Source organism: Pinus tabuliformis, chromosome 9, assembly GCF_031772625.1.
Source record: "Pinus tabuliformis cultivar Carrire ecotype Pingquan chromosome 9, CPIR1, whole genome shotgun sequence".
Lineage (NCBI taxonomy): Eukaryota > Viridiplantae > Streptophyta > Pinopsida > Pinales > Pinaceae > Pinus > Pinus tabuliformis.
This window is the reverse complement of record NC_142307.1, coordinates 1,022,925,222-1,023,213,579: the sequence shown is the minus strand read 5'-3', so window position 1 is coordinate 1,023,213,579 and position 288,358 is coordinate 1,022,925,222. Positions and strand designations below refer to the sequence as shown.

Sequence of the window (288,358 nt, the reverse complement as noted above, 5' to 3'; positions counted from 1 at the left end):
TGAGATCTTCGCTCCATAAGTTATCATTCTCCTATTTTAAGATTCAACCTTGTAAGCATCAGAAAAACACTAGGAAACAAAATCAAACCTTCATAATAACCTTGAGCTCTGATACCAAAAATGATCTATAATGCACACTTGAAGGTGATGAACAAATTGCAAGTGAAATTTTATGTATTTGGAGTAATGGATGAAGTTACAAAACACATAAAATAATGGTTTTTAAACTTATTTATCAGTAAAAATAGAGGCATACTACCATATCATAAATAGATATTAGCAAAAATGATAAAGGAGTTCACCCCTTTCCTGGGTTACATCTCCTGGTCCAGCTTCTTGGATCAGCTTCCAATGGTGGACCTCTTTCATTAAGTGCTCAAATTTGTGATTACATGGATTTAAAATGCTCAGAATGTAAATATTATGTCTTCAATGGCTTGAGAACATTCAAAAACCCCCAGTTGGGCTCTTCTTGCACCTCATTTGCCCAAAAATTGAGAAAATTATGCTTCTCCCAAGTTTTTCCAATTTTACACAGCTAACCATTCTATAATTCACCCCAAACCTGGCTTAAGCGCCCCAAACCTGGAAATGGTGCACAAATTCAGCCTACAATCACGCCCGACGGTGCAAATTCTTGGACGCGTTAAATAACCAATAACCCCCATTTTTTTAAAATTAGGGTCATATGGGGGCATGTGCATATGGGTTGGGGCTAACCGTGCACCCATGTTGGCCAGCCCTCAACATAACTGGAATCTAGGCGCATTTATTCCCATAAAACTAGGACTAGGGCCAAAAACCACGCGTTGAACCCAGATTCTGCGCTAAGTGCTTGCGGTGGTGGCGTGAGGTTCTATGGCGCCATGCGACTGAGACTGGTCCCCAAACTCCGCGCCCGTTGCAACAACCCTCCAAAGACTATGCCTATGGTCACACTGGGTATTAAAACCATGGGCTAGGATCTTACCTTAGCACCCTTAGCCCAAGCACCTTTCTCTGCTCTGCCATGGGATACATGTTGTGGACAAGACCCTAAGCTAGGCCCTTATAACTCCGCCCTTCTCCACATGTTAGCATCGGGGTTTGATGTGCGGTCTTGTGGCATATTGTTGTGGGAGATGAGCATGGCTTGGGGTTGGGGCTAATCTCCGAGACCTTGGTTCCCTCAGCCATGGTTCTATGGTGTGTAGTGTGGTCAAGGGCTAGGGCTTAGCCCTGGCCCCTTTCCCCATATGTGCGCAACATCAAACTTATGTATGGTTTTTGAACCATTGTTATCAAGGAACAATGTGCGTTCTAGTGGTAAGGCTCCTTGCTTCTTAGCGGGAAGTCTCATGTTCAACTCCCCCATAGGCTTGTTGTTGGAGAGGTAAATCCCCTCGACGGATAGAGGTGATCCCTACTAGCCCAGCAAGGGTCTAGCAACAATCAAACAATGTTGCTATGCATGTTCCTAATTACAATTAAACAAGAGGTAAAGAGCACCTACTTGGATTCCAGCGATGTCGTTTGATGAAGAGATGTTGCCTTCGCTCCTTCGCTTTGGCTAGTCACAATCCTCCGCGATCTCCGCGAATAGATACCTGCACACACGAAGAGGAAACAAACACAAGCGTGAAATCTAGTAAAAGCAACCATACATCAGTCAGAAAATATGTAATTCACATTTAACCATTGCATAGACAAATGAGAATGGAACAATAATAGCAGTCATCTATTATTAATCAAGACAGAGAAGAGTACAACCAAATGTTCTGACGTCGGTATCCTTCTCAGGAGGGGCCAGTCAGCAAGCGTCTCAAGCATTCACCTTTGGAAATGATTCTCCCAAGACAAGAAACTCTCTCTCACACAAGCAACACAAAACAACCTTCCCTAAGCTATCAATCACTTCCACACTTAGCACACCAAATACCTATATTAGCAGCAATCTGAGCACTATAAGCTCTACACAATCCAAGCTATTCCAAACTAGCTGCTCATGGTAATGGTGGAAGTTTATATAGGAGAGGGAGCCTCCTAAAAGGGTGGAAGGATGAGCTTATCCTTGAGGGAAATGGTTACAAAGGGTCGAACAGACATGCCATAGAAGGGAGTCGATACTCACAAAGCCAACAACCAAACCTGGAGTTATCTGGAAGGCTGGCTGTTGGAACAAATTCGCCCAAACAGGATCAGCGCGGATTATCAGGTAACTGACGCGCTGACGCCGCGCCTCAATAACTGGGAAAGTCGTGTCAACGCGACCCGATACAAAGGAGAGGCGCGCTGGCTCATAAAATGCGACCAGCGTGGAAAAATGATGCGCTTCCGCGCTGGCAGCGCACTGAATACACTACGAGCCGCCAGTCAGCGCGGATATTTTAGAAACAGACGCGCTGATGAGGAAAACTTTGGAAAAGTGGGTTTTGGGCCAGTTCAGAAGGCATGAACTTGATTATTGTGAATTCTTGACACAGTAAGGTGACTGACAGGGAGACAGTGACAAATTACTGTGTAACAGATGCCCCCTAAAGCATGAAGACCGAGAGAGTGGGAGGGGTGAAATGCTTTACAACACTTTGCCGAACTGGAACACCACCAGGAAGGACCGAATATCTCTGATAATCAAGTACATGTAGTCTAGGCATGGACGCAGCCACCCAAAAGATATGCGAAAAGGTCTGTGGAATGGACGCAGCCACCCAGCTAAAGAGACCAGAATAATGATAAGGTATGGTCGCAGCCATCCATGAAGACTCAGGTATGGGCGCAGCCATCCATCAATGAGTCATGTAATGATCATCCACAAAATCGCAACCTGGACCATAACAGACAGGGACCCAGGGTCTTGCGCTCCATCCCGACCCGAAAAAAGTACAAGTTCAAGCATGTGAATACATGAGTTGAAGTCGAACATGCATGAACATCGTCTGATTACCAGTCAATGATGAAAATTGTTAACAGACGCGAGAGGTACCACCAATAATGACAATGGCCCTCAAGGTACTATAGGTACAATCCGCGGCATGTGAATCAATGAGCTGGTGTCGAACACCCACGGAATCATTCGATCGGAGGCCAACGATGTAAACCTCGCGTCGAACACGAAGAACCTGCCATTAGGGCATGCAAGCTCTAAGGCACCTGAAGGGAGTCTCTAAGTCACCTTCCCGGATAATGAGCTGAAGTTGACAAGAAGTGACCTTGATCGAAGGTGGGCCATAATGATTCCCACATCATCGACACGAGACAGAGGTCAAAATGATTTGTGTGAGATAGCAGAGGAGGTTGTATTATTGCAGAGGTCAACTTCTCTTGAACATATCGGCGGCACTATGGCGGATTTGGCAGTATTTGACATCGAATGAGCAAAGGGTATGGTGATAATGAGCAGATGAGAAGCCAAATAGGATAACCCAAACCCACGGAAGCCAGTGAAAAAACAAGATGAGATGGGTCCACCCAGACATGAAGCATAGGAGTGCCATGTTCAAGAGCGACATACTGCCGACACGACTTATGATTACAGTCCCATTTTCCCCACCATTTCTGGCGGGTACCCCGGTTATTTTTGGATGACAAGCTTGACGGGGATAGCATATGCTTGAAGAGTGTCATTTTGACAATGCCCGATGTCATCGAGTGTTTAACGAGCCTGACAAAGGAAAAACTCGGCGTCTTTTCTTGTTTAGAGAGTCTGAAAAGACAGCGGAAAAGGAGACTCCAGGGGGGTCCTTTTTCGTACAGTTGTGTCTCCCGAGCCCGAAAAAGTATAAAACAATGCTTGGAAGAACCACCCGACCATTACGATCGAGGAGTACTTTTCATAAATAGTGCTTTCGACCTGAAAAAGTAAAAAAGCGGTCGGAAACACGTCGTTTTAGAGCCAATAACGAGTGCGAAACGACAAACACCCGACAATCTTTTTAAGTTACACGGTCAAAAAAAGAGCTTAAAATGACCGCCTCTCATTCCTTTTAACGAGCTGAAAGGAGGCTCGGCCATCTTTTCTTGTTTTGTGTCGGAAAAGAGCTCAAAGACGACATTGTTTGGGACCAAGTGATTTTAGGATCATTATGATTTTCACCGTTTCTGAGGACCTGCACAATAAAAATACCCGCATAAATCCGTTCGAAAAATATATTGAAACATGTATAAGACATTGACAGAAGTGCTAAATCCGTGGTAAAAGCATGACCAAAAACCCATATTCGTAAAACTTATAGTCAATTAAGCCATTTTTACTATAAATAGAAAGGTAAATAGTCATTTTCACCATTGTTACCAAATTGAGCCTTTGAGAACGTTGTGAAGCTGTGAAGTTGACGGAGCCAATTCTTCCTCGTGCGGACACCATTCGGCGAACGGCTTGCTCCAGGTAGGTTCCTCTTGCCATGCGCCATTTTTTGAGTCCTTTTGTAAGCATTTTGGCGGTGGGATTGGCCCAATTGGGCAATTTTTTGAGCCATCGGTGCGCTCTCGGTCAGCGCGGGTTTCCCGCTCGGGACCGCGTTGACAGATGAAAATTACACGTACCAGGTTTCGGGTCAGTGCAGAAAACCCGTGTTCTTCCGCGCTGACCTGGAGAAAATACAAAGGGACCGCCATTGTCAGCGCGGCTGTTTTAAAAACAGCCGCGCTGGCGCAGTCAAATTTTATTTTTTATATTTTGAACGTGAAATTCTCATTAGCCAGCATTCTAATTGCTTTTAATGCTCATGCAGGACGCAATGGCCTTCCAGTGGCAAGAGAGAGCCCACGATGTTGAGGACATAGCCGCTTTTGCAAGAGCGGATTGCCGAGATGCCATGCGGGCGTGCGGTTTCCTAAAATTCTTCCTGACTCCACGCTTGAGAGCTCATCATGACTTACTTGAGTTCCTGATCCGGTCATGGAACCCAATAGACGGCAAATTTTCCATCCGCGGTAAAGACATTGAGTTCGACCACATGGACATATATTTCTTGACTGGATTGTCGCGCCGGGGTGCGAGGCCCATTCTGGAGGGGCAGCGGCCCAGCGGTAAGACTCTCGACCAACTCATGGCTCGAGTATGTCCAGGGGCGGAGAAATCGCGGAGTGGGAAGGTGTCAATTCCCACGGTGAGAGATATAGTCCTTCGCACCATCCTTTTTATGCTGACCCGGGCAGCGGGATGTTTGGCCAACCACGAGGCCTCGAAGACCCACCTGCTACTAGCTCTTGATTGTCTACAGCCTACAGTGTTTGATTGGGCCACTGTGGTGACCAACAGCATGAAGAGGCAACTCAAAAACTGTCGACGTGGAGAGTTGAAACAGTTTGGCTATGGGTCGCTCTTACTCCCACTCATTCTGGAGCGGGTGCAAGTCATGCGGCTGCAGACTATGGCCGTGGATCCTCCTAGAGGTCCCCGGGAGACGAGGGCCACTCGGTGGGCTCACATTATGCCACGCGGAGGTGGTGGCCGGCCAGCTACTTGGGGAGTAATCTTTCGAGAGTGGTTGAAGCAGCAGATCGTTTTCGTCGAGGACTGGCCGTACGCAGGTATGGATTTCCACAACGATCCTGACATGCCACTGCCCGCGGGAGATCACTGGGATGATGGAGGTATGACACTTGATTTTTTCTAAAAAATTTTAATATTTTTTTATTTTAATGCATATGTCTTGATAAATGTCGATGTGTGCAGATGTGGGACCTGTTAGACCCATCGGCTTAGCCCCAGAGGCATGGAGAGAGGGGCAAGGAGCCGATGTCCTTGCCTTGGTCCCTCCAGGAGTTGATACTTCAGAGACCATAGCTCGCAACCTTGAGGGGTTGCTGGAGGGCGTGCCAGACTATCAGGGAGTCGAGGAGGTTCCCATAGAGCACCAGATCCATACAGTGGGGGTGGCACCCTGGGTGGACCGCTTGTTGCGGCGGGTGGCACGAGCGGCTGTGTGCTACAGAGAGCACAACCCAGCACAGTAGTCGCCTAGGTTTCTTCTTGATGTTTTGAGAGACATATGTCTCCAATGTATGGAGAACAGTGACTCTTTATTTTTGACACATACACTTATTTTTGAGCGCCTCAGTGCGCCACACGATATATATATGTATACATACCGATTTTTGGATGGATCTCGCTACATATGATGATGTTTTTGCTTATGTTATGCAAATGTTCAGTACAAATGTGATCTTATGTATGAATTGCACAACACATGACCCATGTATTTTAATGTTTTTAATGCAAGCTTAAAAGCACACACAGCACGCATGCAAACTATGCTTGAGAAAATATTTACATATGCTTTACTCTATTATGCTTTCTATGTCTTCTTGTACGATGTTATCTATTTCGCAAATGTCTGTCTAACACATGATTTTCCAATGCATCAGTCAACGTGTTCAATCGTCTCGGAATATGTTGATATGTGATATAGTCAAAATTCCTTTCTAACAATCTGACACGTAGATACAACCTTAGGATACGTTGGTCTCTGACGGAATATCGCCCGTTAAGTTGATGAACGACCAGTTGGGAGTCCAGGTTTACCATCATTGCTCGAATGCCGAGATCAACTGCTTCGGCTAGTAGCTCAATTACGGCACTGTATTCAGCAACATTATTAGTGGTACTACTACGGCAGGCGCCATCAGCGAAACCAACATAAGGTGCACTAGACATCTGCACGAGAAGAAGAAAACACAATAAGAGGCAAACACGCTTTCACACCAAAGTAGAACATGCAATCATGCACACAAAACACACTAAACACGCGTATGTACAAACTGAGTGCACGAAGTCATGCATAATATTTCTTCAGATACAGCCCGTTGCGGGGCTTGTCGAGAGGATTTCCTTCGTAATCAATCAACTCATATGCGCCCTTTTGTAAAACTCTTTTCACGATATAGGGACCTAGACACATGGACTCGAGTTTTCCTGCCCCCAGCTTATCTTTAGCTTGATCGTAGAGCAGTACTAGATCTCCCTCAACGAAGGAACGAGGATGAATGTTCTGGTCAAAGTGAGCTTTGACTCTCTTCTTTTGCGCTTCGATAGCCAGAGAGGCTAAACGACGAGTCTCGTCTAACCGTTCTAGGTACAGAAGCCGTTCCTCCACCGGAGTGGTGTTGGGAAGCAACTCGGCAGCTAATTTCAACGAAGGAATCTCGCATTCGACAGGAAGGGTAGCCTCCAGTCCATAAACCAATTGAAATGGGGTGAAGCCGATGGCATCCTTCACGGAAGTCCGGTAGGCCCACAAGGCTGGGAACAGCATCAGATGCCAATTAGACTTGTGCGTATTGACGGTGCGTTGAAGCATAGTGATCAACACTTTGTTCACGACCTCGACTTGACCATTAGATTGTGGATAGTACGGTGTCGAACTATCCTGACGCAAGCCTAGTTGGGTCGTTAGTTCCGTCATCATGTGATTACGGAAATGCTTTCCGTGATCTGTGACAATAGCCTGAGGGACTCCGAAACGAGTAATGACATGATTGAATAAAAACAACGCCGCTGTGTAACCGTATTCGTTCAATGTAGGCATCGCTTCGGCCCACTTGGTGAAATAATCCACGGCAACGATGATGTACCCATGCCCCCCGGCCGAACGAGGGTTACAGGACGTATAATCGATGCCCCATTTGGCAAATGGACCTACGGTGACAACAGGGTGCAGTGGTGCAACAGGTGCACGCATCTTCCGGTGGTAAACCTGGCATTCGTGACATGCACGTACAGCAAGGGTGCAGTCCTTGAAGATGGAAGGCCAGAAATAACTAGCACGGAGGATCTTCTGGGCGGTAGCATATCCGGACATATGTCCGTCGCAAGCGCCGGAGTGGCAGTCATTCAAAACCCGTTCAGCCTCCTCGAGAGTCAAGCAACGGCGGAGAACAGAATCAACGCCGAGGCGGTACAGGGTATCGCCCAAAATGCGATAGGGTTGAGCTTGGTGACGAATTCGCCGTCGAGCATCTTTCGATACATTCGGACGGAAGGAAGACGTCTGTAAATATATGATAATGTCCCCGTACCACGGGTCGAGGGTGCTGATGAGAAACAACGTTTCATCCGGGATATGCTCCTCCGAACGAGATGGTGCAGAGTGAGATGGTAAGGAACAGAGCAGTTCAGCAAAGACCAGAGATTTCTTAGACTTGGCTGCAGTGAATTCCAAGTCAAACTCTTGGAGGATTACAATCCACTTCGAGTATTTTCCCCCCAGCAGCTGACGTGACAAAATGTAGGTCATGGGGTTGCAATCAGAGATCACGGTCGTTGTGCGCAACAGGATATAATGACGGAATCGTTGGACGGCGCAGACAGCCGCCAATGCCAACTTCTCGACATATGCGTAGCGAGTTTCCATATCCAGAAGGTTGCGGCTAAGGTAATAGATAACGTGCTCGGTGCCGGCGTCATCATCTTGCACTAGAACCATGCCGATGGTGGTGTCAGCGGCAGCTAGATAGAGAGTGTAGTCACGGTGGTAATTCGGAGGTCTTAAGAGCGGAGCGAAGACAAGAAGGTCTTTAAGGCGCTCGAAAGATTCCTGGGCGATAGCATCCCAACGGAAGGGTGTGTCTCGCTTTAACAACCATGTGAAACCTTTAGCCACCTCGGCATAATTCGGGATGAATCGTCTGAGAAAATTAGCTTTTCCCTGTAAGCTCTGCAATTGCTGCAAAGAGGCAGGGGGAGGAAGATTCAAAATGGCCTCGACTTTGAGGGGATCCAGACGGATGCCTTCCCGGGAGACGATGAACCCGAGCAGTCGGCCAGATTCTACGCAGAAGACACACTTATGCGGATTGAGTCGAATACGGTAGTGTCGACAGCGGAGAAAGATTTCGCGTAAATGAGATGGATGGTCTTGACGTTTAGCTGAATGAGCTGGAAGGTCATCCAAGTAAGGCTGTACGATGTGTCGGATATCATGAAAAGCATACGACATCGCACGCTGGAAAGTGGCACCGGCATTTTTAAGACCGAAAGGTAGCTTCTTATAAGCGAAGGTGCCCCAAGGACAAACGAAAGTTGTCTTATGCTGGTTTGCGGGGGCTATGTTGATCTGGTTGTAACCAGAGAAGCCGTCCATAAACGAATAAATCTCGCTTCCTGCGCAGTCATCAATAAGCTGATCAATAAAAGGCGTAGGAAAGTTATCTTTTGGACAGGCGCGATTAATATCGCGGTAGTCAACACAGACCCGGATAGTGCCCTGCTTTTTATTCACAGGGACTATATTGGATACCCATTCCGTGAGAGGAATGACATAGATAAAACCAGCTCGAAGAAGCTTTTCAACCTCGGCCTTGATGGCTGCAGCCTTTCGAGGGTGCACTGGACGTAAGCGTTGACGAACAGGCTTAGCGTCTGGATAAGTAGGTATTTCGTGCACCACAATACTAGGGTCGATGCCGGGCATTTCCTCGTAAGACCATGCGAAGACATCACGGAATTCACGAAATAAGGCGGTATAAAGTTGAACTTCCTCAGGAGTGCATGTGACTCCAATGAAAATGTTCTCGACAATCCCTGATTTGACAGAGATGTCGATGGCCTGGGTCTGCATGATGTTACCCATATTGCCTTCCGAAGACACTTGATATAGCTGAACAGGCGTTTGGAGAGGCGGAGATGGGACACATGAAGCAAACCGCTCGAGACATGCGACCATTTCCGAATGTGGAGGGAGAAACGAAGAGCGATGGTGGTGATCTGACCAAGGGAGCTCCTCGAGAGACATAGTCTCAATGATAGCCTCATCGGAGGGGAATGATTCCTTCAGGGGATCCGAAGTGGCCTCCTCTCCCAACCAAGGGAAGTGATCATATGAATCGGGAACGCTGCTTGGAAAAGCAGGTTCAGGAGGGGGAGCCGATGCAGCGACAATCTCGATGTAGTTGAGCTCGGCAGGACTCAACGGCATCATATCACCCCAAGAGTCTTCCTGATTCAAGGGAGGAAGAACCCATGGATCAGAGCGCACTGAAATCATGTTGACAGGGGCGAGATTTGGAGGTGGGAGGGGAAAGACTCCCATCAAGGAGGGATCTTTGAATAATCCAGCACCCACACTCACTAACGACTTGGAGGTATGCTCCACGAATGGCACATTCCCTTCAGAAGAGGAAGCAAAAAAGGACAGCTGGTCCACCGTGACGATTCTTCATTGATGGGGGAAGCGAACGACACGGAACAAGGAGGAAGCCACGGCTTGCATGGTGTATGTCCAGCTTCGTCCAAGGAGGAGGTTGTAAGTGAGATTAGCGTCAACAACTTCAACCTCTACTTCTACGGTTTTCCCTTCTAAAGAGATAGGCAATCGCGGGAGGATACCATACGGACGAGATTCTCTTCCATCGAAAGCCTCCAGGGTCGTAGGAGACTGGCTCAGAGCAGGAGAACCAATAGCCTTCCAGCAAGCAACTGACATGATGCAGGTTGAGGCACCTTCATCAATGACTGTACGATGGATCGTTTTGCCGTTGATGAGAACATGTATAAGGAAAGCCACATGATGAGGCAGTCTCTGTGTGAAACCCTCGAGATCAAAAGAAATTAAATCCGAATCTGCCGGGTCTATGCCACCAATCGCTGATAGCAGGGACTTCCTCTGGGAGGGGCAGCTCTGGAGGACTTCTAATGCGGACATAGCAGACGGAGCCTGAGCTAAGTCCTCGACAATGCTATAGTGTTGGGCAGCACGAGCATTGGGGTTATAAGATGACTTCCTGAGTACACCTTTGGGAGGGGGTCGGGGGATCGTCTCAGTGTTGGGCCGTTCGATGTGAAGGGGACCAGAACTGGACGGAGGAGCGCTGGAGGTAACCTCCGGCTCTTTCCCGGCTGGAGATGGATAATCTTTCGCTCGAGTTGAAACATGGATGGGGATCGTTCCAGCCATGAGAACCGAACGAGGAAGAGGATTGAGAGGGATCTGCCACCTGATGCGTCTGCTGGGAAGGGAAAGGCTCTTTTAGCACAGCAGGAGGCCCCGGAGCACCTTTCAAAAGTCGACTAACCTCGGACCGCCTAGGGCAATCCTTGGTGTAGTGATCCTCCTCACAGATGAGACAAGGATACTTAGGCTTCCGTTTAGCTCCTTCCTCGGAGGGAGGTTTAGGAGGGTTCTGCTTGGGCTGTCCAGATTTAGCTTTAGCCTTCCCTTTCTTTTTGCCTTTCGAGGATTTATCCGTCGCGGTGGACTGGACGGCGTTTACCTCGGAGGTAGTCCCAGAAATTGATTGGCCCTGAGGAGCATTTTCGTTAGGGGCGTTCTGTTTCTGCTTCCCAGGGTTCGCGGCCGATTTCTTAGATGGCGAATTTACAGAACCAATGACTCCATCAACAGAAGGCTTTGGTGGAGCTTTGGGCTGTCCATGCCTCGGGGCGTCTGGCAAATACTCATACAAAGTACCCGACTGAGAATACACTAAGTCAAGGTACTGAGCTCGCGCGATCGCTTGCTCTTCAGTTACACACGCTCCCATTGCGATGTCTTTTGCAATCTTAGGGACAAAGGAAGTCGTGAACCAGTCGGTCAGGAGTTGATCAGGAATCTAGAATTTAATCAGGCGACGACGCCTTCTCCATTCATGTATATGATCAGAGATGTGCGTTGTCGTATCCTGTTTGAGAGACGTGAGAAGATGTGTCCCAGTCTCGTACCGAATGGGTAGTTGAAAGTGAGCCAAGAAGGCCATAGCCAACGAGTTGAAATCTTGAAACATGTAGCGATTGAGTTCGATGTACCACTTAGCAGCTGAACCAGTGAGAGTTCTCTGAAAGAGGCGAAGTCAGATAGAATCATCAAGCCATGAGTTTGATGAACACCAAAGGTGATAAGTCATTACATGGGCCTGAGGGTCTTCACCGGCTTTGCCATCAAACTTTGGACAGTCACCTGGTATTTTGGTTGGAACCGGTGGCCAATATGGATTATGCAAAATAGGATCATTTGTTAACTTGGACACATCAGGTAGTTCCAACGTTGCTAAGAATGGTAGCTGCGGGTTAAAGGACATTTGTGGCTGCGGATTCGAGGCGACATTAGGGTTCCACCCAGATGGTGGTTGCCCCCACGAACTTTGTCCGGACGGACCTGGCCCAAAAGGGCCTGGCGCGTAAGAACTTTGTCCCGATGGACCTGGCCCAAAAGGGCCTGGCGCATAGGGAGTTTGTCCATAGGGGTTCTGTCCGTACGGATTCTGGCCATATGCGGACGGCTGTCCCTGTGTCTGCCCCCCAGCTCCCCATGTATTAGCAGCTTGCCCCGCAGGTGCACCATATTGATAATTTTGGTAAGGAGTGACCTGTGGTTGCTGATAATTTTGATAAGGAGCAAACTGATTTTGCCCCTGGGGTTGCTGGTAGCCATATGGTTGTTGGGCCCCATACGGAGCCTGATAGGCAGGCTGCGTTTGGTAAGAAGGTTGATAACCCGTTTGAGTTTGAGGCCCAGGGTAATGTCCTTGAACCGGCTGGGGTTGAACCATCTGTCCCGAAGGTTGACTTGGTTGGATTTGAGATGGACCTGGTTGGCCAGCAGGGTAGACTTTCTGGGCACCAGGTTGTCCATGTGCCACCAAGGGTTGTCCTTGCGGAGCGGATGACTGAGCCGGCTGGATAGCTGGTTGACGCTGAGGTTGGCCAGCTTGTCCAGATGGGCAATTAGGGCGGACAGCGGGTCGACCTTGCTGCAAAGAAGGTTGGCCTGTTTGCCCCCCAGCGTGAACAGACTGAGCAGAGGGCTGGGCTTGCTGTATAGCGGGCTGCCCTCCTTGGTGCATAGGCTGAGCAGAGGGTTGGCCTTGCTGTATAGCAGGTTGCCCCCCTTGCCCAGAAGGATTCATGGATTGAGCAGTGGGTTGACCCTGCTGAACATAGGGCTGCCCACCCTGCCCAGAAAGATGACCGGACTGGGCAGTAGGTTGGCCCTGCTGTAAGTAGGGTTTCCCACCCTGCACAAGAGGATATCCCTGCTGGACTGCTGGTTGATTTTGAGGATTATAAACTGACCCAGTTTGTCCAGATGGGTACCCTTGCTGGAAACCGGGTTGGCCTTGCTGAACGTAAGGCTGCCCTGGTTGTCCAGTTGGGTAACCTTGCTGAGTACCAGGTTGCCCTGGATATCCAGTAGGTTGACCTTGATATGAATATGACGGACCTCCAACGGCCGAGGGTTGTCCCTGGTAGGGTTGTCCCTGTGGGCCCCCAGATTGTCCTGGGTAAGGCGGGCCATAAAGTGGTTGCCCTTGAGGGGTTTGCACATAAGGCGGCTGGCCTTGATTGGGTGGTCCTTGGGGCTGTCCGGGAGGATCCCGGCTCCCATGGAAAACATGAGTAATGGGATCATATGTAACGTTCAACGGTTCCTGGTTCTCTTCGAAAGGACGATGAGGAAGGACCGAAATGCTCTCGAGGTACTCGTCGTTCGCATCATAATAAAAGAGTGGACCATCGTAATCTGGGTCCACAATAGGCTGCCCGTGGGCATCGTACGACCCTGCTCCTGGAATGCCACCAGGAAAGGGCCCAGCTTCAGGGTTAACAGATGAGGATGCTGGTACAGCACTGATGACCGGAGTCGAGCGTCCTACACAAACGGTTGGATTGGTGGGAACTGAGGTAACGGGCGTGTCAAGCCCGGAAGTAAGAGGTGTACTAAGAGGTCGCAAAACAAAGGACCCGGTGGTGGCAATAAGACTAGGATCCCATATAGTCGTAGAAGTAGTTCTAGCGGCTATCCTATCCCTCATCGACTGATATCGTGGAGGGAGTGGGGAGGAAGTCGGGATCGGAGTCTCAATGTCTGTCACCACGGGTGTCTCACCTGTGCTGGAAGCTGTCTCATCCATGGGGGAAGTAGACATTGGAGACGACATACCGAGAGGAGTACGAGGGGTACGAGGGGTATAATCAGGCTCCCAGATAGGATTCCAATCTTCTATGTAATCTTCATCGCCCGGGGCACGTACGTTGATGGGCTGGATACTCGGAACAATGGGAAGAGTACCGCTTACAACTGGTACCTCTGGAGCAACAGAAGATGGAGACCCTTGATCACTTGGACCGGGAGTTGATGGGTCAGCCAGGATGACCAGACCCCTTAGAAAACCTAAAGCAAACTAACGATCAAGACCCTACTCAAAACTAACGCACACAAGATCTAATCAGGTGATGTTATCGTGGCCGAATTAATTTTTAGACACAAGAACCAAACTTGACCTTTTCATGTTTCAGGAGTCGAGAAAAGGACGAAAAGATGACTCCAGTCTCCTTCGAATGTTTAATGAGCACGAAGTGACAAGACGCTCACAGGCACCTTTTCATTTAGGGAGTCCGAAAAGGATCAAAAGTGACTGCTCTGGAGACTCTAGGTATAAGGTTTACCAAGCAACCCGTAAAACTGCTTATACACCTCATCAATCGTATGAGAGCCAAGGACTTTCCGTACTGCAGTCAATCTTCCCGAATACTGTGTTCGGTGCGTTACGGTTCACAAGGCAGCCGACTCGGCTTCCTATGGATAAAGGATAAAAGCCTAGTGGGGTCTCCCTATATACGCGACGGTACGTGGGAGCGCAGTCCGTGTTAGACCACTATCGAGTCACAGAAGGAGGAATCACCCAACCTAATGTGAAACAACAGTGACTATGTTTAAAGACGTCGGAACACGTCTCTAACCTAGACCTCTAGATGTTTGTGTTTAGTTCCAATGCGTTTTTAGATTCATTTGGTTCATTTTATAGTTGATCTTGAAATTAAGTTTCGATTTCAGGTCCTATCGTATGTTCTCTCACAATTACCTAGATGCAAACTACATGCCAAAGAATTTCATTTTGTTCGATGAATTCTAGCTATGAGAAGGTAAAGAATTTTTGATCAAACAAAACGAATACAAGCAAACCAACAACCTAATGCAGCTAAAAGCAAGGAAAGGAAACTTTTTCTTTTGAAAATGCAAATCAATGAAATGTTCTTTTCCTTTTCAATTCTCAAAAGCAAAGCTACTAGTTTGATTTTCTTTCAATGGCACAAAGCATCTAAATGAATTTGGAGGAACCGGAACACCAAGCAAATCACTTAATGAAAGCACACAAAGTTCCCAAAACATCCAACAAAGGCTCCCAAATCAAAAGGAAAACTAAGTTCCGCACGAGCTATGTGATCTAAGCTCGGCAAGACAAGCAAGGATTGCAAGCAAGGAGGAAGCGAAAACCACTCGGAAACACAACCAAAAACACTTCAACAATCACTGAACAAGCGTATAAACAAATCTGAAGTTGGCTGGTCGAACAAGAAAACAAAATCCCTACGGAAGGCTTGACACACACACACGGCCACTAGATGCCCTAGGGCTAGAGTGCGAAATCAATGGAGAAAAGCAAACACCCGGAGGATAAGAGTCCCAACCAGTCAAATAGAGATTCAACACAATCCAGCAGCTGTAAAAGTGATGGTGGAAATACAAACCAAGCAGCGAAAGCAAAGAGGAAGGTATTTTCAAAAATCGAAAAATGAGCAAAACGAAACCCCATGGAACAAGACTTCACAAGCAAGCAGCTCAGAGTTCAGATAATGAAAAACAAGTCACAAACCAAGTGGAGAGAAGAGGGGAAAGCTAGAGCAACAAGTTCAGGAGGCTAATCTGGACAAAATCGAACTTTACAGGATCAGCGCGGGTGGCCTTCAGCAACTCGGCGCTGATAGGAGGGGTCCCGTAGCAACTTTGCGACGTCAACGCGGAAGCACACGAGAAAAGCGCGCTGGCTCAAAAACGAGGTCAGCGCGGGTATTAGGTGTACAGGCGCGATGACAGGGAAAACAAAGAAGAAAGGGCGCGACGTCAGCGCGTCTGTTTTGAATTAAAGCGCGCTGAGGGTAAAAAGCAAGTAAAGCCAAAGCAAAAACTTCCCAAACCAAAGGTAAGAACCTTCTAACAATTAAGACACTTCCCAAATGCACCCAGAAAGTTTATAAGCAGAGAAACAATCCCAGAATCTCGAAAAGAGAGAGCAATCAAATTCAAACACAAAAGTGGACTCAAGAGACAAAAAGGCTGATCCCTAGCGGAGTCGCCAAATTGTTGGTGAGGTAAATCCCCTCTACGGATAGAGGCGATCCCTACTAGCCCAGCAAGGGTCTAGCAACAATCAAACAATGATGCTATGCATGTTCCTAATTACAATTAAACAAGAGGTAAAGAGCACCTACTTGGATTCCAGCGCTGTCATTTGATGAAGAGATGTTGCCTTCGCTCCTTCGCTTTGGCTGGTCACAATCCTCCGCGATCTCCACGAATAGATACCTACACACACGAAGAGGAAACAAACACAAGCGTGAAATCTAGTAAAAGCAACCATACATCAGTCAGAAAAGATGTAATTCACATTTAACCATTGCATAGACAAATGAGAATGGAACAATAATAGCAGTCATCTATTATTAATCAAGACAGAGAAGAGTACAACCAAATGTTCTGACGTCGGTATCCTTCTCAGGAGGGGCCAGTCAGCAAGCGTCTCAAGCATTCACCTTTGGAAATGATTCTCCCATGACAAGAAACTCTCTCTCACACAAGCAACACAAAACAACCTTCCCTAAGCTATCAATCACTTCCACACTTAGCACACCAAATACCTATATTAGCAGCAATCTGAGCACTATAACCTCTACACAATCCAAGCTATTCCAAACTAGCTGCTCATGGTAATGGTGGAAGTTTATATAGGAGAGGGAGCCTCCTAAAAGGGTGGAAGGATGAGCTTATCCTTGAGGGAAATGGTTACAAAGGGTCGAACAGACATGCCATAGAAGGGAGTCGATACTCACAAAGCCAACAACCAAACCTGGAGTTATCTGGAAGGCTGGCTGTTGGAACAAATTCGCCCAAACAGGATCAGCGCGGATTATGAGGTAACTGACGCGCTGACGTCGCGCCTCAATAACTGGGAAAGTCGTGTCAGCGCGACCGGATACAAAGGAGAGGCGCGCTGGCTCATAAAATGCGACCAGCGCGGAAAAGTGATGCGCTTCCGCGCTGGCAGCGCACTGAATACACTACAAGCCACCAGTCAGCGCGGATATTTTATAAACAGACGCGCTGATGAGGAAAACATTGGAAAAGTGGGTTTTGGGCCAGTTCAGAAGGCATGAACTTGATTATTGTGAATTCTTGACACAGTAAGGTGACTGACAGGGAGACAGTGACAAATTACTGTGTAACACTTGTTTTCCCATAAACAAATTTTAAAATGCCACCAGGAGGCCATGTGGCAGCCATTCATTGGCCCACGTGGCTTCCAACCATTGGAGCCCAAAAATCACAGTCATTCATATAAAAATAATAAAATAATTCGAACCAATAAGATTCAAATGTTTTTTTTTACCAATTTAGAGTGGCCAAGTGGCAGCCTACCATTGGCCTAGAAATGTACATTGAGACTCTCACCTGTAATTTTTTTACCTTTTTGGGAATTCGATCAAAATGCGATATCAGGAGCATACGATATCGGTTTACAATTCAAGTTTCCTTGGATTCAGTTCGCCGAGATCTATGCTCTAGTATAGGTTTTGAGCTCGGTCACACACTTTTAATTTTGAGCACTAATTGATCCCTTGGATCAATATCTTTGTATTCTGAATACTATTAATTAATTATTAAAAGTTGTGCGGAGTGCAGAGAGAACTTCATACAACGAAAGCTCTCCACACAATGAAATCGCTCTGTATATAACTCTATGTACAATGAATTGTCCAACATTAGATGAAATTTGTTAATAACAAATACAAAGGTACAACGCTTTTTCACACTTCTGCATGGATTCTTTGACCGCACAATTCCTCCACATTGTTTTGTACTTATGCATGCATTCTCCCTCCGCACAATTTTCCCGCACAATTTCCATACTAGTTTTTAAACAATTATAAGGCTCTTGACATTATGAAATGCATTAAATACAATGTGTTATTAAGTCTATGTCTTTTTATTAATCAAAGAATTAGTGTGGAAGCAAGGATTACCAGTAAACATTAGTGTTTATACATATTGTATTACATAATCATTCTAATCATAAAAAGTAACGTACAAATTGTTGAAAGCATTTAATATTAGAGCATGTGAGAAAGGGAAAGTGTGTAGCGCAACCATATATGCAAAGTCTGTGTCAAGATAGAAACGTTTGCAAAGATGCGAAAACTTGTAGTGACGAATATTGATTGCAATGTAGGTGAATTCACACTTGGCATTGAAGAATTAATGCTTAGTAGTGCTATAAATAGTCGTAGTGTGACGAAACCACAAACTTGCCCATAAAACTATTGAAATTCTGATAGGATTTTGAGAAAATCTGGCAGAATTTTATGGAAATTTGGGTTACAATTGTCAAACTTTAGGATTTTGGGTGCCCTAGGGGTTCTTGATGGTGCTGAATCCAATTCCACCATCATGAAAACAATTAACGCACTTAAAGAATGCACTAGAAGGATTGGATTTCAGCAAAATTTTCACTGTTTGGGCGAAATTGATTCGGATAGTCAAGGGAATGAGGCCAAAAAAATGACAAAATAATAAGAACTAAAAATTTCCTAATAGGTCATCCATCACAATACTATTCTAACCTAAGCACGCTTAACTGTAGAATTCTCATGAGCCCTAATGCATTAATGTTGATGCAATCCAAGTTGTTTAAGAAATGAAAATTAATAGGTGAAAAATGAATATCACAATGTAAAAATAGCTAAGAATATGACATATTGCATAAGAGAAATATTTCAGAAGAAAACAACATAAAAATAATGAAACTATTTTTATTGAATGTGAAATATAGCATAAGATTACATTAGGACAAGGGGCTTCCTTTACTCCATGGTGAAGTCCCGTATTTATACTTTTTACATGGATATTTCTTTGAGAGCCATGCCTCTCATTACATTTCAAATACCATGGGTAAATGCTATGGTTTACAAAATCCATGGGTAAATACTATGTGTGAGTATCATGATTATGATGGTAAAATTGAAATCATCATGCGATTAGATTCTCACTTTAATATTATGATTTATTTTTATTTATTATCATGCATCATCCATGGTTTTAACAAACATTGATATAAAAATAATTATTAACTACGGTAATTATTATTCACCTAGATCAATTATCCCCTCTTAGGAAACAATGGTCCCTATTGCATAAAGTTCCCTTGACAGATGAGGAAATTTTTGTTGAACTTGGTTCTTGGTGAACCACTTGCCTTGGAGAATAAGTTGGCCCACTTTAACCACTCGATAGAGTTGCAGGTTCTGCTGGTGAGTACCCTTCATCTTGGTGTCCATAATCCCATCATTTGTACCCTAAAACTCACATAAAACCTGATGTTGGTCATGTCATTGTTTGTACTTGGAATTGGTTATTGGTAGGGCACCATGGACCTATGGTTGGAAGTGTCGAAATCGTTCAACAAATTTGGTTGCTTGAGGGGAGGACTTTGTTTGCGAAGATGTAGTATGAAAAGTGACATCCATGGGGATTGATTACTGGAACCCTAAACAAGTTTGAAAGGACTTAATGGATTTGTAAAGAGCTCTATTGTAAGTACACTAAACATATGGAAGGTTATCATCTAGTGTAAGTGGATGTAGGTGCGCCTTTGTAGGTGAGGTGAATATATCTCTGGACCCTTATACAAGCTAATGTTTGTGTTCTATATAGAGAGCGTGTACTGATGTTGTGGTGGTTGTAAACATTGATTAGCAGATCCAAAAATATAAAGAGAAAAATAAACCTCATAGTGTAGATTTCATATTTTTAAGCATAGTTTTATCATATTTGTTGTGACGAACTGTCTAGTGGAATATCCACGAAAGTTTATGAATCAAATATCTTGACAGTGAATGAAACCAATAAATATTTTGTTTTTTGGTTCACTATATTCCTATTAAGTTGTGAAATCAAATAGTATTTTGCAAGAGGATGTATGGAACACCTTATTTTGCTATGACCAATTACTTCTTGGTATGGAACCAATTCCTTGTTGCTACACATGCTTACTGACAGTTTTTCGATGCAGCAAAATCACTTGAATGACCTTATTGTTGTGCAAGCATAATACCTCCTTTTGCCTAAAACATTCAATGAATCCTACACATGTATGGTTATAGTGGACAATAATTAATAGGCCATAGTTTTCGATGATGAGGGTATGCCTTGAGATTTCGATAGTCCAAGGATGAGGGAGTGTTGTCAACCTCTCTACACTAATCTATGATACATCTGCATGAAGGGTAACTTCTTATGGAATATCGCTAATAATAATTGGAATGAGGTTGCCTTGGTTATTAAAATCAGTCCATTATCCTCTTCAATGGTGATGTTGACCTCGTGTGTTGTTGTAACTACTTGGATAACTTTTGCTCCTTAGATAATTTGATATTAAAATTTAATGAAGGTTTCTTGTAAAAATTTACAAGCTAGTTTATGTCTTGTGGACAATGGATCGAAATTGCAAAAGCAAATAAACTTAGTAAACTTAGTTGAGTTTTGCAGATTTTAACAGTAAAAAACAAACAACATGTAGCATCATAAAACAACAATTTGATGATGGAATTCACCCCTCTTGGGCTACATCTCCAAGTCCAGCTTGCAATGTTGGCCCTTTAAATTATATGCTCAAATGTAAAATTACATCAACATATAATGCTCAAATCACAAAAGTAACACTACCATCATGTCCAGAACACCCAAAAACCCTTTTATAGGCTCTTCTTGGGCTCAAAAAGGCTGAAAAATGGGCAATTTAAGCCTCCTTCATTTCCCTACTAATTGTCCTGCAAAATTGACCCTGTCAAAACTGGCAACGAATTCTGCCTTTGGTAGATCTGTAAAGTGACAAAATTCATGCAGGTTCGGTGACATTTTCATCGATTTTGATGTAAATTGTCGAATCATTAAATTGACTCTTGCGCCCTCAATCTACGCCTTTAGGTCAGTCACGTGGCACACAATACAACCAAACATGCGGGGTAGAGGCCATGTGCCCCATCGGCCCCAGCACCTGGTCATATTACAGTTGCAACATTGCGAGCAGGGTGTGACATGCCCACCCCTCCCGGGTTGTTTGTCGTCAGTTCCATTATATTTATTGGGACTGGGGTTGGGGGCTAACTCCCCACTCCTTCCGCACCTCCCCCCCGCCCCAAATAAAATAAAATATTATACAATAAATAAAAATGGCCCATATAGTTATAATCAATAACATGATGGTGTCACAGTAGAACAGATGGTTAGTTGGTCGAAGGTCACGGGGTTGAACCTTGCCGAGGTCGGTCGATCCATAATAAAAAATTTATCCCATAAAACAAAGCCACATGGCAGCTTCCCATAGGGCCATGTAGCAACCTTTCATTGGGCCACATGGTGGCATGTGGTTGGCCCAACCACAATCACCACAACCAATAAGAACTCACCAGTTGTCTAGTCCTGATTGGTCCTCTAATAGCCGTATTGCACAATCACCCTGTTTATGTCAATGCCACATCATCGTATGGCCTGCCCACTCAACCCTACAAGTTGACTTTTTAGTTGTTTGTCAAAAACTTCAGAACACGCGAACTTTCTCATATGGTGTCAGATTGAGGCGATTCAAGTGTCGTTGGAATCAAAATGACAATATCTATGATTTGCACTGGTTTCAGGAGAATTTGAGCACTCTTATTTTTTAGCATATTTTTGATGCCCTAGATCATTAGATTAGAGATGTTAGGAACTCTTCATCCTATTTATTCTTGACTCTCCAAACTCTCCTCTCATATTTGTGGTTTTTTAGGTGAATCTCTAGATGAAGCCACCAACACTTTTCTTCCCAATCTCCACTTAATTAGTAATGGTGGGAAAAATTCTTATTGCTACTACCTAGACTACTTGACATACTCCTCCTCTCAACGTGTCTCTATGTTTGTTGTTGGATTTGGGAAGTATTCTCGCCATTCTTCCTCTAAAAACATTTAGCCTCATGGCATGTGGCTTTCTTCTCACAACAATATACCTCATGATGATATTACTTCCCATGAAATGAGCATGCCTTTAAGTACCAATAGTTGACAATGTTATGCCAGTTCTTCCTACAAAATGACAAACAAAGGAAGCCTTACCCAACACATACCATGATTCTACTTCTTCAAATTGATCTCCTCATTTCTTATTTTGAGAGTAGATGTAGGAAAAGTCTTTGAACTCTTATCATCACCACTCATATGTAATCTACCCCAAAAAGACTAAGGTGGTAGTGGGTTGTCATCTTCATGTATTAATATTTCTTTTGATGAGCATGCTAACTCCTCCATGTATTTTTCCTTCACAAAAGTGATGTTGGATTTCATGGCTTCTTTTGTTTTTTCATTGAAACCTAGCCTTCATATTTAACCCTTTACTCAATTATAATGGGGATTAGGATGCCTTTCCATCTCTTTTCTAGCCTTTGCCTATCATATCCCATTGCATTAACAAATTTGGTCCAATTTCTATGGTATTATTTTCAACTTCACCAAGATGCTCTTCAAAAGTGCTTGTGGAATACGAACTTACTAGAATTATCTTGGTCATGGCATTGGCTTTGACAGTGGAAATGGAAGGTGGATTTTCGTCTCTACTTTCTTGGATAATTGCTTAGAGCTTTTCCAATTCCTCCTCCTTCCCTGCCAACTTTTTTTATAGGTAATCCATCATTTGAGTTACCATGTCCTCTCACCAATTGTTCAGTTAGATGACCTTATATCCTAAGTGTATAAGTTGAACCCTATTCTTGTCCCAATTTGTGATAACCATAGTGGGGAGTCTTAGACTTTAGTAATGGAAACATTTTTTGTTAAGCTCTCAAGGTTCTTCTCCATCACTACCATCCTATAGTTAAACCTTTGGACCTATTCCTTGAAGTGTGTATTCTCTTATTCAAATTGAGCATTGACAACTTGTAGGTCTTCTCACCTTTCTATGTTTTATTTACCCATGTTAGGTTTACAATGTTTTAGTTATTATACCACAATCAAGGAAATAATTGTTCTAATACCTTATGATTTGTAATCAAGGGACTTATAGCTCACTGGCTTCACCAATCCTTTATATAAATTAAAATTTGACCATTCTTCTCAGTGTTGTATAAAGATTTGTCTTCTCGGTGTAGCCTGCACACTATAACTAACTAACAATGTTAATAATAAATAGGACTTTAAGTTGGTTTCTTTTTTATCTATCTCTAGGAAGGTAGACATAAATTGGCTATGTTTCTCAAGTGAAATGCAACATGCTTATGAGTGGACACTTATGTCTATTTCCCAATGTAAGAATGACCCAAACTAATCAACACATCATCCAATCTGCTCTCTCAAATAGCATGCACATCCAAATTTTTATGAATTTGAGGTATATGGTTGAGCCCAAGAACTGTCAACTTTGTCTTTAATGGACTCTTTACTGAAAACAAGGTAGCAGAGATCTACGTGTGCAATTGCTTTAGAATTGAAGTGGCTAGATCACAACTACACGAGGATTTTTATATAGATCTTTTACTTCACAACACTCCAACAAGCAATAAATGTACACTCTGCTCCAATATGGCTCAAGGATAGTGCGCACACACACACACACCAAGAAAAGGAAAGAATGTTCCAACAACACCCAAGAGAAGGAATACTTGGCTCAATGAAAATGTTCCCGAGCAATGAGATATATATGTTTTAAGAAAAGGACCAACAATATAACTCTCATCACAAAAATAGTGAGAATTATGTCTAAATCTCAATTGAACAATATCCTTCACCACAAGCCTATTATTTTCTTTACCATCAAATAAACATGAGAACAAAAAGAATTACACACACATAAATTTATCCTGCTATTCGAGCATGCTTCAATCTTGATTCTCCAGTGGTTTAGTTACCAAATCCTTGGTCACTCCTTTCTTAGTTAATGCATTACCAAAATGCTACTTTAGGACCAAGAAAAACATTCCAACCACTAAAGAAATGCTTTTACTTATATTGTATACACCTTGATCACAATGGTGCATACCAAGGAGTGCAATACAAATTTCCAAAGGTGCTACTATAGATTATTTTCACTCCTAGGATTTGGCCAACTCAAGGTAAGTGCAACATTAAGATATAGGGCAAGAGATGGATGAAATTACAACACTCAATTCCTTAGTGGGGTGCATGCCTTTACATTGCTTTAAGAAATAAAAAGAAAATTTTGCCAACTCCACTTTAAATTGTTAATTGTACAGCTTAATTAAATATACAACTAACAAGAACTAAAGTTACATCCAACTCAAATCAATGTGTGACTTATCCAAGGATGCATATGTTCTACCCAAAGGCATTGATTGAATGGTAATTACATGTACTTGTAGGTTAAATTATTAACTTAGTTCCTAGTTAAAAACTCAAGTCAAAAACATCAACGACAAGTTCAAACAGTTTTGTAGCGTCGCTGCTACCTCTGCGAGCGCCCCCCTGTGAACCCTCCTCACAGCCATGGCTCCAGAGGGAGGCTCTGAGCCTCCTTCCTCCCTCCCCCTTGAGCTCATGGCCTTCAAGTAGCTGGTGGGCGAATGTAGCAAGCATCCAATTTTAGCCTCCCAGCAGAAGTTCGTCAAGAAGATGGAAGCGATCCCGACTGTCGCTCTTCCAGCAGAAGAACCCTGTCATGTTGCCCTGAATATCACAGAAAGAAGACTCATCGGCTAGTTCACTAGGTTATGTCCATCACCAAGAGCCATCAAATGGTGGGTGCAATGCAACTCGAGACCGCTGGTTTCCGAAGGAATAAAATGCCACTTCATCGGTAAGGGTTATTTCGTTTTCATTTTTGAATGCATCAAAGATAGGAACCTCATCTTTAGAAATGGGCCATACTTCATGGGTCCCCAGGGTCTGTACCTGAACAAATGGGCACCAGACTTTGATCCAGCCCAAGATGTGCCCTCAGTTTTCCCTGTCTGGGTGCACCTCCCACATTTACCCTTGCACTGTTGGAGTCTGAAGACTTTAGAAACCATCAGAAACACACTTGGAAAATACATTGACAGAGCAGACATGAAGGGACAATACTCTTGTGCCAGAATTTGTGTCGAGGTTGATCTGGAAGTTGGGCTTCCAGAAGCAATAAAACTAACAGTGGCAGAATGGTCTCACGTGCAAGAACTGGATTACAAGCAACTGCCTTTAAAGTGCAGGCATTGCCATGGATACATGAACTTTGCAAGAAACTGTAAAAAGAAAATCAAAGAAGAAGCAAAGAAAATGAAAGGAGACCAATGGATAGCAGTGCAGAAGACGGCCTCATCAAAGCAGCACAGCAAACCGAGAGGGAAAGGGGCTCAAGCGGGAACTATTTTTCCATCCACAAAGCTACAGCCAGAAGGGGTAGTACCCCCTAGAATAGACCTTCCCTCAAATTCCTTCGCAGCTCTTAGCACACAGGAAGAAACCTCTGTTATAGAAAGTGACGCAGAACAGCAAGCCAATCCTTCATTAACCAAGGAAGGAAAAGCAGGGGTTTCCCCTGCCCAAAACGACTCCCCAGAAAGAGTCCCTTCGCCATCCTCTTATGCAAACATGATAAGAAAAAAGCCCTCGGAATTGACAGGCTCATCAGAAGAGGAGACATTTGAGAGGCCCTCGAAGTGGGCAGGGAGGAAATCCCTCAAGGAAGCAAGAGAGGAAGAAGCAGAGAGGCAAAAAATGCAAGGAAGCCAGTCCACTCTAGAAATGTCCATAAGTCAAAATACCAAAGCACAGCCACCAAAGGGAGGCCTCTCCTCCACTACCCCAACTAAATAATGTGTATAGTCTCTTGGAACTGTAGAGGCTTGGGGAACCCCATGAAGGTTGCAACTGTTAAAGATCTCATGAAAATAGAAACCCCAAAGATCCTGATGCTCCAATAGACAAAAATTGAAGGGGAAGCCCTTCTTGAGTTAAGCAGAACGAACTGGAAGACCAAAGCTGGGACGGTCGTAAGTGTAAGGAGAACCTCAAGAGGACTTGCCATGGTCTAGATGGAGGAATTGTTCTAGCTAGAGAATTCCTTCGAGACTCAACATTGGATTTACACCGAGCTTCGACATAAAGCAAGTAAGCTCACTCTCGCCCTGTTTAATCTTTATGTTCCTATTCTTTACCTTGAGAAAAAAGAGTGTTGGCAAACACTTAGCGATTTTCTAGACAACTATTCTCCCATGAACATTGTAAAAGCAGGAGATCTAAACATCATTCTTGACCCAAAAGAAAAAAGAGGGGGTAACAATAGCAGAGATGCATTGCTACCCCTTGTGGAGGACATAATTCAACAGTGGGATCTTCTTGATCTTAAACCAAAGAAGGGGAGATACACTTGGACTAACAACAGAATAGGGGCAGCTCACATCTCAGCCAGGCTCGACAAATTCCTAGTGTAGAGCACTCTTCTGATGGATAAGAGAATAGTATCATCGAGAATCCTACCAAAGCTCACCTCGGACCATAAACCCAATCTCTTACAACTGGATGAGGAAGAAAACTTGGGGCCTATACCATTCAACTTCAGCCCTTTGTGGATAGAGCAGGAAGGGTTTATGAAGTCATTGCAAAGGCTTGGTCTATCATGGTCATCGGGTCACCCAGTTATGTATGGGAGCAAAAATTAAAAGCAACCAAAGCAACTCTGAAAGAGTGGGTCAAAACGCCTCCCAACACCTTCACCACATATAGAAAAGAAATTGTCCAACAGTTAGCAGATTTACAGTTGGAGATGGAGGGCAAAGACATAACCACGCATGAATTGGAGAAAGAACAAGTTTCCCAACTTGCTTCTTTCAGCTCTTTCAGAAAAGAAGAAGAATTTTGGTAGCCTAAGTCCCGAAGCCTATGGTTGAAAGCAGGTGACCAAAACACAACCTTCTTCCACAAGCAGTTCAGAGCTCGCCTCTCCCGGAATCACATCTCAGAAATCACCTCTTCAGATGGGATAGTCACCAAAGGTTTTTCTCAAGTTAAAGAAGTTGTTGAAACTCACTTTCAGCGGTTATACACATAGGATGGAACTGGTGACGAGGTGATCTCCAATGACTTCCTCTCCCAGATCCCTTCCTTGGTTAACTCAAATCTTATGAATCCCTTCACTGAAGAAGAAATTAGTAATGTAATTTGGGACATGGAGCCTGAAAAAGCCCCAGGCCCAAATGGTTTCTCAACACACTTCTACAGAGCTTGTTGGACAATCATCAAATCTGACCTACTAAGAATGGCAAAGGCTTTTCAGAGAAAGGCAAAAGTGGTAGGCAGCACCAAATCCACCTTTCTGGTCTTAATATCCAAAGAGGTGAATCTGGCTACCTTTGACAGATTTAGACCCATTTCGTTATGTAATGTCTCTTACAAAATTATTGCTAAATTGCTCGCAAACAAAATTAAACCTCTGCTAAGTAAGCTCATTTCTCCCAGTCAGGGAGGGTTCGTAGCATGAAGACATATTTTGGATAATGTGATACTTGTTTAGGAATCCATGCACTCTAGTCATCAGAGGAAGGAGCAAGGGATGTTGATCAAGTTGGATATGACCAACGCCTTTGATTGGGTAAAACTTTCATTTCTTTACAAAGTTCTACTCTCGTTTGGATTCAACCCAGCTTTTGTGAACCTACTCAAGGCCTGCACTGACAAACCTTGGATCGCCCCATTGGTAAATGGCCGACCTGCCTCTTATTTCCAAGCTTCAAGGGGGATAAGGAAAGGATGCCCACTTTGTCCCTTTCTGTACATAATAATGGTAGACACCTTGAGCAAGAAACTGATAGTGGAAAGAAATAAAGGTACTCTCACGGCCATCCGACCGACGACTAGATTAGAACCAATCAACCATGCCTTGTTCGCAGATGATTCTCTTCTATTCGGAGGAGCTTCCACACGAATAGAAAAGGAATTCAATGGGACCCTGCAAAGCTTCTGTATCATTTCAGGAGCGCTTATTAATAAAAGAAAAAGTGCAGTGTACAATTGGAATACAGAGGAGCAAACCATACTCCGAATTGCCAAAATCTTGGACTTTCCGAGCTATGCCTCCTGGGAAAAAAATCAATACCTGGGACTACCTTTAACTCTGGGGGCTAACCGAGCCTCACTCTGGACTGAAGCCATCAGCAAGATCAAAACCAAGATAGTTGCTTGGGGTGGGCAGTGGCTAAACTATGCTAGCAAGCTAATCCTCATAAAGTCTTTCCTTTCCTCTCTCCCTATCTATCAGGCCTCCTTCCTCCTGGCACCAAAGACAACCACGGATCAGATTTCACAGCTGCTCAGAAACTTCCTATGGTAGGGAGGCAAAGGAAATGAGAGGAAATTTCACTTAGTAAGTTGGGACACAGTGCAAAGGCCAAAGTTGGAAGGAAGTCTCCACATTAGAGACCCTGGCCTGGCCAACATTGCCTTAGGTGGCAAAATATTTTGGCAGCTCTACTCCAATAAACACCACCCATTCAACCAACTACTCTGAACTAAATACTTCAAAGGAGCCTCATTGAGAAACCTCCAAGCGGGCAGAGTTCCCAAAGGCATGTCGCTTTGGGACCTATGCAGAAAAGGGCTTGCCACCTTCCAAAACCATCTTTACAGGGTGCCTGGAAATGGAGCAAATATTATGATATGGCAAGATAAAATCGTGGGCAATTCCCCCCTTAAAACACATAGTGGAGTTAGCTGATCTCCGTGACTGGCTCTCCCAGCACGACTTGCACAGTCTCGCCAACATTTCTACTTGGGACAACCGAGGGAACTGGGAAGACTGGGTCTTCCCCAACCTGCCAACACACTTACTTCACCAAAAGCAACTCCTCTTGGCACCAGTTAACCTACATACATCGAATCTTTGGAGATGGGGGAAGACAGGGGTCTACACCCCTGCGCTTGGCTTTGCAACCTTGCAATCCACACAAAATCAAGTTCTCAACCCTTCCATCTGGCAGCGCACTTGGGATGCATACGGTATCCCCAAGGTGAATTTTTTCACTTGGTTACTTATTCACAGGAAAGTGTTGACAGGTGAAAATCTTGCCCACAGAGGAATTATAGGGCCACATTGGTGCATTTTGTGTAGATCAGCATCTGAAAACATGGACCACCTCTTTGTAAGCTGTGTCTTTACCCAATCAGTATGGGCTCTCGTCCTCCACCGTCTCGACACACCCGCCCCTCTCCAGTGTATAGTCGTGGAACTCTTCTCCACCTGGACTACAAGGTACCCTAGGATTCTCAGCGCATAATCTCTGTGGAATCAGATCTGGCACTCCATTCCCAAGTTCATTTGCTGAAAGCTCTGGCTCGCCCGAAGTAACTGGATATTCAACAATGCAATGTCCTCTCCCTTGTCAGTGGTAGCCAAAGCTAAGGTGTCCTTGATGGAAGCTCTAGGGAACTACTCCAGCAAGTTAGACGATACCCTCATAACTGAAGAACGAAGCTGGTTGGGAACCCTCCTCATTCTGGTCAGCAAGAAAGTACCTTCCCGCCCCACATTCAATCCTGCTTGGCGCATCAGAACATCGGATGCAGAGTTCCAAACCTGGTGGAGGAAGTAGGGAAAGGTAACTGTTTTCTTTGATGGCACCTCTAAAGGCAATCCAGGGATCTCTGGTGCAGGTGGAGTGGTCTACTCTCAGGACGGCTCCCGAATAGACAGCTACAGCTGGGGACTAGGATAGAGCACAAACAATCAGGCCGAAATTCTCAGGCTTCTTAAAGGTTTTCAGATCGCACAGGAGCATGGACACAAAGCTCTTCAGGTCTTCGAGGACTCAGAGCTCTTGATAAAGACATTAAACTCAGAAGAACGCTTTAGCAATTTGGCTCTCAACAATACTCTCCAGAGGTTGTAGGGCCTGCTAGTTTTTCTTACCTCTTCCTCCTTCTTTCAAATCCTCTGCAGCTCAAACAAGGAGTCAGGTATCAAAGCCAATGAGGTATGTTGTCTGACTTAAGGGTTTCTAAAAAAAAAACTCAGAAGAGCCCGTGTGGATCGCCATACCATAGCTCAACAACGTTGCGCCAAGTAAAATTTTCATTGAGCAACCATTGGATCTCAGTGATCAACGGTCCATATTCAACATCAGAGGAGCCTAATGGAACTATTGGAACCAACCAATGGAGCAAATCAAGGGTCATCGCTTGTGAAAGAGCACAAAAGTTAATGCAGCGAAAAGGCGGTTTATTAACCTCGAGTGGTATTTCGGGCGGCAATAGTAGTGGTAAGTGGTATCATGGGCTTGGCTTCGATTCCACTAATTGGAGGACACGTAGCAGCGGTGGAGTGTGGGGAAACCGCTTTATCAGGTGGTTAACCCCTGCGTTTGTTATCATCCCGAAATAAATGAGAACTGTCGGATCTAACAAGAGTAGATCAACGGCGGAGGTTCAATATGCAAGTTGGTCGATCGGGGTTTGGTAGTGTCATGCATTTTTGTGAAGGGCCGATGGGTGTGGACCCGATGTTGTTATGTGTGCAAGTTTATAAAGTTTGAAGTCCGACAGCTCAATCACATATCGGATGCGGAGGAGGAGTGTTGTAAAGTGAGCCGCGGAGGTGTCGATACCTGATTGCGACAAAGGTGGAATCTCGGAAAGCGTGTCAAGACCGTACTAAGGCGGAAAGGATTGTTTTGTGGATATTTCCTTTATAATGGTTTACAAGGAATTAGCGTCGTTGGAAGGTTGTATGTGTTATTTATATATAACCTTTGTTAAGAAAGGAAAGGTTAAATACTCGTGGCTAAGGGGTAAGGAAGTTTAATTAGAGGTTTTAAAAGTCCCGATAAGTATTTAGGGGCCTTAACCATTGGAGGTCGATCACGTTGCTAAAATAATTGGTCTTTGTTCCGACATCGCTGAAAGCTCTTCTCCAATGTGATTGTTCGGGGATCGCAAATTGCACCCTATTGTGTCTTAAGACCGCCACTTTGTAAACTTCAATAGCCGATGCGAAGTTCCTTCAAGTCTCAAAACTAAGAAGGAAAGATTGTTAGGAGTAGAAAGGATTAGTGAACTCAAGCCTCCATGTAATGTCGGTTGATTAGGCCACCGTTGATCTATAAATATATTAACCGTTTTAGTTATTAAAAAAAAAACTCAAGTCAACATTTAAGCATAAGTCAGTTGGTTCCTTGGCAGGGTGTGCACCTTTACAATACTTTAAGAAATAAAAAGAGAATTTTGCCAACTACACTTTAAATTGATTGGCTATATAATTTAATTGAATGCATCACCAAGAAAAAAAAAGAATTAAATTAGCTCAATGTAATGTATGACCTATCCAAGGATGCATATTGTTTACCCAAATGCTAAATGCCTTAATTAAATAGGGATTATAGCTACTTGCAGGTTAAATTTGTAGGTTTTAACTCTGTACAGAAATTACCTGCATACGAATTCTAAAAACATAAAATAAACAATGGCGAGAACATAAAACATAAAACATAATACACATATACACAAAGATTTTCCCCTAGATCCCAAAACCGGGACTACCAGATTGATTTTTCACTATGTTCCTTTCAATGTTACAATACATATATATACATGTCGAAGCATTCATAAACCCCAATCCATTAACCCTATATTAGAACATAATTGTATTTCCCTTTACCAGATCTAAAAAATACCATGGGCAGAAAACCATCATGCCCAAAACCATATGAAAAACCATAGGTAGGTCCACCCACCTAATATAGGGTCAAAAAAAAAATCTGGGGTATTGCCCCGAACCTCGTGCAGGGGGGCTACTACCCCCCTGGAACCACCCAACAGGACCCCCCTGCTACGCCTAGCATAATGAACAAAGGGGGTTATCACCCCCACTGTGACCCTCCACACGCGTGTGACTAGTCGTGGAAAGAATATAACACACACCCAACATTCTCCCACTTGTTGTTTTCTTTTCCACGCAGGGGGTCACATGAGAGCTTAGTCATTGGTCTAGTCGTGCAACCCATTGTTTCTCTACAGCCATAAAACTTCTCAATGCTCACAAACTTCGTCAATGCATCTGCAACTTTCTTTAAAGTGTCCACCTTTTCCAACAACACCTTTTTGTCCTCAACGATATCCCTCACAAAGTGATACTAAACATCAATGTGCTTTTTCTTTGAATGATAAGCAGGGTTCTTTCCCAAGAAAATTGCACTTTGGTTGTCACAGCCTAACCTTATATCTCGTTATACTAACCCCATACTTGAACACAATCTCTTCTACCAAACTGCTTCCTTGCTTGCATGAATGGTTGTCATGTATTCTGCCTTTGTAGTTGAAAGTGCCACTATAGACTGTCTCTTGCTCATCCAACTAACTGCTCCTCCAAATAGGTTAAACACATACCCACTTATAGATCTTCTCTGATCTAGATCTATATCCCTATCTGCATCAACAAAGCAACAGATGTCCAAAACTCTGTCCAATCTTGGTCTTCCTTGGTAGCACAGACCATAATCACTTGTGCCACGCAAATACCTGAAAACCTGCTTCACTGTTGTACAATGCTTCTCCCCTGGTTTTGACTTAAGCATGCTCAATACTCCCACCACATGTGCAATGTCTGGTCTAGTACAAATCATTTCATACATCAGGCTACCAACTGCACTTTCATATGGAACACAGGACATGTCCTCTTCCTCTTCTTGTGTCTTGGGACACTATTCAGCAGACAACTTTACATATACAGGAATAGGAACCTTCACCGGTTTACTATCCTTCATATTAAACCTCTGCAATATTGTCTCGACATAATTCCTTTAGTTTAACCATAACTTCCTATTTTCCTAATCTCGTTTAATTTCCATGCCTAAAATATAGTTTGCAACACCAAGATCCTTCATGTCGAATTTGGAGGATAATTGGGTCTTCAAATCCTGGATAATTTCTTTGTTATTTCGAATCAGCAACATATCATCCACATACAAGACCAAATAAATACCATAATCACCAATTAATTTAAAATACACATAGTGATTTGCTTTGCTTCTAGTGAAGCCAAGTCCCCATATATATGTATCAAATTTCTAATACTGCATCCTTGGTGACTGTTTTAACCCATAGAGGGACTTTTTTAACCTACATACCAGTTCTTTCTTACCCTTCGCCACAAAGCCTTCAAGTTGCTTCATGTAGAGATCTTCTTCCATATCCCCATGAATAAATGTTGTCTTCACATCCATCTATTCTACCTCAAAATCAAAAGCAACAACAACAAATAAAAGTAATCTAATAGAAGCTACCTTGGAAAAAGAAGAAAAAATATCACCAAAATCAATTCCCGATACCTGGGAATAAACTTTTGCTACCAATCAAGCTTTGTATTTCTCCACCTTGCCTTCTGCATTCATCTTTTTTCTTAAACACCCATTTGCTTCCAATGGGTTTCCTTCCAGCCGGCAACTCCACCAGATCCCAAGCCTCATTTTTTTCCAAAGATGCCATTTCATCAATCATGGCCTCTTTCCAAAGTTTTCTGTCATCTGAATCTACTACCTCCCTGACAGTCCTAGGATCATCATCAGTAATAGATAAATCAAAATTTGAATAGAAAGAAGATGGACTATACCTTTCTGACAACCTTCTTTCTCGAACTGATCTTCTCACAACTGGAGTTTGTGGCTCTTCATCTTTTGGTTCCTATTTCGTTATAGAGTCTGATTCTTCCTCCTTTAGCTCAAACTCTATCTTCTCATGTTCCTTTGGTAGGACTTCATGTTTAATAAAATCTTTCACCTATATAAATACCACATCTCTGTTGTACACAACCTTCCTTTTTTCTGGGTTCCAAAGCTTATAACTTTTTAAATCATCCTTATACCTAATAAAGATGCACCTTTCAGATTTACTATCCAACTTTGTTGTTTTCTCCTTTGGAACATGTACTTATGCATCACAGTCAAATACCCTTAAATGTGAAAGAGAGGGTTTCTTACCAGTCCATACCTCATGTGGAGTCGTATCCTCCAACGCTGATGAAGGTGATCTATTAAGCAGGTAACATGCAATCTTTACAGCCTCTACCCAGTTTCTTGTCCTAACCTGGCACCAATAATCATGCTTCTTGCCTTTTCCATCAACATCTTTTTCATTCTTTCTGCAATGCCATTTTGTTGAGGTGTGTATGGAGTAGTCTTCTGACATGCTATACCACACTTCTTACAAAACTCTTCAAATTCCTTCTTGCAAAATTCTATACCATTACTTGTCCTCAACACCTTTATCTTCTTCTCTATCTGGTTTTCCTCTAGAGCCTTAAATTCTTTAAACTTGTCAAAGACTTCACATTTCTTCCTGAAGAAATATATCCATGTATTCCTTGAGAAGTCATCTATAAATGATACATAGTACACGGACTTACCCATTGATGGAACCGACACAGGTCCAAACACATCATTGTGCACAAGCTCTAATATTCCTTTTGCCCTCTTAGCAGCAGAGGGGAAACTCACCCAATTTTGCTTCCCATATGCAGAATTTTAACAGAAATCGAAATCCAGAGAGAAATTAGACATACCTTCTACCATATGATTACCATGAAGTATTTGAAGGCCCTTCTCTCCAATATTTCCAAGCCTTTGATGCCATAACATGGTATTTTCTCCAAAGGCCACTAGATTTTCTGCTCCACTTTCAGTAAACACAGAACTGTTGCACCCATCAATAACAATGCTACCCAGAAGATTGTACAGAGTTCCAATCCGTACTCCCTGCATCAATACCAGTGCTCCCTAAACCATCTGGCAGGTATCTTTCTCGAACATTGTTTTCACACCTGCATCATCCACCTTGCTTACATAAATCAGGATTCTGGCCAATGCAAGTATATGCAAAACACCTGGAAGTGTTCTAATCCTTCCACCTTGCAAATTTAGCTTGAATTTTCCGCATCCGACGATCCTAGCCTTCCTGTCATCCCCTAAGAAGATATTACCACCATCATATTTCTCATACTCGCAGAACCATTCCTTATGGGGAGTGAAGTGAAAGGATGCACCTGAGTCAATCAACCATGCCTCATGATCTACATGTGTACTTGAAGAAGAAGTCAAGTACACATCCCCATCTTCATCTGAGGTAGTTTTAGCCTCTACAGGAGCATCATTACATCCCTTTCCTTTCACATGATCTTTAGATTTATTGTCCTTTTTGAAGTGCCCTTCCTTTCTACATTTCCAGCACACCTTTACAAGTTTCCCTGAAGATTTAGATCTCCCACTCAATGAATTCATTTTGTTGTTGTTCTAGGACCATCCTCGTACAGACAAGGAATCTCCACCCTCCGTATTTTTCCATCTCACCTCCTCCAACGACAACGATGATACTATTTCATCAAACTTCACGGTAGTTGTATTGCTACTTATTGCAACAACCAGACTATCCCATTAATCTGGTAGAGAACACAGTAAACTGATGCACTTATCTTCATATGAAAATTTAATATAATAGATAATTACTGGCTTATCACAGTATTAAAGGTGGTCAAATGCTTTGTCACCAAGTCTCCATCCTTCATCCTTGGGTTATACATATTTTCCCATCTGAACAATTTGGTCACCAGAGACTTAGAATGGTACAATGTCCCTAACTTGTCCCACAAAGCTTTTGTCGTAGCTTCCCTTAATACATTCAACAATACTGAATCTAAGATACACAACTGTGTTGTGCTCTTTGCTTTCCGATCCAACTTCGCCCAGTCTTCATGTTTGGTAATTTAATTGATGTTAAATTACTACATAAATTATCGATGAGGGCTAGCATACTGATGAGGTGTATGTGTACTATATGTACTAGAAGTCCTAATTATTCAAGCAATTCCTAAATTAAATTAAGATATCGAGATGCATATGTTTTCATTACTCTTACATGAAAGTAAATATGTCACTCTTTAACAAAAATGAAATCAAAATTATTACACTTGCTTAAATGAAATATCACACTTTACGTGAAAGAAAAATCACACTTGCTTGAGAGAAATATGAAACTAGGATTATCACACTTGCTTGGAAGGAAGATCACACTTTGCAAAAATAAATATCACATTTATTCAACTAAATAATGAAACTAAATCTAAATCACTCTAACATAAAAAAGAGAAATTAACACTAATTGGAAATTCAAATCCTCTTCACCAAACTCAAACTGTACTATAAATTGCAATTCAATCCACACTCGGTTATACTCCTTATCATGTGCACAAGAGATCTCGGCTTCACCCATTCATCCTATAACAAAATTACTAAACAAAATGTGCTCTATTATCAACTTTGTGATCACTATTAAAAATACTCATTAACAATCGAACTATCGGTGAAATAAATGAATTAAACACAATATAGAATGTGGAATTGAAATGTTAGTTTGAAAATAATAAAACCTTACAACTCCAGGGGGACCTCGAGTGAGATGTAGGCAACAACACGACTCATAAAATGGACTATATACTCATCAAGGCAATGCACGACACAGATATCAAATAAAACAAAGTTTTATAACTGAAAACAGAGTTTTTCAAACAATATGAAATATTGTGTTTGTCATGTCGAGAGGAAGATTTATAACCTCCATCAAATAATTGTTTAGATATTTATGAGCCTATCCTACTTAACAGAGACTAAAAATATCATAAGAAGATAATATCTTGTGATTTCCTCATGATTTTCTATCGGAGAAGCAAATCATGAGGCTAAATATCTACTTCAATTAATTTCCTCGCTCACCTGGTTCGCCTTCGACTCCTTCTTCGTTGGTTGACTTCCACATTGACTAGGCCTATGTGGTGTTCTCATCATCGATCCAGACCATGGAGATAGATAAATATCATTATGCCAGCTATTAGCCACCTGCCCATGTGTCTCATTCCTCAGCTAAATTTCCGGAACCTATCAAACCTTCGACTTTGCTACAGAATCAGTCATTAGCTACAGAATTGGTGCAATTCAGTAGCTCATGCAAATATTAAGTTAAATAATAAAGAACAATGAGACTTATGAAATAAAAGATGTTTAAGTACCTGTTATTACCATGAACTTTGTAGATTGAGGCTCAATTAGAGTTATTAGAGTCAAAAAGGAGGATGGAGTGTAGGAAGGTGGTAAAAAAGAGACAATTTTGGGTTTCAACACTTCATCTGACATTGCCCTTGGTTTAGTACCTGGATCTACTGCGGTCCACTGATCTTTATCCACTGGAAAATCCTCCACCTTGAGTTTCCACAACTCAAAACTCTGACCATTAAATTTCTCGATCTCTATCTTTCCACTACTCGCCATCTTCTTTCACTGCAAGAATCGATCCCACAGATCTCCCACTGAACAGGGTTTACCACATGCCCAAGAAAAACCCCTCAACAGCAAAGGCGTTCCCTTGAAGCCAAAACAACTCTGATACCAAATGTAGGTTTTAACCCTGTATAGAAATTACTTGCATACAAATTCTAAAAACAGAAAATAAAAAATGGTGAGAACATAAAACATAAAACAGATATACACATAGATTTTCCCTTGGATCCAAAAACCAGGACTACCAGATTGATTTTTCATTATGTTCCTTTCAATGTTACAATACATATATATACATGTTGAAGCATTCATAAACCCCAATCCATTAACCCTGGATTAGAACATAACCATATTTCGCTTGACCGGATCTGTAAAATACTGTGGGAATAAAACCATCATGCCCAAAACCATGTGTAAAACCCATGCACAAAACCATAGGTAGGTCCCCACCTAATATAAGGTCCAAAAAAAAAAAATATGGGGTGCTACCCCAGACCCCGTGCAGGGGAGCTACCGTACCCCTGAAAACCCCCACACGTTTGACTAGTTGTGGAAAGAATATAACACACACCCAACAAAATTATTAACTTAGTTCCTAGTCACATAACTCAATTCAACATTTAAGCATAAGACAACTAATTCCTTGGTGGGGTGCATGCATTTACATTGCTTTGAGAAATAAAAAGGAGAAATTATCCCACTACACTTTCAATTGATTAGCTATAGAATTTAATTGAATATACAACGAAGAAAAAAAAATAGTTACAACCAGCTTAAGGAAATGTACAACTTATCTAAGGATAGATATGGTCTACTCAAATACTTAATACCTTGACTAAATGGGGATTATAGCTACTTGTAGGTTAATTTATTAATTTAATACTTAGCTATTGAACTCAAATCAACATGTATCTTGGAAGAAGAAGGCATGGTTTGCCTTTTTTAATACCTAAGAACCTCAACAACTACATCTTGTTGGTCTCAAGGTGTTGATTTTCATAGGATCTTATAAACTGATAAACACTTCTTATGATTTCTTAATTTAATATTTTCTTTCATTCACGTTCATCATAAAGAAATTACACAAAATATCTCAACAATATAAACAAAATGCTAGCAGGATCTTAAAGAGATAGCCAAACAAGAGACACAAGAATTTACTCTGGGAAAACCCACTTGGGGGAAACCCAACAACCTTTTTGCTCAGAGAAATCATTCAATTCAACAAGAGATACATCCTTATCTTATCAGTAAAGACGTAGGTCAAACTAACCATGAACATACCTAGGTGAAACCTAGTCAGGCAAAATAATTAGCCTCATAAATGTGGTTTTTTGTGCCTCAACTATTAGGTCTTCTGCCCAACAAATGTCTCTAATCAGAATTCAACCTTCTGCTTGGTTCGAAAATTCAGTCTTCTTACATGCATTAATTCTATCCAGAAACTAGACTCGCTTCCTCACTTAAATCTGGCATTTCCTTCTTCCTTCACTTGATCAGACGTAATGTGAATTGTCTTGAACAGGAGACGATCTGAATTTACCTTTGAAGGAGGTCAAATGATATTTATAGATAAGTTAAATGAGCCTGAATAGACATGACTCTAAGGTTGGGTTGACTTGAAGTCGACCTTACTTTTGGAGGCAAAAATACATGATTTGAAAATGCATATTTCCCTCTTTTTGAAGCCGGCATGAAGAAATGTCTTGAAAATATTATTACATTTATTTGGAGGGCTAAAGTAACAATTATGAAGACCATTCATAGCTACAAAAATTCAACACAAGTGACATAATTAAAAAATCAGTAAGTAGTTGCAACATCAAACTCATAGCATCCACTGATCTCACTATTCAAGGAGAAATAGGTTTGGATTTATCAATTGTCGGGATTTATTATACTGGGGAAGTCTAATGAATTATGATTCTCCTAAATCAATATACAAAATCATTGTTTTTAAATGGTTAGGAACAAACTGAATCATAGAGACAATGAATTCATTTATACTATGCATTTTCTATCATATTTCACACTAAGGACAACAAATGGAGATTATGTCTGATTTATGCACTCATACAAATGAGGTCCACAATAATATACACAATGAACAATCATAATGAACATAATGATTTTACCCTAAAATCCAAACTAGGAAAACCGACTTTGAGTGGTTGCTTGGATTTCAATTTGACAGTCTTTGGTTATAGTGTAGTTCATGCCTTTATGTGTATCCTTCCCTCCTTAGCCAAAAGGCCCTTTGTGAGTGAAAATACAATAGTAAAAAGGGAGAGCTAGGGCAAGGGGAAGGCCAACATGCATGGGCCTTCATTTCACATTCCTTGGTCCTTTTCTCTCCTATTATTATTATTATTTATTCTGTCTTTCTTTCTTTTGTCTTGTTTAATTTTACATTTAACACTATCTTCGATAGTTTATCTAACCTTCATTAATCACCTGACTTCATTCTTAGATACTAAATCTTACAACCATTCTCTTGTTTATATACATTTTGGATAAATAATTGGGGCAATGCTAGAGAGTTTGTTAGGGATTTATTTCCACAGAAAACATATTTCCAAAGTCCTTAAAAAAGAAAAACATCATCACTACCTTCCAATCTTTAAACATAATTAAAGGGAGGATGAAATGTGTTAAGGACCCAATCAATCTACAACGTCATAAATGGGTTTGTGAAACTATCAAAAAAATGTATATTGGTAAATAATGATCAATATTTTCAACTAAGGATCAAGGAATATGGAGTCATTATACAACTTGATTGCTTATAAACCCTTGTTCTTGTTGAGTACTCTTATTACACTAAACACCAAATGTGTATTGAAAAATACTATAGTGCTTGCAAAAATTGATAACTATAACTATAAACACAAATTTAGAAAAGCCATTGGAATTATTAAACATCTGAATAATTTGAACATGAATGGTGAATAGGAGGCAAGTAACAACCATATCTCGTTGCTCCAAAAGAGAATAATTCAAAATAATATTATAATATAAAAATATGTATTGCTACATGAAATGCATTAATAGATCAAAATTTCTCTTAATCGAATTTTTATGTCTTCATAATAGATCAAAATTTCTTTTATCGACTTTGTATGTCTTCATAATGAACCGTGGCATAAGTTTGAAATGTTTGATCGAATTTTATTTTACATGGGTCTTCTTGAAAACTTATATATAAATTTGAAGACAACATAAGCCTCTTTCAATCTTTTTTTTTAATAATTTGAGAGAGGACTACAAAAGCTTACATGATTTCTTAAAGAGAGGTTTATATAGTTATTTTATTATATGCACGACTGTTGTAAAAGACATTAGCGTATGCTTAGTAAACTTGTAAAACAACTAATTCTTTATCTGTTAGACTTGAACCAAAATGTAAGAGATTTATCAAGAATTTGTTAAGCAGTAAACAGGTGCAGTAAGAAAAGAATAAAATATCACGCATAAGTAACACACATGAACACCAGGATTTAAGGTGGAAATGCAATGTGGGAGAAAACCATTGTTGTTGTCGTCTCAATCTTCAAAACTTATTAATATTAAAAACTTCTTACATTCTTGTACTAGTGCAGACTCATACCATTACGTAGGCACCCACCTGCTGAAGGCTACAACCTTCACTCGTACTCCAGCTCCTACTGGAAGCGAGCTCCAACCCCCTGATCTGATTACCAGCTACTACTGGCAGGAAGCTTCGACTTCCTCACTGAAGGCTCCAACCCTTAGAAATCCACAGACCACGTTTCATGAATTTTCACACTGGATCCAATATCAACACTTATGCTCAATCATCATTGTAATACAATCATCAATCTCTCAGACACAAAATCAATGAATCACTGAAACCCAATCAACTGACACTTAATCAAAACTCAACCAATCAACTGTAACAGTCAGATCATTGTATCCATAACACAAAATTGAACTCGGAATATTGCATCAACACATAGAATTAATTGCAAACATAGTTACTGATCAAACGGGAACTATTACCTCAAAATGGGTACTCGAGCCCAAAAATCCCAAAAAAAACATGAAAAAACAACCCAAAGATAAAAAGTCTTGATTCTGCATCATCATTTTTTTTAGAGTAAATTTTCAATATTTTTTAAAAATAACAATAAAAAACAATAAAAGTCATTTTGTTTGTTGCAAAAAACACCTTGAAATCGAAAAATGTTGATGCCAGAATAACATCTTTTTTCCAGTGTACATTTTCAACATTTTTTAATAATGACGTTAAAATTAAAATATCATGACTTTGAAAAAATTTAAATTTCCAACAATTTTCAAGCATAACATTAACGATAAAATATCACATCTTTGAAAAGCCTTAAAATTCCAACAATTTTTAAGCATAACATTAAATTTAAAATATCACTTCTTTGAAAAACCTTAAAATTCCAACAATTTTCAAGCATTGTGTTAAATATATATATATTTATATTGATATTGGTATTTATATTTATATTTATACTGTTTTCAACCATAACATTAAAGATAAAATATCACGACTTAGAAAAACATTAAAATTTTGATAATTTTTCAACCATGGAATTAAAACCAAAGATTATGACTACAAAACAATCTTAAGTTTTCAAAATATTTCAAGCATGACATTATGGAAGAAATTTATGACTAAAAAAACATTAAAAATGAAGACCTTAATGAAAAAGTTATTATACCAAGAGTAATTTATTTTAAATGCTAAATGTATAGCGATTTTAAAATCTTAGCCTAAGACAACTTAATACATTGCAAAAAAAAAATTAAAAATCAACTATCAAATTGACACGCAGTGTAGGTAGCTCAACCCATTGTAATGAAAACTTAAAGACCAACCATGAAATTAACACATTGTGAGGCAGACTTGATTCATTATAACAAAAACTTTAAAATCAACTAACAAATTGCACGTAATGGGATCAGGTTGCAAGACAAGCATCAACACGGACCCTATATATATATGAAAGATACATAAGAAAACAAAAATTCAAATATTGAAATATTGAAAAAAAAACAAAACAAAACAAACAAAAAAACCACAAAAATACAAAAGAAAACAAAAATATTGAAAAAAAATAATAATAACAAGTAATAAAACATGACAAAAAAGATTCTTCACTATAATATTTGATATTTATACGTGCGCTCTGCAGCCTTCGGCTCTGAACCCTGAGGCCCGCATCTTGCGCGATCTGCAAGCAGCGAGCACGCCCGCCCTCTGCCGGTCTGACCCCTGCGGACTTCTGCATGCTGCGGTTGGGCTGATTCATGGATCGATCTGTTGGATTTTGACAGTCCCGATCCTGGGGATTGAGACTATGGAGGGGTTGGGCACTCCCCAGGCGGCTCTCCCGCCTCCTCCGCCGATCTCGCCTTCTGAGGCCTTCAATCAGCTCTTGGCTGGTCTCCCAAAGAAGAAAAACGTTGAAGCTGCGAAGTTTGTAAAAAAACTGGACGATATTCCGGTGATCTCCCTTCCTCCAGAAACCCCGATCCAAGTTGCTCTGTCTTTAGCTGAACGGGCTCTCATCGGCCAGTTCACTGGGCTATGGCCGTCTCCAAAATCCACTGAGAGCTGGGTCATCAGAAACTGGGCGCCGCTAATCAAAGAAAGTGTCACCTCCTACTTTCTGGGGAGAGGATACTTCCTCTTCGAATTCACATCAAAGGACGACAAAGATCTGATCTTCCAAAACGGCCCCTACTTCATGGGCCCTCAGGGTTTGTATCTGAACAATTGGACCCCGGACTTCGATCCGACAGTAGATGTGCCCAAAGCAGTCCCGGTGTGGGTCAGACTTCCAAATCTTCCAGTACATTGTTGGAATTGGGACTCACTGAGACACATTGGAAATGCCCTGGGGAAATTTATAGACCGAGCAAATAATAAAGACCAATATGACTGTGCCAGGATCTGTGTAGAAGTAGATCTGGAGGTGGGACTACCAGAGGCCATCACAATAAAGGTCGGAAGTTGGACGCATTTACAGAAATTGGATTATGAGCAGCTGCCCTTCAAATGCCGGAAATGCCATGTTTATGGACACTTCGCCAGAGACTGCCCGACCAACAATGAGGCTGCGCAGGGGAAGGAGGACGGATGGAATCAAGTCAAGCGATCCAAACCGTATCTCAAGAATCAGAAACCGGGAGGCCCTAATGGCAAAGGGCCTCATCAGACCACTGCTCACCAGATCCCGTCCAAGCCTGCTCCAGAAAATAAGTTCGATCTTCTGAGCTCGCAAACAGAGGGCACCCAGGAGGTCGTGGTACAAAAGGAGACAGAAGTTACTCAGGAGACTGAGGTCCATAAAACAGCTCCTTCAGGCAAAGGTACTCCCTCAGCCTCCCCCAAAGGAGCCAATGTTGAAGACCCCAAAGGTAAGATTTTAGAAGAGGAGGAAGAAGAACAGGAATCGGAAGAATCAGAAGAGGAAGGGGAAATAGGAGAGTCCCAAACCTCGGTAAGAAGATCTACAAGAGGCCGGAAAACTGACAGGGAAAAAAGGGAGCAGGAGACTTACAAAGAAAAACTTCAGGGCAGCCAACCAACTTTGGAAAAACTGCTAGCTCCAAAGTCTAAGATGTCGAAAAATCAGCCCCAAGGCTCCAAGGGAGCCCACCAGAAACACAAATAATGAAGGTCATCTCCTGGAATTGTAGAGGTATGGGGAGTAAAGCTAAGGAAGAAGCCATCAGAAGCTTAATCAGAACAGAGACTCCAGACATACTTCTCGTCCAGGAGACAAAGTTGGAAGACATAGTCTTCCTTCAAGCAAGCAAGAAACTTTGGTTCAAAAGTGAAGCAAGAGCAATCTCTGCCCGGGGTGCCTCGGGAGGAATTGGCACTTTATGGAACACTAGCAAATTTGCAGTCCTATTTGAGGCTAGGAATACTCACTGGTTGCTGCTGAAAATGCAGAATCTAGACACCAAGGAAATTTTTTGTCTTTTTAATGTTTACTCTCCTGTCAATGTCGGGGAAAAAAGGACTGTTGGGATTCCATAAGGCAACAAGCAGACTTGACAAACCTGGAAAATATAATTATTGCTGGAGACCTCAATCTCACTCTCCATCCATCCGAAAAAAGGGGAGGCAGCGTAGTACGAGATCCGGCAAGGGAATGGGTGGAGGACATTATGCAGGACTGGGACTTGCTGGATATCAAACCCTCTTCCGGTAAGTACTCTTGGTCTAATAAAAGAATGGGCCCTGGACATATTGCTGCCAGGCTAGATAGATTTTTTATTCAAAGTTCCTATTTGCTGCTAGGCCTAGAACCCAGAATGCATATTCTTGCTAACAGCATCTCGGACCATAAGCCCATAAAACTAGAGCTCCTAGCTCATCTTGATCTGGGACCTATCCCCTTTAGATTTAGCCCTCTCTGGACAAAGGAGCCAGACTTCATGCAAATTGTCAAGGATTGTTGGAATCAGCCTGTCAAAGGTTCGCCTTTCTATATCTGGGAGGAAAAGCTTAGAAGGGTAAAAGGAGCTCTAAAAAGATGGGTTAAAACTTTGTCCAATCCGGCTACAGAAAGGAAATCCATTAAAGCCTCTCTTGCCTCCCATCAAAAGCGTATGGAGAATGATACAATCACAAAGGAGTTATTAGATCAGGAAGCTCATCTGCAACAGTGCTTCCACAAGGCTTGCTTAGCTGAAGAAGAATATTGGAGATTAAAATCCCGTAATCTCTGGCTCAAAGCAGGGGATAGGAACACTGCATTTTTCCACAAACAAGCCCAGGCAAGGAAATGCTTCAACACTATCTCTGAGATTAAAGAGGATAATGACACTCATAAGGATTTTGAGTACATAAAGAAAGCAGCCTTTTTGCACTTTCAAAACTTGTATAGTGAAGACAAGGATCCGAATCAATATTCAGATCTGCTAGACGTTATACCCTCTGTAATTTCTCAGCGTATAAATGAAACTCTTGAGGCCAAAGTCACTAAAGATGAAGTGAAAAAGGCCCTCTTTGATATGGATCCGGATAAGGCCCCTGGGCCGGATGGTTTCTCTGCCAGATTTCTCCAAGCTTGCTGGCCGATTATTGAAAAGGACCTGCTCAAAATGGTGCAAAAGTCTCAAAACATTCAGAAAATAGGAGGCAGCACAAATTCTGCTTTCTTAGCCCTCATACCCAAGGAAAAAGGCGCCAACAACTTCAGCAGATTCCGTCCGATTTCCCTATGTAACACTGGATACAAATTAATCACCAAAGTAATTGCAAACAGACTGAAGCTCATTCTACCCAAAATAATCCCTGAGAATCAAGGAGGCTTCATCCAAGGAAGGCAGATCGTGGACAACTTCATTCTCATACAAGAGGCAATTCATTCAAGTCTTCTCCGAAAAGAGCAAGGTATGGTAATTAAACTTGATTTAGCCAATGCTTTTGATCGAGTAAATCATAGCTTTCTTTTAAATGTTATGAGAAAATTTGGTTTTGGAGCAAATTTCATTAAATGGATCCGGGCATGCATCTCGGAGCCATGGATTGCTCCTCTAGTAAATGGAAGAGCCACTGATTTTTTCAAAGCTTCGAGAGGACTTAGACAGGGGTGTCCTCTATCCCCTCTGCTTTTTGTCATCCAAGCCTCTGTCCTCAGCTTCCTGTTAGACAAAAAGATGCAAGATCAAGATATCAATGGATTGTGTATTGCAAGAGGGGTCAAAAACATAAATCACGCCTTGTTTGCGGATGACACTTTGTTACTGGGATCTGCCACTCTCTCCTCTGCATCAAAATTTAAAGCGGTTTTGGATGAATTCAGTAAGGCCTCAGGCAGCGCTGTAAATAAGAGCAAATGCCACATCTACAGCTGGAATACTACGCCCAGATTGCTATCTGACATTTCTAGATGTTTGGGCTTTGCAGCCTCCTCCTCCTGGTCATCTTTCAAATACTTGGGTCTCCCTGTATATCATAAGAGACCTACAAGCAAAGACTGGCTCCCACAGCTGGAAAAATTTAAGTCAAAGATACAAGCCTGGGGCTACTCCTGGCTCAATACTGCTGGAAAATCAGTCTTAATTAAATCTGTGCTTACCAGCCTCCCTTTATTCCAATTTACTGGGCTTCTTGCTCCGGCAACCATCCTAAAAAAATGGAAGAATACATACGGAGGTTCTTTTGGAAGGGAGGAAAACAAAACGAAAACAAGATTCCTCTTATCAGTTGGGAAACCATCTCCAAGCCACTGTGGGAGGGTGGTTTAAATTTTAAAAATCTCTGTCAGCAGAATGTGGCAATGGCAGCAAAGATTATATGGAAAATCATTGCACCCAATCCTGGCTGGGCTCAAGTGGCTCTCTGGAAAAAGTATTTCAGAGGACCTCGCACCAGATGTTTAGAAAACGTTATTCAATGGCCTAACTCGGCATTCCTGAAACTGTACGCTAAAGCTGCCCCTCTAATTACTGCACACTCCTACTGGATCCCAGGTAATGGCAAAAAGGTCAGCATTTGGACTGACAAAATCATGAATAAAGATCCAATTGAAGACAGAGCCTCCATTAGAACGCTGCGTTGCTGGATGGACAGAGAGGGACTGCGAACGTTGTGGGATATTTCTCTATGGAACAACTCTATTTGGGCAGGATGGAAACGCATCGAGGTGCCGGATCAATTGACCAATGAATGGGCCACGTTGCTTGATTGCTTGCATGGATTGGCGCCCACGCACATGAGGAAAAGAGACCTGAAAGGTTGGGGGCCGAATGCCAGAGGTTACGCAGTCTCCTTGGGGTACGTCAAATTGAATGAGAGGCCATATGTCCCCCCTAACCCAGCTCCTTGGCGAGGTGTCTGGCGCACTCCTTCATGGCCCAAAATTGACTTCTTTGCCTGGCTTCTCTGCCATGGTAAAATCTTAACTTATGACATCTTGCAGAGGAAAGGATTCTACGGTCCCTCCATCTGCTCATTGTGCAGTGAAAATGCAGAGACAGCAGTTCATTTAATTCTAGAATGTAACTTCTCCAAGCAGATATGGTTTTCCTTTATACATAATTTGGATCCTAATTTCATGCTTCCTTGCACCACGGCGGATCTCTTTTCAAATTGGGCAACCAGATACCCTGGCCCAGCTCCTAAAAACCAGATCATTAAAACTGCGTGGGCAGTCCTTCCAAAGATTATTTGTTGGCAGATATGGCTAGAACGTAACAGAAGAATCTTCAGAAATACAAAGCAGAATCACAAGGCCTTAGAAATCAAGATCAAATGCCACATTAAGGAGTGCTTGACTGATATAAAAGACGATTCCAACCTCAGCCAACAGGACATCATTTGGGGATCGATTCTAGAACTTCAATTTCAACCAGCAGTCAGAAATGCCCCTATCATTAAAGACTGGCAAATAAGGAAGTCTGAAACTGACTTTCAAGACTGGATCAAAACGCAAGCAAGACACTCCCTCTTTTTTGACGGGGCAGCAAAGGGCAATCCGGGCAAAGCTGGTGCAGGAGGTGTTGTTGTAAATCCAATTGGGGAAAAAATCCATTCCTATGCTTGGGGACTTGGATATTCTTCCAGCATTCAAGCGGAGGCCTTAGCCCTCTTTCAAGGCCTCAAGATCCTCAAAGATTTAAACATAAAAGAAGCTAATGTTATAGGTGACTCCCAGATCATTATAAACGCAATGGCTTCCAAATCCCCAGCTCTGGATCTTAAACTAGCAAGGCTGATAACCAGAATCAAAGGCTTGGAAAGCAATTTTCAGAACTTGAATTACTATCATGTGCTGAGAACTCATAATAAAGAGGCGGACATTGAAGCCAACAAAGCTGCCCTCCTCTCTGCCGGAGTCAAGATGAAAGACGAAGAAGAATCATGGGAACCCATTCCATAATCTGATTGCTGCCATGTTCTACTGTTTGCTATTAAATAAATTTGTATGTATCTTCAAGTGGGGGAAAATCTCTGAAATTGATTCCATGGATTCCTTAGTAAGGAAGAAATCTCCAAGCTCCAGCTGCATCCTTAGTCACTGCAGTGAGAGGCAACAGGACAAAGAAATATCCAATGTAATCAGAATTTCGGCATTCAGGCCAAGATGAATACAAACCGTTTCTGTTAAAAAAAAAAAAAACATGACAAAAAAAATCAAATATAAAAAATATATAGAACTGCAAAAATTCAAAAAAAAAAAATTCAAATATTGAAAAAAAATAAAAATAACAAATAAGAAAACATGACAAAAATAATAAATATAAAAAATATAGGAATGACATTAAAAAAAATAAATAAAAATAAAAAATTAACCATAACATGTAAAAAAAAGAGTAAAATAAAATACAACATTAAAAATAAATAAAAACTTAAAACAAAAATATTCCCCAGCCACCCCAAGGCCCAACCTGCCAGGGATAGCAAGGGGACGATTCATGACAAAATATATATATATATATATATATATATATAAGAAAAAATTAATAAAAAATAAAAACATCATTTAAAAAAAAGTTAAATAATTACCAAAAATAATAATAATAATAATTTAAAAGAAACAAAAAATTAAAAATATTCAAATTAAAAATTAAAAAAGAAAGGGTTAAATAATTACCAAAAAAAAATTATATATATTTATATATATATAACCCATGCCACCTCGCCACACTACCTCCCTCTCCCTCCCCACTGCACCCTCTCCCTCTCCCCAACCCTCCCCTCTCCGCTCTCAGCCCCACCACCCTCTCCCTTCCCCACCCAGCCCTCCCCGCCCGCCCAAACCCCCAACTTGCGGCCTCTTGGCCGCTAGCTGCGGATCCGGGCGGGTGGGGAATGGGGCCGGGGGGGGGGTTGAGGGAGGCGGGTAGGGGGGCGAGTGTTGAGGGGGGGAGGGGGAGTGGAGAGTGGAGGAGGGGGCCTGTGGTGTGCAGGGGGAGGGGGAGCGAAGGGGTGGGGTAGGGCGAAGTGAGGGGGGAGGCAGGGTTAATATTTTTTTAATAATTTTTTTTAATTTTTTTTATATTTTTAATTTTTAATTTTTTAATTGTTTTTTCTAATATTTTATTTATGTTTTTTAAAAAAATATATATTTTTTTATTTTTTTTATTTTTTTTTTATATTTTTAAAAAATTTTAATTGTGTTTTTTTTAATATTTTTTTTTTTTATTTTTGTTTTAATTGTTTTTGTCTTAATTTTTAAATTTAAATACTTTCAATTTTGATTTTGATATTTTTTTAAATGTTTTAAATTTTTTTATTTTTTTATAGTTTAAATTTTTTTAATTGTTTTGAAAAAAAAAAAAAAAAAAAACAATTTTTATAATTTTTATAATTTAATTTTGTTTTGTTTTTTTTACATTTTTATAGGTTTTTTCTTTTTTTATATATATTTTTTTGTATTTGAATTTTTTGTCGTGTTTTTTTATTTTTATTTTTATGTTTTATTACTAACATAAAAATCAGCAACATTTAAAAAAATATATATATCCACACTTAATTCATTAGAAAATTTAAAGTGTAAAAACTAAGCTCTCTAAACAAAAAGGGTTGATGCTCATCAACACTTTTCAAAATCAAGATGAAAATCACTAACAAAAAAAAATTGTTCACGCTTGATACATAAAAAAAATTAAAGTGTCAAAAATAAGCCCTCTAAAAAAATGTGTTGATGTTGCATCAACACTTTTCGAAATCAGCATGAAAATCACTAACATTTACAGAAATTGTTCATACTTGATACATAAAAAAATTTAAAGTGACAAAAATATGCTAAAAATAAAAGAGGTGTATTCTCAATCACCATTTTTCAAAATCGAGTGATTTTTTGCTACCTCAAAAAAAGGGTACTAGGTCATTTTCTCGTTTGATTAGTAACTATGTTTGCAACCCTGATTATTCAAATTCCAAGATGTATACGCTACTTCGCTTAATGCAACCCACGTGTATACACGCTTTTCTGTAGAGAAACCCGCACACAAATTCTAATATAGTGAAAACTAAAAACTTGACTAGTGCAATTTTTATATACGTAACTTTGAAGAAGTGAACCCACATGTATACGCGCTTTTCCCAACACCAACCATCGTATAGATCTGTAAAATTTGACCTAAAATTGCGCAGCTCTTCAGAACTTCAGAAAGACCTGGATCATAATATTCAGAGATAAAAACATGCGTGAGTACTTAGATCTAGTCAATCCATGAGCAGATCATACAATGAAAAAGTCATTTCAGGTCTCATGGTCCTAATCCATCATTGTATTCATCAGTGCATAATTATTTCAGATCAATGTGACAATTATGGCCCTTGCAATGCAAATATACTTCAGATTGAAGTATTCATCAAAAACCCTTTCACTTGCACACATAACACTTTTATCTTCACCTCTTTATATAGTTTAGCCCTTATCTAATACCACGGGTCAAAACTACACTAATGTCGGTGGTAATATTTGACGGGATCAATATCTGTTGTCGCGCTCATTACTATGGGCCAATACCATGGTAAGGACCCCTAATATTTAGAATAGCATGGTGCAAAAACCATACGCTACTTTGCTTCACCAAACTTGTGTGTATACACGGCTTGGCTTTGATGAACCCGCATATAGATTTTCAAATATTCATCTGTATCAAACTTCTGATTCTGATCTGTAAACCTTTGACCCATCATTCTGGTATTATGTTCCATCATTCTGTCATCTCTGAACTAACCTGTGGATTAATCTAGTTACCATATACTTGTTCTGTTACAAGTGAGTTTCCATCAAGGACAACACATGCATCATAATGCCAACAATATCCCCCTTTGGACTTGATGGTAACCATGTTCGTGTTGATCACCTCAACCTGTAGAAACATGTTAGATCCATCAAATAATTGTTATTCAAACACCAATGATCACCTCAACCTGTAAAAACCTATTAGATACATCAAATAACCATTATTCAAACACCAAGATATTATCCCCCTTTGACATCAAGGGCAAAGGTGGACCAAAGCTCCCCCTTTGAATCTAATTTACATTATCCTGCCCATGCTCCCCCTGAGCACATGCTGAATCTTCAAAAAGGTTTTCAAGTGAAGAACATGACTCTATAACTCAATTGAGGATACATATTTGACTCAACCACCCAACCAAGTGGGATTACATTTTTGACACAGTCATCCAACCAAGTGGGATTACATATTTGACAATTATTACAATTATAGGTCTCCACATGACCTTTATATCAAATGACAGATATGGCATTAATATTAGATCTAAGACTTTTGTGATCCATAATGTAGATATAAGTCTTTCGGATTAATCGCATTGTTAGGATTTGGTCGACGTTTCGAACCAACTAATGTGGTTCATCCTCAGGACAAGGTGAGAAATCAATCAATCTAAAGGAATAAATAGCATGAATGCGTCATTGTCTAGGGTTTACTGGTGAGAACTAGCCGTTGGTGAATTAGTTAATAAGGAAAATAATATATTATTTAATAGTTAGTGGTACAGAGATATCTAATAAAATATTATATATTTAAATTAAAAATAGTTGTTATGGAAAATAAAATATATCATTTCAGTGTTATTGATTTATATAATATAATTATTTATCAATAATATTAATTTATATAATATTATTAGTTATGGGTTGATTTATTTTTTTGTTTTCAAAAGTAGTTGTTGGGAAAAATTCAATTCAAAATATTATATTTATTAAAATTACCAATAATTTGTTGTTATTATTTATTCAAAAGATAATTTATTAATATATTCAGCTTATATTTATATAATTATAATTTGTGAGAGGTTAGCCTATATCCTTTAAATAGAAATAAAGTAATGTTGGATTATATAAATCAGAGTTTTTAGGTTAATAATTAAAGAAGTTTACATCATGATATATTATTAGGGGTATACATATTTTAGTAGTATTAATAAACTCCATAATATAAAAATAAAAGGAAGAGGAGGATCCAAAATTTTATAGGAATTCAGAAAGATAAAAATAATCTAAATTCTAAAGGGTTCCAAAAAAGCGAGATTGCTAGGGAAGGGGAGGAAGGGATTTCTAAAGTAATAAGTATAATTTAAAAAGAGGAATTTAAAACTAATAATTACTATTATAAGCACATGAAATTGAAGAAAATTAATAAGGATAATAGGGGATAGATAATGAAGCGAGACGAAACTAGAAGCAGATTAGTAAGAATCAAGAAGAGAGAGACGAAATCCAGCTCTTACCCAATTCCAACCATCGTCCCTATTCAGATTTTTGGCATGCCCCTACCCTCGACAATAATGAATTCATGCTATTTATTCCTTTAGATTGATTGATTTCTCACCTTGTCCTGAGGATGAACCACATTAGTTGGTTCGAAACGTCGACCAAATCCTAACAATGACATTAATAACTGAGACCAAAATATCTTAAAAGTAGCATAATTCAGCAACCAGAATGCCAACAATGCATTATATTCTGCAAGGCTAATTCTCCCCCTAACCCTGTGCTACATGTTCATTTTCAATAAATCATTCATCAAAGCATCTTCATCAACCAGATAAATATCAATGAGAAAAATATAACTCAATACTATATTAGCAGACTGTACCCATCAACACCAGACCAAGAAAAATCAAATCATAGTTGTCAGAAGCATGTCAGAGGTTGATCTTGAGTCTGTCCCACTGTTTTTCTATTAGAGAAAAACATACGCAACTATTTGTAAAGAAACTCGTGTATATATGCGACTATACCTCATGAAACTCGCGTATAGCCAGCAATCTTCTGAATTTTCACCTGTAGACTGAGCAGACTGAATTAACAACAAAATGAGGCAAAGACAACTCCCAGTTTCTATCTAAGATATTCAAATGCTTCTCTAGGAAGGGGTTTAGTAAATATATCAACAACTTGTTCTTTGGAGGGAACCTACTCCAATTAAACCTTTTTCTCAAACACTTTTTCTCGTAGAAAGTGATACTTAATAGGAATATTCTTGGTCTTGGAGTGCATAACAGGATTTTTCGAAATACTAATAGCACTTGTATTATCACATAAGATGGAGATGGGTGGAGAACATTTGATTTGTATATCCTGTAATGTTTGCATCATCCAGAGAAGTTGTGTGCAACAAGATGCAGCAGCTACATATTCTACTTCTGTTGTAGATAAGGAAATGGAACTTTGTTTCTTGTTGAACCAAGATACCAATCGGGGCCCCATGTAAAATGCACCTCCACTGGTGTTTTTCTAGTCATCAACATTTCCAGCCCAATCCGCATCTGTGTATGCATGAAGGGTAAGATCTGCATCTTTAGGATATCATAGACCAAAGCCTTGGGTTCCTTGGAGATATTTGAATATTCTTTTTACTGCCTGAAGATGTGATTCCTTTGGATTGGCTTGGAAACGTCTAGCAATCCCAACTGCATTATGATATCTGGTCTGGTACCTGTTAGATAAAGCAGACTTCCAATCATAGACCTCTACTCTGGTTGGTTTACAACGGGAGAATCATCATTAGAACTAAGGCTACATCCTGTCATCATGGGAGTACATACAGGTTTGCAATCTTCCATCCCATTCTTCTTCAAAATCTGCTTGAGATATTTTGTTTTTGAGAGAAAGATTCCATCTTTTGCTTGTTGCACTTGTAGACCAAGAAAATAGGTTAGTTCCCCAAGTAAAGACATTTCAAATTCTTGCTGCATAACAGAAGCAAAGTTTTGACTCATAGATTCTTCATTACTGCCAAAGATGATATCATCAACATAAACAACAATAATTAGTAGTTTATCACCCTCAATTTGTGTGTACAAGTTGTTGTCTGCGGATCCTTTTGTGAAACCTTCTTGTTGAAGATATTTGTCAAGACGATAATACCATGCCCGCGGAGCTTGTTTTAGCCCATATAAAGCATTTTTGAGTTTGGATACAAGGTTTTCATCATTCCCCAAAATGAATCCTTCTCGTTATTCAATATATAGTTCTTCTTCTAGATCTCCATTAAGGAAAGTAGATTTTGCATCCATTTGATAAACTTTGAAATTTCGAAAACTTGAAAATGCAAGAAACATTCTTATGGCTTCAAGTCTAGCTATTGGTGCAAATGTTTCTTCAAATTCTATACCTTCTTGTTGAGCATAACCTTTACAAACAAGTCTAGCTTTGTTTCTAATGACCTCTCCATTTTCATTCAACTTATTTTTGAATATCCATTTTGTCCCAATAACACTTTTATCATGAGGCCTTGGAACCGATTCCTAAGTATCATTCTTTTCAATTTGATCAAGTTCTTCATTCATGGCCTTAACCCAACATTCATCTTTACTGGCTTGATTTATATTTTGTGGTTCAATGGTGGATAATAAAGCTAGATAATTAGAAGATCCTACAAGGGTTCTTCTTGTTTGTATCCCAGATTCCTTTTCTCCTAGAATTTGAGTTTTTGGATGATTATTTTGAACATACCTGGATGAAGGCTTTTCTTTGTTTGATGTATCTTCTTCTATTGCTTCATTAGTTTCTTCTCCTATATCATTGTGATTTTATGTGGGAAAGCATTCATCATCATCGTCCTCTTTTGTTGATGTTATCTTTTTGGGCCCTGTGCATGCTTCATCAATCACAATATCAATGCACTCAATAATTTTCCGAAGTCTCTTGTTGTAACATTTGTATCCTTTGCTTCCAGATGAGTAACCAAAAAGTATTCCTTCATCTGCTCTAGCTTCAAACTTACCAAGTTTTTCATCATTATTTTTTATGAAACATTTGCTTCCAAAAACCCTAAAATGCTTTACAGTGGGAGGATTACCATACCAAAGTTCATATGGACTTTTATCACTATTCATGTGAACATGAGCCTTGTTGAGAATATTTACTGCAGTATGTGCAGCTTCACCCCAGAAGGTGTCAGGAGTTCCAAAATCATCAAGCATGGCACGAGCCATTTGTTGAACAGTTCTATTCATTCTTTCTGCGATGCCATTTTGTTAAGGAGTTTTAGCTACAGAAAATTGTCTTTTTATGCCATGTTGTTCACAAAAATCAAATAATTTATCTTATATGTATTCTCCTCCTCGGTCATATCTGAGACATTTGATTTTTAGATCTAATTCATTTTCAACTAATGCCTTAAAGACTTTAAATTTATCAAATGCTTCATCTTTGTGTTTCAATAGACCGATTCAGCTCATTATAGAAAAGTCATCAATGAATAAGATATAGTATTGTTCTCCACGAGGTGACTTTTTCCTTACTGGTCCACACAAATAAGTATGTATAAGTTCAAGAGGCTTACTTGCTTATCCTTATTTGGCATTGAATTGAACTCTGATTTGCTTACTGAATTGACATGACTTATATATGGTACTTTCAGGTATGGTGATGTAGGGTAGAACACAAACAACTTTGAGCCTGCTTGATTTGATTATTTGAGAGAAGCTTAGATGTCCCAACCTTCTATGCCATAACCAATTTTCTTCTACCTTGCCTAGGTAACATTGTTCTTGGCCACCTTTCAATATATACAGATTGCTCGGGGTTCTTGTTCCTTTTATTATGGTCTTTCATGTGTCAAGTTCACAAACCATACATTCTTGTGATCGGAATACCACCTCATTCTCTTAATCACACATTTGGCTAACACTCAACAAGTTATGCTTTGATCCATCAACATACATAACATTACCAGCTATAACTTTTTCCTTTAGAAAAAAAGAACATTTACCCTTAATGACAGCAAGTGAGTCATTTCCAAAAGTGACATTCTTTTCTTTCTCTAAAGCATTTTATGGAATAAGTTTATCTTTATCACTTGACATGTGTTTTGAGCATCCACTACCAATGTACCATTGATTTTCTTGTCCTTCTGCAAAAAATTATATGGCACAGCTTTCAAACTGTAACTCCTTCCTTTTCCATACCTTATAATTTGTTGATATTTTCTCCTTTTGAGATGTTGACTGTAATTTGCTCCTGCATTCAAATTCTTCATGTCCAAAGTTATTGCAAAATTAGAATTCAATTTCATCTATAAGAGGTGAGAATATATTATAATAGTTCTTCTTGACTCTTGTCACATTCCTTTGTTTTCTTGCTTCTGTAGTCATGATAGTTTTGTATACAACACATTGAGTAGCCTTATGACCAAAATTTTGACATGAGAAACATTGTCCATTAAAGAATAAATTTCTGTGATCATAGAATCTTTTGGTGTTGTTTACCTTTTGACTGGTGCTTCTATTGTTGTTCATACTTGAATAGGAGTGAACATGATTTACCTGTGGAATGCCTTTATTCTTTTGTTGAGGACTGAAGTGTTGCTGACTGGTTTTTGTTGCATTACTAAAGCTTTGTTGATTGGTTTTTGCTGCATTTAGATAGCTTCCGGTGGTGGCTGAAGACTTTTTTGTTTTAGATGTTTCTCCAGTGTATCCAAGACCTGTCTTCATAAGAGGAGAGTGTTGTACATTGATAATTTTATCTAAGGTTTCAGATCCTTTAGCAAATCTAAGATTCAGAGTTTTTATTTTCTCAAGTTCCTTTCTTAGACTTACTACTTTACATTCTAACTTCCAGTTATGCTTTTCCTTTTCTATGAGTTGATGCTTCAAAGTATCTATGGCTACTTTGTTTTCTTCCAAGAAAACTTTGAGTTGAGTAATTTCTTCAAATAAATCTTTTTCCTCTAATGCATCCACAAATTTATCATTAGACTCATTAGTATTTTTCTCAAAATCCATGAGTAATTTAAGATCCTAATCAGGTTCACTTTCTTCACTAATTGACAAGCCATCACCATCTTCATGAGTATAATAACTTATTCTACTATCAAATTGTCTTCTATTACCTTTCGCAGTATCCTTCCCTTTCTCATGGTTGTCTTTATGAGGACATTTAGCAGCATAATGACCAACTCTACCACAAGAAAAACATTCGAAGGAAAGCTTACCTCTAAACCTTCCGGTGCCCAGTTCAATTTTCTTTAAAAAGTTCACCTTATCTTCTTCTGATATGTATCTTGATTCCTTTTGTTCTTCCTTTTCTTTTCCTTTTTTCAGATGCTTTAAATGCGGCTTCTTTGACTTCTGAGGGACCTTCTCTCCTCATTTCAAAAGTAGTCAGGATTCCATGAAGTTGAACAATAGTAAGAGTCTGCATATCCTGCCTCTCATCAATGACATACACTTTTGACTCGAATTTAGGAGTTAGAGATCTTAATATTTTCTCTACTAAAGTAGTGTCCTTTATTTCTTCACCCAGATTTTTCATGCGGTTTACAATCTCATCTATATGTAGAAAGAAGTTGGCAATACTTTCATCATTATGCATTTTGAGAGTTTCATATTGAATTCTAAGAGTTTGGAGTATAACACTTTTTACCTTGGTATCGCCTTCGTAGCTTTGAATGATTTTATCCCATATTTCTTTTGTTGTGCGTTAGCTGCATAACTTTGACAAATTATGGTTCTATCAGGCTTCCCAATAATGCATTGATAGCTTTGGCATTGGTTTCATACGTCTTCTTTTCTGCTGCATCTGTGGGAAATGTAGTTGGATATTGGTAACCTCCTTCCACAATTGCCCAAACATCTGCTCCAAGAGACTGAAGACAAGATCTGGTTCTTGTCTTCCAATATAAAAAATTATTTCCATTGAAGAGTGGTGGTCTAATAGATGTCGATTTGTCTTGAATGATCATCTTTGGAGATCTTCCTTCAAGCGATCAAGCTTCTTTTGAGGACCTGCTCCGATACCAATTGTTGGGAAAAATATTGAGAGGGTGCGGGGGGGGGGAGGTGAATCATTATTTTAAAAACTCACAATACTAATTTTCTTTTTTGAAATGTATACGTGACTTGACTAAACCCAACTAGCGTATATACACGACTGGTGTAAAAGAAACTAACATATGCTCAGTAAACTTGTAAAACACCTAATTGTTTATCTGTTAGACTTGAACCAGAATGTAAGAGATTTATCATGCATTTGTTAAGCAGTAAATAGGTACAGTAAGAACAAAACAAATTATCACACATAAGTAACACACATGAACACCAGGATTTAAGGTGGAAACCTAGTGTGGGAGAAAACCACCATTGTTGTCGTCCCAGTCTTCAAAACTTATTAATATCATAAACTTTTTACATTCTTGTATTGGTGCAGACTCATACCAATACGCAGGCACCCACATCTTAAAGGCTACAGCCTTCACTCGTTCTCCATCTCCTACTAGAAGGGAGCTCCAACCCCCTGATCTGATTACCAGCTACTACTGGTAGGAAGCTTCGACTTCCTCACTGAAGGCTCCAACCCACAAAAACATCCATGGACCACGTTTCATGGATTTTCACACTGGATCCAATATCAGCACTTATGCTCAATCATCATTGTAATACAATCATTAATCTCTGACACACATAATAAACTAATCATTGAAACCCAATCAACTAACACTTAATCAAAAATCAACCAATCAACTAACACTTAATCAAAAATCAACCAATCAATTGTAAGAGTCAGATCATTGTATCCAGAACACATAACTGAACTCATAATACTACATCAACACACAAAATCAACTGCAACCCTGATTATTCAAATTCCAAAATGTATACGCTACTTAGCTTAAGGAAACTCGTGTGTATACACGCTTTTCCGTAGAGAAAGTCGCATACAAATTTTAATACACTGAAAATTGAAAACTTGACCATTGCAATTTTTATATACGTGACTTTGAAGAAGCGAACCTACGTGTATACGCGCTTTTCCTGAGACCAACCAACGTATAGATCTGCAAATTTTGACCTAAAATTGTGCAGCTCTTCAGAACTTCAGAAAGACCCAGATCATAATATTCAGAGATAAAAACATGTGTTAGTACTTAGATCTAGTCAATCCATGAGCAGATCATATGATGAAAAAGTCATTTTAGGTCTCATGATCCTGATCCATCATAGTTATTTCAGATCAATGTGACAATAATGGCCCTTGCAATGCAAATATACTTCAAATTGAAGTATTCATAAAAAATCTTTTCACTTGCACACATAGCACTTCGATTGTTATGAAACCAGCTCAAGAAAAGATAGAAAAGATAGATCAACGCCTTAGAATTCAGCCTCTTCGAGGGGGCAACCTCCTTTACATTACATAAATGAACAATTCTTCGATGATTCAAATGACAAAACCTCCTTTCTATATATAGGAGTCTAAGGAGTCACAATATAATCCAGCCGACCTAACAATAATAATATAAAGCCACAAAAATAACAATAGAGGGATTTTATGGGCACATTAATAACAATATGGGGGCAATGGGGGCACAACAATATAAATAAGGGGTATAACTACAATAGTAATGGGGTAATCACTAGTATTATAGGGACCCAACATGCCCTTCGCCTTCAAAAAAGTGTTGTCCTCAACGCTTGAGTAGTTCTGGATACTTCTGCATAAAATTCTCATCCTCCCATGTGGAATCTTTAGCGGATAAGTTCTTCCACTTGATAAGGTAATCTGAAATTGATCGATTTCATAGCTGTCGAGTTCTTGTTTCTATAACTGCTTCCGGTTCTAATATAATTTTTCCTTCCTCGTCAAGTTCTGGAAATATTGTTTGAACTGGGAGCTTGTCGCCTATAACCTTCTTTAAGCATGAAACATGGAAAATTGGGTGCAATCGAGAAGCTGCAGGAAGCTCCAATTTGTATGCCATAGTACCAATCTTTTGCAACACCTTGTACGTACCATAATACTTTGGTGATAATTTATTATCCTTCTTAGCTTGCTTGAGGGACATTTGCTTATATGGTTGTAGCCGTAGGAATACCCAATCACCTACATCAAAACTTCTTTCACTACGATGTTGATCTGCCTGTTGTTTCATTCTATTCTGTGCCAACACGAGTTTATACTTTAAGAGTTGGATGACTTATTGTTGATGTTCGATGTGATGTTCCACTGCCTGAACCTTATAATTTTCTCTTAAATATGATGTGATGGATGGTGGTTGATACCCATAAAGTGCCATAAATGGCGTCATTTTTGTTGTTGTATGAAAGGAAGTGTTATACCACCATTCAGCTAGAGGCAACCATTTGACCCATTGTGTCTATTTATCAGATACAAAGCAACGAAGATATCCTTCCAAACATTTGTTTACTATCTCAGTTTGCCCATCAGATTGAGGATGATAAGATGAGCTATGATCTAACTAAGTACCAAGACAAGAAAATAATTTTGTCCAAAAATTTCCAGTGAAAATGGGATCTCTGTCACTTACAATAATCTTTCGGTTTCCATGTAGCTTTTGAATTGTTTCCATAAATGTAGTAGAAACTGTATTGGCTTTAAATGGATGTGATAATGCACAAAAGTGTGCATACTTGGTAAGTCTGTCAACTACCACCATGATGACACTCTTTCCCTCAGACTTGGTTAAACCTGTGATAAAATCCATTGATACCTCCTCCCAACGTTGGCTTGGAATGGATAAAGGTTGTAATAGACCCGGTGTCTTAATTGTTTCAACTTTATTTTGTTGGCAAACCAAACATTCTGCCACAAACTTTTGAATATCTGATTTAAGGCCATCCCAAAAAAATTCCTTCTTAACCCTGTGGTAAGTTTTTAAAAATCCTGAGTGCCCTCCTAAGGGAGAAGTGTGCAATTCCATAAGAATCTTTTGTTTTAGCTGGGAATTCTTACAGAGGTATAAGCGATCTTTGTACCATAACGAATCATTTTTCCAGCTAAATGTATCAGACGTACTGGAATCTTGTTGTAGCTTTCGAATAAGTGCCCACACTTCTTCTTCATTCTTCCATTCCTCCCTTGCTTCATTTATCCAATCTGGTTGGATGATAGAAATAGCGCACAACAATGCTTCCACATCCTCATCCTTTCTTGAGAGTGCATCTGCCACCACATTTTGCTTCCCTTTTTTGTAGATGATTTCAAAGTCATAACCCAACATCTTTGTGACCCACTTTTGTTGCTCTTTAGAGGATAATCTTTTTTCTAAAAAGTATTTAAGGCTATCATGATCCGTTTTTACCTTGAAGTGTCTTCCCATTAGGTAGGGTCGCCATTTCTTAAGTGCATGGAGTATTGCCAACATTTCCTTCTCATAAATAGCTTTGCTTAAAAACTTTCCCTTGATTGAACGACTTTCAAAAGCAATGGGTCTTTCATCTTGCATTAGAACAGCACCAATTCCATTTCCTAAAGCACCACATTCCACAATAAAGGATTTTGTGAAGTCCGGTGTAGCTAAGACCAGTGCTTGGCACATTGCCTCTTTAAGATGTTCAAAGGCCTTTGTTGCTTCCGGAGTCCATGAAAATGCATCTTTCTTCAATAATGTCATTAGAGGTGCTGCTATTCTCCCATAATTCTTAACAAACTTGCGATAATACCCTGTCAACCCAAGAAATCCGCGCAGATGCTTTATGGATGTGGGGATTTTCCATTCCTTAATGGCTTTAATTTTGCTAGGGTCTACCTTAACTCCTTCATGAGATACAATATGACCCAAATATTCCACCTCCTGGACTCCAAAGAAACATTTGGATCTTTTTGCATATAATTGTTTCTCCTCCAATAGTTGTAGCACCCTGTCAACATGTTCAACATGATCCTTCCAAGACTTGCTGTAGATAAGTATATCATCAAAAAATACTAACACAAATTTTCTAAGGAATGGTTTGAAAATTGAATTCATCAAACCTTGAAATGTTGAAGGTGCATTGGTAAGGCCAAAAGGCATGACCAAAAATTCATAATGACCCTCATGAGTTCTAAATGCCGTTTTCGGAATGTCTTCAATCTTCATTCTGATTTGATGATATCCTGAACGAAGATCCAACTTGGTGAAGTAAATTGATCCATGCAATTCATCCTGTAATTCATCAATGACAGGAATGGGGAACTTATCTTTAATAGTGAGCTTGTTGAGCTCCCTATAATCCGGACACATGCGCCATGATCCATCCTTCTTGTGCACCAATACTACTGGAGAAGAGAAAGAACTTTGACTCGGTTGAATTATACCAGCCTCTAGCATTTCTGCAACCATACGTTCAATTTCACTTTTTTGGACATAGGGATATCTGTATGGCCTGATGTTTGGAGGAACACTTCCTGGAATCAGATGAATAGAGTGATCATGATCACGCATAGGTGGGAGACCTTTGGGAGTCTCAAATACCTTGGAATGATTGTCTAGGACATTTTGGAGATCTGGAGAAATAGATGATTCTAATGTGGAAACATCTAGCGAACATAATTGTGCAATTACACCCCTTTGCTCCTTTTTAAGAAGCTTTGTCATACCATTAGAGTTGATTATCTTTCCTGGTTTCCCTGCAATACCCCATAATTCAACTTCCTTTCCTTCCGTAGAAAATTTGATGAAAATTTCTTGAAAATTAAAAGCTATTGTACCCAAGGATTGTAGCCATTGGACTCCTAGTACAACATCAGCACCTCCCATTGGAATGGAAAGCATTGGGATAGTCAATACATATTCTCCCATGGATAGCTTGATATTATGGCACTTTCCAGAGCAATTTATTGTTCCTCCATTTGCAATCATCACTTGACACTCTGGTGCTAGATATAGGAAGCAATTCAATTCTTTTGCTACCCTACAGTGAATAAAATTGTGGGTGCTTCCTGAATCAATCAACACTATTACCTTTTTCTTCTTGATTTGTCCTTCTATCTTGATGGTTTGAGGAGTGGTAATTCCCGCCAATGCATTACAAGATATGGTCGGATTTATTTGTTCTTCATCTAGGCTTTGTTCCTGGAGCATATCCTCTTCTTTTGACCTTTCTTGCTCCTTTTCTTCTTCCTCTTCACAATCTATGTAGAATAATTTCTTCTCAGCACACTTATGACCTTTAGTGTATTTGTTATCACAACTATAACAAAGCCCTTTTGCTCTTTTTTCTTCCAATTGTTTTGGTGTCAACCTTATAGGTTGTGGAAGACTAGGGGCAACTGCACTTCCGTCTTTATAGTTGTGAGTGGTATGCTTCCTGGTTGCCATAATTTTGCTTTCCATTTTTCTTGCTAACCTGAATGCCTTCTCTAATGAATCAGGTTCCCAAAGGTGAACATCATGTTGGATATTATCCTTTAAAGACCCTATGAACACATCAATCCTATGCTCCTCTGGAATATCTTTTACCCTTATGTTCAATTTTTGGAACTCCTCAATGTGCTCCATTATTGAACCCTTTTGTTTGAGACTTATCAATTGGCTAAAAAAAGTGTTGCTTTTTGTATCCTCATAATGTGCTATCAATTCTTCCGTAAAAATTGCCCAAGTGATAAATTGTTTACAAGAGCAAAGCCATTGATACCATACAAACTGATTTGGTTCCAAATATAAAGTTTCCATACGTACCTTTTGTGTGTTTTGCACATTATTGAGATCGAAGAACTGCTCCATCTGTAATATCCATGTGGCGGGATCCTTGCCATCAAACTTCCTCATATCGATTTTTGGAATATGGTGGGTCTTCGATCCAACATTAGAGTCTATGGAATCATGGTTAACATTTCTTTTGTTCACATCATGAGTTTCCTTTACAACCTTTTCACCATTAGTAAGTATTTCTTGTAGAAAATTTGTCAAATTTGTCTTCAAATCTGCCATGTCTGTCTTCAAATCTGTCCTCAAAACTGTCTTCAAATCATCCATCTTAGCTTGCATGCCCTTTATCTTAGATTCCACGCCATTTATCTTAGATTCCACGCCATTTATCTTAGCTTCTGTTAGCTTTTGGGAGCGTGACATTTGTTGCACTTGTTCTTGTAATGTTGTTATATCATGTAGCATTTCTTCCTCTTCTTCATGAGTCATGCTAGAGCTTTCAGGTTCCTTACTAGGTGTTTGAATTTTCTTTCCTCGGGGCATCAGTTACCGATAATAATGCTTTACTATGCCCTTTGAATTCCTTCAAACCAAGCTTATGCAAAAATTAAAAAAATTTAAAAAAAAAAAAAAAAAAAAAAAAAACAAAAACAAAAACAAAAACAAAAAACTACACACCTTTTTTCACTTTGTAGAAGCCTGATATTGAATCAGATGTATCTCTGTAATTTCAGATCATCCAGTTCTGAAATTTTGACCTGTAGTAGCCTTCTGAGTCCTCTTTCCAATGCCACAAGTCTGACCCAAATTGGTTTCTCCAAGGAAGAGTTATACGAAATCTCCCACAGTGACTTGCTTATAGACTAGTTCAGTAGAGCAAACTTGTACGACGTGCCACGAGTCATTGTTTCGACCTATGGATCTGAAAAATGCATACAAGAAACTACAGTCCGTCCTCCTTTTGTACCTTCTTACGAAATTTCAATCTGATCCTCAGAGAGAAAGTTATGACGATTTTCCCCAGGTCACCTGTTTTGAATGTAATTCAGGAGTCTGCAAAAAGACCAACTTCCTCAGATCATATCTCCGAAAATATCGCGCGAAAAGCTCTGAAATTCGGACCCAAGGTTCAACGCGATTTCTTCTCAAATGGGTTTTTTTTTGCGACTTCTGAAATGTCACAAAAAAAAAAAAAAAAAAAAAAAAAAAAAAAAAATTACAACGAAAATTCCACGATGACCTGTTTGGAGCAGCGAAACCCTAGAATCCAAAGCTCTGATACCAAATGTTATGAAACCAGCTCAAGAAAATATAGAAAAGATAGATCAACGCCTTATAATTCAGCCTCTTCGAGGGGGAAACCTCCTTTACATTACATAAATGAACAATTCTTCGATGATTCAAATGAAAAAACCTCCTTTCTATATATAGGAGTCTAAGGAGTCACAATATAATCCAGCCGACCTAACAATAATAATATAAAGCCACAAAAATAACAATAGAGGGATTCTATGGGCACATTAATAACAATATGGGGGCAATGGGGGCACAACAATATAAATAAGGGGTATAACTACAATAGTAATGGGGTAATCACTAGTATTATAGGGACCCAACATTGATCTTCACCTCTTTATATAGTTTAGCCCTTATTTAATACCACGGGTCAAAACTACACTAGTGTTGGTGGTAATCTTTGACGGGATCAATATCTGTTGTTGCGCTCATTACTATGGGCCAATACCATGGTAAGGACGCCTGGTATTTAGGATAGCATGGTGCAAAAACTATACGCTACTTTGCTTCACCAAACTTGTGTGTATACGCGACTTGCCCTTGACGTACCCACGTATAGATTTTCAAATATTCACCTGTATCAAAAATTTTATTCTGATATGTAAACCTTTGACCCATCATTATGGTATTTGTTCCATCATTCTCTCATCTTTGAACTAACCTGTGGATTCATCTAGTTACCATATACTTGTTCTTACAAGTGAGTTGCCATCAAAGACAACACATGCATCATAATTCCAATATATCTTAGGTGTTCTTCATAGCCATTAAAGCATACATGTTGTTCACTAACTTTTTTATTTGAAAATTTGTATTTATATTATATGAACTATATTGTTTACCAAAATGTAAATTTTGTATTTTATATAATAAAAAAGCTACAACCATTTCTGACAATGATATACATGCAACTACTCTACATAAAGAATTTTCTAAGGTTACAAAAATAAGCTTATACTATATAGTAAATGTTTCAAGTTAAACTATAAGTGGCTTGTTTCACAAAAACACTTAACAACCCAATAAATACAAAAAGCATAAATACTAATTATAAACATGAAGATTATTTTATTCTTCCTAACCATCATATCACTAGGGGGAGTCATGTTCTCGATTTCTATTAGATTCTTCAGTTAATGGATGGTTTCATCCTCTTTTACCCTAGCTTAAACTGAATTCTCTATAGCCCTGTTGTTTGAAGTAGTGGATAGAGTGTCCATGCAGAGGTTCGAAGGTAGATTGAAAAGCACATTGCATTTTATTTCAAGTATATTAATCATCTTCTTTTCTTGTACCAACAAGCAAGGTATTTAGTGATGTGTATTCTCATGGACTTTAGAAGTCATAGAGAATAAGAGCTTGTATTGGAATGAATAAAGTCCTCATGCCTTCTCAAAATTCTTTGGAATTCCAACATATCTCTATTTTCCATGCTTAGTAGTCCTACAAATTGAAGCTAGAAATGAAAATTTGAACCAACATGGGAAATCGTGTCCAAAGAAACAAATATGGTGTCACCAAACCCTCTAAAAATCCATAATGACCCAAAATATTTGCAGAGGTTTTCATCCATATTTTCCTCACTAGATGCCCCTCATAGGGTGGTCATAGTAACAAGCACACATAACATGACAAACAAGAAAATACAAGCGCAAAAACTAGAATTGAAATACACTTCGCCACGTAATGATAAATTCAAAGATTCAACCAAGATCCAACACCCGATCTTCACCACATTTAGATTAAATCATACAAAGATCAACAAGCCCCCTATAAACAAAAGAGATAATTACTAGATGACTAGGCATTCTAAAATCCAACTAAATTTATGCCCAAATTTGGACAATGACCTCACCATTACCCTAGAGATTTTATGTTTTTCACATTCATTACACTTAATAACCATGTGCAAAGTAGAGGTTTGCATGTGAAAGAGGATATGGCATGTCCTCAACTCTCCCATCTTGATGCCACTAAGATCATGTGTGAAGAGTTGAATCATGTGGTAATTAATATGATTGATGCACCTTGAGAACCATTCCTTAAGAGAATATATATATGTGTTAGGTTAAACTTAACTCAGTGAAAGAATCAAAGTTGTTAGGTTAATAATGGTGGTTTTAGGTGTATTGTATTAATGATTTGTGGTGTTGTGCTTGTGGATTACATGTATTGAAGCCATTAAAAGACCCGGGGATACTCCATTGTAATGTGCTTAGAGGTGAGCAATGAATACTCACTTGGATCGCTTAATCAAGATTAGTCCAGGGAATAATAGATCTATTGGCTAGTCTTTCCTAGTGTAGGTTTTCAAAGATAAATTGTGTGTGACTTATGCGTGCATGTTATTGTTAATACTTATTTTCTCTTGTATTCTTAATTCTTACATTTGGCATGGGGATAAGATTTTGGCTTCAGGGGATGCCTTTGTTGCTAAGGCTTTGGCTTGGTTTGGGCCTATGATAAACATGTTCAGTGGGAGCTCTGTAATGGTGATTCTTGTATTGAAAGAATGGTGAGTAGTTATAGAGTGGAGATCGAGAAGTTCAATGGACAAATGAGTTGTGGAAGCTCGGGAGGGACGATCTTCCAGTAGATAAGGAGCAATAGGTGACTATGGACTCGAGTATTAAACCTCTTGCTATGTCAAAAGAAGATGAGGTCAAAGTAATGGACATGGTGAGTGCACTCCCATGGAGTCTTGAAGGAAATGACAACATTAAAAAAAAAAAGTATTATAATCGAGTCAATTTTAAATGGGCATACAACTGTATCACGAGGTAAGGCATGTGTAACCCTGGTAAATAATTGATAAATTATAGAGATAGGCCTAAGTGATAAAGGGTGACATGTAAGATTCATGAATACTTTGGTTATAAACGTTAAAGAAGTTGGGGCTTGGGGGTCAACGGTGAAGGCTCACTTGGTTGGTTTGGCCAGATTTGGTCAAGGGAAACCCCAACTCAAGTTTGAAGGATGGAATGTTATGTTAAACTTAACTTGACAAAAAGGTCAAGGTTGTTAGGTTGATAGTGGTGGTTTTATGCACATGGTATTAGTGACTTGTGGTATTGAGCCCATTAATTACATGTAATGAAGCCTTTAAAAGGCTTGGGGAAACTATTGTAATGTGCTTATAAGTGAGTAATGGGTTTGGTAAAGGGAATAATAGATATATTGACTAGTTTTTCCAACTTTTGCGGATTTTTGTGATAAATCACATGTGATTTATGTGTGCATGTTACTATGTTATTAATAATAATTAATTTCTCATCATTCTTAATTATTACATTGTGTCAACCCCGAGGGTTAGCTCAATTAGTCAAGTTTCTGTCATTAAAGCACCCTTGTTATTGACATGTCATGGGTTCAATTCTCTCAACACTCTCAGGGTTATGCTTCATGGTTGAGCTGACATGAAGTGATCCCTTCAGGTGAATTTTCCTGGTACAAATATTTTGTGGATGTAATTATCATCGATCTTCTGTTGAAAAATGTGTAACTAGGTTCGGTTTTCATAAATATGAAATGTACTTTTGATTCTTGTATATTGTAAAATGAAAGAAAAACTATTATTATTATTCTTGGCGCATGGGTTTCATGCTCAAGGTATTTTATTTTAGAGGTCAAGCACCCATTGAGTGCTTCTAGGGTTTGTCCTAAGTCAAGAAGTCAAAAGAGTCATTGTCCTAAGTTGAAGACCCCATCAAGCACATTGTAACTTGTAAGGAATTTTTTTTTGTTATTAAAAGTTTCAAAATACCCTTCAAGACCAAGTTGGCCTAGCAGCTGGGAAGTCGGCCTAAATTAAGGAGCCACGTCCACCTTAAGAAGACTATATAAAGGATGGAAATCGACCTCCTTGGAAGACATTCATTCACTCACTCATCCAAGTGAAGAAGAAGAGCGAGAAATGAAATGAAGAAGGACGGGGATGAATAAATCTTGTCCTGGGTTATTTCTCTCTCACGCGTGCGAAGTAAGGCTAGGGTTTCTGTTGCTGAACTAGGGTTTTTTCTTCTGCAAGTTCAATGTTGAAGAAGGAAGAGAAAGAAGGTCAACAAAGGTCACATTGAGTCTTCCTCAAGCACTAGAATAAGGAGAAATCTAAGCGAAGGTTTGAGGAAGCCCTGGGAGGCAAGAACATGCTCACACATGTGGTAGTGACTATTGTTGTGGGGGTCAAAATTTCAGACCTGCAGTAGAGGCAAAAATTCTTAGGCTAGAGGTCCAAGTTGTGCTACTGGAAGAGATTTGACTAATTTTGACTTGATCTAAGGAAGAACATCATACGGAAGGGTTGGAATTGGTCTTGGAAGGTATTGATCTTCATCCAGAGGTCGTGGAATTCGTCAATTGAAGAATATATAAGAAGAGAAGAGATTTACGGGTTTTCCTCTCAAGTGGGGAGGTTTCAACCCTAGCTTGCATCCTACTTTATGTGTTCTTCTCATTTTGGTAGTTGTTTGATGATATACAAATAGAATAATAAGTGAAGAAGTTAATAAATAAGAAAAAAGTAAAAAGATATTGTAACACCCTCCTCCCACATCTATCCAAGCAATCGTCTGGTCAGGGTAAACACGCGACGAGAGGCTACTAAGATTGGATTCTACCTCCTATGTGACCTTAAGGAAGTGGAATCGATGGAAACATAACACACAAACATTCAACAATAGCTTCAAGACCCTCAGGAAACAATCCAACACTTTAGATAGCTTTCCCTTGGGTCCTACTGAACCAAATCTCTCTTGAACCATTCACCCCATGCCATATTCCAAGCATGAATGTGGGACTCAAACCAAAAGAACCAATCAGGGCATACCGATGCTAAACCAGCTCACCCTCATCAATAGAAACCAAGCTTTACTATAATCCATCTCGGATCACTAGGCCAACATAATGAACACATCATATCAGGCTTTACCGTGATCTCCACCCGATCACTAGGCCAGACAAGCATGGATGCCACCAAATTTCTTCACCTACACCGTGAGGACTTTTACTGTCTCCTAGTCTCTTAGGCTTTACTGCAATCCAAACCTGAATCACTAGGCCCTAAACCAAGACCCACTCTCCATGCTTTACCGCATATCCCAAACCCGAGATTACTAGGCCCAACAAAGAGCAAATCACCTCTTGGATTTACCGTACACCCGGCCATTCACTGGCAAGGATTCCTAGGCCCACTGAGGCAACACAATCTTGGCTTTACCGCAACCCACTGTTTGGCTTAGGGGTCACTAGGCCAATGGCTTTACTGTGATCCACATTCTGTTTCAGGGACCACTAGGCCATGTGCTCTATCATTCAAATATCCGCCCCACTCAACTTTTAATCCATCTGGCATTCCAATTCAACCAAAACATGATAATCCCATCACACCATGGCTATCTAGAAATGGAAAGGTTAGGTTGAAAACACTGTTACACCTGGAAAAACCCATGCCACAACAGCAAAAGAACCACATGCAATACCATGCATGCCAAATCTAGCAAGGAAAATACACATGCAAACTGATACATGTAATGAATCTTGTTGTAGCTGCTTGATCCTGCCTTTCCCTGGTTGCTCCTTCCCTATTCTTGCCTTCGTTGCTTTTCTTGATCCCATGCATAACCATAGCAAAAGATTAAGCCAAGAGCTTACATAGACCAAGAGCTTGCCAACTGATCCTCATAAGCCTTTTTATTAACGAGGCCTCTATTTTCTTCATTTTCCTCCTCACATGCAACCTGTGACCTTTCACCTTACTTTTCTACGAATTTCCTTTATTTTCATAAATAAATGTGCCAAAAATGTCAATTTGCCTTTCCAAAGCCTTAGCCATTTCCTTAGCCATAAACAACCAAATGAACACCCCCTAAGATGTCTTGCACAACACTCAACTTGGAATATGTGCCCCATCACCATGGCCATATATATATATATATATATATGTATATGTATATGTATATGTATATGTATATGTATATGTATATGTATATGTATATGTATATGTATGTATGTATGTATGTATGTATGTATGTACATGGAATTTTCACTAGGGTTGTTACAGAAACCCCCCCCCCAAGGGAACACCGTCCTCCGTGTTCAACAACACCTATAACTACAAGATTACTAAAAACAAAACATATTGCCCATGGAGCTTTATAACATAGCTCGTTGCAGTATTTATAAGGAATGACCTTCTCAAAAGAAAAACATCATGACAACATGACCAAATAACAACCATACCACATACTAGAGCTTTATAACACAACTTATTACAATATTTACAATAACCACATATGTACATTTTCTAAACCAGCAAATAAAGTATACGATGCATGTATCAATCAACAAGGGAATCCAGAGGCTCAAACCTCCACCCTCAAAGTAATACCAGGATTCACCTCTTTCCCAGGAAGTCCAAAATCCACTGCAAAATCAAATCTGCATCCAACGCCCCGCGCTACAATCCTAAGCCACTTGTCCCCTTAGCGAACAGTTATCGGCTCATTGTTCCAAGGCGCACTCTCAATGCGCATCTGATTCCATTTGGCAATGCTAATGAAAAAAACAAAAATATATGCAATCTTCCCTTCTCTGTTACACAATCCCTCAGGAAATTCGATGACCCCATCCGTGCAGTCACTCACCTCCCAAGTTTCGTTGGCACCCCCATTACGGTCAGTCCATCCCTTGGCAAGGATTCCTCGCATTGGAATATACAAATACCAAGGCATATCCCTACCTTAAAACCATCATACCGGTCATAACATGCTCATGGCAATCAATGGACACTATTGGGGACCAGTGTCCCACAATGGCCCTACTCCTGAAGTTCTTTACCAAAATACTGCTGCATTTTCCAATTCCTTTTGTTGATGCTGCTAATTATTGCAAGCGATTTCAACCACCCAACCGAGCATGTTCATGCATTCTTGTACCAAACACATAATTTCCATTAGATTCAAAATAAATTGAAATAACTTCAAATCTTACCTCACGTTGAGGGAAATCTAACTAGGCTCGGTCTTCATAAATGTACTTTTGATATTTATATTTATTCGAGAAAAGAAATATTATTTTTATAATATATGTCAATGAGCTTCTTGCTCATTGAAGTAGGTCTAGCACATGTCAAAGTGCCATAGGTGAGTCAAAGAGTCAAAAGAATTATGTTGAAGACCTTAAGGGTATGTTACATTATGTAGATTCATGTATAAAAATTAAAGAAGACACCCCCAAGCAAAGTCAAGTATCCTCCAAGCATAGACACCATCAAAAGAAGCAATGGCACTATTAAAAGCACCTATTGCAGCAAGAAAATCAAGTCGGACTAAAAGGAGGGACAAAACTCTATATATAGAGGTTGTCCACTACCTCAAAAAGAAAATGCATTCCTCTGAAATCTATGAATGTACAAGGAAAGAAAAAGGGCACCAAAAATACAAGAAGAAGGTCTCCAAGGCAGCGAAGAAAAGAAGGATAAAACCGAAGTGTTAAAAGGCTAGTTACAGCCACACGTGTGAGGAAAGGAGAAGCAATCCATGCGGTTATGGCAGCAGTAAATTACAGTTCACCATATCTCATTGTTTAGGGTGCAAACTAGGCCTACAAGGCCTCTCTCTCAAGTGTGGAAGAAGGGCATGCAAGCGAAGGGTGGAAGATAAGCCTAACATAGTTTTGTGAAGAGAATCCCCCACACATGCAAAGAATTAAGGATGCATCAATGTTTCCTGCAATAGTTGTCAAAAGAAAAGAAGGCTCGGTTGGGAGGCTATAAGGTCATCATCTTAAGTTAGAAAGACTCCATCTCAAGCAAAGGAAGAAAAGATCAAGGTTCATCCTATAGCGCACAATGTCAAGTCTCTACAGTTCTTGGAAGAAGTGCCGAAGAGAGGAAGACAAAGTGTTGGAAGGAAGAGAACGAAGTGTTAAAAGAGGAAGTGATCTTGAAAGGACTTGACTTGTTCTCGGAGGATCTTCTAATCAAGGGTCTAGGGTTTGGAATTGATCAATAGAAGCTTCAATAAGAGAAATTCACTAAAGGGTTTTCCTCTCAAGAGAAGAGAGATTTTGGCCCTGGCAGAGAGCCAACATCTTGTGTTCTTGTTCTTATGTTTTTGGTATCAGTTTAATGAAGTACACACATATGCACTAACAAGAAGAAGAAGAAGAATAAGCTAATAAGGAAAAATAAAAAATACTCCACAAATTATTATCAAATAACGAAGAATCACACTACACTACTTTTCCCTAAATTCTTCAACATGGTACGAGAGCTAAGGTGACACATCAAGGAAAGGGAATCTCAAGAACACTCATCAAGGAGAAGCATCTATAAGGTTCAAGCATCAAGCCTATAAGTCTCAATCACTTCAAGGATGAGAAGGTCTACAATCTATTATTCATAAAGGAGGTATACATAGCAAGAAGAAGAAACTTACATAAAGGCACCTACAAAGAAGAGAAGATTGAAGCAGGACCTACATCAAGCTACAAGTCATCAAACAAATCTCTTCATCAAGCAAGTCCACTTGGAAAAAAAAACTTTAAGAACATCAAGATCCAAGGAAGGCAAGCCATAAAGTCTTCAAGGAGGAAGAAAACCCATTACGTCTCAAAATCTATCAAGTAATTACATGCCCCCTTCTGAATATACATCAACATATTTTTGCAAGGAAAGCAACAAATTGGTAGGTACCTATAATTTTCTTACATGGAAGAAGAGGACTGATCTACTTCTCAAGGAGAATGAAATCCTAGAACATGTCAAATGGAATATCGCTATCCCTGCTAAGGAACAAACTCAAGCCTTAGCTAAGTACAATGAGGATGAGACAAGAGCTCAAAGGATTCTAACAGAATCCATCAAAGACTCTCTCATTCCTCATGTCTCCAAAATCGAGACATCAAAAGAAATTTATGATAAGAAAGTAGAGTTGTTCTCGGTATCCACAACTAGAGAAGTAATATCTTTGAGGAATCAATTATACAAGATGAAGATAACAAAGGAAGGAATAGCTCCCTAATTCAAGAAAATATTTGAAATGAGACATCAACTTCAAGAACTTGGGGAAGTCATGTCTGAGAGAGAGATGAAAACTGTAGTATTCAATGCTCTACATGAGGATTGGTGCAACTTCACATCAAACATATATTCCAAGAAGGAATAAACCACTCTTAGTGAAATGTGGTCTCTATGTAGGACAGAGGAAACTAGACTTATAGCAAAGGAAGATGTGGGATCAAAGGAGCAAGAATTTGCTACCATGGACAAGAGAAAGGGAAAATTTGGCAAATTTGGTCCACGAAGAACAAACAACAACGACATGTCCACAATAAAATGTTTTGGATGCCAAGAAAATGGACATTACTAAAGGAATTGTCCTAAGCTTAAGAAGGACAAAAACAACAAAAGAAAGAGGGAAGAAGCTCACATAAGTCAAGAGGTGGAAGAAGAAGGAAAGAAGCAAAATAAGGAATATCCTTCGGATCTCCACTATGACTAAGTCAAAACTATTTACTTCAAGTCTTATTTCAAAGCTTTGAGGAGGATAGGACCATGTAGGAATTGCATGGCTAGAAACCTATTCTAGAATCTAGAAGCATGGAGAACATAGAGTTCTAGATACTCATGTAGGAATAGCATTTATAAATGAAAACAAAATGCATGGTTAGAAATTTATTACAGAATATACTAGCATGGTAGATATGGCTCAAGATATTCATATAGAAGGAGCATACCTAGTATAGGATCTCATCCACGATGAAAGAAAAATTGATCGTGATTAAGAATCTTAAGAGACCACCATCATCAAAATAAAGAGAAACATTTGCTAGGAAAGGGTCTTCAAGATCCTATGATGGAATCTTCAAAAGAAGGTTCATAAACCAAAGCAGATGTCTCATTGGGAATCCCATTCATGGGATTCAAGAAAAGGATGATACGCAGGCAAGATAAGATGAAGCAATAAGGGCCTCACCAAGGACAACCAAATGAAGATAAGACGATCAAAGGGGAATCAAGATGAGGTATGTATGCATCAAAGTTTAGTCATGTTTTCATTGGTATATTATTGAGTCATGGGAATAGTTCTATAACATGATCAAGTATGAAAGAATCTCTTTCACCAAGAACATGCTCAAAGTCATGTACTATAATGCAATGAAGGTCAACAAAAGAATATTCTCACATAAGGAGCATAAGATTGCTAACTATGAAGCACGAAGAAATGCTAACGAGACTAGGAAGCCAGCAATGAATAAATGCTTTCACAAGAAGCATAAGATGGTTGACCTATCTATCTTAGAAGGAACAAATGAAGAAAGAGATCAAACACGTGAAGAACACCATGAACACCGAGAATCACTATCTAACAAGACACTTTGAAGGTATCTCCCAAAAGAAGGCACGACAACTCTGATAAAGGAAGGAAGGATCCTTAACACCTATGAAGGCCTTGGAGATATAAAAGATGCAGATAACTGATTCTACTCTACAAATATGTCGTGATGAAGAATCCATCCAGAAAAATAAAAAGCAATGTTGAAGCAATATCAAGATGAATTCATAATGGGCTACTAGGTCGAAGCATGTAAACAAGAAAGTACAACGAAGCATCCATGAGAAAAGTATTCCCAATAATCAACATATGACAAAGGAGTAGCCAGATGACGAGAAAACCTGATGCATGGCAAGTAAGACACTTTCCATGAAGGAAGAAATGACATGACAAACTAGGAAAGTGATCGATTGATGGTGTCCTACCTAGAAGAAGTTTGAACAAAGACTTCATGACATCAAAGAAAGGAAGGAGATCAAGTAGTTGAAGGAACCAGGAAGAAGAAGTTGTTGATAAATGAAAGAGTCCCTAGTTAAGGTGGAGATCTGATAATTCCTTGATCAAGAGGGAGTTTTGGATCACCCCTGATTACAAAGGAGTGACAATTGTGTTTTTCCATTTAAGGGGTCATGCACTAGACTAGGACTAATAGTCGTAAGTCTAGATGAAGGACATGAACGGAAATGTAGACACAAGATAGACACAAAGTTCTTGTCTTCACTTGGGAAGAAATAATGGGAGGATTAGGTAATCATCTGGAATCCAATACTCTTTGAGGATGTGTAGGGCATCCAAGATAAGAGTAGTCAAGAGGACCGATATTCTTTGAGAGCTGGGAACCCAAGATAAGAATAGTCCTAGAAGGTCATACTTAGTGAACACCTGGGTGGATATATACCTTGAGAGACAACGATAAAGGTGTCTATAAATCATTGGTCTCGCCAGCATTGTAGCTCATGATCTCATGAAGAGATGTAGTTGTTAGTCAAGGCCTTGCACTATGACAATGTTGATGGATATGATGCTATAACAGATGGATTGCTAATATGGGTTCTCTTATGTGAATTCTTCAAGATTGAAACAATAGCCAAACACCTTGTAATATTGTATGAATACCTCCCTAGGTAAGAGGGAGTGTTGAAGGAAATATAACTAGGTTCGGTCTTCATAAATGTACTTTTGGCATTTGTATTTATTCAATAAAAGAAGTATTGTTTATATAGTATATGTCAATGAGTTTCTTGCTCATTGAAGTAGGTCTAGCACATGTCAAATTGTTATAGGTGAGTCAAAGAGTCAAAAGAATTATGTTGAAGACCTTAAGGGTATGTAACATTATGTATATTCATGTATAAAAGTCAAAGAATTCACCTCCAATCAAAGTCAAGTATCCTCCAAGCATAGACACCATCAATAAAGTAAGGACATTATTAAAAGCACTTATTACAGCAAGAAAATCAAATTGGCCTCAAAGCTACAAGTTGGCCTAAAAGGAGGGACACGCCTCTATATATATATGTTGTCCACTCCTTAAAAAAGACAATGCATTCCTATGAAATATGGGAAGATACAAGGCAAGGAAAAGGGCACCAAAAAGACAAGAAGAAGGTCTGCAAGGCAGCGAAGAAAAGAAGGATAAAACCAAAGTGTTACAGGGCTAGTTACAGCCACACGTGCGAGGACAGGGGAAGCAATCTTTGTGGTTATGACACCATCATTGTTTAGGGTTAAAACTAGTTCTAGAAGGCCTCTCTCTCAAGCGTGGAAGAAGGACATGCAAGCGAAGGGTGGAAGATAAGCCTAACGTAGTTTTGTGAAGAGAATCCCCCACACGTGCGAAGAATTAGGGCTGCATTGTTGCTACACAAAGTCTACAATAGTTGTCAAAAGAAAAGAAGGTTTGGTTGGGAGGCTATAAGGTCATCATCTTAAGTTAGAAATGCTCCATCTCAAGCGCAAGAATAAAAGGTCAAGATTCATCCTAGAACACACAATCTAAGTTTTCTACAATTGTCGGAAGAAGTGCCAAAGGAAGGAAGACAAAGTGCTCGAAGGAAGAGGACGAAGTGTTGCAAGAGGAAGTGATCTTGAAATGACTTGACTTATGCTTGGAGGATCTTTTAGTCAAGGGTCTAGGGTTTGTAATTGATTAATAAAAGCTTCAATAAGAGAAATTCACTAAAGGGTTTTCCTCTCAAGAGAAGAGAGATTTTGGCCCTGGTAGAGAGCTAACATCTTGTGTTCTTTCTTATGTTTTTGGTAGAAATTTGATGAAGTACACACATATTTACTAATAATAAGAAGAAGAAGAATAACTTAATAAGGAAAAATAAAAATACTCCACAAATTATTATCAAGTAACGAAGAATCACACTACACTACTTTTCCCTAGATTCTTCAACATGGTATCATAGCTAAGGTGACACATCAAGGAAAGGGAAACTCAAGAACACTCATCAAGGAGAAGCATCTACAAGTTTGAAGCATCAAGCCTAGAAGTCTCAATCACTTCAAGTACGAGAAGGACTACAATCCATAATTCATATAGGAGGTATACATAGCAAGAAGATGAACCTTACATAAAGGCACCTAAAAAGAAGAGCAGATTGAAGCAGGACCTACATCAAGCTACATCAAGCAATTCCACTTGGAAAAGGCAACTTGAAGAACATCAAGATCCAAGGAAGGCAAGTCATCAAGTCTTCAAGGAGGAAGCAAATCCATTACATCTCAAAATCTATCAAGTAAGTACATGTCCCCTTATGAATATACATCAATGTCTTTTGCAAGGAAAGCAACAAATTGGTAGGTACCAATAACTTTCTTGCATGGAAGAAGAGGATTGATCTACTTCTCAAGGAGAATGAACTCCTAGACCATGTCAAAGGGAATATCACTATCCCTTATAAGGAACAAACTCTAGCCTTATCTAAGTACAATAAGGATGAGACAAGAGCTCAAAATATTCTAATAGAATCCATCAAAGACTCTCTCATTCCTTATGTCTCCAAATTTGAGACATAAAAATAAATTTATGATAAGCTAGTATAGTTGTTCTCAGTATCCACAATTGGACAAGTAATATCTTTGAGGAATGAATTATACAAGATGAAGATAACAAAGGAATGAATAACTCTCTACTTCGTGAAAATCTCTTAAATGAGAGATCAACTTCAAGAGCTTGGGGAAGTCATCTCTGACAGAGAGAGACAACTGTAGTACTCAATGTTCTACCTGAGGATTGGGGCAACTTCACATCAAACATATATTCCAAGAAGGAAGCAACCACTCTAAGTGAAATGTGGTCTCTATGTAGGACAGAGGAAACCAGACTTAAAGCAAAGGAAGATGTGGGATCAAAGGAGCAAGCATTTGATACCATGGCCAAGAGAAGGGGAAAATTTGGCAAATTTGGTCCACGAAAAACAAACAACAAAGACATGTCCAAAATATAATGTTTTGGATGCCAAGAATATGGACATTACAAAAGGAATTGTCCTAAGCTTAAGAAGGACAAAAACAACAAAAGAAAGAGGGAAGAAGCTCATATAACTCAAGAGGTGAAAGAAGAAGGAAAGAAGCAAAAGAAGGAAGATTCTTCGAATCTCTATTATGACTAAGTCAAAACTATTTACTTTAAGTATTCTTTCAAAGTTTTGAGTAGGATACAAGCATGTAGGAATTGCATGGCTAGAAACCTCTTCTAGAATCTAGAAGCATGGAGTACATAGAGTTCTAGATACTCATGTCAGAATAGCATCTATAAATGAAAATAAAATACATGGTTAGAAATATCTTCTAGAATATAGGAGCATGGTAGATATAACTCAAGATATTCATATAGAAGGAGCATACCTAGTATAAGATCTCATCTGCGATGAAAGAAAAATTGATCATGATTAAGAATTTTAGGAGACCTCCATCATCAAAAGAAACAAAAACATTTGCAAGGCAAGGGTCTTCAAGATCTTATGATGGAATCTTCAAAAGAAGGTTCATAAATCAAAGCAGATGTCTCATTCGGAATCCCATTAATGGGATTCAAGAAAACGATGATATGCAGGCAAGCTAAGATGAAGCAAGAAAGGCAAGGGCAATGAAATGAAGCTAAGATGATCAAAGGAGAATCAAGATGAGGCCTGTATGTGTCAAATTTTAGTCATGTTATCATTGGTATATTATTGAGTGATGGGAATAGTTCTATAAGATGATCAAGTATGAAAAAATCTCTTTCACCAAGAACATGCTCGAAGGCATGTACTACAATGCAATGAAGGTCAACAAAAGAATATGCTCACATAAGGAATATAAGATTGCTAACTACGAAGCAAGAAGAAATGCTTACTAGACCAGAAAGAAAGCAATGAAGAAATAAATGTTCTCACAAGAATCACAAGATGGTTGACCTATCTATCTAAGAAGGAACAAATTAAGAAAGAGATCAAGCATGTGAAGAACACCATGATCACAGAGAATCACTATCTGACAAGATACTTTGAAGATATCTCCCGAAAGAAGGTGGAACAACTCTGACAAAGGAAGGAAGGAACCTTGACATCTATGAAGACCTTGGAGATATAATAGATGTAGATAATTGATTCTACTCTACAAATATGTCATGATGAAGAAGCCATCCAACAAAATAAAAGGTATCCTTATTAGCTTGGAGCGTGACGACATTCTTGTTAGCTTTGACGTGGTATCCTTATTCACAAAGATTCCTCTTGAAGAAGCCATTCAGGTTATAAAAGGTGTTACTGATCCTGAGACTGCGAAGCTGGCTGAAATCTGCCTGAGGTCTACAGTGTTCACCTTCCAAGGAATATTTTATGAGCAGACATCAGGTGTGGCAATGGGATCACCCCTATCTCCGATCGTAGCCAACCTATACATGGAGCACTTTGAAAAGAAGGCCCTGGAATCTTATCCTTTAAAGCCGGCATGGTGGAAGCGGTTTGTCGATGACACCAACATAAAATGGACGCATGGTAGAGCTGAACTTGATAAGTTTTTCATTCACTTAAATTCCATCTCTCCAGAGATAAAATTTACGATGGAACTTGAAGAAAACAAGAGCATTCCATTTTTGGACGTTCTAATCATGAGAAAGGAAGATGGCTCTTTAGGCCACAAGGTTTTCAGAAAGTCAACACACACAGAAAGTTACCTCCATGCGGATTCCCACCATCACCCGGCCCAAAAGTTTGGTGTTCTAAATACCCTTGCCACCAGAGCCCTTCGAATTTCCGACTCAGAACACCTAAATGAAGAAAAGAATCATTTGGCTTCAGCTTTCAAGAGGATAGGCTACAAAGAGCATGAAATTAAAAAAGCCTTTGAGAGAGCTGAAAGAAAGTTGTCATCCCATGAGCATAAGACGCAAGACCAGCCTCAGGGTAAGATTTTTCTACCTTATATCCATGGTGTTACTGACAAAATCGCTAAAGTCCTAAGAAAGAAAAACATTATCACTCACTTCTCAGCCCCGGGTACCATCAGACATAGTTTGAAGTCCGTTAAAGATGATATTGACAACCTTCAACTGAAAGGAGTCTATAAAATAGACTGCTCTTGTGGAAAAAGCTACATAGGTGAAACTGGTCGGTCCCTCCAGACAAGGCTCAAAGAACATGGCGCTGATATCAGAAATGGAAGATCTCGTACCTCAGCATTGGCGGAACACTCCTTGAAGACTAATCACCATATTTGCCTAGAAAACGCATCCATTATCGCAAGAGAGGAGCATCATCAAAGACGAAAGATCAGAGAAGCTCTTGAGATTATTAAGCATCCTGAGAATCTGAACAGAGACAATGGTTTGGAAATTAGCAGAAGCTGGCTCCCCGTGATAAAAGAAATCAGAAGTCGCCAACCCATCCCCAGGTAATGCAGGTAATGCAGGTAATGCAGGTAATGCAGGTATGTTGTCCCCCTCCTTCTCCCATTCTAATTTCATCATTAAGTCTTCTTTAATAATTTAATGAATATATTTTATTATATTAATTAACCATAGATATTAACCATTTATAATTACTAATATTATTCAAATATATAAAATAAAATTAAAATTAAAATTAAAATTTAATTAATTTACTTAATAAATTTATAATTATTATATTATTTAACATATTTATTATTATACTAATTAATTAATTATTAAAATATTTATGTATTATCATTTATTCTAATTATTAATAAATTATTATTTAACATTTGATTAGTCTTATATTATTTTATTAGCTATTATATTAAATAATTTTTTGAATATTAGTTAGCCATAAATATTAATTATTAATTTGTATTAATTTATTAAGTAATTAATATGACTAAATATTATTTAGTTAATCATCATTATTTTTGTCATCTTTAGATTCTAATCTCCTATAATTTAATCTATTTAATAATTATAATTTTATTAATTCCTAATCAATATATTAATTAATCAATTAATAATTATTATTATATTTTAATCATCATTTTATGGGACAATTAATCAATAACAATTGGTCATTATTATGAATTATTATAACTATAAAATTAATTATTAATCATTAATAATAATTATTAATTTGTTTGTTATATTAATTAGTTAATATGACTTAAACATATTAATTAATTAATTATTATATTAGTCAACCCTAAGCCTAATCACCTAAAAAAATTTTCTAATATAAAATAAAAAAAAATTTTATAATAATTATATTAATATATTAATTAGTTTATTAATTAATTAATTAATTAATTATTATTATATTTAATTATTAATAATATTTAATAATAATTAATTATTTATTATACAATATTAATTAATTATTTATAATAATTGATTTCTATGAATGTAGTTTCATTCTAATTTAATTTGATTAATTAATATTTTAATTATTAATATCATCTTTGTTTAAGGAATTAGTAACTAATATGAATAACAGAAATTATGATTATGATCATTAGGTTTAATAATTAATTTATTGTAAACATATTAATTATTTATAATGATTTACATGTATAACAACAATATTATTAATATTAATTAAATATTTATTATAAAAAATAATTATTTATAATAATTAATAAGAATAAAATATAAATAAAATATATAAATATATAAATATATAAAATAAAATAAAAATATATAAAATAAAATTAAAAATTCCCAAGCCGACTCTATGTTCTCTATTATTATTCCTCCTCATTAGTATTTATTAAAAGTTTTCTGCTCTTCTTGTATCATCATTCTTCAACCCTGATGATGGATCCCACTTGGGATTTGAAACGTTGGTATAAAGATGTTGAAACTGTGGATTCTCCGATCAATAAAAATGACACAAGCCACAGATCTCTAAAATCCAAAATAAAAAGCAATGTTGAAGCAATATCAGGATGAATTCATAATGGGCTACTAGGATGAATCATGTAAACAAGCAAGTACAACAAAGCATCCATGAGCAAATTATTTCAAAGCATGGAAAAATGACAAAGGAGTAGCCAGATGACAAGAAAACATTATGCATGGCAAGTAAGACACTTTACACGAAGGGAGAATTGACATGACAAACCAGGAAAGTGATTGATGGATGGTGCCCTACCTAGAATAAGTTTGAACAAAGACTTCGTGACATCAAAGGAAGGAAGGATATCAAGTAGTTGATGGACCCATGAAGAAGAAGTTGATGGTGAATGAAAGAGTCCCTAGTTAAGAGGGAGCTCTGACAGGTCCCTGATCAAGAGGGAGTTTTTTATCACTCTTGATTACAAAGGAGTGACAATTGTGTTTTTCCATTTCATGGGTCATGCACTAGACCAGGACTAACAGTCGTAAGTCTAGATGAAGGCCATGAATGGAAATGTAGACACAAGATAGAAATAACATTCTTGTCTTCACATGGGAAGAAAGAATGGGGGGATTAGGTAATCATCTAGCATCTGATCCTCTTTGAAGATGTGTAGGACATCCAAGAAAATAGTAGGCAAGAGGACCGATATTCATTGAGGGCTGGGAACCCAAGATAAGAATAGTCCTAGAAGGTCATACTCAGTGAACACCCAAGTGGGTATATACCTTGAGAGACAATGATGAAGGTGTTTATATATCATTGGTCTTGCCAATATTGTAGCTCATTATCTCATGCAGAGATGGAGTTGTTAGTCAAGGCCTTACACTATGACAATGCTGATGGATATGATGCTATAATAGATGGATTGCTAATCCAATTTCTCTAATGTGAATTCTTCAAGATTGAAACAATAGCCAAACACCTTGTAATATTGTATGAATACCTCCCTAGTTAGGAGGGAGCGTTGAAGGAAATGTAACTAGGTTCGGTCTTCATAAATGTACTTTTGATATTTTTATTTATTCAAGAAAATAAATATTATTTTTATAATATATGTCAATGAGTTTCTTGCTCATTGAAGTAGGTCTAGCACATGTCAAAGTGCTATAGGTGAATCAAAGAGCCAAAATAATTATGTTGAATACCTTAAGGGTATTTTACATTATGTATATTCATGTATAAAAGTTAAAAAAGACCCCTCCAGCAAAGTCAAGTATCCTCCAAGCATAGACACCATCAAAAAAGCAATGGCACTATTAAAAGCACCTATTGCAACAAGAAAATCAAGTCAGCCTCAAAGCTACAAGTCGTCCTAAAAGGAGGGACAAACCTCTATATATAGAGGTTTTCCACTCCCTGAAAAAGACAAAGCATTCCTCTGAAATCTGCGAAGGTACAAGGCAAGGAAAAGGGCACAAAAAATATAAGAAGAAGTTCTCCAAGGCAATGAAGAAAAGAAGGATAAAACCGAAGTGTTAAAGGGCTAGCTACAACCACACGTGCGAGGAAAGGAGAAGCAATCCCTGCGGTTATGACAGTAGTAAATTACAGTTCACCATACCTCATTGTTTAGGGTGAAAACTAGCCTACAAGGCCTCTCTCTCAAGCGTGGAAGAAGGGCATGCAAGCGTTAGGTGGAAGATAAGCCTAACATAGTTTTTTGAAGATAATCCCCCACATGTGCGAAGAATTAGGGCTGCATTGTTGTTGACCTAAGTCTGAAATAGTTGTCCAATAAAAAAAATGCTAAGTTAGGAGGCTATAAGGTCATCATCTTAAGTTAGAAAGACTCCATCTCAAGCGAAGGAAGAAAAGGTCAAGGTTCATCCTAGAACACAAAATATAAGGTCTCTACAGTTGCCAGAAGAAGTGTCGAAGGGAGAAGACAAAGTGCTAGAAGGAAGAGGAAAAAGTGTTGCAAGAGCAAGTGATCTTGAAAGGACTTGACTTGTGCTTGGAAGATATTCTAGTCAAGGGTCTAGGGTTTGGCATTGATCAATAGAAGCTTCAATAAGGGAAATTCACTAAAGGGTTTTCCTCTCAAGAGAAGAGAGGTTTTGGCCCTGGCAGAGGTGCATCTACAAGGTTGAAATATCAAGCCTAGAAGTCTCAATCACTTCAAGGACGAGAAGGTTTACAATCCATCATTCATCAAGGAGGTCTAAATAGCAAGAAGAAGAAACTTACATAAAGGCACCTAAAAAGAAGAGCAGATTGAAGTGGAACCTACATCAAGCTACAAGTCATCAAGCAAGTCCACTTGGAAAAGGAAACTTGAAGTCTTCTTTCAAAGTTTTGAGTAGGACGGGAGCATGTAGGAATTGCATGGCTAGAAAACTCTTCTGGAATCTAGAAGCGTGGAGTACATAGAGTTCTAGATACTCATGTAGGAATAGAATTTATAAATGAAAACAAAATGCATGGTTAGAAATACATTCTAGAATATAGGAGGATGGTAGATATAGCTCAAGATATTCATATAGAAGGAGCATACCTAGTATAGGATCTCATCCACGATGAAAGAAAAATTGATAATGATTAAGAATCTTAGGAGACCTCCATCATCCAAAGAAAGAGAAACATTTGCAAGGCAAGGGTCTTCAAGATCATATGATGGAATCTTCAAAAGAAGTTTCATAAACCAAAGCAGATATCTCATTCGAAATCCCATTCATGGGATTCAAGAAAAGGATTATATGCAGGCAAACTAAGATGAAGCAAGAATTTCACGCCAAGGACAACCAAATGAAGCTAAGATGATCAAAGGAAAATCAAGATGAGGTATGTATGCATCAAAGTTTAGTCATGTTAGCATTGGTATATTATTGAGTCATGGGAATAGTTCTATAACATGATCAAGTATGAAAGAATCTCTTTCACCAAGAACATGCTCGAAGGCATGTACTACCATGCAATGAAGGTCAACAAAAGAATATGCTCAGGTAAGGAGTATAATATTGCTAACTATGAAGCAAGAAGAAATGTTGACTAGACAAAGAAGCAAGTACTGAAGAAATGCTCTCACAGGAAGCATAAGATGGTTGACCTGTCTATCTAAGAAGGAACAAATGAAGAAAGAGATCAAGCATGTGAAGAACACCATGATCACCAAGAATCACTATCTGACAAGATACTTTGAAGATATCTCCCGAAAGAGGGTAGGACAACTCTGAAAAAGGAAGGAAGGACCCTTGACACCTATGAAGGCCTTTGGAGATATAAAGGATGCAGATAATTGATTCTACTCTACAAAGATGTCGTGGTGAAGAAGCCATCCAATAAAACAAAAAGCAATGTTGAAGTAATATCAGGATGAAGTCATATTGGGTTGATGGGTCGAAGAATGTAAGCAAGCAAGTACAACTAAGCATCCATGAGAAAAGTATTCCAAATCATGGACATATGACAAAGGAGTAGCTAGATGACAAGAAAACCTAATGCATGGCAAGTAAGACACTTTCCACGAAGGAAGAAATGACATGACAAACCAGGAAAGTGATTGATGGATGGTGCCCTACCTAGAAGAAGTTCGAACAAAGAATTCATGACGTAAAAGAAAGGAAGGAGATCAAGCAGCATAAGTACCCACAAAGAAGAAGTTTTTGATGAATGAAAGAGTCCCTAGTTAAGAGGTAGCTCTGATAGGTCCCTGATCAAGAGGGAGTTTTGGATCACCCCTGATTACGACAATTATGTTTTTCCGTTTCATGGGTCATGCACTAGACCAGGACTAACAACCGTAAGTATAGATGAAAGCCATGAATGGAAATGTAGACACGAGATAGACACAACATTCTTGTCTTCACTTGGGAAGAAAGAATGGGAGGATTAGGTAATCATCTGGCATCCGATACTCTTTGAGGATGAGTAGGGCATCTAAGACAAGAGTAGGCAAGAGGACCGATATTCTTTGAGGGCTAGGAACCCAAGATAAGAATATTCCTAGAAGGTCATACTCAGTGAACACCCAGGTGGGTATATACCTTGAGAGACAATGATGAAGGTGTCTATAAATCATTGGTGTCACCAGCATTGTAGCTCATGATCTTATGAAGAGATGGAGATGTTAGTCAAGGCCTTGCACTATGACAATGTTGATGGATATGATGCTATAACAGATGGATTGTTAATCTGGTTTATCTTATGTGAATTCTTCAAGATTGAAACAATAGCCAAACACCTTGTAATATTGTATGAATACCTTCCTAGTTAAGAGGGAGTGTTGAAGGAAATGTAACTAGGTTCGATCTTCATAAATGTACTTTTGATATTTGTATTTATTCATGAAAATAAATATTATGTTTATAATATATGTCAATGAGTTTCTTGCTCATTGAAGTAGGTCTAGCACATGTCAAAGTGTTGTAGGTGAGTCAAAGAGTCAAAATAATTATGTTGAATACCTTAAGGGTATGTTACATTATGTATATTCATGTATAAAAGTCAAAAAAGGCACCTCCAAGCAAAGTCAAGTATCCTCCAAGCATAGACACCATCAAAAGAAGCAATGGCACTATTAAAAGCACCTATTGCAACAAGAAAATCAAGTCAACCTCAAAGCTACAAGTTGGCCTAAAAGGAGGGACAACAGTAAATTATAGTTAACCATATCTCGTTGTTTAGGGTGAAAACTAGGCCTACAAGGCCTCTCTCTCAAGCATGGAAGAAGGGCATGCAAGCGAAGGGTGGAAGATAAGCCTAACATAGTTTTGTGAAGAGAATCCCCCACACGTGTGAAGAATTAGGGTTGTATTGTTGCTGCCCTAAGTTTGCAATAGTTGTCAAAAGAAAAGAAGGCTCGTTTGGGAGGCTATAAGGTCATCATCTTAAGTTAGAAAGACTCCATCTCAAGCAAAGGAAGAAAAGGTCAAGGTCCATCCTAAAACACATAATCTAAGGTCTCTACAGTTGCCGGAAGAAGTGCCAAACGGAGGAAGACAAATTGCTGGAAGGAAGAGGACGAAGTGTTGCAAGAGGAAGTGATCTTGAAAGGAATTGACTTGTGCTTGGAGGATATTGTAGTCAAGGGCCTAGTGTTTGTCATTGATCAATAGAAGCTTCAATAAGAATTATTCACTAAAGGGTTTTCCTCTCCATAGAAGAGAGGTTTTGGCCCTGACAGAGAGCCAACATCTTGTGTTCTTGTTCTTATGTTTGTGTTAGCAGTTTGATGAAGTAGAGACATATGCACTAATAAGAAGAAGAAGAAGAATAAGCTAACAAGGAAAAATAAAAATACTCCACAAATTGTTATCAAGTAACGAAGAATCACACTACACTACTTTGCCCTAGATTCTTCAACACCTCATTGTTAGCTCGTCAATACGGTAACTTGCAATGCTATTTACTTCCTGTCACAACAAGTCAAACTAGCATCTTTGATCAAATCATCATGTGTAAACATATCACATCATGTTAGCGTGAAACACAACCATCATAGATCAAAATCATAAATCACATGTAACCATCGTAAACCATAATCATAGATCACATGTAATAGTCATAGACCAGAATCATAAACCACATGCATAATAAAACTGAAATAAAATGTCGATACTTATCATTTAATCATTCCTTGGCTTCCACCCTTTTCCTTATTTCGTACACACTCCGGATTGGTTGTGTACTCAATAGTGTGCACACATACAACCACACACAGTATACTACACCATGCAATACATGCATCTACACCTGACATGCAACACATACACCTACACCTAGTGTACAACACAACACAATACATACGCCTGCACCTAGTGTACAACACAACACAACACATATACGTACACAATGTACATCACAAGACATGCATCCACACACAACGTGCGACACCACAAATGCATACACATACACCCAATATACAACACAACTCATACATCTATACTCGATGTACAATGCCACATAATACATGTACCTACACCTAGCGTACAACACAACAAAATACATGTACTACACAGAGTACAACACAATGAGTATGCATGTCACGATACCACAACTACACAATACACATACATAGTACCGCATGTACACAACACAACATGTACGACACACACAATACCACATGTACACCAGTACCATATGTACAACATGTATACAGTATCACCTATACAAAGCACCACCTGCACAACATGTGCTCAGCATCACATGTACACGACACCACCTGCACAATGTGTGCTCAACTTCACATGTACATGACACCACCTGCACAATGTGTACACAACGCCACATGTACATCGTACCACCTATACAATGTATAACAATAACCGATGTACATAGTACCATATGCAAGACATGTAGACGACACCACATGTGCGCAGCTCCATGTGCACGACATGTACACAACATCACCTGCACACAACGCCTCTTGTACCACATGTACATGACACCACATGCTTACAACACCACTTGTACAATCATGCACACAACACCATATGTACATAGCATTATATGTACAACATGCACACAATGCCATATGTACATAGCACCATCTATATCGAGCACTACATATGCAACATTCACACAACACTACATGTACCACTCTGTACATAACATTGCATAAACAACATGTACAAACACTATATATGCACAACACTGCATGCGCACAACATCACAGATGCAACATGTACAACATATACAACATATGCACAACAATAGTACCACACATCCAAACCACACTGTCACTACCAGGTAACCTTGCTTCTAGTGTCTCTCTACCATCCATGCTTATCTTAACATGTCACGGACCACAGGACTTTCATTCTATTGATGCATCCCTTGGTATAACCTATCCATAACATAGACATAATATCAACTGATAACCACACGATATTGACCTCGTAGACGTGTCAAGCTAATCCTCCCACTTGGCTCCTTGTAAGACCCGAAACCTCTTCACGTCATTCACCTGCGTAACCAATCATTCCTCCACAAGAATGATTCCTAACAACCTTGTCAGATAGTGACATACATACATATATATACATATAAATATTATCATTGAACAATCATGATCCATGGTGACATTGTCAGACACGACATACATACATACATACATGTATACATATATAAACATCAACACAGTCATGATCACAACACAATTACCAAATATCATAAGGTGAAGGTTAAGAGAACGCCCTTTATCTGTGCACACCATACACAACTTTGAGAGCAATCATTCCCAACGTAGTCAATGCATTTGATGCCTCAGATCCATTTACTTCACCTTTCCTATTATCTTTCTCATGACTATCCTACCACTGTCCATTTACACCATTGGACCAAACCAATCCAACCAACTGTCATAGTCTTACCTTACCTTTTGGGTACCACACAACTCTCCTCAAGATCCATTAACTTTCCTATATCTCAACCAATTCCCAAGACTCAAAACTTAAAATGCAAGCAGAAGAAACAAACAAGAAGAAAACCATGAAAACCAATAACAACACAACTCTGTAAACAAAGTGGTATGGCCATACACTAGACATAAACAAAGTCTCTACTCAAGCAAAGTCTCTAATCAAGCACAACAAATCACGAAAGATCAAAAGCACAAGACTGACAATAGACGCCATGACTCAATCCCCATAGTTCCCAGTGCTTTCAAGGAAATCTCAGCCCGAGCCTTCTTCAATATTGCATGGCATTCTCTTTGTCATGCAATCTCCTACATCATACTACCATAAACACATAACTATCAATGCATAAATAACTATAACACTACACCAGTTACCTTACCTTGCTGTGCCAAGCACTTTGCTTGCAACTGAACACATCCATGCATTTTCTCAAGGGACTCCAATCCTTTGACAGATCCACTTGTAACTAGAGACTAGCTAATATACTTGTCAAGTACATGTTCATGACTATAGCACATACCCACATAATGTCATACAAAATCAAGGCTAAGAATACTTCTTGTATGTGAAGCACTCATTTGTTTGGAATTAGGGTTTCCAAACATAACCATAGGAGTTTTTTCCCGATTCCTTTCTTCTACCTTTTACCTGGTTGCAATCGAGGCTTACTATGTACTATCACATCACCCAACTATTAGTTATATAAACACATCAACTATTACCTTGTCACACTAATACCAAGCATGTTTCTTGCAACCTCTCACACATGTCAACCACATGTTCCAAATATCAAAACAATCATATCTATCAATTTGAAATCAACTTTTACAAATAATCATGTCATAATCCATAGTCAACGCATAGTCATTAGACATAATGCTATAATTGTCAACCACATTCAAGTACATATCAACTGTCTCAATGCATATGTGTCAGTACAATCATCTTAAAACAAGATCATTGGAATGCATACTCATATTATGAAATTCATCAAACATTCAACCAACTTGCAAACATACCATGTTAAATAAATCAACTAGACACCAAACACTCAAACACCAAATAAATGTCATAATCAAACAGTCAAGCACAAGGTAGATGACATAAACAAGTTCATACCTTAATGTATCTCAGGGGAGGCAATCTTGTCTGCACAATCCATCTAGTTAGCATGATATAACTTCACGAGATATTAACTCAAACATAAATGAGATCATGATACCCAAAATAGTCACTAGCTAACATGTTTACATGATAACTCATACACAATTATCATTTATGCATAGCAATCACATATGTACGATCAATTTAGATTAGTATGACATAATATCACAACATATTAACTCATACCTGAATGTCATAACCCTAACCATTTGTATAGACCAGTCCAACTTACTATGATACATATAACATCAAGATCTTAATCTAATAACCCTAATCACCAAGTTACTAGCATATAACAACAACAAGCTATATATCATGCTCATCAACAACATATAACCTAATCATCAAGTTATCTAACATAAAACAACAATAGCAATGCATACAACCACATGTTACTATCATTCTTGACTATCTGACATGCATATGACTATACTAACTAACTATCATCTATCATGTATATAACAATAACATCAAAAGACATGTACATAAACCTAATGCATACAACAATCCTTAACTTACTTACTTGCATGTCGAACATGCAAACATGTATGATTATCTGCTCTTATCCCAAAGTCTAATGTTGCAACCTCGTTATGATGATCTGCATCTCCTGCTCTATCTCAGTCAACACATTAGAGTCATGACAACCAATAGCATCATGCTGAACTAAATTGCATACCATGACTTCACAAGGCATGTTTGACTTACATTTCATTCATAGCTATAACCAAGACCATGTATGCATAACAACTGCATATAGACATATAACACGAGTACTAAACCATATACACATCATTCTGGCCAGGGTCGAGTCATCAATGCATGACCATATAAACTACACAAACCATGACCTCATGCATGACAACAACAACCACAAATGCATATACAACCATACACTCATGATGACGTACTCCACAACAATACCTTCAACCTTCACATGGCGACATCACAACAACCATGATCAACACCATGCAAATGCAACAATCACATACACTACATGCATAAGGAACACATATGCGACCAACATGAAAGCATGATCAACACACAACCCATCCAGTCCGAGGGGTGATCCATGCTCTGATACCACTTTGTAACACCCTCCTCCCACATCTACCCAAACAACTGGCCAACTGGGGTAAACATGCAACGAGAGGCTACTATGATTGGATTCGACCTCCTATGTGACCTTAAGAAAGTGAAGTCGACGGAAACATAGCACAGAGACATTCAACATTAGCTTCAGGACCCTCAGGAACCAATCCAACACTTCAAACAACTTTCCCTTGGGTCCTACTGAAGTTTTGACTAACTTAAGACTTAGTCACTCTCATGCTATAGGCATGACAACGTCCAGAAACCCAAAGTCGCTCTCACAGGCTTGCCTGCCAGCGTCTAGAGACTCATTTTGCCAGTTCTATGCCAGCGTCCCCAGGATTTGAGCCACTTTTTTAGGCCCAGAGCCCAGGTCACTACCCATAATGGAATGATAACTTAGGAGCAGTAAAAGAACAGGGAAACAATGATGCAAAAGCAATAAGTTAAACAAAACCTTAATCAGACCCCTACTAGCCATGACAAGCATTTTGTCAAACATGTCGTAAGCATGTAATCTATAGGTGTAACCAACAAAATTAAACATAGGGATCTTGTACTTATCTGAGAATCGCTAAGAACCATTGTTCCCTCATGTCATTTATTGTATTATTATCTATTAGACCATACACACATTGTTCATTCATATACAAGTAAAAATATGATGAGTTCCATACATAGTCATAAAACACATACATAACCAGCATAATAGCTACAAAAATGATCCCGATTTAACCAAGAACGCAACAAAATACAGAGATAACCATATACACAAAGATGCAACAGAAATAATGCTTCATTTCATTAATGGAAAATACCGAAATATGCTTGCAACCAGAAATGGAAATAAACCAGCTACAACGATGGTAGCTTATCTCTGAGAAGAGATGTGGCGGCTACATGCCTCTGAATTGTCTTACAATGAGGCTCGAAGGCCTATTTATTGTTGAGAAACAATGTAAAACCCTTCACATTCCAAAACCTAACCCTAGAAGATGAAATGCCAAATTGTCGGCCCCGTTTGGGTAAATTGGTACATCAATTTCCCGGGGTCGTAACTTTGGCATATGATCTCCGTTTGACGCGTACAATAGCTCATTAGAAAGATCTATCCGAGCACTACAACTTTGGGAAGAGAAACATCAGTCCATGGACCCATGTGTTGAGCCTCAAACCTGCACCTTCCTATACACCCTATCAGCCTTCCTTTTCCACTTATTGCATCCACCCAGCTGCTAAATCATTGCATTGTAGTTTAAAAAGAGCTCTTTACATGGTTTTTTGACTATACTTATGACTGTTGTTTCATTTATTTTTTTGTTCATGCAGCTGCGGAAACTTGTCAATTTCCGCAGCCAGCACAGGTTTCCGCAGCCAGCACAGGATTCCGCAGCTATTTTGTTAAAAGCTGTGTTACAGGTGTCCTATGAAGAAACGAGCCACATGGGCAAGCTCCAGGTGACGGATACATGGAACGTGTCCCTTCGAAGCAGCCAAATCATCCATGGAAGGTCACGGTCAACAAAGGTCAAAGGTAGAGCCAACCAAAGAGTTCAGCGGTGGCACATCTCTGTTTTGAGCACGTGAATGTTACGTGGCACAGTCCTCAGCTCACGAAGACACCAGCACACCTGGAGATCACTTCTGTAACCGGAATCTAACAACAACCACTCCAGAGATTTAATAGACATTATGACAGTTACGCTAGATCTCGGCTGAAGGGATCTACGTGTCTTTGGCAACACAGTCAATAGCGTAGGAGTTAGTTAGCTAGTCTCAGCATTTTGTCATTATAAATAACGCGTCGATGAACGCTGTAAAGGAGTTTTTTTGATATGTAAATTCTGAACTGTTGTGTTGTCACCCCACTGTTTATACATATTGTTGTTTTAATATATGAGGAGACTTTTCTGAGTTTATTCGTGTGATTACTTGTTGACCGGCTCAAGTGGCAGAGGGCCCCTGCGCGCTGAAGCCTTGTAAAGTTTTCATTTGGTTTTATTATGTTCTTGTATCATTAGCTTGTACATAACACACTGTTTGATGTGTCTTAACTCACTGTTGTTTAGATTTTCACCTCTATTTTCTTATAACTGTCAACTGATCAGTGCTTTTCTGCAGGTTTTCTTAGGCAACCCGGGCAAATTTTCATCTTTTTGATAACTATTGGCATATGAGATCATCTTGTCCTTCCTGCTAACTTTCATTTTCTGAAGTTTAATTTCAGCACTGCCTTTTCCAAGTTGTGATTTGCTTACTTATTTTTTTGTTATTTAGATATCATACTGCTCATCAATTTATGGTTTCTTTCTATAGTGAAGTGACACTATTAGCAAGAAATCAGAATATCACTAACTGTAGTGTGATTTAGTTATCATATTGCTTAAACTTATTCATGATTGCTTCCCACAAGGTAGATTGAGCTGAAGGGTAAAGGATCAGAAGAGTTGAAGTAGTGTGATTAGTTTCCTTTCTGCAATTTAGTTATCATATTGCTTAAACTTATTCATGGTTGCTTACCACAAGGTAGATTGAACTGAAGGGTAAAGGACCAGAAGAGTTAAAGTAGTGTGACTAGTTTCTTTTATGCAATTTAATTTCTTGCCATTTAGATAGCATATTGCTTGACTTATTCATGATTACTTCCCACAAGGTAGAATGAGCTGAAGGGTAAAGGATCTGAAGAGTTTAAGTAGTGTGAATTAGTTGCTTTGCTTTTGGTTTGAGTTGCTTTAAGTTTAGTTTTTACTTTCTTTTCATTCAGCAGCAAGGATACTCGGCCATTGTCATTAGTTCACTTTTTGATGCATTTACTTTCTCTTAAGAATTGATTTTAGTTTAGCTTTCTTCTTGAGCACTTTCAAGTTTGAGAAAATCACCGTAGAAACCACCATCACCATCCATACTTCATACTTCACTTTCATTCTCACCATCACACATTAGGGAAAGATAAATCCAAAAATAAACTCAAAAACTCAAAAATGACAAAAGATTAAGGAAATGGTTATCTAGTACATATAGTACACTTCACTTCGTCAGTTTACGAACCCCGGATTGACATTATAAATAGCAATTTAGATCACACTAAATTGACCAAACATTTTGGCGCCGTTGCCGGGGAAGTGAAATTAGGTAGCCAATTTCTAAAAAAAAAACAAGAAAATTTCAAGGAAGGAAAATTGATAACCTCTCAAAGTATGCTCTCCTCTTGCACTTAGTGTGATTTGGAGGATCAGAAAAGAGAAAGTTATTGGTTTAATAGTTTCTTGAGTATGCTCTCTTCTTGCACCTAGAGTGACCTGGAAGATCAGAAAGAGAATTATTAGCCCGACTTGAAGAAAAATAAAAAATGACATGCATAGAGCAAGAGATTTTAGGGGAAGGTTTTTAGCTAGAGCCAAGAGTTTGATTTGTACAACTCCATCTACTTCAAGGAATAGACAAGAGACACCTCCATCATCTCCAACTTACACTCCTAGCCCTAGGATTCCTGGAATTCAAGAGGCAGTAGTCGACTCTCCCACACCTTCCATCGAATCTGAATTAGAAAGAGATCCTTTCCTTCCTTCTACAGAGAGACAAATTGTAATTGAAGTAGTAGAATCATCTAAAGAAGAAGAGGGAGAAATTCCTTCTCGTTCACCCTTAGTAGAGGAACCAGAAGACTCTGAAGTCTCCAGGGAAACTTCCATGATAGAGGAAGGAGCAACTAGATTTGGTAGAGGTAGAGGAGGAGGAGGAAATAATGGAGGAGGTAGAGGTAACATTGGGGGAAATAGGGATGGAGATAACTCATTCGGATTTCCTATAGTCGATGAGGACTCTCGAGCCACAATGAAAAACATCTCACCATCTGTCCTCCCAAACTTCCATGGGTTAAGGAATGAGGACCCTGAAACATTTCTATTTGAGTTTGAGGTCGTGTGTCGAACTTATGATTATCTGGAAGACTCTCAAAAACTCAAACTGTTTCCTTCAACCTTGAAAGGAGCAGCCTTGAAATGGTTCATGGGATTACTCACTCAATCCATTAGGACTTGGAATGATATGAAACAAACATTTTTGGATAGGTACGTGGACTATTGTATGCCCACCAATCACAAGGATGAGGTATTCAAAATGGTGCAAACAGAAGATGAAAACTTGGAGGATTTACTTGAAAGATTTCAATACAACCTGAAAAGAGCAAAAATGAGTAACTTAGATGAGGAGACCTTGAAAGCCCTTCTATTAAAAGCCATTAGATATGAATGGATAGATATTTTGAACATGATGGGAAAAGGAGACATATCTCAACTTCCACTTCATGATATAGCAGAGCTATGTGTCCATCTCTCAAGGGGGAAATCTAAAACTCAAAAAGGGCCTAGAGATCCTTCTCTCATGAGAGCAAACAAATCTGCAACTGGATCAGTAAGTAGGGCTGAGATTGGCAACATGCTTGATGAATTCAAAACTGACATCTTAGGGAGTCTTAGTGAGCAACTAGACACCCTTAAGATTCACAATAAGCAGAAAGCAGAAGCTGAGGCTTTGGCCATCTTTTGCCCAAAGTGTAGGAAGAAACATGCTCTAAGGGAATGTCCCTTGGATGCAAAAGTTGTAGAAACATGTGTAATTTGTTCAGAGAATCATGAGACCAAGGATTGTCCTTCAATTCCTGGGCTCAAAGCTGTCTTTCAAGAAGATCCAAATACAATCGAATCTCTCTGTTTTGTTGCAAGGAGACCTTGGCAGGGGCAACAAAATCAAGGGTTTAACAACTCTATGAATTTTCAACCCCCACCAAATTGGAATCCTTGGCAACAACCTTGGTCCTAACCTCAAAATCCTTTTCAATCATGAGTACAAGGTATGCAAAATCCTTATGGGAGATTTGCTCAATTTTATCAATATCCCCCATCTTTTCAAAACCAACAAGCTCCACAACTTCCAAATCAAAACCCACAACTATCATTGCCATTTCCACAACAACAACAACCTTCTCAACAGAATCCAAATTCTCAACTCTTGCTTCCATTCCAACAAAAGTCAAATCAACTTCCTTCTCAGCCATTGCCAAACCCCAAAAACAAAAACCCTCAAAATGCTTACATGATGGAAGGTCAACAATTTCCTGCCTATATGATTGTTCCTCTCAATGATGTACAACTCAGATCAGGTAGAGTCCTAGATAAGCCTTCTATAGATGCGCAAAAGCAAAGAATTTTTTAGGAAGATTCTCTTGAAGCCAATAAGGGTTCTGAAGCATCTCTTCAAAACCCAATTACTCAAAAAGAAAAAGAAAAAGAGTTAACCCCCACAACTCCTATAGTTGAGCAACCTGCATCTTCATCCACACCTCATTTTCCTGAAAGATTACAAATTGACAAAGGGTTGGAAAAACAAATCTTGTTGCCTGACTATGATTTTCTAGATGAATTGAAGAATGTTTGTATCAAGATTCCCTTGTTACAAGCCATTAAAGAGATTCCTATTCTAGCGAAAACAATAAAGGAGTTGAGTCTTAAAAGACCAGGAAGGAAACCAAGAGATACAAGAAGAATCCACCTGGTAGGGAAAATTGCAGATATCATGATGGGAAAAATTACTATGCAGAAATATGTAGATCCCGGTAGTCCAATTGTCAAAACACATATCAATGGGGTAGAAATACCAAATACTTTGATTGATTTAGGGGATGCTATCAACATCACGAGTAGACAGACTATGGAACAGCTAAAACTTCCTAATCTTCTTTTTACACCTACTTTATTGCAACTTGCAGATCGATCAATTATTAAACCAGATGGTGTATTAGAAGACATTTCAGTCTCCTTAGACTCTTGGGAATATCCAGTGGATTTCATGATTTTAACTCCCAAGAGTAATCTAGGAGGACATCCTCTCATCTTAGGAAGACCTTGGCTAGCCACAGCTGATGCTTTTATCAGTTGTAGGTCTGAGGATATGTATATTTCTGATGGTAATTCGACAAAGAAGTTCAATCTGTATCCTCCAGCAAAAGAAATTACAGAAATAGGAGATAATGAGTGGGTTGATGATGAAGATACTATACAACCTGTCTTTACCATTTCTGAGATTAGTGAAGATAGTCAAATTCTGAACACATTAGAAAACTTTGAAACATCTTCAGAATATGACCACACACAATTTCAATTGGATTCTGACATTGAGTGTCTATCATCTAGACAAATGTCTCTTTTCTCTATGGAAGAGTTTGGTAGTTCTGCCATTGAGATTTTTCCAGGAAAAACATTGAATATCAACAAAAACTTGGAAAAATCACAACAGGAAGAGCTAACCAAAATCTTGCAAAAACATTCTACTGCATTTGCATGGGAGTATACCGATATGAAAGGTATTGACCCTAAGACTTGCATTCATCACATCTACATTGAGGAAAATAGTAGACCAATCAGACAACCTCAAAGAAGGATGAATCCAAACTTTAGGGAGATAGTGAAAGAAGAGCTCCAAAAGTTACTTAATGTAAACTTCATTTATCCAATTTCAGATAGTCGGTGGGTTTCTCCTTTGGTTATAGTACCTAAAAAGAATGGTAAATGGAGGGTTTGTATTGATTACAGAGAATTAAAGAAAGCAACTTTGAAGGATCACTTTCCTTTACCCTTTATTGATCAGGTATTAGATACTTTAGCAGGCAAAAATTATTTCTCATTTTTTGATGGTTTTAGTGGTTACAATTAGATTCAGGTAGCACCTGAAGATCAGGACAAGACCACATTTACTTGTCTATGGGGAACTTTTGCTTACCGAGTACTTCCTTTTGGATTATGTAATGCGCCTGCAACATTTCAAAGGGCAGTACTAGGAATCTTTTCTGATCTAATTCATGATTGTGTAGAGGTTTATATGGATGATTTTACAGTTTATGGTAATTCATTTGAAGATGCATTAGAGAATTTGGAAAAAGTCCTTATAAGATGTAAAGAAACAAACCTTTCATTAAGTCATGAGAAATGCTTTATGATGTTTACTGAAGGGATTGTTTTAGGACATCATATTTCAGGGGATGGGATTAAAGTTGATAGATCAAAAGTTGAAGTCATCTCCAAGTTGCCTATTCCAAATTGTCAAAAAGATGGTAGAAGTTTTCTTGGATTTACTGGATATTATAGAAGATTTATTGAAAACTTCACCAAAATAGCATCTCCACTCTTCAAATTACTTACAAAAGACTGTGAATTCAAGTGGGATCCTGATTATCAATATGCATTTGAAACTTTGAAAACAAGAATATCTGAAGCACCCATTTTGAGAGGGCCAAATTGGAAACTTCCTTTCCATATTTCTACAGATGCTTCAGATACAGCTCTAGGAGCTGTGTTGGGTCAAAAGGATTTAGTTCCTTATGCCATTTACTACACCAGTAAAAATTTGACTCCCACTGAGTTAAATTACACTGTGACTGAAAAAGAGTTCTTAGCTGTTGTTCATGCAATCAACAAGTTTAGACATTATATAACAGGCTATGAAACTTTTGTCCATACTGATCATTCTGCAATTAGATATCTCATGAACAAACCTGTTACTAATGGCAGAGTTACAAGATGGCTTTTACTTTTACAAGAATTCAATATTACTGTGTTAGATAGACCAAGGAAACAAAATACAGTAGCTGATTTCTTGTCTAGAATCCAAAATATTAATGAAGATTCTCCTGTAGAGGATAAGTTTCCAGATGAATATTTGTTTGCAGTAACTACTAAGACTCCTTGGTATGCAGATATTGCTAACTATTTGGTTACAGGGAAGCTACCTCCACACTTATTTCCTAATGAGAAAAGGAAAATTATTCAGGAGAGCTCAAATTATTCATGGATTTCTAATGAATTGTTTAAAACAGCGCTAGATTGTGTGATCAGAAGATGTGTTCGGGATGATGAAATGCCTGACATCCTCAAGGCATGTCATGATGAACCATGCGGTGGACACTTTGCTGACAAGAGGACGGCCTATAAAATCCTTTCTTTATGATATTATTGGCCTTCTCTCTTCAAAGATGCAAAACAATATGTCAGAAGGTGTGACAACTGCCAGAGAGTTGGGAGACCGACTCTTTCAAATGAAATGCCATTACAGCCACAGGTACTCATCGAACCCTTTGAAAAATGGGCTTTAGATTTCATTGGACCCATTAATCCACCATCTAGACAAAAGAAATATATATTGGTTTGCATTGATTATGTCACTAAATGGGTAGAAGCCAAGGCATTGCCTTCTGCCACTGAAAATTCAGTTGTTCAATTTCTTTTTGAGGATATTTTTACTCGTTTTGGTGTCCCAAGAGAAATTGTGATAGATCAGGGAAGTCGATTCACATCTAACTTGATGGGGAAGCTGATGGAAGAATACAAAATCAAGCACAAAAAATCTACTCCTTACCATCCTCAAGCAAATGGTTAAGTGGAATCTACAAACAAAGTTCTTGAGAGCATCATCACCAAAACTGTTCATCTCCACAGAAGGGATTGGGCAGAAAGGCTTCCTGAAGCCTTATGGGCCTACAGAACTACATGGAGGAACACAACAGGACATTCTCCTTATGAACTTGTTTATGGGAAAGAAGTCCTGCTCCCCATTGAGTTTCAAGTCAAGACTTTCAAGATGGTAGTCCAGTTGTGGATGAATCTATCAGAAGCCCAAAAGCACAGAATGGAGCAGCTGAATGAGCTAGATGAGATCAGACAAGATGCAATTTTAAGGACTGATCTAGTTCAACATCAAAGAACTAAGTGGCATGACAGATATATTAAAGAGAGAAAGTTTCAAGAGGGAGATTGGGCTTTACTGTTTGATTCCAAGTTTAAAGACTTCAAAGGGAAGTTTTAGACTCATTGGCTTGGGCCATATGAGATTGATAAAGTCTTTAACAATGGAGCAGTAAGAATCAAGACCATTGATGAACGTCAGACTCCTCTTATTGTGAATGGCCACGGATTGAAAATTTATCATAAGCCACTTTCAAAAGAGGAGTTTGTCAAAATGTTCCAAGAGAATTCTGCAATAAGGTTGGTGGAGAAGAATCCTTCTCTTCCACCAGCCTAATCTTTATTTCTTTCAGTTTAAAAAATAAAAAATAAATAAATAAATGTGTATAAGCCTAAAAACCAATCCCAAATTGGCGGTCTTATGCAGAAAATATAGAGTGAAAATTAGGGACACCTGACACTCTATATTTTCCAAAAAATATATATATATCTCCTCTCCTTCTCTTTCCATCTTCACTTCATCTCACTTGTCATTTCACTTCACCTCCATCTCATTTTCATCTCCATTCCACTTCATTTTCACTTTCACTCATTCCATTTCACTCCATCAATAAAAGTCCCCTTCAGGACTATTTTCATTCAGTTAGTTCTTTTCTAACTATCTTTGTGCAGACAAAGGGGTGTTGTCTCAGTTTCCGCAGCTGGGAACCGTTTCCGCAACCAGAAGCAGTTTCCGCAGCTAGAAACGATTTCCGCAGCCAGCATCACTCTGTTTTCAAAAATACAATCAACTGTTAGTGCCATAATCATGAAATGCAGGTGTAATTGAGATAAAGACATGGGGCATCTCCAAGATATCAAAGAAGAGCAACTGGTTAGAAGCCTTGAGCAAGAATTGACAAAGTTTCCAAAGGTATGATAAAAAATCTTTATCAAATAACAATTCAAGTCATAATTACGTATAGTTATTAAACCATAACAGGATCTCCTATGTGCAATGATTTGATATATTAGCCCACTATCACTCTTATTCCGCGATGTCACTGCACACACCTCGCATTTATCTCCCTAACGGTCTCATGATTACTCTGAGTTTGAACTCAAATGTGACTGCACTTCTAGTTGTTACCCATACTCTTGAGACGTGACCTATTGTGCTACGACTCTTCCCAGCTGTAATTTCTGCAGCCGTCTGTTGAGACGTGTAAGGTCTCATACACAGTCATCTGACTTGAAGGAATCTTGCCGTTACTCCACTGCTTATCACTCCACTCATATTCCACTTATATCATACTCCTTGCATGCGTCCACATTTCATTTTATGAACTCGTTTATCGCTGCTCACTCAGTGTTCTCTATTTCCAACTGCCGTCACTACAGTTTGCTCTAAACCCTAACTACCGTCATTACAGTCTATCCAAAACCCTGAACAGAGCTATTTTTTTTTTCTCTTAACCCTCACACGCAGAAGAACTCTCAGTAGAATTTAAAACAGAGAATGGGAAAATTACTGAGAGCTGAGCCGGAAGGACCGAAATACTTGGAGGGTTATCCGCAAGTTAAGGAACTGCTGAAGAAAGTCAGATGGCTACGATTTATCCAGAAGTTTAAAGGCTATAACAAGGAGGTGACCAAAGCTTTTGCAAGGTCCTTTAATGGACAAACAGTGGAGGTTGGAGACTTGAAATTCACAGTGACCGAGGCCACAATAGCAGCTGCCACGGGCCTACCTCAAGAAGGTGAAAGGTGGTTTAAAAATAGAAGTGTGGATGATGAAATATGGAGAACCATGCTACAAAACCAAGGTACAGATACAACTGTATTTACAAGAGGCATCCTTGTTTATGTATTAAAAGAAGAATGGTCTAGTCTACTGTTAGTCATCTAGAAATTTATCACGTGTGAAGGTCGTTTTGGCTCTATGTATATGTATCATGTAAGACTGATGATGAATTTCATGGACGGTCACACTCTTAATTTGCCTCATCTTCTGCTATCAAGTTTGAAAAAGATGAGTTTTACAATTCAAAAACATGTAGGCAATATTGAACCTCATCTTTACCATCATGGGCTCATCAAAATTCTTATTGAGGAACAGTTGAAGAAAACTAAGGATACTTGAGGGCAATTCTTGACAAGAAACTACTTCCAAGAGCCGTCTGAGGCCTCTGGAAGCAGTCCACCAAAGATTCCAAGGAAAAGTAGGGGGAGAGAAAAGAACATTACAATCCAAGACTCCCCTACAATAGAAATTCAACAAACAGTCCAAAAAGGAAAAGAATATAGAGCTAGAAGTAAGGAACAGAAAAAGGAAAAAGGCAAAAGGACTATCCAAGAAGTCTATCCATCCCCTAAGCAATCCATAGAAGAGGATTATCAACCTCTGTCAGAAAGATTAATAGATCTTCAAGCTGCTGCCATAGCCAAGAAAAAGCAAAAAGGAAAACAGAGTGCACAAGAGAAGAGTACTAGTTCATACTTAAGAAGGAGCACTAGGCTAAAAGGGAAGGGGAATAAAACCAAAGAAAAAAAGTCTCACTTTATTGATTTAGATAAAGAGACACTTGAGAAATCTCCAACTCAGCCAAGCATTAAGTCAAGTCCTCCACGTGAGGAAAGCCCTTTTCGGCCGGAAAGAGAGAGCAGTCCTCCTTCACCAGAATTTGAGTTTAGGCCGAGAAAGACACCTGAGGTAGATTCTAATCAGCAAGAAGCATACAATTACTTGGAAACCTTAGAACAATCAGCTGCAGGACCAAGTACCTCTCTGCCGCCTGATGCACAAGATCAGTCTTTGAAACAGGAAATATTTGAGTTAGAAGTCCTAAATAGGCATATCATACAAGAAAATGAAGCACTCAAAGAGCAGAGTAAAGTAGACAAGATTGTCCATGATAATACTATGCTCCATTTAGGACTGTGGCAAAAGAAAAACATAAAATTGAAGAAGAAGTGCAAAAAGTTAAGCAGAGCATTGATTAACCTCAAGTTCAAATGCCTAGTCAAGAAGCCGAGGATGATGTTAGCATCAAGGAAGAAGAAAAGAGGGCTAGATGTCTTTGCAGAAGCATCAGAACACATGGATTAGAGGGAAATAACTCAATTTTGGTTGCATGAGGACATGCAATACCTTCACAGTGGGGGTATGTTGAGCCTCAAACCTGCACCTTCCTATACACCCTCTCAGCCTTCCTTTTCCACTTATTGCATCCACCCAGCTGCTAAATCATTGCATTGTAGTTTAAAAAGAGCTCTTTATATGGTTTTCTGACTATACTTATGACTGTTGTTTGGCTTAGTTTTTTGTTCATGCAGCTGCAGAAACTTGTCAATTTCCGCAGCCAGCACAGGATTCCGCAGCTATTTTGTTAAAAGCTGTGTTACAGGTGTCCTATGAAGAAACGAGCCACATGGGCAAGCTCCAGGTGACGGATACATGGAACGTGTCCCTTCGAAGCAGCCAAATCATCCATGGAAGGTCACGGTCAACGAAGGTCAAAGGTAGAGCCAACCAAAGAGTTCAGCGGTGGCACGTCTCTGTTTTGAGCACGTGAACGTTACGTGGCACAGTCCTCAGCTCACGAAGACACCAGCACACCTGGAGATCACTTCTGTAACCGGAATCTAACAGCAACCACTCCAGAGATTTAATAGACATGATGACAGTTACGCTAGATCTCGGCTGAAGGGATCTACGTGTCTTTGGCAACACAGTCAATAGCGTAGGAGTTAGTTAGCTAGTCTCAGCATTTTGTCATTATAAATAACGCGTCGATGAACGTTGTAAAGGAGTTTTTTTGATATGTAAATTCTGAACTGTTGTGTTGTCACCCCACTGTTTATACATATTGATGTTTTAATATATGAGGAGACTTTTCTGAGTTTATTCGTGTGATTACTTGTTGACCGGCTGAATTGGCAGAGGGCCCTTGCGCGCTGAAGCCTTGTAAAGTTTTCATTTGGTTTTATTATGTTCTTGTATCATTAGCTTGTACATAACACACTGTTTGATGTTTCTTAACTCACTGCTGTTTAGATTTTCACCTTTGTTTTCTTATAACTGTCAACTGATTAGTGCTTTTCTGCAGGTTTTCTTAGGCAGCCCGGGCAAATTTTCATCTTTTTGATAACTATTGGCATATGAGATCATCTTGTCCTTCCTGCTAACTTTCATTTTCTGAAGTTTAATTTCAGCACTGCCTTTTCCAAGTTGTGATTTGCTTACTTATTTTTTTGTTATTTAGATATCATACTGCTCATCAATTTATGGTTTCTTTCTATAGTGAAGTGACACTATTAGCAAGAAATCAGAATATCACTAACTGTAGTGTGATTTAGTTATCGTATTGCTTAAACTTATTCATGATTGCTTCCCACAAGGTAGATTGAGCTGAAGGGTAAAGGATCAGAAGAGTTGAAGTAGTGTGATTAGTTTCCTTTCTGAAATTTAGTTATCATATTGCTTAAACTTATTCATGGTTGCTTCCCACAAGGTAGATTGAGCTGAAGGGTAAAGGACCAGAAGAGTTAAAGTAGTGTGACTAGTTTCTTTTATGCAATTTAATTTCTTGCCATTTAGATAGCATATTGCTTGACTTATTCATGATTACTTCCCACAAGGTAGATTGAGCTGAAGGGTAAAGGATCTGAAGAGTTTAAGTAGTGTGAATTAGTTGCTTTGCTTTTGGTTTGAGTTGCTTTAAGTTCAGTTTTTACTTTCTTTTCATTCAGCAGCAAGGATACTCGGCCATTGTCATTAGTTCACTTTTTGATGCATTTACTTTCTCTTAAGAATTGATTTCAGTTTAGCTTTCTTCTTGAGCACTTTCAAGTTTGAGAAAATCACCATAGAAACCACCATCACCATCCATACTTCATACTTCACTTTCATTCTCACCATCACACATTAGGGAAAGATAAATCCAAAAATAAACTCAAAAACTCAAAAATAACAAAAGATTAAGGAAATGGTTATCTAGTACATATAGTACACTTCACTTCGTCAGTTTACGAACCCTGGATTGACATTATAAATAGCAATTTAGATCACACTAAATTGACCAAACACCATGTTGCCCCCAGATTTCCCAAAAATCGTCATTTAGGGCCTCAAAACGACTCCGAAAGTTTAGGACCTGAAAAACTGCTAAAAATAGTAAATTGTGCTACAATTTAGGAAACTAAAAAATTGAAAGAGATAGTTGTGGGGGTCCAAATGGGATAGGTGGGTGGCCACCAACATCCACCTAGAGGATTCCTCCCCCCTTAGGAAGCAATGGTCCTCATTGCGTTGAGTTCCTCCATCTGCTGAACTTGTTCTGCAATCTCTGATGTGTCCAGTAATGGTGGGAAGCATGGTTGACAACGGTCCATATTGAACACTTGTTGCAGGTGAAGGAATGGAGGAATGTTGTGCTCCAAAGCATTGTTCCCCACAACCTTGGTACTACTGTAAGGACCATGTCGGAGTGGTCTGAGCTTCTGATGGGCTCTTGTAAGGCGTTCTTTCTGCAGATGTAACCAAACTTTGTCACCCACCTGAAACTTGTGTGGTACCCTTGTGGGTGAGGAGAAGTTGTTCCTGTGTTCTTTCATGACCGTATCCCTCTGTTGTTGTTGCTGCTTGGAGGAACCCTTCGCAGGGGTCATGGATGTGGTGACGATCTTCCCCTTACTTTGGGAGTGAACCAGACAAATGAATTTCTTAGTCTGGGAGATGAGCTTGCTGCCTTTCTTAGCAGTGATCAAAGAGGTGGCGGTAGGTGGGGCTACCTCCGGTATCCTGTAAACTGAATCACCCAAAGAAATAATGACAGCGCGAGGCCTTGACTCATACACAGCATGTCACCTCCACAAGTATGGCTGGCCTAGTAATACATCACAAACATCTAGAGGTGTAACATCACACAATACCTCGTCTATCAAGGGCTTGATGCTGTAGGGAAGGCGACACTGTTGGCGAACTTTGAGATCTCGTCCTTCATAAAGCAACTCGATACTGTATGGCTACAGGTGTGGTGTAGTTGGTAGGCCTAACAGCTTCACGACCTCTGCTGAAATGAGGTTCTTTTGGCTGCCACTGTCGCAATGAATTGCAGCGACGAACCCTTCACCCACATTTGTGAGTGGAAAAGGCGCTTCCCCTCCTCTGGATCTTCAGGTTCATTCTTCTGGATCTTAGTGATGGCAATAGTGGCACTGGGATCTGCATCAATGATCTGCTTCCCTTTGCCATTCCCCTTGTCGGATTCTGGCTCAGGGTCGGAACATGCATCTGATTCGGAAGCCTTCAACCCGACCACCAGCGACTACTTGGTCCGACACTCGCTTGTGTTATGAGTGGGACTCTTGCGGAACTCACACCACTTTCCTGTGTCCTTCTTCGGCTTTGTGGTGTTGTTCTTTTCTTGTGGCTTCGACGGGTTGTCTTGGGTCACCCAGACTTGGCTTTGTCCTTTGGTCTTCGAATTTGCAGATCTAAAGTCTCGCTTCTTTTGTTTGAACTTTTGCTCAATTTTGACAGCGTATCGGTACACTGTGCTGAGCAAGGAGATGTTCAGGAACTCCATCTCTTCTTGGATGTGTCTGTGTAGGCAGACAAAGTATTTGAGTACCAAATGCAGCTCAGAGTCCTTGATACCCAACTGTGTGAAAAGGGTACGAAAAATGTTTGTGAACTCCGGCACATCTTGGTCTCGTCCTTGCCGTAGTGTGGTCCATTTGATGTATTTGTCCTCATAGCTTTTGACAAGGTAGTATTGCTCCTTAACAGCATCCTGGAATGAATCCCAAGTGGGTGCGGCTGAAAATGGTGAGCTCGTACTTTCATTCTTCTGCTCGCAGTAGGTTTCCCACCAGTCCTTGACGTGGGGGGCTGCTTTGAGAAGAGCGAAAACATTCTTTTCCCGACTCAAAAATTCATGAACAGAAAAATACCGATCTAGCAGATTTAACCATTTATCTACAGCATCTGCGTTTATTTGACCCTCGAAGATGGGGATTTCAAAATTAACTTGTACCTTAAAGGGTGTGGCGTTTCCAGAGTAGTTGTTGGAAGCTGATGCGTCGCCTCTGGGTAGTCGCTGAAGGATCTGCGCAAAGCTATCCATCATCGCATTCCTTTGCCGCTCGAGGGCTTCTTCGAGCAAGATTTTGATAGGAGCTCTTGCCCCCTCGTCTTTCTTCTCATCCGCCATGGGAGGCCGTCGGGATTTGTGAGGCTGGTCTTGCAAAGGTTCGACCAGTTCAAGCCCTAACTCCTTATATCCCAACCTCATTGGGGACATGCAAAGAAAAATAGAGAAAAAACAGACTGCTATGATACCACTGATCTAGATTTAACCAGGAACACAACAAAATACAGAGATAACCATATACACAAAGATGCAGCATAAATAATGCTTCATTTCATTAATGGAAAATACTGAAATATGCTTACAACCATAAATGAAATAAACCAGCTAGGGTGATGGTAGCTTATCTCTGAGAAGAGATGTGGTGGCTACATGCCTCTGAATTGTCTTACAATGAGGCTCGAAGGCCTATTTGTTGTTGAGAAACAATGTAAAACCCTTCACATTCCAAAACCTAACCCTAGAAGATGAAATGCCAAATTGTGGGCCCCATTTGGGTAGATTGGTACATCAATTTCTCGGGGTCGTAACTTTGGCATATGATCTTCGTTTGACGCGTCCAATAGCTCGTTAGAAAGATCTATCTGAGCACTACAACTTTGGGACGGGAAACATCGGTCCATGGACCCATGTTGCCCCCAGATTTCCCAAAAATCATCATTTAGGGCCTCAAAACGGCTCCGGAAGTTCAGGACCCGAAAAACTGCTAAAAATAGTAAATTGTGCTACAATTTAGGAAACTGAAAAATTGAAAGAGACAGTTGTGGGGGTCTAAATGGGATAGGTGGGTGGCCACCAAGATCCACCTGGATCAAAAAATACTCATGAAAGTACAATCATATAGACCACATTTAATACATCACAATACTCATAGAAATACAAGGAGAAATAACCTTTCATTAATGATGAAAAAACCAAACCTGGGATGGGAATTCCACGTTCCACCCGACCATAGAATGGCTGAGCCAAATCTGTCTTCAGTCATTCACCGCCATGCCATATTCCAAGCATGGATGTGGGACTCAAACCAAAAGAACCAACCAGGGCATACCAAGGCGAAACCACCTCACCCTCATCAATAAAAACCATGGTTTACCTTAATCCATCATGGATCACTAGGCCAACACAAAGAACACATCATAACACGCTTTACCGTGATCTCCACCCGATCACTAGGCCAAACAAGCATGGATGCCATCGGATTTCTCTACCTACACTGTGAGTAATTTTCATGTCTCCTAGTCTCTCAAGCTTTACCACAATCCAAACCTGGATCAATAGGCCCTAAACGGAGACCCACTCTCCAGGCTTTACCGCATATCCAAAACTCGAGATTACTAGGCCCAACAGAGATAAAACCACCTCTTGGCTTTACTATATATCCTGCCATTAACCGACAAGGATTCCTAGGCCCACAGAGACAACATAATCCTGGCTTTACCACAACTCGTAGTTTGGCTCAGGGATCACTAGGGCAATGGATTTACCGTGACCCATAGTCTGGTTTAGGGACCACTGGGCCATGTGCTCTATCATTCAATGATCCACCCCACTCAGCTTCAAATCCATTTGACAATCCAACTCAACCAAAACATGAGAATCCCATCACACCATGGCTATCTGGAAATGGTAATACTAGGTTGAAAACATTGTTACCCATGGCAAAACCCATGCCACAACAACAAAAGAACCACATGCAATACCATGCATGCCAAATCTAGCAAGGAAAATATACATGCAAATCGATACCTGCAAAGAATCCCGTTGTAGCTGCTTGATCTTGCCTTTCCCTGCTTGCTCCTTCCTTCTTCTTGCCTTATTTTCCCTTGTTGATCCCATGCATAACCATAGCAAAAGCTTGAGCTAAGAGCTTACAATGACCAAGAGCTTGCCAACTGATCCTCAGAAGCCTTTTTATTAATGAGGCCTCTATTTTCTTCATTTTCCATTATTTTCTTTCATTTTCCTCCTCACATGCAACCTGTGACCTTTCATCTTACTTTTCTCCTTATTTCCTTTATTTTCATAAATAAATGTGCCAAAAATGCCATTTTGCCTTTCAAAATCCTTAGCCATTGCCTTTGTCAATTTCCTTGGCCATAAACAACCAAATGAACAATGTTGTGGAGGTAAATCCTCTCTGCAAACAGAGACGATCCCTACTAGCCCAGACCGGGTCTAGCAACAATCACACAATGCTACCACGCAAGTTCCTAATTGCAAATACAAAGTAGATGGTGAGAACCTACTTGGATTCCAACGCTAGTGTTCGTCAAAGAGATGTCGCCTTCGTTCCTTCGCTTTGGCCGGTCACGATCCTCACGATCTCCGTGATTGGACACCTGCACATGCAAAGAACAACACGAAAACAAGCATAAAATCTAGTAGATGCAATTATATATCAGTCAGAAAAGATATAACTCAACATCAAACATAAGACAATGAGAGTGGAACCATAATGATAGCCATCTATTATTAATGAATAACAAAGAAGAATACAACCATTGTTCTGACGTCAAATCCTCCTTTGGCTGGGTAGTCAACTACACAAGTCTTGCAAAGCTTGTTGGGATGAGGGACAAGCCTCTCTCTTTTTGGGTGACAAGAATCTCCTTACTTAGATTTGGCCTTATGGGTGCAAAGAAGGCTCTTGCAGCTTCAAACTCTTAAACTCCTAGAATTATGAGTATTATGACTGTAACTCCAACTAGCTTGCTCAAAGCATAGAGGCAAGCTTTTATAGATAGAGAGGGAAAGAGATAGGATCAACCACATTATTCATGGGATTGGCTTTATCACTTGGAAACTTCCATGAAAGGTGGCAAACCACTTTCCCTTCTATGGAGATTCGAAGCCAAACCATCCTAGCTCAACATAGATTCAGTTGGTGAATGGGTTGAAGAGAACCTTCGGGAGTTTGGTCGTTGAAAACTTTACTCAATTCGGTTGGTGCGAGTGCGACTCTGGGACAGAGCGCCAATGGCGCGCCCTTTATGGAGGATTTCCCTCATTGGCGCGGGCAATGAACTGTGGACCCGCCCTAATGCAAAAAGAGCTGTTTTCATGAATATTTGCAAGAGATGTCTTCAGGGCAAATGAAGCTCATACTCAGAGGAATATAATGCAAGTGGTTTCAGGTCATGTCACTTCTCACAGGTCCCGGAATGAGTCCTCCAGTGTACAGGTGAGGGGTAACAGGGACGGTGACAAACGGTGACAAATTGCTGTGTAATAGATGCCCCCTAAAGCATGAGGCCCGAGAGAGAGAGGGGTGAAATGCTTTACAAGAACATGCGTGACTGAAAACACGGCCGCCGGAGAACCTGCGTGAAGAAGTACAACTGATATCTCAAGTACATGATATAAGTGGTATGGGCGCAGCCATCCATAATAGAGTACATAATAATCTAGATCCAAGGCATGGACGCAGCCATCTGGAGAGGATCAATAACTGGACTCAGGCAAGGTCGCAGCCATTCAGTAAATGAGTCATGTAATCATAATAATCCACAAATCGCAGCCTGGATCTCAATAGACAAAATCCAGGGTCTTGCGCTCCGTCTCGACCCGTACAGAGTACAAGTTCAAGCATGTGAATGTATGAGTTGAAGTCGAACATGCATGAACATCATCTGATTACCAGTCAATAATGAAATCTGTTAACAGACGCGAGAGGTACCATCAATAATGACAATGGCCCTCAAGGTACTATAGGTACAATCTACGGCGTGTGAATGAATGAGCTGGCGTCGAACACTCGTAGTTTCATTCGATCGGAGGCCAATGATGAAAACCTCTCGTCGAACACGAAGAACCTGCCATTGAGGCATGCAGGCTCCAAGGCACCAAAGGGAGTCTCTAGATCAACTTCCTGGATAATGAGCTGAAGTCGACAGGAAGTGATCTTGATCAAAGGTGGGCCATAGTGTTTCCCACATCATTGACACGAGACAGAGGAAAGATGTTTTGGTGATGCAAGATTATGTGAAGTATCAGAGGAGGTTGTATTGCTGCAGAGGCCAACTTCTCTTGAACATATCGGTGGCACGATAGTGGATTTGGCAGTATTTGACATCAAATGAGCAGAGTTCATGGTGACAAGGCAATGAGCAGATGAGAGGCCGAATAGGATAACCCAAACCCATGGAAGCTAGTGTAAAACAAGATGAGATGTCCCCACCCCGACATGAATGCAGACTAGTGCCATGTTCAAGAGCGACATACCGCCGACACAACGACAATTATGGATCCACTTTCCCCACCATTTCTGGCGAGTACCCCAGTTATTTTTAACAAGCTTGATGGGGATAACATATGCTTGTGAGCGTCATTACGACGGAATCCGATGTCATTAATTTTTAACGAGTCTGACAAAGGAAAAACTCGGCGTCTTTTCCTATTTAGAGAGTCTGAAAAGACAACAAAAAGAAAAACTCCAGGGGGGTCCTTTTTCGTAAAGTTGTGTCTCCCGAGCCCGAAAAAGTATAAAACAACGCTCGAAAGAACCGCCCGACCGTTACGATCGAGGAGTATTTTTCATGAGTAGTGATATCGATCTGAAAAAGTAAAAAAGCAATCAACAGCACGTCGTTTCGTAACCATTAACGAACCTGAAACGACAAGGGCCCGACAATCTTTTCGTTTTTACACGGTCGGAAAAGGGTTTAAAGACGACCGCCTCGTATTTACGTTTAACGAGTCAAGAGGAATAACTCGGCAATCTTTTCATATTTAGACGGTCAAAAAAGAGCTAAAAGTAGACCTCCATTTTTATTCTCTTTAACGAGTCAAAAAGGGAGAATACTCGGCAATCTTTTCATATTTTACGAGTCAGAAAAGAGCTTAAAGGTGACTCATCCTAGAGGAACGAGTGATATAAAGGGTAGCAACTGGTTCCAGCAATGGTGGAACTACTCAAAACATGTAATGGTTAAGAGGTTGGCTAATAAAACCACTCATCGCTGCGGTTCCTCAGGGAAGGAAAAACAACCAAGTGAGAGCATATGATCGGCCAAAGAGATGGTGGTGATGGAATGAAACAACCAAGGCTCATCTAACAGAATTTAGCAGATAAAGATAGCAATCACGAGATGTAAAATGGGTATGGGTTCATTTTTACACAAGCTTGAAACGAAAAACTATGCTTGTTATAAGCTCACATGCCCCCAACATAATGACGCAAAACGAGGTACATGCCCCCCAAGCTTCATTGCATTCAACAAAGTGGATGGAATGAAGGTTCACTCTCGAGATCGATGAAAGACTCGACTTGTATTTTACGAGATCTTAATCAAAAGACTCGATTTGGAAAGGGAGTTGTTTCATTTTTTAATGAGGTTGACACAGTAAAAGAACTATCCTCATAACCCTTGTTTCATTTTTTAACGAGCTTGACACAAGATCAGGAACTATGCTCCGTAACCCTTGTTTCATTTTTTAACGAGGTCGCCACAAGATCAAAAACTATCCTCGTAACCCTTGTTTCATTTTTTAACGAGGTCGCCACAAGATCAAAACTATCCTCGGGACTCCTTGTTTCGTTTTTTAACGAGGTCAACACAAGATAAGAACTATCCTCGTGCACCTTGTTTCATTTTTAAGGAGCTTGACACAGGAAAACGAACTATGCTCCGTGCAGACCTAGTTTCATTTTTTAAGGAGCTTGACACCAGAAAGGAACTATGCTCCAACCAGAACTTCATCATAAGGAATAAAAAATCGGGGCCTCCAAGATTGCCACTCCCGGTGGAAGGGAAACATCTTGGAAGTCAGGGCCCAATGCCCCCAGGACACTATGCACGATGGCGGCATCACTGGATCCAGGCATGGGACAGGTCGCCACGTAGTTGATCTGTGGTGGGGTAGATGCAACTGGTGGATGAAAACTAGGAGGGGACGATAACGGCGCAGGAGGCATCGAGGGACTAACGAATGACATTTGATCGATAGTCACAATTCTTCCATCGTGCGGAAAGCAAACCACACGGAAAAGTGAAGAAACGAGGGCCCCCATGGCGTAAACATAGTCGCGACCAAGGAGAATACTAAAGTCTAAAACACCTTGGGTAACCAAGATGTCTATATAGACGGTTTTGCCTCCCAAAGTAATAGGGAACTTCGAGAGAACTCCTAGAGATGGACAGGCTCCTCCGTCGAAGGCCAACAGATTCTGAGTGACTGGCCCAAGCTGCGGGGAACCTAAAGCTTGCCAAGTAGTGTACAGCATAAGACTGACAGACGCCCCTTCATCCAAAATAGTGCCAAGTACTGCCTTAGCACAGGCATGTACTGTGATCTGGAAAGGCATATGGGATGGAAGGCGACCGGCGATCAGGCGATTCCAATCAAAGGAAGTGACCAGACTACTTGGTGGGGGAATCGTATGATTGCCCCCATGTGCTAAAGGAACCGAAGGAGAACCTTCGGGAGCAGCTGGGTTAGGAGAGTCATTTCGGGACTCAGGAGAATCTGAAGAGACGAGAAGAACATGGGCATGATTCTCTTCCGAAACAGAGTGAGCGAGCGGCGGACTCAAGTCGACACTCTTTCCGACCAATGGTTGGTCTGGAACAGGCTGGGGACAGCCGGGTTCGGGAAGAGGGGCCTGGACAAGAGAAGAATTTGAATCAATCTCTTTGTCAGCAGGGGAACGATCTGCGGCTACAGAGAGACGTTGATAACCAATGGGAAGTTGGGGTGAAGGAGCTGTAAGACTTTCCAAGACAACGGAGGCTTTATCCATGAGTGGACAAAGGTGAAGGGGATGATTGCCTTCACAAAGTCTACAGGGGATTCAAATCTTCCCTTTTCCCTTACCTTTGTGAGTCAATAGGGGAACATCGCCGTGAGCCTCAGTGGACGATGAGGGGTGGGCCGGATCGCGAGACCATATGTCTAGGACCCTGGGAATGCCAGGACAATCACGAAGAAGATGGTCCTCCTTGCATAATCGACAAGGAAACTTGACCTTCCGCGGAGGAGCGGAAGGGGGTCCGACTTCAGGTGTACTCGAGGGGGTAGTTGCACTTGTAACCTCTCCCTTAGGAGCCTTCTTCTTCTTCGTCTTCTTCTTCTTCTTCTTAGCCACCTGGTTACTCGAATCTAGATTTTCACCAGGTGAAGTAGAAGATGAGGACGTAGAAGTGGGCGTAGAAGGGGAGAGATCCACCTTAGAATCAACATGATGTTGTTCAGGTGGAGGGGGGGATTGACTAGACGATGAGACGGCAGGGACCAAAGAGGTTGAGAACAACCAAACCGGCAACCCAACAGTTAACCCTGGGAGGGACAACGTCGCCATATAAGGAGCACCAACATTTCCAAAAGGAGCGAAATGACCAGGGTTCCCGTCAGAGGGGATCCCTGGGTTGGTGAACCCTAGAAAAGTTGCCATCGAGAACGAAAAGAAGCCTACTAAAGCTAACGCACACAAGATCTAACCAGGTAATGTTAATCGCGGCCAAATAAATTTTAAGACGCAAGGACACAACTTGACCTTTTCATGTTTTAAGAGTCGAGAAAAGGACAAAAAGGTGACTCTAGTCTCCTTCGAATGTTTTGTGAGCCCGAAGTGACAAACTGCTCAAGTGAGCCTTTTCTTTTAAGGAGTCCGAAAAGGATCAAAAGTGACTACTCTAGAGAGACTAGGCAAAGGGTTTACCAAACAAATCCGTAAAACTGCATATACACCTTGGCAGTCATATGAAAACCAAGGACTTCCCACACGGCAGTCAATCTTCCCGAATTCTGTGTTTGGTGCGTTACGGCTTGTAAGGCGGCAGACACGACTTCCTGTGGATAAAGGATGATAACCTAGTGGGGTCTCCCCTATATACGCGACGATACGTGGGAGCTCAAGTCCGTGCTATACCATTATCGAGTCACAAAAGGAGGAATCACCCAACCGTAGTGTGAAACAACAGTGACTAGGTTTAACGACGTCGGAGCACGTCTCTAGCCTAGACCTCTAATTAGTGAGCGTTATGTTCCAATGCATTTTTAAGTTCATTCAGTTCATTTTATGGTTGATCTTTGATTAAGTTTCAGTTTCAGGTCCTACCGTATGTAATCTCTCACAATTCCCTAAATGCAAGCTATATGCCAAAAAGTATCATTTCGTTCGATGAACACTAACTACGAGAGATTTGAGAACTTTTCAATCAAACAAAATGACCATAGACAATCAAGAACCACTCTAATGCAGCTAATGGCAATAAACGAAACTTTTATCTAGAGTTACTAATCGCTAATAACAACGAAAAGCTTTATTTTCCATTAACTAATGCAAAGCAAAAGAGATTATTCGTTTTTTTTTAATGGCAAAGTGCACTAAACAAATTTTGAGAGATAATAACGACGAGTAAAAGAGACAAACTTCACTCAATGAGAACACAATCAAGTCCCCGAAATACCAAGGCAGTCCTTCAAAATGAAGAAAAACACCAAAGACTTCAATGAGCCATGTGATCTAGGCCCAAAACGAAGCCGAGCGGAATCCAAGTGAAAAAGAAGTAAATCACTCGAATAACGCAATAAAATACTTAACAACCACTGAACAAGTGCAAGAGAGTAACCAAAAAGTCGACTGGAATGATAGAAGACCAAAAATTCGACACGCAAAGCCACTAGATGTCCTAGGGCTAAAACGTGAAATCGATAGAAAATGGCAAACACCCAAAGTATGCAAATGTAATCTATGCACACTTGTCATTCATACCCTGAAAATGAGAATTCTAATTGTGCAAGTGTGATCTATGCAAGAGAATTCTCAAACACAAGACGATTATAATCCAAGAATCAATCTAGTGCAAATCAAGAAAAACAAGTGAGAGTTCCAAAGATCATAAAATAAAAACACTCAAAGGCGATTAACACTCATACACAATTTAGCCCGCCCCCCGGCGAATGAGGGGGAAATTTTTTGCAAAAACAAAAGCAAAAAGATGCAAAATTGTGAAAAGACTGAGACAAACCTCCAAGTAATGATCAAAGGAAATCAAATTAATAATTTCTCAAAAAAGAGACTCAAAACCAGTCAAACAAGACTCTGACACACTCAAGTGATTGAAAAAGACACAGCAAGATACAAATCCAAGCTCAAAGGGCTTGAAGACAAGCAAACTGGAAAAGTTGACAAGCCTGGCGCGACTGTCAGGCTGCAACTCGCGCTTTTATAGGATTGGCGCGGGTTGTCTTTGAGCAACTTGCACCAATTGGCGCGACTGTAAGGCTAAAAAGTGCGCTAATCGATTTGGCTTAGTCAAAAACAAAAGCAAGCGACTCAGGGCTTGAAAACAGTATCTAGGCAAACCAGGAAGCAAGAAATAGCAAGAAATCCAACCCAGAAAGCTATCTAAGCAGTCAAAGCAAGAAAAACCAAAGAGACAAGACAAACTCCAAGTTGTTTAGTCCGTAAACCAAACCGGAGATTGACTGAAGTGGCGTTGATCTACTTCGCTAATTCAAAGCAATAGCGTTTCGAAGGCTACTTGGCCGTGCTTCAGGCTCCGTCTAAAGTTTACAAATCAAACAACAAGATTTCCCCAGTGGAGTCGCCAAATTTTTGTGGAGGTAAATCCTCTTTGTGGATAGAGACGATCCCTACTAGCCCAGACCAGGTCTAGCAACAATCACACAATGCTACCACGCAAATTCCTAATTGCAAATACAAAGTAGATGGTGAGAACCTACTTGGATTCCAATGCTAGTGTTCGTCGAAGAGATGTCACCTTCGTTCCTTCGCTTTGGCCGGTCACGATCCTCACGATCTCCGTGATTGGACACCTGCACATGCAAAGAACAACACGAAAACAAGCATAAAATCTAGTAGATGCAATTATATATCAGTCAGAAAAGATATAACTCAGCATCAAACATAAGACAATGAGAGTGGAACCATAATGATAGTCATCTATTATTAATGAATAACAAAGAAGAATACAACCATTGTTCTGACGTCAAATCCTCCTTTGGCTGGGTAGTCAGCTACACAAGTCTTGCAAAGCTTGTTGGGATGAGGGACAAGCCTCTCTCTCTTTGGGTGACAAATATCTCCTTACTTAGATTTGGCCTTATGGGTGCAAAGAAGGCTCTTGCAGCTTCAAACTCTTAAACTCCTGGAATTATGAGTATTATGACTGTAACTCCAACTAGCTTGCTCAAAGCATAGAGGCAAGCTTTTATAGATAGAGAGGGAAAGAGATAGGATCAACCACATTATTCATGGGATTGGCTTTATCACTTGGAAACTTCCATGAAAGGTGGCAAACCACTTTCCCTTCTATGGAGATTCGAAGCCAAACCATCCTAGCTCAACATAGATTCAGTTGGTGAATGGGTTGAAGAGAACCTTCGGGAGTTTGGTTGTTGAAAACTTTACTCAATTTGGTTGGCGCGAGTGCGACTCTGGGACAGAGCGCCAATGGCGCGCCCTTTATGGAGGATTTCCCTCATTGGCGCGGGCAATGAACTGTGGACCCACGCTAATGCAAAAAGAGCTGTTTTCATGAATATTTTGCAGGAGATGTCTTCAGGGCAAATGAAGCTCATACTCAGAGGAATACAATGCAAGTGGTTTCAGGTCATGTCACTTCTCACAGGTCCCGGAATGAGTCCTCCAGTGTACAGGTGAGGGGTAACAGGGACAGTGACAAACGGTGACAAATTGTTGTGTAACAAACACCCCCTAAGATGTCTTGCCCCACATTCATCTTGGAATACGTGTCCCATCACTGTGGCCATATATATATATATATATATATATATATATATATATATATTTACACAGAATTTTCACCAAGGTTGGTACAGATATCACAAGCAGTTATCAAGAAAAGATAAATCACTCTAATGATTGCCTTGTGGATTTCTCAACATGGTATTAGAGCTAAGGTTGGCTAAGGGCATTATGAAGATCTCTACCACACTGAAGAAGGTTCTAAAGAAGTGTTCAAAGGTAGAAATCCACCTCAAAAAGAGCTTCAAAGAAGTATGGAATCTTCTATTTACTCTAAAGAAGGAAGTGATCAAGACAAAGGACGAAGGACTCTTCTCAGCACTCACTGGCACATTTCAAGATGATAGCAATTGGGTGATCAATAGTGGAGCATCAAGACATATGACCGACCATCACAAGCAACTAAAAACATTGTCAAAATGAAAGTCCTCATACTTCGTAGATATTGGTTATAATAAGAGCTATCCTGTGAGAGGAATTGGATCAACCTCACTAGAGTTGGAGAATGGAGGAAATATTCATCTCAACAACATAATATTGTTCCAAGTTTGCATAAGAATTTACTTTCATTTCAATTTTAGAAGATAAAGGTGATAGAGTGGCTTCCATTGATGGAAAAGTTGTAGTATGGGGTAAAAACTCAAGCATAGAAAATGCAAGAATGATTGGGATTCGTGAAGGAAGACTTTATAGGTTGCTAACTCCCATTGCTCAAGAATTAGTTCACATTAAAATCAACCCATGTGAACTCTGGCAAAGAAGATAAGTCATCTCCACTTCAAAATCCTTCCAACCCCAAATTCAATAGTGGATGGAATTCTCGAACTGAAAGAAGATCACGGAGGAGTATGCAAGGGATGTGCATTGGGTAATGTTAAACACACATGGGCAACAAGAGAATTTGAAAGATAAAACATGAGAATACATCTTTTATTAACAACTAATATACATTTATAGTACATTGTTTGACCGTTGGGTTTCACATCCCAAGGTCTCTTGGACTTCTTTTTGTCTATTTGGCTTCCACACTAACCCATTGAGGATTAGGTGTCCAACATTCAACCCCTTAATCTGAAGGGTTATGTATGAGTCCAAGAAGAGAGCTATAATATAAAATGTGCAAAAAATGCATGGCAGCACTAGGCTGAATGTGCTCTCTGAAATGTTGGTATAAGGGGCGGTGGTTTAAGGATGACCACCAACACTGGAATGCTTAGTGCAATTCCCGGAACTCTTCCAAAACTGGCAAGAAACTGAAGTCTTTTGCTAGAGGAAGTGCTCCTATTGTTTTGAAGAGGGAAACCTTCAACCAAGGGGGGTCTCATCCCGCATAAAAGGGAGAACTTCAACCTGAAAAGGGAAGTCTCAACCTGTGATGGTTTAAGGATGACCAACAACTCTGGAATGCTTAATGCAATTCCTGGAACTCTTCCAAAACTGGCAAGAAGATAAAGTCTTCTGCTAGAGGAAGTGTTCTCAATTTTGTTCCTGGAATTCTTCCGAAACTGGCAAGAAGCTGAAGTCTTATGCTAGAGGAAGTGTCCCAGATTACCAACTGAAGGCATGCTCAAGGGCATCTTTGTCTCTGGCTACAACTCTGAAACTGGTGTGGCAGGTTGTGGCTCAGGCTCGCTTGATGTGACTTTGAAGCTTGTAGATGACCATCATTTCCCCCCCTGTTAGATACAAGATGAGATGATGGAGAAAACTCAACTGCAAGACTGTTCAATACTCTGGAACAAGTTCTGACATGTGATTGAAATATCTTCTTGGTTGTTGATGCCCATTGCCAAGAAGTGAACCATCCAAGATGAATCTTTGTTCTTGCAGGACGTTTGTTTTTGAAGCATCTGTTTGAAGAATGGGTGGTTTTATGACAGTGCTTACATGGATGAATATCAAAACAGTGATCTTTTAGATGGCCAACTTGGTCACAGTGTTGGCATTTCACAATCTGTTGTTGTTGTTGTGGAAGAGGGGCAGAATCTAGAATAGCTGGAGGTGAACTGTCATGAGGAGCAGGTGAAGATGAACCGTCCTGAAGAAATCTAGCACTTTGAAATTAGATTGGTTTGGAGTAGTCTGGAATATGAAAGGACAAGTCCTTATCATATCCAAGACCAGTTATGTGCTTGTTGTGGACAAGCTCTTCCCAAGGTCTGATGATGGGCTTGGGAAGTGCAAGCTGAACTTCTGCATCTGCATGTAACCTTGCTGCTTTATTGGGTACTAAATCTGAATGAACTGTAACATTATTGACTTGTTGCTGATGGGTTGTTGTCTCAATGTTCTAAACAGAAACAGGTTCAAAATGATGATTCCTCTGTTTTAATTCTTCTTGCTGAAGCTGAGATTCAAGCTGTAAAAAGTCAATCTTTTCATGTACATCTTGTAAACAACTATGAATATCGGTGAGAAAATCCTTGCTGATTTTGATTGTATTATCCATAGTAGAGAGTATTAGATTGTCCAGTGATTCTAATATTGCACCAATTGAAGCCATTTATTTATTTTTTATTTTATTTTTTTGAGTAATAAGAGCAGGACAAAATTAGATGAACAAAATTTGATATACAAAAGTATAAATATAACCTGTTCTGTTTAAAACTTTAGTGTCTTTGGCTGTCCTGCTCCGATACCAAGTTGGGGGAATGCTTCTTAAACCTGGTGTATTCAATACAAATGGTTGATATAGATCTTCATTGTTACATTCTTTCTCATCCAACTTGAAACTGTAATAACGCAACTCAACTATACTAGAGAGAAAATTGTTGAGCAATCAACAGTGGCTAAGATTTTTTATTTTTTTTAGCATAAGGGAATCATTACAACAAGTGGTGAGCAAACGAAGCAGGCATAGGAATGCAGTCAAAGGTTTAACTGGTCCAAAAGTTTGCGCCATCTTGGTGGTTCTTCATGTTAAACAAGAACTCCACTTCCTCCAATTAAATAGTAGACAAATGTTTATAATGTGTTGACGACTGCTTAATGCTATACTCTGAGCTCGGCCAAAAACTGGACAAGATATACTATTGATTACTTGCCTATCAAATTATTGTAGATATGGATCAAAGAATTCATTCGTTATTGCACGATGGAATAGGGCGCTGATGGATAGTATCTACATCTTTGTGATGAAAATCAAAACCTCGGGTGGTGAATCCATATGAGTGTATCAATAAACCAATATAATTTAAACACCATAATACCACTCGATTGGTTGAAGAACATCTAACATAACATATTTTATAACGCCAACTCCAAACCTCTGATTCATGCTCCCAAAGAAGTCAACATTATTATAGAAGGAAGTCTCTAGATGTTTTAGTTTCATATCATTTGTAAGCCTAGCCATGCTTGCCTAAAAAGTCTTGAACAGCTTCCTTAATAGCCAAATTCAGGGCCAATTGCTCAGCCTTAAGTGGCTCCCGTGTAATTGGATCAAAGTTGCCAATCTTCCGTAGATGTTCCAAAATAACTGCTCTCTCATATGTAACTCCCGAAATATGTCCAATGTAATTTTGCAACACAGATATTCAGGTACCTTATTAGGAATATCCACCTTCGTTGCTTTGTCAAACAAGGCTTCGGGTGAAGGAATTTGAGCTGGCGCTGGAGGATCCGATCGATTCCAGCAATCTCAAAGCCCTCTACAAGAAAGGCCGCGCTCTGGTCGGGCTAAGGCAGTATGCTGTGGCATGCGAATGTTTGGAGAAAGCGAATGAGGCTAGCCCTGGCCAGATTGAAATACAAGACGCGCTCCGCCAAGCCAAGACTCTGTACTCCCAGAGTCGGAATGGGAAGCATGATATCTTAGATTTCCTACTCGGACGCGGATCTTCTACTCCAGAAGTGGCCGATTTTATTGTCCCCATAGAGATCAAGATGATGAAGGACGGCCGCGGCAGGGAGCTTTATGCCAAACAAGAAATAACTTCCGGGCACCTTTTGCTGGTAAGCAACACCATTGCAGTAGCTTATGAGAATGACTCGACTATGATCAATGTGGACCACCAAGGAAACATTAATCTGCTGTCACAAGAAGATGTTGTTGCTGTCGTTGTCAATGCTGCCAGAAAATCACAGAGATTACCCCAGCAACTTTATAGTTTAAACCACTACTATGCGCCTCGGAACCTGGATGTCCCAGCCACTGATGTTTAAGATAGAGGGTCAAATTGCAGTGGGGAAAAATGCAGCTAGATGTTAACCATTTACAGGACATTATAAGTCGGAATTCATTCGGTGGAGCCAAACAAACATTTGCCTCAAAATCTAAAATATATGAAGTCAAAATCTAAAATATATGAAGCCAAGCCATGTGCGAGAGCTGGGGTTTCAAATGCAATTGTAGGAGATGCATTCTGGAGCTCTCTCTGAACGCAACCTTGGAGCCTAGAACCCAATGGTTTGAGGAATTGTATGACAAAGCATTGGAGGAAACAAATGTTGCATGGTCTCCAGAGGGTTTTGACGCGGATCTTCTGGCATGCGCAGAGTTTTTTTTTAGTAGAGATGATAGATAGAGGAAATACGTGGAGGAATGGTAGAGCACTTAGGTACAGACAAAACTGACATGCAGAGAAAGGTTCATCAAAATGCTCATAATTGATATCAAACACATATGCCAAAGATATGATTTCACTCAGACTTCAGGATGCACAAAATTTCAATGGCCAGTAGATTAAAAATTCCCACATAGATGCGTCTGGGAAGAGATGAGAGACGTTACCTCTATTTTGACAAATGCTCTGAAACTGACATAAAGAAGTATTAAACATATATGATAGGTATGGCAGCATATGGCAGGTATGGCCGAGGTGAGCAGCGCAGCGTGGGAGGAGAGACGTTCAAGGCAATGTTCGAACTGACCACGTCGAAGATCAACAGACAATTCTCATGAGGTAGCGCTGGATTCCACTAAGATAATACAGGAATAGTAATGACAATTTTGACACTCAGGAAGGCAAAATTGATGGCAGAAATAACCTGCACAGAAAGGCCATAAAACAGATGGCTCAAAGTAATTATGTAGGGCAAGAATACGCCTGCTCTGATACCATGTTAAGCACACATGGGCAACAAGAGAATCTGAAAGATAAAACATGAGAATACATCTTTTATTAACAACTGATATACATTTATAGTACATTGTTTGACCGTTGGGTTTCACATCCCAAGGTCTCTTGGAATTCTTTTTGTCTATTCGTCTTCCACACTAACCCATTGAGGATTAGGTGTCCAACAGGTAATAACACCAAGAGACCATTTGGAAGCAATGCTTCAAGGTCAAAAAAAATATTGGATCTTATTCATTCTGATGTTTGTGGTCCTATGACTCCTAAATCACTTGGATGTCATCTATATTATGTCACATTTATAGATGACCATTCAAGGAAAACTTGGGTTACTTAATGAAATCCAAGGATGATGAAGTTTTTACCAAATTTCAAGAATTCAAAGTTGAAGTAGAGAACCTTGCAGAAAGAAAGATCAAGATATTAAGATCTCATAATGGAGGAGAATACACATACAAGGAAATTATATCCTTGTATAAGGAGTTTGGGATTAAGAAGGAGCTGATAGTCCCATATAATCCCGAACAAAATGGAGCTGCAAAATGAAAGAATCAGTCCATTAAAGAAAGTGTAAAAGCTATGATGCACGATTAAGATTTATGGAAATTTTTGTGGGGTGAAGCTGCGAAGAGAATTGTATACATACAAAATCAAAGTCCTCGCAGGCCACTAGGTAATAGGACTCCCACAAGAGTATTCACTGGAAAGAAACCAACTGTGTATCATCTCCAAATTTTTGGTTGTCTTGTCTATATTCATATACCTAAGGACAAAAGAAAGAAGTTGGATCCATCAAGCATGAAGGGAACATTTGTTAGCTATAGTAACTCTTCTAAGGTCTATAGGATCTACATAAAGGAAGGACACCAAATATAAGTCAGCTGAGATGTGATATTTGAAAAAAGTATTGCATTCAAGAAATCAAAGGATATCCCTATGGACTCTGATGACGAAGAACTTCCAGTATTTGAAGAGGAAGCTACTAGGGATGAAGAGGAATCAAATCACGAAGATGAAGTTCCCAGTGAACCTATACAACCTGTGAAAATCCCCTAAACTAAAAAGAGGCATAACTAGTTTAGGTCCACACTACTTGATGTAGAAGGTCATGGAGAAGTTCAAGGCACATTCAGGGAAAGAAAGAAGCCCAAACGATACTTTGGGTATGCATCCTATATGACGAAATTGATAGAAGCAGAGCCATCCACCTTTCAATAAGTTGTCACAAACCAAGAATGGAAGGATGCCATGAATGAAGAGTATCAATCGACGATGAAAAATGGAGTTTGGGAGATCGTACCTAAGCCTGAAGACAAATATGAGGTAACTTCCAAAAGGATCTACAAGATTAAACATGCAGCAGATGGAAGTATTGATAAATATAAGGCAATATTTGTGGCTAGGGGCTTCTCTAAACAAGAAGGCATTGATTATGAAGAAACATTTGCTCCAACAACAAGGTATACAACTATACATTCATTTGGTCTCTTTGGCAACATTGATGGGATGGAACATCCACCAAATGGATGTCAAGACTACATTCCTAGATGGCACAACTGATGAGGAAGAGTATATAGAGCAACCCTTGGGATTTGAAGTTAAATATAGAGAGGGATATGTTTTTAGATTCAAGAAGGCATTATATGGCCTCAAGCAAGCACCAAGGGCATGGCATGCTAGAATGGATGCATACCTTCAAAGATTAGGATTCACAAAGAGTTTTGATGATCCAAACCTTTACATTAAGGTTATGAATGGAGAGTTGGTAATCATTCTTCTGTATGTGGATGATATTCTCTTGACAGGTGTGGAAGGTCAAATTGAAGAATGTAAGAAACATCTAGCAACATAATTTGACATGAAGGATCTAGGGTTGATACACTATTATTTGGGACTGGAAGTCTGGCAAGGACCTGATGAGATATATCTAGGTCAAGGGAAGTATGTGATTAAGATGTTGAAGAGGTTTGACATGATGGATTGTAAACCAATGACAACCTCGATGGTCACAAACTTGAAAAGACTAAGGAGTTCTGAATCGAGTATTGTGGATCCTTCCAGATATAGACAATTGATTGGCTCACTAATGTACTTGGTGAATACATGACCAGATATATGTTTTGCAATAAATGTTCTCAGTCAATTCCAAGTGGAGCTGAAGCATGATCATTGTATAGCATAAAAACATATACTGAGATATCTAAAAGGAACCATCCACTATTGCCTGAAATATGATAGGAGGAATGATGTCCATTTGATTGGATATATACAGATTCAGAATGGGGAGGCAGTGAGTAGGATGGAAGGAGGACTATGGGAGTATGTTTTAGTTTTGGATCCTTCATGATCTCATGGATGAGAAAAAAGCAAGATATGGTTGTTTTGAGTAGTTATGAGGCTAAGTATATTGCAACCTGTGAAGTAAGCAAAGAAGTTGTATGGTTGAGGAAGTTGTTATTTGACTTGTATGAAGGACCAATGGACCCTACAATGATACATTGTGATAACACCGGTTGTGTTTGATTGTCTGAAGACCCAGTGTTTCATGGAAAGACAAAGCATATAAACAAAAAGCATCACTACATTCAGAAGCTAGTACAAGATGGTGTATTGCAACTACGGTATATCTCCATTGATGAATAGGTAATTGATATTTTGATCAAATCTCTTCCTAACAAGAAGCTTGTGTATTTAAGAGACAAGCTTGGTTTGGTTGATATATCCTCCCTGGTTGAGAGGGAGAGATAGGCACATCGTTCTTGTCTTCACTAAGGAAGAAAGAATGAAATATTGGGTAAGCATATGGCATCTGATACTCTTTGAGGATGAGGTATGGCATCCAAGATAAGAGTATTCGTAGGGGACCGATATTCTTTGAGCACTGGCTATTCGAGATAAGAATAGTCTCGCTGGAACATACTCTGAGAGAACCCGGGTGGGGTATGTTCCGAGAGAGACAATGATGATGGTGTGTATCAATCATCGGTCTCACCAGTATTGTGCTCTGATCTTGCGGAGAGATAGAGTTATTAGTCAAGGCCTTGCTACATGACAATGTTGGTTGGTATGATGCTAAATATATGGGTTACCAATCTGACTCTTCTTATGAGATCTCTTCAGATTGAGAATGTCCATGTACCATTTATGAATACCTCCCTAGTTAAGAGGGAGTGTTGAAAAACATGTAAGTAGGTTCGGTCTTCATAAATATGAAATGTACTTTTGATTCTTGTATATTGTAAAGTGAAAGATAAATTATTATTATTATTCTTGGAGCATGTGTTTCATTCTAAACATATTTTATTTTAGAGGTCAAGCACCCATTGAGTGATTTAAGGGTTTGTCCTAAGTCAAGAAGTCAAAAGAGTAATTGGCATAAGTTGAAGACCCCATCGACCACATTGTAACTTGTAAATAAAATTATTTTTGTCATTAGAAGTGTCAAAATGCCCTTCAATACCAAGCCGGCCTAAATTAAGGAGCCACGTCCACCTTAAGAAGACTATATAAAGGAGGGAACTCGACCTCCTTGGAAGACATTCATTCGCTCACTCATCCAAGTGAAGAAGAAGAGCACGAGAGGCAACGAAGAAGGAAGAGGGTGAAGAAATCTTCTTTTGGGCTATTTCTCTCTCACACGTGCGAAGGAAGGCTAGGGCTTCTGCTGTTGGACTAGGGTTTTTCTTCTGTAGGTTCAATCTTGAAGAAGGAAGAGAAAGAAGGCTAATGAAGGTCACATTGAGTCATCCTCAAGCACTAGAAGAAGGATAAATCCAAGCGAAGGTCTAAGGAAGTCTTGGGAGGCAAGAACAAGCTCACATGTGTGGCAACAACAGCTGCTAAGGGGGCCACATTTGCAAACTTGCAATAGAGGCCAAGATTCTGAAGCTGGAGGTCGAAGTTGTGCTGCTAGAAGATATTTGACTAGGTTTGACTTGATCCGGAAGGGTTGGAATTGGTCTTAGTCTAGAGGTCGTGGAATTCATCAATTGAAGAATCTATAAGAAGAGAAAAGATTTACGAGTTTTCCTCTCAAGTGGAGATGTTTTGGCCCTGACTTCTAGCCTACATTATGTGTTCTTGTGTATTATTGTTATTCTTGTCTTGGTCGTTGTTTGACGATACACAAACATAATAATAAGTGAAGAAGCTAATAAGTGAGAAAAAGTAAAAAGACATCACAAGGAGTTATCAAGAAAAGAGAAATCACTCTAATCATTACCCTATATATTTCTCAACATGGTATCAGAGCTAAGGTTGGCTAAGGGAATTATGAAGATCTCTACCACACTGAAGGAGGTTCTCAAGAAGTGTTCAAAGGTAGCAAGCCACCTCAAGAAGAGTTTCACAGAAGTATGGAATATTCTATTTACTCCAAAGAAGAAAGTGATCAAGACAAAGGACAAAGGACTCTTTTTTGCACTCACTGACACATTTCAAGATGGGAGCATTTGGGTGATCGATAGTGGAGCATCAAGGCATATGACCGACCATCACAAGAAACTAAAAACACTATTATAAAGAAAGCCCTCTTACTCTATAGAGCTTGGTGATAATAAGAGATATCCTGTGAGAAGAATTGGATCAACCTCACTAGAGTTAGAGAATGGAGGAAACATTCATCTCAACAACATCCTATTTGTTCTAGGTTTGCATAATAATTTACTTTCCATTTCAAGTCTAGAAGACAAAGGTGATAAAGCGGCTTTCATTGATGGAAAAGTTGTAGTATGGGGTAAAAACTCAAGCATAGAAAATGCAAGAATGATTGGGATTCATGAAGTAAGACTTTACAGGTTGCTAACTCCCCTTGCTCAAGCATTAGTTCACATTGAAATAAACCCATGTGAACTTTGGCACAGAATATTCGGTCATCTCCACTTCAAAACCCTTCCAACCCTAAATTTAATAGCAGATGGAATCCCCAAACTGAAAGAAGATCATGAAGGAGTATGCAAGGGATGTGCATTGGGTAATAACACCAAGAGACCATTTGGAAGCAAAGCTTCAAGGTCAAAATAAATCTTGGATCTTATTCATTCTGATGTCTATGGTCCTATGACTCTTAAATCACTTGGAGGTCATCTATATTATGTCACGCTTATAGATGACCATTCAAGGAGAACTTGGGTTTACTTAATGAAATCCAAGGATGAAGTTTTTACCAAATTTCAAGAATTCAAAGCTGAAGTAAAGAACCTTACAGAAAGAATATCAAGATATTAAGATTTGATAATGGAGGAGAATACACATCCAAGGAAATTATATTATAAGGAGTCTGGGATTAAGAGGGAGTTGATAGTTCTGTATAATCTCGATCAAAGTGGAGTTGCAGAATGCAAAAATCAGTACAATGAAGAAAGTGTAAAAGCTATGCTACATGATCAAGATTTACCGAAATTTCTGCGGGGTGAAGCTATGAAGACAACTGTATATATACAAAATCGAAGTCCCCACAGGTCATTAGATAACAGGACTCCCAAAGAAGTATTCACTGGAAGAAAACCAACCATGGATCATCTCTGAAATTTTGGTTGTCCTATCTATATTGATATAGCTAAGGACAAAAGAAAGAAGTTGGATCCATCATGTATGAAGGGATAATTTTTTGGCTACAATAACTATTCTAAGGCCTATAGGATCTACATAAAGGACGGACACCAAATAGAAGTTAGCCAAGATGTGATATTTGACGAAAGTATTGCATTCAAAAAATCAAAGGATCTCCTTATGGACTCTGATGAGGAATAACTTCCAGTATTTGAAGAGGAAGTTACTAGGGAGGAAGAAGAATCAAATCATGAAGATGAAGGTCCTAGTGAACCTATAGAACCTGTGGTAATCCCCGAAATTAGAAAGAGACCTAACTGGTTGAAGTCTACACTACTTGATGCAGAAGGTCATGGAGTAGTTCAAGGGACATTCAAGGAAAGCAAGAAACCCAAACAATATTCTAGGTATGCATCCTATATGATGAAATTGATAGAAGCAGAGCCATCCACCTTTGAAGAAGTGTCACAAACCAAGAATGGAAGGATGCCATGAATGAGAGCATTAATTGATAATGAAAAATGGAGTTTGGGAGATCGTACCTAGGCCTAAAGACAAATCAGTGGTAACTTCCAAATGGCTCTACAAGATTAAACATGCAGCAGATGGAAGTATTGATAAATATAAGGCAAGATTTGTGGCTAGGGGCTTCTCTCAACAAGAAGGCATCGATTATGAAGAGACATTTGCTCCGAAAGCAAGGTATACAACTATATGTTCATCGGTCTCTTTGGCAACATCCACCAAATCGATGTCAAGACTGCATTCCTGAATGACACAATTGATGAGGAAGTTTGTATAGAGCACCTCTTGGGATTTGAAGTTAAAGATAGAAAGGCATATGTTTGCAGATTGAAAAAGGCATTATATGGCCTCAAGCAAGCACCAAGGGCATGGTATGCTAGAATGGATGCACACTACAAAGATTAGGCTTCACATAGAGTTCTACTGATTCAAACCTTTACATTAAGGTTGTGAAGGGAGAGTCGGTAATCATTCTTCTATATGTGGATGATCTTCTCTTGATAGGTGTGGAAGGTCAAATTGAAGAATGTAAGAAGCATCTAGCCGTAGAATTTGACATGAAGGATCTAGGGCTGATGCGCACTACTATTTGGGACTTAAAGTCTGGCAAGGACCTGATGAGATTTATCTAGGTCAATGGAAGTATGTGATCAATAGGTTGAAAAGGTTTGACATGATGGATTGCAAACCAATGACAACCTCGATGATCACAAACTTGAAAACACCAAGGAGTTATGAATTGAGCCATATGGATCCTTCCAGATATAGACAATTGATTAGCTCACTGATGTACTTGGTGAATACACGACTAAACATATGTTTTGCAGTAAATGTTCTCAGTCAATTCCAAGTGGAGACGAAGCATGATCATTTGATAGTATCAAAACATATACTGATATATCTGCAAATAACTATCCACTACTCCCAGAAATATGATAGGAGGAATGATGTCCATTTGATTTGATATATATATTCCGACTTGGGAGGCAGTGAGCAAGATGGAAAGAGCACTACAAGAGGATGTCTTAGTTTGGGATCCTCCATGATATCATGGATGAGCAGAAAGCAAAATATAGGTTCTTTGAGTAGCATTGAGGCTGATTATATTGTAGCCTGTGAAGTAAGCAAAGAAGTTGTTTGGTTGAGGAAGTTGTTGTCCAACTTGTTTGAAGTACCAATGGGCCCTAGAGTGATACATTGTGATAACACCTGTTGTATAAGATTGTCTGCATACCCAATGTTTCATGGAAATACAAAGCATATAAACAATAAATATCACTATATTCGGAAGCTAATACAATATGGTGTATTGCAGCTATGGCATATCTCCACTGATGAACAAGTAGATGATATTTTGAAAAAATCTCTTCCTAATAAGAAGCTTGTGTATTTAAGAGACAAACTTGGTTTGGTTGATATATCCTCCCTGGCTGAGAGGGAGAGATAGGAACATCATTCTTGTCTTCACTCGGGAAGAAAGAATGGAGGATTGGGTAAGCATCTGGCATCCGATACTCTTTGAGGATGAGGCAGGGCATCCTAGATAAGAGTAGTCGTAGGCAACCGATATTGTTTGAGGATTGGCTATCCAAGATAAGGATAGTCTCAATGGAAAATACTCTGAGAGAACTTGGGTGGGGTATGTTCCAAGAGAGACAATGACGATGGCGTCTATCAATCATTGGTCTCGTCAGCATTGTGCTTTGATCTTGTGGAGAGATGGAGTTGTTAGTCAAGGCCTTGCTATATGACAATGTTGGTTGGTATAATGGTAAACAGATGGGTTACCAATCTGACTCTTTTTATGAGATCTCTTCAGATTGAGAATGTCCATGTACTATTTATGAATACCTCCCTAATTAAGAGGGAGTGTTGAAAAATGTGTAACTAGGTTTGGTCTTCATAAATATGAAATGTATTTTTGATTCTTGTATATTTTAAAATGAAAGAAAAATTATTATTATCATTCTTAGAGCATGGGTTTCATGTTCAAGGTCTTTTATTTTAGAGGTCAAGCACCCATTGAGTGCTTCTAGGGTTTGTCCTAGGTCAAGAATTCAAAAAAGTCACTGTCATAAGTTGAAGACCCCATCGGGCACATTGTAACTTGTAAAGAAAATTATTTTTGTCATTAAAAGTGTCAAAATACTTTTCAAGACCAAGTCGGCATGGCAGCTGGAAAGTCAACCTAAATTAAGGTGCCACATCCACCTTAAGAAGGCTATATAAAGGAGTGAACTCGACCTCCTTGGAAGACATTCATTCACTCACTCATCCAAGTCAAGAAGAAGAGCAAGAAAGGCAACGGAGAAGGAGGAAGACAAAAAAATATTGCTCTGGGGTATTTCTCTCTCATACATGCGAAGGAAGGCTAAGGTTTTTCTTCTGCAAATTCAATCTTGAAGAAGGAAGAGAAAGAAGGTCAACAAAGGTCACATAATACATTTAATCATCATCAAGCACTAGAAGAAGAAGAAAGCCAACCGAAGGTCTGAGGAAGCCTTGGGAGACAAGAACAAGCTTACACGTGTGGCAACAACTACTACTGAGGTGGCCAAAATTTCAGACCTGCAGTAGAGGCCGAAATTCTGAAGTTGGAGGTTGAAGTTGTGTTGTTGGAAGAGATTTGACTGGGTTTGACTTGATCTAAGGAAGCAAATCATTCGGAAGGGTTGGACTTGGTCTTGGAGGGTATTGGTCTTAGTCTAGAGGTCGTGGAATTCATCAATTGAAGAATCTATAAGAAGAGAAGAGATTTACGAGTTTTCCTCTCAAGTGAAGAGGTTTTGGCCCTGGCTTGCAACTACATTATGTGTTCTTGTGTACTATTGTTCTTCTTGTTTTGGTAGCTATTTGATGATACACAAACATAATAATAAGTGAAGAAGCTAATAAGTAAGAAAAAGTAAAAAGACATCACAAGTAGTTATCAAGAAAAGAGAAATCACTCTAATCATTGCCCTATAGATTTCTCAACATCTTCAGGGTCTGTGATCCATATTAAAAAAAAAAAATCTTACATTATGTTGGACTAATTATTGCACCTTTGGGAATTGATCTTGTTGACTAATTGTTACACCTTTATGAATCAATCTTGTGTACTAACCATTGCACCTATGGGAATTGATCTTGTGGACTAACAAGCACCCTGGAAACATGGGACGAATCACTCACTCAGGGTGATGTTTCCAATTTGGAAATTTACTAATGCTTATGGTTTTGGTGTAATAGAAGATGTTTACATGGTATCAAAGCCTTGGCCCAAGTTTGGTTCCCTTAAGTTACGTGGGAGGGGAGGTGTTGGAATAACCACTGCACTTATGGGAATCAATCTCGTATATTAACTGTCACGGTGGGAACATGGGATTAATCACTCACTCAAGGTGATTTCGTTGGTTTGGAAGTTTATTAATGCCCATAATTTTTGTTGTAATGGCAAATCTTCGTAATATATTTATACCCCACATTTTTTAATTGAATTTCATAGGTTAGCTCTATGGATTTTTAGTCCATTGATTTGCTTCCACATTGAGATCTATTTTGATGCGGTAGAAGGAAAATTTAGAAAAGGATATGACTTCCTTTTTAAATAGAGGCATGCTGAACACTAATTTACTACCCAAAGGGGAGAATTTTCCAAGTATTGCCTTGATGATTACCATTGAATCTCCAAAACTAATCGAGTTATGACATTGGCTTCATTGGTCAAAAGGAGAACATGCATCTTTGGTTAGAAGGAGACTTCACAGGAGTGCATATGGCTTTGCTTGGTTGTTTGTAGCTTGATTCAAACCCCAAACAAAGGAAATTATTGTCGTTCCTCCAATATCATGGAGACTCCCCCCCACTCTTGCTACCACTATATTATATGAAATTTATCTTAAAGGAGATATGCCAATAAAATTACATAACATGAAAGGCTTTGTGCAAAAATTATATAACAAATGAAGTGCTTATAAAACCAAGTTTATATTCATGCTCAAAAGGGAACATATTGTGAAATTTAATTACTCCCAACTAGGCATGGAAAATATCCCTACCATCCAAATTTATAAAAAATCTTTACCACACGCCGTCATAATTCCCTAGAGTATATAACTTATGTAATACTTGTTTTTTCCATGTAGGCTCCAACATTTGAGATTTTGGGAATTTCAGTAGGTAGGTCGTATTAATTTTTTTAGGGATGACTCTTTTTATTGGGATAGAATTTCCTCTTAAATGAAAATTGTTGGTTGTCGTTGAACAAATTGTTTTTAGCAAGGTTTGGAGGTAATGTACTCTAGCTAAATGATGACTCTTTGTTGAAAAGTAGGTTATTGTCGTGTTTCCATTTCCTCTTACTCTTTGGAAAATGGTTCAAGTTGACATATTGTAACTAAGATCCTTCCATTGTAGACTTTGCTCCATCTTGTAGGATAATCTTTTTGAACCAAGTACTCATGTTGAAATATTAGACCATGAATGCATTATTTTGTTTTCACGTGGTGAAAGGATTATCCTCTTGTTGCCTTCTTACCAGAAAGTAGGTGCAAGTGATTGGATGTGCTTATTCTACTTTGATTATAAAAAATAAAGAAGCGGGAACTTGAACAATAAAAATCAAAGATGACAAATCTCTCGAACAATAAATGGAAAACAAAAATGATGAATCTCTCAAACAATGAATAGAAAACAAAAATAAAAAATCTCTCTTCGTAATAAAATATGAAGAGAACATTTATTCCATCCAAAATATGTGTGAAATCCCTAATTAGTTAAACTAAAAATCCAAATAGAGATTCCCTTATCATATTCTCATTTAGCTAGAAAGATAACTTAGAAAAGTATTGAATTTGTAGAAATACAAAAAAAATAAACCCCTTAATCATCGCCCTTTTAAGTTTTGTATTGAATTTGTAGAAATAAAAAAAAATAAACCCCTAAACCATCGCCCCTTTTTAAGTTTTGGAACCATAATAAAAATTATGCTACAAAATACAATTGTTTAGTCTCCAAAGAAGGGATGAAATATTGCAACGACATGCATACCATTCCATTTTTAAACGAAATGTCAACCCATTTAACATTTTCTAAGTTTCGGAAGCATAATAAAAATTATGCTTCAAAATACAATTGTCTACAGCCTCCAAAGAAGGGATGAAATATTGCAACGATATGCATACCATTCCATTTTAAACGAGATGTCAACACGTTTAACATTTTCACCGAGTCGACCTGAACAAAACACCTAAAACTTCCGTGCCAAGCAAACATAAAAACATTAAACCCTGATATAAAAAAAGGCAAAGTTGATGTTCAAACCTCTTTTATAAAGACCTTTTCATTCGCAGGCCAATAGACCGAGCTCTTTTAGCTGGTTCAGCTCGATTCTTCCATTTCCTCGTTTGAGTTTTGTGTGCAACCGTTTATCGGAGCTCCATTCTCTTCGTACTTTTTAGCTCTGTGCTGCATCAGGTTAGTACTGATACTCGTTCTTTCCGTTGATTTATACTAAAAACTTTCCGGCATAGAGGTCTTTTAGCTTCTCTATTTTCTCTTGACGAATTCGTGGCATTTCATTACCTGCAGCAATGGCTGCTACGGAAGGAATCAGACAGCACCAGTCGACATGGAGTCCGTATGACAACAACGGAGGGTAAACGTTTCTCCATCATTTCCTTTTCCACGCATTTTTAAAAGAGGGTTTGCGTTTTTTCTTTCTCAGGGCTCCTTCAAACGGATTCTCATCTTATGAAAATTCAGAGAAACATTGAATCGGATCATTAACCTGCTATACCCGTACTGTGATTTGGGTCAAGATTGTCTTGCTATTTTTCCATTTATTCTGAAAACGAAATATTTGAGTTTTAGATTTCTTCATATCTCGGGTTTTTACTTTTTTAAATTTTTTATGCAGAACATGTATTGCAATAGCTGGTGCCAATTACTGCGTGATTGCAGCAGATACCCGAATGTCCACTGGCTACAGCATTCTCACTCGCGATTACTCCAAAATTTGCAATCTGTAAGATTACGACTTGCATAAACTTATATTTTTATTTCGTAAAGGATTTGGCTTGGAACACTTTTCAGTAGACGAAAATATGTTAAACTAGCACAGACCCATCTAAACCCGGGTCTGATATGCACCTTGAAGTTGCGAGGTCAATGTTGCATAACTTGAGTAATAATATTCAATGCCTCGGCCATTCGAAATATGCATCATCGTTTTTTGCAACTTCAAGATGCACGTTAGACCTGGGTTTAGCTGGGTCTGTGTTAGCTTCCATGTTCAACTCAACCAGTGCACTGTCTAGATTTAATGCAACATGACATGCATGGGCACACACTAAAATTTGATGGATCATCCCCACCCCCACCTGGGTTGTAAATGCAGGTCACTTCTCCTGTGCAGGTAGGAACATTTGTGATCCGGACTCAAACATGAACGCAACAAATTACAGAGATAACCATAAACACAGATATGTATGAAAATAAACCAACTAGGGCGATGGTAGGTTATCTCTGAGAAGAGATGTGGTGGCTACATGCCTCTGAACTGTGTTATAATTAGGCTCGAATGCCTATTTATTGTTGAGAAACAATGGAAAACCTTTAACATTCCAAAACCTAACCCTAGAAGATGAAACGCCAAACTGTGGGCCCCGTTTAGGTAAATTGGTACATCAACTTCCCGGGGTTGTAACTTTGGTATATGATTTCCGTTTGACGCGTACAATAGCTCATTATAAAGATCTATCCGAGCACTACCACTTTGGGATGGGCAACATTGGTCCATGGACGCATGTTGTCCCTAGATTTCCCAAAAAACGTCGTTTAGGGCCTCAAAACGGCTCCAGAAGTTCAGGACCCGAAAAACTGCTAAAAATAGTAAATTGTGCTACAATTTAGGAAACTGAAAAAACTAAAAGAGACAGTTGCGGGTTCCAAATGGGATAGGTGGGTGGCCGCCAACATCCACCTGGATCATTCCTCCCCCCTTAGGAAGCAATGGTCTCCATTGCGTTGAGTTCCTCCCTGAGATGAGGAAGCTTTTACTAAGCTAGGTCTCTAGTGAGCTGTTCTGCAATCTCTGATGTGTCTAAAAATGGTCGACGACGGTACACATTGAACACTTGGTGCAAGCGAAGGAATGGAGGAATGCTGTGCTTCAAAGCATTGTTGCTCGTAGCCTTGGTACTGGTGTAAGGACCATGTCGGAGTGGTACGAGTTTTTGATGGGTTCTGGTAAGGCGTTCTCTTTGTAGATGTAACCAAACTTTGTCGCCCACCTGAAACTTGTGTGGTACCCTTGTGGGTGAGGAGAAGTTGTTCCTGTGTTTTGTCATAACTGTATCCCTTTGCTGTTGCTGCTGCTGCTGCGTGGAGGAATCCTTTGCGGGGGTCATGGACGTAACAACGATCTTCCCCTTACTTTGGGAGCGAACCAGACAAAAAATGAATTTCCTAGTCTGGGAGATGAGCTTGCTGCCTTTCTTAGCAGTGATCAAAGAGGTGGCGGTAGGTGGGGCTACCTCTGGTATCCTGTATAATGAATCACCCAAAGAAATAATGACAGCGTGAGGCCTTGACTCATACACAGCATGTCGCCTCCACAAGTATGGTTGGCCTAATAGTACATCACAAACATCCAAAGGTGTAACATCACACAATGCCTCGTCTGTGAAGGGCTTGATGCTGTAGGGAAGACGACACTGTTGGCGAACTTTGAGATCTCGTCCTTCATGAAGCCACCCGATACTGTACGACTGTGGGTGTGGTGTAGTCGGTAGACCCAACCGCTTCACAACTTTTGCTGAAATGAGATTCTTTTGGCTGCCATTGTTGACAATGAATTGCAGCGGTGAACCCTTCACCCACATTTGTGAGTGGAAAAGACGCTCCCCTTCCTCTGGATTTTCGGGCTCATTTTTCTGGATCTTGGCGGTGGCAACAGTGGCGCTGAGATCCGCATCAATGATCTGCTTCCCTTTGCCATTCCCATTGTTAGGTTTTGGCTCAGGGTCGAAATATGCATATGATTTAGAAGCCTTCAACTCGGCCACCAACGACTGCTTGGTCTGACACTCACTTGTGTTATGAGTGGGACTCTTGTGGAACTCACACCACTTTCCTGTGTCCTTTTTCGACTTCGTGGTGTTGTTCTTTTCTTGCGGCTTCGTGGTGTTGTTCTTTTCTTGGGTCACCCCGCCTTGGCTTTGTCCTTTAGGCTTCGGATTTGCAAATCCAAAGTCTCGCTTCTTCTGTTTGAACTTTTGCTCGATTTTGACAACATATCGGTATGCTGTGCCGAGTGAGGAGATGTTCAAGAACTCCCATCTCTTCCTGGATGTATCTGTGCAGGCAGCCGCGGTATTTGACTACCAGATGCAGCTCAGAATATTTGATACCCCAACTCTGTGCGAAGGGTATGAAAAATGTTTGTGAACTCCGGCACATCTTGGTCTCGTCCCTGCTGCAGTGTGATCCATTTGATGTATTTGTCTTTGTAGCTTTTGACAGGGTAGTACTGCTCCTTGATGGCATCCCGAAAGTCATTCCAAGTGGGTGCCGTTGAAAATAGTGAGCTTGTACTTTCATCCTTCTGCTCGCAGTAGGTTTTCCACCAGTCTTTGACGTGGGGGGCTGCTTTGAGAAGAGCAAAAAAATCTTTTGTCGACTTGAAAATTCATGAACAGAGAAATACCCATCTAGCAGATTTAACCATTTATCTACGGCATCTGTGTCTATTTGACCCTCGAATATGGGGATTTCAAAATTAACTTGTACCTTAAAGGGAGTGGCATTTCTAGAGCAGCTGCTAGAAGTTAATGCGTCGCTTCTGGGTAGCCGCTGAAGGATCTGGGCAAAGCTGTCCATCATCGCGTTCTGTTGTCTTGTCGCTTGAGGGTTTCCTCGAGCAAGATTTTGATAGGATCTCCTGCCCACTCGTCTTTCTTCTCATCTGCCATGGGGGGTCGTTGGGATTTGCGAGGCTGGTCTTGCAAAGGTTCGACCAGTTCAAGCCCTAACTCCTTATATCCCGACCTCGTTGGGGATATGCAAAGAAAAACAGAGAAAAAGCAGACCGCTCTGATACCACTGATCCGGACTTAAACAAGAACGCAACAAATTACAGAGATAACCATAAACACAGATATGCAGCGGAAATAATACTTCATTTCATTAATGTAAAATACTGAAATATGCTTACAAACAGTAATGGAAATAAACCAGCTAGGGTGATGGTAGCTTATCTATGAGAAGAGATGTGGTGGCTACATGCCTTTGAACCAATGTTTTACAACTCGGACTCGGACTCGGCCGAGGATCGACTCGGACTCGGACTCGGTAATGACTCGGCCGGCTCGATTTCAATGACTCGGTCGTTGTAAAAAATACATTAAATATTTGTTTTTTTTATAAAAAAACATAATTTTAAATATTGATGGGGATGGACAATTATTCTGGTGCTGGGCAAGCAGCAAGCAGGAAGGGGATGAGTCATTAGGAAATTAATATAATTGTATATATGAATTGTCGATGAAGTTAAGAGGAAGAGGACTGATACTTTTAGTCCTCATTAATATCTTGATAGTGTAATCAGGCCTTGGTCTCCAATAAATGGGTGTGAACTATAAACTATAAAGATAAACTTCAGTTCTTTATCAGTGTCTCCCTGAACCTTGGAATTCTAATCCAAATTGCATCAATATCATTTGTTGCAGAGTGCATGGAAAGATGCATCAAGGCAGTATTTGAGTGCAGCATGTAATTGAAATGGTTCCTTCGATATTTACCAAAATTTATTGAACGATAAAAGAATTCCAATCTCTTGAGGTGACATATAGATAAAAGTTTCAAACAGACTTTTCCTAGTGCTCACTATTGAAATATGAGTCAAATAGGCAAGAAATACACTTCACTGTCATCATGCTGAGCCAAGCAGTGAACAGAGTCACAGGCATTGATAGTATCCACTATCCACTCATTTCTTAAAGGGAGGCAATTAGAAAACGAGTAATCAAATCACCTTAAGGAATAATGAGGATCTGAATTTCAATATGTAATTGTAGTGGTTCTTATTGCCCTCAATATAATATTGGTGGTAATACAAACATTTTATGTACAGACTTTAAGCTTCTTTCAAATCTGAGGTGTAATTTATCAAGATCTTATGTCTCAACTCTCATAATCCTGAAATATTGTCTCAAAAATCACAAAAAAATCAATAAAATCACAAAAAAATGAATAAATTTCATGTTTTACGCTGCCCAGCTGTAGTTTCATTGACTCGGCCGAGTCAATACATGACCCGGCCGGGTTGACCGAGTCAACTATGACTCGGTCAACCGAGCCGGGTTGCTGGCCGGGTCAGAGATTTTGGTAATGGCTTGGTTCGAAACGGCCGTTTCGGAGTTGACTCGGCCGGGTTGTAAAACAATGCTTTGAACTGTGTTACAATGAGGCTCGAAGGCCTATTTATTGTTGAGAAACAAACATTCCAAAACCTAATTCTAGAAGATGAAACGCCAAACTGTGGGCCCCATTCGGGTAAATTGGTACATCAACTTCCTGGGGTCGTAACTTTGGCATATGATTTCCATTTGACGCGTACAATAACTTGTTAGAAAGATCTATCCGAGCACTACCACTTTGGGAAGAACAACATTGGTCCATGGACCCATGTTGCCCCTAGATTTCCCAAAAAATGTCGTTTAGGGCCTCAAAACGGCTCCGGAAGTTCAGGACCCGAAAAATTGCTAAAAATAGTAAACTGTGTTACAATTTAGGAAACTGAAAAAACTAAAAGAAACAGTTGTGGGGTTCCAAATGGGATAGGTGGGTGGCCACCAACATCCACCTGGATCAATTTGTCATGTTCCAAGATGCTAAAATGGGCTTTTGACTGGCCATGTTGAATGCTTGAGAACAGCAAGATTCAAACAAAGCAATTTTGATTCAATGGTTAGCAGTGTTGTTTGCCAAGTGCTGGTCACGAGTTCATTTATTGCTAAATTGGCAGTTCCATCGTTTCTGTTTCCAACGGTGGACTCTTTCCTAGCGACAGTCTCATTCTCTTAAGGAATTGGCTTCCCCTCAAGTGCTCATTATCGTAGCAATTCTCTTTGTGCAGTGGTTCAGACCACTCTTTGAATGTGCCGTACTTAATTATCCAAGGCTGCTTGGAAGCGGGAGAGGGGAGCGACAATTTTCAGAAGCTTCTGGGTTGGGAGCGATTTTGGGAGTGGTTTTTTTATGTAGTATATATTTTGATGCATATATGTCGACAAAAACATGTATAATATTGAATTACTTATAAAAAGTGTAAAAACATGAATTAAACCATACAACATCAATCATCTAGTAGCTAGAATTTTATTTTTATCAACCACAGGTCCACAAGTTACAACATCTCGATTCTCATCATCATCATGTTAGGTGTGGACCTTGATTATTTTCCTAATTCAGAGGTCTTGTTTCGACTGTGTTTGGTTGTTAGTCTTTGACAGGGGGTGTGGGGGGCCTTGCCCTCCACATTGTTGCAGGGGGGTCTACGGGGCAACAACAACCTTTGAGTCCCTAAAAGGAAATTTTTGAGAAAAGTGCCTTGTAAAATATTTTAATTTTGTAGTCAATCTGGATGGTTCATAAGGTGGAGATTTGACATTAGAAATTATGTTAATTTAGGGTTTTTTTTGTCCTAGAAGACAACCCTTGATTTGTATGAAGGAATTGTATTGCAGTTGGGTATTATTCTATATCTATTATATCTATTCCTATCTTTTGCTATCACTTGATCACAAGTTTTGACTCATACAGTGTTATAATATAATCTTGTAGAGATGTTTTCTTACACAAGTATATGAAATAGTGTAGGTTGTTTTACATTGGGAGTATGTAAAATTTGTTGTTCCAACCCTTTTCCTTCTCAATAGCTTTGTCGCATACTTTTACAAAGGTGTTGAACAGTAGATCGTTTTTTTTTGCGGAGAAAAGAAAAGAATTATATTTCTAACTCTTCTAAATGTAAGGCTCAATCCTCCAAATTAACTTCCTTTGGGTTGTTGTCCCAAGTGATATATGCTATATTAAATTGAGCCCACTCACAATAATGTGTTAGCAGCCTCAAGTTGTCGTGTACATAAACCAAGCTTTCTGCTTGGTTTTCATTGAAACAGTTTCTTTTGACATTGTGGATGAAGCTATAGGTGCTCCAACGCTTCTTTGCAAAGGAAGTATTAAGCAGTTGTGAAAGCACTAGGGAGGGAGCAAATGTTTTTTGGTGGGAGTGCGCTCCCTAAGTGCTTTCATTTGGAGCGCGCTTTGGGAGTGGGTGCAAGGGGGAGCCCACTCCCTTGCGGCCCTGTAACAATCATCTGTTTAGTTTGTTGCTTTTTCCATGCAATGTCCCTCAGGTTTTTACGCAAGTCTGATTTACTAATGGGAAGGCCAATAGATTAGTCATGAAATTTTGAGAAACGTTAGTTGAAACTTTAAACAATATATGATGTCCACTCTCTCCAGGACTTTTAGCTCAGTCTCTATTTTCAACAAATTTTGCCAGAGTCGAGCATTTGATTATATAGCATTGTGTGATTCTGTACAAGTCTAGGTTGGTTCAAAGCCTCCCCAGGTTGTAAGCTTGCAGCCTGTCAAATATGTACCCCACTCAGAAAAACTGCAAATTTGCACCAGTTGTCAGAGGTATACAATAGATTTTGTATCACATATATCCAACATACATTGAACGTTGAAGTCATGAACCAATGTATGAGTACAATAACACATAGGCACAACATTGGAAAGTTTGATTCACTTTATAGGAACGGAAATTGATTGAAAATCAAAAGATCCAAAGAGCAACTGCATGAAGGCCTACAACTACTTTTCCCTTGTCAGTTAATGTGAAAGTTAGCTACACATTCTTGAGAATAAGGCAATGTATGCAATCGTAACCTAATTGAATAAACAACTTTTGCTTGTTTGTAGGATTCAAAAAGTTCATGTAAATGGATGCCACTAAAAGCCTAGACCTTACCAAGATTAATGCGATTAGTATGGAAAAAGTTTGTAGTAATTCAGCCTAGACATTTGAAAAAATTGCAATAAGAAAGATGTTAGCCATTTCAAATCATAGATAACACAAAAGAATGTTGATGGAACAGATCATGAAAGAACCTACAAGAGTATTTGTGGCATGTACGTATTCAAAATGAATAATCTAGACCAGGAACCTTGTAGATGATAAAGGTAAATGTGTGTGTGTGTGTGTGTTTATTCATTTATTGTGGCTTTAAAAGCTGACTTACTATCTAATTAGTTGTGAGACAATGAGGTGTTGACGTTATAGCTTAAGATAGGAACTTCCACGCCGTTCTAAGTGTCTAGATGCGTGGAAGTTGTTCAAGACCCTCAACCTTAGCAAATTTACCTCACTTAAAGGATTTTATTTTTTTCCTATTTTTTTTGTGGTTCATGGACCTTGGAGATCGGTGACAGCTGCATTCGTAGAATATTTGTACTAGGCAGATCCACTCGAAGGGATCACTTCCTTCCAGCACAACCACGGAGCCTGACCCCAAGAGTGTCGAGAGAATTGAATTTGTGACCTTTCAATATCAAAGGTGCTTTAATGATGGGGTTTGCCCATCACTTGCTCTCTCTCTCTCCCCCCTACTTCCCCTCATCCTCTCTGTCCCTCCCTCCTCCTCTTCGTCTTTCCCTCTCTCCCCCTCCCCCTTTGTCTCTTCCTCCCTTTCTCCCCCCCCTCTCTCTATCTCTCCATCTCCCCCCTATGTTCCTCTCGCTCCCCCTTGCTCTCTCACTCTCTCACTCTCTCTCCTTCCACTTCCCCCCTCTCTTCCCCTTTGGCTCCCTCTTGCTTCCCCTTGCTCACTCTTTCTCTCTCATTCTCTCTCTCCCCCCCATCGCTTGCTCTCCCTCTCTCTCTCCTTCCACCTCCCCCTCTCGGGGCTAATTAAAGGATTAATTAAAGTGAAGCGTTTTTTTATAAAAGGTGAGTTTAATAGAATGAAATGAAAAGGATTTTGCATTAGTGAATTTGATTGATGAATCCTAATCATTGATCTCAAATGAGGTGAGATGTAAACTCAACCATCAATCACTTTGGATTCGGTCACCTCTTTTGGGAGGTACTAGTTCTTAGGAGACAAATTGGATAGGGTCCACCTAGAATAAACCCTATTAGATTGAACACTTCCTTTTCTCTATAGATCTTGATGACTGAGGACTGCACACTATATAGAAAATCCCATATCACATCAACATCTAGGTCAATGAGACCTCACATCTCCTCTAGGCCTGCAAATAATATATCGTTTCCAACTAGGGTTTCTCTGGGGCTTTGCTCACACCATTGTGCTCATGTCATATCCCATTGGGTCAACATACATCCCAGTTTTATGTGATCCCAAAGCTCAAATTGTCCCTCACGGACAATTACCTGATTCTTCCTAATGACCTTGAGTGGTAGGGGAGTTCCAATGAATCGCAGGTGTCTGCCTAGTATCTTACAACCTGTACTCCCTATTGAAGCTCATTTGCTTGCCAGGTCACTTGGGAGCTGGCATAACTAGTCTCTTATTTTGTGGCAACAGGGGTCACCCATATCCTTCTTTCTGTAGACATTATCTATGATGCAGATATTGCCTGGCTGTTATATCTAGCTCCTGCTTTTTATCTTTTCATATTCCAACATTACTTGATCAACACCCCTTCATGCATTTCTCATGTACCTGTCAGTTTGGCTTACTTGATGCTTCGGGATTAAGCTTAGTTTCTCTTGCAGGTGATTATCACCGTACATTTTTTTTTTGTTCCCTTCAGCCCATTGACCCTTTTTTTGGTCATTCATTGGACACTAATATAACTAAATTATATCTAATTGTTTGTTCAGCTTTGAAAGTTCTCACTGCTTTAGTTTCTAATAGAAGTAGCTGCTTTTGCTGTTCTTGCAACTGTTAGAACTCGATGCTCTGTTTGGCAATACATTGCTGTTATCTTAGTAGTTTGGGTTGTGATAGGTTGGTTGTCACAGTTTTTCAGATCACTGTTGGTGCAGTTCCTGGTATCCATAACATTAGGGACCCTGACAAACTGGTTTTGTCTGCTGTCATCAAGTCTGGGCTGATAATTGTGATATCAGAGATCCAAATAACAGCAACATTCATATTAGAATTTAGAATTGAGAAACAGATAGTGGTTCTAGCAATGTTGGGGTTAGAGTGCTTCTGTATAATTTTGCTTTGCAAATAGTGCAGTAAACAACAAATGCCCTATATTCCTTTATCACTCTGCTGCAAAACTTTGGTCTGAGTCTAAGGTATGTTTTATTGAATCCCACATCTAACAAAGGTATTGGAAGACATTCATGATTCTTGTGAAACTGGACTTCGAATTGAAAAACCTTTGTTTTTGCTAAACAGTTTCATTATCCACCATTGTCTGTACAATGTGAATGCTAGGTCAGGTTGTCTGATAATCCTGGATATATTCAGTATTCTATATAAGCTTATATTAGCTATCGATATAAGTGCATGCATTGTAGATCTCTCATCTCATAAAATAAAGTACTTTCAGTAATATTTAAATTGCTTTGCACCCTTTTGCATTTTTCACATTGATTTAAAAAATGCTGTAGGCAGTTGTGGTAGTTCATTTTTCTTCAACCAGATCTTAGGAAATTTGTATGTTGCAAACTTTTGTAACTGCCTACAAAAGGAGGATATAAAAAAACCATGATTTCTAATTTGTGCAATAGATAACTTTATCTGTTGAACAAGATTCTTTTAAATCAACTTTTGTATTACCACTCTGCTCTTGAATATGCTGAGAACACTGATACCAATACTTGTCTAATTGTTCCCAAAAGAAAGTAAACTATTCCTCTTGTGGTTAGACTTGCAAGGGCATGAAAACATCTTGTTAAGGTCTTGAAAAAACTTGCAGAATCATAGATTTGCAAAATCATGTCAAGCTCATTATAGCGTTATAATAATAAATTTTGACATTGGTGTCACTGTGTGTCTTTGTTTTTGATAATGTTGGATGCTGGCAATGCCAAAGTTCTCTCATTGCGGTGCCCTTCTTTGGATTGTCCAATTCAACTCTTGTGGGCTTTGTTGTGTCTTTTCCTATCTGTTCTAAATCCTCTTTTTCTCCAGATGAACACCCCATGGTCACTTTTATGATTGTAACTTTGGTGGTCTCATTAGATGATTTTGGCCAATATTAGACATTAAATGTCAATATCTAACTTTAAATTGTGGTAGGCTAGCTATGGAACAAAATCAAGCTAATGTTAATCAATCTAAGTTGTTTTTATCGTTGGGATTTGCTACTATTTTAAATGTAGATAGTGACTGTTTGCTTATCGCACAACTCTTTCCAATTTTTACTATAGGAATATGCATTCAATCATGTAACTTGGAACCTTGAATATGTAGGCTGGCTGCTTGTCTCCCATAAAAACAAACTTTTATCTGTTATTATATGATTGTCCTGATATTGGGTGCATTTAAATTTGGAAATGGAATCCTTGCTGTGTTAATATGCCAGTGTCATAATAGGGTCTTTTATTGGTATTATACTATGCTGCACTGGTTTCCAGAATGAGGGAACAGTGTCTGGGATGGCTAGAGCACACCCCCAGGTTTGAGGGTATAGTGGGTTGGGGACAACAATAAAATATATATAGAAAATAATAGTTGTATATATACAGAGGGAGAGAGAATTTTCCAGAATGGGGGAACAGTGTCAGGGATGGCTAGAGCACACCACCAAACTTGACACTACAAGTGTTTACCTAAGTTTACAAGTGTCTAAGACTAGCAAGGCCCCACATCACCAACAAAATCCCTGGCAGTTTTGTTAGATTTCCTAGGCACCCCTAAGTCCCCAAAATGGCAGAACAACAGTTATGAGGGGTTTGTTGGGGGGATGCATCCCTGTGAAACATAGCTATTATATAGTTGATTTGAAAACCAGTCTTTTGATCACTGTCAGATTCATATTAGCACACCCACATTTTGCCTGCATGCTTCAGTATCTCACCTTGGGACACTGGCCAGTCTGTGGATCTTGTAGACAACACTAGACCTTTGAAATTCTTAAGTGCATTGAGCTTAATTTTGGCATCTTATTGAGCCTAACATATTGTCTATTTTTGTTTTAGCACAGTGGGAGAGTAGGGCAATTTCATTTTATCCCTTTTCTATTTTGTCTATTTATCAGAGATGTGCCTTTACAAAATTCCATATCTTGTGCCTTTAGATGCTTCATCTCTTAGGCCAATTATTTTCAGGTTTCTTTCTCTAGAATATCTCCACTTCACCTTGTCTCTCTGTTGAATTTTCCTTATTCTCTTTTAGATGGTATTTTTGATTTTCTTGGCCTTTTGTCTTATATGCCAATGTTATCTAATCAATCTTGATTTTTTGCAAATCGATAGATCATCTTTATTGGGATATAAGTTTGATTAGTGGTTTCCTGCCTTTGCATTTGAGCTTCTTTATATTAAGTTGGAGGAATTTTGACTTTGCTTTCCCTCCAACCAAAGGAATCATACCCTTGGTCAAATGTGGATACAAAGTTCTTATTGGATTGTTTCTTCTGTCTTGATTGTGTATTGTCACGTGTGTGCTCTAAGATGTCCATTTAGCCATAACTTTCAATGGTGGAAAGATTAGCCTTAGTACAACAAGGAGTGTAATTGCGAGATAGAAAATATATTTCAATATTCAATTGTTTTAGTAGAGGGATATCATGATATATAGGTTATAAGGATACATGAATGGGAAACATGGAGCGGGTCCTGAGGCAAACAATGAGGTTTGGAGGAGTGATTAAATTTACTCAACCAATGACCATTGTGGTATGCAATCTCCCAGGATATGTAGTCATACAACTGTTCCCTACAATAATTTGGCGGTTTGGGCTCTTGCCTATTTACATTTTCTCGTTGCCCATGCTCCCTTGACCAAGTTGAATATTTTTTTTGGGTTATGAAACCGGATTTGTTGAAATAGGCAAATCCGGGACACGATTCGTGCCAATTCTTGTCTGGAAATCGGGACACGATCAAATTCGGATCGTGTCCCAATCGGACACATCGTGTCCCGATTTTCGGACGTGAATCTAGAAAAAGTGACTCGCGCGGTTTCAAAAAGGCAAGTTGTTGTTTTTTTATTCATTTTATCTTCTCTCTTTTGCTATGGGTTTGCTATGAGGGGTTTGGAGCAAGGAGCAAAGGGTGTGCAAGCCTTTTCAAGGAGATTCAAACAACAGGTAAGTGCATTTCCTCCTTATTTTTTGCATTTGTATTACAACAGTTTGCATATGCATTTCTTTTACAAATTTGTGCATTTTTGATTTATTTTTTTATAGTATTCATGGTTCAATCAAGGGCAACAGGGAAGGGGAAAAGGAAGGGGAAGAATGCCCCCATTGGAGATGCCCCTCCTCCCCCAATTTTATCAGAGTCTGCTGCAAGTACTACCCTATTGCAAGTAATGTTGAGGGAAGACTTCCTCCTCAATGTAACATTGAGAAATATCCCTTGTGGAAATATGTCACAAGAGAGCAAGGGCTAAGTAGCAAGGTGAAGGGAGGAGGCAATGTGAATTGGAGATGCAACTTTTGCCACAGTACTTTCAAAGTTTCACAAGCATATATTTCCGTGTAAAAGGCCATTTGTTGGCTTTACCAGGTTGTGGAGTTGGAGCTTGTCCAAAAGTTCCTTTACAAAAGAGGAAATAAATGGAAAAAGAGTTCAATGTTGGTATGGCAAATGTGGCTGCAAAATATAAAAAAAACCAAGAATGATGACCCCCTTCAATTTTTGAGGAAAGGCAACAACAAATTCCCATTTGAGAGTTCTAGTGGGGGACAAACAACAAAAGAAAGGCAATTTCACTTGGTCCAATGGATAAGATTTTTCAAAAGGAGAAAAGAGAAGAGCTTGATCTCACCATTGCCTTCTTTTTCTATCAAAACTTCATATCCTTTAATGTTGCACGCTCACCTCTATTTATTGAGATGTGCCGAGCTCTAACTCAAGGGTCTCCATCAGGGTATGTGCCTCTTGGTTCAGAGAAGCTTAGAACCACATTGTTGACGAAGGTAAAAAAAGAGGTGCAAAAAATGCTTGAGCCTATTAAAGCATCATAGGCAACATCTGGGGTTAGCATTGTTTCTGATGGATGGACAGATCCAGCACGCCACCCACTCATCAACTTCATGGTGTCTTCCTTGAATGGTCTAGTTTTCTTGAAAGTAGTGGATACACTTGGAGAATGCAAGGATGCACAATATATGGGTGAGTTGTTTATTAAAATTATTGAAGATGTAGGTATTGATTCTTGTGTGCAAATCATTACAGATAATGTACCTGTTTGCAAGGCTGTTGGCATGATTGTGGAAGCTAAATATCCACAAGCGTTTTGGACACCTTGCATTGTCTATTCATTGAACTTAGCACTGAAATCCATTGCTTCTGATGTGCTTTGTATTGGTAGCATTATTGAGGATGCATGGCATATTCGTAACTTTGTACAAAATCATAAAAATGCCCTCACTATCTACAAGGAGTACAACAATCTATCATTGCTGAAGATTGCGGATACACGGTTTGTCTCTTCATTCATTATGTTGAAGAGGTTGAGGGAGGTCAAGACCGCTCTTGGGGCCATGGTTATTTCAGAGTTTTGGTCTTTTTGGAGAAAAACAGATCAAGTAGCCTCTAAAAGAGTGAAGGACACAATGCTAGATGATGTTGGGTAGATCTACTTATTCAGATCATGGACCCTATCATTTCTTTGCTTAGATTTGCAGATACAGACCAACCCATCCTAGGAGAGGTTTATGAGGGATGGGATTCCATGATTGAGTTTGTGAGGAGCATTATTTTACAGAGTGAGTGCCTCGAGCAACAGATGCAGATGCAGAGACGACTTTGGATATAGGGAGGAGGATGCAACAGAGGAGAGCAATGATGACCACTGTTGATAATATCGGCGATATTTCGGCAAAACGATATATCGCCCAGAAAATATTGGCAAATATCGGCAAAATATTTCGATATTTTGAAAATATTAGCAAAATATTGGCTATTTTTAAAAATTTGAAAAAATATTTTTTATGCTTGCCGATATTTGCCGATATTGCCGATAAGATGTTTTCTAGACCCTCACTGATATTTTGCCGATACATATTTTCAACACTGGTGGTGACCATGATGATGAGGACAGTGATGCTGATTTTGATGATGACTACGAGGATTGACGACTCATGAGTCATGAGCTACCTATTGCCTTGAGGCTTGTATACTTGTAGTTGTTTTGTATTTTCTATTTCTATTTCTATACCTATGTAACACATTTTGATTTTGATGACTTAATGAGAAAACTACAGCTGTTAGTGTCTTTATCTTACTATCTTGTCTTTCTCCTATTGGATCATTGATGAATTGAATGTGTATTATGAATTTAGAATTTATGATTTATCATTTATGTGACATGACACAAATTACAATTGTATTTGAATTTTGTATGTACTATGCATGCCATAATGTTACTAACTTTGTAAAAAGTAAAACTTATATGTAGATGAAGATCTATGTTTGAAATCAATGAATTTGTATCATGAATGAGAATTTGTGTAAGAAATATCCAATTATATATATATATATATATATATATATATATATATATATATAATATAATAATATATAACATATCCGAATGTGCCCTATTCTGGGGGGTCAACGTGTCTGAATCCGACACTCGAATCCCTGTATCCGTCGAATCCCGAATCCACGTGTGACACAGGTTTTGGGCTATGTTTCTCATGAGCATCTGTTTAACTTTTGAGTGCGTGTTTCAAGTAATAGGAACTAGGGTCTTTTAGAATTTGACAGTGTAGCAGTATAAAATTAATTATAATTGCTCAAGCATTTTCTCTACGAGTACCATCTTTTCAAGGTGTCGTGAGAGGGATGTGAAATTGTTGGGAGCATGTTATAATGTGTAGCAAGATCTTTTAACCAGAGACAAACTTCTCTCCGTTAATCTTGTTGGAAATACTGAAAGGGGGGTAAATCAATAATGCCTATTACTTTCACAATTGGTAAGTTTGTTTAACATTAAGAGTATTAATAAAGACATGAAACATCACATCAAGTAGATAGTAAACAGAATTGTCATCCAAACAAGCTTTTGCATTATGTATGATTTATGTACAACTATTTACTAGACAAGTCTGGAAGGAAGTACATGACTCCCCAAGCTTGAAGATGTTTGCAAATCAAGTCTGCAGGAGTCTTCAGCCTCCTGTACAATCAACTCATTGCAACCACAACCACCAACTACAATTGCTGCTGCTGCTGCTCTAGTCCTCTTTACTGCAATCACTGCTTTCTGTCCATGCTGTTGCTACTGTCTCATCAGTTCCCACTGCCGCCTCACTGAATGCTGGCAATGCTGCTAATGCTGCCACTGCTCCACCCATTATCACTGCTGCCCAAACTGTCCTCTGCTGCTATTGCTGCTACACATATCAACTTGCCAATAAGTCTGATCATCCACTGTAGTTACTCCTTAACGGCCTGCTGCCACCATAGTTAATGCTGCAATAACACTTCTGCTAGTTAGACATACTGAGCCCTAGACAATAACTTGTCATAACAGTCGTACATCAAGGTCACAAGATCACTGCTTCCATGTAAGACTGTGATACACTCTGTGAAGCTGGCATGTACTGTCATAGAGATATTGTCTCAAATATCAGTGTCATCAAGTCCTTGTCATCATGTTTCATGAACAAGTCACTGTCATTGTCAATCCAAAAGCTAGATTTTAGGCTTCTGTGGAAGTTTTTTGCAGTGGCATGATCCGGATTATCCACAGTTTTGTGTTCATTCTGTCGACGTTTCAAACCCCAAAGAGGGTCCATCATCAGGACAAATTTAGATAGATAGAATATGAATGAAAGCATATTGAAAGCATATTGAGAGAAGAGTCTATCGACCTGCGAATAATAGATTTTTTGCAGTGGCATGATCCGGATTATCCACAGTTTGACGTTTCAAACCCCAATGAGGGTCCATCATCAGGACAAATTTAGATAGATAGAATATGAATGAAAGCATATTGAGAGAAGAGTCTATCGACCTGCGAATAATAGATTTTTTGCAGTGGCATGATCCTGATTATCCACAGTTTGATGTTTCAAACCCCAATGAGGGTCCATCATCAGGACAAATTTAGATAGATAGAATATGAATGAAAGCATATTGAGAGAAGAGTCTATCGACCTGCAAATAATAGATTTTTTGCAGTGGCATGATACCGATTATCCATTGTTTGACGTTTCAAACCCCAATGAGGGTCCATCATCAGGACAAATTTAGATAGATAGAATATGAATGAAAGCATATTGAGAGAAGAGTCTATTGACCTGCGAATAATAGATTTTTTGCAGTGGCATGATCCGGATTATCCACAGTTTGACGTTTCAAACCCCAATGAGGGTCCATCATCAGGACAAATTTAGATAGATAGAGTATGAATGAAAGCATATTGAGAGAAGAGTCTATCGACATGCGAATAATAGATTTTTTGCAGTGGCATGATCCGGATTATCCACAGTTTGACGTTTCAAACCCCAATGAGGGTCCATCATCAGGACAAATTTAGATAGATAGAATATGAATGAAAGCATATTGAGAGAAGAGTCTATCGACCTACGAATAATAGATTTTTTGCAGTGGCATGATCCGGATTATCCACAGTTTGACGTTTCAAACCCCAATGAGGGTCCATCATCAAGACAAATTTAGATAGATAGAATATGAATGAAAGCATATTGAGAGAAGAGTCTATCGACCTGCGAATAATAGATTTTTTTGCAGTGGCATGATCCGGATTATCCACAGTTTGACGTTTCAAACCCCAATGAGGGTCCATCTAGGGTAATTGTTATACAAGGGTTCTGTCATACATCAGAGCCTAGAGGTTATTCCCATAAAAAATGCTGTCATCAACTTCACTATCATCAAAAGATGATTCTTGTACATGGATGTTGGCACAAATTTATACATGAATAATATCTGGTATCAACACTTAACATACGTGTTTATGTCCTTGCTGTGCTACAAGCAATTAGTGGTATAACCCAGTGTTGTGAACATCTTGATAACATCTTGATTTTATCTCGAAATCATGATTTTTTGGCCTAGCCGATGTTTGCTGATTTTTACCGACATTTTGATGGTATCTTGATTTTGCCGATGTTTGCCGATTTTTACCGATATTTTCCCGATTTTTACTATTTTTTGGTTTTCCAGACCCTTGCAGATTTTATCCCAATGCCAATGTTTGCAACATTGGTATTACCTTTCTCAACTTCATCGACAACTTATGTGCTCAAGGTCTATGTGCTACAAGCTTCAAGGGTTCACTTCAACAACTCTGAGTTATAAGAATCTTATGCCAAGGTCGGCTTAACTGGCATGCACATACATAGTTGTGTGTATCATAGATTCTGCCAATTATGATATACACATCCATGTACAAGAATTAAAATAGTACAACTGAAATCATTAGATAACTTATAATTCTGAAAACTGAAAACATGATGCATCATGCTTTATACAAAAAAGGATAAATGTAAATACAAAATTGAATATCTCATCAATGATTACTCTATTGATATGATGATGTAGAGTAGGTCTAGACTCTAACTACATGTTGAAAAATGGGGCTACATGCTCATCATTTGAATATTTGAACTCTACATCATGATCAACTTGTCATCTTCCATAAAATTAACCTCAAAATCTAAAATTCCCATCTAGTTACAATGGTAAATGAATGTTATACACTATTTGAAAACATGCTATAGTCTATGTATCATATTTTTCTAAGAGGACTCTTCATTGAGAGTTGGATGGGATTGATCTAATTAAATTATTATTGACACAACTATTCTTTGTACACTATATATGATTATCCATGTATTGTCTCAAAGCTTTCATGTTAGCATCATCAAATATTGAAAATTAAAATTTCGATATGTCAGACCTCTCCTACTAGCATTATCATGTGCTAGATGGCCTATAGGTAATTAATAACTTATATGACATACAGCCTATAGATTACTAATAAGTAATCTAATTAAAAATCTAAAGAGTATTTGCTTTTTATGGTTTCAAATAGGTGGCAAATATCCTTAAAAAGGAACAAAAATAATCGAAAAACCCTAATGTTGTATGCTTGGGATCTGGCGTGTGAGGGCTAGTTGGTACAAGATCTGTTTCTGTAGCATGGGATATATTTCCAGGTTTGAAGGATCAGTTTATGTGGTGGGTCGGTATCCGTATCTGTATCCAAAATGTGGGTCCGCGGATCCAGCATCAAGACCCTGTGGATCGAGTAACGCAGGTTACATCACACTTGTAAATTTAGGTAAATAAAAATGTATAAAAAGGGTCAAGCCTCTAACCAGTGTATATAATATCGCCGATATTTGGAAATATCGCGATATTTTCGGGGAGATGAGATATCGCCGAGAAAATATTGCGATATTTTGTCTCCCCGAAAATATCGCAATATTTCTGAAATATTGGCGATATCTCGGGGAAATATCGCACGACAAGCTAAAATATCGCCGGGAAACAGAGAAAATGCCGTAACTTAAATTTCATTAGCCTGGGTGATGCCTTGGCAACCTCTAACTGTTTGCCCTTGGTCACATGACAAACTCAAAAATTCTGAATTTAATATTCTCTGTTCTTAGTGCTGTGGTTCTTTCTATCAATAGAAGCATATATTGAAAGAATGAATATATCAGAAAATAATAAAATATAGCCAAATATTTTTCTGGAATAAACTGAATTGTGCTTTCCAAACAAGATGAGAAAGTACAATTGTGATGATATTGAATGCTCATGATTCTATGGAATGTTGTGATAGTATAAGTATTGACGTTTGGGATTAATGGCACAATAGCTCACATTAGCACATGCCTTGTGTCTCCACACGAGTAGTGCAGTCCTCTCATACCATAGAGAGAACCTGGTAAGTGTGGACTTGTGTTTGAGCCCTCAGTGTCAGCAGCTTAAATTTGAAAGGAAAACAAACAGTGCAGATCTTTTAACCAGGGAAAACTAATTTCTGTTGCATTTGACCAATAACTTGTCTCACACTTTCATTTCTCCTGCTGTTAAAGGTTGTTAGGTTCACAAAACATGATTTTATTTTTCAATTTTACCTTTGAGGTATTGTTGTCATGGAACTGTATAATTGTTTTTGTCTTCAAAGATTGCTGGGAAATGGGGGTAAGGACCTTTTCTTTTTCAAGGGAAACCATGCAGAATCCCTCACTCTTCCCTGTGATATCTGGATGGAGGGTGGCTCAACTGTCAGTCACAATAGTGACTGGTAGCCCTGAGGGACTTACCTGATTTGAACCTATGACCTATCGCTTCCCTATTGGAAATATGCCTTGGGTATGGGCTATAACTGTCTGAGCTAACCCTTGGGCTTAATCAGGATAAGAACCCATATCTAGATTCAAGGCATTTGTCCTTCGTGAAAATGTTTAACTTTTGCCTCTATTTATCCTAATTGTGCTGATGTCATGTTGCTACATTGTAAGGTAGCACAATTTCCAATCTACATGGTTGGAAGACTAAAGAGGGGATTGAGAGACTAGAGAGGATGCCCAAACGCAGATGCAAGTGTGGCTAGTGGACAAATGAATCCAGATTAAACATAAAACTCGTTTCCTTCCCTTTTCAATGCTGCTTACGACAATGAATTGATTTATTAGATCCTTCAGTGCTGGTTTTCATTTGTCAATTAGGTCCTTCAGTGGTGGTTTTCATTTGTTTTGAACCTTATGGCTTGGTTTTCATTTCTCAGATAAGATAAACCTGTGTGAGAACACATAACTGACAGCACTGTACATTTGACTTTGTTTCAAAGCTTCTGTATAGGCTATAGCTAATTGAACCTCCTTGCTACACACCTCCATAAACTTTTTCCTTCTTTGTTATGCATTTTGCAATGACAATCATTATGACCGTATTAGAACCTTCTGTATAGGGAGTGTTTGGGATACTAGTAACTCAACCACCAACATGAAATAAGGTTGCCCACACCCAAAGGTAAGTAAATGGACAATTATCAGGGATCAGCAAGATTTGGTATCGCCTTTGATGTATCATTTCTATTTGACATCATATATATCAGTGCTTTCTTCATATTTATGTGCCAATGTGTTTATTTCATGTTGTTATTGCTTTATATGTTAAAAATCTGAAAAAAATGAATATATTATGCATTTTTTATGCTTGCCGATATTTGCTGATATTTTCGCCGATATTGCCGATAAGATGTTTTCTGGACCCTCGCTGATATTTTGCCGATACTGATATTTTCAACACTGTTTCTAACTATATTCCTTTCACAAGCATTTGGTGAAAATCTTGTGTAATGTACCAATTGTTCGCTGATTAAATGACTTTTTGATCATATATTGCATGCTGCTTCAAGCTTTCAGGCTGCATTCTAGTTTTAAAAAATTCGCTACATGATATGTTGTGCATTGGTTATTGCAGATCAGATAAGGTTGTGATGGCCTCATCAGGATTTCAGGCTGATGTAAAGGCACTACAGAAAAATTTATCTGCAAGACATCTGGTGAGTAATATGTGGAATTAGGATTTTTAATGCATTTACTTCCACTTCACCAGTTCCAGATATTCCTCAAGAAAATGTTAGAATTTAGAACTTATGCCAATCAAATGGATGATCTAAACCAATGGACAAAAATCTGGTGAACTCTACACAATGAAGTAGGAAAGTCTTTTTAAAACAGTACTGACTACAGGCATATGGTGTTTGAGAAACAAAAACACCTTTCCATATAATTCGGTAGAAGTGGTCTGTTCAGACAGATGGTCTGTAGGAATGGACAATTTTCTATAGTTGCATAAATGATAAAGTGCTTAAAACTTCTTTGCAGACTGTTTTATGTGGTTATGAAACGGTCATACAAATTTGAAATTATAGGTGAAATATCTTAAAATTGGGGGATTGGGCTTGTTAGTTATACAGGCCACACTACCATTATTAATGATTAGGTTACATTGTGAGTTACCTTTTGTTTATATTAAAAGTTTTGTTCATATTTCATTATTTTAGTCTTGTATTCATTTTACGTGAAGGTAACGCAATTATAATCAAGGCTAACTACGTCCTGATTACATGTTGCATTCTACAGCTAGAATTGTTTTAAAATAGTGGGAAGGGTAAAATGAGGATTGAGAGTTGAGGGGTGGGCCCTGTTGATTTGTGTAGCTTGGAAGGTACAACCCTAGGGTACTGGGTTTGGGAGAAATTGACCCACAATGGCTTTGTGGGCAGTGTACCCCAGCAGTGGGTTTTGCACCCAAAGTTGTGGGTGTGAAACCAAGTGAAGAAATAATTGTTTAATCATCAAAATCAAGAGGAGCCACCTAAGGGTTTGATGACGTGGGGAAATCAAATGAAAGAGATCTCAGTCCTTATGATAGTTGAGGTTTTGTCTAGAATGTTCAAGTCGGATTAGGTTAAAGTGACACCCCTTGAGGGCTAGCTGTTAGCCTCGGAGAAGGCTAAAAGAAGAGGAGAGATCAAGCTTATTTGCAACCATTCAAGTGCAACAATATCTCATGAAGGAAAACAAAGGAGTCTCAAGGAGAGCCACAGCAATAAGGGAGTGTCATGATCCAAGTTTGCTAGCTCGTGTGGAGGTTTCCTTCTGCCCTAGTAGCTGAGATCTCTGTTTGGTTTTCCTCTGACCTGTGGATAGGGCCACAGGCCTATTTGTTGAAGAAAAGGAGGGTCAAGAGGCCTGGGCATCTTGCTAAAGGAGGGCTGCATCCCATGTGTCTTGCTGCCTGTAGGAGAAGGGGCTGTATGCCCTAATTCAGTGGACAGAGTTGCAGGGGAAGGGCCACAGACCCTTGTGTGCAAGATGAGAGGCCTAAAGACCCAAGTTAAGTGCAGTCGGGAGAACAGAACATCCTCAGACCACAGCACAGAAGTTTAGAGGTCTGTGTGGCCTAGTTTGATGAGTTACAGCCCTTAAAGGTGAGGTCGTGTGTCTGTCTAGGATTGCTGATGTCCAGGACAAGGAGGACGAGGAGTTTAGGACTGTGTGAGCTGCTAGAAGAGGGCTAGAGCCATGGAGACATGTTGCTAAGTGGATGGGCTGTTCCAAGGTTTTGGACAGCAGTTTGATGCCCTAGTTTAGGGCTCCATGTATGATACGTCACCCTTAAAGGATCTGTTCTAAAGTCTGTGGTTGTACGCTCAAGATCTGTGCATAAAATGGAGGGGCCGAGACCCTAAGTGAAGTGTGGATAGACCACACCTGTCCCTGTGATTAGGGCCGCATAATCTCAGGACCTGTGCACTGTTTCTGAGGTTAATCTGATCTTCAAGAGGGCCACATTCAACCTCAGAATATGTACAGTGATGTGAGCTGATCAGCAGAAAGGGCTCGTATAGTGAAGGAAGAAGGGTCATCTAAGGGGCAGTTTCATTGAGAGAAATTGCTGATGTGAAAATCTGTTCATAGGAGTGTTGAACAGCAGTCAAGGCAGCCTAAGAACAGTGCCTTTGTGGACTGTTAGTGGCTGAGCAAGAAAGCCCTAGATCAGTCAAAGTTGTGGACTGTGTGAGGGCAGATTTGTGAGACCTAGTTCAGTGGCTTGGAGTTGTCAAATCAGTGATAAGTTGGTTGCTTGGTGATGCCCTAGTTCAGGGATTCCATGGTTGGGAAATCACTGATAAGAGGGCAGATCTGGAAATTCCTATTAGCAATGATATTGGAGGAGCCTTATCAGTGCAAGAGGGAAGTTGCGTTTGAGGTTATGTTCACTCATCTTGGAGCAGCCAGGGCCCAGGAGAGATTGACAGTGGCAGGTTGTCGGCTGAAGATGCAAGCGTTTTGAAGATGCAGGAGTTGCAGTGATCAACAGAAGAGGAGGCAAATGACCTGCCATATGTGTTCAAGCTACGTAGACTGAAAAGGCTGAGTAGAGCACTCCTTCAGCAAGTAGGTCAAGTGTACCTTGTGCAGGGAAAGATTGGTAGTCATAGGTAGTTGACTCCAAGCCCTAGTTGTGTCTTGTATGAGGGCTATATGTAAGGGCCATGATCCCTGGTATGGGTGCCTGTTGTATTAATTAAGATTTGTAATATAACAAGTTTGGTGTTAAAAATTGTTATGTGCATGGGATTGATTCACTGCTATATGTTTCGTGTTGTGCAAAGTGCTTATGTTGTGGCATTTAAGTGTGTTTGAGATCGTGATCGTAGACTCAAACTTGCTTCTTAAGTGTCATGGAAAAATCAATAGGCCTAGCTGTTTCTCTGCAGGCTACAAGTTTTGTATTAAGGAGATCTTAACTTATGAAGAATTCATGGGGAAGTTGGTTCACATCAAACCTTAAGGTTGTAAAAATGGAAAAAGAAGAAATGAGCATGCGTGAAGAAAATGAAAGATGTCCCGATCATGAAAGGTAAGATCTCCTAAAAGGGAAGACATTATTTTGGCCAAAGATTGAGCACCTATCTATATTTTATAGAGGACATGCCCAACTATTTTGATTTTTTTTTGATGGATGCTTCCTCTTACCATGATGTCGCAAGCATGCCCTTCCCTCATCTGGGAGTATTGCAATGAATTGTAGTTGGCTTACAATATTTAAGGAAGAAACCTTCAGCTAAGAAGACATGGGTGGGGAGTTTCTATTCTGCCAAAGTGGGCCCAACCACTTACAATGACCTGATTGCATGGGCAGGAAGACCCATGAGGGGTGGAACATGTTTCTGGGGGTTTGAACCTTGGTGCAGGGAATAACACCAATTATGACTCCTGCATAACTATTGAACCAATACCCTTTCCACAGTTCTGCCTAACTTTAGAAGTTTGCAAGAATGGGTGAAAAGTTAAAGGTGAATTTCAACTTGTTTTGTGTTCTAGAGTTTATTTTCTAGCAATATGTTTTTGAATAGTATGCATCTAGTGCAATGGATGACTTGCAGTTTGTAGTAATTATTATTATTATTATTATTTAGCTATGTTGCACGAGTTTCTGGAACTAGGGAACGTTGGGAACTTGGGTATGGGTATTGGGAACAGCTAGAAGTTTCTCCAAAATTTACAGGAAACGGCTGATTGGGAGCGTCAATATTATATAATAAAAAATTAAAAAAATAATTATATAATTTAAAATTCTTATATATATATATTTTTAAATTAAGTTTTAATTTAACAATATTAAAGCAAATCAAATACGTTACAATTGTGAAGTGTTAAAATATTTGATTAAGTCTCAATATATAATTTTATTATCACTATATTAATATACCATTGATGATATATATTAAATCAAGAAATAGGAATCAATACTGATATATAAATCGCTATATTAAATCTTGATATATATATTATTATAAAATGGATTCTCTTAGGTGAATAATGTTTTACTTACCATATACATCATTCTCGCTGACACGCTATGCAAGCGAGCTAATGGCGCCTTTCTTTATTATTGTACGGAAGAAAAAGCAAGGAAAGGAAAACAACAACGACAGCCTCTAGGGAACTTGGTCGGCTAAGAAAGCAAACAGTGGGCAGGCGGCAATGCAGCTAATTTGGGCACCAAGAAGAGCACTGCCAAGGTCTCAATGCGGCTTTCCTCATCCGCCCTTTATAACACCAACAAAAGCGGAGGGTCTGCACAATTCACAAAACAACATTCCATCTTCTGTTGAATTGGGTGGCAATGGAGATCGAACTGGATGAGGGATGGGTGAGGGTTGCAAGTATTGGGGCCGGAGCTCATGGCATGGTTAGCCTTACCATGAGCAGTTCTAATGGGTAACTCTTTACAGTCAAATCTGCAACCGGTTATAGTTGGGCATTGGAGAATGAGTACAGGATTTTGCAATGTATGGACTCTCCATATTGAGAGCGAGTGTCTGATCGGAGTCCAAAACATAATAAGTTGGGAATGCTGAAATTCCCACTCCCATGTTCCCAGATCGAACTCTTCTACGTGCCAGAAATGTGCCATCATTACGGTTGCCATTCTGTAAGAAAAGGGAACGTTTCGGTCCCGTTCCAAAGCTCCCAGGAACGGGGGAACTGCTGGAACGGGTTCTCTACATGTTGGGAACGGTTCCCGTGTAACTAAGTTATTTAGTTATTCTTTTTATTGTTATTGTTGTGCTTGTTATCTTATTTTTGGTCAAAAGCAGGGGAAATACTCCCCCACTATAACATGGGGAAGAACACCGTCAAACAGAATGGAGCATTGGCTAAGCTGCTGCATTTGAGGGGTTTCTATGCCCCAATAAAATCCATTTGGAATTGCATTTTGTATTGTTCTTTTGGCTTTATCATGGGCTCGTAGTAACACCATGGAGTGTGCTTGTCAGTGTTTGAACCCAGGTCATCATATGCACTACCCCTTATTGGTGGACCATTTTTTTTTGCAGCTCATGTTGATTGCCAAAAGCCCTCTTAAGGGAGCCTCTAATGTTGCAGGCCAGCCAATCAAGATAGTTCCAGTTAACTTCTGTGCCTATAGGGAATAGAAGCTTGATCTCCGGCATGGCAATTGGTCCAACTTACCACTAGACCAAGCCCTATGTAGGCTAAATGTTGATGGTGAGAAATCCCCAGAGGGAGCCACTTATGTTGGAAGCTAGCCAATGGGGATAAACCTGGTCAATTTTGTGCCAAATAGGAATAAAACATTAGTCCCTAGCATGGTATATGTTCTTAGACTGTACTAGAACAAGCCTAATCGGCTCATTTTTTATTAGTAGGAATGATAGAGATGTAATTTTTAAGGAGAGTCTGGCTTTAATCTCTTGAAGAATGTTCTTGCTGATTTCCTTCTATGTGTGAGATTTTCTAAAGCTCTAAGTGAGAATGTTAGCTATAATTTATTGTTTTGTATCAATAGCGAATTGAATGAATTTGGACGCTGGGGAATTGGACTTCACCTGTTGATTTTGGAAATGCACCACTCAGGTACACAGGATGTTATGGGTTCTGTAACTTTTTTGTAAACTGGCAAAGTGAGAATTTGGACTAAGTTAAGCAAGAATCAAGATGATAAGAGGAATGACAATTCAAATGGGTTATGGCACATGTAGAGATGGAGAAATGCTGTCTCGAATATGAGCGTTGTATCATTTTGTAGTTGTCAGAAGAAGCCGTGTCTTGTTTTTATGATTAACCTCCAGATGATCATCTATTGGATCCATGGAAGAAGGAAGGAGTCTAAGAAGAGATGCAAGGTAACAAGGCTGTTTTGGATATTTGTGTAATAAAGAAGAGAAAAGGGGCACCTAAAAGGCAGCCTTATGCTCTCAAGGCAATGAGTTGGTAAGAGCAGATAAACAATCCAGGTTGGAAACAACTTTGAATATTGAACAATCAAGCCCACAAGGGAAATAGGAAAAACTAATATGCAGAATATGCTACTTTCTTCAACTGTATGTGAGTCACCTCCGGCACAAGTTTCTTTGAATTTGGAGCTGTTAAGTTGTTGGATCTTTGAAATCAGCTTTCTCATCAAGGACATGATAATTTTTATTTATAAGATTTATTGTCAATCTGCTTTTTTATCCAGGTTGTGTGCTATGTTAAAGCCTTTCAATCTGTTTGGGAGGTGGTAGATTGGATTCATTTTCTTAAATGCTAGTGGTAAAAAGTATGGCATTTTGATTGTGTGGTGCATGTTTGGGGGATTTTTCCAAGATTATTTCAGAAACAAATATGGGAGTGGTTAATAAGCTTTTTATTTTGTTGTGTGAGTCTTTTTGAGATACTAGGTGACTGGCAATGCCTTTAATTAAATTTATATGACTTTGCATTATGGTGGCTCTCCACAATGACATTGTTTTTGTGGAAAATGTGTAATGAGTCATAAATTTGGCTTCAAGTCATCTTTTGTTTTTACACTGGTAATTGAGAGACCTTGTATAAAGTCGTTTAAGATGGGTTACCACTTTGTAGTTAGCAGTTAGTATTGTATTCTGCATTCAGTTTAGTAATGTGCTAGGCCAGTCGGTCGTACACGTTTTGATAAAACTAAGTACATGTTCAACAGAAGACAACAATGGACATGCAAATTTAGTAGCAGATCAGAACTGATGAAACTTTAACTCGTGAAGGATGGACACCAAATGAATAGATGCCATATAAAGTGAGAATGCTAATCTTGTAGCAGGAGATTGCTGATAGATTTGTAGGAAGCCTTGGAAATGTTGTCTCTTGGGGAGGAATGGATTTGCAGATTAGCTCCCTTAACTGTGGACAAAAAGCACTTCCTCTAAAGTTGCCTTGTTTATTATGAGATCCATGGATTTAGGGGGTTTGCTTTCTATCTGCCCAAAATACCATGCTCAGAGATGTTTTTCTCAATTGATCAAGGAGTAGATGGTGCATCTTTAGCCTCCATAATAGTGGCTCAGATTACCTTCTTCTGGCTGGTCATGACTACTATGATGGATAAATACCTGATGGCTACTACTTAGACCAATGGTCACAAGCCCACTAGGCATTGGTTCTTTGATGTGCTCTACTTGGCCCCAAGTCAGGTCAGGTTGGGGAGTGAAAGGAGGTATAGAGTTTCTCGACAGCAGCATCATCATGGTAGTCACACTCATGGTTTGTCACCAGCTTCTTCACTACTATCATGGGTCATTCAATCTTTGATGCAAGCAGGGGCTTGACCTTGGGTTCCACCTCATCTCTAGTTTCTTCTACTCTTGCCCCTTGTAGCTAGAACTGGAGGCTGATGCATATCACTTCGCAAGAGCTGATTATTCCAGACTTCAGGGCATTCTCTAGAGAACATCATCATATAGGCTCTCCTGTGGACATTGCCATTCCTAGATCTGATGATGACAGTGACTGATCCTTGTCTCACAACGTAACTTGCTTCTACTTGCCGTTGAACCTAGAGCTGCCTGTATTTGATATATAGGGCTTTCTTTTTCTTCTTGTTCTCTTAGCTTTAGGTTTCCTGTTGTACTTTTGGGAAATGACTTTTGCAATCCCCTTATTGCTTTTCTTATATATTGTACTTTATTGTAACGTTACCACATGCCTTCTTTGGCCATCGGGTTACAACATTAAAATTCTTTGCTTCAGTTATTCAGATTTGCTCGTTGTGAGTCCACTGAGACTATCAACAATGTCATCATGGAATAACATGAAAATACAGTTACATCATTTATATTATAAACAAGCATGAACATATTCTACGTGCAATAGAGATTGCATAATAACAATAAAAACTATTACTGTGGAATTCAATCATGCATAATTGCTCAAGTAGAAACAATCTACATGCATGGTATTTTGAGATTTTGCATCTTGTCATCCACATAGTCCACATACCCATACATAAGCATTTATAACAGAATTCACATGCAATCCGATTTAGCTCATGCATTTCAAATAACAGAAATATGACCATAACATCCACAAAGCAATAGATTCAAGTGCTTTATCTGTAAACTACTCTAAGTCCACCAAAGTGGTTGTTGAAGATTGTTTCACCCTCTAACCTTAGGAATGAGCCAGGGATCTCATTCCAAAGCCGGGCCATGGTACCACTACAGCAATGAAAGCTCCTGTAGGGCTCTAATCTGACTCAGACTGACTCATTGTTTTCCTGACAAATTCAATCTATTTGCTACTGAGCACTCCAGGCCCTCATCCAGCCATTAATCATGATGACACTCTTTCACTGCCCCACACAACATGAGGAAGATATTCCCTTTCACAGCTCAACAGGTGCCTCAGTGATCTTCCATTGTGATTTTGAGGGAAGGCAGAAAGAGTACAGGACAACTGGTTGTCTTGTGGTAATAACCTGGAAGAAGGGATACTTTGCTCCAAAACTGTGCATGTGTAGCAAGAATAAGGTTTCAGGCCGAAGGGTGTTTGTTTCAGTTGTGGATGGCGCAACAAAACCTAGCAACTCAAAATGATGTAAAGTCGTAAGCCTCAAGCGGCTAGTTTTATGCAATTCAGGAAGGCTACCCACTGTCACCATTGTAGTTCTTCCCCACACTTTTGGTTGGATATTCTCCAACTCAAGGGGCTAATGGTTGGATTGCTAAGGTTATAGAGTGGACACTTGAGATGATTTTGTGAAGAGTTTTCCTAACCAGAACAAATAGTTGTCTTAGAAGTGGAATAAATGAATAGTGTGAGAAAGGAGTATTAAGGTAGAAGCCCTCAGGCCAAGTGCCAATCCATATATGGGTCGAATGGAGTCAAAATAGTATGAATCTAAGAGGGCTAATGTATGAATGTGTAAAGCAAATAAAGGCTGCTATGCATGCCACAAATCAGCCTTAGCTTGCTGATTTTTATAGCAGAAAACTACCTTGGAAGGCTATATGTGTCATACTGAAGCATTTGTCATGAATGTGAGGTTATTTTAATTTGACAAAAAATGGATTTATTATATGGTAGGGTAACATAAATTATAATCACAATAGCGATAAGAGGGTTGAAACCTCACATTACTCTATCCAAAATAAAGCATGTTTCATTATAAACGCAATCACAACATGCTATAATGGTTTCCTAATATAAAATCAACACATAAATAGAAGTGAACAATAAAGCCTCACTTTAAAGGAAATTATACCTCAAATTCTCTATTAAGCTTTAAAAATGTACACTGTTGCCCACGGGGAGAGCTCCTCAATCCCTAAATTCTCCGCCATCACAAGGAGAGAGAGCTCCTCTTCATAGAGCGAGTTTCTTCTCCTACAATAGAATATTATTATCTTTTAACTAACTCCATGACATGTCAAACAAATATTATAATGGAGTAGCTAGATCTGTCCTAGATCCATGGTTGGAACTTGGACCATGTTACAACATGTGGAAACTAGCCTCTCCAGGGCAATTCACCCTTATCCAAAAAATAGTAGTAGAATATGCCAAACAATGCTCATGAAGGGGACGTACCACCAAAAATAGTTATCAAACCAAGTTAGTTGCCAAGTGTCCACCTGGAATGCACCCTCCATGAGTGTGGATGCATGCAACCACTCCACATGTGTGAATTCCAAGGTAACTGTCTTCATGGATGAATGTGCAAGATGCCAAGTGGATAATGTGTTCCACCAAAAAAGATGCTGTCAAAACTTAAAATTAGCAAGTGGATCCTCTTAATTAAAGCAAGTTCAAGGAGATAAGGGCGAATTACGGTTTTGACCATATGCCAAAACCTCATGAAATAATAAAATATCTATTTCCAATAATAGCAAGAAATGTCTCCACAAGTGCACCCTAATAAGAAATGCCTCCATAAGTGTGCCCTCCAAGAATATCCAAAAAAAAGCAAGAGGAAATTGTGCACATGTGCGCCCTCCAAAAATAATCTCTAGAAATGAAAAGGAAACCAAGTACAAGAGCATGTTGGGACTCACACATGTAAACCTCCTTATGTGCCACATGACTCTCAATAACAACCTCCATAACCACCCTAAATAAAATAAAATAAATGCCAAGTCAAAGAGGTGAGGGCACTCTCCAATGAAGGTCAGTGGATGCCAAGTGTAGAAGAAATACCCATGCAATAATGATGAGAGAGCACCTAGAAGAGGTGCACCCTAGAAAACTATGCCATTTAATTACTTCAACTACTCAACAAATCATAAAATATTCTCCATGTCAAGTATACCATAGGAGAATGTGGCAAGGTGGTTAGAACTCATCAACAAAATATTCATCCATATGCCATGTCACCAAGTGTATGACCAACTTAAGGGATTGCGCCCTAGATATTTGTGCCAACCTTTCTAAGAAACCCATAAAATATAGATAAATATGTAATTTTTTTGAGCATTTATAAGATATGAATATATCAAATGATCAAATGTTGAATGATTATTGGCTCAAATGTGAATTTATAATACATTTGAAACATTAAAATTTTGTTTGTGATGTTCAAGCACCCTAAAGGCCTAAGTTTTTGTTTGTGTCCCAAGTGTTGAGCATGCTAGAACTTGCAACTTATGCTTGTTCGACCCACATGGGATATGTGTCTAGCATAAAACACTTATCAAAGACATATTAGACACATGAGACCCATGTATTCTATTCATCCATGTGTTTGACATGTGGATATGAGATATGTGGGGGCGTATGGAAGGGTATGCCTCAATGATGCCCATGGGTGACCCCTTATAGTTCTTATGGTTGTGAAATATTTATGCAATTCAAGCTTCTTTTTAGATTCCAATTTCAAAAAGAGTAAATCAACAAAGTGCCCATTGATTGATTATTTGTCATCTTGGCTTGACAAGATAATTCGATATTCTTTGCTCCGCCTTTTTGCAATTTGATAGCCTATGGTGTACAACGAAAGAACATAGTTTGTTGGAGCCTAGTGGACAACCTTGTTTTCTCTACCTTAAGAGGCCAAAGCCTTCCAATTGGGCTTCATCCATAATAATTCTAGTTGCAACAAGAGAATATAGTCTCGGTTGTATAAAAATTAGCTACTGACATCTATAGTTGTTGCATATCTAGAATGAAATCCATTTAACCCTATCATATATTCTTCTTTTAAATATAACTCAAGAAAAACATAATGTCTTTACTTGTAGCTTGGGTTCATTCCTTGCCTTGCTAGATTAGTTATAAATCATCAACTATATATTACTGAATGAAACCAATGTTTCTTCATCCACACATTTAGAGGTAAGTTGTACACTAAGTTGCACAAAATGTGGAAACATCTACAACTTTTAGAAAACGGGAATGCTTAGAAATGTGACCCCCCCAAATGGGAATGCGGTACGGTGTATACACACACACACATATGCATATGCATATACATTGTATGTATGTATGTATCACGTTATCTTTTAATAAAATGAGAATGAAATGGCATTTGAGAAGGAAAACAATTTCTACATTAATTCCCATAGATGATTACTTGATGCAAAATCTACAATTGTCCTTTTATAGATGAGGCTATACATCCAAAATCAACCTTTATGCACGAGTCTAGCTGTGTTAGAAATGAAATAAAACATAATATAATGACAAGTACAATTGCTTACCCATCTCATCCTTGTTGTGGAGGTAAATCCCCTCTGCGGACAGAGGCGATCCCTACTAGCCCAAATGGGGTCTAGCAACAATCAAACAACGCTAACACGCAGGTTCCTAATTGCAAATCAAAGACCGATGATGAGGGCCTACCTGGATTCCAACGCCAATATTTGTAGAAGAGTCGTCGCTCCCGTTCCTTTGCTCCGGCCGGTCACAATCCCCACGATCCTCGTGAACGGACACCTGCACATGTAAAGAATGACACAAACACAAGCATAAAATCCAATAGATGCAACTATATATCAGTCAGAAAGGATATAACTCAATCACCATCATAAAGACAATAAGAGTGGAACCATAATGATAGTCGTCTATTATTGATAAACAACAGAGAAGAATACAACCATAGTTATGACGTCAAATCCTCCTTTGGCTGGGTGATCAGCAACACATGCCTTGCAAAGCTTGTTGGGACTGGGGAACAAGCCTCTCTCTCCTTGGTTACTTGGACAACTAGGTCACATGACACTCCTCCAGGGTCTCGTGTCCCGTATTTTACGTACTGGACACGAAAACGGCCCTAATACGTGTCGAATACGGTTTTTATCGTGTCATGTAAAATGGAATACGTATTCGCCGGTTTTCGTTGTGTCCTGAATTTGGAAAACGCGTATTTCGTTGGTAGAAAATGTTGCCTGCATAAGCTGCAATTTTTTTTTAAAGAAACAAATAATTTTTGAGTGGGGCAGCTTAATGATCAAGTCTAGGCCCTAGTATTGATATGATATTCATGGTAATGTTAAATTCTTAAAGTAAAAGTGACATTCTCCTTAATCTTCATTTTCATCCTTTTACTTAAATTTTTAACATTACCATGAAATGACTCAGGATGTTTGAGAGTGGTTCCAGCCTCATTGGATTTCATATGGAGAAAGTAGAATTTTAGATTTCATTCAAAATGCAGCAGACTTATCAGTTTTTCAGGATTTCAGGATTGGGAGATTGTAATGTTTCCAGGTGACACCACCTGCCCGGGGTACCCCTGCCACCAGTAGAGGACGTGGTCTACCTCCTATAGCTCCTACTTCAGCTTCTAGAGCATAGCAAACTCCACTGCCAACTCCACCAGCACCAACATCTACATCTAGAGGGAAAGGGAAAGCTGTGGCATTTTCTCGCAAGAGGGGTAGAGGAAATCAATAGGATTAGACTTTAGTTATTTTCTTATGTCCTTGTAAGTTGTACATGAACAATGAACATTGAATATTCAAGAATCAAGACCAAGCATATCACATTCTAATTTCTAAATAGTAAATTTTGATTCTATTTTTTTTAAAGTGAACTATGAAATTTGAGAAGTAATTATATTTTAATTTGATTAGATAAGCTGCAACCTGCAATTTAATATGGATAAAAAACTATATTTCGGTATATATATATATATATATATATATATATAATATATATAAATATATAAAACGTGTCCCCCGTGTCCTATTTCCAAGTCGCTGCGTTTCGTATTGAATACTCGTATTTACGTGTCCTCTGTGTCTCGTGTCCTCGTGTCATGTGACTTAGTTGGACAAGAATCTCCTCACTTAAGATTTAGCCTCATGGGAATGAATAATGCTCCTTGCAGCATGAACTTGGCAATTCTCAGACTTTGAAACTTAGAATTCAGAACTTGGAGACTCTATCACTCATCACTAGCCACTAGCTTGTCAAAGGCAAAAGGACAAACTTTTATAGATGGAGGGGAAGGAGATAAGATCAACCACAACATTCATGGGATTGGCTTTATCACTAAGAAGCTTCCATGAGAGGTGGAGAGCTACTCCCCTTCTATGGAGATTCGAAGCCAAATTGACCCAACTCAATATAGATTCCGTTCATGAGTGGGTTAGGAAGAACCTTCGCAAGTTGGTTTGTTAAAAACTTTACCCAACTGGGTTGGCGCGAGTGCGACTCTGAGACAGAGCGCCAACTGGTGCGCCCTCTTTGGAGGATTTCCCCTATTGGCGCGAGTGATACATAGTGGACCCACGCCAATGGAAAAAGGGCTATTTTTATGGGTATTTTGCAGAAGGTGTCTTCAGGGCATATGCAGTACATACTCAAGGGGATACAATACAAGTGTTTTCAGGTTATGTCACTTCCCACAGGTCCTAGAATAAGTCCTCCAATGTGCGGGAGAAGGGGTAACAGGGACGGTGACAAATTACTGTGTAACAGATGCCCCCTAAAGCATGAAGCCCGAGAGAGAGAGGGGTGAAATTGAAAACACTGCCGCCGGAGAACCTGCATGGAGAAGTACAACTGATATCTGAAGTACATGATATATGTGGTATGGGTGCAGCCATCCATAGCAGAGTACGTAAAAATCTGGATCCAATGTATGGGCGCAGCCATCCAATAAGGATCGATATGTAGACTCAGGCATGGTCGCAACCATCCAGTGAATGAGTCATGTAATGATCATAATAATCCACAAAATCGCAACCTGGATCTCAACAGATAAAATCCAGGGTCTTGCGCTCCATCTCGACCCGAACAAAGTACAAGTTCAAGCATGCGAATATAGGAGCTGAAGTCGAACATGCAAGAACATCTTCTGATTACCAGTCAATAATGAAAACTGTTAACAGACGCGAGAGGTACCACCAATAATGACAATGGTCCTCAAGGTACTATAGGTACAATATACGGCGTGCGAATCAGTGAGCTGGCATCGAACACCCGTAGAATCATTCGATCGGAGGCCAATGATGAAAACCTCGCGTCGAACACGAAGAACCTGCCATTGAGGCATGCAGGCTCCAAGGCACCTGAAGGGAGTCTGTAGATCAACTTCCTGGATAATGAGCTGAAGTCGACAGGAAGTGACCTTGATCGAAGGTGGGCCATAGTGTTTCCCACATCATCGACACGAGACAAAGAAAGCTAAGATGTTGTGTGAGGTATCAGAGGGAGGTTGAGTATTCTTGCAGAGGTCAACTTCTCTTGAACATATTGGCGGCACGACAGTGGACTTGGCAGTATTTGACATCAAATGATCAGGGGTCATGGTGACAGGGCAATGAGCAGATGAGAGGTCAAACAGGATAACCCAAACCCACAGAGGCAAGTGTAAAAACAAGTTGAGATGTTCCCACCCAGACACGAATGCAGACAAGTGCCATGTTCAAGAGTGACATATTGCCGACACGACAATGATTGTGGTTCCATTTTCCCCACCATTGCTGGTGAGTACCCTGGTTATTTTTTGGTGACAAGCTTGACGGGGATAGCATATGCTTGAAAAGCGTCATTTCGATAGAATCCGATGTCATTAAGTTTTAACGAGTCTGACAAAGGAAGAACTCGGCGCCTTTTCCTGTTTAGAGAGTCTGAAAAGACAACAGAAAAGAAAACTCCGGGGGGGGGGTCCTTTTTCGTAAAGTTGTGTCTCTCGAGCCCGAAAAAGTATAAAACAATGCTCGAAAGAACCGCCCGATCATTACGACCGAGGAGTACTTTTCATGAGTAGCGATTTCGACCTGAAAAAGTAAAAAAGCGATCGAAACCACGTCGCTTCGTGACTGTTAACGAACCTGAAATGACAAGGGTCCGACGATCTTTTCGTTTTTACACGGTCGGAAAAGAGTTTAAAGACGACCGACTCTCATTTACGTTTAACGAGTTGAGAGGAATAACCCAACATTCTTTTCACGTTTAGGGAGTCAGAAAAGAGCAAAAAATGTGACTTGAGGGTAACTTTTTCGTGTATTTACCGAGTCCGAAAAAGTATAAAATACAACTCGTTTCGTCGCCTAAGCCGCACAAACACCTGTCGCTGCACAAAAACCCAGCGTAAAATCCATTTTCCACACAAATATATATTAAAAGATTCGTAAAATGACTTTTAAACCTATTTGAGGGTCAAAAAGTTATAAAATGGGTGAAAATAGTAAAACAAGAAATTACTTTTCACTTTTACCTTTGGAGAGCGAAATTAGGGCTTTTGGGGTGAGATCTTCGACCGTTGATTGCGACATATCCAGTTGATCATTCGGAGCGCCGTCAGTGTCAGGTAAGAGGCCTCCCCCTTTGTTCCATTTTTATCCGTTTCAATTTTGTTTTAAGCTGCTTTTTCATCCTTTATGAGAGGACTTTAAAAAATGAGGGTTGCGCCCATTGGCGCGGTTCCGGGCACGGACCTGCGCCAATGGGGCAACTTTCCCAAAGGGCATGCGCAAACAGTCGCGCCAACGGCCGCGCGGGTTTCTAGCTCAAATTTTAATGTTTTCAAGCAATTTTAACTGCATTTCTTAATTTTTCCAAGGATCTAACTCAGTGTTTGAACCTTGTGAACACAGAGAAACGATCAAAGTGGAAATTCAGTGGAAGGAAAGGGAGCATGACCGGGTAGATGAATTGGCCATAGCAGATGAGGGCTGCATGGAAGCTCTCAGAGCTTGCGGGCTCAAGAAATTTTTCCTAGTGTCCTATCTACGAGCTCAGCCAGAGCTCTTGCAGTACTTGATTAGCTTATGGGACGAACAGGAACAGGTGTTCCGAATACGGGACCAAACATTAGAATTAGATGTATCCGATGTCTACTTCCTTACTAGATTGTCGCGACGAGGGCCGGTGCCCCGATTGACCGGTAGCAGGCCATCAGGAGAAAAGATGGAAGAGGTAAAGGCCCGAGTTTGTCCAATTGCACAATATGGGTCAGGCAGCGCCAAAGTGGATATCCCCACTGTTGAGGACCTGACACTCAGAGCTGTACTATTCACTATTACACGAGCTGCGGGGGCATAGGCGCCCCACGAAGCTACGAAGAACCACCTGATCTTGGCGACCGAGTGCCTAAGTCAGACGATCTTCATTTGGGCGTCAGCGGTGACGACCAATATGAAGAGGCAGCTGATGAAGGCAAAGCGCGGCAAGCTGCAACAGTTCAGGTACGGATCCATCTTGGTGGCGTTCTTCTTGGAATGTGTGCCACTCTTCCAGGGCCAAGGGGCCCTTGTTCCTTCCTGGGACCTCGAGAGCCGAGGCTGACTCGCTGGGCGGCATTGATGCCGAGAGGGGGAGGTGGTCAACAGATGTCATTTAGACTTGAGTTTTTTGTGTGGCTTCGCCGCCAGTTGATCGTGGTGGAGGACTGGCCATATGCAGGGACAGACTTCATCGGTTACCCTGACCTCCCACTGCCAGAGGGGGAGGATTGGGATGAGGAGATAGGTATGACCTATTTTTGATTTTGTGTTTTATGGTTTTTTTTTTTTTTTTTTGTTAATACATGTTCGTTCTAACAACAGTTATTTGTGTATGCAGATGTTGGCCCAACACGCCCAGATGGCATGTCTCCTATTGCGCGGAGAAACCAGCCTGCAAACCAGCCTGCAGCGGAGCTTCAGCTAGAGGGTGTCGAGGGAGGGGAGTTGATCCAGAACCTCGAGGGGCTAGCCCGGGGGATTCCAGACTATACCCGGCTGGCAGATGTCCCACCGGCGTACCAGAGATATACAGTGGGGGTGCCCACCCGCATCCACCGTCTCTTGAAGCGCCTAGTGCGTGCGGTGACGTGCTATCATGAGCACCACCGGGATTAGACATCTAGGGTTTATTTTCATGCATATTTTTTGAGAGACATGTCGTCTCCGGATGTACTAAGACGAACATGTATATTTTTTGAGCTATGTGATGCACGCTGTGCAAAACATTCCGACACACATATATATAAATGCCTATTTTGGATGGATCTTTTACATGTGATGATGTTTCTATATGCTATGCAGATGTCTAACACAGATGTAATGTATTAGTTGCATAACAAACGACCCAATGCGAAATGTATTCAATCACATATTTTATTTTTATGCAAGCTTAAAAGCACACATGACAACATATATGTAAACTATGCTTGGAAATGGATTTTATTTTTATGCAAGCTTAAAAGCACACAGATGCAAACTATGCTTGAAAACAAGGGAAACAGACATGCCCCCCAACATGATGTCTCAATTCGAGGTACATGCCCCCCAAGCTTTAGTCCATTGAAAATGGAGTGAAGGTTGACAACATTATGATCACACTCGAATTGCACGAGCTCAGGTTTCATTATTTTAACGAGGTTGACACACTTAAAGAACTATCCTCGTTGACACCAAGTTTCATTTGTTAAGGAGCTTGACACAGGATAAGAACTATGCTCTAGCAGACCCAGTTTCATTTTTTTAAGGAGCTTGACATAGAAAATGAACTATGCTCTGAACGAACTTCATCATAATGAACAGAAAGTCGTCACTTCCAAGAATGGGACTCCCGGTGGAAGGACAACATCTTGGAAGTCAATACCCAATGCCCCCAGGACATTATGCACGACGACATCATGATGGGATACAGGCACGGGGTAGGTAGCTACGTAGTTGACCTGCGGTGAGGCAGACACAACCGGTGGGTAAAAACCAGGAGGGGGTGGCAGCTGTGCAGGAGGCACCGGGGGACTAAAGAACGATAATTGATCTATAGTCACAGTTCTTCCGTCGTGTGGAAAACAAACCACACGGAAAAATGAAGAGACAAGGGCCCCCATGGCATAAACATGGTCACGGCCAAGGAGAAGACTGAAGTCTAAAGCACCTTGGACAACCAACACGTCCATATAGACGGTTTTGCCTCCCAAAGTAATAGTAAATTTCGGGAGGACCCCTAGAGGTTGACTGGTTCCCCCGTCAAATGCTAACAGATTCTGTGCGACCGGCCCAAGCTGCGGGGAACCTAAAGCTTGCCAAGTAGTGGATGGCATAAGACTGACTGACGCACCTTCATCCAAAACAGTGCCAGGTACTGCCTTATCATAGGCAAGTACTGTAATCTGGAAAGGCACATGGGATGGAAGGCGAAAAGCAGTCAGGTGACTCCAGTCGAAGGAGATGGCCAAGCTACTTGGTGGGGGAATCGTATGATTACCCCCATGCTCTATAGGAACCGTAGAAGGACTTTCGGGAGCAGCTGGGACAGGAGAGTCATTTTTGGACTCAGGGGAATCTGAGGAGACGAGAAGAACATGGGCATGATGCTCTTCCGAAACAGAGTGATCGGCGGGTGGTGAGCTCGAATCGACACTCTTTTCGACCAATGGTTGGTCTGGAACAGGCTTGGCATAGCCTGGTTCGGGAAGAGGAGCATGGACAAGAGAGGAATCTTGGTCGATCTCTTTGTCAACAGGGGAACGATTTGCGGCTGCAGAGAGACGTCGATAGCCGACATGTAGTTGGGGTGAGGGAGCTGTAAGGCTTTCCAATACGATGGAGGATTTATCCATGAGCGGACAAAGGTGAAGGGGATGATTGCCTTCACAAAGTCTACAGGGGATTCGAATCTGCCCTTTTCCCTTACCATTTCCAGCTGATAGAGTAGCATCACCGTGAGCTGCAGAGGATGATGAAGGGCGGGCCGGATCGCGAGACCATACTTCTAAGACCCTGGGAATGCCAGGACAATCGCGAAGAAGATGGTCCTCCTTGCATAATCTGCAAGGAAATTTGACCTTCCGCAGAGGAGTAGAAGGTGGCTCGATGGGAGGTGTACTCGAGGCAGTAGCTGCACTTTTAGCCTCTCCCTTAGGAGACTTCTTCTTCTTCGTCTTCTTCTTCTTCTTCTTAGCCACCTGGTTACTCGAATCCAGACTTTCACCAGGTGAAGTAGAAGATGAAGACGGAGAAACAGGCGAAGAAGGGGAGAGGTCCACCTTAGAATCAACATGATGTTGTTCGGGTGGAGGAACTGATTGACCAGCAGTTGATACGGTAGGGACCAGAGAGGTTGAGAATAACCAAACAAGCAACCCAACAGTTAACCCAGGTGGGGACAATGTTGCCATGTAAGGAGCGCCAACATTTCCAAAAGGAGGGAAATGACCAGGACTCCGTTCAGACGGGATGCCTGGGTTGGTAAACTCCGGGAAAGTTGCCATCACGAACGAGGAGAAACCCTACGCGAACTAATGCAAACAAGATCTAACCGGGTAGATGTGAACCGTGGTCGAATAAATTTTAAGACGCAAGGACATAACTTGACCTTTTCATTTTTAAGAGTCGAGAAAAGGACGAAAAGATGACTCTAGTCGCTTTCGAATGTTTAGTGAGCCTGAAGTGACAAGTGCTCAGATGAGCCTTTTCTTTTAGGGAGTCCGAAAAGGATCAAAAGTGACTACTCTGGAGAACTAGGCAAAGGGTTTACCAAACAAATCTGTAAAACTGCGTATACACCTTGGCAGTCACATGAAAACCAAAGACTTTCCGTACGGTAGTCAATCTTCCCGAATGTTGTGTTCGGTGCGTTACGGCTTGTAAGGCGGCAGACACGGCTTCCTATGGATAAAGGATGATAACCTAGTGGGGTCTCCCCATATACTCGACGGTACGTGGGAGCTCAAATCCGTGCTAGACCACTTGTTGCGTCACGGAAGGAGGAATCACCCAACCTTAAGTGAAACAAAAGTGACTAGGTTTAACGACGCCGGAGCACGTCTCTAGCCTAGACCTCTAAACAGTGAGCGTTATGTTCCAATGCGTTTTTAAGTTCATTCAGTTCATTTTAAGGTTGATCTTGTATTAGGTTTCGGTTTTCAGGCCTTACCGTATGAAATCTCTCAAAATTGCCTAAATGCAAACTATATGCCAAAATAGGTCATTCCATTCGATGAATGCTAGTTACGAGAGGGTTTAAGGGCTTTCACACAAACGAAATGATCACAAAACAACAAATAGCTTCCCTAATGCAGCTAATGGAAATTCACAAACTTTTCTTCAAGATTACTAATCACTAATCAAAACGAAAAGCTTCTAATTCTCATTAACCAATACAAAGCAAAAGAGATTTTTCTTTTTGTTGATGGCAAAGTGCATTAAACAAACTTTGAGAAATAATGACAAACAAATTCTATTCATTCAGCACATTCAGTTCCCTAAATCGCAAATCAAAACTCCAAAGAACCAGAAAGATCCCAAAGACACCAATGAGCCGTGTAATCTAAGCTCAAAGTGAGACGAAGCGAAATTCAAGCGAAGACAAAGCAAGTCACCCAAATAACGCAACAAAACGATTTACAACCACCAAACAGGTGCAAGGGAGCAATCAAAGAGTCGATTGGACCACTAAAAGATCAAAACACCTGAGGAAGGTTCGACACACAAAGCCACTAGATGCCCTAGGGCTAGAAATGTGAAATCGATGGAAGAAAGCAAACAGCCAAAGGGTAACGATCAAAGCCATTCAAATCACACTCCAACACACTCAAGTAGTCTAAAAAAGGTACCTAGAACAACAACCAAGCTCAGAGGGCTCACAGCCAAGCAAACTTCAAAATTTCCCAGGCCTGGCACGACTGTCAGGCCGAAAAAGGCGCCTTTCTGGTATTGGCGCGAGTTGTCAATGTGCAACATGCACCAACTGGCGCGACTGTAACGCTATAAAACAGCGCCAGCCGAGTTTGCTATGGAAAAATAAAAACAAACGAGCCAAAGCTAAGTCAACAATACCCAGGTACACCAAGGGGCAAGAAGCAATACAAGAATTCAACCCAGAAAGCTAAACAAGTAGAACCCAAGAAACAACCAAGAAACAAGGCAAGTTCCAAGCTGTTCAGCTTGCAAACCAAACCGGAGATGGACTGAAGTGGCGTTGATCGACTTTGCTAATGCGGAGCAATAGCGTTTCGAAGACTATCTGGCCATACTTTAGGCTCCGTCTAAAGTTTACAAATCAAACAAGAAGACAAAACAAACAACAAGGCAAAAAGCCAACTCCCCAGTGGAGTCGCCAAATTGTTGTGGAGGTAAATCCCCTCTGCGGACAGAGGCGATCCCTACTAGCCCAAATGGGGTCTAGCAACAATCAAACAACGCTAACACACAGGTTCCTAATTGCAAATCAAAGACTGATGATGAGGGCCTACTTGGATTCCAACGCCAATATTTGTAGAAGAGTCGTCGCTCTCGTTCCTTTGCTCCGACCGGTCACAATCCCCACGATCCTCGTGAGCGGACACCCGCACATGCAAAGAATGACACAAACACAAGCATAAAGTCCAATAGATGCAACTATATATCAGTCAGAAAGGATATAACTCAATCACCATCATAAAGACAATAAGAGTGGAACCATAATGATAATCGTCTATTATTGATAAACAACAGAGAAGAATACAACCATAGTTCTGACGTCAAATCCTCCTTTGGCTGGGTGATCAGCAACACATGCCTTGCAAAGCTTGTTGGGACTGGGGAACAAGCCTCTCTCTCCTTGGTTACTTGGACAAGAATCTCCTCACTTAAGATTTAGCCTCATGGGAATGAATAATGCTCCTTGCAGCATGAACTTGGCAATTCTCAGACTTTGAGACTTAGAATTTGGAACTTGGAGACTCTATCACTCATCACTAGCCACTAGCTTGTCAAAGGCAAAAGGACAAGCTTTTATAGATGGAGGGGAAGGAGATAAGATCAACCACAACATCCATGGGATTGGCTTTATCACTAAGAAGCTTCCATGAGAGGTGGAGAACTACTTCCCTTCTATGGAGATTCGAAGCCAAACTGACCCAACTCAATATAGATTCCGTTCATGAGTGGGTTAGGAAGAACCTTCGCAAGTTGGTTTGTTAAAAACTTTACCCAACTGGGTTGGCGCGAGTGCGACTCTGAGACAGAGCGCCAACTGGCGCGCCCTCTTTGGAGGATTTCCCCTATTGGCGCGAGTGATACACAGTGGACCTGCGCCAATGGAAAAAGGGCTATTTTTATGGGTATTTTGCAGAAGGTGTCTTCAGGGCATATGAAGTACATACTCAAGGGGATACAATGCAAGTGTTTTCAGGTCATGTCACTTCTCACAGGTCCTGGAATAAGTCCTCCAATGTGCGGGAGAAGGGGTAACAGGGACGGTGACAAATTACTGTGTAACAATCCTCATCAACCAAAAATAGAACAAGATGTTTGTTCAACAGAACTAGAGTATGGTTTGGAAGAAGAGGCAACTTCACTTTCGTTTGCATGACTACTGATATCAAGAGTAGCAACAGAGAGTTCCAAGTTTGGGTATTTTGCATCTACATCCCAATCTTTATGGGGTCCACTTGTATATTCTTCACCCATGTGAGACACAAGGCATAGGTTTGAATGCATAAATACAAGATCTTTAACTTGTTGTGATCACAACTTCTTGTGTTTTATTGGGTGAATGAAATAATAGGTGCTCCAATTCCTTGTTGCCAATGAAGAGTTTGCCACTTGTGATAGAATAGAAGTGGCAAGGTTTGCAAATATACACCATTTGCCCCATGACAAATCTGCCATTTAACTAGCTTCATGCTCTTCCTTTCATTCAAAGATGATATGTTTGGAAAATCCTCTAATGCAACAATAAAACAAGACTAATTTTTCCCTAATTTTAGTTTGTAAAAATGTTGGAAACAACCTTTGGAAGGCTTTCTTCACTCCATTCACCACCTCCTTGCTCTTATGTGGGGCTTTCGTCTTCCTATTACTTTGAGCAATGAATTTGCATCATAAAATTGTGGATTTAGAGCATGTGCTAAAGTGTGCAATGAGTATTAGAGCCATTCCACCTCATAACAATGATGGTCTCACATGCTCTTAAAAATCAACATTAACAAAAGGAAGAGTGGGAGCCTTGTGTAATTTTGACATTTTTCTCAATGATGGGATCTATGCTTTTATAAATCTCTCGCAAGAAAGTTTTGTCTGTGCTACATCTTGGAGAAACTCAAATGTAGTTACTGTGAACTTTAGTAAGAAATCTTTCTTGCTCCAACAATCCTCATCAATCAACACCCTTCACACAATAGATAACTTCTCCAAGGTTCCACACCCTTTACGGGTGCTTGGGTGGTCCTACAAGCCAAAAGAGATAATGGAAATGTGTGTTTTTTCACCAAAATGGCATGGAAACATTGTTGGCCATGATGTTGTAGAAATTTCTCATTTCCCACCCTGGTTTTCAGTTTCTCCTTATTTCTCCCATACAGTTAAATGCCCTTTCCCATAACCATAGATTAAATAAGCTGGAAAAATAAATTTGCTGAAAACATAAATTCTGGAAATTTTACAGAATGTTGGAAATTGCAGAAATAAAAATCAGCAGTAATAAACAGGCATTAAAACACATTTAAACACTGAGATTTTTGGACAAGTGACCCTGGAAAAACCCCCTACAATTCTTGGGGAAAACCAGTTCGAGAGCTCTTCTTTATTTCTGAAATTGCCTTTTTCACAAAGAGAAATATTCAACAAAAAAATCAGCAAGCAAAGTTACAATTTATCTCTTTCCCATGCCTCACAGCAAACTGGAAATTACAGCAAACAGGACAGAAATAAATGTTGTACGGCCTCCTCGATTTTCGTGCCCACTTTCAGCATTAAATGCTGCTGTACGACCAGCATTAAATGCGCTGTACGGACTGCAATAAATGCACTGTACGGCCTGCAATAAATGTGCTGTACGGCCCTCGTTTTGCGTGCAGAAAAATCAGCAAACTGCTCGATTTTTGTGCAAACCACTCCTCGAAAATCGTGCCAAAATCTGCCTTTCACTGTGTGCTGAACCAGTTGTACAAATCTGTTCAACTGCTGCCTTGGAATGTGTGCCAAGCTGCTGTCTCCTTCTCCTCCCTGCTCAGAAATCTCTCTTGCTCTCCTTCTCCCAATCTGCTCATGAAAGAATGAATCACTTTTCCTCCTTTTCCTCCTTTAATCTAACCCCAAGTGACTTTTGGGTGATCCCTAAATCCAATCGCTAAAATAGATTTAGATCAATGGCTAAGATTAAATGCTCATTTAAATCTCACTTTCTATTTTTAATTCACCCCACTTTAATAAAGACCCACTTAGTCATTTATTTCTAAAGTCACTTTTCCTTTCTAATTTTTCATTGACTTTATAAAAGTCACTTTAAAATAGATTTAGTAACTTTATCACTTAAAGTCACTTTTAAATTAGATTTAACTTTATAAAAATTATAAAGTTACTTTACGAGAAAAATTAAATTCTTTTGGACACTTTTCCCTAGGCCAAAGATCAAAGCCTAAGGGAACCACATGTCCTCCGGTACCAAATTTCAACACTCCCTCTTACCGAGGAAGGTGTTCCTCACCACACTCGTCTTGTCTCTGAAGTAGACATGCTTGCCCCGTGGTAAGGCTTTGGTAAGAATATTTGCAACCTGCTCATTAGTGGAAATATACTCAAGCTTCACAGCTCCCTTCTGAACATAGTCTCTGATGAAATGATATCTGATCCCGATATGCTTTGACCTGTCATGAAATACTGGATTCTCCGTGAGTTTAATGCAACTCTGATTATCACAGTAAATCACTGAAGGTCTCAACGGCTGACCAAATAAGCCAAACAACATCTTGCGAAGCCAGATAGCCTCACAACTAGCTAGACTGGCTGCCATATACTCTGCTTCTGCTGAACTCAGTGCTATTGACTGCTGCTTCCGGTTGAACCATGACACTACTGCTGAACCAACCCAAAACAACACCCTGAAGTGCTTTTCCTATCAGAAGCACAACCTGCCCAATCAGAATCAGTGTATCCTGCCAATCTCACTCCATCTCCCTGTCTGTAGTCCAGACCATAATCCACTGTCCCCTGCAAGTACCGCAAAATGTGTTTTGCAGCCACCCAGTGAACCTTCCTAGGCTCACACATAAACTGATTCATCGTGTTGACTGCAAAACAGATATCTGGTCTAGTGTTGACCAAATACATCAAGGAACCAATCAGCTGCCTGAACAATGTGGGATCCAACAACTCAGAATCCGAAGCATGAAGCTTCTTCCAGTTGGTGATCATCGATGTCAACATGGGTCTACAATCCTCCATGTGGAATCTGCTAAGGATGTCCACAATATACTTCCCCTGCCCCAGGAAGAAATGCCCCTCCTCCTGCCACACCTCCAAGCCCAAAAAGTAATGCATCAAGCCGATGTCCTTCATCTCAAACTCCGTCGCAAGATCACTCTTGCAGTGCTCTATGAGTCTCTCTGCGCCTGTAATGACCAAGTCATCCACATACAACACCAGAATGAGAGGCTCCTCACCAATCACAATAAAGTAAAGGTTTGGATCTGCCTCACTCTTCGTGAAACCCATCCCCTGCATATATGTATCTATCCTGGAGTACCAAGCTCTGGGAGCTTGCTTCAGGCCATAAAGGGCCTTCTTCAGTCTGCACACATGGGACTCCTTCCCATGCACCTCAAAGCTCTGTGGCTGCTCAATGTACACCTCCTTCTGTATGAAGCCATTGAGAAATGCGGTCTTCACATCCATTTGGTGGATCTTCCAACCCATCTCTGCTGCTATTGATATAATGGAGCGGATCGAAGTATATCGAGCCACGGGAGCGAAGGTCTCCTCATAATCAACTCCCTCTACCTGGGAGAACCCTCTAGCCACAAACTTTGCTTTGAATTTCTCAATGCTGCCATCTGCAGCATGCTTTACCTTGTAAAGCCATCTGGAAGTAACCACGGATTTGCCCTCAGGCCTCGGCACCACCTCCCAAACATCATTCTTCATGATAGAAGAATACTCCTCCTGCATGGCCTCTCTCCAGACCTGCTGGCTAGCTACCTCCTCATAGCTAGAAGGCTCAGAGTCAAGGATGCTGGTAACCATCGCCATATAGCTAAAAAACCTCTCAGGTGGTCTACTCTCTCTGACCGGCCTCTTCGGCTCAGCAAAAGATGAGGCATCTCTTAAGGTGTCCTGAAGCCACTTGGGCTTCCTCTTCCCTGAGCGCACTTCTCCCACCGGAGAATGAAACTCCTCCTCCTCATCATCATTAGGAGCCTAAACTCCTGACTGTCTTTCTGCTGTCCTCCTGCCTGCACCTGAACCTGTAGAAGCTGAGGTACCGTGTGAACTGTCCATCAGTGGACTCCCTAGTGAACTGCTCTGTGAACTGCTCTGCATGCTGCCCGGAGCACCACCCCTCTGGCTCGGCGAGCCACTGCTCACTGACGGACCTGACATCCTCATAGATGTACCTCCGGATCCTCGTGATCCCTACCCACTGGATCCCTGCGACTGACTCAACTGCTGCTGAGGGTCTGGCTGATCCAGATACTCTAACTGCCGTGACCTCCTAAAGGCCCTGTCCTCCTCGAACTTCACATACCGTCTGACAACAACTCTCCTCTGTGCAGGAATGTAAGTCTGAAAGTCCTTTGAGGTCTCACTGTAGCCCACAAAGTTACCCTTCTCTGCTGTGGGCTCTAGTTTGGTCCTCTTCTCCTTGGGTATATAGGAGTATGTAATGCATCCAAAGATATGAAGATGACCAATATCAGGCTTCTTCCCAGAGAAAGCCTCCTCCGGAGTCATGTGCCCCAAGGCACGATGCAGACTCCTATTCTGCAACTAAACAACTGTGTTGCAGGCCTCTGCCCACAAGAACAATGGCAACCCCTGATCATGTAACATGGCTTTGGCAGCCCCTATGATGGATCTGTTCTTCCTCTCCGCAACCCCATTCTGCTGGGGGTTGTAAGGAACAGTGAACTCCCTCCTAATGCCTGCCTCCGCACAATAATCAACAAACTCTCCAAGGGTGTACTCTCCTCCATTGTCCGACCTCAGGGACTTGATCTTCCGACCTGTCTGTGTCTCCACAAGAGCTCTGAACTCCTGAAACCGCTTGAAGACCTCACTCTTGGTCTTCAAGAAATAAATCCAGGTCCTCCTGGAGTGATCATCAATGAATAAAACATAGTACTCATATCCAGTCAAGGAAACATGAGACATCCAACCGCTCACATCAGAATGAATCAAATCAAGTATCCCAGTCGCTCTGCTGTCACTGCTGGGAAAAGGGGATTTGGCAAACTTGCCCATCGCACAACCTCTGCAAGTATCAAAGTGATCAGTACTGAAATCTGGCACACCTGTAGTGATCTCCCGCAATGTCCTCAAGGCTCCATGATACATATGTCCCATCCTACGGTGCCAAATCTCACACAGCTCAGAACTGCTAGCTCTGCTGTCGGTACTACTGCTCAATGCCAAAAGGGGCTGGAATGCAAACTTGTACACCTTTGCATGGCGTACACCTATCACTCTAGCTGAATGAGCTGGAGTGCCCCTGGGATACATCAACACCTGTCCTCCCCTGAACAGTACCTCATATCCTCTGTCCTCCAAAGCTGAGACGGATATGAAGTTCTTCCTCATCCCTGGCACATAAAGAACATCTGACACTTTCAGGGGAGGTTTGGACTCCCTCTGAAATGTCAGTGTCCCCACCCCGACTGCTCTAACAACTCTGTCATCACCGAGTACTACCTCTATATCAGTGCCACTCTCTGAAAGCTCTGAGAAGTACTCACGGACTCCTGTCATGTGACGTGAAGCCCCACTGTCCACATACCAGATACCTGAAGATGCTCCGCTAATCGAGGGAAAACCATGCTCCCTCTGAACCTATGTGGCAGGTGATCCTGCACTAGAGGACCCACACGTAGTGAACGCAAACTCCCGGTCAAAATGACCTGCAAAGTCCTCAATCTCTACTGAAGCTGCCACGTCCTGGTTCTTCCCCTTCTTCTTCTTCTCCGGACACAACGGCATAGTGTCCCATCTTTTGACATTTCCAACACTTCACCTTGGAATAGTTCTTCTGTGTGTTACCCTGTTTACCTTTACCTTTGCCTTTGCCCCCACCACCGCTTGTGGAAGCCTGCTTCTTCCCTTTGCCTTTCTTGCCTCCTGCCACCAGTGCTACATCCTCATCCTGCTCAACTGGCTTGGCTGCCCCAAGCTGACCTTTCCTGATCTCTGTCTGAATGCAATCATCCCAAAACCTCTCCCATGTGGAAAGGGTCTCACGTGCACAAACCCCATCAGCAAAGTTCAACCATGAACGGGGGAGGCCATTCACTACAATCCGCACCAACTCAGTGGGTGGAATGGCCTCTCCAATCGCTGCCAACTCATCTCTCACATTAGTAATCTTTGTGAGATATCCAGCTGCACTATCATTACCCATCTTAATGTTCTTCAGCTTCTCCTTCAGGACCATCTTCCGGTTCTCATTGGTACTCTGGTAGAGATTGGACAATGCTGTCCACATCTCATGGGCATTGCTCTTTCCTCTCACATGAGGAATGCAATGGTCTTTGATTCCGTCTAGAATCAGCCTCTTACCCTTATTGTTCTTCTTTTTATACTCAGCCAACTGAGTAACATCAGTGGGCACAACAACAGGGTTCTGTGCGGTATGCACCATGATATCCCAGACTTCTGCCTCCTCAAAGATACTCTGCATTCTCTCCTTCCAAACGCTGTAATTTATATGCCCATCCAGCCTATCCTCCACCCTCAATCCCAATGACATCCTGCTGTTCTAAAACTGAAAAATAGCACTGCTGTAGTAAAGATAAAACTGCTGTTTATGAAAAAATCAGTTTGCTGGAATTTTCTGAGTGAAAAATCAGCAGCTGTAATTTTTCCTTTTGCTGTCCCAAACTGCCCTTCAGCACTCAAGCTCTGATACCACGTAGAAATTTCTCATTTCCCACCCTGGTTTTCAGTTTCTCCTTATTTCTCCCATATAGTTAAATGCCCTTTCCCATAACCATACATTTAACAAGCTGGAAAAATAAATTTGCTAGAAACACAAATTCTGGAAATTTTACAGAATGCTGGAAATTGTAGAAATAAAAATCAGCAGTAATAAACAGCCATTAAAACACATTTAAACACTGAGATTTTTGGTCAATGTGACCCTAGAAAAACCCCCTACAACTCTTGGGGAAAACCAGTTCGAGAGCTCTTCTTTATTTCTGAAAATGCCTTTTTCACAGTGAGAAATATTCAACAAAAAAATCAGCGAGCAAATTTACAACTTATCTCTTTTCCCATGCCTCACAGCAAATTGGAAATTACAACAAACAGGACAGCAATAAATGCTGTACGGCCTCCTCGATTTTCGTGCCCACTTTCAGCATTAAAATGCTGCTGTACGGCCAACATTAAATGCGCTGCACGGACTACAATAAATGCACTGTACGGCCTGCAATAAATGTGCTGTATGGCCCTCGTTTTGCGTGCAGAAAAAATTAGCAAACTGCTGCTCGATTTTTTTGTGCAAACCACTCCTCGAAAATCGTGCCAAAATCTGCCTTTCACTGTGTGCTGAACCAACTGTACAAATCTGCTCAACTGCTGCCTTGGAATGTGTGCCAAGCTGCTGTCTCCCCCTCCCTGCTCAGAAATCTCTCTTGCTCTCTTGCTCTCCTTCTCCCAATCTCCTCATGAAAGAATGAATGACTTTTTCCTCATTTTCCTCCTTTAATCTAACCCCAAGTGAATTTTGGGTGATCCAAGTGACTTTTAGTTGATCCCTAAATCCAATGGCTGAAATAGATTTAAATCAATGGCTGAGATTAAATGCTCATTTAAATCTCACTTTCTATTTTTTAATTCACCCCACTTTAATAAAGACCCACGTAGTCATTTATTTCCAAAGTCACTTTTCCTTTCTAATTTTTCATTGACTTTATAAAAGTCACTTTAAAATTAGACTTAGTAACTTTATCACTTAAAGTCAATTTTAAATTAGATTTAACTTTATAAAAATTATAAAGTTACTTTAGGAGAAAAATTAAATTCTTTTGGACACTTTTCACTAGGCCAAAGATCAAAGCCTAAGGGAACCACCTGTCCTCTGGTACCAAATTTCAACAGATGTATGACATTTCCAAATTGAGAAACTTTATATGGTATTGTTGGTAATATTCCCATGTCATTTTATACAAGTTTTTGTTTCTTTGGGCATTTTCGGGATTGGTTTGTGGCTTGGGAAAGGTTTTGCTGTAACATGATTGTACATATTTTTCATTATCAACCTCTTTGATAGAATCTTGCATGAAATCCAACATGATATCATACCAACTTGAATTAAACATGTCATATATTTCTTTAGGGATCACTTTATTTTGATGTTAGTATATTGATTGATTATCTACCCTCGTTGACTGATTCCCTAAGGTCTTGACATCTCAAGCCTTATGAGAGATTTTTCGGCGTAAATCACATGATATTTCATTTGTCGACGCAATCTGTTCATTCAACTTGTCTTGACGATGAACCATACTGGTTGGTTCGAAACATGTCGACAAATGAAATATCATGTGATTTACACCAAAAAATCTCTCATAAACTTGATATGGATCACATAAGCCTCAATTCAACAATCTCAAGCCTTATGAAGTGCAATTTGACATTGTAAAACTCACAAAGAAAATTGTTTGGACTTGACAACATTTTTTCAACTATTGCCTTTGGAGTTTTATCTCATCCAAAGAAAGTGGGGAGTGGCATTGGGTCATGCTTTTGGGTGTTTTCAAAGATCGCCTCCCCTCATTAGATCCTTACTTGAAGCACTTGGCCACTGCCCACCCACTAGGTAGGAGTTGAATGAGATCACCAATGGCAACATTTATAGGCAACACAATAAATCACTTATATAGACCTATCGAGCATGGCATGCCCAAAGTTGCCTTGTTGGAGCATTTAATGGAGTTGAGCGATACACTCATTACCCCCCTAGACCAATTTAGAGTGGGTCCACATATACATTAGGTGTAGGCAAAACACCAACGATCTTTTCATCAATATTTTCCAACTACGTTGTCTTTGAGAGGTTGAGATTGAGAAGCATTTCATCTTTCCCTTCCCCATTTATTATGAGACTTGAGGGTGGTTCAACTATTTGTTTAGGAAGTCATACTTTTCTAGTTTCTTCTAGCATTTCCATTAACTATACTTGGATCTATACATATAGGAGGCCCTCAATTTCCATCCCTAGATTCTTTGGCCGCCCCTTGAACTAGCCTCCACTTGTTTGATTGCTCTCTTCTTTTCGGTGCTCCACTCTACAAGGAGTGCCAAGAGACATATCATTTGGAGTGTGGCCCCTGATTCTAGATTAATGTGGGATCAAGGGGCTATTCCTACTTTCTAGACACCTCGATGTCATTGTCATTCAAGATCCCTTACCAACAGTCAGGCGAGGCCACCTAGGTCTTAACAGCGAGCAACCTTGTCTAGGTAGCAACAAAGTGCATAATCCATATTATCTTCTAGGTCCTCTAAATAACACACTATATAGAGTTTCCTCTTGTTGGCCTTAGATATTAGGGGAGTCTATGCTATTGGTTCTTGATATGCTTGCATTATTTGTATTCCAGATTATGGGTCCATTTCTCCCAAATTTGTTTCCGCTACCAGTGCTCAATTTGTCTTAGCTTAGAGAAACACTCTAGTTTACCCTAACTTTTTTGCATTGCGCTTTATTTAGGAGTCATTTCATGTGTTCCTACTATGTAATGGCACTATTGCACTTGGTAGTCCTATTGATCTACATTTGTGATCATTTGTTGGACATAAATAAAATTATTTTATATTGTATCAATAATGAAAAGTCTATTTTGCAATGCTTCTATCTCATAGGTAGAAGGACTTCATTATCTCTTTGAGCTGCCATTTTTATAAAATCACCATATAATATCTGATGAACTTTTTGGCAGTGTTGGTCACTTAGACCTCTCTCTTGACACCATCATTAGTGGTGTAGATACTGGCCATCTATGACTAATGGTATTCTATGCATAACATACTCCATCAGAAACTTTTAGCACTATTATTAGAGTTTGTCTAGGTAGAGCTTTACTTGTGTGCTAAGGGAATTGGTCCCTAGTTCCTCATCAATTGGTACGTCTACAAACTCCTCATATGGCTTGTAATTTTTTTTTCCTACATTGCAATGCTTCTATCTCATAGGTAGAAGGACTTCATTATCTCTTTGAGCTTCCATTTTTATAAAATCACCATATAATATCTAATGAACTTTTTGGCAGTGTTGGTCACTTAGACCTCTCTCTTGACACCATCATTAGTGGTGTAGACACTGGCCATCTATGACTAATGGTATTCTATGCATAAGATACTCCATCAGAAACTTTTAGCACTATTATTAGAGTTTGTCTAGGTAGAGCTTTACTTGTGTGCTAAGGGAATTGGTCCCTAGTTCCTCATCAATTGGTACGTCTACAAACTCCTCATATGGCTTGTAATTTTTTTTTTCCTACAAAATTTTCTGCTACCTTAGAGTTATCTTAAGACAAACAACATTATTATCTTTTATCAAGTAACCTAGGGATCAATTCCTCCTCTTTGTTGAAAAATGGTAGTTGCAGTCGGTATTTTCATTAGCAATGATATTTGCAGTCGGTATTTTCATTAGCAAAATCAAAAGAGAAAATTTGAATTTATAATTGTTAGTTCATTACCCCACAAGTGCTCAAGTCGACTCGTCCAAGATCAAGTTGGCTTGCCCAAGAGCCACGTCTTTTCGCATGGACGAATAACTATAAATAGAGCCTATCTGCTCTCCTCCAAGACACACTTCGAATCTCTCCTTGTAGCTCTGCGAAACACTTTAGATCTGAGGCGTCTGTCGTAAAGCAAGTTCTATGGCATCTAATCTCTGTTACATGTGTGAGTTCTGTGGCATCTAAACTCTGCTACATGTGCGAGTCTTGTGGCATCTAATCTCTGTTACATGAGTGAGTTTTGTGGCATCTAATCTCTGTAACATATGCGAGTTTTGTGGCATCATATTTTTGTGACTTATGCGAACTTTGTGGCATATGTGAGTTCACTGGAACCATCTTTCTGTGGATTATGCGAGGTTTGTGACTATGGCCAAAGTGAATTTCAGACCTAATTTGTAGGGATCCTTGTATTGACATTAAAAGGATGGCTTGGCAGTTGTGGGAGATCATCTTGCTGATCAGTGTTTGTCCATGTGATCTTATCAAAGATATGTTATTTTGAATGATGTACAATTGATGAATTGAACTCTTTCTCACAAGGAAAGATTGTTGGGTTTTTCCCTTGGGGGGTTTTGCCCTGTTCGCTGGTCTAAATTTTGGTGTCCCTTGTCTTATTGTCTACTGTGATCTCTAGTGCTGCTCTATTGTTAATGGTTGAAATTTTTATAGCTGCTTGATGATTGGAATGCTCTAAAGAAGTCAAATTATATCATTAGAAGTAGTTATCAGTTTGAAAAATTGTATTAGTCTTGATTGCACTAGTAAATCAACACTCTTCTCCTCATTCATTGAGATATAAACTAATATTGGTATATTTTAATAACTATTGAACTAAATTTTTTAGCTACATCCTTTCGATGATTGTAGTTTTTATGTATTTTCCCATCAAACTAGTGTTGGATTTGCATGGAATAATTGATAGCTATAGAGGGACTCATGGGAAGTACCTCTCATTTGGCCAATGAGTAGGGAAATGAGGATAGGTACCATAGTAGTACCGATGGACGCATTGTGTATCTATCGTACTCCCTATGCTAAGATGACAATGATTTGGGATTAATTGGAACTGACTTTGGGTCAGTAAGAGTGATATAACTCACTCTCTTTTGGAACTGAATTCGGGTTAGTAAGAGTGGTATGACACACTCTCTTCATTGGGACTGACTTCGGATCAGTAAGAGTGCTATTGGGCACTCTCTTTTATCTGGGACTGACTTCAGGTCAATAGAGGATGATGTGATACATTCTCGATCATTTCATCTTCTTCATAGTTCAGCAGAGTAGAGCAGAGTTGAGTAGTGCAAGGTAGTGCATTTGATGGCTGAGATAGTACCGACAAACAGATGGATTAACAGATGGAGTTCTCCCTAGTTAAGAGGGAGTGTTAAAATTGGCAACTAGGGCCAAACTCCACGTGGGTAATCTTATTTATGGCAGCTAATATTTTTCTTGGATTCCTCTCATCGAGAAGTGTAGGATTGATCTAACGATCATTTGATTCCGACATGTATTCATGGAGATATGAATTTATTTGTATTTCTTGACAATTTGTCAAGGTCGGTCAGCATGTAAAATAGTGTTGCACACCCCCAACTAAACCTCAATGTGGGATATAAATAGAGGAGACCTTGAGACATTAGATCATTCATCTCATCCTCACATCTCTCTCCTTGTCTCTTGGGTATACAAATGAAAGAGGACGCAAATCTCACGCGGGAAAGAGGACGCAACTCTCACGTGGGAAAGAGGACGCAATTAGGGCATCATTGTGAGAGGATGCAGTTAGGGCAGCAAGGACGCAGGAAGGTACACCAATCTTGTTTGAGGTGATCTAGGCCCGTGTTGGCCAACGTATTGCCTCCATTGACTGCGACTTTGTGTGGGTAGCCTCTCCTAGGCTAGGGACAACTTGCGTTGACTTGTTGGAGAGCTCATTTGGGACAGTGTTGACTGGTTAGTGTTGGCTGCAGTATGCTGTAGCATTGGCTGTTGTTTTGACCTTATTACATTGACTATTTTGGGCTGCAATTACTGTTGTTGGAGACCGAGTTCTCCTAGATTATCTTGAGGACATTTGGGAGCTGATTGGTCACCCTTGTTATTTCTCTTCAAGGGTTTCTTTACTGTTGTTGTAAATCATAGATTTGTGTATTGTACTATCTCTCTCTTTGCTGAATTATTGAAGAATATAGAAGAAGTGATCAAAGAGTTTCCCCGCATTGGGGTTTGTCCCTGGCTAGCACCACATCTTGTGTCTCTTGTCTTGGCTTGTCTTCTGTTGATTTTATTTATGTTCTATCAATTTTTTACTTTTATGTTAATGTGATTGCTATATTGAGAATTGACATTGGGTTAATAAGAAGAATTGAATTAAATTGCTCTAAGCATAAAACATACCATAATTGAACACACTTGAAGCTGGAAATATGTACTATATGGACTAGATAGAAGTGGCTTCTAGGTGGCTCTACAAGATAAGCATGTTGCGGATGGCAGCATTGAGAAGTACAAGGCGAGGTTTGTGGCTAGAGGGTTCTCTAGTGAAGGCCTCCTTCGGAGTCATATTCTCCAATACTCTGTGAGGACTCTTGTTCTGAAGATAAACAACAATATTGCAGGCTTCAACCCACAAAAACAAAGGCAACCCCTAATCATGAATCATTGCTCTAGCAGCCCCAACAATAGCTCTGTTCTTCCTTTTAGACACCCCATTCTGTTGGGGGTTGTAAGGAACCATGAACTCTCCCCCAATGCCCTCCTGTGCACAGAAGTCAGAAAACCCACCATTGGTGTACTCACCACCATTGTCTGACCTCGAGACCCGAATCTTCCTACTTGTCTGCTTTTCCACAAGAGCTTTGAACTCTTTAAACCGACTGAAGACCTCACCCTTGGTCTTCAGGAAATATATCCAAGTCCTCCTAGAGTAGTCATCAATGAACATAACATAATACTCATAACCACCCAAAGACACGTGAGTCATACAACCACTAACATCAATATGAATCAAGTTTAACATACCTGTAGATCTGCTGTTGCTCGCTGGGAATGGTAACTTGGTGTACTTGCCCAAAGCACAACCTCTTCAGATCTCATAATGCTCGACACTGAAATCAGGAACTCTAGTAGTGATCTCCCTTAGTACTCTCAAGGATCCATGATGCATTGCGCCATCCTATGGTGCCATAACTCGCTCAAGTCTCTATTGCTGGTGGTACTAGTGTGACTGCTGCCAGATGTGCTACTCACCAATGCTCCTATCGACTGAAAATTGAACCTGTATAGTTTCCCAGAGCGGACTCCAATCACTTTGGCCAAAGTGATGGAAGCTCCCATGGGATGCATCAATTCCTGCCCTCCTGAGAAAGTGACGTCAAACCCCTTCTCCTCCATAGAAGACACTGAAATCAAGTTCTTCTTCATCCCCGAAACATACAAAAAATCGATGACCTTCAAAGGAGGCAAAGACTCCCTCTTAAAGGTCACAGTCCCCACACCAACAACTCTCACAGTGTGATCATCTCCTAGTACAATCTCAATATCAAGTGCCCTCTCTGCAAACTCTGAAAAGAATTCCGATGCAACTATCATATGGCGGGAAGCCCTGCTGTCTATGTACCACACATTTGATGATGTACTCCTACCTAAGTCACCACCTGACACAGGGATTCAGGATTCGTAGGATTTAGGGATTCGAGTGTCGGATTTTGACACGTTGACCCCCTGGAATAGGACACGTAGGATTCGTTATATATTATTTTATTAAATAAATATATAAATATATAAATATATATATATATATATTAAAAATTAGATATTTCTTATACAAATTTTAATTAATGATACAAATTTATTGATTTCAAACATAGATCTTCATCTATAGCATGCATAGTACATACAAAATTCAAATACATGTCAGTGGTCACATAAATCATGATTCATAATTCTTTTATTTTCACTTTCCATAGTTATGGAGATGTGTAATTTATTTCATTTTTAATATGGAGTTGATATATAAGATTTTAAAATATCATTAACAAAGAAAAATTTAACGTGGGTTACAAATAAAATATTTCAATACACAAATTGAGTAAAAGATTTTAACATTAACATATATATAAAGAAAATGATTTAGAGAATTCTTATTCCATTAAAGCTGCTTTTTAATTCAATGTATGGGACAAAATATCCACATAATTTTAGGGGTGTGCTGACTTTTTCACCTTGTCATTTGGTTATTGTTGATAAAGTATCCCAAGGATCGAGAAATACTTTCATACTCGCACCGAAAAAGCACTTTCACCTTATCTTTCACCGACAAACCCTCCATGTTTAATCAGACATAATTTCCACGAAATTTTCAGAGCAGTGAAATTCCGTGACATAATTTCCACACAATTCGCTGGCACTAGAATATTCTTGTTCTTGTCGTTTTCAGTGGTCGAGAATTCTTCACGTTGTCATTTCACGACTCTCGAGACTACTGCGTCTCTATAGTGGAGCCTGGCCAACAACGTGAAAACCTAGGAATCTCCTTGCGGCCTTAAAAACTTAGGAATCTCCTTGCAAACAACTCAAACAATGCAAATACAAATGACAAACAGCGTGAAAGAATAAAGGAAATGCGTGCTTTTTAACTCGCGGGAGGCAGTTTTCTGGAATACGAATCCTAAAATCGGGATTCGCTGAGCATGCACGGGATTTGTACAGGATTCATACGAATCCTAGTCAGACTTGTCGAATTCGGTTTTGGGATACAATTTTCCAGCGAATCGTATTGGATACGCGGGATTCGGATTCGACGACATATATCAACGAATCCGGTTACTTAGACTCCTACTAGATGTAGAAGTAATAAATGCAAAGTCCTTGTCAAACTATGAAGCAAACTGCTCCACCTCTGTTGAAGCTGCAGTACCCTTCTTCCCCTTGTTCTCCTCTCAGGACACGAAGCAACATAGTGCCCCATCTTCTGACATGCCCAACATTTGACTTTGGACATATCCGTATCTTTCTTCTTCTTCTTCTCCTTTCCCTTAGCCCCATTTGATGAGGCCCCTTTCTTGGCCTTCCCTTTGTTCTTCCCCCTGGCTGTCAAGGCTACATCCTCCTCATCTGCTATCTTCACCCCACCACTTCCAGTCTTCCGTATCTCCTGCTGCACACAATCATCCTAGAATCTATCCCAATTGGGAAGATTCTCCCTAGAGGTAACAACATCTCCAAAGACCTCCCAAGACTTAGGAAGTCTCGCTACAACTTACTTGACAAACTCCGTGGGTGCAATTGCATCACCAATAGTAGTCAAATGATCACATACTTGTTTGACCCTGCCAAGATAATGAACTACACTTTCAGCGTTTGTCATCTTGATTTCTTCAAACTTTCTTTAAGTACCATCTTCCTGCGCTCATTGGTACTTTGATAGAGAGTGGTTAGAGCTGTCCACTTCTGATATGCATGTGTTTCCTCTCACCTGAGGAACCACATGATCTTTTAGACTGTCCATCAAAATCCTTTTTGCCTTTGCATTATTTTTTGTGAATTCAACAAGTTCATCTGCAGTAGTAGGAGGTACAACCACTTGCCGCAATATGTCCCAAACTGTTGCCTCCTTAAGAACATGGCCATGACTGTTGTCCAAAATTTACAAAACCAAGAAAATGGAGAAATAAACTTTCCAACACATCTTGCTGTCCCAACAATTCAGTCTGTGCGAAATTTCACCTTGCTGTTCGAAAATATTAGTTTGCTGTCCAAAAATTCAGTTTGTTGTCCAAACCACTGTTTTCTGTCCCAAATTACTGTCTTCTTCAAACTGCAATTTTCAGCCTGTAGCTCTGATACCATGTTGAAATTTGATGACTAAAAAGTTTCTTGCAATCCCAACCCGGTTTTAATTTGAACTTATCACTCCCATTCAGTTAAATGCCCTTTCCCGAAAACATACATTCAACATATAAAATTCTGGAAATGAAATTTTTAGATTAAAACACATGGGACTGTCAACCAATGTTGCACGAAGCGGGGGCGAAGCGGAAGCGTTTTTTGGAAGCGGGGACGCGGAAGCGTCATTTTCCAAAAATATAGGAAGCGAAGCGTCCGCGGAAGCGTCTGCTATATATATATATATATTTTTTTTTTGCATTTATACTCAAAACAAACATCCCAAATACCAAATTAGTTGTAGAAGACATGAAAACATGCATATTTTTGCATAAATCAAGATAGATATAACATCCATTGTACATTAATGATTAATTATTCGAGCATCAACCATTTAGATGCATCAACCATCTAGAATCTAGATTCTTCTCCTTTTGTCTAACCTTTCACTTTGTAAAGTCACACTTAGGAAAATAATTATTTTGGACACTTTTCCCTGGGTAGAGACTAACCCATGGGAAACCACTTGTCCAAGGTACATTAAAAATCAACATTTTGACAATCTTCATATCGAATCCAATGTGTCAACTTTTAGTTCATCAAATGCCTTACGAGACAAACTTCTTCATAGCTGATTTGCACAAGCCTTCACATCTTCTTTCTTCGTATTGTAACAAAATTCTTATCAACTCCCAATTATTGGTAGTATCTCTATCAGCGTTAGTACTGTCAACCCAATCAATGTGTTCCTGAATCGAACCAATCAGAGCTCCCTCTTTACGACTAAGGTAGGTGAACTTATTCTTTTGTGCTACCATTTAAATGACTTCTTCTTCCTTCTTTTAAATCTTCATGCTTTTCCATGTTCTTCCAATTCTTCCATTTGCTAATCAAGCTTTAGATAGATTTTGTCTTGACCTGCAACCTTCATTAGAAGACTATGAAAGAACAAAAGGAAAAGTGCAAAGATAAAATAACATTACTAGTAATCAAGAAGATGTAGAGTACTTATCTTTTGAGGAGGGTCAGCTCCCTCTTAATCTTGGACCTGTTCACCAACCTTGTTCTCATATAAGCATGATGTCATTATCATCAAGGGTTAAATCTACTTTTTACAGTAAAAACGATTAGATAGGGTTCTTGTTTCTAGTGTTCTTGTTAGTCCAAACTTTGCTAGGGTTTATAAACCCTACATGCCAAAGTCCTCAAGACTTGATATTCAAAAATTGCAAATTCTAGAAACATGCTATAGAGTTAGTTGCAAAATCCTAGAGATGCTATTTACATGCTTTCTTTCTATATATGAGATTTCATTCCTAGATCATAAAACCTAGTCTACATATGCAAGGAGATTCTGGCATGTCAGTGATCTCTACATAGGCCCATTTATGATGCATTCAACATTGCTGTCTTACAAGAGATCATTAGATTATGATATGGACTAAACAAGATTTATACATACCTTTTTCAAGCTTACCTTATCCTTGTAGATATTTGATTCCTTGACCTCTTTCTTCAGTTGACATGTGTCATCTTCCTTCAACAGAGGGGCTTCAATCCTTCAACCATTGTACTAGTATACAAACCACATATAGTTCTTTGGGCTGCTTGCAATGTCTTTTGTTTTGGATCATAGAATTTGCACATTCGTTGTTTATAGAGGAATGTAGTCTCGTTATACTCTTGGGACTTTTTTATATATACCTATCTGATAGTTCGACTTCGTGGTGGAATTCATTCTCCTATTATGTATAGGAGAGGAGTCTATTGCTACTTCACATATTTGTACCACAGATATGTGCTTCATATATTTTCAAATTTCGATCCTTGCTTGCATTGTATGATGCTTTCATTGAGATATTGCTTCCAATTTCGTTGTCCTATTCTTCATTGTCATAGGCTTGAGGCTAGATGCTTGACCCTTGAGAAGTCTCAGTGTTCAATTGGTCTAGTTCATCAAGAAAAACTCGCATATCATTGTTCCATAGAGAATCTCATATACTAGTGCCATAGAAGGCTCAAATTGTCTCCACAAAAGGTTTTGTCACAGGTTTAGATCTTCCTTCGTTTTGCTCTTCGTTGTTCTTGGTAGTATAGGTGCTTCATATTCTAGTGCTATAGAGATACGCTTCATCTAGCTTCAAATTCCACAAATTTTAGCTACTTCCATAGACTACAAATGGAAATGTTTTGGAAATATATGTTGTATTGTTACATGTCTTGGATACATGCCACACACTGTTTTATGTTTAAAACTTGCAGCCACATAGTTGTAAAATGATGCTTTTACCTTGATAAGACCAGTATTGTTGTTTAAGGAGATTCGACCTCCAAAGGTCTAGTCTTCATAGTGTCACTACAAGTTCACAAAATTTGAATTTCTATTTACCTTAGTAATTTAATTAACTTCTTCGATCTGCGCCATCACTTGATATATATGCTTAGAACTTGCTTATGTATGCCAGTTATGATTCATCCACAAGATTGTAAGAGATTTCAGCAAAATCACATAGAGAATCATTTGTCGACGCGTTTCGAACCAACTAGTGTGGTTCATCCACAAGATGTTTAACCAAACTGTTTATGCATGTTTGTCACATCATAGAGATATAGGTGTCATAGAAGTCTTGTTCTATCACAGAGATGGATTCTACAAGCATAGTTTTAAAACTAGGCCGGTCTGACCCAGACTCGACCTGGTTGACCGAGCCATACCCCTGCCCAGACTAACTAGGTCAATTATCTGGTTTGGCGACCGATTCGTTACTTAACCCACCGAGTTGGTCACTGACTCGGCCGGTTCGGTAACAGACCAAACAGACCGACTGGCTCGACTTAAACCAACTGGTCTTGGTGGCGGGAAAAAAGGCAGGCTACGCAGACTTGGATTTTTTTGTTTGTTTAAGCTATTTCCTAGCCCCTCTAACCCTTTCCCACGCCTATAAAGGTGACCCAACCCCCTCATAATTCCTCACAACTATCTCATTGCATTTGTGTGAGCTTTTGTGAGGAGTTTTGAGTAGTTGGAGTTGGTTTTTGGAGTAGCGTTGAGGAGGTTCTGGGGCGATCTTTGGAGCAACATCGGGGAGTTGGTTTTTGGAACAACATTTTCCATTGAGGAGTTGGTTTTTGGAGCAACAATGGTTATGGGTGCATTTTGATATAATAGATATATTCACGAGCATACTTCGTTCAGGGGTTGCCTTCTCTCTATTATTCTAATGCTTTGAGTTTGGAAACATGAATGAAAATATTTAAAAATATGATTTTTCATTAAAAATTAAATATTTAATGTACTTTTTACAAAGACCTAGTTATTTGAATCAAGTAGTCCGAGTTGATACTGATTCAGAGTCTGAGTCAGAGTTGACCCTTGGCCATTTCCGAGTCCGAGTCTGAGTATGAGTTTTAAAACATTGGCTACAGGAACTCACATTAGCATTATTACAAAGAATTGCATCATCAAGGAGATACATGTCATAGTACCTTTACCAAATCTTCCATGCCACAAAGATCAATTCAAGGTCTTGGCCTTCTAATTTTGGTTCCATTCACAGTCTTTTGCTCCAGCAAAATGATAAAAAATAAAATGTTGGAAGTTTGTTCACAAAATTTTGCACAAAGGTATATCACAATGATACAAATTTGAACTTGTTTTCTTGATTCCATAGGGATGCTTGAGAAAGCTTGACCTTTCGTTCTTCCATAGGGACCTATTTCTTTGATGGTGCTCATGCCCTTTACCATTGCTCTGATACCATGTTGAAATTCCGATAGGTAATATAATCTCTTATCATGATAATTACTTGTGATTGATATATATTCTTTTCTTAGTTTTTTACTCATTTTTTTATGTTATCAAGCAAATACATAATAACAAATCATAGAGAACATAATGCACAAGAGACAAGAGACACCAGAAATTAGGCATCAAGCCACGACAAAACCCCAAAAGGGGGAAAACTCAATAATTTCTTCTCTTATAGAATCAGATCAAAATGAGTTATCCAGGACTCAAAACTAAGACCAAAACTGTCACAAAGGTTCCAAGTCAACCCTCCTCCAAGTCTCCTCCAACAAATCAAAGTGAACTAAAGTCAATGTTGGTCAAACTTTTGAAATCTTGTCATCACCTGAATTTCGGCCGTGCAGTACTCAAAAAAATTCGCATGTGTGAGCAAAACTAGGGTAGGGAACTCATCTTTTGTCTCTCCTTTGGCTTTCCTCTTTATCCTTTGACTTTGGATATCTTCTTCTCGGTTTTGGCATTGAAATGGATGTGTGTTGATGAATGATGAATAATTGTCCAAGTGGTCGAATTGACTTGTATTTATAGTTGTCTAGGAGGGTCGAAAAGGTGCCACATAGGCCGACTAGCCAACGAGCGCTGACTTGGTCTTTGTGATTACATTTTTGACTTTTGACTCAAAATAAAAATTTCTTTCTTTTCTTACAAAATTTCCAAATGGGACTTGATTCGAATAAATTTATTTTGACTTAATTGGCCCTATAAGCATGAAGAACATGCTAAGACTAAAATAAAATAATAATAATAATGAATATAATAAGTACATCAATAATACATTTGATTACATTATGAAGACCGACACTAGTTACATTTCCAACAATATGTACCCTTGCTATTTGTGTATAATGGGTTAGATTCATATAGATGCATAGGAATATAAATTATGTTTGTTTGTTTGTTTGTCAAGTTGTCTGTGATCCTCCAGGCTTGACCCGTGGCTTGAGGAGTCGTGACCCAAGGGCATCTAATCTATCAAAGTCACCCAGGGATCGCACCTGACTTGGGCCACACTAGCCCTAAGTTGACTGGATTTTTAGCATGTCTTCTCCCCCTAGCACAGGGCACAACCACCCCCCGTGAGGTTTGATCCTGGGTCGCCTTGCTGATGAGGCCCATTCTCAACCAGTGGTGCTAGTGAGACTTGACAGGAATATAAATTATTAATTTAAGTTTTCAATTTTCAATTTTTATTTTTTTATTTATGTATTTTTTGGTTGACTGATTTTTCTTGGTTCTCGGTTTTGGGGTCTATTGAGTAATCTAGGGGCAACAAAGTAGATGATTTCTCTTGCTTTAGTTAGCTTCTTCTTTCCCTTTTTATTATTAGTGTTCTCTTTCATCAAACAACTATTATATCATAAATAACAATGAGACAAAGGACACAAGATATAAGCGATCAACAAGGGCCAAAACCTCTGCAATCTTGAGAGGAAAACCCACAAGAATTCTTCTTCTTATAGAAACTTCAATTGACGAATTCCAAGACCTAAACCCTTGACCAAAAACTCCTCCAAGACCAAGTCAACCTTGCTTCTTTTGCCAAATCTAATTAGCTACTCTTTCCTTGTCTTCAGATTTAGTCTTCCAATACCTTGATTGCAATTTCGACCTGTCTTCCTTCTATTTCAGCTTGCCTGCAATCTTCGGCCCTTGCTTCAGAAATCCTAGTAGCACATGTGGGATGATAAAGGCAGATTTTAGTGCGTTCTCTCCTTTGCTTGTCTTGGAATTTTCTTCTTGTGAATTTGTCTAGCAAGAATGATCCTTCTTTATGCTACAATTTGGCTCCTTCAAGATTTGCAATTCCTCACTGTAGAAACCCTAGCTGTAATCACACATGCAAGATAATTAGCCCAAGAACAACCCCTAAAAATTTCTCTTTTCTCCTTCCTTCCCTTCGTTGCACAAAAGACTTCTTTTCTTTTCTTTTTCACACTTCACTTCCTTGTTGTGGATGCTTGATTGATGCCTCCTTAAGTGAGGTCGAGTCCTCCTTTGTATAGGCTACACACCCATGCAATTACGTCGACTTGACATAGATCCTAGGCCGACATGTAATCTTGTGTAAGCTGATTGCTCATTTTGAAGGCCGACTTGCTTGAAGCACTTAGACAAGATCTTGGAGGGTCTTTTGACTCTTTCTTTGACTCAAATAAATTTCTTTATAATATGTAACATGCCCAAGAGGGGTCTTTCATACATGACAATGACTCCCTAGACTTGTAGACTCAATGACAAGCTCTAGAAGCTCTCAATGGGAGCTTGACTTATAAAATAAATTCTCTTGAGCATGGAACCCATGCCTCAAGACTTACAGTAATAAATTTATTCTTTTCTTTTCATTAAATACATAAAATCATAATTACATATGTCATTACGAAGACCGAACCTAGTTACATATTTCAAGAGGGTCAATAGGTTTGATGACTGGTCCGACTTGCTTGAAGCACTTAGACAAGGTCTTGGAGGGTCTTTTGACTCTTTCTTTGACTCAAATAAATTTCTTTACGATATGTAACATGCTGAAGAGTGGTCTTTCATACATGACAATGACTCCCTAGACTTGTAAACTCAATGACAAGTCCTAGAAGCTCTCAATGGGAGCTTGACTTGTAAAATAAATTCTCTTGAGCATGAAACCCATGCCTCAAGACTCACAGTAATAAATTTATTCTTTTCTTTTCATGAGAAACATAAAATCATAATTACATATGTCATTATGAAGACCGAACCTAGTTACATATTTCAAGAGGGTCAACTGGTTTGATGACTGGTCCAGTTCTAATAGCATTGGTTTATTTAAGTTGAACTTTTGAGTCTCGACTCTAGATACTGATGACTGAGTCTTTGACTCATCACTCTTTACTACTTTTAAGTTAGTAATTTCAATTTACTGTTCCAGTCTTTAGACTTTAGCATCTATTTTTTTCCTTAGGATTAATTAGGTTCTAAAATAATAAATGTTGAATTTAAATCAATGTACACAATATTTTACTATTTCTATTTCATTGAATTAATGTATTTCATTATTGAATTTGTGTGTGTGCGTGCCCTGCTATCCCCCTGTCCTAGAAACATGGTGGAACATTGTGTATAGTCTCTAGAGTATGCAAAGGAACAATATTTTTCTGTTACATTCACTGCCGAGTAAACTGTTCCTCAGTTGTTTGATTATTTTGTCTTACAAGGTGATATCATTTAGTATTTATAATGGAATCAAAGATTTCTGTATTTTGGAGGATTTTTATCGTTTTCATAATTCAAGAGCTCATATTGCAGAGAATGCAAATGGGCAATCTTTTCTGACATATGTTGCAACTTGCTTCTATGTAGATAATTCCGTTAATTTATTGGCTGGGATTTTCTGTTCATTAGATTATTGTTGTCATTGCTTGAATTGGTTTATTCTCTGGGATTTTGCTTTGAAATGCTTTGCTGAATCAAGAATGTCACTGCTTTAGAGGATGCTTATTGTTTTTAATCATTATAATAGTGATACAGATAAATATCCATATATTGGCTATGAGAAATATACATGTTCTGGTCCATTACATCAAATTTCATCATGTTACTTGTGGAAATTGAACCTGGGCGGGTAGGATCCCAGTCATTCCTCCCAACCACCCGAGATAAACCCAATTGACTTTTAAAAAGGACATGGGGGTGGGCTTTTATATAAATGTGTTTGTGTGTATTTATAGCTATTTATATTTTAATAGCACGGCTAATACAATGGGCTAATTGCAGATTTATCAACACCAGCATAACAAGCAGATGAGCTGTCCTGCCATGGCACAGCTTCTGTCGAATACTCTTTATTACAAACGATTTTTCCCATACTATTCTTTCAATGTTTTAGGTGGCCTAGACAATGAAGGTATGCCATATATCTCTGAGTATATTTGCTTTCACTAATTATACAATATAATCGTCTTTGCTTTGTTTTAACTATGCATATTTAATTCTTCTATGCTGTGGAAATTGTTACAGGAAAGGGCTGTGTCTTTACATATGACGCAGTTGGCTCATATGAACGAGTAGGATATGGTGCACAGGGGACAGGTGGGACACTTATGATGCCCGTTCTTGACAATCAGCTAAAATCTCCTAGTCCTCTGCTCTTACCAGCTCAGGTATGTTAGAATGTTTTCGTCTGGGGAATTTTTTATATTAAAATATAAAATAGTTTCTCAGAACAATGGGAATGTTTCAAGAGGAAAGGAAATTTTCGATGAGCAAACTGCTGACAATTAGTGCCATAGCTCATTATTAAGAAATACATCGTACTTACCCCAAAATACTTAAGTGATCCAAATGACACTGCGAGAACATCATCCTTGCATCATGTAAGGAATCAGAACTCCTCCATGAGTATGTCATTCTTGCGCCATGCCATTTCATATTTTATCATGATCAAGGTTTTAGGATTTATGTTTTCATGTTGGGGTGTCATTGTCCCAAGCCACATGAATGCTGGCAGTCATTCATTCATGGTAATGTAATATAAATCAACCATACCCATCATTTCAGACATAGCTTAGCATTCTGCTTGATGAAAAAGGTAGAGGTTTGCACATGCACTTAATAATCACACTGTTTCTCTGCAGTTAGCACAGTGTCAAGTTTCAATTTCTTTCCCTTATCAGTAGGAAATTGTGCTAAAAGTTGTTTTTAACGTTTCATAAGCACACAAAATTGTTTAGTGTCTTTCTATGTATGACACAAAAGACCACATACAGACTCCATAATTACAAGCATTTCCTAACAGATCTATTTTAAATAATTCCTGCTTTTACTGCAATGTTGATTTTGAGAGTCAGATACAGTGTTGCAAACTGCCTGATTTTTATTGCAAAACCATGAGGTTTTGATCTAGCTGATTTGATTGTCCGAAAAAATCAGCAATTTTTTGAAGGTCAAAAATCACAATTATATCATAAACTGCACAAAAAAATTCATGTGATTTTAGTCACTTTATGTGGTACAAAAGTACAAAGTACTTTATTATATTAAAGTTACTTTATGTTTGTAAAGTGACTTTATGAAAAAAGTACATGGTGTTGGAAAATCAAAGTATTTGTAGATTAGAGTTGACTTTCCTTGATAATTACTTGTGATATTAGTTGGCATTTTACTACATTTAATTTTTCTTCATCAAGCAATTACCAAAACATGAAGATCACAAAGACACAATGAACACAAAATATAGGGCTCCAAGCCAGGGCAAAACCCCTCCAAGGGGAAAACCTTGAAAGAATACTTCTCTTTCCATAGAGTCAAATCAAAGTGAGACTTCCAAGACTCAAAGACCAAGACCAAGACCAAGACCTCCTTCAAGCACCAAGTCAACCCTCCAACAATTCCTTCCTAAAATAAAGTCAGGTCAACAAGGTCAACAAAAGTCAAACTTCAAAATTTTTGGTCAAATCAATGTTTCAGCCCTCTATTCCAGATCTGCACTTCAGACCTGTAATTCTTGAACTCCTGCAGTTACCCATAAACCCTAATCTCGCATTAAAGCATAAAAATCAGTTTTTCCCTCTTTCCTTTGACTTTCTCGTCTTCTTGACCTTTGCTCTTATTGCTTCCTTCTTATTTCAGATCAAACTTGATGGTGGTGTGTCAAATGAGGAAGATGTCTTCTCGTAATATCATCATCCAAGTGAGCGAAAAGGTGCCCAACAGGGCCAACTTGTCATGGCAGGGCCAACTTGGTCTTGGAGGAGAAAATGACTCTTTTTGACTTAAAAATAACAATTTTCTCTTGTTACAAAGTGTCCAAATGGGACTTTAATACATGACAAATGTTCTTCTTTGACTCAACAAGCCCTAGAAGCATTAAGAACATGCTTTGACCTAGACTTGAGCATGAAACCCATGCTTCAACAAATAAAAATTCTTTTTCTTTATACAAAATCATGATTACAAATGTCATTATGAAGATCGAATCTAGTTACATTCTCCAACACATGGTGCTTTATATTATTAAAGTCACCTTATGTTTTTAACATGATTAGGGAGGCTCTTAATGAAGGGGGGACATGAGAAAGGGGGTCAAGTGAAGATTAGATCTCCACTATGGATCTATGAGAGCTGAGATCTAATCTCAACAATAAATCAAAGGGTTAGGGTTCTCTCTTCATAATGAGAGACTAAAAAGGGAAAAAGGAAACTAGAGCTCATTATTCTTCAAGTGCATTGTTGAAGAGATCAAAGAACGAAGAAGAAGAGGTTGTGATAGTAAGGTTGAGGAAGAGAAAACATACAACAAGGAAAGTCACCACAAATCTGTGTTTCCAACAGATGTAACATGCATGTAGACCAATGAATTTGGGTAGGGTTGGCAGGTCGAGATTCCAGTAGAGATTTGCATTGTTTTTAAGGAGGGCTGAGAGAGTTGTGTGAAGCTTGTTTTTCTGGCAAAGTTTTTAGTTAGTTGGCTCGCATTTTAAGGAGATCTATCAGGGTGTTTAGCATGCAAATTGAGGCTGAAAGGGGGGACAATCTGCACCTGATTCGAGGCAAACTTTAGAGGAAGGTTCTTCAGAACAAAGATCAATTTTTGAGCAAAGAATTGACTGTGGTTCAAACTCCAAAGCTGTCAGAAGTTTGAAACTGTGGCTTGAATTTCCAGAACTAGAGTTGAAGTTGTGACAGAAATTCCAACGATGCTGATATGTTATTCAAGGGGAGATAAGTACCTTGATGTGTTAATGTTATGTAATTATTCTCTAAGATAAGCTAATAAAATCCTCTTCTAGACTTTCCCCTTGTGGGTTTTTATAGGGTTAGAGTTTGTCCAAAAACTGTGTCCTAAAATTTTGTGCATGTTTATTTATTTTATCAATTGAAAAGTGAAAGACAAGTAGAGCTAGTCCTGTAATGTTTCTTTTAAATTTTCACTACCCTTGTATATATCAGCATGACATGGAGCTATGGGCATTAAACCATATGCAAAGAAAACTGAAACTTGGGAGGTCTACACGAAACCGAAAATTTCTACAGGGTATTAGAGCAGTGAACCTTAAGCTGATATAGAAAAGACAACAAGCATACCTTCTGCTAAAAACAGTGAACAACAAACCAAACTGCCTATGTACACGCAAATAATTGTGGTTGAGAGGGAGGCTAGTTGCTGATTTTTAGTGCTGAGAAGTTTTGTTACTGGATTGAGGGTGGAGGATAGGCTGAGTGGTGCTGAGAATTTTGGGATGTTGCTGCTTGACGAAGTTGAGGTGTGGGATATTGTAGAGAGTGCAGTACAAAATCCCACTGATCCAGTTCAGTTGGCAGACTTCAACTAGTGGAATGTGAAGGTGAGGAGAATCATTCTCGATGCTATTAAAGACCACCTATTCCCTCATGTGTTAGGGAAGAAGTTTGTCCATGAGATGTGGGATTCCCTAGTAAAACTTCACCAGAGCATCAATGAGAATAGGAATATGGTGTTGTGTCAGAAGTTAGAAACACCAAGATAACCAAGACTAACACGATGATCTCATACCTCTCGAAGATCACAGGTGAGAGATGAGTTGGCTGTAGTAGGAGAGATTGTCCCTGAGGACTAGTTGTTAGGATGACATTGGATAGTATTGCTAAGCAGTGGGATGGATTCATAGATGGCATTGTTGGCAGAGAGCATTTTCCTGATTTGAGGAGGATGTGGGATGATTTCATGCAGGAGGAGACCAGGAGGAATGCCAAGAGTGGCAGTCAACATGGTGGTGGGGATGAGGAGGAGAATGTTGCCCTTGCAACTAAGGGCAAGAAGGCGGCCAAGAAGGGGTCTTCTAGTGGCTTCAAGCAACATAAGTGGAAACAAGAGTCCAAGAAGGACATGAGCAAAGTGAGATGCTTTGTTTATCGGCAGATTGTGTTCCACAGGGACACATCCCCTAGGGTGGGGGACGCGCTTCCTTGCTCCCCCACGCTCCCAAGATGTGGAAAATCCTGGGGAAACGTTTCCCAACGTACCCTTTTTTGGGGAAACTCTGAGGGAGGCGTTTTTCTGGTGATAAAACACGTCTCTCTTGTTGGGGGGGGGAAGATGGGGGGACACAAGAGGCATGCCTAGACATCCCCCTAAATTTTTCGCTAATAACAATTAAAAACATTAAAAATTTAAAAAATTACAAATTTAAGTATGTCTTCATGCAACAAATGAATGTAGAGGACCAGTCATTGGAGCATCAACACACAACTTGATGCGTATTAGTTATTTGATCGTGATGTTCATTTCTTTTAGATGCTTTTCATTATTCTAGTTTTGAACTTTTGACTCTAGATACTGATGATTGAGTCCTTTAGTCCTTAATATTTATTATTTAGTACTTTCTGAGAAATTTACTAGTATTTCACCGTTTTCTATGTTTACTTTTAGTTTAGTATTCTATGGCTATTTTAGACTTCAGCATAATGTCATTGTCGTATGATGAATTTAGTTTTTGATGTGTTGCGTAATTTCAATTGTCAAATGATGAATTTGGTTTAGATGTATGTCACATAATATTAATGCCCATTGCCAAATGATGAATTTAGATGGAACATCGTATAATGTCAATTGATGATTCTGATTCATAATAGTCTAATACGAAATGATGATCATATTTTTTAGCTTCATACTCACAATCAATCAGTCCAAAATAATAAAATTATGAAACTTGGAAAATATAATTCCTACTTGTCTTTGATGTGCACATCAATTCTAGAATGAGTTTGTTCCTAATATTTGGGAGTTTGTTGAGGTCTAGGTGGTTGAGAGATTCTCTCCAACTAGTTAGCCTCCTAGATTAGTGTGTGGTTGAGATATTCACTCAACCAAGAGATTGCATGTCCAAGATAGGCTAACTATCTTGAGACATAGCTTGATGTATTTATGTTGTATCATTATCATTATTCTTTGTGAGTACACATTCAAGTTTAAAAGCCTTTTCCGACATGTTTTCTGTCTCTGGAATTATTTATTTGTTTTCATTTATTATCTTCTTTTTTTTTCCCGTGGAAAAATCGTAATTTTATTCATAATGAGCAAAATTACATGTAGTAGATTCTAAAAAGCATATGCATAATAATCAGGTCCTGATTTCTCAGGATCTATAAAAGACTGATCTATTCTTTTCTACCTTTCTTTTTTTCCACTTTTCGCCAACCACCACTGTTGGGTGTGGATGTTACAATAGACATTTGATTCTCTTTTGTATTTACTAGAAATTCTTTGTCAGAATCAGGTCCTTCTGATCCATGTTTTCGTTTACTTCCACTTGTTTTCCTAGTGTGTGCTGCTCATTCTGCTGTAGTGGGATGGTGGGCCTTAGAATTAAGGCAGAGTTGTGCTCGATTTCATCCTTTTGTGACATGTTTTGACTTTTGAGTGATCTGTACATTATTGTCTGCGATATTTTCTGTTATCTCTGCTTCATTTGCTGCTTCTTCCGGGGGATCAATGCATTGCCAACCTTTTGGCTTTTGGGATTGTTTCTTATTTCTTTTGGGGCCTTTTTTGGCTTGTGGGCATGCGCTTTGAAGGTGGTCTGTTTGTAAACATCCATGACAACAAAATGTTGTATTTTCGTAATCTAGTGGTTGAGTCCACTGTATATTGTTGTGAACCAGCATAATGCGATAAGGTAAATCTTGACTAAGATCTACTTCAACACATATTTTGGAAAAAGTAAATATGCCTCTTGAGACTTTATCTGCATCAATCTTAAGAAATTTGCCCAGGGAATTCCCTATTCCTTCTAATACTTTGTGGTGCCAGAAATGTAGTGGTAGATTGTGTATCTAACCCATACAGGCATTTTGGATACCACCATAGTGGTGGCATCAAAACTTGGAAACCAAGGGATCATGAAGAGTCCTGCATTGCCCCAGAACCATGGTCCCTCGTTAAGGGCATAATCCTTATCTTTTATTGTTTCAAATATGACAATAAAAAACCCCTTGGAACATAAATGAATATCACAATTCGATGTCCATGTAGAGAATATCCATTAATGTAGAGCGTCTGATTTAGGCCAAAAACCATTAAATCTACACTGCTTTGTTATGGAAATCTGCGTAAAGCTCATTTACCTCAGGCAAAGAGACTGTTAAGGCTGGTATTTGAGATTTTTGCTCCATGATATAGGGCCTAGGTAGTTTTGGGAATGGTGCTGGTTTGGTTTGGGTTTCCTCCTTCCCTTTGATCGCATATTTAAAAGAGTCTGTGCCCTTTGTGCTGGTCCTAGAGCATCCGCCACGCAATCTCAGATTGAGGATGATGGTCGAATCTGTGGTAATGCCATAATCCTGTAGTGTGAAGTTGTCCTGCAAAATTTGTCTTGCATAAATCAAATTTTGCATACTTGCTGATATACCCTTGTTTTTGTATCTCGCACTTTAACTCTTGAATCTGCCTCCCGTTCCAGATCCGCTTGCAGATAGTCCTCCCTTGCAATGTTCTGATAAAAATTTGGATCAGATCTCGATCTACTGTGAGTGTATTCCTATTTGGTGGGCTTTGATCGATCATCTCCCGAGCCACCCACTGTGTAGGAAGAATAGTTTGTACCGGCGAGAAGCGAAGCAGACTCCCCAGATCTAGGTATGCTTCTCTATTTTGACATCGATATGCCCTCATGGGATCACAATTATCCAGATCCGATTATCTTCATATTTAGATGTACGTTTCATATTTATTACGATTTACTATTTACTAATTTAGATTTTAACATACTATTGGGATTTTATTTTTTATTTTCATATATTAAATTTTTAATAATTTTATTTTTTATGATTTTAACGTCCCCTCGTTTCCTTGAGATTTCCCTAATTTTTTGGGTTGCTTGTATACATCCTTCTTGTGCGTATCCCTGCTCTCGCGTTTCCCTGTCTCGAAAACTCTGTGGAACATTGTCGGCAGATAGGTCATTATGCACATCAATGTCCAAACAATAAGGGGAAGAAGAATGATGTGGAAACATCAGCCAAGGTGGATGAGTTTTCCACCAAGTTTGACCCAGAGTTTGTTTTAGTTGTGAGCTTAGCCATTGGTGTTACATCCTCTAGTGTCTGGTTTGTAGAGAGTGGAGTATCCTTCCATATGACTGGAGTGAAAGAGCACTTTACGAGTCTTACAGAGGATGATGTAGACTTGGAGGTGGTGCTTGGAGATAACTCCGAGGTTAGAGCGACAAGTGTGGGGATTGTATTCTTTCAGAGGGAGTTATTGCCACCTTAGAAAGTGACGGAGGTGCTATATGTTCCAGGGTTGGAGAGGAATCTGATTTCTTGTTCCAGTATTGAATATAGGGGATATGTAGTGGTGTTCCGGGATGGAAAGGTGCTTATGTATCACAGGGGATCTAACATAGCATTTGCGAGAGTGATTGGTGTTTGTCATTGGAGACTTTACTGATTCATGTTTCAACCTACGTGGATCATGAGGAGGTCACAGGAGGATGATCATGTAGAGTAGCAGGGTCCTTAGCAGGGGAGCACACTATAGGTTTCAGGATCCACAAGTACAGGTTCACAGGGATCAGGAGGATCACTGACTTCTGGGGTCATAGGAGGATGATCATGTAGAGTAGCATGCTCCTGAGCAGGGGAGCACTATATAGGTTTCAAGATCCACAGGTATAGGTTCACAGGGGTCAGGAGGATCACTGACTTCTGGGGTGACAGGTACAAAATTTACAGGTTCACTATAGGCCACAAGGACATCTTCATTAGGATCATAGGTTCCAAGGGATGAAGTTCCCACACTAGTTTAGGAGGCTACTTCAGTGAATAGGAAACTAAGATGGCTTTATGATACCTTGAAGGAAGCACATGAGTTAGTGAGGGAGAGCAGACCACCAGAGGGTTTGGGTGGCTATATGGTGAGTGTAGTGGATGACAATGTGGTACCAAAGGGTAAGTATATCCACTTCATATATAAGATGGTAGTGGTGAGAAACAACTTCCTCGATAAGAGGGAGTGTGGAGAAAAAGGGTACCAAGGAAGTGTTTCCTAGTGCTTTTGCCTTTTGCCTAGGAAAACACATGAGAACACCTTTTTAGTAAGTGACTTTATGAGCTATTAAAGTCATGTGGCTTTAGTCACTGTATGTCGTACAAAAGTACATACTACAAAGGTACAAATTCATGTTTATTAAATTTAACTTATGTTTATAAAGTGAATTTATGAGAAAAAGTACATGGTACTTTATATTATTAAAGTCGCTCTATGCCTTTAAAGTGATTTTTTTTCTTGAATGATTATTTTTGAAATATTTTTAATGTCTTATGGTGTTACTGAATCGGGCTTGATGTTGTATCCTGTAAAGTTATTTTTTCCTTCTTATAGGAAAAAATTAAAAACTTCTTCTTCATGTTTAGAACGAAACACTCTTGTGTTTCCATCTAGGATTATCTTAGAACCATGTCACTATCATCACAAAATAACATTTTAATGATGAATTGTGAGACAAAAGTTAGTCTCCAATACTCAGTAATAGATTGCGTATGCCATATTGTTTTTCATCGTTGTCTATCGTTTCAATTATACTCAATTCAGGAATCACTAATTGGTTAGCATATTCGGTGCTAGTGTAATTATTATCTTGAGTGGGAGCAATAGAGGTAATAACATTTTTTTTGCAATTGTTCCTTTGATTTTAACCAATGCAAAAAGCAGTGTTGCTAAATTTTTTAGGAAATCTTCCATTACTAGTCTCCATTTTGAGTTTGCGCCAAATTTTCATAATAATTCACCTTAAGCTTGGTACTTATAACTTGTTTACCCTCCAAACGACATGATGCTTTTAAAATCGCAGTGCTATTGATATTATTTTCAACTCTATTCAGCATGGTTTTTTATGCACTTGATCAAAAGTTACTTCTCTCTCTCCCCTTTTAACCACCTCTTATGGAGACTATTTCTTTTTTTTTAAATAATGGACATAAAATATAATAATATTATTCTTTTTTAGTTTTCCAATTAAGTTGGCACACTATATAATTCAACTCTAAAATTTTGGATTAATACTTTTTTTTAATTAACAATTAATTAGGCATTATATGGTTTGTATTTAGAAAGATCATGTCTATATGAACGAGTTACATTTTGAAATGAAATAACGTGGTGCACGGATTGCACTGTTCCATTTAGTGTGGCGGTTGCAAATTACGGTGGTTATGTGTGCCAATCTATAGGTGGTTACTGTATTTTCTTGCAACTTATCAATACAACATGAGTCTATGCAATTTGTTTGATCTAGTGAATATAGCTCCAACAACACAATCAAAATAGTGACTGTGATTTCGTTGGCATTGGTAGAGTGCAGTGGCATATGGACATATAATCTCTATCTCTGATTTTATAAAATTACCAAAATTTAAGTTGAAACCTGTATCTTGATCACAATCATCCACGGTTCGCAGCAAAGCATATGATTGGCAGACAGAACACGGTCGTATGGTTTGGCGGCAACAACGTACATTTGGTAGTACAACATACGGTTGGAAGATGGGACACGGTCGTACAATTTGCGAGAATCAATGAGACAGGGAACATTACAACAGACGTGACGATGACCTAACAACTGATATTATGGCCTTGGGTGGTGGCAGATGCATTTTTTACCTTTTTTATTTTTTCAATATATATATATATATATAATTATTTTATTTTTATCTTTGACCCCTTATTTTACAATTTTTTTTTCTATAATTTTTTTAAATATATGTAATTTTATTTCTTCTGTTATATATATATATATATAATTATATACATATCCTCTTTTAATGGCCAAAGGCCCGACGACAGAATGGAGAACTTCCAAAAAAAACTGTGGCTAAAATTCTCAATCATAATGAACTTGATGAAGGGATGATGGCCAGAGGTCGGATCATACTCGCTAATGGCTGGGATTAGAGGATGAGGTTTTGACACCAATGTAACAAACAAAATTCGTACACATGAATATATTCAAAATATTTGGAATATGGAAATATCCATAATAGGACAAGTAATATATTTATGAAGGAATGTCTGAAATTTGATATGGTTGAATACAATGAGGGTTCCCTATACCAAGTAGAAGTGCCCTTTCACGAAGAGCCATGTTTGTTAATAGGGACATGTCTTTTCATGTGTACCTTTTATTGAATAATAAGTTATAATTATTTATGTATATAATAGTCGCAACATGTCGCCGAAATTTTTTTCAAGTTAAGTATCTGTTCTCATTTGAAGGGAGTGCTCAATATGATAGTTTTAAGGAAGTCAAAATTTGGAGAAATTGAGTATGGGAGTTGCCCTTGGAATGTAAACCATTTGCTCCAAAAGTTGTGAACTCACTAGAGGGGGAGCCATTGAAACAAGCCATGCCCTAGAATTGTGTAATATTCGACTTGCTTTCATATATATATATATATGTATCAGATTCCTTGGCTTTGTTCTTTTTTGTAAGCTACTCTTTGATGTTATAGTAAATTGAAATGAGATGAAGAAAATACATAAGTTTTGCTACTGGTTTGCCACTAGGGAAACCAAACCAATAGCATAATAGTTGTTTTTAAACTAGCAAAACATGAATTTGAGTTTGTTGACAAAATTGATAGTAGTGTTATCTAGCCTATAAACTAATTTGTTTTGGATGCCTAGAATATATCCATATTCAGATTTTGTCCTATCTATCTTATTAACTGTACGACCTTGAGTGACCAAGATATTGTGAAATAAAATCAAGTCGGAAAGAAAGACATTGTACATATCTAGTTAGAGATAGTGACCTCATTAGCTTTCTCCTGGAATTGATCTTCTTCTTCAAACAATGAAAATTCTAGAATGACTACCTTCTTTGCCAATTTGGTGGCCTTTTTTCCTAGCTTCTGCACTTGTAATTGCAGGGCGTTTACGCACAATAGGATCTCTTGCTGTGCCTTGCTTCTTTCAAAGAAGATTTTTCCTATAATTGTTTTAATGTGCCAATGTATGTCAATTGCTTGCATGTACCTATTGAACCTTCCTTTGTTGGAGCCTATGTATGGTATCCATTGGTGTACACTGTTGAAAATCTCTTCATTCTGTATAAATCTTCTCTCAACTCTAGGGTCCTCTTCAAGATGTTGATTTAAGATTTGATAGCAGAGGGAATGTTTCTCTAGTAGGTGGTTGTTGCTCTCTCAACATTGGCTTGAATTTGTTGATGTTTGTAGCTCGGGTAGGTTCTTACACACAGGGGTAAGTGTCTAGGCATGTGAAAGTCATCTTATGGACCCTTAACCTAATAGAAATGCAAAGTATTTTGCATTAGTGAATTAGATAAATCTCAATCGTCGATCTCAAGTGAAGGTGAGATCTAATCTCAACTGTCAATGACTTTGGAGATTAGGGTTGTGGATTCAGTTAATGACTCAAACTTATAAAAGGAAGGCTTAGGCCAAGGTAGAAGACACATTGAGTGAGCACAAGACATTGAGGGAAGGACATCTAAGTGTGGTGGGTTTGAGGAAGGTGCAAAGGGAAGCAAGTGGGATCCAGATTAGCCAAGCATATTGAAGGGCAATTCTAGGGCTTGATTAGTTACATTAGTTTTGGTTCTTGTTGTATGCATTTTCCTTCGTGGGCCATTATCCTAGGACAAGAGTCGTTGTAAGTTTTGAAGTTATTTGGATGAAGAACCAATTAGAAGGGAAAAAAGTTGTGTGCATGTGGTTGTGAGATCGTGATTTAATTTGCTTTCACTGATTATAATTGTTAAAACTCTACCCGTGATTTTTATTTAGTAGATTTATGTAATTTGCTATGTTAATAAATTGCAAGGTTGCTAGGGTTAGAAGTTAACATGGTATTAGAGCCCAAACTTTGAAAATCAATCTCCAGAATTGCACACATCCAGGTCTGTACAGGAGTCATAGGGTGATAGGTTTGGCTAGAGATCGTACGAGTAGTGATAAAATTTGCAGGGTTCTGAGTTGATTGTGCACATGCCATACATCGTGTAGCGTGGGTTGTAAAAATCGTGGTAGGATGAAGTTTCTCTTTTAAGAATAAAAATAAATTAAAAAGGGGTGTGGTTGACAAGACTTGTTAGCTGACAACCCAATCACCATAGGAACCTACGCAGGACATAGACATAGTTGGCAGTATTTGCAACAATTGACAAAGGAATTGTTGCTAGGGGTTGTTTGAGTAAGTTGTTGTTGTGTGAGTCGACGGTCAGATGTTGGTGCCACGAAAAAGGTGCAGGTTTGTTAGATGTGGGTCAAGCCATTAGCAAGCTAGTTGCGCTGGAGTTGTAGCAGCCACCAAACAAGCCATGGAGTGACGTCAAGCCAATCGCTAGGCTAGCCAACCAGTTGAGACCAATTTGCAGGTTGTTAGTACGCAACAAGCAGGGAAAGGATAGAGGATGTGAGGACATGTTTAGGAATGGGAAGGTGCCCCATCTGTTTAGAGGAGTCTAGCCCAGACATAGTAGTGGCCATTGGGTTTTGAGAGAGCAACTTGTTCAGGTTGATGGGTAAACTTCGGGCATTGGTACATGATGGTGACAACCTATGTGAGCTATGGAACAGGAGGATGGGACACTTGTACCACAAGGAGTTGCTAATTCTGAGGGAGATTGTCACTCGTCTCCTAGATTTCAGTATTGAGCATCAAGGCATGCACAAAGGGTGTGCGCTTGGCAAGAATGTAAAGGGTACTTTTCCAAGTAGCAAAAGTAGGCCCAAGGGATCTTGGATCTCATTCACTTAGGATGTATGTGGGCTAATGTCAATGGCATATATATAGAGAGCACAATACTATGTCACATTTATAAATGACTATTCGAGGAAAATCTAGATCTTCTTCTGAAAGACCAAAGATGAGAACTTCAGTTGGTTTTGGGAGTTCAAGGCTTAGGTGGAGAACCATATAAGCAAGAAGGTCTTGAGGTCAGATGATGGGGGAGATTACACCTCTAACTACTTCAAGGATTTCCTCAAGGATGCAAGGATCAAGAGGGAGATGACAGTCTCATTCTTAGCAGAATGGGGTTGCGTAGAGAGAATTAACCCATTATCGGTTCTGCCAAGGCTATGCTACATGACCAGGAGTTGCTTATGTTTCTTTGGGTAGAGGCGTGTGACACTGCATTGTATGTGTAGAGTAGGAATCCTCACATGATATTGGGGGATAAGATTTTTGAGGAGTCATTCACAGTGGTGAAGCTAGAGATAAGGCACTTATGCATCTTTGGTTGCCTAGTATACATCCATGTACATGCGAAGAAGAGGATGACGCTGGAGACTTTAGGATAAAAGGGGATTTTTGTTGGGTATAGTGAGAACTTATAAGCTTATAGGAGCTTCATATTGGCATAGAGGAAGACAATTGTGAGTAGGGATGTTAAGTTCATGGAGAACTTGGCAAACAGTCGTGAGTAGGAATGTTAAGTTCGTGGAGAACTTGGCATCTAGGAAGTCTTGTGAATTGCCACCAACAATGATAGAGGACGAGGAGCAAGAGGCCTCGAACGTAGAGTAACATGTAGAGGCTTTCAGTTCAAGGTGTCGACATTGAGGTGGGGAGGAGTCAGTAGCACCTTTTAGTTCTGTTAGGAGACCTAGTTGGTTAGAGTACACATTGAAGGATGCTTAGGAGCATATGGCGGTTGCTAGGAGCACATTTAGGGAGAGCATGCCTGTGGAGAAGTTTCCGAACTTCACGACATTGACGAGTAGTGTCCTTGAAGAGGCAACAAACCAAGAGGTTTGGAGGTGTTGAAATTGGGTAACATTGGGAGGTACTATCGCATGCCCTTGGTGTTAGACTTGTGAGATAGAAACTCATAAAGTGTGATTTTATGAGTGTGTGGGCTTTGCGCTCAGGTTGTACGCTTTGTACCCAAAGTGTTAGGGATTTGTGCCCAAGGAAAACATTTAATATTCTAATTTATTGTTGAGGTTGATGTTGGAGGTTTCTTGAATGAAAAGGGGGCTTCCAAAGTGACCAATGGACAAGTATAAATAAGAAGCCAATGGAGAGGCTTGAGGACAAGGAGATGAAGGATAATTCTTTTTTCTAGGAGCTAGAGGCTAGAAGAGACCTAGCCGCATGCTACTAAAGGGGATGCAAGAGAAAGATTGGGGGACAACTGTGTGGCAATCAAGGCCTATGGAAAGGATTAGTGGGTAGGAAGAGAAGGCCACAAGCCTTAGGAGCAAGATGTTGGCGTAAAGGAGAAGTCTTAGCCTTGTGGGAAGGGTTGGACTGTGGTTTTGGTTGGCCACAACTTGAAGTTTGCTTTGCCGAAGTGGAGCAAGATGGCCGTAGGCTTGTGGAACTCTATGCAGTGGTTCGAGGCCTAGAAAAGGGAGGCAAAGCCTCTTAGACAAGTTGCAACTACTACTGGAAGGCCACAAGGGCTAGGTTGGTTGAAGGTTGGAACAAGAGTTTGAGGACCTAAGAAGTAGGCCACAATGGATAATAAGGGCTGCGGAAGGAGGCTGAGGGATAGCTATGAAAGAAAAGAAGGGTTAAGGCTAACAATTGGGAGGAGAGCTTGTGTTGAGTTGACTATGAGCCTAAAAAAGAGCTAGTTGGGCAGTTTAAGGGGGGAAGGAAAGCACTGTATGCTACAATAGGTGGTTGTAGGTTTTGGTGGCAAAGGACAATCACTGGTTAAGGCAAATGAGTGCTGAAAGGGCTCATCCTTAGACTAGGTAATTTGTACAAGTGCTTTATCTTGTTTTGGCATTGTACAAGGATTGTAGAGGGCCACGATTCCTGGTACTGGAGCCTTGCGGATTTTCTTGTTAATGGACTTATAAGAAATCAAATTTGGGCATTAATTCTTGTGTATTGCAGATCTAATTGTTGATATATTCCATTGTGCAGAAGTTTTGAAGTTAGGCATTTTTAATGTGTTTGTGTTTTCTAGCTAAAGCATAGACTAGAACTGGGGTGCGTGGAATTATAACATGGGATCAAAGCTACTTTGAAGAGCAGTTGGGTCAAAATTGTGCACTAGTGGAAGCTCTAATAGGGCGCTGAGTTGTCTTGCTATTGAAGGAGGGATAGATAGTCTCTTGGATTTCTAAATAAGAATCCAATCGAGAAAATGGTTTTTGGTTGGAGGTTTGAGGACTGCTTCTAAGGGATATCCAACTGCAAGTCGTGGAAGGAAAAAATCAAGCTCATGTTGTTGGTGAATGATCTGTGGGATTATGCAAACATCCAAATCATGGCACCAATTGATGCAGTAGCTTTGGCTTTGCATAACAAAGCAAATGCAAAGGCCAAGTTGATCATTCTTGATGGAGTTAAGGATCATTTGATACTTCATTTACTGGAAGACACTGCATGGGACGCGAGGAGCTTTGAAGCGTTGTTTCAAAACAAGAACGAAACCAGAAGACTATATTGAGAGAGAAGCTCATAGACATCAAGATGACAGGCTCACAGATCGTGACTTCCTATCTCACAAGGATTTTGCAAGTTCGTAATGAGCTTGGAGCTATAGGGGATAATGTGGAAGAATTAGAGTTGGCAAGGACTACATTGAAGGGCTTCTCAGAGCAATGGGAGCCATTAATCAAAGTAGTATCATTGGAAAATCTTCCAGATTGGAATAGATTGTGGGATGATTTCATCCAAGAGGAACTTCGGGACAAGGATTTTCAACAAAATAGTCCTGATGCAGAGAACATTGCCCTTGCTATTAAGCTCAGAAAGGGCAAAGGGAACTTCAATAATGGCAGCAAGAAGGACTTGAGCAAAATGAAATGCTTTGCATGTTAAGAGTTTGGTCATTATGCAAGCAAGTGTTCGCATAAGAAGAAAGGAGGGAAAGAGGAGAAGCTTTATATGGCAATGGTTGTTCCATCTACAATTGATGGAGAAGATTTCATGAGGAGATTCATTGAGGAGTTTTCTCTTATCTCTCATTTTTCTGGAAGCACCATTCGTGATGGTGCTTGGTTCCAAGATAGCGGGGCATCAAAGCATATGACAGGAACACGAGAAGTGTTTGAGAGCTTGATTGAGTGCGACTCTGATCTACATGTGAAGTTTGGTGATCAGAGTTAGCATGCAATCAGAGGAACCAAGATTGTACCATTTAGGATGGAGCCAGGTGGATTGCTGCAAGTCGAGGATGTACTTTGGGTATTGGAGCTCTGATGCAACATGCTTTTAGTCTCAAAAATTGAGGAGAAGGGGTTTGATGTTCTATTCTAGAATGGAAAAGCGATGCTTAAGCCCAGTGGATGTAACTCTAGCCCAGGGGTGGTTCTTGGAGTCAGTGCGAATGGTTTGTACAAGCTAAAGGGAAAGCCTATTGACCAAGGAAACAAGAAGGTTTCAGAGACTCTGAGGGAGACGAGTATAGACTCATAGAGGGAGTTCACTGATTTAGAGGGAGAGTCAACGACCCTAGAAAGGTGCATCATCATAGAGAAGAAAGGAGACTTCCATATTTGACAAGGAGCCATGGACTGGTTTAAAACCCTATAAGGTAGGAGGCTTCTAGTAGCAAAGAAACTTCCAAGAAGGGTTTTGTTCTTGCAACAGGTTTTCCTTCTATAACGAAAGATGAAGCTTATGTTGAATGTTGGAGAGCGATCGCGGAAGAGGATTGTGTTCTAGTGTGGGCAACATCAAGACTTCCAAGGAATGGAAGTACCTTTCTCGCTAAGAGGGAGTGTTGAAATTAGGTAGCATCAGGAGGTACTCTCAAGTACCCTTGATGCTAGGCTTGTGAGAGAGAAACACTCATAAAGTGTGATTTTATGTATGTGATTTAGAGGGAGTGTCAATGACCCTAGAAAGGTGCATCATCATAGAGAAGAAAGGAGACTTCCATATTTGACAAGGAGCGATGGACTTGCCTAAAACCCTATAAGGTAGGAGGCTTCTAGTAGCAAAGAAACTTCCAAGAATGGTTTTGTTCTTGCAACAGGTTTTCCTTCTGTAACGAAAGATGAAGCTTATGTTGAATGTTGGAGAGCGATCGCGGAAGAGGATTGTGTTCTAGTGTGGGAAACATCAAGACTTCCAAGGAATGGAAGTACCTTTCTCACTAAGAGGGAGTGTTGAAATTAGGTAGCATCAGGAGGTACTCTCACGTGCCCTTGATGCTAGGCTTGTGAGAGAGAAATACTCATAAAGTGTGATTTTATATATGTGGACTTCGCACCGAAGTGGTGGGCTTTGTACCCAAAGTGATGGGGTTCTGTGCTTAAGGAAAACATTAAATAGTCTAATTTAATGGTGAGGTTGATGTTTGAGGCTTGTTGAAAGAAAAGGGGCTCCCAAAGAGACCAATGGACAAGTATAAATAAGAAGCCAATGGAGAGGCTTGAGGACAAAGAGATGAAGGATTATTCTTCTTGTGAGAAGCAAGAGGCTTGAAGAGAGCTAACTGTAGGCTGCTAAAGGAGATGCAAGAGAGATTGCGGGACAATTGTGTGGCAATCAGGGCCTAAGGAAAGGATCCACATGCAATTAGAGAGGGTCACAGGCCTTAGGAGCAAGCTGTTGGTGTAAAGGAGAAGTCTGAGCCTTGTAGGAAGGGTTGGGTTGTGGATTTGGTTGGCCTCAACTCGAAGTTTTCTTGGTTGAAGTGGGGTAGGATGGTTGTAGGCCCTGTGGAACTCTGTATAGGGGGGCGAGGCCTAGAAAAGGGAGGTTGAGCCTCTTAGACAAGCTGTAGTTGCTACAAGAAGGCCGCAAGGGCTAAAGGAGGTTGGCTGAAGGTTGGAACAAAAGATGAAGGCCCTAAGAAGTAGGCTACAAGTGACAACAAGCGATGTTGAAGGAGGTTGAGGGCTAGTTGTGGAAGTAAAATAGGGCCAAAGGTTGCCAGGTGGGCAAAGAGCTTGTGTTGAGTTGACTGGGAACCTAGACGGAGCGGGTTGGGCAGTTGAAGGAGGGCTCAAGCTAGATGAGAGATGAAAGGGCTTAGCCTCAACCCATGTAATTTGTACAAGTGTTTTTTCGCGTTTTAGCGTTGTATAGGGATTGTAAAGGACCACTATCCCTAGTATTGGAGCCCTGTGGATTTTGTTGTCAATGGATTTATAAGAAATCAGATTTAGGAATTAATTCTTGTGCATTGTACATTGATTTAATTGTTGGTATATTTTGCTATGCAAAAGTTTTGAAGTTAGGCATTTTCAATGTGCTTTGGTTTTCTGACTAAAGCATAGACCATACTTGGGGTGCATGGAATTCTAATAGGAGGAAAGCCATGGTAGAGGATGATGTATGGGACATTGTGCTAGGATTAGAGGGACAACCAATTCCAGGCGGTTGTTCAAGAAGTACCTCACTCACTAAGAGGTAGTGTTGATGTTTGTAGTTTGGGCAAGTACTTTTGCACATGCGTAAGTGTTTAGGTGTGCATAAGTCACCTAATAGACCCTTAACCTTAGCAATTACTTTAAGTATTAAAGTAATTCATTATTATAAGATAAAGTTAGTCAATCTAATGAAATGCCAAAGGTTTATGCATTTGTGAATTAGAGAAAAATCTCATCAGTTGATCTCAAGTGAGGTGAGATATAATCTCAACCATCAATCACTTTGGAGATTAGGGTTGTGGATTCGATTTATGACTCAAACTTATAAAAGAAGGGCTAGGCTAAGGGAGAATACACATTTAGTGAGCACAAGACATTAAGAGAAGAACATCTCAATGTTTGGATGGAGGAGTACTTCCATTCAAGTGTATTGGGTTCAAGGAAGGTGCAAGAGGAAGCAAGGGAGATCAAGGGAGATCTAGATCAACCAAGCAGATTGAAGGACAAATCTAGGACTTGATCAACTGGAATAGTTCAAGGTTCTTGTTGTATGTATTTTCCCAAGTGGTCCATTATCCCAAGACGAGAGCCCTTGTAATTTCTGAAGTTATTTGAATGAAGGTTTGATTTCAAGGACATAAATCTATATGCATGTGATTTTGAGATTATGATTTAATTTGCTTTCATTGATTATAATTGTCAAAACTCTAGCCATGGTTTTTATTCAATGGTTTTGCGTAATTTGCTAGGCTAATAAATTGCCAAGTTGTTAGGGTTTGGAATTAATAGAACTTTGCAGGGAAAGGGGGCCCCTACTCTAGACCTACTTCTGTTTTGACGGGTTGAACCATGTGGGGCATTGTCTTTCTAACGATCAAAGTGGGGGAAATGTTAGTGAAAAGTGTGCACCTAAGTTGTAGGAAATGTGGGCAAGGGAGGCGTTTCCGTACAGAAACGGAAACGAAACTCAGAAACAGGTACGGTACGGCCTAGAAACGCGTTTCTGGCTGTACTGGCATGTTTCTTGAGGCGGAAACGTGGCCAGTACGGCCAGAAACGCGTTTCTAGGTCATATGACGCCGTTTCCACATGCCGTTTGACTTTTTTTTTTTAATTTATTATTATTCTTATTATTATTATTATTTTGTATTCTAATTTTTAATTAGGTTATTAATAGGAACTTCATGTTAATGCTAAATTCTTAAAGTAAAAGTGATATTCTCCTTTATTTTTCATTTTCATCCTTTTACTTAAATTTTTAACATTACCATGAAATGACTCAGGATGTTTGAGGGTGGTTTCACCTTCATTGGATTTCATATGGAGAAAGTAGAATTTTAGATCTCACTCAAAATCTAGCAGACTTATCTGTTTTTCAGGATTTCAGGAATTGGGGGATTGCAATGTTTCCATTGGATTTTATCATGTACTAGGGTATGGAACTTGTATTTAATCAAGAGAACCAAGCCCTCTATGCAGGGGAGACTCCCAATAATCAAGAGCATGTAGGGTACTAGGGTATGAAACTTGTATTTAATCAAGAGCACTAAGGTCGCTCGACTATGTAGGAGGAGGCTCCCAATCAAGCACAAGACAAGAAATTAGAAATTACTTGTGGCTGATTTCAGATATTTCTATTTTCATTATATTATCATTCATGAGTAAATGTGATGTAAATTTAGAGACTTATAGTTTATGCATTGACAATTGATAATTTTATCATAATGTAATAAATTAGAATGTATCATATATGCTTTATGACTGCACATACTTCTTAAATGTCCTTATCTATATATATATATATATATATATATATATATATATATTTGCGTTTCCCTGTTTCCAAAATTTGGGGGGGGTCACGTTTCGTACCTGTGCCCATTTTGGAAACTCCTACCTGTTTCCCCGTTTCGTGCAATTTAGGGTGCACATGAATGGGGCATCTAGGTGTCTGGGTAGTGGATGGTGGAATGAGGAAGAGTGCAAACGACTAAAGAGCTTGAGATATGAAAATAATGCAAGAGAAGTGGCAGGGACTGAAGCTTCCCTTACACAAGTAGCCGAGGGAGGAATTAGTGAGGTTGAAAGTGTTTAATCCAAGAAAGCTCATAGGAATTGATAGAAAAAGATGAGGCTAAGAGAAAGAACACAAGGTTTTTCAGGTCTTATTAGAGTCAGGGGATTGGGGACCTTCCCCAGTAGAAGAAACTCTTTGCGACATAGAAGTGGGATGAACATTAATTACCTAACCTCAGGAACTTGGCTAATTACTTCCTAGTAGATGCAGATCTATTGGACAGAAAAACATAGTTGAGATTTTAACACATGAATAAAATATAACAGCTGAAGCAAATTACAACTCCAATCTCATACACATGAATATCAAATTTCTGCCCTTCAAAATCTGTGGTTTCATTAATTAAAGTCTAAATCAAGGGTTTCTTCCCTGTGATAATGGCCCTCTTAGGAAAATACAAATACAAGATCATAGAATTGATCCAGCTGATCAAATCCTTGATTTGCTGGTTTGTATGGATCCTTTCCTTGCTACTCCTTGCACTCTTCCTCAAACCCTGCACACTCGGATGAAAATCCTTCACCTAGTCCCTCCCATAGCCTTCTCTTCCTTTTGTAACTTTGAGTTTGACCAAATCAGCAACCCTAATCTCCGAAGTGATTGATGATTGAGATTAAATATCAACTTCACTTGATATCAACTATTGTGATTTATCTAAATCATGAATGCAAATAACCTTTGCATTTCATTAGATTAACTCACTTTTCTTATAGAAGAAATTAGTTTAATAATTAAAGTAGTTGCTAAGGTAAAGAGTCAATTAGACGATGTCCCCACGTCTAGACACTTAGACATGTGCGGAAGTAACGATTTGAGCTTGGGAGTTGGAGGTAAGTAGCACCGAGAAAAATAAAAATCTTAGGAGTTGTTTAAGAACTTAACCTGATGGTCTGAGTCTGTAGTTGCCAACCTTGGAGCCAATTACGCTCCCAAATGGTCTGGTAAGTTGCCTGTCCTTGCTCCATGATGAATTTGCACAGTGGGTGGAGGGGTGAGGATCGTTGTAGCCGATCAGAATAATCAATCCACAAGGTCGGCATGCTTGTGGTACATACTACCATATACCACCTTTGGCTAGCCTACAACATTTTAAACCCACATGGCGCTGTATGTCTTGACCATTTAATGCAGTTTGGGACCTGGGTTCTAGTTGCGATCATGAGCCATGATGACAAGTAATTAGGAGATCACTCATCCAGAGAGTGACCTTGGCTCCGTTATGTAACAATTACTCTTTTATTATTTTTTAGGTCTCAACAAGGGTTCAAGTCCTCATAGAAAGGAGGAGGCCTTTATATCTTTTTTGGCTATGGTCAAATATGCAATTGCAGTCTCTGCACATTACTAATTTTCTGATATAGTAAGAAAACCTAATCAAATCAGTGTTTTTCAGAAATGGCCGAGCCAGACCGAGCCAAGGCTTGGCGGGGTCGGCTCGGTGGATGAAATGGAACAACTGGCCAGTTTGTTATCGATCCGCTCACCGACTCGGCTGATCCGTTAACAAACCGGCCGACTCGGTCGAGCTCGAGACAACTCTTTCACCCACGCACACGCACGACCAACGAGGTCTTTTGGGGGGGGGAAGTGGACCCCACAACCAATTCTAATTTGATTTAGGGTGATTTTGAGGTCCATTTACTTCTTCCAACCCTATAAAAGCTACCCAACCCCTCTCATTTCCCTATCTCATTGCATTTGTGTGAGAATTTGTGAAGAGTTGTGGAGTTTGTTTTTGGAGCAGCAGTGAGGAGTCTTGGGCAAGCATTGTAGCAGCAATGAGGAGTCTTGGGCAAGCATTGGATCAACAATGAGGAGCTTCTTGGGCAGCCATTGGAGCAACATTGAGGAGTTGGTTTGTTGGAGCAACATTGAGGAGGCGGTTGTTAGCCTCACTCTCACATTAAAAACAATTCTAAGTCCAAATAATTAAATTAATTAAAATCATGAAAGTTAGGATTTAATCCTATCTTTCTAGAGTGAGTTTGTTCCTCATGGTTAGGAGTCAGTTTAGGCTTAGTTGGTTGTGAGATTCTCTCCAACTAGTTAGGCTCCTAGATTAGTGTGTTGTTGAGATATTTTCTCAACCAAGTTTGTTCAAGATAGACGCACTATCCTGAGACAACTTCCTCATGTATTACTATTAACATTCTTTGTACATTGGATTGATTAATAATGAGAATGTGAGTGATGTTGTAAGGCTGAGGCCTTTTCCGCCATGTTTGGTTTTTCTATATTTCTGCTATTTATTGTATGAGTGGTTTATTATTAGTTTGTTAGTTTCCTTCAATTGGTATCAGACCCTGTGTAAAGAGTGTTCAGCAGAGCCTGTGCGTGGATTGAGCCTGCGAAGTTTGTCGAACATGGAAGCCAGTTTAAGTTGGTCAAAATGTGTGAGGTCTGTGTAAAGGAATTGAAGTCTTTTTGGTGTGTGTCAAATTGTCTGAATTCTTTCGAATTTATATGACGCTGTTGAAGGTGGCCACGCAATCGGCACCACGGTAGAACGCAATCTGAAATTAGAGCTCGGGTTGGAGGTGGTTTTGTCGGCAATAATCATTGCTCCAAATTTCATATAATTTTAAAGCGCGTTTCTTTGACTGCGGTTTTTTTCGCTGGAGTCACATGGCCAGGGAGGCGCTGCTATGGTGTTATGTAAAGAATCAGTTAATTTTAGGGTTATTATTTAATTTTAGGTTTAGCTAGATGAAAGGGCACGATCATAAGATCATGCCCTTTCCCAAAGGGTGCCCATGGCGGTATATAAGCTAGGAACCCCATTTGTAATCAACATGATCTATAATTCATCCTTTTAATAAAATATTTATATATCTATTTCTGCGTATCAGAAATTTTATGCTTCATCTGGTATCAGAGCAAGTCGATTCTCCGGCTGTACATCCGCTGTCCGCTGTATAGACCGTATTGCTCCGCTGCTCCTGTTCGCTGGCCATCCGCACATATTCATCACTGTTCCGTTGTCCGCCGTTTCGCTGCATTGCATTGTGCCACAGCGCGTCATCTCTGCCCACCGTAGCTTCCCCAACCCACGCTGTTCAAGCATCGTAGTTCGCAGTCTTCTGCACCTGTACGCAGTCTGCGGCACACCTCGTCCCTGTTCTACCATCCGCTATCCGTCGCATCTGCAGAGTGTATCCGATCCAAATTTGCGTTTTCTAGTGTGTAAGCTATCGTTCTTCAATTGGTACGCATGCTGAAATTTGCCCGGGTTCTGAGGTAATATCCGCTGGAAGCGTTGGTCGTGACGATCGGGGTGAAAGTAACTGTCCGTTTTCAAATTATATATCATACGTTTAAATATTACATATATAATTAAACGTTTATATATATATATATAATATAATATAATTATATATGTAAGTTATATATAATACACAACTATAATTTAATTATAAGTTATAAAGTTATATATAACATTATTAAAAAAAATATTAATTAAATTAAATTAAAATTAATTTAATTTAACTATTTAAAAAAAAAACAACAACAACACCTTAAGCTGGCAGATAAATACACGCCCCCACAAACCCGTTCGATGTCGACAATGACAATGGTGGATTTCCAAAAAAAATTGTTGGACTCGGAGCATAAGATAAATAGCAACCACGATGAGGTCAGTAAAAGATTAAATGAATTCTAGATCAAGGTTTGGGAGCAAGCTGATGGAACAAAAAATCTTCACGATACGACAAATCGAATAGAAATAAAGATGAAAAATTACCATGTCCAGACAGAAGCAGGCATCAGAGAGGTCTTAACAATGCTGAAAATTCTGTGTAAAAGGTCGAATTGTACACCCGAACAACTACTAAAAGAAGGTGAAGAGAATCAAGAACACATCTCGTCAGATTCAACAAAGTCAACAGACTCTCATGACAAAGTTGAATCCCCAAAAAAATCAGAGACACCCCACCAAGAAGCGAGTAACACAGCCTTTACAAACAAGCAACTCTGGAATAACTTTACCAATCAACACCCTTTTTTCGGTCAACCATTAGCAACATACCAGCGAAGGGCAAAAGTCGAGATGCCTAAATTCGATGGAAACAAAAAAAACAATGTTGCATGGATAAATAAAGCAGAAGAATACTTTGAGATATATGCCATCAATGACGATGACAAAAAGCTCAGGCATGCATCCATGAAAATGGAAGGAGAAGCATATAACTGGTATATGTGGTGGAAAAAAACAACACACGTCATTAGCTGGAGAAAATTTAAAGATGCATTCTTTAAAAGATAGCAAGGTGTAAGAGAAGAAGAGTTCTTTTCAAAACTCATCAAGTTACGACAAAAAGGAAGTGTGGACGAATACGCCCAAGGATGGGAGACGTTAGTAACACGAGTACCTGGGTTATCAGAATCTCGTCTAATTCAATCGTATGTCTCGGGACTCAAAACCCATTTACAAGCAGAACTGGAGATGCATGACATTACATCAATAGAAATAGCAAGACGAAAAGCAAAAACAGCCGAAAAGAAATCCGAACCAATATTTTGGTCAAAAGCGGAAAAAACATATGCAAGACGAAGGATACCCTAGTATGTGGACTCAAATAATACGAGATATGTTCCACCACATCGTCGTGAAGATGAAAAATCTAATGTGGAAATGCAAAGGATGAAAGAGGGTAAATGTAAACGCTGTGGTGAGAAGTGGGACCCCAAACACAGATGTGCTAAAGGAAAAGAACCAAAGAACCTATATAATTGTGAATTAACCAATGATTCAAACAGTGAAGATTATGACATAGAAGAAACAGAAGATGCCCCAGAATTCTCACCAGAATTAGATGACGGAAGTATTCCGCAAGTGTCATTATCAGCTATGACAGGTATATCACAACCTCAAACCTTAAAGTTAAAAGGACACATAAAGAAGAACAATGTAGTGGGTCTCATCGACTCTGGTAGCACACACAATTTTTAGATGCAACCGTGGCAAAGAGACTCAATATTTTTTCATTTCCCTTACCAAACATGAAAGTGATGGTAGCTAACAGTAAGAAGATTGAAAAGGTGGGGAAATGCCGTAAGGTCAACTTGCAGATTCAAGACTTTAATTTAGAGTCTTCGTTCTTCACGGTACCGTTAGGAGGAGTAGATGTAGTCTTAGGTATCCAATGGCTACGAACTTTAGGTACTTATGCCGCCAACCATCAAGTACAATTTATAAAATTCAAATGGGGAGGTCAGAAGTACAAACTACACGGATTCCAAGCACCAGAAAACCAAGTTGTATCATCATCTCAGATGATGAAGTTGAGTCGAAGAAGAGCACCTGCTTATGCAGTACAATGTCACCAATTATAAATGTTATCTGCAAATATGACTAGAGAAGAGTCACTAGAGATACAAAATCCGATTCGGAAGCATGAAAAGTACTTCAAGACCTACTTATGAAGATGCTGCCTAATAGGGAAATTGAGCATACAATAGAAGTCAAGGCAGTGTCAGACCCCATCAACATCAAGCCATACCGATATCCACATCTCCAAAAAACGAAACTTGAGAGATTAATCCAAGACCTTTTAAAGTGTGGGACCTTGATCATCTTGGAATATTTGATCAAGTGGAAGGACTTACCTAAAGAAGACGCTTTTTGGGAGAATGAATCATTCTTCAACAACATCCGTCGTTACTTATGCTTTGAGGACAAAGCATTCTTTCGAGAGGAAGGCAATTTTATGTAAAAAATTAGTTAACTTTAGGGTTATTAATTAATTTTAGGTTTAGCTAGACGAAAGGGCACGATCATAAGATCATGCCCTTTCCCAAAGCGTGCCCATGGCGGTATATAAGCCAGGAACCCCATTTGTAATCAACATGATCTGTAATTCATCCTTTTAATAAAATATTTATATATCTATTTCTGTGTATCAGAAATTTTATGCTTCATATGGCTCCTTGTATTCTTCATTGTGGTGGCTCTTCTTTGGATCGTGGTTTACTAGTAAAGCGCCGAGTAAACTCGGCTTTTCAGTGCAACAAGGAGGAATCAATCCACGGTTTTTTGTTTATCTCGCATTAAAGAGGAGGAAAACTATGCTAGATTCATAACAAGAGGAAAAATCCATGTGGAAAAGGCATATTAAAATTTCTTAATCTGCTGATTGTAGTTTAATGTGCGCCATGGTCGTAGACACCCTACAAAGGGCGAGAGTGGCAATGAAGATAAGATCGGAGGAGGCAGCGTCGAAGACAGGGGTCGTCAGCCATGCCGGAAACATATTTCAGAGGTGTGAAGAAAACTCCATGGCAGAGATTTGCCGGCGAGATCAGAGGCCCCTTGAAGGAAACCAGAGACTGGCTCGACACTTTTGACACCGCAGAGGAGCTTGCCTGAGCCTACGAGGACGCTGCTAGATACGTCAATTCTTTTGAGAACTTGCGTGGAGAATGATGCGCAGAGCCATTGCTTGAAGGCATGGAGCCATGAAGCACAGTATGCGGATAATCAAGTTTCGTTGTAAATCCTCAAAGGGACTAAGTTTTGCCACATTGTTTTTCCATTTAGCACTCAACTTCTCTGATATAATCATGCTTGCCTTTATATGCTCAATCTGCAGTTTTTCCCATTGTTTGTAGCAATCTGAGTTCTGGGTTAGACACCAAATAAAAACGCCAGAAGCTTCATTTGTTAAACCTGGGTTTTCCTCACTTATTGTTGTAGCCATTAAAGGCAGAAGTTGTTGTGCTACTGGTCTTGTTGCTTTACTTCTATGAGAACCCGTCAGGGCTAACTCCCTCAAGAACGGATATATTGCTACAAACCTTTCAGTCCCCTTTGTCCGAGCTGAATCAAGTGGAAAAGCAGCCTGCATTAAGAGATTAAGTACAGATGGTGGAACTATCCGTTCTCCTTTTCTGATAGCACCATTTAATAGAATTGGTCGAGCCTTGGTATTTTCTAATATGCAGCTTTCTATCAACTACAAAGTCAGGTCTCAAGAAAGGGGTGTACTTGTTTTACCAACTGCCAACGGTAGAAGAATTTGCACCCATATAGACATTCCAATTACCAGGTCAACCTAGCAAAGAAAGCTAGAGGTAATTTATGGTTGAAGTGATTTCATGTTTTTCTTTGAGTTTAAAAAATATTGAAAGGAAAATTTTATTATTGGAGAGAGGAGTTTGTTTTTAGATAAGAAATGTTGCTAATTTTTTTTTGGAGAAATAAGTGTTTTGTATTTTGGAGTGATAAGTTTTGGAGAGATAAGGTGAAAGTATATTGAACTTTGGAGCGATAAGGTGTGACTTATAAATATTTGCAGTGATAAGGGAATATTTTTAAAAGAAAAAGTCATTATTGTAAGCGATTGAGTCAGTGCAGAAAGTTTTTGAAGACAATTTGCTTGCAAGTGTGACATTCTCATTGAGAAGTTTCCACGACAAAGTTGTGACATTGAAGAATGATGTACTCCAGTAATTAATAAAATCATAATTTTTGTGGTGCTTGTGTCCTAGATACGCCCGAAATTGAATAAGGGGATCTTAGGTACACCGTGTGTAATGAATGCGTGCACATGACTTGTGTTCAAATTATCTCTTTGTATTATGCTTAAACAACTACATGCACATAAGAAAGCTTAAGTATAAGAACACTTAATCAAGCTCCTGTAATCAAGCTTAAGTACAGAAGCACAAAGTGTCACATCATCAACTTGATAAGATGATCTTCCAAACAAGCACATTTCACATCATGTAATCAAAGCAATCAAGTTAAGGATGCTATCATGCTACAAAATCAAGCATTTCAAGCCAAGACGACATCAACATCATCAACACTTTTTGTATCACTTGCAGATAAACAGTTTTTAACTGAATTGTATTGGTGCATTCTCGGTTGTAACCGACACCCTAATTTGAATTTTTAAGGTGAATACATTAATTCAAGTAAGTCTTCAATTGGGTCATCGAGAATGAACTTGTCATTTGTCTCTTGGGTGCATTTTCGACAGTGTTCGACACCCTTCCCTTTTTAAAATCAACACATTTAGTGAGTACATTCAATAAAGCACGAAGTGTCAGTAATCAATCAAGCAAGTTCAAGCAAGCCATCTAACAAGCAATCATCATCAAACGAGTGTGAATTCAAGTATTCTTTTCTTCAAGTGAGCAGTAAGCAATAAATCAAGGGAACGTCTCATTCAAACAATCAAAGCAAGCGAGCTTGTCATTCAAACAACGAAGCAAGCGAGCGTGTCAATCAAACAACCAAGCAAACAAGCGTTGCAAAATCAAGTGCGAAAGTTCAAAGCACAACATCTACAACAAACGAGCCAGTGTGAAGTTGATTGAAGCATTCACAAAGTGTTAGTGAAGCATTCAAGCAAAGCGATCATCATCAAGCGAGCGTGAAATCAAGAGTTCAAACAACCAAGTCATAAAACTCTAGCAAGTGTTTAAAGCATCAACAATAAGCAACAATACAAGTGAGCCTGAATTCAAATTGAGCAAGCTAACATGGCGACACACATTCAACTGTCCCAAATTCTTAACAATTTGATTTTATCATCAGCTGGTGACATGTTGAACATCAGCAAAACAACTCTTGCTGATATTCAAGTGCATCTTCAATGTGCACATGAAATGATTGAGTTCCTTCAACTGGAGTCGCAACTTCAAAGAGATGAGTTGCAACAGAAGAGTGATGTTTCCAAGTCTTTCATCCGTACAGATGATGATAAAGATGTTGATTCCAAGTCACTGATCCAACCAACTTCAAGTGTCGAAGTGGTCTCTGATCCAGTTCAACTTTCTTCCAAATCCATCACCAAGCCATGGGAAGAAATCCAAAGTAACAGAAATTGACGAGGCTTAGGATATGTCAAAGATGACGCCAAATTGCATATCCTTGATTATTCAAGGCCCATTAAGTTTGTCAGTGCAGGGTTTCTTGCACAAATCACATTGGCTAGTTCTGAGAAAGTTGAATACAAACAAAAATACATGCAAACTGAAGTTGCAGTCAAACCAAAATGCCTTCATTGTCAAAGAACCGGTCATTTGGAAGATCAATGTTTTGATCTCCATCCTTGTCACCATTGTGGCAAGTCAAATCATTCATCAACACAATGCAGCAAACAACAACAATCAAGCAGATTGAAGATCAATTATTCATGGATTGATCCCTGGGAATGGTCATCCACGGTCAGAAGATTGTATAAGTTTTACAATCGAATTCACTCACACATATTGCAGCAACAGTAAAAATGAAGATGGACTCTGTCAGGCCAGGCAGTAACTCTCCAAAGGCAGAAAAAACTGATTCGTCTGATTATTCCATAGGTAGGTTATTGTTATATACATTAGGAGTGATTGTTCAGTTCATCTTCCGATGACTGTTCACATTCCTGATTTATTTATTTACAAATTCCCCAATCATGAAGATTAGGTGTCAACATTCCCCCCCTTAATCTGAAGGGATGTTGGTGAGTCCAATCATCATTCTGAATCATTCAAGCTTTTCCTTTCCAAGTGCTTTGGTGAAGATGTCTGCAATTTGCTCATTTGTGGAACAATGACGGAGATGGATTGTTTTGGCCTCAACATGATGTCGAATCAGATGATATTTAGTATTGATATGCTTTGTTCGATCATGGAACTTTGGATTCTTGGCCAACTTTATTGCAGAGGTGTTATCAATCATGAGTGGAGTTGATTGTACTTGTTTTACATGCAAATCTTCAAGAATTTTCCTGAGCCACACAATTTCTTTCGTTGGTTCAGCTGCTACCACGTATTCTGCTTCTGTTGTGGAATTTGCTGGAACTGATTGTTTGCGTGATCTCCAGGAGACAACTCCTGATCCAAGACTCATAGCATATCCTGAAGTAGATACCCCAATTTCTTTGTCTCCATCGAAGTCTGAATCAGAGTATCCAATCAAGCTGAAGTCGTCCACCTGTGTATACTTGATTCCAAGGTCTTGAGTTCCCTTCAAGTACCTTAGAACACTTTTTGCAGGAGACCAATGTCCCTCACAAGGCTTTTGCATGAACCTGGAGAGGATTCCAACAGTAAATGAAATGTCTGGTCTGGTAGTAGTGAGGTAGATGAGACTTCCTACAAGCTGTCTATACTTTGTTGCATCCTCAAATTCCTTTCCTTCAATAGATGTGAGTTTTAAGTTTTGTTCCATTGGAGTAGAAAGAGGATTGCACTCTGTCATGCCAAATCTGTTTAACAAATCTCCAATGTATTTCTTTTGAGAAAGAAATATGGATTTTGGATGTTGGGTTACTTCAATGCCAAGATAGTAATGAACATAGCCCAAATCAGTCATTTCAAAACTTTTCCCCAATTCCTTCTTTATGGATGCAATGTAGCTTTCATTGTTCCCTGTCATTAAAAGATCATCTACATATACCACAAGATACACAACTGTTTTGCCAACTTTCTTGACAAATAAAGTTGCATCATCAAGATCAAAATGATTGAAGTTGAGTTTCAGAAGATGCTCAGTTAGTTTTTCATACCAGGCTCGCGGTGCTTGTTTGAGGCCATGAAAGAGGATTGCACTCTGTCATGCCAAATCTGTTTAACAAATCTCCAATGTATTTCTTTTGAGAAAGAAATATGGATTTTGGATGTTGGGTTACTTCAATGCCAAGATAGTAATGAACATAGCCCAAATCAGTCATTTCAAAACTTTTCCCCAATTCCTTCTTTATGGATGCAATGTAGCTTTCATTGTTCCCTGTCATTAAAAGATCATCTACATATACCACAAGATACACAACTGTTTTGCCAACTTTCTTGACAAATAAAGTTGCATCATCAAGATCAAAATGATTGAAGTTGAGTTTCAGAAGATGCTCAGTTAGTTTTTCATACCAGGCTCGCGGTGCTTGTTTGAGGCCATACAAGGACTTCACAAGTTTGCATACTTTATGTTCATGTCTTTTCACAGCAAATCCTTCAGGCTGGGACATAAAAACATTCTCTTTTAGATCTCCATTCAAGAATGCAGTTTTTACATCCATTTGATGGACTTTCCAACCGTTCTGAGCTGCTAGTGCAAAGAGTGTCCGGATGGTGGCCCATTTTGCTGTGGGGGCAAAAGTTTCCTCATAATCGACCCCTTCCTTCTGTGCAAAACCTTTTGCCACAAGCCTAGCTTTGTGCTTGTCAAGTGAGCCATCAGCTTTGTACTTGTTCTTGTAGACCCACTTGCAGCCAATTGGTTTGGTTCCAAATGGAGGATCAACCAGCTTCCAAGTGCCATTTTTTATGAGGGCATCATACTCTTTTTGCATCGCTTCTTTCCATTCATCATGAGAAGCAGCTTCTTTGAAGGAAGTTGGTTCAAAATCTGTAGACAAGTTCAATTCACAATCATAAGTAACATCCATATCAACAGGTGAATTAGAGTCATCTACATCACCTCCATTTTGTCGGTTTGAATTTCTGGTTCCTGTTTTTCCAATTTCATCAGGATGAACACTTTCAAGTGTCTTTGTCAGCCACTTTGGGGGACCTTTCTGAGATGGTCCAGGCTGCTCTGTTGATTGAGTTGGGACTGAATCAAGATTGAGTCTCCCAATTCTATCAATTACATCACTTAAAGCATCATCCGTTGTTGGAGTTTCATGCAGAGGAGATTGTTCTTCAAAAGAAGATTCCACATGTTGATCTAGTATAGGAATCCCCCCTTCAAGATGTGGAATCTTATTATCAAATTCTTGAAATGATTTCGTTTTTGCGAATCTATCCAAGCGATCAAGTTGCCGCTCAACAACATTGTCAGATTTGGATGATTCAAGAAAAATGACATCTCTAGATACAACAAACTTTTTATTTACTTCATCATAGAGGCGGTATGCTTTAGAGGTGTTTGAATACCCCAGGAAGATACACTTACGACTTCTAGCACCAAGTTTGTTTCTATGTACCTTTGGTATCAAAGCATGGAACCAAAGATCCTGAGATGTTTTCCCGAAGGAACATGTCCATACCACAATTCATAAGGAGTCTTGTTTCTTATAGCATTAGATGGACATCTATTCTTTATATATGCAGCACATTGAACAACATCAGCCCAAAACATTATCTTTACATTTTTGAAGAAAAGCATGGATCGTACCATATTCAAGATTGTTCTATTCATTCTTTCAGCTACACCATTCTGGTTGGGATTATAAGGCACAGTTGTTTGATGTTTGATCCCATGTTGGCGAAGATAGTTTTCAAATTCATTTGATGTATATTCTTTTCCATTATCAGTGCGAATAGACCCAATATGAGATTGTGCATCATTTTCAATCCATTTATGAAAATTCTTGAATGTTTGAAAAGCATCAGATTTGTTCTTCAATAAATAGACCCAACACATTCTGGTGTAATCATCAATAAATGTCATGATATATTTATTTCCATTTGCAGAAGGAACAGGCATTGGACCACATAAATCTGAATGAATGAGTTCAAGCTTCCTATGTGCTCTTGAATGTGAATCATGAAAAGACTGTTTGCTATGCTTTCCTAGAATGCAAGCATCACATTGCTTATGTTTCCTAGGAATTGTAGGCAAACCAGCAACACCATTTTTCTTCAATAAGCAGAGACTGTCATAGTTTAAATGTCCAAATCTAGCATGCCATAGTTTAAATGTACCTTCTTCATGATGAGAAATGTTGTGCATGAGCAGAGGTTCCTTGCAGTTTGAGAAGCCTTTCTTCTTCTATTCCCCTCATGACAAGTGAGTGGTCAGATGCTTTTCTTACCTCAAGCTTGCCATCAAACATGTGAATGGAGTGACCTTGCTGGCGGATGTGGACCAAGGACAACAAGTTTCTCTTGAGCTGTGGGAGATATAGAACATGATCCAGAAGAAAGTCTGGAAGACCAGGCAGTTTAAGCCTGATTGTGCCAAGCCCTGCTGGCTTGATTTTTGACTGATCTGCAAAGTATACTGCTCCATCAACATTGTTAGTGAAATCTTCAAAAAAATCTTTTCTATGAGTCATATGACAGGTTGCTCCCAATCATTTTTCGAAGAAGCAAGGGAAGCATTAAACAAATCTTCATTTACTCCATTGTTACATTGTGCCTCAATATAGTGAGCGGATTTAGGTGCTTTACCTTTGTCTGTATCATCAGTTTGACCTTTCTGCTGGTTTTTTTTCTGCTCAATTTTGTCCCATGGTAGCTTGCATGTAGAAGCATCATGTGATCCATTTCGTTTGCAGCGAATGCAATGCAGATCTGCCTTTTCTCCTTGAGAATGTCTACCCCCCCTGCTTCTGAAATGTCTTCCTCTTCCTCTCCGTCCACCTCTTCCTCTTGTAGAGTCTTGAGCAGGATGCTTTTCTTTATGAGCAAGGCACACAGTCTCTTAAGAAGATTCAGGGGCTGTCTTCTTTCCGAAAGCTTTCTCTCTTTCAACAAACTTTTTCACAAGAGAGTCAAAGGTTATATCTTTAAGATTTCCATTTGCTTGCAATGACTCAAGATAGTTGGAGTAAGTAGGATAAAGTGCCTTGAGAAAAGCAATAAGAGGAATATCCAATTCAACCTTAGTGGATTTGATATCATGCATTATAGACTTTACTTCAGATGCAAGAGCAAGAGGATCATTATTTTGCAGTTCAAGAGTGAAGAGTTTAATCATGAGTTGGACTACTTCAAGTGCAGATTGTGAGTCATAGAGTTCTTTCAGCTTTTGTAAAGCTTCAAAGACAGTTGAATATGATGAAATATGGCGACTCACCTCTTCATTTACAGATGCTGCGATTAATACATAAGCTTTGTTGTTCTTGTTTTCCCAAATGACAAGTTCTTTCTTTGAGGTAGGTTGCACTGGGTCATTGTCTCCTTCTCCGACACACACGCCTTTCCACAACTCATTGAAGATGAGGGTGTGTTTTATCATCCGGGACCATTCGGGATAGTTCTCCTTGCCAGTGAGAACTATTCCTACCATAGAGATGATTGAATGCATTCTGTAAAAAAAACTTCTGCTGATAGGAAAAAAATACTTCTGCTGATATACAGTGAAATTGTACTCAAAAGGGCAAAAAGATTTCAAATACTTTTATGTACTGTTTTTTCAAATCCCTCCAAGGATCCTCATATAATATATCCACCATATTTCATTCTACAAAAACACATTCAAATATCTACAAACTATTCAATATATATATATGCTGGTCAATGTATATATCATTCAAGCCACAGTTCAATGGGACAGCGTTAATATTCGAACAACGTCCAATAATTCAAACGCATTCAAAACTCAAACGCTGTGTCAAACATCAACAAGGCATATACAAGCGGTTTAATACCAAACGTTATGGAAACGTATACCACTCGTCCGGGCGGTGCCAATAGTTCTCTGACAGGAGCTTTCAGGCCTTCGAATCGCTGTAACCTCCGATGGACTGAATCGCTATGTGCCTCTGCCTTGCGGTGAATCGAACTCGGGGCATTTTGAGTGGAGTTTCAACTTGCTGCTACCAATGGTCTCCGAGGACAAGCCGCTTTCGGATCTCCGTAAAAACTTTCGCCCCTTATCTAAATCCAACGGCGCCAAAGTTATCTCTACTAGCGGATATGCTATAGATATAGACGGTCTACCAACGCCTGTGGATGGGATCTCGTGGATATTTTACACGACGTTCCCATACTTGGAGTCCATAGTTAACACAACATTACAACAGGCGTTGGAGGCCGATATCACCCAAGCTGCAGGCTTGCTCAGACTTCATTTTCACTAGTGTTTTATGTAACTATGTAGATATTTAGCTTTGAAGCGGTCACTAGGGTCTGCAAGAACAAGAAATGTCTCGCTCGCTGTAGGTTCTATCAACAGAACCTGGAAATCCAACCGACTCAACAGATAAAGGAAGATCCAGTCGCCTTGGAGCACACTGAAGAAAGAAATCGACACAGGGTTGGATAGAAGGCTGAAAGCGTGGACGCCGAAAGCAAGATGTGAACCAGTAATGGAGGACAGAGTAATCAGGTGAAGCAATTCATGTGACAACGTTTAGTAAACACTGACAAGATAGTCTTCTCGCTGCCCATGTGTGTCACGTCAGGTTTACAGCTCTAAATTGCTAAGCAAAACGGGCCTGACAAACCTCCAGCGCAGGACCTAACGTTAACGCTGCTCCAGGTATCAGAATAGGGAATCAATTCATGCAACGGAGGCAGTAGGCGCAAGTCAAGGCATTTCAGGGTATTTCAAAAAAAACTTAACGCACAGGACAGTGCTTGTCAGGACAGCGCTGAATAGTGGAGGGCAGTGGGGCAGCTACCATGTCAGGAGCAGCTAATTTTATGGAGGAGCTGCTCAGCTAAAAAAAGGGTTGGCTCTGATACCATGTCAGGCCAGGCAGTAACTCTCCAAAGGTAGAAAAAACTGATTCGTCTGATTATTCCATAGGTAGGTTATTGTTATATACATTAGGAGTGATTGTTCAGTTCATCTTCCGATGACTGTTCACATTCCTAATTTATTTATTTACAAATTCCCCAATCATGAAGATTAGGTGTCAACAGACTCTCGTGTAGTTGAACAAGAAACACTCCTACAGTTGAAGGGGGGGAGTTCAAAAATAATTTGAAGAAAATTGTCTCTCCTTTTAGTTGACAAAGGGGGGAAAATGTCAATGAAATTGACAGTGGTTGGCAGATTGAAAGTCTCGACAACATCAGCGAAGCAACCAATGGGCATTTTTCATCAGCGAGTGAGCATCAACAAATTTTCCAGTGGGTGATCGACAACAAGGCTAGCAGTGAGCAGTTTTTCAAACACAACAAAAGCAACAGTGAGTTGTTTTTCAACGTCATCAGCCAGTGGGCATTCTCAATATTTTGTCAGTGGACAAAGGGTGCTGATTGCAAGCAAAAGACAGATGGATCGTTTTGCAACTTGGCACGTGATGGAGTTGTCAAGCGACATTCAGAGATGAATCAGACATGCAGCTGATTCATGTTCTCTTCAGATTTGAGTTTTTTCAGCATCTAGCTTTGGTGGTTTTTCAGGCAAATGTTTTTTGAGGATCAACAGTTTTAGCATGAGAACTTGGAAGATGGTTCCTGGTTCTTAATTTGGACTTATCATTGGGGGGGGGAATGTTAGCCTCACTCTCACATTAAAAACAATTCTAAGTCCAAATAATTAAATTAATTAAAATCATGAAAGTTAGGATTTAATCTTATCTTTCTAAATTGAGTTTGTTCCTCATGGTTAGGAGTCAGTTTAGGCTTAGTTGGTTGAGAGATTCTCTATAACTAGTTAGGCTCCTAGATTAGTGTGTTGAGATATTTTCTCAACCAAGTTTGTTCAAGATAGATGCACTATCTTGAGACAACTTCCTCGTGTATTTATTTGTACTATTATCATTCTTTGTATATTGGGTTGCATAGTGAGAATGTGAGGAATGTTGTAAGGTTGAGGCCTTTTCCGCCATGTCTAGTTTTTCTATATTTCTGCTATTTATTGTATGAGTGGTTTATTATTAGTGTGTTAGTTTCTTTCAACGGTTTGTGCCTAGAGGTGTTTTTTCTTCACTTCTAGAATCTGTTTTTGCTTATTTATTTTTTTGTGCAAATCTGGAAATTGAAAAGAGTCTTTTTTGTAAAAGAAATGAACATTGAAGCAATGCTTTTTTTTGTTTTCATTTTCAGATTTTTTTTCCTTTCATTTCCAAGTCAAAAAATGGCTCCTAGAGTGAAAGATGCTGCTTGGGCATATGCTGAAATGGTTGATAATCAAATGCATTGCAAATTTTGTCATAGAAAAATAAAGGAGGGTCCTGGGGGCATTAATAGGCTGAAACAACACTTGGCTGGTATTAGAGGCCAAATTACTCCATGTGAAGCACCATTAGTACAAGTTGGGGCGATTACGAAGGAGTTGTTAAATAGCTTTGAGAAGTTTCAGGAAGAAAAAGCTAGGCAAAAAGAAATAGAGGCTGAAATTGGGAGGAAGAGGAGTATACAACAAAAGATGTCTACCAACCCCCATTTTGATTTTGAGGGCTCTTCATCTATCCATTGTAGTAATGCATCCAACCCCTACTGCTATGTTACTCCCCCTTTGGAGTCCATGCAAGAAAAAAATGGTAAGGGTAAAACGAAAAATAAGGGTGATATGAATATCAAAAGTTATTTCACTGGCCCACCCTCCTTTCCATCAGATGCACATGGTCCTCAAGCTAGTAGAAGTCATATGCAACCCACTTTAGATGACCATTGAAAGAAAGAATTGAGGGAGACTGCTTGTGATTACATGGCTAGATGGTGGTATGATGTTGATATCCCCTTCAGTGCTTCCCGTTCACCATATTATGAGCCTATGTTTGATGCCATATTTGTTGCTAGAAAGGGCTTCAAAGGCCCTAATATGCATTGTTGAAGGAAGTGTAACTAGGTTCGGTCTTCATAAATGGTGGTATGATGTTGATATCCCCTTCAGTGCTTCCTGTTCACCATATTATTAGCCTATGTTTGATGCCATATTTGTTGCTAGAAATGGCTTCAAAGGCCCTAATATGCATTGTTGAAGGAAGTGTAACTAGGTTCGGTCTTCATAAATGTACTTTTGATATTTGTACTTATTCAAGGAAAGAAATATTATTTTTATAATATATATCAATGAGTTTCTTGCTCATTGAAGTAGGTCTAGCACATGTCAAAGTGCTATAGGTAAGTCAAATAGTCAAGAGAAAATATTGAAGGCCTTAAGGGCATGTTACACCATGTATAAATATGTATTAAAGTCGAAGGGAAAATCTCCAAGCAAAGTCAAGTCTACTCCTATGCAATGGCACCTTCAAGAAGCTCCTTCAAGCATGCTACACCATCATGGAAGTTATCTGCAAACTGCTCAAAATCGTCCTACAAATAGCCCTCAAAGTCTGCCTACAAACAATCAATCAAGTCGGCCTAAATGGATGGACATTCCTCTATTTATAGATGTTGTCCACTCCAATTACAACGCACAACTTCACTCTGAAATCAACGCAGAAAAGAGGTGAAGGAAAGGATGAAAAGAAGCCTTCGAGGGTAGCGAAGGAAGGGAGAAAGAAGCCGAAGATTAAGGATTGTCTCTAGGGTAAACTCACACCCACACGTGCGAAAGGGAAGGGTCTGCCTGCGGCCACAGTAGCAAAAAATTACAGTTCACTATATCTCATTATTTTGAGTGCAAACTAGGCCTACAAGGCCTCTCTCTCAAGCGTGGAAGAAGGGTATGCCAACGAAGGGTAGAAGACAAGTCTAACATGGTTTAGTGAAAAGAATCCTCCACACATGCGAAGAATTATGGCTGCATTGCTGCTGCCCTAAGTCTGCAATAGTTGTCAAGAGAAAAAGGTTCGATTGGAAGGATAGAAGGTCACCATCCTAAGGTAGAAAGACTACATCTCAAGTGAAGGAAGAATAGGTCAACGATCAACCTAGAACACACAATCTAAGAGAACGAAGTGCTGGAAGAAGGAGAACAAAGTGTCGGAGAACAAAGTGTCGGAGAACAAAGTGCCGGAAGAAGTGCCAGGGAATAGGGTGCAAAAAGAAGGAAGGACTTGACTTGTTCTTGGAGGATAGAAGCTTCAATAAGAGAAATTCACTAAAGGGTTTTCCTCTCAACGGAAGAGAGGTTTTGGCCCGGCAGAGAGCCAACATCTTGTGTTCTTATTCTTATGTTTTTGGTAGCAGTTTGATGAAGTACACACACATGCATTAATAAGAAGAAGAAGAAGATTAAGCTAACAAGGAAAGTAAAAAAGACTCCACAAATTGTTATCAAGTAACGAAGAATCACACCACACTACTTTGCCCTAGATTCTTCAACATGCATGAGTTAAGGGGGTCTCGTTTGCGAAAAGAAATTTCCTCCATTGATGAGTATTTGAAAGATTTCAAAAGCTCATGGGCAAAAACATGATGTACCATCATGCCATTTGGATGCATTGATCAAAGGAACTATACCATCATAAACTTTTTGATCTTTTGCCCACAGGGAACCATGTTTCTAAAATCAGTTAATGCATTTGATAGGGTGAAAGATGGACAATTGTTGTTTCAGCTGTTGGATGAGGTTGTTGAGGAGGTGGGGGTGGCTAATGTTGTTCAAATCATCACAAATAATGCCTCTAACTATGTTCTTGCCGGTAAACTGTTAGAGGAAAAACACAAAACCATGTTTTGGACCCCATGTACTGCACATTGCATAGACCTCATGCTAAAGGATATTGGAAAATTAGATTGGGTCAAGAACACTGTAGAGCATGCCAAAGCCATAACAAAATGTATCTACAATCATTCATGGATTTTGAGCCTAATGAGGAAACTCACAGGGGGCAGGGATATTATTAGGCATGCCATCATTAGATTTGCAACTCATTTTTTGACATTGCAATCTATGATTTCCCAACATAGAAACTTGCAAAAGTTGTTTTCGAGTGATGAATGGAATGAAAGGCATTGGTCTCACAAACAGAATGGCAAAGATTTGAAAAACAAAGTTAATGAAGAAATATTTTGGAAAAAGGCAACAAAGATTGTGAAGGTTGCTGAGCCATTGGTTAAGGTGTTGTGTAGGTGGATGGGGAAATATTGGCTATGGGATTCATTTATGAGGCTATGGATCAAGCAAAGGAGAAAATAAAGACAACATACAAGGTCAGAGTGGCTAAGTATGGGCCCATTTGGGCAATCATTGATGAAAGATGGAACAATCAACTCCATCGCCTTATACATGTAGCTGGGTATTTTTTGAACCCAAGATATCATTATAAAGCTCGGAAGGCAGGAGCTTTGGGTGGGGAGGTTAGAGATGGATTGATTGATTGCATTGATCACATGGCTCCTATGGAGAGTGATCAACTGGAGATACACCGATAGATCACTTGTTTCAGGAAAGCCACAGGTACCTTTGGCAAGAGCCTAGCGAGGATTGCAAGGGAAGCAAATGAGCTAGGTAAACAAACAATTTCAGTTTTTAAATTCTTATTTTGTTAAATTGTTTATAATTTCAAAGTTGGATATAATTTGTAATTTTGTTGAGCTAACTCATTACACAAGTATGTTTTTTGCAGCACAATGGTGGGAGGCATTTGGTAACCATTGTCCTCAATTGCAGAAGTTTGCAATTCGTATTTTGAGTCAAATTTGCAGTGCTACTGGGTGTGAGCGCAATTGGTTTGTCTTTGAGAGGATTCACACAAAGAAGAGAAACCGTTTGGATAAAAAACTGTTAAATGATCTAGTCTATGTCCAATACAACCTCCAGCTTAGATGTTGCTGAAAAAATACCTGATTCAGATCCCATTGTGTTGCAAGATATTGATCCAACATCAGATTGGGTAGTGGAGACTCATCCAGCAGAGTTTGATTCTGATGAGGATCTTGATTTGGATTTACATATGGAGGCATTAGTTGAAGAAAATATTTAGTTGAATGTAGATCCACTTGTACCAGCCTCAGGCCCAACCCTAAGTCCTCCAATTGCAGGCGCTTACTTTACTCAGCCACGATGGAAGTGCATATCTCGTTTATCTCAGCATGCAGTTGTTGCGCAGCCTGCTAGTGCTACCACTTCTTCTGTTGCAGTTGGAGATGATGATGATGAGGATATTAGAATATTACTATTTAGTATTTAATGCTCAGTCTTTTAGCTGTTGTTATTTTTATTCTTTTAGAAGTTTCTTAGATGAAATTGTTTGTTTCCATATTCTGCATAGAAACCTGATGTTTCTATTTTTGTAAATATCTTTGTATTATCATTGAGCTGTTTGCTCATTCCTAATCAATTCATTCGATATTCTTTTACATGCGTGTTTCGCACTGTTTTATGGTATCAGAGCACATGGATTTTTTCGAAATAATTTTTCATAGTTTGAAAAATTCAGTAGTTCATTTCGAAACTGCTCTCAGGATCTGTAGATTTCTTTCTAAGGTCGAGCCCTCTGTAAGCCAGGTAGCCTTCACTGAGTCTTAGCCTCGGCTTTGCTCACTGTGATAAAAGCTTACAGTCGTCAATCTCGATACATAAAGGGATTCTTCTCCTGCATTATCACTGTATGAAGAATTAACTTTGTGGTGGTCATCGAAATCGTAAAATTGCTTTGAAAGGAACAGTTTATTTGTTTGAAGCTGTGTTGCCTCACGGTTCTTGTGGCCCTTGAAGCCTAGCTACCGAAGAGGAAGAATACGCGCAAGTTCAAGGACTCGGTAAAACCCGTATTCGGTTTCCACCCTTGCTGTAATAGCCAGCTTCTGCGTTTTCTGTCGTCTGCCCTTCGTAGATTTTTTTTCCGGCTTCAAAGACTTTGTTTCTGTTAAAGGCGAATTCCCTACCATTTTTTTCCAGCCGCGGGCCTCTTCTCTGCCCTCGGGGCCATTGATGTCACTATCGTGACTCGAATCTCAAGACGCGTCAGTGGAAATCGTGTATCGGAACCGGAAGCGGAACCAGATCGAGAAGCGGAAATTTTTTTTACTCACGAATTTTTGGCTCACGTATTCATCGAGATTCTCCAGCAACTTAATTTCGTTTTCATCACGTGAAGGCATTTCCAGTGACGACACTTTCTCCAGGTCAGTCCACGCATTATATATCAGTGACGACATTTTCTCCAGGTCAGTCCACGCATTATATATCAGTGACGACATTATATATCACGCATTTTTCAGAGTATACTGACGGCTTTCTCCAGGTCAGTCCAGATTATATAATCGATATATAACATCATATATAATCCGCTATTTAGTGAGCAATAGATCGCTCCACAGACTTCAACAGAGTTCATGAAAAAAAAAAATTGATCATTTTATCTTCTAGAATCTTAAGATCTGGCCTTATAAGATTTTGACAAATAAATTCTAAAAGCTGAAAGTAAAAGTTTGTCACATTTACTGTTATGGAATATAACAGCATATATATATATATAACAACATATATATATCACGCATTCAGTCTATGCATTCAGATTATAGTGACGGGACGGGAACAAAGCAGCGTATAAATAATCGTGGACAGCTTCAGTCTATGTATTTTTCTTTATCAGTTTTAATTTTATGAAGATACATGTGACCTCTTGTAATATTTTTGGTCTGGTGTTTTGATCTAGTACAGATATGAGTTATTGTGAAAGCCTATTATTCTTTCAAAGCAGAATTTGTTAAGGTACAGACATCCTGAAAGAGGGATTTTAAGCAGGCAGCTACATTGTTTTTGTGTGTCAGACTTCTGTATTGTCTTTGGGAAAATGGCCACGCTCACCAATATGATGTTAGAAGGAAATCAAGCCTTTTACGCCTTTATGGCTAAAAGGTCTTCAGATCATGTTCCTTCTTCTGCATGGTACATTGATTCTGGTGCATCACGCCATTTCTCTCACAGGCGTGACTGGTTTATTGACTTCTCACCTTTCAGTGATTCCGTGGTATTTGGCGGAGGTGAAAAGTACACAGTAGCTGGCAGAGGTACAGTTCAAATTCAGTCTGGTGGGCGCACACTCATATTTCTGAATGTATACTATGTTCCTGGTATGGAAATTAATCTGCTGTCTGTCAGCCAGATTATGAGGAATTCTCCTCAGCTTGATGTTGTGTTCAGTGCACACAAGTGCTCTATTATTGACAGGGAGACTAGTCTAACAGTTACTGTTGGCCTAGAGGACCATGGTCTATATAGGCTACTTGACACCGATGACTCTCCAGAAGTGGCTCTAGCAGCACGTGTCTCTCCCATCAGTACTCTTTGGCATCAGCGATATGGGCATCTAAATATGCAGTATCTCTCTCAGCTCTCCCGGGAGGGACTTGTGTCAGGATTACCTGATATTCAGACTCAGCAGTTGGGGGTATGAGGCGCCTGTCAAGCGGGAAAGCAACATCGGTCTTCATTCAAGAATGGAGAATCTTGGCGCGCATCTAAGGTACTCCAGTTACTTCATGCTGATATTTGTGGTCCTATGAATACAGCTTCTATCACTGCTTGCAAATATTTTTTACTTATTGTAGATGACTTCAGTAGAAAGATGTGGGTGTATTTTCTAAAAAATAAATCTGATGCACTTAGTACCTTTCAGAAGTTTAAAACCTTAGTTGAAAAAGAGTCTGGCTGTAGCATCATGACTCTTAGGACCGACAATGGGGGGGAGTTTTGTTCTTCAGCTTTTGCCAATTTCTGTGATATTCATGGCATCAAACATCAGTTAACCGCACCCTACACTCCTCAGCAGAACAGTGTTGTCGAGCGCCGCAACCGCACGGTTGTTGAAATGGCTCGTTCCATGTTACAACACAGGAGTGTTCCAAACAGATTCTGGGCTGAAGCAGTATTTACCGCTGTTTACCTTCTTAACCGATCACCCACTCAGGCTGTTACAGGGAAGACTCCTGAAGAGGTTTGGTCTGGCCGTAAGCCTAAGATCAGTCATCTCAAAGTATTTGGCTCAGTTGCATATGTTTGGATTCCAGCTGCTAAGCGCTCTAAGTTGGATTCCAAAAGCCAGAAACTCATGATGACAGGGTACAGTGATCATCACAAGGCCTATAGGCTGATAGATATAGCCACTGGTCGTCTTAGCTTCAGTCGGGATGTAGTCTTTGATGAGGACAGAGGATTCTTTCAGTCTTCTTCTTCTAAACAGTGTTCTGAGGATCAGCCTCACAGTGTTCTTCTTCTGGTCGGTCCATCTGATGGGAGGGATGATGTAGCATCAGTATTTGATAATACTCTATCTGAGCTTCCTCCAGAAAATAACCCTCCTCTTGCGGCCCCTATTGCTCTTGAGTCTTCTCCACCTCCTCCTGATATTGGTTCCTCTACTCCTGACCTCTACTCTTCGGCCAAAATGGTGGGCTAAAACCATTGGTGATCTCCGGGATGATGAGCTCCTTGAAGGTAGAACTTCTAGACATAAGAACAGACAACAATCTACAGTCAATTTTTCTCTTATGGCTAACATACACAGTATTTTTGAGCCTCAAACCTATTCAGAGGCTAAGGGTACATCTGAGTGGGAACAGGCTATGGAAGCCGAATTCCAAAGTCTTCAGAAGAATCATACATGGACACTTTCTGATCTTCCTGCAGAGAAAAAACCCATAGGCTGCAAATGGGTGTATAAAGTGAAATACAAAGCTGATGGAACCATAGACAAGTATAAAGCTCGTCTTGTGGCTCGAGGGTTCTCACAGAAGGAAGGCATTGACTATGAGGAGACTTTTGCTCCTACAGCCAAGATGAGTACCATAAGGCTTGTGCTTGCCCTAGCAGCTCAGTTCAATTGGAAAGTTCATCAGATGGATGTAAAGAATGCTTTCCTAAATGGTGATCTTCAAGAAGAAGTCTACATGACGTAGCCTCCAGGATTCAAGGTTGCTGGTCAAGAACAGAAAGTGTGTTGGTTAGCTAAAGCAATCTATGGATTGAAACAAGCTCCTCGGGCTTGGTACATGAAAATTGATCAGTACCTGACAGATCAGGGTTTTCAGCGGAGCCCATCTGATGCAAACCTGTATATCAAGCATACTGGTGATGATATCTTGTTTGTGGTTGTCTATGTGGATGACCTTATCATTACTGGCAGCTCTGCACATTTGATCCATGGGATCAAACAAGATTTATGCAGAACTTTTGAGATGACAGACTTGGGACTTCTTCATTACTGTCTGGGGGTTGAAGTTTGGCAGACTGAAAATCAGATCTTTCTCTCTCAGTCCAAGTATGCCAAAAATCTTGTGGAAAGGTTCAGAATGCAGGATTGCAAACCGGCCACGACTCCTATGGAACCAGGGCTCAAACTTTCAGCACAGTCATCCTCTCCCCTTGTGGATGAAACTTTATTCAGGCAATTAGTGGGCAGTCTCATCTATCTTACTGCTACCAGACCTGACATCAGTTTTGCAGTAAGCTACATTTCTCGCTTTATGTCAGCTCCTAAAGCTGATCATTGGATAGCAGCAAAGCGGGTGCTACGATATGTGCGTGGTACTTCTGATTATGGCCTCTTATATACTCGCAGCTCCAATCCTATTCTCAGTGGCTACACTGACTCTGACTGGGCCGGTTCGGTTGATGACCGTAAATCTACAGCTGGGTATGTGTTTAGTCTAGGATCTGGTGCTGTTACTTGGACTAGTAAGAAGCAACAGGCAGTGGCTCTCTCGTCAACAGAAGCAGAGTATCGGGGAGCAGTTAAGGCATCCTGTGAGGCAGTTTGGCTTCGTCGTATGCTTGCAGATATGCATGTTTTTCAGACAGGGCCTACTTCTTTATATTGTGATAATCAGGGAGTGCTCAAACTTGCCAAGAATCCAGTCTTTCATGAACGAACAAAGCATGTGGAAACTCATTGCCACTACATTCGCCAGCTGGTTGAAGACGGCCCAGTTCAGTTGCAATATGTTCCCACAACAGAGCAGCCCGCTGACATTTTCACCAAGCCTCTTGGTCCTGATAAATTTGTAAAATTTCGAGGGTCTATTGGGGTTGTAAATAGATTGAGCATTAAGGGAGGGTATTAGAATATTACTATTTAGTATTTAATGCTCAGTCTTTTAGCTGTTGCTATTTTTATTCTTTTAGCAGTTTCTTAGATGAAACTGTTTGTTTCCATATTCTGCATAGAAACCTGATGTTTCTATTTTTGTAAATATCTTTGTATTATCATTGAGCTGTTTGCTCATTCCTAATCAATTCATTCGATATTCTTTTACATGCGTGTTTCGCACTGTTTTAGAGGAGCCATGGGTTTCCCTGCCTGACTCTGATTCAGAGTCTGAGCCAGATGAAGATGGCTCCTCTAGTAGTAGCGAGTAGTACTAGTGACTAGTTATGTTTTGCAGTTTACTTTTGTTGTAGAGGCCATTTCTAGCCTCCTTGGTTATGTGTTTTTGTTTTGATCTCTATATCATCATTCATGTATGTATGGACAGTGCACTTGGTGCCATTTTGATATAATGGATATATTCATGAGCCTACTTTGATCATATGTTGTCTTCTCTCTATATTCTAAAGCGTTGTGTTTGGAAACATGAATGGAAATCTTTAAAATTATGTTTTTTAATAAAAAAATAATTATTTAATGTATTTTTTACAACGACCGAGTCATTGAAATCAAACCGGCCTAGTTGATACTGAGTCGGAGTCGGAGCCGACCCTCCGCCGTTTTCGAACCGAAGTCGGAGTTTTAAAACATTCAATCAAATGGATCATTCAACCATATTCTGGTATCAAATGTTAATAAAAATAAAATTACATATATAGACTGCAGAATATTTACACACTAATGATGTTACCAGTATACATATAGGAAATATGGTCATAACCAATTTGGCCACAAACATGTACCATATTAAGATTAGAGTCCTATATAAAATAGTGTTCCACGGAGATGTGTCCTACAGGATCGTTGGCATGTTCACTCTCCTTCCCACTCCCCAAGATGGAGGGGTGCCTAGTGAAATGATTCACTATGCTCCCTATTTTACAGAACTTGGTAATGGGGGGATTCTGGCACCCTCCTTGTGAAAAGTGGGATGCTCGGGTGTCCCCACACAACTTTTGTCCAGAACCCATGGAACTTTGATTAAAATTTATGGATATGTATACGGATGCACATGAAATCATGTAGAACTCTGAACATATTCCCCATCACTATTTAATATTGTTTAAGTTTTGCTACCGTAATGTTATAGAATATTGTGAGGTTTGATCCTTGATTTTATTTTATTTTTCTTGCTTTTTAAATTTTGTAATTTTTTTTAAATGAATTATGTCTAGGCCTGCAAGGGGTTAGCAGATTTGTTTAGATCTTGATAGAGTTAAAGTTACATCTACATCTAGGGTTTATTATATCAAGATTTAAGTGAGATTTCTAATCTCTAAATTTGTTATGTACGCATTCTTACGTTAATCAAGATCATTGAATAGGTGTTAGTCTCTTGTAGCTATTTCAATCGGCATCAGAAACTACTTGAAAGTTGACAGTGGAGCATTACTCTTTTTTTGTGTGTTTCGTAACTAGTTTAATCAAATGGCATGCAACATGCATATCCATGCATTTTAGTCGAATTTCGAATTTGTGAAGAAAGGGATTTTTCCATCGTAGTTATCTCGTCACACATCTACAGAAAGTAGGAAACAACAAAACAAATAAATACAATTTCCAATCAACGAAATAAATTAAATTAATGAAATTTAAAATGGGAAGTTTGAACTTTGAATTTGAGCATTAAATCATTACAAATATGAAATTTACAACAAATTGCTAACATGGCATTGCAATTGTCCTTCCTTCAACTACTATATCATAGCTAAATAATCTAACAACTCTGTTATACATCTCCAAAATTTGTATGGCCACATGTATTCTTGGATCTGGCATGATCCTTTGCACGCAATTAAGGAATCTGGCCATAGCCTCACCATAGTAGTCAAAGTTACCAGAGTAAAACAATGTGTAGTTGAGAATGGCCCTTGTTGTATGAAGTGGGTGATGGAGCATGTTGTTCCATGTATTATAAAGAAAATCCCATGATGTACATGAGGTTGTCCTACTTACATGGTCCCTCATAAAATGTCTGGTTAGATTCTTTGTGACTCTATCTATGGCCTCACACAGGTAGGCTATGATGGGCTTGTCACTATCAACCAAGAAATATTTTATCAAAGGTTCACTAAGAGCAAAAACCTCCCTTCCTAAAACCCATAAGGATTCTCTGGAAACGAGTGAAGGAACAACTTGTTCCTCAGGTTTTTCGTTAAAGATATTAGCATACCATTCTGTAGAAACAAACACTTTCTTCTACTCTAATTGACAATTGAGAATGGATTGAAGCTGGTTACAAAAGGGGTGAAGTTAGAACACAACAACTGTTGTTATCTGTGAATGTCGTTGTGAGGCATGGTCATAACTGAATTTGGTGATGCTCATATTCTTCTAATTGCCTCCTCAACAATGTCAATTTTTTTTATATCCTCCTACATTAAATCAATGCAACATATAGAGAAATAAATAGTAAGGGTCATCTCTTCATTATCGTTTTGCTAAGTGCCACATAATCAATACATTAGCAATTATTGTTGAAGAATGTAACTAGTGTTAGTGTTCAAGCTTATTAAAGCATGGGTTTTATGCTTGGGTCAATTTTTTTACGTCAAAGTCTCCATTGAAGACTTCTAGAGTTTATGTTAAGTGTTCTTGTCCATGTCACAATGTAAAGAACCCTTTTTGGGAACTATATGTCAAGAAAGAAAATTATTTTATTGTAAATTAGGTCAAGTAGGCCTCTTCCACCAAGTTAGCCTGAAGGAAGGATAAGCCGGGCTCATTAGAAGAATTTGATCACCTAAGATGACTATATATAAGCAACAACTCGACTCATTTGGAGGACATCTCACACAAGTTCGAATTGAAGTAGCTAGGAAGCAGAAAAGGTGCGAAGTTCAAGAAGGAAGCTAGAATCGAAGTTTTTTCCTCTCTCTCTCTCTCTCTCTCTCTCTCATGTGCAATGATATTCTGAAGCTACATCAAGGTCGAAGCTATGAAGTTGTTGCATCAAGGTCGAAGCTATGAAGCTGCTGCATCAAGGTCAAAGCTATGAAGCTATTGCATCAAGGTCGAAGTTGTGAAGTTGTTGTATCAAGGTCGAAGAAGTTGTTGTATCAAGGTCGAAGTTGTTACATCAAGGCCGAAGAAGTTGCTGCATCAAGTTCGAAGTTGTGAAGTTGCTGCATCAAGGTCGAAGTTGTGAAATTGCATCAAGGTCGAAGTTGTGAAGTTGCCAGGTTGAAGCTATTGAAATTGCTAGATTGAAATTGCAGTCTTGAAGTTGGATCGAAGTTCTGTCGCTAAGAAGCCAAAATTTCTGGATTGTTGCTTGGTTGAAGCTGCTAGATAAGAAGAGACTACTAAATCGTCTTGGAAGGCTAACTTGGTGGAGGAGGAAGGTCTGTTGGTCTAGGGTCTTGGTCTATCTCATTTGAATTACTGAAGGAAGAGTTCTTGACTGGGTTTTCCCCTATATAGGGGTTTTTCCCTAGTTGTGCGCCTACATCTGGTGTCCTTGATCTTCGTGTTTTGGTTTTGGTAATTGCTTGATGAACTAAGATAAAAGAAGAACATAAGAAAAACAATAATAACTCAAAGAAATCACAAGTAATTATCAACAAGAGAAAATATTTTTGCCTTTCCAATTTTCCAACATGGTATCAAAGCTAAGGCGATGAAGAAGAAAAAGGCAGCCTAAAGATTTATTGAAGGAAAAAGTAGATTGAAAGATCATTAAAGGGATCATATAAGGGGATAAGCCTACTATCTACAAGAACTATGTCTAACTCAATGAAGGGAGAAAACAAACTAGAAGGAGCCTCCAACTACAGGGCATGGAAAAAGAAGATAGGTCTCATCCTTGAAAAGAATAAAGTTTTGGATTTAGTTCGAGGAAAAGTCAAGAAGCCTACAGATGAATCAAGTGAAGCAGAGAAAGCAAAGTTCAGAGAAACCGAAATATTGGCCATGAACCTAATAGTGGATGGAGTAAAGGACAACCTCATTCCATATATATCCAACATAAATTTCGCTCAAGAAATGTATGAGACTATCCAAATTATTCACAATCAAGAACATTGGTCAAATTGCAAGCCTCAAGAATGAATTAAGAACTATTAAGATGGTGAAAGACGATAATGTGGCATCCTTCTTTATAAGGATATCTAGAATCAAAGACGAACTTCAAGCAATAGATGAAATTGAACTAGAAAAAGAGCTCATGATTACAACCCTTCTATGGGTACCAACATCATGGAGTGCCTTTGCATCAAGAATCAATAGTTGGAAGGATACTCCAACGTTCGAACAAATGTGGAATGCATATAGTCAAGAAGAAGCCATAATATCGTTAGTAAGCAACAAGGAGGAGGATGAAGAGGAGAACATCTCAAATGCCTATTTTGCTCATCACAAAAAAAGGGGAACCTTCAAGAAGCACAATGGACCAAAGAAAAAAGTAGACCTATCAAAGATCGAATGTTACAATTGTCGCAAGATGGGTCACTACAAAAGTCATTGTCCAGAGAGTCCAAGGAATAAGGAGAGAGACAGGGATCAAGCAAATATTGTCGATGAAGCTCCACCAAAAAAGAACAAGATGGAAGAATGCGAAGTCAAAGACTTATTTGCTATGGACTCCTAGGGACTCTATCCCTTACATATCCTTCTATTCTAAGTTTTGAATTGTTTTCCTATATGTTTTGATTTCTAGAACTTGTAGGTCTAACATGTCTTGTTAGAACACCATTTGTTTTTAGTTGTAGGTTTCCCTCAAGATTGGATTAAGAGGGAGGTCCACCAATTTTCCGAAAGATAAGTATTATGTTCTTTGTTTCATTTTTTGATGTTTGGCTTTTCACATCAAGACTTGTTTGAATTATATGCTAATAACCTTTTATATTTTTTGTGTTAGGAAATCTTGATGAATACTCAAGGGTTATGGAGGAGACTTCAAAGGATAGACTTGAAGCATGGAAGAAGTTCAACCCTTCAAGAATTAATGTCATACAAGGTTTGTTAAGGAATAACTCGAGGGATGTTTTAATACTATAAGCTTTGTTATCAAGTTCTCTTCATGCAAAAGGTACAATGGTTCTTTCTTTTATAATTTACTTTACATTACTAACATCGTTATGTCTAGGGTTTTGAATCACAAAGATTCTTGTTTGGGTGATTAATCATTAGATTGAATCTACCCTCATTATATTATCATTCTTGTGAAACCCTAAAAAGGTTCACCATAAAACCCTAACCCAAGGGTATGGCGATGCTAATATGGAAACCCTAGTCTACTTAGGGTTGTCGATGAAATTTAGAATTCCTATTCTTTTGATGTTTTGGTATTGTTATGATAAAGTCCTTAGTCCTTTAGGGTTTGTTATCCAAAGTTATGTATTGAATCCCTAGATCTCTAGGGTCTGATGAATTAGGGTTTATGAGAAAAATCGTTATAATATCTATAGTGAGATCCTAGGAATGAAGCGCTAGGTGTATGTTCGTTTGTCTAATCGAAACCCTAGCCTAGTCAAAATTGTTGTATGTTCAACTTTAATGTATTGATATTTGTGTCTTGGGTTTAGCTAGTACATATTGTTGTATGCTGTGCATGATTATGAAATCCTAGATATGTATATATGCTAACCTAATTGTTGATGCCCATAGTTTCTAAATTCCAGGGTTTGTAACAAAGCCCTAGTAGAAGTTTGATATTCTAGGATATGATGATATTGTTTATGATATGATGATTAATTCTAGGTTTTGCAACAAACCCTAGTAGAGTCTAATTTGTATAGTGGAATTGTTATTTGATTGAATTGTTGATATGTAAGGATTTGTGTCACTAAGATGAAATCTAGGGTTTGTAATGGATCATAGTAGAATCTGTCATATATCTCTGAAAATAATATCGAGGCCCTAGATAGAATGAGATTGATTTCTTGATTAAGTCGGGTTTGTAACAAAACCCTAGCAAGAAGTTGAAGATTAGAAGTATGTGTCTCTTGTTGATTATGAACCTAACTAAATTTAGGTATTTGATGTCTAAAGTCTAATGCTTCCATTATTGTATTGACGCGATTCTGATATAGTTAACTTATGCTTTTGTATTTGGTTGTATTTGTTGTTTAAGTTGTGCAGGTACATAATCTTCGAGATGTTGGAGATATTCGTAAGTAAAGTTGACTTGATAATATTGGTAAACATGATGAAGAATGAAGATGATCATGATGATCTTGATGTTGTAAAATGGAATGAAGCCATGATAGGTTCTTTGATGTTGATCTCCCCAAATTAAGAGGGAGGGCATATTATGATAGTCATGATGGATACCTTGAAGAAGAAATTGGAGAATGAATGAAAGTACTACAATGTATTGAGGATGTCTTGGTGTTGTTGAAGAAATGAAAGAAGAAAAGCTTTCGACTAGTTGCATATGAATAACTTGATATAAGTGGCATCAAGATGATTGAAGACCTTGAAGGTTTGTGTTTACTTGTATGTATATTTGAAAGTTTATTACTAATTGGGGTTTGTGCTTGTCTCTCCATAAACAGGTTGAACACTCTGGGAGCATGCTTGGACAAATGGATATATCTAGTTTATTAGGGAGAGATGAAGCATCTAATGGTGGATGCTTGGGAGGACATCTAGCTAGCCTATGTGTGTTTGATGTCTAGATCCCGAAGAGGGAGGGTGGCGTTGGTCTTGGAGCTCTGACCTTGGATACACACTTAGATCCCTGGGTTGATAGTTAGTTAGTAAGCCTAATGATACCTAGACTAGCTGAAAGCTTTAGTCCATCTTAGTCCCACCTGGATAGATTACCCTGGTTAGGAATTTAGTCCGTAGCACTGAGTGTGATGAACTTTTCGTAGTTCCTTTTGGATATCTTCCATGTAGCTCTATAGATATAGGTAATTATGAATACCTCCTTACTTAAGAGGGAGTGTTGAAGAATGTAACTAGTGTTGGTCTTCATAATTACATTTGAAATGTATTTGTCAAAAGAAAGAAAAAGAAATTTTATTATTAAATAAATTGACTTATTAAAAGTTTGGGTTTCATGCTTGGGTCAATTGCTTTTAGGTCAAAGTCTCCATTGAAGACTTCTAGGGTTTATGTTAAGTGTTCTTGTCCATGTCACAATGTTAAGAACCCTTCTTGGGAATTATTTGTCAAGAAAGAAAATTATTTTAATATAAATAAGGTCAATTAGGCTTTCTCCACCAAGTCGGCCTCAAGGAAGGACAAGTCGGGCTCATTAAAAGAATTTGATCACCTAAGATGACTATATATAAGCAACAAATCAATTCATTTGGAGGACATCTCACACAAGTTCGAATTGGAGTCGCTGGGAAGCAGAAAAGGTGTGAAGCTCAAGAAGGAAGCTAGAATCGAAGTTTTTGGGTCTCTCTCTCACTCATGTGCAACGAAATTCTGAAGTTGCACCAAGGTCGAAGCTCTGAAACTGTTGCGTCGAGGTCGAAGCTGTGAAGCTATTGCATCAAGGTCGAAGTTGTGAAGTTGTTGCATCAAGGTCAACGCTGTGAAGTTGTTGCATCAAGGTCGAGGAGGTTGCCGCATCAAGGTCGAAGCTGTGAAGTTGCATCAAGATCAAAATTGTCAAGTTGCTAGGCGGAGGCTATTGAAATCGCTAGATCGAAACCGCAGTGCTGAAGTTGGGTTGAAGTTTTGTTGCTGAGAAGCCGAAATTTCTAGATTGTTGCAGGGTTGAAGCTTTTGGATATGAAGAGACTACTAAATCACCTTGGAAGGCTAACTTGGTGGAGGAAGGTCTGTTGGTATAGGGTCTTGGTCTATCTCATTTGAATTACTGAAGAGTTCTTGACTGGGTTTCCCCCTAGCTGTGCACCTACATCTGGTGTCCTTGATTTTCATGTTTTGGTTTTGGTAATTGCTTGATGAACCAAGATAAAAAGAACATAAGAAAAACAATAATAACTCAAAGAAATCACAATTAATTATCAACAAGAGAAAATCTTTCTGCCTTTCTGATTTTCCAACTGTTACGTCTTGAACAACATGCTCCACACCTATCTCTATGTTGAACTTATCCAACAAATTACATAACAATGGAGCATCCTCAAATTTTGTTATTAACAAATGCATCAACAGATTTAATAAACATTGCCTCTCTGGGACACAAACAAAAATTTTAACAGGGTCCTGCCCCTCCCATCAGTCCAACCATTCAAGAAAACTATGCTGGTGGTCTTCTCCCAGGACTTCTTCAACTTCAATCTAGAGATACAATTTTTTTTTTGGTACTATATTATTATTATTTGAATAATTTCCCACCATTAATTGATTCTAACTTGTAAGTAGAGGAGTGTTTTCCAAGGCCGACAATTGCAGCAATATCAAACATTGCCTGTTAGAAGGTGTTATTTTGGCAATGTAAAGGGCATATCTCCCCACAAGAGGTGTTATCTTGTCTGCTTCTTCCTTTTCCTGTTCTCAACGACAAAATGAATGAAAGTTTGTGCCCTAGGTTTTGTCCTTGGAACAAAGAACAATGATGTGGCAGCAGAAGCAGTAACATGGCCTGTAGAAGCATTACAGGCGATATCACTCTCCATGCCCCAGGAGGAAAGACGCAGAGTTGGGTTCCTTGCTAGAGCCTAGAACAGTTGCTGCAAGCCCCATTAACGAGCTTGTTTTTTGAGTTTTTTTTGTTGAACTGCATCACAATCTGTCTGCTTCTTCCCTTTCCTTTTTTCTATGTTACCGGATCCGTCAAGCCTAATGGTTGGATCCACGGATCCCTGGATTGGAGAGGAAAGATGCAGAGTTGGGTTCCTTGCTAGAGCCTAGAACAGCTGCTGCAAGCCCCATTAACGAGCTTGTTTTTTGAGTTTTTTTTGTTGAACTGCATCACAATCTGTCTGCTTCTTCCCTTTCCTTTGTTCTATGTTACCGGATCCGTCAAGCCTAATGGTTGGATCCACGGATCCCCAGATCGGAGACGGAGACGGATCCAGAGCCGGATCCGCAGAGATACGTCCAGCTTCTCTCTGAGGCTCAAAAAAAATCGTCAACTTCAATGCATAATTCTGTAGTAATCTAGCAAACGCCAGCACAAAATTCCAAAACGGGAAATTCCACTGTTCAGTCACAAATGAATGAAAGAATCAGCGTCCGGGTCACTGAATTAATTAACCGACGTTGGCCACCAAAATAATGTAGGGAGTTGGCCCGGACAATTTATTATTTTTATTTTAATTGACCACATTATAAGCTTTAGTACAAGACAGTGAATGTCCGTGAAAACAATGAATCAACGTATTATATAGTAATCTATAGCGATTTTTATTCAGATATTTTGAAGTTTAAAAAGTAAGCTTTTATTCAGATATTTTAAAGTTTAGAAAGTGAGTTTTATTTATATATTTAGATACTTTAAATTTAAAAAGTAAGTTTCTGCGTCGACTAGAAAACAATGAATCAGCGTATTATAATCTATGGCCATTTTTATTCAGATATTTTGAAGTTTAAAAAGTAAGCTTTTATTTAGATATTTTAAAGTTTAGAAAGTGAGTTTTATTTATATATTTAGATATTTTAAATTTAAAAAGTAAGTTTTTAATTAGATATTTCAAATTTTGGAAAGTAAACTTTTATTTATATATTTATTTGAAAGTTTAAAAAAAAAGTTTTATTTTAATTAATTTTAAAGTTTTTTTTTTCAAGTTTAAAAGGTAAGTTTTCTAAAATAACTTTAATAATTTGCATTACAACTAATAATTAATGTTTAAATACATTATTCAGATAGATTGAAGTTATATATTTAAACACTCATATGTTTTTCATTTTTATATAAATTTAATTAATATCTATAAATGATATATTAAGTCATGAATTATTTATATAATAATTATTTATTGTATGTAAAAATTGTATATTAAAAAATTAGCATATGTTTTATTTTTATATTTATACAAATTTAGTTTTTATTTTATATTTATATAAATTTTAATTTTAAAAATTATAAAATATTTTATATTTGCGTGTACTTGCCGTTTCCGGATCCTGGTTGTTCAAAAAACTGGCCCGTATCCCGATCCGGATCCGAATCCTGGTAACTTAGCGTTTTTTCAATGACAGAATGAATGGAAGGTTGTGCACCAGGTTTTTAAAACAGTGCGAAACACGCATGTAAAAGAATATTGAATCAATTGATTAACCATGAGCAAGCTGAAGCTCAATAATAATACATAGATATTTACAATAATAGAAACATCAAGTTTCTATGTAGAATATGGAAACAATCAGTTTCATCTAAGAAACTGCTAAAAGAATAAAAATAGCAACAGCTAAAAGAATGAGCATTAAATACAAAATAGGAATATTCTAATACCCTCCCTTAATGCTCAATCTATTTACAACACCAATAGACCCTCTGAATTTTAGAAATTTATCAGGACCAAGAGGCTTGGTGAAAATGTCGGCGGGCTGCTCTGTTGTGGGAACATATTGCAACTGAACTGAGCCGTCTTCAACACGCTGGCGAATGTAGTGGCAATGAGTTTCCACATGCTTTGTTCGTTCATGAAAGACTGGATTCTTGGCAAGTTTGAGCACTCCCTGATTATCACAAAACAAAGGAGTAGGCTCTGTCTGAGAAACATGCATATCTGCAAGCATACGTCGAAGCCAAACTGCCTCACAGGATGCCTTAACTGCTCCCCGATACTCTGCTTCTGTTGAGGAGAGAGCCACTGCCTGTTGCTTCTTACTAGTCCAAGTAACAGCACCGGATCCTAGACTAAACACATACCCAGCTGTAGATTTACGGTCATCAACCGAACCGGCCCAGTCAGAATCAGTGTAACCACTGAGTATAGGATTGGAACTTCGAGTGTATAGGAGGCCATAATCAGAAGTGCCACGCACATATCGTAGCACACGCTTTGCTGCTATCCAATGATCAGCTTTAGGAGCTGACATGAAGCGGGAAATGTAGCTTACTGCAAAACTGATGTCAGGTCTGGTAGCAGTAAGATAGATGAGACTGCCCACTAATTGCCTGAATAAAGTTTCATCCACAAGGGGAGAGGATGACTGTGCTGAAAGTTTGAGCCCTGGTTCCATAGGAGTCGTGGCCGGTTTGCAATCCTGCATTCTGAACCTGTCCACAAGATTTTTGGCATACTTGGACTGAGAGAGAAAGATCTGATTTTCAGTCTGCCAAACTTCAACCCCCAGACAGTAATGAAGAAGTCCCAAGTCTGTCATCTCAAAAGTTCTGCATAAATCTTGTTTGATCCCATTGATCAAATGTACAGAGCTGCCAGTAATGATAAGGTCATCCACATAGACAACCACAAACAAGATATCATCACCAGTATGCTTGATATACAGGTTTGCATCAGATGGGCTCCGCTGAAAACCCTGATCTGTCAGGTACTGATCAATTTTCATGTACCAAGCCCGAGGAGCTTGTTTCAATCCATAGATTGCTTTAGCTAACCGACACACTTTCTGTTCTTGACCAGCCACCTTGAATCCTGGAGGCTGCGTCATGTAGACTTCTTCTTGGAGATCACCATTTAGGAAAGCACTCTTTACATCCATCTGATGAACTTTCCAATTGAACTGAGCTGCTAGGGCAAGCACAAGCCTTATGGTACTCATCTTGGCTGTAGGAGCGAAAGTCTCCTCATAGTTGATGCCTTCCTTCTGTGAGAACCCTCGAGCCACAAGACGAGCTTTATACTTGTCTATGGTTCCATCAGCTTTATATTTCACTTTATACACCCATTTGCAGCCTATGGGTTTTTTCTCTGCAGGAAGATCAGAAAGTGTCCATGTATGATTCTTCTGAAGACTCTGGAATTCAGCTTCCATAGCTTGTTCCCACTCAGATGTACCCTTAGCCTCTGAATAGGTTTGAGGCTCAAAAATACTATGTAGGTTAGCCATAAGAGCAAAATTGACTGTAGACTGTTGTCTGTTCTTATGTCTAGAAGTTCTACCTTCAATGAGCTCATCATCCCGGAGATCACCAATGGTTTTAGCCCACCATTTAGGCCGAAGAGTAGAAGAACCAATATCAGGAGTAGAGGAACCAATATCAGGAGGAGGTGAAGACTCAAGAGCAATAGGGGCCGCAAGAGGAGGGTTATTTTCTGGAGGAAGCTCAGATAGAGTATTATCAAATACTGATGCTACATCATCCCTCCCATCAGGTGGACCGACAGGAAGAAGAACACTGTGAGGCTGATCCTCAGAACACTGTTTAGAAGAAGAAGACTGAAAGAATCCTCTGTCCTCATCAAAGACTACATCCCGACTGAAGCTAAGACGACCAGTGGCTATATCTATCAGCCTATAGGCCTTGTGATGATCACTGTACCCTGTCATCATGAGTTTCTGACTTTTGGAATCAAACTTAGAGCGCTTAGCAGCTGGAATCCAAACATATGCAACTGAGCCAAATACTTTGAGATGACTGATCTTAGGCTTACGGCCAGACCAAACCTCTTCAGGAGTCTTCCCTGTCACAGCATGAGTGGGTGATCGGTTAAGAAGGTAAACAACAGTAAATACTGCTTCAGCCCAGAATCTGTTTGGAACACTCCTGTGTTGTAACATGGAACGAGCCATTTCAACAACCGTGCGGTTGCGGCGCTCGACAACACTGTTCTGCTGAGGAGTGTAGGGTGCGGTTAACTGACGTTTGATGCCATGAATATCACAGAAATTGGCAAAAGCTGAAGAACAAAATTCCCCCCCATTGTCGGTCCTAAGAGTCATGATGTTACAGCCAGACTCTTTTTCAACTAAGATTTTAAACTTCTGAAAGGTACTAAGTGCATCAGATTTATTTTTTAGAAAATACACCCACATCTTTCTACTGAAATCATCTACAATAAGTAAAAAATATTTGCAAGCAGTGATAGAAGCTGTATTCATAGGACCACAAATATCAGCATGAAGTAGCTGGAGTACCTTAGATGCGCGCCAAGATTCTCCATTCTTGAATGAAGACCGATGTTGCTTTCCCGCTTGACAGGCGCCGCATACCCCCAACTGCTGAGTCTGAATATCAGGTAATCCTGATACAAGTCCCTCCCGGGAGAGCTGAGAGAGATACTGCATATTTAGATGCCCATATCGCTGATGCCAAAGAGTACTGATGGGAGAGACATGGGCTGCTAGAGCCACTTCTGGAGAGTCACCGGTGTCAAGTAGCCTATATAGACCATGGTCCTCTAGGCCAACAACAACTGTTAGACTAGTCTCCCTGTCAATAATGGAGCACTTGTGTGCACTGAACACAACATCAAGCTGAGGAGAATTCCTCATAATCTAGCTGACAGACAGCAGATTAATTTTCATACCAGGAACATAGTATACATTCAGAAATATGAGTGTGCGCCCACCAGACTGAATTTGAACTGTACCTCTGCCAGCTACTGTGTACTTTTCACCTCCGCCAAATACCATGGAATCACTGAAAGGTGAGAAGTCAATAAACCAGTCACGCCTGTGAGAGAAATGGCGTGATGCACCAGAATCAATGTACCATGCAGAAGAAGGAACATGATCTGAAGACCTTTTAGCCATAAAGGCGTAAAAAGCTTGATTTCCTTCTAACATCAGATTGATGAGCGTGGCCATTTTACCAAAGACAATACAGAAGTCCAGCAAAAATATATCTCCACAGTCTAAAAAAATAGCAGATTCCACTGCTGTAGTTGTACCCTTCTTTCACAAGTCTTACACTGCTGTTTGAAGTGATTTTATTGACTATACAACTGCCGGTTTAACACAGGCTGCAGAACAAATTCTCCACAGGCAGCCTTAACAAATTCTGCATAGACTGAAGCTGTCCACGCTGTTCTGGTCAAGGTATATCCAAATCAATATGGATGAGATTTGGGCTCGACTAATGATGCAATCTGGAACTTTTACGTAATAGCGCAGCGCTGGTAAAATTAACAGCCGCAGTGTGTCTTATCAACGGATGACCTGACGACAATGTTTTGCAATGTCGTTAGTGGTTGGTCATTTATCAGCAGCAACACCACCAATTTGGAACGACAAATCTGAACTCCCGCTGCGAATGGCACCCGAAGACAGTTCCAAAACGGACACTTTTCAGCACTATCCGCAAAATCTGCGATATGAAGCAGCCGTCTCTTTACACCTGTTTCTTTGAAATCGGCGGTGGCCGCTCGATCGACCCCACGCGATACTTGGTTTTCGATTCCACAAATGCAGCGATACCCTCTAGCGCTCTTCACAATCTCGTTCTGCTCAATTGACTCCACGTCCTTCAGTTTGGTGCTCCCGGGGCCAATCGTTGCGGATATGAGATAGCGTATTCACCGCGAATTTTCCAAAGCTCGCAGAATTTTCAAAAGGCCACCAATTCGAATTTGGAACCGTGACTGTTCCAAACAGCAGTTCTACAGGCCCCAAAAAAAATTTGAAGTCGATCAACACAGTGAACTGCTCTAGCGAAGGGTCGTCCGAGCCCAGCGTCGCACTCTTACCGCGAGCTGCTCGATCACGTTCCTCCGACGTTTAGTGCAAAAAAAATTGAATTCAAACAATGATGAGGCGGGATGGGAGTAGTAGTTCGCCAGTACGAAGCACGAGGGCAGTATATCAAACCTCTAAAACGACACCAGAAACCCTCACGAGACCACAGGAGGGTAACTCAAATAGCGAGAAGGCAAATTTCGAAAAGAAGCATGAAATTTTTTTTCAAACAACTGAAAAATTATTTCGAGAAAACGAAGCTTCGAGGTCGGAGAAAGTGTTGACGAGGATACCCGTGCCGCTGGAAAGTGCCTTCACGTGGTTCTGTATTTTTGTAAAATAATCAGATGTTGAAACTTCAAAAACTGCATTAAACTAGTTTTAGTTTTTAAATTGAGAACGTAATGTATTCTTGTTTCAAAAATCTGTTTAAAAACCAAGAAAATGAGACCTGGGATATTGATATTCTCCACGATAAACTGTGTAGAATTGAACTGGACAATCCAACAAAACATATTTGGCACATAAAAATTGCCGCTTTCCCCTCTGCTATCTAAATGGATGCTCTTCCTTCTGTTGAAAACAGCAAAGCTAGAAAATGAAAAATTATGTCCAAAATCTGTTCTTAAAGAGAAGATGCAACTTGTCTGCCCCCCTTTTTTGGCAAAACTTGGGAAAAAGTTGGTCGACATGTGAGTTTTTCATTTTCTGTATTTTGTGGGAGTTGTCAGTAAATTTCTCGGCTGTGGCTGAGATGCTGATTTCTCTGTAACTTGGGCTTTTTTCTCTGCAAGTTTTGCTGAATTGTTCAATCCACTTTTACGCGTTGTGTAGGATTAGTTTGACAAGTAACTCACTTCTCTATGGAATCTTATTTAGAGTTAGGGTCATTCACTAAAACAATTAATGTGTGCATCTTCTATTTTGATGTATGCTATGTCCAGACTCCAGCTATGCATATTATTCAAAATTTTCTAAAAACTAACCAACCTGTGTCTGCCCCTGTATCTATATCTGTATTAGTATCTGTGCCCTATTAACTTAGTTTGCACAGGTCACTTTTAGCAAATAAGCAATCAACTCAGTAGTTGGAGTTTGTTTTCTTTGAAAAGACCATCATAAACAACCGGTATAATTTACTTCTGTATTTGGCTGCTAAACCATTGTACATAGTTAATCACTTTTCATTTGAAATATTTGAAATTCACATCTTTGAATTTAGTATTATGTATATATGTACTTCTCTTTTTCCTCATAAATCATTTATCTCATGTTAGATACTATGGTACATGCTCAAGTGACTGCAGAAATTGCATGCAAAATTTCGTGTCTGCCCTATAGTTAGTCTTAGACTAACAGCCTGACAGCTCCTACATTGCTTGTGCTTCTGGGCTGATCTGGCCACTTGGGAGGACCACCCTTTGCCAGAATGTACTGAAACTAATATCCATTATGGGCCATACCTTGGAAATGTATTTTATACAGTCGGATATGAGAAAATGCTGCCAAGACATGGACTGTAAATTTTTACCTTGTTGTCTAGTAGTGTTTCGAGAGTTTGGGCAACCATTATTGAACTTGTTAGGGTTTGTGTTTCTCCGCAGTATTCATTAGTTTTGAAACAGTAAATGTTTGGTAAACTTTCATGTGGAGCAGGATGCTACAACTCCACTATTGGAATCAGAAGCGGTTGACTTGGTGAAGGATGTATTTGCTTCAGCTGCTGAAAGAGACATATACACTGTGCTGCTTCTATCTCGTTCTTTTTTATTTAAAATTGTTTTACTGGGAAATCTCGTGGAAAATATTTGTAATCTGTCGTGTTGGAATTGACTAGTTTTTTTTTTTCAATTTGTACTCCGTTACAATTCAAGCATCTTTTGTTTCCTCCTGACAAGGTTGCCATATGATTCAGGGTGATGGACTGGAAATAGTAGTTGTCAATGCAGAAGGTGTCAAACGAGAGTTCTTGGAGTTGCGTCGTGATTGATCCAATGAAATTGTTAAATCGGGTGTCATGCTCGATCTGATGGTAGACTATGCTTATGTCCAGGTCCGCGGATTAAGATCAAATGAAGCTTGCTCTATGAGGGCATTTATGTTGTAAATGAAGCTTGCTCTATGAGGGCATTTATGTTGTCATGTGCTACTTTGGTTTAAATTGATTTTGTTCTTAAGGATATTTCTTGTTGTGTTTTATGTCACTTTACAGTTTTAGTATAGATGTAGCATCTGTACATGAGTGTCAACATTTAAATGTCGGCTCGATATGGAGAGATGTAGTGTTTCTAAGATGAAGTATTAAATCAAAAAATAATAATAATAAAACATAATATCAACATAATGAAAAATAAAAATAATACATCAATTCAGTTTGTCACATTATAATGTTATTAATAATTTCAAACAAATTAAAAAAAATGTCATATGTTCTAGCATGAATATTCCCACTGTTGATAACTTGATGAGGTTGAATACTTCTTGTAAAGTGTGCTGTCATTGATATGTCCAACTTTTCAGGTGAACACTTACCCATCTTCAAGGACATTAATCATTTATATTTGTCAACATAATATTTTAGAACATATAAACAAATTTGATCAATAAACTTATAATTAAAAATAAAAATATTTTTAATTACTTATATGTGAATATAAATATAAAACATGTGTAAGAAATATACTTCATATGTGTATTGGCAAAATTTTAATAAAATAAAAAATAAGAATATTTTAATATAAAGATGTGAAATCTATGTAAATATAAATAATATTGTTTTTTTAAGTCTAAATGAACAGGTAAGGGTTTTATACAAATAAAGATTGGGTTATTGGCTAGAACCCTTACTTTTTTTTTTCTGATTTTTGTCAAAAAAAAAAAAGTGATCAATCCACAAAATATGGTTGCCAGCTCTAGGATTGCATTTCCTTCCTACATTGAATATATTTCTACTGATAATTCGGCAAAGTCTCTAGAATTAAAATATATTTACAAAGCAACATAGATCTTCAAGATTGTATTAAAAAACTCATAAAAAGCAATATATCTAAACATTGAGCCCATCCATCAATAACAACCAAGGCTAGAAGTACTAGACCCTCGCGAGTGGCGAGTCTTTTTTGCTCGTTGGAGCAACGCTGGATCCAATGCCCCCCAAGTTGAGCTAAGCATTGCTAGGATTGAAGTCCTCCAAAGTAGAGATCTGAGCACTAAGAAAATTAACTTGCATGCGGAAACTAGTGATAAATTGCTCCACACTGCTATGTTGCAGGGCTAACTTGGCTTCCAAGAAGAGCTAGAATGATTGTTTGTCTTTCTACCATATCTTCCAGTGATTGCATTGTTGCCAATAGTGTCTTGACCGAATTCAATAACCTGTCAAGCAACATACTGGCATTGACATTCTCACGAGTTGATGGAGGTTCCACCATTTTAGTAGAGAGCCACTGCACCCATTAGCCAACACACAAAAAAGCTTTATCCTCGCACTAGAACTAACATGAATCAACAACACGATAGTTTATGAAGTTGTTGTCACTGCGACAACGACCCTCCAAAATTTTTGCATATGTCAATTTGGAGTCTACGATAATTGTCGTTTCAAGCCTCCCTGAGTCGTCATGTTGTTTGATTTGTCATCTATGTGTTTTCTCCTAATGTGCATCCCCCTAAATCAATGTTTTTTAAGCTTCGTCACTTAACCATTAGAAGCGCTTGAGTTAATTAGTCCATGATTAGGTGGATCTTTCTAGACTTAGAAACTTGCCTTATCGACAAGCACACACTCGAAAGAACATTCAAAAGCACTAAAAAGCAAACAAATCTCTAACAAATAGCAAAAGTGCACTTTGAGTTGATGAAGACATGCACTTGGGTTGGGCGCACTCCTTCATGTCGAAAACATTTGCACTGTCCAATTCCATGCATGAGGTCGCACTCCTAGGAAATAGGAGCCCACTTAATCCCTTTTAACTAACCCTTTCATACGACAAGTGGCACTCATGCATGAATCAGTTTTGCATGTTAATTTCTTTAAATAAACCCAGATAATCATTCTTTACATAATCATTTCAGTTGAGTTGAGCGCACAAGGGAATCAAGAAGCTCTTCATCAGATAGTGTTGCAAGTAACTTTTGCATGTCAAATCGTGTTATTGCTTTTCATGATTTCACTGCCAAATCTTGTTTTTCTTGTTGTCGATCACTTGTTTTTCAGTTTGCTTATTGGCATTTATGCTCAATCTTCACATTGCAAGTGTTAATCCACTGTTGTATGCAGAAACTTTTCACATTCTTGAAACCCTTCATCTTCCACCATGCATGCGACAACAACTATAAAACTTTGCATATTTTTCTCTTCCTCATCTTATCATCGAATCATGTCAATTGAACTTATTCTGAGCTTCCAACAGGCAGAGCGCACTCCTTGAGCTTGAAACCCCATCAGCCTTGAAAATTGTGTCCTATTTAATCAAGTCGTCTTCTTAAGCACATGAGCGCATCACGAAGACACGAAACATTTTCCATCAACCCTTCTAAGTGCTACAATGCACCCTCTTTGCCTTAGAGCGCATGAGTGCATCACGAAGGCATGCAGCCTCATCATTCATCCCTTCGGCATGTGACAATGCGCCCTCCTTTGCCTTAGAGCGCATGAGTGCATCACGAAGGCATGAAGCTTCATCATTCATCCCTTCAGCATGCGACAATACGCCCTCCTTTGCCTTGAGCACATGGGCGCATTGTGAAGACCTGAAGCCTTGTTAACCTCACCCTTCGTCCCTTTAGAGTGCGACAATGTGCCCTCCTTGTCTCCTTGCGCGCATGGGCGCATAGGGAAGCCCCATTTCCCATCCCTTTGACCCTTCAGGGTGCGACAGTGCGCCCTAGTGGATTTTCTCCCCTTGCTTGAGCGCATGAGTGCACTACGAAGCCCTGAATGACCTTGCATGTCCCCTTCATGCTTTAAGAGTGCGCCCTTGTAGTTTGCATGCCCATGTTCTCTTGCATGCAAGTTATTTTACGTCGTCGTTCACAGTTTTTCATGATCTACCGTCTATAATGGTTCTTTGAATGTGATTTACAAGTATTGCTGCATAGTTAGCTTTATTTTAAGTTAATACTATCACTATGAGTGTGTTGCCCCAAATAGGTGCTTGTGCTACAAGTGTTACCACTTTGTCGTCATCTATTGGAGACATGCCACCTCAGAAAGTGATCTCCAATGAACTTTCAGAAGCAAGCGCTGATGAACCTGCGGAAGTTACAAGGCCCAAAGTTCCCATATACGTAGATACTCGGTGCTTCATTAATAAAGGTACACAGGTCACTTGGAGCAAAATATATAACACATTCATGTAAGAGGTTTTTTCGGGACTTAGATGATTTGCATGCTTATATAAACATTAAGAAGTCCAGGATGCATACGGTTGCATGCAGATACCTGGTCATGCCATGTGCAGAAGTCATTGGATGGATCATTACGCATATGGATGACTCTCACCTTTTGCTTCACAGTGAGAGTGGCAAAGAATTCGTCACTTATTACAATGAAGACATGTAGACATGCTACAAGATGTTAAAACCCACTAAATATGCAAGTGATAACTTTTACACGAGATGGGCAACCCTTGACACCACTGATGTTATCAAAAAAACATGGTGTCGAGAACCTACAAAGTTTCGCCATTGCCCATCTACAGCTTATCCAACAAGGATCCTCAGAGATGTCTATCAGTACCTGATAGCTATATATTGTTGGTTATATGAGCTAAAGAACAATGAGGTGTTCCAAGAGAACTGGATATACACGCTCAATATAGTAGTTACCCATGGGAAGGTTTTCAATTGGACGAATATCCTATCATTTGAGTTAAAGCATCAGATCGGGTAAGCAAAAGCATCTTTACAAGCAAACCAAGCACCATAATTCTACATGTCTGCAATTCTCTTAGGTAGAATTTGTGCACAATATGCGTTCCTATAAATGAATTGGAACTGGACCCTTGAGGAGAAGTTCCTAGTTTACTTCCATTAAAAAGTGTTCTCAGAAACAAGCTTCAGAGGCATATACAACAAATTAGTTGAACACTTATTTGCAGTCATCTTTCGCTCGATTTACAAAACCGATCCTCCTTGCATGACAGATCAGGTGAAGGAGTCACTTCAAGATATCGCGGACTGGTTTGCAGCTCCATAGGGTACATACATCAAGTGCTTCAGTTGTCAGATATCCCCTCATCTTATGCCGCGATATGTGACCAACAAAGTGGTCATGTAAGAAGTTGCACATCAACTAGACAAGGGATTGTCAGGGATTCTCCACAGTAGGAAGAAAGCCCCTTGGCCTATCTTTCCATTGAGGATCTGATTGTATGAATTAAAGAGTCACAAGGCTACGACAACAAAAATATAGGAGTTGAACCGCCTACACTTAGCTACTAAAGATTTCCATGAATATGATCGTAAGCAAATTATCAGACATCGTTGTCAAAGGATTGGTCACTATACGGGGTACTCATCTATGTCCGCAACAGAGGATGAGAACATAAAGAACTGATGCAATGCCAACATGAAGACACATCCACTAATGGAGGCCAGTTAACCAATTCAAGGTTTATAAGAGCAGGAGGAGGAGATAACACCTCAAGTAAGGAAACTAACTCCCAAGAAAAGGATTAAATATTCCTCGACAAGCGAAAGCAGTAAGAAATGGAAGGTTGATTCCTTAAACTCATGAGCTATTCAAGAAGAGTAGGAGAGAGGAGAAACAAAAGAAGTAGAGAGGAGGACGATAGAAGAAGAGCAACAAAGGTAGTCTCAGGAGGAGGAGGCAACACAAAGATTGGAAGCAAAACAATTGACTCAAGAACTGGAAGAGGAGCAGTTCGAGGAAGAAGATACCATCCAACCAATGGAGGAAGAACCGAGTACTCCGGGAGAACATCCTCTCACAGGTGGTCATCTTCCATTTGGAGAGATGGGGATCACACCACCAACAGACAGAGTCACAGATTTATGTAGTGTAATGTTCAATCAACTGAAGAAGAGGATTGTGCAACAAAGGCTTAGATATTTCTCAAAGGATCCTCATAATCCTGTCTTAGTGTCCACAGAGAGGGTGATCTCTGCCAACACTAGAAGAAATCTAAGGGTAGTTATGGCGGCAAATGTTGCATTCGCTACAACGGCATAGGATAACTCAAAATATTTGTTGAATGAAAATGTCATGTTGAGAAGAGAAATTGTTGCAGTGAAGCAATAGGTAAAACATCTTGTAGCGAAGAACCAACGACTGTCAGTGCATAACTTCAACGTCGTGGAATCGTAGTCAACCATGCAAGAGGAGTTGGGGCTAATGGAGGATACTATGACATGACTATATGACGAGATGATACTTATACAACAGGGCATGACTCGTCTCATAAGCATGCAGAATAATGCACAGGAAGTGGTGAAACTCCTAAAGATAGAAAACAAAGCAGTTGACCAGATGTGGGAGTGGACTGCCAAATATCCAGATGCTCCGCAACATTTGGAAAAGAAGGATAAGATTGTCGCAGAAATATACATAGTTTAATTGAGACTCCACCTACAAAATTACTCACATCTAGGAGCACATTCAGTTAACACTATGACTGCCTACAACCGATTGCATAATGGGTTTGAGTCTCTTACATAGTAGCACGAGATGCTTGCCATTGGATCTCTTGAAGCAATCAGAGGCAAGGAGGTCATCTTTCAGGAGATCAAAGAAAATATTGAACAGATCAAGCAGGCAACAGAACGGGAAGGCTTGAAGGTAACCATAGACATAATTCAGCAATATGCATTTGCACCATGAAGCTCTCATGGTTGTGGAATAATGTACAATCAAGATCCAAGAACATACTGACGGAGGCATTGGAGGTGAAGATGCGCTACAAAGGAGACTTGTCAATCTGGGTCGAAGCCATCACGAAGGAGTTCAGAGCATGGCACACTTACATTACAAGTGAAATCCATGAAGAAGCAAATGATTTATCCATTTGATGAGTTTTGTCCCATTCTCAGTTTTGTCTTATTAGGCCACCGTCTCATTTGTAAATTGTCTTATGTAATAAATGTTATGTAATGAAGTCCAAGGGACATATGTGGAATATGAAAAGCCACACATTGGAAGGTAATGAATCATGTATAGAATATGAACAGTCATAGGAATTGAAGAGTCACGAGGAAACTCAAAGGTCATGGTAAATTGTTATAAATAACTCCTCATAACTAAAGCAAATGGCTTTTTTGGTTATGGCTTTTGGAAGGCTTCAGATTATGGAGGTCTTGCCTTGGCTTCTCTTGTAAGACAGGAGATAGATCATTCTTTGGAGGAGCAAGTTGTGGCTTCGTGTTCCACTATTAGATACAGTGTTTCATTCATGTAACAATGTACTTGGGATCTTACGCTTTTAATTAGAAGCTCAATTAGCTGACATTCCTTCATACATGTATCGTAGGCATAGTTGGACTATTATGGTTATGTTTATGGTATATGATGCTTTATTTACATACTAAGTTAATGAACTAATTTGTTGCTTAGCTATGGCTATTATTGAATGAATATTGTTATGCTTTACCGGTTGTTGCTTACTATGTGGACTAATCTGTAGGTATTCAACAAGTATTTATTTATTCCCAAGTCCCCCTTTAGGGTAATACTATTACTTTTTTAACCAGTGGCTTGTTTCTCTCACCAGTCGAGAAATTCTCCCTTGTATACCTTGCACTGCATGTCTCACAAAGCCCACATTCTTGCTGCCCCAAAATAGTTTGTGTTCTCTTGTGTTGGTTGGTACCCAAGACATCTTTAAATCATTCCAGCGGTGGTTGAACCGTATGACTGGGTGGGACTCCTATAATGAACAGTGTGAGGTATAATTGGGACTTCACATTGAGGAGATCCCTTACAAAGTTGATGACATCCAACACCGTTAACAGAGGGCTAGTTGGTTCATTAAATAACCAAAGTTGAGACCTTGCCACAACGCTGACTAAAGCAAAAATTCGAAACCCTGACCAGGATCCAAAGAAAGAAAGAGAATCGACGACTGATGGGTACAACAAGACAACAAAATTAGTTCCATTCCATTGCATATTGAAAGAGACTCCATGACTAAGGGATCCACAACAACTTCTACCAAAGACGAATTAAATACACAGGTTGCCCTATACCAGGGAAAATTATATTGATGCACCACTTGTTGAGGAGCATTTGACATTGGGAAGGAGCCTTGAGGATTCGTGGATGGAAAATGTAAGGCCATCGGATCAGGGTGCCCTTCATCCTTTGTATTTGAGCCAAAGGTCGGGTAGAGCGGGAGGCATATGGCCTTGCACCTATTCGAAACAATTTTCCCATGATGACATATTTAATAATGAAACTAATGTGTCTTGGGATTCCAATCATAACTAAGGGATGGGGGGGGGGATTGATCAAACTTTGTTCCAACTCTATTATGCCTTGCCTCAATGTTGATCCTCTTTGCCAAAACGTCATCCATCGAATTTAAATGCCTATACACATGAAAAATCTCCAATTGCTCAAACAGAGAGGCAATTAGGATAGTCCTTTGGAGAATGGGAGGATGGTCTGAATTCGGCACCTTCTTGGCCTTGATCATTTGTCGAATAACAAGCATTGAGTCACTAAAAACCATTAGTTTGAATATTTTCTTTGCAAGAGCTATTTCCAAACCCTTCCATAGAGGAAGGTACTTAGCTCGGTTATTGGTCTTAAGTCCATGATCCAGGAGCATTCAGCTTAAGGAAAAATCATTGTATTTTAGTAGACATAGGGGGTCTTGTGTTTCAAGGAAGTTGGTTTCCTAAGTATTGAATTAATGTAATTATTAGGAGTTTTGAGTGATTTTAATGAGAGAAGCCAAAATAGGATTTAATTGAATATAGTGAGGCATATTTGTAAATATTCTCGAATGTAGGAGAATATGAGAGATTTAGGATAGTTGAGAGAACTGAGGGATTTGAGAATTGATTGTAAAATCGAGATTATGAATTAGTTCATGATTTTGTGGATTTGAGAGAATCCTTAGGGATGAGAAAGAGATTTTAGGATTTTGTTGAGAAGCTTATACAAAGGGATTCTAAAACCATAAATTGGTTTTAGAATCCCTTTGTATAAATGTAATCCTAAAATGCATGATCAGAGGTTAGGGAGGTTAGACAGAGTGAGAGAGTTAAATAATTAGATAGATAGAGGTGTTTGTGAGCCTACGGGCAGATAATGAACAGAGGCCATTAAATTAGAAGATCAGGTCGATGAGAGACAGAGAGTCTCATTATGTAATTGTTTGTTGATATATATATGCATAGAGATTCAAATTCCAATTTATATAAGTGTGTTATCGAATATTGAATGATGAATGAATGAATTAGCATATTCTGTGTAACAGAGAGTTGCAGGTGAAGTTCAGCGATTACATAGAGAAATACATGAAGAGGAGGATCATAATGGATCGTTGAATCCATTAGAAAAATCAAAGCCAAAGCTTAGGAGGAAGTGCACAGTGAAACAACCGAAGGACTAGAACCCGAAGAAAACCCAAGAACCATAGTAAACATCGAAGAAACGGCGAAAAACCAAAGTAAAGAGGCGGACGAAAGAATGAAGTATTGTTGAACAACAACCGTTGGATCTAATAGATCAACGAACAAGATCCAATCACAGAGGAGACGGAGGAGTATCGCATTAGCGGATTTATACACAAAAGTGGTATATCGGGTGGAGCAAAAGTGGTAAGTGGTATTTAGAGGAGTTCACCTGATCCCACTAATTGGTTGACACGTAGCACTCAGGTGGAGAGAGAAGACTGCTTTTTCGGGCGGTTATTTTTCGTGCTACTTGTCCACCCAAAATCATCATAGACCGTTGGATCTACGAAGTGTAGATCAACAGCGGAGGATCTGTCGAGCAAGTTTGTTGAACGGTTGAATCAACAACCATCGGATTAGGATCCAGATCGACAATCAAGATTTGATCAACGATCGCATTTCGGCAAAGTCAAATAACAACGAGCAGTGGAATGGCAATGTGCAATAACGATATTGCGATATCATGAATAAGCCAATGAAGCCGATCGGAGATCCGAGGAGGAGTAGTGCAGCGGAAGGTTTGAGATGGAGATGAACCTGATGATAAATATGAATGCGGGTGTATAGATTTTGAGATCCGCTTATGTGTTTCGGAGCAGGATTTCGTGTATTTCCTTTGTACCCTGTTAAAGTGTTGTGCCCGCGTCTTTTAAGGCTTAAGCATTATTTAAACGCTTCTGATAGTCGCATATCAGAGTCAGAGGGGTGATAAGAGCATATATGTGGTATGACCATGGTAAACTGCGATGAGCGATTGCGATAAAGGCAATTCTTGGGAAATGTGCAAACGCTGAGGAAAGGTGGAAAAAGGTATGTTATGCATGTTTTTACATGTATTCTCTTATAGGAGATTTATAATGGATTAAAACGTCAATAGAAGGGTTTTAATGGTTTTCCAATTATAACCCAGTTATAAAGTGGGGTTTGGATATATGTGCAGCCATATGAATTAATAAAGGTTTATGAGGATGTATTAAGTCCCGATAGAAAGGATTGGAAGGGCTAGACTATGTGGTTAATAAATAAATCATTCCACATGAATTCTAATTAAGGGGGCCTTAACCCATTATTCGGTTATAATGAATCTTTGACCGGATGGTCATATAAATCCCTAGGCAGAAAATGGTTTAGGCATAGGTCTATATGCCACCTGTGGGTAAAGCAGGGGTAACCCTGTGTCAGGCCAAGTCCCTAAGCATATTGCAACTCAATTCTTCCATTAAGGCTGAACAATGCCCCTCCCACTCCTGCCTCCCTCAAATATAAATAATATTTTTAATAACTAGTATAGACACATTTTAACTTTGGATGTACCAAGTGTCGAGAGGAATCACTTCTTTCGAGGTGCAAAACTTTTCTCAAGCTTTGCACTTAGAAAGTGGTTTGAATCTTGAAAGATTTGATTCCTTTTAGTGCTTAGTAGATTTGGAGTTACGATGAATCTATTTTGCTTACTTCGCACTTGGGAGTATGATATTATTTGTGGATGTTAGTAGTTACATTGGAGATAAGTTGGACGGGTTACAATGACTTCAAATGGTTTCTTGAGATTAAAACATTGATAGGTTGCACCCTATTACCTCATATCTAAGACGTTTCTTAGGGCTTTATGAAACTAATGGTGTCTACATTCTAAACAAGAAGTTTGACTTTCCCAACTTATGTGGGTTTTCTTGTTTCGCTATCGTGGGCTTTAATGTGTGAAACTATGTTTTGTGCTAAGAGGTGCTCTAAGATCGAGTGGGAAGGATAAAACATATTGTTAACCCAATTAAAATAGTAATAAGTTGGTTCACTTTTATTTGTTATATTGCAATTTTGTTTTTATTAATAAGAAATACAAATAATTTCTTTGGAAAAAAATCATAATCGACATATCACATTTAAAATTTTTACATAATGGTGATTTATATGTGTAATTATGGTATTTATATTTTAGAATTTTATATTTAAATTTAGTTAATAACCATATAAAACTTGAGTACTTACAATAACTCTTTTTTAAGCTTTTATATATTTCTAAAACATGTAAACGAAAAATGTCTAACAACTTATTTATGTAGCTATATTTATTATGAAAGTTCTAATATAATTAGAAATAAAAATATTTTATATATAGAGATATGAAATATATATAAAATATAAATAGTAGTTATATAAATTATAGATCCATATTACCATATAAATTTAAATAATGATGATTCATATTTGTAACGTGACATTTCATGACATGTTTAAATTTATTTAATAAATATATGACCACCCCACCCTTTCTATATATAATCCATGTTGTTATATCATATTAAATAAATTAAATAAAAAAAAATCATAAAATGTATCAAATAAAAATTCCATGCACACATGTATGTAGCTATATGTGTTACGAGGGTTTTAAAATAACTAAAAAAAAAATTGCATACAAAAATGTTATATATATATATATATATATATATATATATATATATATATCCATCTTTAAACCCAAATCTATCAAGTATCGAGACAAATCAAACTTTTCGAGGTACAAACTTTTTCTCAAGTTTTGCATTCAAAAAGAGGTTTACATCTTGAGAGATTTGATCCCTCTTGGTGCTTGGTAGATGTGGAGTTATGATGGATCTATACTAGTTGCCTTTCTCTCATACCTAGTATCTCTAAATTCTAGATCTCCCACCATCTTCTTTTCATTAACTATGCTTATTTTCCTAGTACATTGTCTACCCCATTGACCAATCCCATCGTTCCATCATGTTCCCCTTACATCACAATTAACTTTGATTGTTTTTTTGCCCCCACCTTTGAGCCCTAACCTCATCAACTTCTCCTCAATTTCTTCTCTCTCCCTACAACTTCTTTGAAGTATAATTTCCTCATGTGTATGTTTTCATGATGTTTACCAATGCTTCCCTCACATGTTTAATCCATTGTGGCTTACCTACCCACAGGACCCTTTCCTTATGAATGAATGATATGTGAACCATTACAAATATATGCATATAAAGCTTTGATTTAACGTAGCTTTTCGTCCCAAAATATCCACGACAATCCATAATGAATAATGTTGTCCTCTTAAATGGAAAAAACAAAGATTCCTAAATATAAGAGAACAAAACTCCTTTCTTTCCTTCCCACATTCCCCAAGGTGTTTTGGGGTTCCCACCTCCCTTGGAAAAAACGACTCTTTGACCTTGAATCCTACCTATAGTACACCCAGGAAAATTCCTATATGATGTTCCTAAACACCCACTATTATATGATGTTCAGAGAACCATTCAGTTTGATTTTTTTTCAAACATGAGATCAGACCCTTGCAATATCCTTTGCTACCCTTTTCAATGAGGTTTTTCATTTTATATCTCCCTCACTTGGTCCCAACATATCATTCACCCTAATATAATTTAGGGATGATCTAAATCCCAGTAAGTACATGACTATCATGACATGTCATACCTCATTGTTTGATATTTCCTTGTGACATTGTTTATGTGTTTAACTATTATCAGGGTGAACTAATGTTATAATTTAACATGTGAGACACTTGATATAGTATACATAGAAGCAAAATATTCCTGGATCAAAATCAACTACTATATGGTTTAATCTAATCTTCACATAAGGTACACAAAAAGAAAATTTCAAATTTAAATCTAAGGCATAAATCAATGATAATTGATGCAGCGTCACCACCATAGGTTCCGCTGCTTAAATCAAACACACAATAAAACTCTAAAATCCGCAATATAAGAATTTATTTAACTCTCAAATATAATTTATTAAAGACATAAAATATTTATAGGAGAACTTCTCATTCCTCACTCTCACGCTTCTCTCCCTTTATGCCTCATGGGCTCCTCTTAATTTATACAAATGGATTAGAACCCAAGTAGGTTCTAGACCCCTTAACAAACTCCAACGATATCTCTCTTGATCCCTAAAATCTCTCATCCAAATTCTAAAAATCCTTTAATTCCACTTTTAACTCAACTAATCCTCTATTCCAGGATCCCCTAATCCCTAAGGTCTCTATTAGATCTTTACAAGTCTATCATCACTCATATTCTATCATAATTGAGAATATTTACAATTAAAACCTCACACACATATTTTCCACTCAATTTATTAAAAATATACAAATAAATTAAAAACATCACACGCCCTAAGTCAACCAAATATACAATGATTTTCTGAAGCAGGATGCTCCTGCATTAGACTGCCAATGTAGAAAAGAAAAATTCATAGACAACTGTCTATGATGTTTGTCACTTTTCTATAGTAATGTGACAGCGACAAGTCTCAATGACTTGCTACCTCCAGGATTCCAAACTTTGTTTTGTTGTTGGTCCTTCAATCTTTCTTCCTGGTGTTGTTTACAAGATTGGAATAACAATTCATTGTGATCACTGTTAGCGCTTGAATTTGGCCTCAGGCTGAAAAAGACAAAATCCAAGGCAACATCAAACCACTTAGCCTCGTAGCTAGCCCTATGGGGCAAGAGAGGGCTCTCTCCGGGTCTATCTCGGCAAAAGGTCTTCAAAGGGAAGAGATGACCAATAAAGAACACTGATTTTAGGCTAGTAAACTGATAGGGAAAGTTTGATTTTAAATTTTTAGAGTTTTGGTGGAAAACTGAGCATAGCAATTTTGGGTGCGGGGATGAGACACAGTTTTTGCAAAGGTCTTTTTGGGGCAAGGTAGGAGATTGTCTTGATGCCTTTGAATTAAGTGAATGGATAGAAATGACCGGTGAGGAGCTAAAGAGAGCAAGAAACTTTCGAGAATTCTCTTTAGACAGAGGAAAACATAGATATTAAGCAAACTTAAAGGCAGAGCATATAAATTATGAATTCTACCTTAACACTTCATTTACTTAATGTGCAGAAAAGAGAAGTAGGAAATACACATAACACACTTACAAGCACATGAGAGAAGCACACCATCAACACAAATAACCACAGGAATCCCAAATAGTGCTGCAAAACCCTGGTCTTTCCTTTGCCAAAACTGCAGAGATACAAAGTATAAAACAGTCTAAGCTCATCCCTCAAGAGTCCAACCATGAAAATGACTAAGAAAGTACATAATATAGGCAAGTTAACACACTTCCTTGCCTCTAGGGGTCAAGCTCATCATCCTAGGAGCTGTTTCAACCTATTCTAAACTAAGCACTACAAACTAGGCAATCAAAACAACTTGCCTCTATAAGTTAGGAAACCAATTCACTCATTAATTTTTTGCCATTTTATGAATGAATCTTCTAGAATAGGTAAAAAGTGTCATGTCAATCATGAAATTACATCAAATACATCAAGGAGGATGAAAAACCCAACCAAAAAGTCAAAACTAGTCACTGTTGCGTTTTCCTGTGCTGAAGATGCAAAACTGGCCAATTTCCCCAACGCGTAGCGCGCCATTTCCCAACGCGTAGCGCGCCTTTCACGCCACTTTTGAGGCATTTCCCGGCATCCAAATGAGGCACAAGTGGGCTTGTTGGAAAGTTCTGGATGTCTACTCTCCAGCCCAAGTGGAATTTCTCAATTTGGTGGCCATTTGCCCCTCCAAAATTTCAATCTCCCAAGACTGCTCCCTGTGTGTCCAAAAAGTGGCAGAATGTCATTTTTTGCTTGTTTTTTGACCTTTTGGGGGTTCAAATCTTCATGAAACTTCTTGGTAGTGGCTGAGCAAGTGTATTTTTCCATGACAAATCCAAAAATGTTGAGTTTTCCTGAAATGGACCTCCCCAACTTAAGGGTAGCGCGCGGCACGCTACGTGTTGAGGGCAAAAACCTGTGTGTGGCACAAAAAAGTCAAAATTGACCAAAATTGCTCAAATTGTTTTTGAGCTGGAGGTGTGTCATTGAGCACCATGCTCCCTCAAGGTGGCTTCAGCCAAAATTTGAAGCGGATTGGACCGTTTCCTCCGTTTTAGTGCCTTGGCCAAGCGTGCTTTAAGTACCTTCATTTTCGCTTTGCATACATGCATGCGGGCCCAATAATGGTTCTTCATGTGGCGAAGCATGTCTTTGTCCCTGTTTGCCTTTGCTATCAACCTCTCTAAATGTGTGTTCACCTGAATGAGCATAGAGCTTTGCTCCTTAGGTGTCAAATCACCGGGTCTCTTGCGAGCCAAGTTCCGGTCTTCTCGGATCCTCCGCAACTCATCAAGAGAGTGTTCATCCTCTAATTGCTTGTTGCGCTGCTCTAAATAAGTAATTGTCCAATTTGCCATCTCCAACTTTTGCTGCAACAAGTCATTTTCAGCCCTTAGCTGCTGGATGATCTCCTTTGACTCTAGGCTAGGAGAAATGATATCAAGGTCAACAACATCTATGCCTGGAACACCCGATGGCCCCTCATCAATCTTGGGCTGCTTTCCTCTCTCTTGTACCTGCGCTGCTGTCGAAAGCGAGGCCCCTTCCACCTGATGTGGAGATAACACTCGCTGTGCTGATGAAGAAGGCGAGACCCCTTCCACCTGATGTGGAGATAATACTCGCCGTGCAGATGCAAATAAGGCCCTGTGGCCTCTCTGATATGTAACATAAGGAGGAGTGCTGACATGCTCTGGCTCAGGAACATCAAGCTGCTGTGAAGGCCCTCCCTCATCATGGACAACCTCGGGAGGTGGTTGTGGCACCGTGAAGAAGTCGCGAGAAATGAAATCCTCCCAAGCAATACCCTAATGCATCACTATGATCTCGATTAGTGCATAATGATATATACTTTTGAGCTGCTGTGCAGGAGTCTTCCTTTGCACCATGGGCACCATCTTCTCTATATTTCGGCACATGAAAAATGGAATGTTCATCATTCGTACCCAGGTGAAATGCATCAACAAACAGATATGGTACGAATATAAATGTGAAAATCTGCCCTCACAAGTGAAATAACGCATGATGAGCCTCATCAAGGGTGCATACTCATCCCTTAAGAATCTGAAAGGAAAAACAGCAGTAAGGTGCCTCATGCATCCGGGTTTGATGTATGGTTGATAATGAAATTTGTCTAGCACCTTGCGCTTGGTCCATTCTTCCCCAACATTTGGTATCCCGGTGGCTTGAGCAACTATTTCAGGTGATAAGGTGAAATCTACTCCTGCAAGGTTCACATGGCCATTATGCAAATGTAGGACAAACAGGCGGACCAACTCTCTATGGTGCTGAATTTGTGAGATCCTCTCACAATACCCAAAGCATGACTGATATCGAAAACATGACACTGCAAGTGGACAAGCTTGCAAATGAGCCAATGAAGTGGGCTCCTCTCTGACACGCTGACCACCCTTACCACCCTTATGATGCCTCCTTGGCACTTCTACCTCTGGTGATGTATCACTGTCATAGCTCTGCTCATAATCTGACTCTGTTTCTGACATGGTTATGAAGGCAAGATGACTGAAATATATTGCTAACTTGGCACCCAATTAACTGCTCTTTGACTTTTCAAATGTTGTCACCAAGGGGACATAAATACAAGGGAACTTGTTAGGGTTAGGGGAACATGTGGGAATTAGGGAGAATAAACACAAAGGAGGAATTTAGGGAAAACAAACATGGGAAATTGCCAAATTATGGGATTTTAAAGTGAAGTAGGGTTTTAGGAATTAAATATGCTTTTAGGAATTTTAAAGAGGAAATTGAAATTTCAAGGGAAACTTTGAGGGAGGAAAGTGATGAAAATGAGGGGAAAAAGGAATTTACAAAGGGCAACCTTGGACAGCAAGAGAAATGTAAAACCCTACTGCCATTGAAACTTTAAATTTTCCATAACAAGAGAAGGTTTCGATTTGTCATTTACATAGCATTTGAACACATTAATTCTCTTTTTCATTGTGCAAAACCAAATTTAGGCATAGAGAAGAAGCCTACCTGCACTTTGCCTGAGAGAAAAGACGTTTTGATGACTTGCTGGCAATTTTTTGAGCTGAATCCCCAACGCGTAGCGCGCCCTGCCCAACGCGTAGCGCGCCTTCAACGCCCAGCGCACTTGTAAATTAACATTGGAAAAGTCTGCCTGACGCGTAGCGCGCCCCCAACGCGTAGCGCGCCTCTCTTGACACGTAGCGCGCCCCCAACGCGTAGCGCGCCTCTCTTGACGCGTAGCGCGCCCCCAACGCGTAGCGCGCCTCTCTTGACGCGTAGTGCACCCCTGAAACTGCTCGACTTGCTCAAGAACTTCTAAAATCGTCTTTGCAAGTTTACACTTAGCTTGTAAATGGCAAATGAGTTGTAAATGAGGAATGATATGCTTTTATAGGCTTCCTTTTAATTTTTACTTGCCCAAAACCCACTTTGTAATGTTTTGAATGTTGACACTTTTTTATTTAATTGGCTCTAACCTTTAATTTCATTTCTTTGAAAAATTGGTTGGAAATGATGATTTCTTCTGAAAATTTTTGCAGGGATAGCTTCCAGGATGCTCTGGCAAAGGAGACCAAGGCTGCACTTCGACATTTGAAGAATTTGAAATTTTGAGAATTTTTACAAAATGAGATAATGACCTTTGTTTTCAAAAACAGAATTTTTGAGAACAAAGTGAAAATTTAGCTGTAGAATGATAGGAATCTTTGAAAAAATATTTAAGGAAGAACATCCCTCTGGCCTGTTGGTCCTTTATGACCTCTCAAGACAAAAATGGACTCAACCCTAGACCTAAGACCTTAAAACTTAAAGCAATATGAATGACCCTTTAAGGACTTTATTTACTTGAACAAACCTGAACCAGCAGTACCAAACAAGAGGGGAATAAAGAAACAAACCCCCTCCACCAGGATTATGCATGCCTAACGGAATGCAACATGATCACACTGATGGGACACCTAATCATGAAATGCAAAGAGCTTTGATCTCCTGTGGAGGGCTACTAGACCGACTCTAACAATTACATTCAGGATCCACATTTGGACATTTTTCTTCCATATGTGCAATATGTTCATGTTCCAACAACATTTTCATTTCTTCAATTTCAACTTTATTATCATTTTCTATGCTTCCGTTGCGCCAAATTTGTTGATTTGAAGGCATATTGTCACATTCTAACTTTGGATTATCCAACCATTCTTCTAGAAATTTTAATTCTGCTGCAATATTACTCATGTTGACATTTGAAATTATTTGATGATTATCAACAACTTCAATTATTTGTTCACCTTCAGCATCTTTAACATGTCCTGCATCCACAAACAAGCTATCAGTTTTTAAAATACAAGACCTTTCGGCCTCATTTGATGCTTCAAGCACCAATCTTTCACAATGGAATTTCTGGGTTTCAACAAATCCTCTTTGTTGTGACTCAATTCCTTTGAGTCTCTCCTTTTCCAACAAAGCAATATGTATTTGTTCAAGTTCTCTGAACTTGTTGATCAGCTTGGCATTCCATTTCTTTTGCAATAGGTTCCATCTAACTCGTTTCCTCATTCTCCATCCATGTCTTCGGTCTTCATTCTCTTTTCCTTGTAGCCATTTCATTAGTATGTCACGTCGCACTTTCAATTTGTCGATCTCTTTCTTCATCTTCTCTGGTGAACTCTATCCTCTTCACTGTCACCTGCGACAACTAACACTTTGACGAAACTTTGGGTGTCGAGCTCCGCCGATCATGCACCCATTACATTTAAAGACTCAAACTTTTGACTTGACTTGAATTTATGACTCTTAATTTTATTTTCACCCAGACTTTTGACCTTGGATGTCGGTTACAACCAAGAATACAACCTTTTGTACAATAACTCAATAATTAATGGTGGACTTTAAACTCTATCTTGACTTAACTCAAACTTTAAACATTGACTTCACAATTACAATTCTTTTCCTAACTCAATAATCTTATTTCAACAACCCTTTACAAAAATGCTTAAAACAAAGAACCTAACTTCTTTACAAAGTCTTATATAAATCCCTCATAGCTCTCAACTTTATTTTTATGATATATATTTACCCTTCACCGAAGCATGGATCTAGCCACAAACTATCTTCAATCGCTTTGCGGCCTGCACAAATCCTGCAATTACTTCAACAATATTAAAGTGCTTCCAATATCTCCAAAGGTTGTTGTTTCCAATTTGCTGAGGTTAACCCCCGACATTCCATGTGAATATTTTGAATTCGTAGAATGTAAGTCACTGACATTGTTTCCGCTGATAGTTTGGACACAAAGATCGCCAGTTTGTTATGATGAACTCTCCGCTTGTAGGGTTTTTGAAACTCTTCAGGATCTAAATCCGAATTATTCCAAAATCTATTCTCATAATCTTCTTCTTCCTTTCCTCCATGGCTAGTTGGAGCTTTAATTTCATTAAGAATGATGGCAGTGGCTAGAAGAGAGATCATTTATACAGGCATAAACGATACCTTCTCCTGAAATGATCGCAGAAAGACTTTCCAAAAAACTTTGGGAACAACATGTCGTGGAGCACACGATGTGGAACAACACACTATGGATCACACCATTAAACGGATCACTAATTTCATTCACACAGAATATTGCAAACTACGCTGTAAGGATTTGGTGGCACACTTGGTCAAAATTCAACGCATCGAATCAATTCCATGCGATACATTGAATTTAAATCACTGGTTTTGAGAAATGGTGACTCTGATAGAAAATTGTCTTTAATCCTTACACCACTCAGGCCTGCATTATATCAAAATGAAATTACAGTCGTCGTGGATGCACCAAAATCAACGCTTGAGACCTCGTTTGATAATTTGTTAATAGAATTTTACTATTCAAATCAAATTGTTCCATTCAATTAACTCATCAAACAATGAGTATGAAATCTGGAAGTGTTCCGACTTCAAACTACATGTTTTATAAACACAATGAAACGTCCTTGTGTACAAGATCTACAGATCTTTACCGCCATCACAAAATCAAATGATCCAAATAAAGATGGAATGAATTTACCTTTATAGCCTGAATAAACCTAAAAGTTGGGCAAATTTACAAGTCTGGCGAATCAGCTCTTGTGATGACTCCCCAACGAATCTCCAATTCTGCCAAGAGTCGTAATACCCCTTCATAGCCCAATTTCTCCACACAATTTCTCCATGACCAACGCAGATTTCTCCTCACACGCTCATTAGTCTTGCTCCACAGAAATCTAACAATTCATGTAACCTTTCTTTGTATTACGCTTTTTGTAGCAGCATATATTTCAACACATCCGATCAATCACACAAATGGCCAATCTCGATGCTTATTCCTACAGGGTTTATGTTGTTCTGATCTCTCTGTTCAGGGCATACTCACAAAGATATGCAACAACAGTTCTTACTTAGGCTCTGATACCACTTTGATGCAGCGTCACCCCCATAGGTTCCCCTGCTTAAATCAAACACACAATAAAACTCTAAAATCCACAATATAAGAATTTATATAACTCTCAAATATAACTTCTCATTCCTCACTCTCACACTTCTCTCCCTTTATGCCTCATTGGCTCCTCTTAATTTATACAGATGGATTAGAACCCAAGTAAGTTCTAGATCCCTTAACAAACTCCAACAATATCTCTCTTGATCCCAAAAATCTCTCATCCAAATCCTAAAAATCCTCTAACTCCACTTTTAACTCAACTAATCCTCTATTCTAGGATCCCCTAATCCCTAATATCTCTATAAGATCTTTACAAGTCTATCATTACTCATATTCTCTCATAATTGAGAATATTTACAATTAAATCCTCACACACATATTTTCCACTCAATTTATTAAAAATATACAAATAAATTAAAAACATCACACCCCCTAAGTCAACCAAATATACAATGATTTTCTGAAGCAGGATGCTCCTGCATCAATAACAAAAGGAATAAACAATATTCTCAACCTCAACTTAGCTAATGGGACTTCACATGTCAATCGCTCGGAACCATGGCCATAACCTAACATTTAGCTCTATATACTAAACCTGGATTGAGAACAAGGTGATTCTGCACACCAATTCTATAGCAAATAGAACCTATAGGAAATTAAAATAAACCACAAGAAACTAAAATATATGATAACAAATAATGAATGATTGACCAAGGAGTGAAACCACATAGTAATTTATACACGAATAAAATAGCACAACACCATATCTCAAGTGCCCATCTTAAAAGTGTGGCCTATGTAGGCTTGAAAGGATCACTAGAAAAACGCTACACCACAATTCCACACATAAATCTCTCTCTCTCTCTCACACACATAAATAAACTCTTTACAAATCTTAATTCTATCCATGAAAGAAATAAAAGAGAGAAATGATAATTATATTTACCTTGAGCAAAAACTGTCATAATAATATTGGAATGACTTTTATTTATAATGAAAGGGATGCAAAATAGATATTTATTGAATAAAAAGGGAAGCATTTATGTTGTAGAAAGATGTCAAAAAAATGGTTCATCATCTGCCCCTAGTTGCCTTGGTTGCATGTCCCTTACACAACCCTAATTATTCTAGCTTTGGCACCCCTTCATGAAGTTCTCCCCAATCAAAGGTTGGGTGCTCAAATTTTCTACGGTTGTAGAAGTCCAAAGTTTTGTCCATTTGTATCCATTGTGTGCTCTCATCTTGTTCATCCCATCTTGTTGGTGCCCTGTAGACCCAAGTTGGGCACTATATGATAGGATAATGAAATCGTAATCCTATCCAAATTGTCAGGCCAGGCAGTAACTCTCCAAAGGCAGTAAAACTGATTCGTGTGATATTCCATAGGTAGGTTATTGTTATATACATTAGCAGTGATTGTTCAGTTCATCTCTCGATGATTGTTCACATTCCTGATTTATTTATTTACAAATTCCCCAATCACGAAGATTAGGTGTCAACATTCTCCCCCTTAATCTGAAGGGATGTTGGTGAGTCCAAGCATCATTCTGAATCGTTCAAGCTTTTCCTTTCCAAGTGCTTTGGTGAATATGTCTGCAATTTGCTCATTTTTGGAACAATGACGGAGATGGATTGTTTTGGCCTCAACATGATGTCAAATCAGATGATATTTAGTATTGATATGCTTTGTTCGATCATGGAACTTTAGATTTTTGGCCAACTTTATTGCAGAGGTGTTATCAATCATGAGTGGAGTTGATTGTACTTGTTTTACCTGCAAATCTTCAAGAATTTTCCTGAGCCACACAATTTCTTTCGTTGCTTCAGCTGCTGCCACGTATTCTGCTTCTGTTGTGGAATCTGCTGGAACTGATTGTTTGCGTGATCTCCAGGAGACAGCTCCTAATCCAAGACTCATAGCATATCCTGAAGTAGATACCCCAGTTTCTTTGTCTCCATCGAAGTCTGAATCAGAGTATCCAATCAAGCTGAAGTCGTCCACCTGTGTATACTTGATTCTAAGGTCTTGAGTTCCCTTCAAGTACCTTAGAACTCTTTTTGCAGGAGACCAATGTCCCTCACAAGGCTTTTGCATGAACCTGGAGAGGATTCCAACAGTAAATGAAATGTTTGGTCTGGTAGTAGTGAGGTAGATGAGAATTCCTACAAGCTGTCTATACTTTGTTGCATCCTCAAATTCCTTTCCTTCAATAGATGTGAGCTTTAAGTTTTGTTCCATTGGAGTAGAAAGAGGATTGCACTCTGTCATGCCAAATCTGTTTAACAAATATCCAATGTATTTCTTTTGAGAAAGAAATATGGATTTTGGATGTTGGGTTACTTCAATGCCAAGATAGTAATGAACATAGCCCAAATCAGTCATTTCAAAACTTTTCCCAATTCCTTCTTTATGGATGCAATGTAGCTTTCATTGTTCCCTGTCATTAAAAGATCATCTACATATACCACAAGATACACAACTTTTTTGCCAACTTTCTTGACAAATAAAGTTGCATCATCAAGATCAAAATGATTGAAGTTGAGTTTCAGAAGATGCTCAGTTAGTTTTTCATACCAGGCTCGTGGTGCTTGTTTGAGGCCATACAAGGACTTCACAAGTTTGCATACTTTATGTTCATGTCCTTTCACAGCAAATCCTTCAGGCTGAGACATAAAAACATTCTCTTTTATATCTCCATTCAAGAATGCAGTTTTTACATCCATTTGATGG

The 288,358-nt window shown here is 39.4% G+C and overlaps 2 protein-coding genes across 3 annotated transcripts; both read left to right on the top strand.

Moving 5' to 3' along the window:
* The first annotated feature begins 67,590 nt into the window (after positions 1–67,590).
* LOC149152191 (methyltransferase FGSG_00040-like) lies at positions 67,591–123,023 on the top strand. The gene is made up of 2 exons (XM_089443408.1): positions 67,591–67,653; positions 122,412–123,023. The coding sequence occupies exons 1-2, from the start codon at positions 67,591–67,593 to the stop codon at positions 123,021–123,023; spliced, it is 675 nt and encodes a 224-aa protein (XP_089299534.1).
* A 12,232-nt stretch (positions 123,024–135,255) lies between these two features.
* Positions 135,256–265,855, top strand: LOC149152190 (proteasome subunit beta type-1-like). 2 transcript variants are annotated; one of them, XR_016263809.1, is made up of 9 exons: positions 135,256–135,469; positions 135,584–135,650; positions 135,912–136,019; positions 156,636–156,717; positions 203,038–203,167; positions 203,281–203,423; positions 265,330–265,416; positions 265,589–265,778; positions 265,814–265,855. XR_016263809.1 is itself a non-coding variant. In XM_089446122.1 (8 exons), exons 2-8 carry the CDS (start codon positions 135,586–135,588, stop codon positions 265,661–265,663), a joined length of 690 nt encoding a protein of 229 aa, XP_089302248.1. In that variant the 5' UTR covers positions 135,256–135,469; positions 135,584–135,585; the 3' UTR covers positions 265,664–265,855. The 2 variants fall into 2 exon arrangements, 1 of the variants encoding a protein (XP_089302248.1); XM_089446122.1 differs by having other exon boundaries at positions 265,589–265,855.
* The last annotated feature ends 22,503 nt before the right edge of the window (positions 265,856–288,358 follow it).

Bases quoted from the DNA above. Each gene is read 5' to 3' on its own strand.
- LOC149152191 (XM_089443408.1), top strand. From the start codon at position 67,591: ATGGACTCGAGTATTAAACCTCTTGCTATGTCAAAAGAAGATGAGGTC. The intron at 67,654-122,411 runs GTGAGTGCACTC...GTACCTTATTAG, and splicing joins AGGTCAAAGTAATGGACATG to GAATATCCACCTTCGTTGCT.
- LOC149152190 (XM_089446122.1), top strand. From the start codon at position 135,586: ATGGCTGCTACGGAAGGAATCAGACAGCACCAGTCGACATGGAGTCCG. The intron at 203,168-203,280 runs GTATGCCATATA...AAATTGTTACAG, and splicing joins AGGTGGCCTAGACAATGAAG to GAAAGGGCTGTGTCTTTACA. The intron at 265,417-265,588 runs GTGCTGCTTCTA...CATATGATTCAG, and splicing joins CTGAAAGAGACATATACACT to GGTGATGGACTGGAAATAGT.